The sequence below is a fragment of the Plectropomus leopardus genome, chromosome 1 (assembly GCF_026936395.1).
Source record: "Plectropomus leopardus strain MGB_pleo_1.0 chromosome 1, ASM2693639v1, whole genome shotgun sequence".
In the NCBI taxonomy this organism is placed as follows: Eukaryota; Metazoa; Chordata; class Actinopteri; order Perciformes; family Serranidae; genus Plectropomus; species Plectropomus leopardus.
In genome coordinates, this window is record NC_142176.1 from 42,801,239 (window position 1) to 43,089,596 (window position 288,358).

The 288,358-nt window shown below is 40.7% G+C and overlaps 4 protein-coding genes, 1 long non-coding RNA gene and 1 pseudogene across 7 annotated transcripts; 4 read left to right on the forward strand and 2 right to left on the reverse strand.

Annotated features, from left to right (window-relative positions):
• The first annotated feature begins 27,488 nt into the window (after positions 1-27,488).
• On the forward strand, positions 27,489-28,981 carry LOC121944883 (cocaine- and amphetamine-regulated transcript protein-like). The gene is made up of 3 exons (XM_042488828.2): positions 27,489-27,721; positions 28,151-28,234; positions 28,337-28,981. Exons 1-3 carry the CDS (start codon positions 27,530-27,532, stop codon positions 28,442-28,444), a joined length of 384 nt encoding a protein of 127 aa, XP_042344762.1. The 5' UTR covers positions 27,489-27,529; the 3' UTR covers positions 28,445-28,981.
• A 7,623-nt stretch (positions 28,982-36,604) lies between these two features.
• On the reverse strand, positions 36,605-181,463 carry adamts17 (ADAM metallopeptidase with thrombospondin type 1 motif, 17). 2 transcript variants are annotated; one of them, XM_088081458.1, is made up of 24 exons: positions 181,191-181,463; positions 180,529-180,887; positions 160,532-160,703; positions 148,233-148,405; positions 147,310-147,393; positions 145,016-145,170; positions 144,728-144,771; positions 135,141-135,246; positions 126,828-126,968; positions 124,042-124,192; positions 115,789-115,890; positions 113,419-113,564; positions 111,077-111,246; positions 109,622-109,749; positions 80,002-80,122; positions 65,383-65,457; positions 58,481-58,561; positions 58,017-58,174; positions 54,624-54,780; positions 53,736-53,871; positions 50,964-51,168; positions 50,188-50,340; positions 45,257-45,434; positions 36,605-39,941 (listed from the first exon to the last, which is right to left on the reverse strand). In XM_088081458.1, exons 1-24 carry the CDS (start codon positions 181,246-181,248, stop codon positions 39,790-39,792), a joined length of 3,405 nt encoding a protein of 1,134 aa, XP_087937584.1. In that variant the 5' UTR covers positions 181,249-181,463; the 3' UTR covers positions 36,605-39,789. The 2 variants fall into 2 exon arrangements, with proteins under 2 accessions (XP_087937584.1, XP_042341109.1); XM_042485175.2 differs by lacking the exon at positions 65,383-65,457 and having other exon boundaries at positions 181,191-181,461.
• A 10,515-nt stretch (positions 181,464-191,978) lies between these two features.
• Positions 191,979-219,174, reverse strand: cers3a (ceramide synthase 3a). 2 transcript variants are annotated; one of them, XM_042488147.2, is made up of 12 exons: positions 218,981-219,174; positions 212,576-212,757; positions 209,079-209,196; positions 204,688-204,806; positions 203,861-203,918; positions 203,605-203,655; positions 200,816-200,908; positions 199,948-200,076; positions 198,134-198,240; positions 196,077-196,230; positions 192,234-192,453; positions 191,979-192,118 (listed from the first exon to the last, which is right to left on the reverse strand). In XM_042488147.2, exons 2-11 carry the CDS (start codon positions 212,746-212,748, stop codon positions 192,274-192,276), a joined length of 1,182 nt encoding a protein of 393 aa, XP_042344081.2. In that variant the 5' UTR covers positions 212,749-212,757; positions 218,981-219,174; the 3' UTR covers positions 191,979-192,118; positions 192,234-192,273. The 2 variants fall into 2 exon arrangements, with proteins under 2 accessions (XP_042344081.2, XP_087937592.1); XM_088081466.1 differs by lacking the exon at positions 191,979-192,118 and having other exon boundaries at positions 192,139-192,453; positions 218,981-219,173.
• A 6,809-nt stretch (positions 219,175-225,983) lies between these two features.
• On the forward strand, positions 225,984-227,424 carry LOC148190479 (uncharacterized; annotated as a pseudogene).
• Positions 227,425-228,647: 1,223 nt separating this feature from the next.
• LOC148190480 (uncharacterized) lies at positions 228,648-230,969 on the forward strand. Its single transcript, XR_015777526.1, has 4 exons — positions 228,648-228,853; positions 229,410-230,100; positions 230,183-230,385; positions 230,553-230,969. It is a non-coding gene; the product is annotated as an uncharacterized LOC148190480 (long non-coding RNA).
• A 7,026-nt stretch (positions 230,970-237,995) lies between these two features.
• tmc3 (transmembrane channel like 3) lies at positions 237,996-287,868 on the forward strand. The gene is made up of 22 exons (XM_088081478.1): positions 237,996-238,200; positions 241,488-241,637; positions 245,553-245,628; positions 255,028-255,109; positions 255,498-255,604; positions 262,030-262,128; positions 263,428-263,570; positions 265,909-266,056; positions 266,303-266,346; positions 267,438-267,585; positions 269,280-269,389; positions 269,486-269,564; positions 270,059-270,322; positions 272,360-272,488; positions 273,377-273,444; positions 273,823-273,951; positions 275,283-275,393; positions 275,769-275,894; positions 276,450-276,528; positions 277,537-277,579; positions 277,670-277,943; positions 284,852-287,868. Exons 1-22 carry the CDS (start codon positions 238,079-238,081, stop codon positions 285,837-285,839), a joined length of 3,519 nt encoding a protein of 1,172 aa, XP_087937604.1. The 5' UTR covers positions 237,996-238,078; the 3' UTR covers positions 285,840-287,868.
• Positions 287,869-288,358: the final 490 nt, after the last annotated feature.

Here is a 288,358-nt window from a genome sequence, read left to right on the forward strand (position 1 = left end):
CATTGTACACTGGTCATGGGTAAAGCCAGAGTGGCACCCACAAGCATTGTCACCATCCCGTGCCTTGAGCTCACTGCAGCCACAGTTTCTGTCTTCCTGTGACTTCCTGAGAGCAGAGCTTGAGCTAAAGATAGATGAGGAGTTTTTCTGGACAGATTCTCGAGTCGTGCTTGGGTACATTAAGAATGAAGCTCGGCGCTTTCATGTTTTTCTTGCTAATCGCGTCCAGAAAATAAGAGACACTACAGATCCAAGACAATGGTTCTACATTGAAACTGATCAAAATCCAGCGGATCATGCCTCTAGGGGTCTCACGGTGGCAGGCCTGATCGAGTCAAACTGGCTCTCTGGACCTAAGTTTTTATGGGATCGAGAAATTGACACAAATCAACATTCCCCAGAGCTTCTTGTTGGGTAGAGGTAAAGGTCCTGAAGACGAATGCCCTTGAGACAGACAGCTTTCTTGAGAGGTTCTCAAGATTCTCTGACTGGAATACAGCCCTCAATGTTGTTGCAAGGATTAAAAGAATGGCAAAGAGAGACAAGTCAGGGCACATTAGTGTGGAGGAGAGAAAAATGGCTGCTTTTGTACTCATCCAAGCAGCACAAAGAGAGGCCTTTGAAGAAGAGCTGAAATGGTTCAGTCAAAATTCAGCTAAACTACCAAAAACTCATAAGATGTACTAACTTGATCCCATCCTTGTGAACGACCTGCTTAGGGTCGGAGGGCGGTTGAGAAAGTCTTCTGCATCATTTGAGCTGAGACATCCAGTGATTCTTCCTAAGGAAGGCATTGTCACAAAACTTGTACTCGACCATTATCACAAGAAAACACAACATCAAGGCCGAGGCCAAACATTGAACGAACTCAGGGCCAATGGTTATTGGATAATAGGTGCCAGTAAGGTAGTGGCCAAACATATTAAGTGTTGTGTCACTTGCAGAAAGGTGCGTGGACCAGTCGAAGAACAGCGCATGGCTGACTTGCCAGTTGACCGAGTTGATCCCTCACCCCCTTTCTCATACACTGGACTTGACTGTTTTGGCCCCTTCTACACAAAGCAAGGTCGGAAAGAATGTAAGCGATATGGCCTGTTGTTCACATGTTTAAGCTCCAGAGCCATTCACATTGAGATGCTGGTGGATCTCACCACTGATGCATTTATGAATGCTTTGAGATGCTTCATAGCAATCAGAGGAGCAGTGAGACAGATTCGATGCGACCAAGGTACGAATTTTGTCGGGGCAAAGAATGAGTTCGAAAAAAGTCTATTGGAGTTGGACGAAGAGAGGATTTCTACCTATTTGGCTACAAACCAATGTGACTTCCAAATGAACGTTCCCGAAGCAAGTCACAGGGGTGGAGTTTGGGAACGCCAAATCCGGACAGTCAGGAGTGTAATGAGTTCTGTTTTGGCACAAGCCACAGGAAGGCTAGATGACACCTCATTGAGAACATTCTTCTACGAGGCCATGTCAATTGTGAACAATCGCCCACTCACTACAGATACAATCAGTGACCCCACAAGTGTTGAGCCTTTGACACCTAATCATTTGCTCACTATGAAGATGTCTCTGCCCCTTCCGCCTCCTGGCAAATTTGTCACGGAAGATTTGTACGCCAGAAAGAGGTGGCGGAGGGTGCAATATCTAACAGAGCAATTCTGGAGCAGGTGGCGCAAAGAATACTTGGCCAACATAAGCCTAAGACAACAGTGGCATGCACCTAAAAGAAATGTGCAAGTTGGGGATATAGTGATTGTCAAGGAGGACAATATTCCCAGAAATGAGTGGAAATTGGCCAGAGTAGTTCAGACAAGTGAAGATGATGATGGTCTTGTGCGAAAGGTTAAGATCCAAATAGGACAGAGGGATTTAAGAAAGAAAGGTGAACGTTTGAAGCAACCATCCTTTCTTGAGCGACCAGTTCAAAAACTAGTAATACTAGTTGAAAATGAGTCCTAGACTATAGTGACAAGGTACAAAAATCTGATAACACAAACACAGAAGAGTGGTTTGCAGGTTTGAAGATTAAAATTGTTTTGATGTTGTTGAGGCAGCATGGCTTGATGGTTGATTGTCAATTCAGGGAAAATTACAAGATTTAATTTGTTTAACATATGGGTGAATATAATCTTTGTAATTTTGGTGGCAGTGTAGCTGTCACAGAAAAATATGTTTCTTTTGTACAGAGTTCCATGTTACTGCAGAGAAAATGTTTTGTTTAAATGTCTACAAGTTCTTTGGCGTGTTACTACCTCCTACTGGTCACATTGTGTATTGCGCTTAATAGTCAGCATGCAGTGTCACATGATCAAAAAAAAAGGGAAACGTGCTGCCAGGAAACAGACGCTGGTCGGTGAAAATAAGAAAATGGACACTAAAGGACTGTAACAACTCCTAAATTTTGGTCAGAAGGCGCACACGGTATGTTTTATAATTTATTTTGAACAGATGGTTTATTTAAGTTGAGGATTTATTTGTGCTGACAAAATGCTTGTGTTTGTATTGTTTATTTTACACAGTTTTTCACGGTGTTTGCTGTGCAAAGAGGAAAATAAATGCTGGTCAAACATCAGTTGGAGCGTGGCTTATCTGTACCAGAAGAAAACTTTGGGAGCAGTTATACATACAATGTGGATTATCTTGACTTAAGGTGTTATAATTTCTGGAAAGAGACATTTCTATTGAATTTTCAAATTCAAATGAAGTACCATCTAGTTCTATTATACTGAAGGGAAGGTAGACATCTCTACGGCCGATATCGTTAACACTCTTGACTGATAAATAGAACTACAGGTAAGAGGAAAATGTATTTTTAATTTTTGATGAACAGTTCCTAACTAATAAAATGTAGCCAACACAATACATTATTCAAGATTCAAGATTTGTATTTGTATTTTGTATTTATTTTATTTAGCAGGACAGTGTGCAGAGACATTGAATATTCTCATAGAATATAAAGATGGCTGCACCAGATTTAGCGTAGCGCTTATTTCCATCTGTAGTCCTCACATAAAAGACAGACAACATAGTACAAATCTAAAAATTATTACAATAGATAAGTATACAGAGTAAAAAATAAATAACATGTACAAGTATAAAATAATACGTCAGACCTCCAAAATGCATACAACCCTGATATCAGAGACATCAGTGCAGACATGTCTGATTGCTCAGTATCCAGTCCTTGACTGCGCATGAGAAGCTGTGATGTTTTGTAATGTTTTTAAAATTGTCCGGAAGTCTATTCCATTCCTTCGTGGCTTTGTTGGAGAAGGCCGATTGGGAGAAGGTAGACCTTCTTCTTGGGACATTGCAGTCACCTCTGGATGCAGACCTTAATGTTCTACTTAGTAGGTCAGAGCGGGGCTGGACAAAAGTCTTCAGTGGTGGGGGGGCAGAGTTGTGCAAAATTTTATGTACCAGGCGGAGATCAGAGTACAATATTAAATTGTCGAAGCTAAGGATATTATATTTTTGGAGGACCTTACAGTGATGGTGCCACCTTGACTTCTTGTCTAGGATTTTTAAAGCCTGATTATAGAGTTGTCTGAGTGGATTTAGGACTGTCAGCTTGGCTTGAGACCAAGATGAAATACAGTACAATATGTGGGAGGTAATCATGGCATCTAAATATGATTTTGCCGCTTCAGATGACAAAGAATTTCTGATGTGGCGGAAGTTCACAATGTTGAATTTCAGTACACGGCACACTTTTTTGACATGTTTTTTGAAGCTAAGGTTGGAATCCAAGATGACACCCAGATATTTAAATTCCTCAACATTTGTAATTACGTGATTGCCTACGCAGATGTTGGGACACTCATTTCGATTACATTTGTAGGAAAAGTACATTGTAACAGTTTTCTCTGTGTTCAACGTAAGGCGAGACTTGTAGAGCCACTCAGTGACCTTCTCCATCGCCGCAGATAATTTGGCAGCAACTACATGTGCGTCTTTCCCGTGAGCAAAGAGAACTGTGTCATCAGCGTACATCAAGATCTCCACACCATCACATATGGAAGGCAGATCGTTGATGTACAAACTGAAGAGCAACGGCCCTAGGATTGACCCTTGCGGCACCCCAGTTGTGCAGGCTCTCAACGGAGATGTTTTATCCTTAATTTTTACACACTGGGAGCGGTCAGCAAGGTACGATTGGAACCATTTAATAGTGTTCAAAGACAAATTATAATTAGACAGCTTGGCCAGTAGCACTGAGTGGTTGACAGCGTCAAATGCCTTACGAAGATCCAGGAAAACAGCACATACCACCCCTCCCAAGTCAAGACTGGATTTAATGACTTCTAGGAAGCAACAGCATGCAGTTTCAGTCGAGTGTTTGGCTCTAAAGCCAAATTGCATAGGATGTAGCAAATTTTCTTTGTTGAGGTGCTCAATTAGCTGCTCAGCAGCAGCTTTTTCTATAACTTTAGAGATGGCAGGGAGTATGCTGATGGGTCTGTAACTGCTTACTTCCTGTTTGTCACCTGATTTGAATATTGGTGTTACAATGGCAGTCTTCAGAGAGGAGGGGAATACACATTCATCCAATGATCGATTTACAATATGCATAATGGGCGCAGTGAAAACATCTTTGTATTTCTTAATAAAGACCAGATCAAGTCCCCATGCATCCATAGCTCTCGAGTTAGACAATGAAGAGAGAATCTTATTTACCTTTGGTTCATTGATTTGTACAAAATTCAGGAGGGTCGCTGCTGTAGGAGAGACCCCTAATGCTTGGCAACTAGGACTCAGTTCAGACCCGTCCAAACCCGCTGAAGGTGTTGGCTGCTCCACAGGAGAAGGGCTACTCAGTTGTATGACAGAATTTAAAAAATAGTTATTGAACATGTTTGCAATTACTACGCTGTTCCTTTCAGTGGACCGTGTTCCTGATGTGGCTGCTACACTATTGAGACAGTCTGCATATAGCTCTATATTTCCATTCTTGCTTCGTTCCCTCCCAGACAGTTTATCAATACAGTTCCATAACATTTTCATATTCAATTTGGCCTGTTGTATAACCTCTAAGAAAAAGTCTGCTTTTGCTTTTCTAAGCAGACATGTGACCTTGTTTCTTAGACTTTTAAAAATCAGCTGGTCAGTCTCCAGTCCTGATTTTAAGTGTTTTTTGAGGGCAGAGTCCCTTTCTTTCATTAGGAGCCACAGTCTATCGTTAAACCAAGGTAGATTTTGTCTTCGTCTACATTTCTGTAGTCCTGTTTTCATATATTTGGATAGGATTTGGCTGATGGCTGTTTTGAAAGTAGCACAGGTCTGCTCACTGTTCCCCACACAGGTTAAACTATCCCAGTTGGTTGACCTCATGTCTAGATCCATGAGCTCTAAATCCCTCTTCGGAATAAATGATATGTAGATCTTCTCATTAATTTGGTTTCTATAACGCGTCTTGGAGAGTTGTCTCGATACCAATGTGAGATTGTGGTCGGATAAACCAGTGATTAGATTATAGGTCTTATTAATGCGATCCAATTTATTTGTGAAAATTAAGTCTAGTTGAGTTTTAGAGGATCTGGTTATTCTAGTTGGGCCCTTGATCACTTGATTTAGGTTGAACCGTTCGGCTACACCTTTTAGCTTCTTAGAGCGTGTCTTATCAAGCCAATTGAGATTAAAGTCACCCATTAATATTGTTTCCTTGTTGTTACAGTCTTTCAACACCTCAGTCAACTTGGTAAAAAACACATCCTTGTCGTTAGGTGGTCTGTATATTACAACAATGTTAAAAGACATTTGAGGTGAGAGAGAGATAGTGACTCCAATACATTCTAAGTCATTTTGGAGGAGATCAAGCTGTTTACATTGAATAGTGTCTTTAACATAGATTAGGACACCGCCACCTTTTCTGTGCAAGCGGTCTCTTCTAAATATATTATAGCCAGGAATAGTACAAACACCAGATGGTATTGTTGAGGTCAGCCATGTCTCTGAGAGGCCCAAATAATCGAGATTGGAATCAGATAATAGCTTTTCAAGTTGTTCCCTCTTAGATAAGATGCTTCTGATATTTATATGTCCACCAAAAATCCCCTTAGGTTTAACTTTGGGGTCCCATAGAACTTTTGCATGGTTAACAGTCTGTAGCAGTTTGGTTTGTTGTCTTGCTTTTACCTTGTTAGCAAAGTGTATAGGTACAACCGGTGATGTTAACTTCGGTGCTGGTCCACTAAGTGCTGCAGCTGGTGGTGTTTGTTTCGGAACTGGTACTGATCCGCTGTGTGCCGCCACCGGTGGTGTTAACTTAAGTGCTGGTCCGCTGTGAGCTGCTGTCGATGGTGTTAGCATCGGTGCCGTCAGCGTCGGTGCTGGTCCGCCGTGAGCTGCTGTCGGTGGTGTTAGCATCGGTACCGTCAGCGTCGGTGCTGGTCCGCCGTGAGCTGCTGTCGGTGGTGTTAGCATCGGTGCCGTCTGCGTCGGTGCTGGTCCGCCGTGAGCTGCTGTCGGTGGTGTTAGCATCGGTGCCGTCTGCGTCGGTGCTGGTCCGCCGTGAGCTGCTGTCGGTGGTGTTAGCATCGGTGCTGTCAGCGTCGGTGCTGGTCCGCCGTGAGCTGCTTTCTGTTCAGTGGGGTGACTTGCTTGTGTGCGTCCCGGACGTACTCCAAAAATCAGGAGACACGAAAGGACAACCGATATTTGCCAGTATCCAAACATGCTAATCCGTGTTAGCTAGCCGCGCTGCTAACGGTGGATTATGTGCTACACGTTAACGCCGAATGACCATACTTTAATCGACCTTTCACTCAGAGGTCTGACAATGAGAGTGAAGCATAGTCTTACACTGGAGTGTTAGCTGGTGGTGATTCTGTTGAGATGGTTCAGAAAGCTGCAGAAGCAGATTCAAAGTGTTTATTGTCATATGCACAGTATGGAAACATGTTTCCCTGTACAATGAAATTCTTACTTTGCTGTCCACAGAATGCCTAACGTGTAGCAAATATAAAAGAAATATGAAATAGAAATTTAGAAGTTTACAATAGAACAAATAACACAAGTGTAAAGGCACTAAACAATTTTAAGTAGCAGCATTTAAAGTACAGGACAGCAGGTAAAAACGTAGAAAGAAAAGTAGAAAGAACAGTGCAAATAAAACAGTACAGTGCAAATTCAAACATGTATCTCAGGTAGGGAGGAAGATCCCATGAAAGTGTCCCCACAGACAGTTACATTGATGACTCACTCAGTCATGAAATTAGAGGCGACAGCCACAGTGGAATCAAACTAAGACAGCTGGGTCGCGTCTTAAAGAGAGATGACTTTATACCATATTACAGTTCACTAATGATGCTCATTAATCATGGTTTTATTTCACTCTGATGACTCGTCGAGATGCAGCAATTACTGATGAGTCACCACAGGAATCAACACCCGATCCCAATGGTTCTTCACTGCTGGAGCTGGCTGGTATGCTATCTATTGACCAATCAAAAAGCAGCACTGGAAAGACATACTGTTGTGTGTGTGTGTGAGACAGAAAGAAAGACACAGAACAGCTTTGACGTAATCGTCTTATGTCACCTCATCTTCCTTCCTTCCCTCCTCCTCAAGTCTCCATGTGAGGTGTTTTCCGGGGAAAAAAAGCTCTTTGCTAACAAGTCAGCTCAGCAGGAGTTGTATTAGTGTATGTGTACGTAATAAGGACTGGGCTCTGCAGATACTGTAGATTACTCAATAAATAGAGATTTCCCCCTCTATAAATCTGCTGCTCTTCTCTTTATTCAAAAAATAATAAAATAAAATAATGAAAATGGTCCAAAATCCTCATTCTATTGACTTGAACTTATTACTGTTGAGATGGAATAATGTTGTCTCACAACCTAATCCTCTTTCTGTGTTTCATGGCATGATGTGTTAAGAAACTCACTTCCTTCCACACTTCCTTTGTATGTGCAGTAAAAAGCAGTCAGGCCAAAAGCAAGCAGGCAATTTTTAGCTTTGGAGACATTTTGGAGTGATGACACAATAACACAAAGATGTATTACTCAGATCAGAGGAATGATTGGGGTGCCTTGCCATCAGAGACAAAGCCTGATACAAAACATCTTAAATAACAAAAGAAAAGGAAACAAGAGCTCTGCCCTTATATTTGACATGGCCAACGTAAGGACATACATGATCTTTAAAAAAAGTCAAATATTGTGTTAGTCGGACTAAAATTGGACTTTTAAATACATGTAAACATGTTAGTCTGACTGAAGGGGAAGGGGAGCTGCAAAACAGGTCAGGTTTTACATTTTTCACCCACTTGGTTTTCTGAAGATGAGGAGAAACGTACCCATGGGGTACGAAGCGTTTACTTAAAAATAGTGTTCAAAGCGGGCCCGGTCGCCCGAATACTGCAGGTAGGAATAATGGAATAGGACTCCGGTTCTATTTTGTGGGTTTTCTCTCTGAACTGGGGCCATGATTCATGGTACAATCATGATACAATAAAATAAAATTTGTAATACAATTTCCAGATGTCTTTTATGTCATTGAAGGCAAAATTATAACATTCAAATCACTGTTTTGCTTGACTACGATGGAGGATTAGGGCCACATTAAGGGAAATATTTTTTAATTATTTACGAGATTAAAGTCATTAGTTACGAGAAAAAACTCATTATTAACGAGAAAAAAGTCATTATTAACGAGATTAAACTCATTATTAACGAGAAAAAAGTCATTATTAACGAGAAAAAAGTCATTATTAACAAGATTAAACTCATTATTAATGAGAAAAAAGTCATTATTAACCAGATTAAACTCATTATTAACGAGAAAAAAGTCATTATTAACGAGATTAAACTCATTATTAACGAGTAAAAAGTCATTATTAACGAGATTAAACTCATTATTAACGAGAATAAAGTAATTATTTATGAAAATAAAGTCATAATATTCAAACCTGCTGCTTTTGGAGACCATTGTCAAAATGAGGGCTACGGAGGATTTGTTTCTTGAGACACAACGAAACCCCTCTGAATAGCCCGTAGATGCATCCAACGGTAACCCTGCAGTTGACCAGTTCCAGCCATTTCCCCCTCCAGAAAAGCAGCAACATCCTCCAAGTCCGACTGGTTCTTTCGCCGGAAAAGATGCAATTTCTTGCATATTCTTTTTAAAGTCCTGATACTTATGATAATGTGATGCTGATGTGCCAAAAGATTAAGTATCCTTGTTTGTGAAACCTATCCTAAAATACAACTCAACCAAATCCTCCGTAGCCCTCATGTTAACAAGTGTCTCCAAAAGCAGCAGGTTTGAATATTATGACTTTATTCTCATAAATAATGACTTTTTTCTCGTTAATAATGAGTTTGATCTCGTTAATAATGAGTTTTTTCTCATTAATAATGACTTTTTTCTCGTTAATAATGAGTTTAATCTTGTAAATAATGACTTTTTTCTTATTAATAATGACTTTTTTTCTCGCTAATAATGAGTTTTTTCTCGTTAATAATGACTTTTTTCTCGTTAATAATGAGTTTAATCTCGTAAATAATGACTTTTTTCTCATTAATAATAACTTTTTTCTCGTTAATAATGAGTTTAATCTCGTAAATAATGACTTTTTTCTCATTAATAATGACTTTTTTCTCGTTAATAATGAGTTTTTTCTTGTAACTAATGACTTTAATCTCGTAAATAATTTTTTTTTTTTTTCCTTAATGTGGCCCTAATCCTCCGTCGTACTTGACAGACTCCCTTTCACAAAAATTCATTTTTCTCAACTCAAAAAGTGGTCTTTTTGATGAAACTAGCCTCTATTCAACTTCAGATAAACCAAGAATGGAACAAGGTGCAAACAAACATTTTTCCATGATGAAAAGGAGAGTTTCTTCTTTCATTTGAGCTATTCGGTGTTTTCAGAATCTTTGTACAAAATATTCTGTGGGTCTTGAAAGATGACTCAAAATGGCCAGAAAAGCTGGCACAAGCCACTTTCCATTGTATAATAGGGCTGGCACTCAGTGAGTTAAGTTTCTGATTAATCCACCCAAGCAGTGTTTCTCTTCAGACCTCCTTTACCTGCACACACCATGCAGTCCTACCACACATCTACCTGGCTTCAGGCAAAGAGGCCCTGATTACCCACACCTGGCCTTATAAAGGCAGGAAACACTCATAAATATTATCTATTATATATGCCCACTCCTGTATCATGAGGGGTTCATGAAGTAACCAGTGCCCAGTGAGGGCTTTTTTTCCAATCTGATATCAAAATACCAAACATATATTTATCCAACATGTTTTAATCCCAACTCCTCACATCATGCCACTCTATCCGTGACCTTATGCGTTTACCTATGACGTTTTAGGTATCCTTCTGTGTCAGCTGTTTACGTTCCGGGATGCTTTTACCATGATGTCAACAAATGCACATGCAGCATGGTCCTTATGTTTATACAACAGCAGGACTGTCATTATGGTTGGGATTAGGCAACAAATTCACGGACACTTGGGTTTAGGCAAAAGAGACATATGATAAGTTGTAGAAAAAAACACATGCACACACATACACACGGGAACTCCGGACTCTCCGGACTCTCAGTGTTTGTGGGACACATCCACCACCCAATTCTCCCGCCCTATAAGCGCACTCACACTCCTTATATAACGTTGTTATCAGCAGTGTTTCATGCGCACGCGACCAGTTCCATCCAGCTGCGTTCTCAAGTGACGTCGCACATATGTGTTGCATGTCGATGCGCCCACCAGCGTATCAGAATAACGCCGCTGGTTCTGTCCGAGCATGTTCTCATCTGACGCTGTCCAGCCTCATTCCATACAATTACAATTCCATTTTGTAATTGTATATGAGTAGTATAGCTGTGTAGTTAGTAGTTAAACTCTTTCATTTCTAAAGAAATTGAATCTTTTCATTTGTTGTCTGTGTAAATGTAAGTCACTGTACATCAAGCCGTGAACTCTCAGCCTACAGTTTAATAGACTAAATTAATTAATTATGGCTATCAAGCTTTCTTGGTTATTCCAAAACCTGGTGGTGCCCCATGCTAAAATGAGTTTGTAACACCTGCCAATGTAGTGAAGCTTATAGCAGAGTTTCAGGAGCAGGACCACACCTCTACCGCACCTCAACCGCGCCTCTTCCGGCTTAAATACCCTCCTAACCCGATCTCCCCCTTTCGTTCTCGTTATTCTGCAAGAGCGCGTACCGACACACCACGTAGCGTTTCGCTCTCAGTCGGCTGCGGTTCGCTCACTCGCCCCTATTATGGATTCTGTCTCTCTGTCCCCATCGGATGATAACCTTCGGTTGAAGCCGTGACGAGGGCCCTCGCCGTCTCCATCTGGCCGTGCAGGCGTCCTCAGGGTCCGACGCCGACAACTTCTCTGCCGCATCCGTGCCGGAGACGCCGACTTCGGCAGCGCAACCGGCCGCCGGCCCCTCGGTTGCCTCCATGGTCCATGTTCCACCCGGCTCCTCTCTGCTCACCATCCAGATGTACGGCTCGGCCGATGGTTCCTCTGCATCTCCTGGTCCGCCACCCTCAGCGGAAAGACGAGGACGCGGTCGCCCCCGTGCAGCCCTGCGCCGCTGCGGTTCTCCTACTGAATCACAGCGGAGGATGGTGGCGGCTTCCCGCCGTTGTCTCGACTCTGCCGGCTCGGCGGCCCGATGTCGAGCGACGAGCGCTGGAGCGCCATGTGGAGCGCGGCGTCACCACGCTCCAGCGAGGTCTCCCGATTGCCGGCCGCCTTTGCAGACCAGGGAATACCGTTTCGCAGAACTGACAACAAGCTTATTGACATCCTGACATCCGAGCGCTACTCTGTCAACATCGGCGCTCTTCCGGGTGACGTCATCATGGCGGCTCCCGTCGTGCGCCATGACGTCAGCACCTCTGTTAAAGGGCCGGTTCGTCTTCAACCACTTCCGGCGGCCGTGCTGAATAGGAAGCGGGGACATGCTGCCACGGGCGTCTCGAGTCAAGTCTAGTCAAGTCAATTTTATTCGTTGAGCCCATTATCACAAAACATGGTTCGCCTCAGTGGGCTGTACAGTTTACGACATCCCTCGGCCCTTAGACCCTCACATCACCCAAGGACAAACTCCCCAAAAAAAAAAAAAAGTCGCTTTGCCTCGGTCCCACTGGCCACGGAGGTCAGGTTTGCCTGAGGCGTCTGATGTGTCGTGGCGCCCTCCCACTCCCGCCAGCTCACCTGACCTGGGATTCTCGACGCTGTGTTGCCTTGACTGTTCTCCCTCCTCAATTTGAGCAGCCCACTCATGTTGGACCGCCTGGCACCGGGATGCCAGCGCCACTTCCTGCTCTTCCTGGCCATCCACAGCAGATCTGTCCCCTTGGGGCACCTGGCACCGGGCTGCCGGTGCCCTCTACTGCTCTACCTCAGCAATTGCAGCATTTGTTTCTTGATGGAATTTCTGGCACCAGGGTATCGGTGCCCTCGGCTGCGTATGCTCGACAATCGCACCACTTCGCTCTCGCTGGGGCACCCTGCACCGGGATGCTGTTGTCGCCAGTCGTACACCCACAGCTTCCTGGTCTGTTGGGTTGTCGGCGCCCCCAGCCGTGCAATCCCAGCCACTGCACCAGTTCGCTCTCGCTGGGGCATCTGGCACCGGGTTGTCAGTGCCCCTCACCGTGCATCCGCACGACCCGCAGCAGCCGGCCTTGGTTGAGACTCCCGCCTACGCCTCCCAACCCGTGTGGGCCGGGGTTGTTGGCACCGGGCTGCCACCGAATTTTCCCTCTCATCCTGTGCACCATGTCGTTTCGTCCACGGTTCTGGTCTCCTTTCCGATCATATTTCGTCGCGGCGGCCTTTGCCTACTTTCACCCTGGCCACGGCCGATCCTCCCTTCTGCCCCCCTGGCGCTTTTGTCTCTTGTCCATCTCCGGTTCCCTCCGATCTTCGTAACCAGATTCTTGACTGCACCATGTCTCCGGCGGCCATTTCTCCTAGGTCCCGTCGGCCACGGTGGTCAGGTTTGCCCGGGGTTGCCAGCGATGTTGGTGGCGCCCTCCCACTCCCACCAGCTCGCATCACCCTGCAACCTCGGCACCAGGATGCCCGCGCCCTCGACCGCTCTCCCACCTCCATTTGAGTGGCCCACTCATGTTGGCTCATCTGGCACCGAGATGCTGGCCCTGTAGTAGAGGGCACTGGCACCGGGCCGCCAGTGCCCTCTACTGCTTAACATCGATGCCTGCAGCGGATCGCTTTGCTGGGGATTCCGGCATTGGGATGCCATTGCCCCCAGCCGTACATGCTCGGCAGCCGCACCACTTCGCTCTCGCATCTGGCACCGGGGTGCCGCTGCCCCCAGTTGTACGTTCACAGTGACTTCGACAGTTCGCTCTCGTTGGAGCTTCTGGCACCAGATGCCATGCCCCCGGCCGTACGACCTCACCTGCTGCGCCGTTTCTCTCTTCTTGAGGCATCTGGTACCGGGCTACCAGTGCCCTCTACTGCTTGACATCGACGCCTGCAGCAGTTCGCTTTTGTTGGGAAGTCTGGCTTTGGGATGCCATGGCCCCCGGCTGTGCACGCTCGGCAACCACACCACTTTGCTCTCGCTGGGGCATCTGGCACCGGGGTGCCGCTGCCCTCAGTCGTACATCCACAGTGACTTCGACAGTTCACTCTTGTTGGAGCTCCTGGCACCGAGAGGCCGTGCCCCTGGCCGTCCGACCTCGCCTACTGCACCTTTTCTCTCTTCTTGAGGCATCTGGCACCGGGCTGCCGGTGCAGCGGTTCGCTTTTGCTGGGGAGTCTGGCATTGGGATACCATTGCCCCCAGCTGTCTGCCTTCGGCAACCAAACCACTGCCGCTCTCGCTGGGGCATCTGGCACCGGGGTGCCGCTGCCCCCAGTTGACGTTCACAGTGACTTCGACAGTTCGCTCTCGTTGGAGCTTCTGGCACCGAGAGGCCGTGCCCCCGGCCGTATGACCTCGCCTTCTACGCCGTTTGTTTCTTCTTGAGGCATCTGGCACCAGGCTGCCAGTGCCCTCTACTGCTTAACATCGACGCCTGCAGCGGTTCGCTTTTGCTTGGGAGTCTGGCTTTGGGATGCCATTGCCCCCAGCTGTGCACGCCTGGCAACCAATCCACTTCGCTCTCGCTGGGGCTTCTGGCACCGGGGTGCCGCTGCCCCCAGTTGTACGTTCACAGTGACTTTGACAGTTCGCTCTCGTTGGAGCTTCTGGCGCCGAGATGCCGCGCCCCCGGCCGTACGACCTCGCTCACTGCACCATTTCCCTCTTCTTGAGGCATCTGGCACCAGGCTGCCAGTGCCCTCCATTGCTTAACATTGATGCCTGCAGCGGTTCGCTTTTGCTCGGGAGTCTGGCATTGGGATACTATTGCCCCCGGCTGTGCACGCTCGGCAACCAAACCACTTCGCTCTCGCTGGGGCATCTGGCACCGGGGTGCCGCTGCCCCCAGTCGTACGTTCACAGTGACTTCGACAGTTCGCTCTCGTTGGAGCTTCTGGCACCGAGATGCTGTGCCCCCGGCCGTATGACCTCTCCTACTGCACCGTTTCACTCTTCTTGAGGCATCTGGCAGCGGGCTGCCAGTGCCCTCTACTGCTTAACATCGACGCCTGCAGCGGTTCGCTTTTGCTGGGGAGTCTGGCATTGGGATGCCATCGCCCCCGGCCGTGCACGCCCGGCAACCGTACCACTTAACTCTCGCTGGGGCATCTGGCACCGGGGTGCTGCTGCCCCCAGTTCTACGTCCAGTGACTTCGACAGTTCGCTCTCCTTGGGGCATCTGGCGCCGAGATGTCGAGGGCCCCCAGACGTACGACATTGGCTACTGCAACGGTTCACTCTCCTTGGGGCTTTTGGCACCAGGCTGCCAGTGCCCTCTACTGCTTACCCTCGAAGCCTGCATCCGCATTGTTCCCCGGGGGGTGCTTCCTTTCTCATCCGTTGCCTGTTGCTTCTTCCGTCCCGTCGCTCATGGCCTCCGTCTCTCTCGTTGCGCCCGGCCGCGCCGAGCTCTGGTTCTGGCTCCGTCTGCTCGGCGATTGGAACGATTCTCCTTCTTTATGACGATCACCTGTCTCATCCTCAGGACGTCAACTTTTTCGATGACGCGGCTCCGTCTGCCGGTTTTGGGTTTTTTTTACGATGAAAGTTGGTTCGTAGGCAAATGGCCCCAAGAGTTGGAAGGAGACTGCCAGGTCACTTTATCTGCTCTCTTTGAGATCTACCCCGTCATCGTCGCCACCACGTTATGGGGCCGTGAATGGAGTCGCCTATCTGTCCTCATCTACTCAGACAATCTCGCAGTAGTTTGACATCATAAATAAAGAAGTTCAGAAGCTTGGCTCCTCATGTAGACGCACACCCAACTCCGGTTCCTCCATATTCAACCTTGTCTTTCAACATCTAAACCCAGCTTTCATGCCCCTGATCTGGAATCTCAGAACACCATCATCAATAGCCTGTCCCCATGCAACTCTCTCTCCATATCGGTCGGCTTGGAATTGTTTCCACAACTTTCACGACATGCATAACATCACTTTTCCTTCATTTGATCTCATCACCTTAACCTGCTTCATCACCCACGGCCATTCTGTCTTGGGAAATTAAAACCCAGACAATCAAAGTCTACCTCAGCGGCATTTCGTTCATCTCTAAACTCCTAACCGGTAGTCATGGCCAGCTCATGGTCATCCCCAGATCACCTCACTACTCAGAGGCCTCTCACGCTAAGAACCAGCCCAAAATCCTCGTAGACTCCCATTAACCACGGATCTGCTGTCACGCTGTATCCACACCATCCGCTCCAGATATAGCATACCTCACGTCAACCAAACTCAAGAGGCAATGTTCATTCTCGCCTTCTTCCGTTTCCTCAGATGCTCAGAATTCACTGCTTCGACCCTTCGATACGATCCACGTCGGCACGCCTGCCTCCCGGACCTTTTTTCTCTAACGACACCATAGTTATTTTAAAAAGAACCAAAACCAACTAATCTAGCCAACCCACTCCCGTCTTCTACTTCTACTACATTCAATCAGTTCTAAACGCCTTCCTTATTCTCTCCAATTATTTACATTTCCGGACATCACAAAGCAAATCCCAAGATGACCCTCTGTTTGCATCTGAATCCAGCCAAGTGGTTACCGGCTTCTGGTTCCACCAACACTTCCGTCAGGTCCCGTCATTGTCAGGCATCTCTCCCATGAATTACTCCAGACATTCTTTCAGAATCGGAGCTGCCACCTCGGCTTCCCGCAGCGGTATACCGGAACACTTTATTCAGATCATGGGCAGATGGTCCTCCAAGCTTATCACCGTTACGTCTGTTCCGACCTAAGAGATCTCAAATTCTTTCCTCTCTCATATAATGCACGCTTTTGGGGATCTGTCGTGCCCGGGAGCCACGGCGGATTCCCACCGAAGCTTCCCCACACCGCACTCAACCATCCATTCCAATAATCCAACATCAATGTTTATACCAAGTCTACATTCACATCAATAAATTGTTAAAATTAATTCCGATTGATGTGTGGTCCTTGCTAGTGAAGTGAAGCTTATAGCAGAGTTTCAGGAGCAGGACCACACCTCTACTGCACCTCAACCGCGCCTCTTCCGGCTTAAATACCCTCCTAACCCGATCTCCCCCTTTCGTTCTCGTTATTCTGCACCCCTCCCTCCTTCTGTCCGTAGGGTCCTAGGGGATCTGTCGTGCCCGGGAGCCACGGCGGATTCCCACCAAAGCTTCCCCACACCGCACTCAACCATCCATTCCAATAATCCAACATCAATGTTTATACCAAATCTACATTCACGTCAATAAATTGTTAAAATTAATTCCGATTGATGTGTGGTCCTTGCTAGTGAAATAACAGCCCACAAGTGTGAAAATCCCACAAACATAATACATTTCCCACAAACGTAATAGCAGTCGCCCACTACAAATGTAGTGCATAATACTTAATGTGTAATTAAGGTGAAAATCTCTCTCTCTCAAAAAAACATGCAGCTTTATCATTCCTTGTCAGTTCACAGAATTGTTTTGAGGCACTTAAAATTTGGTGAACCAGATCTTATTTTATTTTATTCATTTATTTTTATTCTATTACATTTGTGGGACATTTATTACGTTTGTGGGATTATTACATTAAAAGCTACAGATTTGTATTACGTTTATGGGCTGTTATCACATAGGCAGGTGTTTATAACAAATCAATCAAATGTTGTGACAGTTAAGTGACATCACTCTCCTTCACCTGTTGGACCAATTTATATGTTTACGATGCATAATAAATGAGTTATTAATTGAGTTATTAATTATCATTACATATTTTGTTTGTTGATTAATTCATTTTTGTTAAATTGCCACAATTTAATTTGCTACAAAGTTAAAACTGTTTATCCTGAGGGAAATCGCCATGGAGCATCTGCAATATTAAGGGGGAGGAGTTCAAATATTAAAAAAATATAAATTGTTTGCATGGCCCAAAATCATAATGTTGCCTTCAAGGCCTTTATTCTATGCAGCATGTGACTTTTTCTGTCCTAAGACCCTCTGTCTGTATACGACAAAATCTTTGATGAGGACCAAACTGCCACATACAGGCACTTCACAAAACAATGAGGCTGAAAGAGCCTGTAGATGAGTTGTCAGTGCAATTAAACATGTATGTGGATTATAATTTTGACAAGTTTGTATGTATATGTTTGTTAAAACAACCGTTTGTTTTATAGACATGTCTAGTGACCTTGCCTGAAGCTGAGCTGTTAGAGGGGCAAACCTCTGTTTAGGATTGCTGGTTGAGGTGGAAGATTATGGATTTATATTACGGTTCGAGAATCAGGCGATTGGAGAGAGGCAGCTGGATTTAAATGTTTTATTTGTGTATGTAAGTGTGTGTGGTCTGAAAATACAAAAGAAATAGACTGTATTACAAAATGTTGTACTGAATATTAATCTATGAATCCACAGTATGACAAATTATATGGTATAAATCATTATATCATAATATACCAAAAAATATACACTGGCCACTTATTACTAAACAACTAAACAAATATTTGCATTTCAGCCTTAATTACAATTATTTTAATACAATAACTCAATTCAGTTATATTAATAAACAAATAATGTGGTTGCAAATGGCAACATCAGTGGCTAATAACTTGACAAATTCGTATATGTAAACAAGAACAACCTAGACAGTCTGCTAGCTAACGACAGGTCGAAGAGGCAAAAAGTATTAATCACTAATTAATATTGAAGCCTTTGAAGGCAAAGAAACCCTCTTTGCAAATGAAACAAATAGTCAGTATTATTTCCACATAATAGAATAACATTAATGAAACAACAGAAACATGGGCGAAGACTTACAGTTTCTCAAGAACATACACCATGAAGAATAAGAACAAATTAAGTCCACATGCAGGTTTGCACTGGCTCCTCATTAGGGTACTATAACTACTGCACAGCTCGTAAATGGCAAGCCTCTGTATGCCACATGGCTCTTCACTAGTGATGGCCAAATGAAGCCTTGTGAACCGTTTTCTTTCTTTTCTGAGCCAACTGCTATTGTTCAGAAAAAAAAGAAAAGAAAAAAGGTCAAGCAAAGGCAATTTTATATGCTTTCATCTCTTTGTTGAACAGAGAGTGCCACCTAGTAGACTCAGAAAATAAAGAAAATGGTTCATGAGGCTTCATTCGACCATCAGTACTCTTCACAGTCTGAGGCTGCAATAATTTTTTTCCCCTGTAGATGGCACTGCTGGGGCTTTCTCACATGAGCATTGAGGTTACCTTAATAAATAGGTGTTGATTGCTGTCAAAACAAAACAATACAAAAAAAAGACTCCAAAAGCTCTTGCTAAAAAAATAACAATAATTCAAATTGCACTACTGAGAAAAAAAAGTAAATCAAGGTCAAATACAGTATATGACAAATTTGGATCTGGCAAGACTTTGAGCAACTTCCAGATATGAATGGATGCGGAGCAAAAATGTTCAGGAATGCTTCTCCCACAAAATGATCAGTTTCATAGAAATTACTCACTCCTTGTAACTTGAATTTGTGAAGAAAACTTTGTAAGTGCATTCCATTCCACTCCAACTTGTATGCAGAAGTGGTTTTATAGTAATGTTCTAGTGAAAATGCATGTGTTTGGGAAGTTCTGAGCATACTACTGGATTAATTACACTAACATTTTACTACACAAGTTGTGTACGAGGTTGCACACAGAAGTTTCGATGTTGTTTGCTGTTGTTAAACGTGGGCCCCTATGACTTCATTTCATCAAGAATTCTTTTGGATTAATTGTTTACCATAGAAGCATGCAAAAAAAAAATAATAATAAAAATAGCAGCCTCTTAGTCAGATGATCTTTGTTTTAAAGTACTGTCCTGTCCCCTTATGTGTGATTTTTAAATGTTCCCTCTGTACCCGCATCAATTTCTCGTGGGTGCATGCAGGTTAAGTTACATAGAAACTTTGGCAAATTGTACTTTTCCCTCCTGCTGTAGGCTGATTAGCCTACTTTTCTTCTCCAGTTAATGGAAACTCCAAAATTGCCTGAAGCTGTAAGTGTCAATATCATAATACGTTTTTGTCAGAAAATTGTCCACTCATTAGAGATGTAAAAGAGGGTTCTTGTACCTCTATGAGTCTTTCTGTGTTAATAAAAATGTGAATGAAGCATTTCAGGATATCCAGACAGTGAGATTTTGTGTCCTTTATTAGGACAGCAGTGTCCAGTTATGTATTATAATGCTGACGGCTGATCACCAATGATCAGCTGCTGCTGAAGCCTCAGTTACAGACTGTCTCTGTGAGCTGCTCGCTCTGCCTGGCACCAGCTAAACACTGAACGACACTGAAAGACAGCGTCAGGTAATAATGCTGTCGATAAGCACATAACATAAGGAGCATGAGTGCACTTATAGGGAGGGTGGGCAGGTGGGCAGGTCAATGGGTCCCACAAACAATTGACTTTTGTGCAGGGGTTTGATTCTTGTGTGGTTGTGTGTGTGTGTGTGTGTGTGTGTGTGTGTGTGTAATTTTTTTCTACACTTTACCATGTGCCTCCTTTGCCTAAACCTAACCATCTGTGACTTTGGTGCCTAATCCTAACCATCGTGACAGTCTGCACGAACATAGGCACAAAGCTGCTTCATCCTCGCCATACGTGCATTTGTTGACATCATTGTAACAGCATCCCGGAGTGTAAACAGCTGATGCTCAAGGGTACCTAAAACACCATAGGCTAACACAGAAGTCAGTCTTCACTCGGCATATGAGCGTGACCCCAGAAGCCACCTTCTGCATCCAACCAGAGCACGGCAGGACAACATCAGATGAGAACGCAGTCGGACAGAACTAGTGGGGTTGTTATTATATGCAGGTGGATGGCGGGCATTGGTGGAGTTTACTTCCAGAGCTTGATGTGTGTTTTGTTTTGCTTTCTGCATGTTGTGCATCTTTATATGCAGTCTATGACTCAAGCAGAAGGGCAATATTATAGTAGACTATTGCTTACAATGTTTCTAAATGTTTGGCATGTATCATATCATATATATCTTTTTTATACTGGACAAGACTGTAGTTACCATGTTTCATGGATGGGTTATTAAAATAATGATATATTCAATTATACGGTATTTATGAATCTGCTTTAATTACCTGCTCTGTGCATCTAGATTAGGCTAAAACCAGTCCAGTCCATTTTACAAGTTTAAACATCTTTTAAGGGGCAAAACGCCTACAACCCATAAAATGCAATTTTACACCTGTAACAAAGTGATTTCAGCACCTACCCTCTTACAGAAAGCTTGTTTTGCCTTACACTGGCTTTAAATTTTGTAGATTATAGCCAACCCAGTGCTTTTAACCTGTTGAAATGAAGGCTACATAAAGGGCCAATGCAATCAGTGACAAGATATTTAAATTTGGTTTCATTGTTGCATATATGCAATGTTATATTTAGGTACAATTTGATTTGTTTTCATTAACCAAATAAACATGTACAAACTGTGGAAATGTATGTCATATTGTATGTAATCAAAAGCAATCAAAAATGTATTTAGAGATGGATATATTACCAAGATATGAACATAATTAAACAAAATCACAGGAGAGGGACTGTTGTTCTGAATATCAGGCTGCAGGCACGAGGCTGACAGCCAACAGTTTTACAAGCACCATTTATGAGTTCACAGCAACAGATTATGTTTGTTTAATCTCTCATTTGGCTCCACCACCTAAAAATCCCCACATCTTAACTGGACTGGGACTGGATTGTTGTCAAGCAACACATAAATAGACCTGCACAGTTGTTTGGTACTTTGTGTAGGTCTATATGTTATTGCAGATTAGCGACTGTGGACATGGACATTTGTCTGTGTGATTCCATGGATGATTCAGTGAAATAAGAGGCTGTTAATGGTTGCTTTGGCAGCATTCATGTGACAGATGAGTTAAAAGCTGAAAAAACAGAATGTTGAAACTTTGGCTGATGTGCAGTGGTGCATTCAGGCTTCTTTTCTTCCCTTTGTCCTCTTCTGACAACCATTCATTATTTAACTCAAATGTTATTTGTGGAAATGTAGTTGTAACCAAGGTCAAATTCATTAAGTGGCACTATGTGCCTTTACCTGTCTGATCTTGGGTGGAAATATCACAAGACTAGGGCAACTAATCAGAGCAACTGCAGGGCTTTAACCGGCAGTAGCAACATCAGACTAGTTTGAGGATGGGCTGGCCTGCTGAGGGTGGACGCGAGAGCGCAGCGCTGCTGCTATCGGTAAATAGTAGATCGTGTTACTCACGTTATTCACATTCAGTGCTGTTAAACATGCAATGCATAGTGTCTCCTGCTACAGATCTGTAGATGTGTCCCTGGATGTGGTGCCATTGCACAGCGAGATGGAGAGTGACTAAATCTTGGAATTGGTGAGTTGCGATCGTGTCATCATCGTTAGCACGCTGCTATTGTTGATTCAGCCTTAATGGTGCTCTGAGTAAAGGTTCTTGTTGTTATTTAACTGCTGTCGTGAGGCACATATTGCAAAGAGGGTATTGTATAAATACCGTGCCCTGTGAATGTTGTTTGTTCATAAGAACTGTGTTATGTTATTGTGTTATGTTAATGTTATTTACAGTCTATGGTTTGGACAGACAGGGTTTTTTTGCTTGCATGAAGAACCGAGATGGCAAGCTAGAGGAACCTGACGAATCTTCGATGAACTGAACCAGCCGCAATGCTGCCTCTATCTGTGTGGTAGGATGTGCCCTAACTGAGGGTTTGCGCCCCTCACTTCGCCTCCATCCACACAACCATACACACATATTGCCCCCAGCCGAACTTCTTACCCCTCTTTCCCATTGTTGACTGACTGACTTCTTTATTTTTGGACTTAATACCCCTGGAAAATGGACGGCTGTTTCCAGCAACTGGAGGGGAACTGAATTGAAGAAATGTGATGTGGAATGTCATGTTACAGTCCATGAATGTGATGTACGGATATGAGGAGGGAGCTTAAGCGAATTTCACTGGTGTGAAAGCAATTAGTTCTGCAGACCGGTTCAAGTGCATGGCCATATTTATACTGTTAAGCTCAGTTACTTTTGCTTGTTTTGTGTTTTTGTTGTTTCTGTGTTCTCACTAATACATGGTACGGCTCCTCTCCTATGGAACCATCTTCCAGTTTTGGTCAGGGAGGCAGACACCATTTCAACTTTTAAGGGTAGACTTAAGACCTTCCTCTTTAATAAAGCTTATAATTAGGACTGGCTCAGGCTGCCTGGACCAGCCCATAGTTAGGCTGACATAGGTTTAACCTGCCGGGGGACTTCCTCTGACACGCTGAGCTCCTTTTCCTTCTCTCAATGCCGCCATCGGAAAATCATGCATGTCTGTCAACTGCAATGCCATTTGCAAGCTTAGCTTAGCCTCAGTAGTTTAGCTTAGCCTAACATCTGTGATAGCCATGTGGTACTCTCACTACCTGGGACTCGCGATTACAGAGCCTGGGTCTGTTGAATTGCACTACGCTAATCCTGTTGCCTCTCAGGAGCATTCCTGCTCCCTTGTTTCCTAGTTTTCCTGGATCATGGCCGTAACCTTGACTGTGCCTGACCATGGTGATAGCTGTGCTGATGCTGCGACCCTGCCTTTGGTTGTGCTCGTGCTGTGGCTGTACTGATACTGTGCCCCCCGCTCGCCTTGATTGTGGTCTGGTCCTGGTTGCGCCGATGCTGTGATCTTGCCTTTGGACACCTCCCTATCAGCATATGCATGAGACTGTTATTATCTCCCTCAACATCATCATACAGTGCAATTAATAATTTCACACCTATCATTATTGTAATATGACATGCATCTGTTTCTATTATTGCTGTGCCTCTCTCCCCCTCTCTCCCCCTCTCCTCCCCTCTCTGTTTCTCTTTCCTTTTTTGCCATGATTGTATTTCATTTGTTATTTACGACATCTATTGCACGTCTGTCCGTCCTGGAAGAAGGATCCCTCATTATCCTCTACCGCTCTTCCTGAGGTTTCTTCCTTTTTTTTTCCCCGTTCCGGGGTTCTTTTTTGGGAGTTTTTCCTTGGGTGATGTGAGAGTCTAAGGGCAGAGAGATGTCGTACACTGTAAAGCCCTCAGAGGCAAATCATGTTTTGTGATAATGGGCTCTATAAATAAAACTGACTTGACTTGAATTGACTTGGTACCGTTTCATCACATTTTATGTGTACTGAGTTTCATTTAATTCTGCCTATCAGTTTAAAATTCCTCCTGTTAAGTCCCTAGAGTCTCACTCTACTAGTCCTGTAATGGTTAGCATGTCCTTCTTTGTGCTGCATAGTTTGTTATGGTGACCAATAGGCTATTAATGGTTCAGAACACCAATAAACGCTCTGGGATGGCACCACCATGATGTCAAACAAACACACATGGTGGGATTACACCCCATGTAGTTATGTTTGGGAAACAAAAGCACATGGCAGCCAATGCTCAGGCACCAACAGGAGCATATGCTGGCACAGATGGTTAGAATTAGGCAATAGGGCACATGGGTAGGTGCTGAATAAAAATATCACATTCACATGGGAAGCAAACACAAGACTGCCGCATGAAATTCCATGGTTTCGTTCAACCTATCCACCAACCCTCCAACCAGCCCCACAGGGACCTTGGTGCTCCTTATATTACGTTGTTACCAACAGCGTTGCAACCTGACCCTGCCCAGCGGTGTATCATGCAGACATGAGAGTCAAGTCAAGTCAAGTCAATTTTATTTATAGAGCCCATTATCACAAAACATGGTTTGCCTCAGAGGGCTTTACAGTGTACGACATCCCTCTGCCCTTAGATGAGAGATTGTGTCTGGCCATGTTTGCAAATGACAACAACCATCCACGTATCATGCAGACATGTCCGGTGCCATTAAACCATCTACCAGCGTATAATAACACTGTGACTGGTTTTGTCCGACTGCATTCTCACCTGATGCTGTCCAGCAGGGTATCATCAGGATCTTGCACCAAAAGCATTACAATAGTGATGGTATTTGATGACTTCAGTATGAGAAGAGACTGTATGCTCTAAAACATTACTTATGGAATGCCTCTTGTCCAATCAAGATAGGTCAGAACTGTTATAATATAAACATATCCAAGACACATGCCATGATCATGGCATGTAACTGCTTAATTGGAGCACTGGCACCTTGTTTGGTCCAGTTGCATCACTTCCCTCTACACTTACTGCCCAGCACCAAACTGCAGGCAGATGGAGTTAATGACTTTACATTAAAGTGAAGCATTTGCTAAAGAGCCAGATATTTCCCTCAGGAGTTAGGAGACCAAAAACTGAGCCAAGAGAGAGTGACTTTTGGTGCAACATTCCTTAGTGTGCCAGAAATGACTCCAGTTGAATGCTAATGTTGCTCTCTGTCTGCTGGATGTGTAAATAGGCAACTGTCTGCTAGCATGTTTGCTATATCAGCTTTATAAGGTGGCAATATGTCAGAGTTACAACTTCCTGTGCTGGCCCCAAGTGGCCAAAAAAGTCATTAATCACATGTTTTTAAGGTTCTATGAGTTCACAGTCTGAGAGCAGATTGGGCCAAATCCCTAAATGCCTTCAACAAATGTTACAGCAGAACCACCAGAGCCACAGATCAGAGCAGGGAGGTGTGTCCTGCAGAACTGTAAGGGATACCGTATAAAAAATAATGAAGTTGTGGTTGTGAGTGAGATAGTCTGGTTGTTGTGAATGAAATGTGAAATTGGCGTCTGGGTCATTAAAAGTGGGGAGAGAGAAACATGAGTCATGCAGCCTCGAGCACAATCAAAGCTTCCTGTTCCTCAATCTTCGCCTCTGCGGATGGATCCAAGTCAGGCGGCTCTGAAACAAGTGATCAATGCGGTGAACCTGGATAACTCAAGCACAGGATTAAGAATACAATAACTGCTGCAGCAGCAGGCATTTACCCATCCACATTGTGTGTGAACACTCATCCTTTGCATTGTTACAGTGGTTGCATAAGAGATAAAATGATATCTTATTGTGGCTGCTGGGTACGTGATTAGTGAGTTAAACACAGAGAGGAAGTATTTTTACATTTTTATTATTTCACAGTATACGTGTGGGTTTTACTTAGTGTCATAGGTGCTTCCTGTTTGCTTTGCAGGGTTGTTTGTGTTCTTTTTTCCAACTCTTCCTACTTCCATTTACTGTGTAATTTACCCCTGAAGTGAAGTTCAAAGTAATTATTACGTTTATTTACAAGATAATTATGATGCTATTGCAGTGATTCCAAAAAATAGATTATTTTAGCATTCAGCACAATGCCTTGTATTCTGTAGGATTAGTGTGTGCACATTCTCATTGAAACAACACTGTTTAATAAGGTACCTACTACCTACAGACCTATTTTCTCAAATGTATAAAAATGTGACCCTATTTATGAGTTTGTCACTAATGAGATTACATGCTACACACATAAGTGATTTAATAAATCATTATTTCCCTTTCAACAGTTTGATTGCAAGCAGGTTATCAAAGCAGTTTGTCCATTGGGCCGTCCAGGCCGGTCTCATTCCAAACTCATAAATTAGCACTGCATTAACTGCATCCATCTGTATAACAGCAATGTTAAGTCAGTTCCTCTGTATGTCTCAGAATGCTGACAAGTCGTCAAGCGTGACATGCAGAAGATCAGTGCATTCCACAATAGATGTCTAACAAACTGTTGCAAAATCTGGTGCTGGGGATAGAACAGCTCTGACTCCAATGGTGAGGAGATGCCCTCAGAGTGGACTAGAACGACATCCCCGAAGTAGCCTTGAGATGGACCCCACCTGAAAAAAGTAAACAAGGAAGGCCAAAGAAAAAACATGGCAGAAAACTGACTTTGGAGCTGAGACGGTGACCCTGACAATCACAACATGCTGCATAGGACAGAACCAGATGGAGGCAGATCAGTCACAGCCTTTATGTTCCTCAAGGAATGAAGAGGATTAAGTAAGTAAGCTTTGACAGTGCTTTTGGTATAAGATCATAATGCCAAAAGGCATCTTTCGGATCCGCATTCAATACCACTGGATGGCGTCAGGTGAGAATGTGACTGGACAGAACTAGTCATGGTTGTACGACACCTGCCGCATCACTTGAGAACCCTGCTGGACGGAACCTGTTGCATGAAACACGTCAGGACTGTGTTAGGTTGACTGTAAAGAGCAGACACAGGAGGATACCTAGAGTGCAGACACAAAAGTCCACTTGCAAAGCGGCAATATGTGACAACTTTGGATGTAAATTTGTTGGCTGTCACTGCACATCAAAGAAAAAGTTCATTTTAAAGTCAAAACAACTTTTAAGGTGACAAATCTGACTTAAATATTTGTGGGAGGTTCATCACTGCTATGGTTTTACTAAAGAAAGGATAACAAGAGGGTTGAACACCAGCACTGTTTGGTTTTCTTGATCACTCACAGCCAGAAAGGACTGACTGAGGTTTGAATGCAGGAGAGCCAAATGCCATTCTGAGGTAATAGGGGGAAAGTAATACATTCAAAGATAATGCTGATCTATATGGAATGCTAAACCAAACAATGTTCTCAGCCCTGCTGGGTGACTAAAGCACATCAGTGCTCTCATTTCAAGTTGAACTGATTTCTTGGGGAGACACTAAAACATAATCTGCTAATTGTTCATGCTTATTATTTAAGGTATATTATTAGAATTTATATTACTTATAACTTTATGCAAATTACCTCATCATTCTCCATCCAAGTAAGGAGTAATCTATGACTTTATCTGCAAAGACCTCTTGCAAGGCTATTGTTGTCTTTGATTTTTTTGTGGCATGTTTTGCCCAGCAACTTTTATGGGATGACTCACCCAAGGCAGCTGTTACGCATGACAAAAAAAAAAAAATAAAAAAAAAAATGAAAGGATAAGGTGGAGCAAGCAGATGGCAGCAGTCAGATAAAAAGGTGTTTGGCGCGGGGGAGCGGCTATTTGAGACGGGGGAAGGGCCACATGCTGTCGGGCATCAGGACCATGCAGACCAGCTCCAGGCTGCTCAGCGGGGCGCTCCTCTGCGCGCTGCTGCTGCTCTCCAGAGCCGCCGCAGCCGACGTGTGGGACACCGAGTCTGAGGAGGTGCTGAGCCCTAGAGCGCTGCGGGACTTCTATCCAAAAGGTCCGAACCTGACCAGTGAGAAGCAGCTGGTAAGCTTTCCTTCACTCCTGCTGCATTGCATGCAAACAAAAAGAAGGTGCAACTTTACATGGTAAAGTTTTATTAAAATATAAATCAAATTGTATCATTTGTTTCAAATATCTTTTGCATCTTACTTATAATTTCAGTTTCGTTGTGTTGAATAAAGACTAAAATGAGAGCACCTTAATTCACCAACTCAAATCAGAAATACATGCATTTAATTTTTTTTTAATTACTTTTATTTTTTACATTTATAGCATTTTTTTGTGATTAAAACAAAATATGCAACTAATGTATATGACTATTATATTGCAAAAGTACTCTTTCTACTTCTATAAGCCTTTTGAAATTTCGTTGATAACCTTAGACACTATTGTCCTCGTGTATGACTGCCTCAACAGTAACAAAAGCACTTCTTAAATTGTGTTTTGTGACAGCTCGGAGCTCTCCAAGAAGTTCTGGAAAAGCTGCAAGCTAAACGTCTGCCTCTGTGGGAAAAGAAATTTGGCCAAGTCCCAACGGTATAGTCCATGCTTTAACACGTTGTATTGATTGATAGTGTATTGATGCATGTGGCAGCGGGAGAAATGAACGAACCTGTGCTGTTTTTGCTCCTCTCTCAGTGTGATGTCGGAGAGCAGTGCGCAGTCAGGAAAGGCGCTCGGATCGGTAAGATGTGCGACTGTCCCCGAGGAGCTTTCTGCAATTTCTTCCTGCTGAAGTGCTTATGAGCATCACTGGATCTGATTGTGATGTGAAGAAAAGATTAAAAAAACTGCCACTCGATTCCTATGTAATTATTGTCAGATTTTTTTATGATACAGCTGAGGAGCAGGTGGGGCGATAGCCCAATTTTATTAAGTATAGGCCTATTATATCACAGAAAAGCTATATAGATAATATGATGATGGAAAGGAGATGAGAATATTATAAAGAACCATAAAGTTCCTGTAAATATTCAGAACCACTTGTTATCTGTTGGAAAATTCCAGGATCATTGTTGTTATGTAGTAGGAGCTGAGAAATCACCCATGATGCACAATAAACTCACCTGAGGACCACACACACACACACACACACACACACACACACACACACACACACACTGTATAGTCCGAGAAGCAATATTATGGGAATATTATAATAATTCTTCTCCTGGGCAAATCTCAAATCTGTCTTTAGAGCTTGAAGTATTTTGTTCAGATGAATGTTTGTGTATGTAGTCATGATAATAATATTAATAATAAACATCATTATTGTTTTGTAAAGCAACAGGCTGACAGCATATTATTTTTGCCAATGTGCTTGGAATCACTGCAAGCAAACGTATGGATTTTTTTTTTTGAAAGATGATGTTGAGAAGCTGAGTCAATATTTGAACAAAGATGTGAATGTGAGTGACGTCACATCTGCAGGTTGAAGGGGTGGCTGCCAGGCTGCCTCATTGTCAATAACAAGGGGAGGGGCACTTTCAATCAAATGCCAATTCTGCTGCAGAGGAAATAGTTGTGAACCAGAGTGACTGTCACATCTCAGTCACACTCACTGCTGGTGGAGCAGCTCCAGGCTGCCGAGCACATCACGTGCATGACAGAAGATTAACCAACAGCATATGAATTCAGGTTCAGTGAGCGAAAGTAAAAGAAAACTATCTCTATTTGCTAAATGACATGTATACAGAAAACCCCATATTAAAGATGTAAACATATTCAGAGGTGTGTTGGGCAGTTACAACTTAAAGTCCCTCTTCATTAAAAAATGTGTCACTTTACTTGAATGTTTGAGCTTCACCTTGCTAAATGTTTGTTTTCACATTTATCTGCTGAAGTGCCTGTGTGCTCACTATAAATTTACGGTAACAAGTGTATGAGCATAGACATTTGTGACATCACAACTTTGAACTTTCAGTCAGGGTTCCCTGATGGCCTCGATCTTTTTTTTTTGTTTGTTTTGTTTGTATGTTTAGTTTATTTTTTCCTTGCATTTCCTGCAATACTACACAATATACTATAACTACAAAGTTTTTTTTAAACACAATTAAAGGTGAGAAATTGTAGGTCTGTATGATAACATGACAGCTCACAGTTAAAATGTTACCTGGTCGTGCTCTTCTCCTCTCTGCCTTTTCTTGGCTCTGTCAGTCTCTCTGCCTGCCAGTATGGAGGGCCACCATGTGGCAAACTCTCACTCACTTCCATTTTGGTCAAGGTTTAATCTTGCACAAGTCATTATTTTTATTTTATTTTTTAACAATGACTTCAGCAGGATGCAGCATACTGTTCTCATTCTTTCTGATACCACTGTGACACACCTTGACTAAAAAAGGCTGCTTTGTTTACACACTTAAAATGAGCTATGGGAGAATTTTTTATCAAAACAATGCTCAAATCAGAAGAAAGTGCTCTTTAAAATATTTAGAATATTGTTCTTGGTACACATGATGGAATACTGGACTCTATAGGGAATACTCTTTAATCATAAGAGGAGTTTTTTTTTGGACCCATCAACCGCCCCACCCCTCCCAACCTTATAGGTGCCCTGTGCTCCTTATATTACATCATTGCCTTCTACCTGATGCCATCCTGCTGCATTTTATGTGGACACAAAAGGTTCCATATGGCCATGTTTTGACGTGATGCTGCCTGTGCACAAGTGCTGTCCACTGGCGTATAATAACACCATGATCAGTTCTGTCCGGCCATGTTCTAACCTGAGACCATCCAGCGGCATGACATGTGCACCGCAAAAGGTGCCTTTTGGCATTGCAAAATTACACCAAAAGAACCATCAAAGTGGTGCTATTGTGCGAGTTTGGAATGGGGAGAGGTGCAATATTTTTCTTGACACCTTGCCGATGTTTTAGTGATTGAGATTTGGAGCCCTCTGTTTTTTGCAGGTTGTGCAGCATCATCACATTCTACATCACTGTGCTCATCTCGTATCCACCCTTAATTTCTACTTACCTGTTAGCAGTCATCAGTAATGCAAAGGACAACATGCTGACTTAATCCATTTTTGCTTGGCTGTGTGTGTGTGTTTGTAAACTTGGGACACCTACTTATGTGTGCTGCAGATCCATCACTAATCACACACATTTTTTCTTGTTTGTCCTGTGATCACCTGTTAGGATCATTTCTATTTGACTGACAGGTGGAGGAACTGTCAGGTTTCTCTCTGATCATTCATCAGAAATGATCTCTTACAGACATTACACATTATCTCAAGTAATCACATGTAAAATTCTTCAAACTGGGAACAGTTATATTCTAAAGGTGTGACTTGGAAAATGGAGTTTCTTCAGTTCAAACAAAAGTTATTTTTGCTCTGCAGGGATGACAGTGTCAGCTTGTAATGCATTCACCAGCCCAACACTTTGGTATAGAGTACGACTGGACATTCTTTTGACACTATTTTGGTGCCCTTCTACAAAAGAAATATCCAAGTCATCAAAAGATCGACATAAATTCTGCTAAGCACATTCATGCTTCACTCTAGATCAGGGGTTGGCAAATATTTTTCTTGGACCACATGAGAAGCCCAGATTTTTGCTGGTGGCCAAAGAAATTTTGTCATGCCATAACCTCTAATTTCATCACTAGATTAAATAATAGAATACATACTGTGCACTTATTACTCAGCACATATAGTTAAAATCACTCATAACAACATCTTATTAAGACAACTATATGCAAGAGTATTTAAGCTAGTGTACAGGACTGACTGTTTGGAGTTAAAACAGATCCATTTAAAATAAACTAATACGTATATATATATATATATATATCAGCATGCCAAAAGATCCAAGGATACACTGGAGGTCCATAAAAGCAAGATTTAACCTGATGGGGGGAAAAAAATCCTAAACAGTGCACCATCTCCTGGCCTAAACGCACATGCATGTTACTTATTTTACAATTTCTCCAAAACATTAATTTGTTTGTCACTTTGTATAATAAAAGTAAAACAAAAAAGAAATTAAAATAAAAATGGGGGAGAACAAGCCTAACAAAATAATGTGAGAGCATCCTTTGAGCTAGTCTTCTCATGTGTGGGAAGCTCTCCTCTTTAAAAGACGAGTGAAATATCAGTAATGTCACTGATTTGAAGCACTGTGCAAGCAGTGCATCAGACTGCAAGCCTGTGAGTTCAAGTTTCTCATCACTTGGGATAGTGTCCACGTCGTATGTATAAGGAGAGGAGACTGTGAGCATTCCTGGTTTCACTGATTTTATCATTGCTACTTCCGACATATTTCTATATTTTCTATATTTTGTCTCAAGTTATAGTCTTTTAATACAGCAGCATGTTCGTTGCAAGTTAAGCACGCTGCTATACTGCCAACATCCATGAAAAAATATGCAGCAGTCAATGACTTATTAAACACTCTATGTTCGTGATGGACCTTATTCTTTTTTTTAATACCCATTTTGAGCAGCAGGTGTCTTGAAATAGCGTTTGTGATGCACAAACAAAACAAAACTCTGGTATGCTTACACAAACTGATGTACCTCAGTGGGATGTCAAAGCAGCTGACACTACTTGTGACACAGGAAGAAGCAAACTCATGACAGACAAGCATTTCAAAATAAAAGCCAATTTACATTATATAATTTTATTTATTTATAGGTTATAGGTTTCACATGCACAATTGTGGGGTTTCCTCCCCGGCCAGGCAGAACCATCGTGTAATGCCCACGTCTGCTCTCAATGAAGCTGTCACAGGTTGGACACTGTGACATTCCTCAGTTTTGACTCCAGGCAAACTTTCAGCTGTACTAAGAGAAAATGTCATAACAACTTGCTACATGTGGTTATTTTTGGGCAACAATAGCAAATGGGACACAACCAGGATGTCACAAATACACATGCTGGTACTGATGGTTTGTTTTAGGCACTATAAGTCACAGATGGTTAGGTTTAGGGAAGTGATTCTCAACATGTTTTGGGCCAGCACCCCCCCCCTATACATTATCCAGGTCCCTTACTGTCCTCCATCTGTTGAGGAGTAGGAAAAGTGTCTTCACAGAACATTGTTAATGATCATTCTGTGTTATATAATTAACAAAAGCATGTCATTGAATGCCAAAAAGCTGATTTGATTTATCAACTTGAATAGCATTTTCAATAATATTTAAGGAAGCCCAAAAGCCCCATAAATACTAGCTATGTTTCTGGTATTGCTTATATTTTGAATCTTACAGTAATGCAAGGAATATTTAAAAATGTTATCTTTAATCTTTAGGTCAAATTTTATGATCACAAAAAGCAGCCAGTCAGAAAGTGGTGATTTGGCACTGGTGTCTACTGGAAGGAAGCAGAAGGCTACGCAAGCTACTGTATCTTTCTGTAATGATTTAGTACAAAACTGGGCCTCAGATGCAGAGAAAAGCACCAAACACTATGGGGGATTGTTTTTTTGGGCATTTTAGCCTTTATTAGATAGGACAGATCAATAGCGTGGAAGGGGAGAGAGAGAGAGAGAGAGAGAGGGGACAACATGCAGTAAAGGGCCTTGAGAGACAGTCAAACCCCAGACTGCTGCAGCAAGGACACTGTGTTGATTCATGGGGCACCTGCATTATCCACTCAGCCACCAACACCTGGGACCAACTACTATGAACATTTTATGAAATCCAAATCTTTACTTTGGTCATCAGCAATCATACATGTGCAGGCTAGCATAAAGGCAGAAAAATCCACTTAGAGAAATCACACAAGAAACAAAGCCCACAAATCTAAGCAGTCAAAAAACAGGAAAGCAAACACAAGGAAAAGGCTGAAGAACATGAAGACACTATGGAGACAATGGCCATCTGTCAAATGAACAGAGGGAACACTGGGCTTTAAATACAGAAGGCCTGATTACTGACTACACAGAGCTGAGTGGTGGGAAAACTCAGGAAGTAAAAGTTGCACTAAACATAATGAGATCACATTTCAAAATAAAACTGTAAATGGACACAAACATGTTAACAGAAACATGAAAGAATATCCCACCTAAACATACAAAGTGGTGGTTCAGGGGGTCCTCTCCCAGGAAATTTGGGGTGTTCTGCAATTCATTTTCTGCATTCTGGTGTATTTCGAAACCCCAGTTTATGGTGAAAATGTCTTCTTTATGCAAAGAAAAAAAACGGTGCCAACTGACAATTCAAAATGTAATGGATATAATGCAGAAATGTTCAAATATTTATTTTCCTGTAGATCAACTTTTATAATTTAATGTGATCTCTGCTGAGTCAGCGCACATGCAGGGATGATTTACTCCTCAGTCCTCCTTTGTGTCTTTTGATTGAAGAAGTAAACTCTTTAAATGCACACGCGGCACCTATTCATGTCAGCGACACATTCATTTATTATAATTGATCTATAAATCCCTGAACTTTAGTTCATATGTGTTTTAGCAAGATTTCTGATCATGTTCAAAACTTTCTGCATATTACCCAAATTCCCACATACTTGTGTTCTCTGACAAGTCGAGAATAAAACCGTAATATTTTAAGAAAAAAAAGAAGTGGTCCTTTAGTCAGCTGTGCATTATGTAGTTGCTCTGTGCTCTTGTTTCCCCTTCAGACTGTCTGACAGACACAGAGATCAAATTGGGACTGAAACTATAATAATAATAATAATAATAATAATAATAATAATAATAATAATAATAATAACATGCTTTACAAGAAAGGAAGTACATGCACAAAGTGCTTCACAACAAAACACATAAAGACAAGACAAAAAAGACATAATAAAACCTGCATGTAAAAATAAAATAAGATCAGAACAGAATACATAGAATGCATCTTTACATGGATGAAACCCACTTGATAAAACCAGTAAAAATAAGATAAAATAAGGATAACAACTGAATGCACAGAATGCATAACATAAAATGGAAAATAAAATAAATAGAATAAAACCCACTGACATATTAATAAAAATAAACATAAAAGTAGAGTATATAAAATGCATAAAATTAAGGAAAGTACAACATCTAAAGATATGCAGCAGTATGTAAGTGCAAAGCAGAATGCAAAGCAGCTAAGTTAGAGCTAATTAAAGGCTAAATTGAAAAGATACGTTTTCAGTAACAACAGTGGCTTCTCTGATTTCCATAGTGTGTTCCAGAGCTTTGGGGTGTAGCTGACAAACACTGCATCCCCAATTCTTTTTTGGCTGTTTAGATCTAACAAAAAGCAGGGAGAGGTGACTTGCTATACAAAAACACTGAGGTCCCACAATCCCTCTCCCCAGTCCACTTTGTCTGTTTCTGTCTTTAGAGCACAGTCGCTCGCAGTTTTCCAGCGCGCCACGCTCAAAGGTGAGATATATTTCCTCTTTGTGGTGCATGCCTGATGGACCAGAGCATACAATTCCAATGTAAATGATGAAAGCTACATGCAAGCTTCATCTTCAGGGAGAAAAGGCTCATCCAAAAAAAGCTTCAGCTAATGGTGATAAGGCAAGTTATAAAATTGTGCAAATGTGCATGTATGTCTAAACCACCCCCGGAGAACTCCTTAATGCCCACTTTTCAACTGTATTGTTACCAGTGCTCCACAATGTCCTCTGAACACCCAATAGGTGGCAGTAACTTCTCTATTGTCAAATGCTAGTTGAGGGGAAGGAGACACATGGGTAGGTATAGTAAAAAAAAAAAGTCACATTCAAACTGGAAGCAAACACCAACCTCCCGCATCAAAGTCCTGGTATGTTAGACCTATTCTCAAGTGACACCACCCGTGTGCATATTGGGTGAACATGACAGGTGTCATCTGGCCGTCCACGAGTGTATAACAACACCGCACCTGATTCTGTCCGGCTGCATTTTCATGTGACGCTGTCCAGCAGTGTTTCTGTGCACGCGAAAGGTTGCTTTTGCTGTTGGGCTCTTATGCCAAAAGCAGTAACAAAGCGGTGCTATTTTACAAGTTTGGGATGAGGACAGGCTGCTCCATCTTTTAATGGGTTACTAATGTTGATTTGTGGATTCGGCAGTGCTCTACCACCGTTTATTTTGGCTTTCTTGCTGTTCTTTATTCAGTTTGTTTCTATTTCTTTTCTACCCCTCCAGCTGTATCTGCTGTTAAGTATATGTTGTAGATTGCTACCACTTTGAAGCAATTTCAGAAACCAACAGAAACATTGTGGTGGGTGGGCTGACAATAAGACTTAATCTTTGTTCCTGGACAGCAATACTTCATCCAGACAGTGAGGATTTGTTATCAATTCCTTGTGGGAATTACCTCAAATTCTGAGCAATCAAGAACTGGAGGTAAATTGCCTATCAGGCGAAATTTGACAGAAAATAAAAAATGAAAGATAGAGATGGTTACGGAAAAACTTGAGAAACTGAAAGAGAGAGAGAGAGGCAGAGGCTGATTGAGAGGGTGATGGATGGAGATACAGAGAGGATGACAAAATGATACAGTCTGAAATACAGATTGCTCTCTAAGAGTAAACCACTCAATAAATCAACACCAGACAGAGCTTTAGGCAGTCAAGATTATTTATCATGTTTGGACACTCCTCTTGTTTTGGCTTAAACCATTCAGTGCAAACGTCATGTAATAGGATGGCTGACTCTTAATGCTTCCCAGGTTGGCATACAGAAAACCGTCATCCCTGGGGAACTCTATGCATCATTTTCTATAAGATCATGAGTTTGTAGCATGGCTGTTGTATGAGAACCACATATCTCTAAAAAGATCTTAGAAAAACAGCCCTGTTTTTGGCTTTATGATGATGCATTTCCTGGCTGATCCAAGAGGGTTTTTTAAAAAGAGGGTTTTTATGTCCTTATATGTTTGAAAACACCTTAAAGTGATTTGTTCTGCATCTAATTGGTTGCACTACTCAGTGTATGGTAGGGTGCTGTGAGGACAGGAAGAGCAGAGCAGTCTGCATTCTGTTTTAATGGTTTGTTTTTTCATGTAAAATTACATCTTTTATTACATAACAAAAAAAGAAAGAGAATCACTTTACAGTAGAAATAGAAATAGAATAGAATTTGAGCAGAGTGGTGTGATGAATATTGGAAACAAAGTGGATGAGAGTACAAATATAATGTGACTGCACAGAATAACAGTTAAATGATTTAATGGCTGTATGAACAGATTATTTACTCAGTTCCAAATCAGCACCATAAAATACAAGTAGTGGCAATTCATGTACCAAACATTCTGTATGTGCAACAAAAAAAGTACAGTACCAGAAAAATTAAGTAACTTGCACTACATTGGCAAAAAAGAGACTCATAGGCAATAATATTAAATAATCCTACAACATACAAAAACAGATAACTGTTAACAATGACTGAGCTGAATTCCACAATCGTGAAACAGGTCGTAATATAGCACCATTCAATACCTTGGAAAAAGACTAAGGCCTGTATTGTTAACACACAATAACAGCTGCATGTGAGCTCCATGACCAACTGAAAGGGTTGACAGAGTGATGACATGTTTGAACAGCAGCTGCTGGTGACATATTTTGTGCTGATGTTAAGTATTCAATGTCTGACCATTGCACGATTTTTATTTTGAGCAATGCTGTTGCTTCTGTATTGTCTGTAGTGGTTAGTAGGGCTGTCCCTTAAAAGTCAGAGACTCAAATCATCAGTCTGAGACTGTCAATTGACTGAGACTGTCTCAAGTCAAGCAGTCATTTTTTTCCATGAAGTGTACTTCTGGGGATGTTTTGGTCCCAAGATTTTGCTGCAGAGTGGGTGTTCTTGACTTTCACACTACCCTTTGATACAAGGAGATGCAGACATGCAGGCAGCGCCACAGAGGAGGAGAGAGGAGAAACCTGCTTAGAAGCGGTAAATTTATAGCTCACAAAAACTTAATCTGACAGTCTCTGGCTTTTTTTGATATCTAATGTCTGCAAAAAATGTTGCACATTTACTGCCTGTTGTTAGCGCCGTTAACTTGTTTACTATCTGACATGAATGCCGCTGTCGCACTGAACGTCCCACAGAGCACGTTTTAAACTTTAAACCTTGGAAAATAAAACAAATTGTTGAATATCATATTCAACAGCCAAATCCAATTTGACTGGCATAATTCTGAAATGGGTACAGCCCTGGTGGTTTTTACATAGATTTATTGTTAGGATCACTGTGTTGATCAAATATGTTTTTTTATGAATTAGAAAATGGATAGTTATTAGCTTGCTTAACTGTTATTGTTATGACTAAAGTGCAAAAGTTCTTTCTCCTCTGTTGTTCTTGTCAGCTACCAAACAACTTCAGCTCCATTAACCACACTCTGGACCTAGATTAACAAGTAGTGAGGCATGATGGTGAAATGTAAAGGGAGCAAAAAATATCTTGTGTAAAAATCCAGGAATGAAAAGGTTTTAATGAGATAACTGAATTTTGATATGAACTTAATTCAAGTCAATGTGCACTGACTAGGGGCTCATGTCTACAGGCGAAAGGCCTATGCTTCAAATGAAGTCAGAATGTCTAACTGCTGTGGTTGGTCTGGCTAACTAACAGGATCACAACAGCCACCCCTTGAGGCCTCAGTGACAATGCACTTCTTCGTGGCTTGAGGGGGCACAGCAATTGCCAGATTAAATTAAGCTTTACCATGTCTATGGTAAGGATAACAACAAGCACTGAAATAGCTAGTAAAGGTTTTAGTTCTTACTGCTCATGCTGTGTGGTTTTCTGTTCATACTGATCCTCACTCACAGGACTAACAACTAAAACTGCAAAACAAGATTTTGCACAGTTTATCTTAGTGGTGAATTTACTCATATCTTAGAATAGACAGTAAAAACAATTGGACTGCATCTGATAAAAACAAAACAACCATGTAGGCTTGGGCGGTATTATGGTTTTACAGTATATCTGGGTATAGATCCTGATGATTTTCAAAACAGTCAAAAATACAGAAACTCATCTTTCTATCAAACTCATAAGGAGAGGCTGTATTGAGGATGTATTGTATGTAGTGCACATGACATGCCACTAGAGGGCAGTCTCTACTGGTGGACCAGGCAGCTGAACTGGAAAACATGCTGACCACTGGCATTGGGGATAACATGACAGGACTGTAAACAACTGGCTAGCTAACAGAGAGAGACTCCAGGGGAAAACATTATATTTTCAGATCTAACTTGCTGAAGGTTTATTTCCACCAAACCAGAGTTGGGGATTGGAGCAGTGGACTCACTGACTAAACAAATAACAAGACTTAAACTAAGACGGTTTTGGTGAGTTTCATATTGTTTCTGTCGAGTTTGATTGAAGTGTGTTTTAAAGAAAAGTAACAAGGCAATTAAACTATCATTAGTCATAGTTCTGTGAAAGAGTGACTGTGGTAATATTTATCTGTTTAATAAAGGAAATGGGGGAAATTTCAGGAAGGTATGAAAGTGTAAAACAAAAAATTACCACCCAAGCCTACAACCAGGCACCATTAGTGTATGTTTATGCTTACGCAATATTTTGCTACATGAGTTATCCACGGCTACCAAACAGACCTGTGGATCAGTGGGTCTCCTGTCATTAGCTAGGTCCATTCACTGTAATGCAACAGCATTTTACCATGGCTCCCAATCAATACTTACCCATTACAGTATACTTAATTAATACTTAAGTATCAGAAATTTACTTATATAAAAACCTAGTTACTTTTTTTTTGCAACATTTAGCTAAAATACAGTACAACAGAGTGGAAGATACAATAGAGAGCATAATTAAGAAATATAAGAGAGGGGAAAGCTCTGGCTAACTCACAATCCCATGTTATCTGACAGATAGCTAACAGAAAAAGTCTACTTCAAAATCAAGCCCTTATTTTCAAGCCATCTGGATTGGAATTTTAAAGGCAATTCTTTGTTTGGTGTGCAGCAAAAGAAATATAGGACATTTTCAAGTCTTCATCTTATGTAGAAGCTTATGAGCCCATTCAACATGTACATGTACTTGCCATTTTCTTCTCTAATGCAAACAGTTCATCCATAATAGAAATTGTTTTCTCACCATTATTTGTCTTAACATTGAACAATATTAAAAACATTTACAAAAAGGAGCATTACATGGAGGAAAAGTAGGTGCATTTGGTCATTAGCTCTTGTGCAGTATTCTCTTGGCATAAAAGTCCCTACAGGTTTCACAGCAGCGCTGGTACCACCTCATGTCCTGACAGAGGTTCTTCTCTCGGATCACACGACAGTACACCGTCCACTGGTCCCCCATGCATTTGTAGGTCAGAGAAGCTGGAGGGCAGGGGGGAGGAGAGAGGCAGCAAGTCAATGCACTGCATTACAGTTTCAAAGTCCTCCAAACTAAACAACAAAATATATCATCAACACTGGTGGTTTGCCCCAGTGAGAACACTGTTAGCACCGTATAAAGGTCTTACCGTGTTTGTTCCTTTTTGGTTTGAGCTAGTACACTTTTTATCTGTACTCCTCTACCTCTATCTGTACAATTCATGGATCTATTAAGAAAGTCTAGATTCAGTCATGGAGGCAGGTCCCAGTTCAGTCTTATGAGAACTGCTTATTGGCACATAAAGTAAAAAAAGCCCTTTTTCCGGGTAAAGAATACCCGGATCTATGGACCCAGGATGCGCACTAGAGACTTACAGCTGCCGAGCATGGCCAAGTGCACCTGAGCAGGGAATTTCTGCCAGCGGAGTGATTGAAATCCAGTTTAGTGCTTCACTAGCTTAAATAGCGGTCTATAAAATTTAGTCTTGCGCCTCTAGCAGATTTTTCAAACATTATCGAACTGGATGGCTTAAATCTAGATAGTGAAGGAGTCATTTGTGGGGGTTTTGATGCTTCAAAAAAATTATCCACTGATTTACAGATGTCTCTTTCCCAATTTAAGTCAATTGGAAAAAGTCTTTCTGGGCCATGACTGACCCGGATGGTGTAATTCCACTTTTGCTATATTTTCCTATTTTTCCTGTCAGCTCCATGGCCCCCTCTGCTGATGATGGAGAAGCACTCATCAACATCGGAAAAAGTTGTGTGGGTCTTGGACTGAATGCATCAGACTGCGAGAGGATCTGCACAAACGGCATACACCAAACTGCCAGTCAGACCAGATGGGAGAACCGAAAGTGAATGCACCAGACAAAGAGAGGGAGGAGAGCCAGCATCAGGGTGAGGCTGACTTGCCTGGGACCAAGAGCTATTCCTTTACCAAGCCTTCTTCTGGCTGATGTCCGCTCGCAGAGAATAAAATGGATGAGATGTGATTGAGGCTCACTCAGCAACAGGAAATCAGAGACTGCTCTGCACATATATTCACAGAGACATGGTTAACCCCTAACATCCCGGATCAAGCTGTTGCACTGGATGGGCAGACTTTGTTCAGAACAGACAGGTCACAGGACTCCGGTACGAGGAGAGGAGGAGGGCTTTGTGTGTATATAAATGATGCTTGGTGCTCAAACGCAGTTAAAGGGTATGGAGTGTGCTCACCAGATGTTGAGTTTTTGGTGCTAAGATGTCGCCCATATTATCTGCCCAGAGAATTCATCAGTGTTTTTAATGTTGCTTTATACAACAGTTAGTTCCGACCAAGCAATTTGATTGGTCGAGAGGCATTCCATGAGTGCTGATACAGGAGTACAACATCACTGGGACTGTTAACTTTTAACTCTGCATGTATCACTTCGCCTCACAGCTGTTCAAAACCCGTTAATTAGTGTAAGAGTGACAGTGGGACATGTTTATAGTATGGTGTAAGCATAGGTTCAAACAGCTAGTTGGCACTGTTCATGTAGCTGTCATTTGGTCAGGTTGACAGAGGAGAGAAGAAGAAGAGAGGCGAGAGAGAGAGAGAGAGAGAGAGAGAGAGAGAGAGAGAGGAGTGGAGGGCGAGCAAGAAAGGACAGGAATTTTGAAGTGTGTTTTGAGCTGACTGTACATGCATTGGAGTTATTAAAAGTTATGAGGAAGCCCAGGAGGGAGCAGCTTTGACAGACGGGTTTTGGTAAACCACCATTCACTGTGGGTAAACCAGCTGTTACAGATGTTACAAGGATGTGCAGTGAGTCAGGGACACACTCGTCTGACACTATCCACAGCCTGAGAGACACCGACAAACCCACACACTGTCTGATACAGGACTCGAGGTGACAGAGATCACGGCAGTGAGTGGACACACACTGCAGCGACAAACTGTCTGATCAAACTAACTCATCTGAATCGCACAGGCTGCCAAAGTGTCTGTTAACAGAGTCTTTTTTACTACTTACTAAAAACACAGAGATAAATGTTCATGATAGTAAGCATCTGCTCTGTATATAACATGAAGACCGAGCTAACACAGATTAGCAAGCAGCGTGCAGGAAAATGTATTATGTGTTGATAGGCAACACTTGTCACATCCAGCAGTTGCAAAACTATTTGTGTCGGCGGAGCCAAAATAATCATTAATTAAAAAAACAAATCATAATCTGTTGTTGCTTGTTACTATTGACAAATAAAAGACAATTGTAGAACTGTTGTATAAAAGCAACATCACACCTGAAGTTGTGCATTGAGCTGTATATCATCACGGCTGTGATGATATACAGCTCTCGGCCTGCAGCCTCATGCCTATGACCGAATCACAGCCAGGATATTATACAAGCACAACATCACTCCCTTTCGTGTGATATTACCTAAGTATACATTCCCCCTGATGCAAATTCAAAAAAACGCACTGCAGGAATTGCATGATGCCATCAGCAGCAACATCACCAAGCAACCGGATGGAGTCTTCATAATAGCTGGTGATGTTAATCAAACAGACTTCAAATTTGTCTTACCTAAATTCCACTAGCATGTCCAGATCCCCACCAGAGGAAGAAATATCCTGGACCACGTGTATACAAATATTCCTGACAGCTACAAAGCCCTCCAACGCCCTCACTTTGGCCTGTCAGATCATATTTCTCTGCTCCTTCTGCCGACATATTGTCAGCTGATAAACAGGCTCAAACCAACAGTTAAAACTGTTAAAGTGTGGACAGATGAAGCCACAGCGGCTCTCATCAATGATGAGAGTTCATACCGGGAGGAAACCATCTTGCAGAGTGGTGCACAGAGAACAACCTACTGATCAACGTCAGTGCAGTGGATGATGAGGACAACTCTTAATAAGAAGATATTCAAATGCCTGCCCAAAACCGAAACTTCTTTTGGAGATTCCTTAGATGAACCTCAGGGTCAGCTAATGGACCTAATTACTGTGTTGAACTTACGACTCTTGTAAGCAGAACTGACAGATTTTATTGCCCGACCGACAGTTTGAGTTAACTTACGACTCATTTGGGGCAACTGAGCTCCTGCAAAGACTCAAGGAGACATCAGGAGATCCCTACATCATAGAAACAGACAATTTATGTCTTTGTTCCACAACCAACAGGTGACATGCCCGCACATCTCCAGACTGTAAGAGAGGATCACATTAACAGATTTTTGTATTCAAAGTAAAACGTACTTTTGAATGTTGTGTGGAGGTCTCATACCTACAGAACTGGAACTTTGCTTACCTGCCGACTTTGAGGCCAAACGCACAAACACAAGCTGTGCCTGTGTGTGTGTGGAGGGGTGTGACCTTTCGTAACCCCCTGCCAGCAGCGTGCTGCACACTGAATGGAAAGACTCTTAGTCCAGACTTGCATTTTGCTATACATCTCCTTTATCTGTATCTTAATTATCCTTCCTTTACACTATTGTGCGCAGATGCTATATTGTTTTGTAATCATGCAATTTGTGATTTTCTAATTATAGGTTTTGTTGATAGACCTTTGGTCATATTAAGTACTTTCATACTTTGTTATAGTTTGATGCTAGTACTTGTATACCTTTACTCAAATAGGATCTTTAACAACCTTTAATTATATCAGAGTGTTTTGACACTGTAGTTTTACATTTACTTATTTTCACACATATTTATTATGTTTTTTAAATGTGGTTAATACTGTTTTACTTAATTAATGATCTGCCAAATAATTATTTGGTTTTCTCGTAAGTGTTTGGTATCGATCAGCAGAGGAGAGCGTCATGGTTTCAAATATTGAAGATTTGAAGGCCTGTAGTGAACTTTATCAACACTTCAGGAAGAAATAAAATCTAGAGAGTTAAAACAGTAGAAGTGATAGAAGGGAGGAGTGTATTTTTCCCGCTTTGACAGTCAAGCACCCCACCCCTTCTTTATTCACAGGAGTTATAACCCCAGTGAAGTTGAAGGACTTGGGTCTTTTGGGGTCTTTTTGGGTCTTTTGGCTCTTTGGGCTTTTGCTTTATCTACCTTGAAAGACAGAACTTTGGAAACAGCCCGTGCTACGCGTGTTCTAAATGACGATTTAAAACCAGAGCACTTTGCATGAGAGAGACTGTGAGACAAAAAGAGACTTTGAACGAGCTATCATCGTGATTTCATCTCAGCCACATGAGGTGTCAGAAAATAATCCAGCTGTTCATGGAGAGAGAGATGGAGGAATCACAAAGGCTGCACTGCAACTTTCCAGAGTGAACCGTTTCCCTGGCATCGAGACTTCTGAGGAAGGTGAAACGATCTTTCCTGTGCTGTCATGGGGTTGATGCTCTTAAATGATAGGGACACACAGCAAGTCTTAGACCTAGGTTAGGATCTCCCATTAATACAGTTATGGGTTATTCTCTGATCAGGCCTCTTCTTTATCTTTTCCTTCCATGTTTTATGGGATAGGTTGCCTCTCTACTGTTGATAGATGCTTGACATTGTGTTTTCTTTCATTTTAACTTTTCATCTGCTTGATCATCTTGCACTATTTCAGTGCACCTGATCAATAAATTTGAAAACTGTTGTGTAGTTAATTCTATAAATTAACTACACAACAGTCACATTGCCCTTAAATCAAGGCTGCAAAGCCGTGTTCAGTGCAGCTCGATGTGATGACGTTCTGTAGTCTCATTTAGTCACTTGTTAGTAACTGCCTTTTTAAGAAACATGAAAGCTTCAAAGTTCACAGTGGGGTATTAACTGACATATTTTATGTAGTAGAACAAAACATGAAAATCTCTTCATCTTGTTTTAACCACAGACTTTATTTCAGGCTTCTAAACCAAAAACTCATTCATAAAAGCCATTGACTGAAATTAGGGAGCTGGAGGTGCTAAAATGCTGACTGATTTCCAGGTTTTAGGACTCATTCCTAGGGTTCTTTACAAAGACAAGTACTGTTTAAGTTATTTGTTGATTAATCCTGAGTTACCATAATCAATATACTTTTATGCTCTCACTTACATCACCTGTGATGTCATGGATAAACCACAGATAGGGGGTGGGGAGTTGTCAAAATTGGAGTAAAACTTACCATATTTGAAGGTGATTATTGTACTTAATATAGAAAGGCAAGTCTTGATTGTGCCGTTTGTTTACTGAAGTAACTTCATATCACTAACCTGTTTCTAGATGAGTATTGGATGCCCCTGAAAAAAACAGGTTCAGCCCAGATTGAGACTGTAGTAGGTACATGCTGTGTGTATGAACAGACAGACATAAACTTTTAATCTCACAGTAGAACAAAATAAAAAAAACTCACCTAGCCTGGGAGAGGTGATGGTGTTCACATTGATTTTCTCATTGCAAGTACCCTGGTGACAGGGTCGGTATGTAGGTGGTCTCAGCGACACCGGACAGTCGTTACCATGACGACCAGTCACTTTGTGCATACACTGGACCACTCGCGATTGCAGTCCCTTCCCACAGGATGATGAGCACTGAAACAGCCAATCAAAAGAGTCAGATCTCACTGCGCATTCTGTGGCTGAGGGTGTTCAAGTCAACACTGGTGGTTCTCATTTCACATTAATATTGTAAATCGATCAAGTCATTATTACACTTCTGTATTTGAACAGGTTGAACGATTAAGATACTGCTTGTTATTAAGTGATCATGAAAGGTGTTAGTTTTAGTTTAGTTTTTTCTTAACTTTAGACAGAGCCAGGCTGGCTGTTTGACTCTGCTCTTAGTCTTTATGCTAAGCTAGGCTCCAGATCTGAACTGAGCACACATACATTGATAATTAATATCAGTCTTCACGTCTCACTCTCAAAGGTATAATCAGTAAGCATAGTGTTCAGTCTCTTAGAATCAAAAAATATCTGAATTTCATTTCTGAAGAAATAGTAAGTATAGCAATTTCTGATCAACCAATATCTATTTCAGGCTTAAAATAACATCTTTTTAGATCCAACACACTTCAGGGTTAAGCCCCACCCACTTTCAATTGAAATTCCACCCATTTGGTGTAGAGATGAAGATAAGTTTATAGGTTGGTTGAGTAGATAAAGATAATGGTGTACTGGCTCATGTTGTTGGTTAGGCTGCTGGGTAATGTTAGTGGCTTTGCCACAGTTACGCTGATGTACAGTAGGTTCATGTTTAACAGACAGAAGGTCTTGTATGCAGTTATCCATCCTTTTGTGTTCTAGCTATAAAATACTTTTACTTTCTGTTATGTTTTTGAATAAATCTTTGTGAACTCCAAATCCTTCATTCTTTTCAACTGATAACTGTAAGTTTGGTTATACTTATTTTAACTATTAAGTTCCACATTGATTTTAGTTTAGTATATTTTATGAAACTAAATTAATCAGTTGGCTTTCATTTCCCTTTTACAAATGAAAGGTGCCTCATTTTGATTAAATGTAAACCAAATAATAATGTTCAGCATAATTAAAAATCATTTTTAAAAATTTACTGATAGTTTAAGACAGTCATTCAAGAGCTGTTTTATGGTTCTGCACCAGCGACAGCCCTGGTCGCAGGAATTATGTTTCCGGATTGTCCATCTGTCTGTACATAAGATTCCTCCAGAATTTTACATTGCGAAATCCCAAAATTATTTACAAATGGATGTTGTGAAATATTCTTAAACTGCTGAAAGTATTTGCCTACACATTTCTTTTACAAAGTGACCATCATTCCTTGTGAGGGACTGAGCCTTTTGAAAATACCCTATCATACCTTATTGTGACACTTCATTCAATCACCACATAACCTGTAAACCTGAGGAGTGTTCAAAAGTGATGCTTTTGAGCATTCAATAACTTTCAAAGTATTTTGTTATCCCTATCCCAACTTCCCTGAAACATGCTGCAGGAATCAAATTCATAATAAGTGTATATTTACATAAAAAATAAACTTTATGATTTTGAATGTATTGTCTTTTTATTGTTTTTAACAGATTTTATAAAAATGACAAATTATTGTGTTCAGTTTTTATCTATGTTTTACAAAGCATCCCAACTTTTTGGAATTTGGATATATAGCTATAGTCTCCAGAAATTTAGATAAGTATAGGCACATACAGAGTTTAATACTGACGGTGTAAGGAATACAGTTTAAATAAAGTAAACTTAGGGGGAGGAAAAAATATCCAATGATGCTTATCCAACATAAGAAGACAATGGGAGCCAAAGGCAGGTGTCAGTACACCCAGTCAAATGCAGAAGATTGAAATATTTCTACATAAATGCCAGTGTTGTGCACTCATAGATGGAAAACACAGACTTTATCTTAAAACACTGGGCTTATGCTATGACGATGGCAGCACATGTAGATGCAGCAGCCTGTAGCTCCTCAAATCCTTGCTACTTTTTTGTTGTATTTATACATTTTTTTGACATCATGACCCCTTCTGCTTAAGCATAACTTTTCGACGATAAAGAAGCACTTATCAACATTTGGAAAAGTTGTATGGGTTTTGGACTGAATGCAGCAGACCGCGAAAGGATGCCCACCAGTGGCACATGCCGAACTGCCAGTCAGACAAGAGGGGAGAAACAAAACCAAAAGCGCCGGACAAAGAGAGGGAGGCGAGCCGGCATCAGGGCAAGGCTGACCTGACATAAACCAGGAGCTGTTGCTCTACCAAGCCTTCTTCTGGCTAATGTCCAGTTGCAGGAGAATAAAGTGGATGATATGCGATTCAGGCTTACTCAGCAATGGGAAATCAGAGACTGCTCTGCGCACATCTTCACAGAGTCATGGGTTGACCCCTAACATCCCAGATCAAGCTGTTGCACTGGATGGACTGACCTTGTGGGAGCCATCTGGACAGTGCCGCCGCAACGTACATGCACACCACACACTGTGCGTAGGGCACCACGGTGCCGAGGGGGCACTAACTGAGCCGATCATCATAATAATTATAGGCCTAAATGATGAATTATTTTAAGTTAAACTGAAGCACACAGGCAATAAGATAAGCCTTTACTATACATATTTGCTAAAAAAATAATCATGTGTCGCGGTCACGAGTCTTGCCACGTGCGTCATTGCGTCTTGCAGCAGCGTGCATTTGCTTTGAAATTTGATCCCCTCCCTAAGGTAACAAGTGAGAAAAAAAAAATTGGCCCCAAAAAGCAACAGGACTCGGGGGCAGAGAACAGAGAACAAAAGAAGAAATTGCGAGAGGAGGCTCATGCATCACTTGCAGGTATGTTTAAAGTGTTAATGAGCACCTAGCCACCTGCGTTAGGACAAATGGTGAAAATAGCCAATCTACAAGCTGAAGAACCCCCCACAGGACTCCCCGAGGGACACGGTCGAGTGCCTTCTCCAAGTCCACAAAGCACATGTGGACTGGTTGGGCAAACTCCCATGCACCCTTTAAGGATCCTGCCAAGGGTCCAGAGCTGGTCCACAGTTCCACGACCAGGGAGAAAACCGCATTACTCCTCCTGAATCCGGGGTTCGACTGTCCGGCGGACCCTCCTCGCTAGTACCCCTGAATAGACCTTACCAGTGAGGCTGAGGAGTGTGATCCACCTGTAGTTGGAACACACCCTCTGGTTCCCATTCTTAAAAAGAGGGACCACCACCCCAGTCTGCCAGTCCAAGGGCACTGCCCCCGATGTCCACGCAATGTTGCAGAGTCGTGTCAACCACGACAGCCCCACAACATCCAAGGCCCTAAGGAACTCCAGGTGGACCTCGTCCACCCCCGGGGCCCTGCCACCGAGGAGTTTTTTGACCACCTCGGCAACCTCAGCCCCAGAGATGGAGGAGCCCACTCCTGAGTCCCCAGGTCCTGCTTCCTCACCGGAAGGCGTGCCAGTGGGATTGAGGAGGTCTTCGAAGTATTCCTTCCACCGATCCACAACGTCCCGAGTCGAGGTCAGCAGCGCCCCGTCCCCACCATACACAGTGTTGACAGAGCACCGCCTCCCCCTCCTGAGACACCGGATGGTGGTCCAGAACCTCTTCGAAGCCGTCTGGAAGTCGTTCTCCATGGCCTCACCGAAGTCCTCCCATGCCCGGGTTTTCGCCTCGGCGACTGCCGTAGCTGCATTCCGCTTTGTTGGTACCTGTCTGCTGCCTCCGGAGTCCCACAGGCCAAGAAGGCCCGATAGCACTCCTTCTTCAAACAAGCCAATCAAATTGATTATTGATGTTTGCTACACAGGTTTTAGAAGGTATGGCCTGCTCCAAAGTAAGGAAAGTAGAAATAATTTAAAGAGAGCGAAAGAGACAGAGACAGAGAGAGACAGAGACAGAGAGAGAGAGAAAGGCTACTTAACAATATTCACACTTTTTCTAAAAAGTGGCACTTTTTATTTCTACTTTTTACTTGAGATAGGCATATTTGTTATTTTCACCTGAAATGTAGGCCTTCAATCTAAAAAAAAAGATTTTGTTTAATTGTTGTTGCTCTGCACTTTTTCTAAAATAGGCATATTTTTTATTCAAAAGGATTATGGTCTGTTTTCTTTCACTTGTAATGGAGGCCTTAAGTTCATTGTGCTGGGACTAACTTCATTTATGTAAAGCCAGCTATTTGTTTTCCATGCTAGTGTCTGTATGTTCAAATTGTTGAAAATTGACAATAATTATTCCTGAAATGATATGGAATTATATGTTGTTGATTTTATTTAATGGACATTATGAGGTTTGGACCTTTGCTGGAAGGAAATTTTAGTAACTGGACCTCTTTGAATTTTAGTTGAATACCACTGGCGTAAACCCTCTGCTAGATGGTTGCCAAGCAGCAGACAGTGGCAGAACACTGACACCAACACACAAACCAACACCCAGGCTTTTTAGAGGAGCAGAGGAACGTTTCAAGCTGAGAATGTGGCGCTTAAAGCAGAGAGATTTTTTTAGAGAGACATTGGGGCGTTTCCAGCTGTGGTTGTGGCGACTGAGCAACATCATATAATGAGACTTAGGCTATCTGGATGGACTGCTGGTTTGTCTCCAGTCAGTATGTTTGTACTTTGAGAACTGTTGAACTGCCTTTTAGTGATGTTTCCATACTCTCAGATTTCAGTAATTAAGTGAATGAGTGTAATTTATCATTTTGGGATCAACCAAAATCAGAAACTTAATTTATAGGAAGATAATATCCAGTCTTAACACAGTAAGCAAGTTCATGACTTTTTTTCCTCTTTTGGGAAGGTATTTTCCTTTTTTTGCTGAGTGAGTTGCTGAGAATGAATGAATCAGGTAGTTTGCAGAAAGTTGTACCTTGGACCAGTCTCCAGTCTTCCATTCGTTACATCTGGAGTAGTCCTCACAGTGCTCCTCTTGAGTGGGTTGGGACAGGGGGTCACAGAGACCCTGAGGGTTTGTACATGTCACTGTCCGTTTGCGTACACCTTGGCCACAGTCTGATGAACACTGGAGGAATTGATGGAAAAAATAAAACAGGTAGAAAAGAGAGTAAAACAGCTCCTTCTTTCTGTTCCCGCATGACATAGATCTCACATGACAGAGCCACAACTTGTAACTGATTAACACGTTTGTGTGAATGCTGACTCAACATCCACACTTTTCTGCTATTCTTTCTCTGTTTTATTTTTTTGGTTGCTAACTACTTACTAAACCAAACTGTTAAGCTCTCTGATGACAGGTGGGCGGTTACTTTTCTTGTTTCTACTATTAATACTTTAAAAGATAATAAGGTTTTTAAGTGTGAGAGCTTGCAAACTTGTACACTATTGTAATCTTCTCTATTTATTATTTATCTATTATTTTGCCCTTTTTGGTGTCTGTCTTCCTCTACACCATCCTACATTGTGGAAAATTCATTTTAATGTCAAATTGTATATCTTCAGAAACATTTGGGAATTCTAAATATATAGGGACTCTCTCTTAAGTGCTGCATTAAGAAATGTATGTCAGAATTTAAGAGCATTCATGGATGCACTCCTCACTTCTAATATCAATCATTAATGGGAAGCCAGGCCCAGAGCCTGCAATAGTTTTCAAATGACATCATGCACAGTGTGTGTATGATGTACCTTGGACCACTCCGAAGCCTCCCACACAGTAAGGCAGAGGCGGCCCTCACAGCCCTGAAGAACAGGAGGTTTTCCTCCCTGGCAGTAGAGGTCCCTGGTGTGGATCAGTGAGCCATTCTGGAGGTGGTAAACACAAACTACCTCCCTCTGCTGAAGACCTTTACCACATGTGACAGAGCAGGCTCCCCACTCTCCTGTCACCCACCTATGAAAAAGTATTACAAACAGTTTATAACCTCAAATCTGTTTGCAAAACAACGATGGGGAGATGGTTGAGTCTCAGGTTACATTTATAGTGCACAAACTATTTTTTTAAAAATAATTTTGGTGGCAGAAAATAGCTTGTGTCTACTCAAACTTTCCATGAGATTTTCACAGAGAGTTCAGTACTTTCTCATCCTAAGTCATCACATATCGCCACTTTACAGTGGACTTCCGTGTCTACATATCACAAAGTATTCCTGTGTCTGCTATTGATGTTCCGGGATGCTGCTAACGTGAAGCACATGGAGGAATTATCCTGCACGTGTTTATATGTGAGCAACACAAGCACATGGCAACCAACACCTGGGTGTTAACAAACGAACATGCTGGCACGGATGGTTAGGATTAGGGGGACGGAGGAACTTGGTAAGGTGTAGCAAAAAAAATATCACATCAAGTTGGGCGCATGGACCCATCCGCTGCCTCTCCTGCCTGCCCTATAGAAGTCCTTATATTCGTATTCGTATTATATCCGTATATTACCTTGTTACCAGCATCGTTAGAACCTGACGCTGTTCTGTGGCATATCATGCAGACATGACAGGTTTTGTCTGGCCGAGTTCTCAAGTGACACTGACCATCTGGCAGCATACAATAACACCATGACTGGTTCTGTGCAGCAACATTCTCAGCTGATGTTGTCCAGCAGTGCATCATGTTGACACGAAAGGTGTCTCTTGGTGTCGGGATTGTATGCTGAAACACCATAACAGTGGTGGTATTTGATGACTTCGGAATGAGAACAGGCAGTCGAAAGTGAAACACCTGAACAACAGGAAAATGGCTAGTCTACTCTTCTTCGTCCTATTTTCAGATGGCAGGCAGTAACACCACAGTGTGGTCAGCGATAATGACATTTAAAATTAATTATTTCAGAGAAAGAGTCAACAGAAAGTTGTTCTCTAACAACCAACTGTGAGTAGGCAGCTACAGACAGCCAGCTGCTCTGCTGAGAATCAGCATGTCAAATCTCTGTTCAGTCCCCTTCTGCTAACTTCACAATATAGTTGCACTTACATACATTCTGTTATCTCACAAAGGAATGAGTATAAAACAGAGATTTCAACAGGAATAATAAACACTATCTGCAGATTAGCAGTCAATTCCAAAGGTGCTCACTGCTTTATAACTGGATTAATGACAATATACTGACATTTAATGTGAGTGATCAGAGAAATTTAAGGTGACCTTAAGTTCTTCTTAACTTACTACTACTTCTGCCACACAGCACCCCACCCTCACTGGGCAGTTTACATCACTGTGTTGTTAAAGCTCTTTTTTCCCCAAACACACAGAAACACACTGTACAGTGAAACTGTTTTGGAAAAGCTCCGGGCAGAAAAACACAGTTCTACTGTAGATGGAGGTGTGAAACAGAGAGATAAGGATGCATTTATACACTTGACTGGCATGGTGAGCATGTGAGCATGTACTGCTAAAGACAACTGTTACAGGTCATATTTGAAAACCAAGTAAATGCAATAATTTATATGTATGCAGAATGAAACAGGAAAAAAGTAACAGTTATCGGATTAACCCTTAAGTATTGTTATTATGCCATAAGTTGAAGAAGAAGAGTGTAAACTAAAATTCAAAAAGCAGTTCATGAAATGTAAGTTTTAATTGTATTTCAGTAGTTGAATCACAATGTTTATTTACAATAACTTTCAGGTAAAAAACCACTGTGTCACATACATATAGTCAAACGGCACTGAGCAAACTCTGCCTCCATTGATTAGATTTCAGCTACCTACAAAAAGGCCCACCGAAAAAACTGACATCAATTTGTGTATATGCAAAATTTAAAATATTTTCACACCTTACCAATGGAGATTTGAAGCCATTATATCAAAAACACCAGACTCCACTGAGAAAAACATTTTTCTTTTCATTTTCAACATTTTACTCCAAATATTCAAATATAGTGTACATCTAAATTTTTTTTAGATGTACATGTAAGCCTCATCCATATCAGTACATTTTTTAGTTTGTATGCCAGTAGATTTGGTTTATCAGCAATAACAAAGCAATACAGTTCATAAAAGAAGCACAACAGAAATGTCAGACCACCCTATTTAACTCTATATCTTCGTATGTCACAGTTACAACTGAAAATAACAACATAAAAACAAGTTGGCCAAATTTACATATCTCCATAGTTCAAAACAGCAGCCAGTTTTCTGCCTTTTTTTTGTTGGCGTGACGTCACAGCGATTCGGTCTACAGACAGATGAGTCATTTCTCTCACATTGTCTACTAACTGGATGTGAGTGTCAGACTGTTGCACCACATCATAACTGAACACTCTACATTCACGTCAAGTCTTCAGAACTTTACAGCAGCCAAAACAACCATTTAGGTGTATTGATTAGATGAGTAAATGTATAAATCTCAGTTTTCGAGAATAATGGCAATATAATTATTTTCAACTTTGGTATCTGCTAACTCAAGTCTACCAGGAATTAGCAGATACAGACTTGTGCGGGTCTGTGTGTGTGTTGGTCTCACCTGTACTGGCAGGGGTGAGAGTTGCAGAGTCGTACTTGAGGGTGTGGTCGGTTCTCAGGTTGACAGTAGCTATCATTGACCACTTCCATGGTCTTATTAGCTATCCTCATGCAGGAAACCACGGTCTTCCTCTCACCTGCACACAGTGTATAGGTTAGTGCTTTAACTGTTCTGTAGAGCAAAAAAAAATCCCACATCAACTGCAGTGAGGGTACAGCTCTGAGATGTTCAGGAGTCCAGAATTTACAGCTCACTGGTCAGAAATTTTGCTTTTGCATCAAACTGATACATCAAATACAATGAACCACCTTAGACTGCTGAGATACAAGTTACACCCTGATCCATGCTTAGAATATCTAAGCGGACAATCCACTCAAGAATTTCCATTTTAGAGCTGCGTTATTCCTAAACATAAGCATGTCCCAGACTGTGGAAGAAGAAACAAATCCACTTAGTATTCAGTATACAGTAAACTCAATCTTTTAATATAAAAAATAAACTGGCATTTAAAGGGTTAAAATTCTGAAACAGAATGAATATTTGTCGTTATGATCATTATTATGATACATTATTTCTATTATTTACATAATAACATTATTTAATAATATTTTTGAATGGTGAAAATAATAATATATAGGACATAGGATTTTATGGCATTTTTTACAGGGACATTTTTGGCCTCTAATGACAAAACAAAACAAAACAAAACAAAACAAAAAAAATGTATGATATTTACAAAAACACTTTCAAAACCATTAACAACCCCACATGATTTTGCTATTAAGACAACCTGATGTCCCCACAGACAAACATGTGATGACCTGTGTGCAACCATGTGTAATAGATTACAAGTCAGTCTGAGTATATGTAAGTGTGTGTGTGTGTTACCTCCTCCACATTGCACAGTACAGTCCTGCCAGCTGCTGTGTGTCCAGATGTAGAGGTACTCTGGCTCCCTGTGCTCCTCGCTGCTGTCCTCCGTTGTGTTCAGAGACACTGTGTACTCATAGTGGATCCCATAGCTCTGATCATGAAAGAGCAGCACCTGAAACACAACACAGAGGTTGAAAGAACAGAAAAACTGTACAATAACACTGGGGAAGGCACAAATCACCATTGTCTTCACACATACTTCTTTCCTATTGGCTGCCACTTTGCTGGTCAAAGTTAACCAAAGTTCAACTCCAGATGATGCAAAGACACAAATTTCCTTTGCCACTGGAAGTGGATGTTTTATTTGCCTCTCTGCTCACCTTGATTGGAAGTGAACTATGGGGGACTGAAAAGGACAAATTAATAAATAAATAAATGAATAAATGAATGAATAAATGAATAAATGTGTCAATAAATACATGAAAATGCCAAAAATGACAGTATTTATTTAATTTCCTATTTGACTTTCCATTTTATTGATCAATGTATTAATTTTCCTATTGATTTATTAGTGTATTAATTTTAATATTTATTTTCTTATTTATCTTTGTATTATTTTCCACTTATATTCCATGTATAAATTCCCCTATTTATTTAATTTCCCATTTTATTTTACATTTTACATATTTATTTATTCATTTTTTAATTTGTTTATTTATTTGTGTAAATATTTATGCGTTTATTTATGTATTATTTTCACTATCTGCCTCCCCCTCTATTTCCTCAAACATTTTTACCTCTCTTTTTCCTTTTCCTCCTACATTTCCACCATCAAGGTATCATAGGGAAGTCCATACATTTCCAATTAAATGGGAAATTAAATACCTGAGCTACTATCTTATCATGATGGAGGGGTTTGAGTGTCCCATTGATCCTAGGAGCTCAGTTGTTGGGAGCTTTATGCCCCTGGTAGGCTCTCCAATGGCAAACAGGTCCTAGGGGAGGGACCGAACAAAGTGTAGCTCACCAGACCCCTTATGATGAAAGACACAAATGGCCCAAAGTTTCCCTTGCCCGGACGTGGGTCACCAGGCCCCCCTCTGGAGCCCGGCCTTGGGGTGGGACTTGATGGTGAGCGCCTGGTGGCCAGGCCTTTACCCATGGAGCCCGGCCGGGCACAGCCCAAAGAGGCAACATGGGACCTCCTTCCCATGGGCTCACCATCCATAGGAGGGACCAAAGGGGTTGGGTACAATGTGAGTTGGGTGGCAGCCAAAGGCAGGGAACTTGGCGGTCCGATCCTCGGCTGCAGATGCTAGCTCTAGGGACGTGGAATGTCACCTCTTTGATGGGAAAGGAGCCTGAGCTGGTGCGTGAGGTTGAGAAGTTCTGACTAAATATAGTCGGCCTCACCTCGACACAAAGCTTGGGCTCCGGAACGAGTCTTCTCAAGAGGGGTTGGACTTCTTCCGCTCTGGAGTTGCCACTCGTGAGAGGCGCTGGGCAGGGGTGGTAATACTTTTTGCCCCCTGGCTCGGTGCCTGTATGTTGGAGTTCACCCTGGTGGACGAGAATGTAGCCTCCCTCCGTCCCCTGGGGGGCCAGATCCTGACTGTTGTTTGTGCCTGTGGTCCAAACAGCAGGCAAAAACCCGGGCATGGGAGGAGTTCGGTGAGGCCATGGAGAATGACTTCTGGATGGCTTCGAAGAGGTTCTGGACCACCATGAGGCGTCTCAGGAGGGGGAAGCAGTGCTCTGTCAACACTCTATATGGTGGGGACGATGCGCTGCTGACCTTGACTCAGGACGTTGTGGATCGGTGGAAGGAATACTTCGAAGACCTCCTCAATCCCACTGGCACGCCTTCCGGTGAGGAAGCAGGACCTGGGGACTCAGGAGTGGGATCTCCCATCTCTGGGGCTGAGGTTGCCGAGGTGGTCAAAAAGCTTCTCGGATGTTGCGGGGCTGTCATGGTTGAAACATCTCTGCAGCATTGCTTGGACATTGGGGGCAGTGCCTCTGGACTGGCAGACAGGGGTGCTGGTCCCTCTTTTTAAGAATGGGGACTGGAGTGTGTGTTCCAACTACAGGGGGATCACACTCCTCAGTCTCCCTGGTAAGGTCTATCCTTGAGAGTGCATGGGAATTTGCCCAACCAGTTAACATCGGCTTTGTGGATTTGGAGAAGGCATTGGACCGTGTCTCTCGGGGAGTCCTGTGGGGGGTTCTCAGGGAGTATGGGGTATTGGACCCCATGATACAGGCCGTCCGTTCCCTGTACAACCAGTGCCGGAGCTTGGTCCGCATTGCTGGCAGTAAGTCGGACTCGTTTCCAGTGTGGGTTGGACTCCGCCAGGACTGCCCTTTGTCACCGATTCTATTCATAACTTTTATGGACAGAATTTCTACGCATGATCTCAGGATTGGATCGCTGCTTTTTGCAGATAATGTGGTCCTGTTGGCTTCATCAGGCCGTGACCTTCAGCTCTCATTGGATCGGTTCACAGCCGAGTGTGAAGCAGCTGGGATGAGAATCAGCACCTCCAAATCCGAGGCCATGGTTCTAAGGGTGGAGTGTCCTCTCCAGATCGAGGAGGAGATCCTGCCCCAACTGGAGGAGTGCGGCGTCTGCAGTAATGCGGACTCTGCATCGATCTGTTGTGGTGAAGAGGGGGCTGAGCCGAAAGGCAAAGCTCTCGGTTTTCGATCTTCGTTCCTACCCTCATCTATGGTCACGAGCTTTGGGTTGTAACCGAAAAAACAAGATCGCAGGTACAAGCGGCTGAAATGAACTTCCTCTGTGGGGTGGCTGGGCTCTCCCTTAGAGATAGGGTGAGAAGCTCGGTCATGGAGCTCAGGGTAGAGCCCCTGCTCCTCCGCGTTGAGAAGAGCCAGATGAGGTGGCTCGGGCATCTAATTAGGATGCCTCCCGGAAACCTCCCTGGTGAGGTGTTCAGGGCACGTCCCACCGGTAGGAGGCCCCGGGGAAGACCAAGGACACGCTGGAGAGACTATTTCTCCCAGCTGGCCTGGGAACGCCTCGGGATCCCCTGGGAAGAGCTGGACGAAGTGACCGGGGAGAGGGAAGTCTGGGCTTCCCTGCTTAGGCTGCTGCCCCCGGTGCCCCGACCCCGGATAACCGGTGGACAATAGATGGATGGATGGATGGATTAAATAAATATTGTCATTTCTAGCATTTTTATTTATTTATTGACACATTAATTTATTTTTGATATTGTCAGTTTCAGTCCTCCATAGTGAACAGGAGGCGAATATCGCAGGTCTTTATTTTGCTCATGTGTGACTGTGCCTTATCACGAGCATCAGCACCACCAGCAGGATGTTTCAGTCCTGCCAATGCATCAAGGCTAGACTGTTACACTGTTTGCTGAACAGAGATGTGTTTACCATCAGGTGTAAAGGGGTGTTAGTGGGTCCCTTGGCAGACATCTTCTCCCACAGTCCTCTTCTGACATAGCGCACTGTGGTCCCAGCCAGTTCAAAATCTCCTGGAAGCTCAATCTTCCAGTCACTGTTGATAGACCTTTTCCTGGAGTCTTTCAGAGCTGAGAGGAACACACAGTGTGACATGGGATTATGTATGTGTATGTACATCTATCTATCTATCTGAGATAGAGTCCAACAATCCAAAGCTATTCAGTTTATGTATAATCTTTGAAAAATGAAATAATTAGGCATGAACCAGCTAATGTTTTGTTTTTTTTATAAAAAGGTTATGAAATCTGTTATGCAATTTATAAAATAATAATAATAATAATAATAATAATAATACAAAAAGTGTCATTATATTGTGATTGTGAGTATGCCTGGGGTTATCTCTCTCAGGGACCTTAAAACACAAGCATCATTACCCAGAAAGCTATGTGAGGGTTTGTCCTCAACCACTTTGATCCTCCTGGCTCCTGCAGGGATAACCACAGCTTCGATGTAGCCTGATAGAGACACACAAACATGAGGAGAAAACACAGTCAGAGGAAAACAGAGGGCACAAACACATCCAAAAAATATACACAGATTCTGTATCAAAAAATGAACTGAAGGTTAAAGTCTAACAAGTTTACAATTTTCTTGGAGTTAACAGAGAAGTGTGCTGATCTTTTGTCTGACTTTTGAAATCAAATTGAAAAGCATTCAGAGGTGAACATGGAGACAAGGCTGTGCTGGTGACCTCTGTATGTATGTCACGTTTTCTTTCCTTCATAGTGCTGGATTCATTAAAGGAACATACCACTGATTTGATCCCTTTAGTTACAGATTAGCTGCATTTTTATATTGTTCATTTCTTGATTTTTGAAAAACATAAACATATGTATCAGCATATGAAAATGAGGTATAAAAAAATACATGTAAACAGTAATTGTGCATGTTGTTCTAAAACTTTGTACAGAACAATTCTTTTACTGTTATACATTGAATTGATGAACCATAAATATAAGATGTCTTTAAGTACACAAAAAAGAAAAAGAGAAAAGTAGGGAAAAAAAGAATAGTTTTGTAACCTAAAATGACCCTGATTTCACCTAACAAAAAATCCTAGAGCTGGAGTTTCAGCACTCCACATTTTTGTGTACGTTAGATTCTACCTTATTTATCCTTTTCAAATTCTACCATGTATGTGTTCATTAGTTTATATCGTATTTGTGTTCTTTACTATTAGCTCCTGACCCAAATTCGACTTCCTCTGGCAGCTTCTTAATACTTGAGATCACAAGATGTCCTTTGTGAAGTATTTTTGACCAGTGAGCTGTAACTGAACGCAGCCATATCTGTATGTCAGGCTCAGAAGGAAAAGTCAGCCTTTCTATATATCACTCCTCTGTAAGGAGCAACTGATGACCATATTTAGGACAAATCTACCTACCCATCTATTCATCCACGTTTGTCAGAATTGTGCCACACCTATTCTAAAAGTTCTGGGGGCAGCATTATGCTCAGTGGTCATTGATGTTTTTCTTATAAAGGTTGTAATCACTTTCTCTGTTATATGGGACGGCTGTGGCTCAGGAGGTAGAGCAAGTCATCCACAACTCATCAAAGTAATTGCTCCCAATGTCTCGTCTTAAAACTGTGAATGTCTAAAAACTTAGTAGCCTTGGCCACAAGTGTGTGAATGAGTGTGTAAATGGCTGAATGTAACTTGTAGTGTAAAAGTACAGTTTAAAACTATTCATAACTAATAAAAGAAGAAATCTAAAAACCCTCCATCTTCAGAAAAATGACAAATGACAAAAATGAGACAAAACAATGAAAAACATGGCCACTATGATATACTAACTTTAAAATTAATTCAACTCAAAATTACTCTGGGTTCATAGCTTGAAGACTATTCAGCAAATTGAATGTGATTTTAGTCATTTAGTGTCAATGCACTTTGAGTTTTAAGACAGTTTTGACACCAATAGCCTGCTGCTCTTTGTCTGTATTGGATGAGTAAAAAAAAACTAAAAGGGAGGGTCCATAAGGATGACCCTTCTGTTCCAGATAACATTGAACAGTTGACGGTCTGCTCTCAGTTTGTGCTCTGAAGATTCAGACTGCCAAAAGTGAGCGCCGTCAGCTGGGATCATTCAAAGCATCGAAATCACTATTGCTAGCTTCATTGTACTAAGAAAACTCCACTTGCTGCTTTCATCATCTGTTAGGCTCGTGATTCTGCTCTCTCTCACTCTCACTATTCTGCTCTTACAAATCAAGCACTCAAATTTGTCTGATGGACCCAGGCCCCACAGGAAGTGCGCCACCCTCTTTAGCAAAATTTACATAGTGGCCAAAAGTGGAACTACAGCATTACGTGATGCACACTGGCCCAGAAAGACTTTTCCCCATTTGTTAACATTGGGAAAGAGACCTCCTTAAATCACTGGATATTTTTTTTTGAGACATGTTGACTTTTCAAAGCGCATTTTTTAATAGCCATTCTCAAAAATATTAAGTCCTGAAGACGTAAAATTGCCAAACTAAGATGGTGACCATAGTAAATGCTGTCTGTTAAACAGATGTTGTCATTTTAAACGTTAGCATGCAGAATTAAGCATGTTTGTAATTCTCATTTTTATTTTAGTTTTATTTATTTATTTATTTTTTACAGTATTTTGTTCCTTTTTTTTACATTGGGGTCTTGGTGTTACTCTTCGGCAATGTAAGACAATCACATAGACTGCAATATTTTACTCTCTAATTGTGTCATCTCTGTTGCACAACCAGCCACAGGCCCTTCTCCACACACAGCATACCCCCTTTAAACTGGCCGAGCATTATTTCAATACACAGCAGCTCTATCCGATGACTACCAATTATTTTACCAGTGTTTTCAATGTTTTGAGGGTTTGCCTATGAATAAAATATGCAAAAGTGATAACAGAGGACATAAAGGGCATCAACTGAATTTTAAAGGAATATTAAATTTTTTGTTTGTTTCATTTTGTCATTTTGGCCATCATTCTAATTAACATTTTACTCAACATCTTTGCAGCTGAAATCTAAGAATGGACAGCCAAGGATTGACAAGGTGATTGGAGCTGTGTGTAATACTATTGTGCAGATGCACATGAGCACATACTGTAGCCATGCCTGTGCACAAGTAAGCACAAGTAAACCAGACCAAAACTGAATCAGGAAGCACAATGGACATTTCGTGGTAGTTAACTCAATGTTCACCTTTGTCTTTACTTCCAAGTTATTTGAGAAAATATGGATAGTGCTGTGCACAGCCATGTTCCATGCAAAAAGGTTTTTTCAATTGTACCTTGTTCGTGGCACCTCCTTCATTACTGCCCAAGATAAGGCCAAATGGCAGAATGACACATGTATGACAGAGATGGTTTAACTGCTACCTCATCAGCCTGTTTGATTATCCCAGTGCTGGAGCATTCGTTTTGACATTGCGTATCCCTTTTTTAAGCAGTAGCAGACAAACGTGCTCTTAGTGCCTGAAGCCATTTGTTGCCCCAATATGAAGCCGCAACAGACACAAAAAAGTGGTCCTTTCCTCCTCTTCAGATCTAAACGGGAGAATGGTAGGCCTATGCCTTGGCTCCAGTCAGATTAACATACAGTATCTGGGAGATAAGATCTTTGGTAAGAAGAAAATATTTATCCACAGTATCACTCAAGAACTTTCTGCCTTTAACTCAGGGCACAGGAGACTAATAGAAAGGATGAGAAGTTCACCCACATGCTTGGCTGTTGTACCTGCCAGAGGAAAAGCAGTTTTCATTAACATCACCAACTGGCATGGTTCGTGTACAGCCCAGCACAGGAAGGCTCTACAGCTGGTGATTAAAACTGCCCAGAACATCAGTGGTTCCCATCTACAGAGCATCAGTGACCTCGGTGAAGTGAGGTGTCTGCACAGAGCCCAAAGGATACTGAAAGACAGCAGCCACCCCAGCCACAGTCTGTTCACCCTGCTGCCATCTGGAAAAAGATACATAAGTATCCACTGCAGAACCACCAGACTACAGAGCAGCTTCTTTCCCCAGGCTGTGAGACTACTCAACTCCTCCTTCGATGCCAAAAAGATGTAGCAGGATTTGACAATAAATCTACCTTGTACCTTGTAACTTTATGGTCTCTTGGGGACCAGTAGGAGGACCCTGTGATGCAGAAATCTCCCACATGAACCCTGAGTACTATTAGGAGGATCAAAGGGAATGCATAAAAGAGACCCCTCGGTTAAGAGTTGGTGAGAGTGTCCATCCCCAGTGGGGCAGAGGTTTCTTTGGCGTGAGAGGTAATTGGCAACAGAGTTTGCTCTGCCTGGGAGGGGCACTGCGCTCAAGGAGGCCAAGCGTGGATAAGCCCATTTTCACAGTCTCCTGGCTTCCCTTAGGGAATCAGAGACCCAGTCCCTCCTTGATGGTTGATATGCTGGGGTGTTTGTCCGAAAAAGCATGAGCACATGCTTGTATTTGAGAAAGAGTACAAAATGCTTTAGCAGTATTTGAATCCTCAGCAACCACAGCCAAGTGTGTACAGTCAAACTTGCACCAAGATGGAGAGATTTTAGTCGGCACTGAATCCTCTAACTGCTCCCCAGTTGGGCATATGCCATTGAGACTGAATCCGAAGACAGGCTTAAAAAGGTCTGCTGTGTTGGATGAGGCCAGCTCTTTTCCCAGTTCACACACATGCCCCTTGCCTCAATATGAGCAAGGACCCTGGATGTTTTCTATTCTCCTACATGGAATGAGGGGGTTGTTAAGGTAGAGGAAAATCTTAACCCCCTTCAAATATAGTGACCCTAGCCGTCACACTAAGGCTGCCCTCATGCATCCTGTAAAAATATTCAGTGCCCGGGACAGGTCAGATAAAAGGACAGCACACAGGTATGCTTGACCTTGGAAGGTAAGACCTGGAAATCAGCTTGGCTAAAAACAAGTCTTACTGTCTGTTACAAGACACATTTTGGCCTTTATCATGACTCAAAAATGGTCATCCATTGGGGAAGTTTGGACTTATTTTGAACCAGACGTAGGCTACTTTTTACGCCGTAGGCTACTTCATCGTGCCAACATGGAGCTATCTACTGCTTGTTAAGGCTGTGGGGATATGCATTTTTGGAATGTTACTGAATAAAACTTTGTAAGCTGCACTTTTGGCTATGCCCTGAATATTCAAAGTCTACAGAAGTGTGCTGTACAACTTCAATGCAGTATAATGTGATATCACATTCCAAGCCACAATGCAGTGGTAGGTTCACCTGTGTAAGGTTGTACGTAAGCCGAGTGCCCCGTACTGATTTTGTACTGTCATGCCAGCGGTGCATGTGTGGTGCAAGGGCAGCAATGGTGCGTCTTTCTCGCAATAGGGTCGGAAACTTTTAAATGTTGTAAATGGTAAATGGTAAATGGACTTGTATAGCGCTTTTCTAGTCTTATTGACCACTCAAAGCGCTTTAACACTACATGTCACATTCACTCATTCACACACACATTCACACACTGGTGGCCGAGCTACCGTACAAGATGCCACCTGCTACTCAGTAATCATTCACACACACTCAAACTCCGATGACACTGTATGTGCTAAGGTATCTGCAACATTTCTCTTCATGTTTGAATTTTCTTTTTAGAAAAGAAACATTTTTGGATTTGTGGCACATTTCCTTACCTATGCTTTTGAAGTTTTGGGCCATTGTAAAACTAAGCTGCTAATGCTGGAACATCAGTAAATAGGTAAATAAATAAAATAGTAAATAGGTATTAGGCAGTGGTGGAAAGTAAATGTAAGCCTCTGGAAACTTGGCTTGAAATAGTAAGAATGCATATATTAAAAAAAAAATGAGTGTCTCGTTAAGTATCTACAAAAATCTGAGTGAAAATAAACGTTTCCAACTATTAGAAAAGAGAGTTGAAAACAGCTAATTTTGAGGGTAGTGGTATTTCTTCAGACGGTGTGGCTGTGGCAGATCACATTTTGATTGACAACTCCTTGGATCTCACCTTTGTCAACTGTGTCTCTTCTCCACTACAACAGCCATGGAGCAAAGCAGAGTCAGTGTAGAACAGCTCTATCTGTTACAGCCCTCTGACTCTGGCTGTGTTCATAAATCCAATCTGACGCTTTACACTAAAATGGGAGCGTTCTATTTCTCCATGAATTAACCAACAATTAGGTTCATTACACATTCACCCCATTCAGCGCTTTGCTGGTCCTTCTCCTCAGACAGAGTGACCAGAGTCAGAGTGGTACGTTCCAACAGTGCTCAGAATTTACCAACTGTCCAGTTTGTGTCAGAGTGGCTCCAGCACTGGATGGAGCATTGAGGGATTTCAGTTTGCCATGTTTAATTAGTATCAACTAACATCTGACTTTAAGTTTTTTGATTAGCTGTATCCATATCACATGATATGGATCAGGGATAACCACACCAAAATCAACCCAGCTTCAGGATAAAACTAAAATAACAATATTTCAAATTTGGATTGAGGCTATTGTCTGATCCTTTTTGATGCTTTTTATTATGCACATAAGACCCTAAATTTCATATTAAGAAAGTTTTGGGTGATTTGGGTTCTCATAAGCTTAAAAGGAAATATACTCGGTTGAATCTTACCAAGTTTTTTGGGGGGTAAGCATGAAAATTAATTTTTATCACTGCAAATAAGACTCCAATCAAGTTTCTGTTTCTGATGGATGTGTGGATAGCCAATTGTTTGGTAACAACATTGCTAAAAGATATTTAATCAACAATGAGGGTTGTTTAGCAAAAATAGCTCAATGCAGCTGCCCTACATCTAAGCACTAACATACCAGTCTCTCCTGAAAGCCGACCAGCTGTATTCATTAACCCTTTCACCTATGGTTAGACATAGACTGCCATGGGCTCACCTGGGTTTATAAGCAGCACATCTGATGTTTTAAGAAGAAAATACTAAATGTTAAAGTGTGACGTTTTATACAGTACTGCAAATGTCAAACTTCTAACATTTCGTTGCAGACTGTTTTCTCCCCCTACACCATGACTTGGCTGGGGTTAGCAAGGACAAGGAAAAAGCTTGGATGAAAGGAATTTGTCCCTGGCATATGGCTGGGTTATGAGGTAACAGGGTCAAACAGCTGGTTATGTAACTGTAACCAAACTTTCTCTTTTTTTTTTAAAGATTCAGACTACAGACCCAAGGGAGTCCACATATAATTGCGTCTCTTATCTACCGTCAGTAAAACACTCCAGGCAGTGCAGTTAAAACACACAAATAAACAAACACGCACACACACACACACACACACACACACAGTGCATGCAGCTTACATGAGAAACACTTCGGGACAGCTCTGGATTTAGCCATCACACAGGTAGATACCCTCTTACACTGCCTAGTGGTGACTAGAGGACAAGACAAGGAGAGGAGGTCATGTGCCTTTGAATGGTACCAGTATGTGCATGCACGTGTGCACACAGACTAACACACAAGCTCACATTCCTACTAATATTCCACTGACTTGTTTGTCGTGTTATGCAGCAACTGGAGAGTGACTGATGCATAGATAATGGCAGACTGTTGATTTATTTATTGATGTTCACGGACAGACAGATGGTCGGCTGCTCATTCAGTCAATCAATCAAATCACGTTGAGTGCCTGGTGTCCACATCCTTTGGGCATGGTAGAGGCAGAGCACTGCCTATTGGTTGTTCAGCTGAACCAATCACGTATGGGCTTGTGGTCCTGTTCAGTGTTGTAAATTTTCTTAATTTGCATTTTATATTACCTCTTTATATTTTTGCACTGTGTTTAAATGTTATGCACCAAAATATGACCAGTCAAATTCCATTGAACTCACAGGAATTCCTTGACATGTCTAGTTTAACCCGTTAACACCTGGAATGACTGGTTTTCTTGTGCTGCATTCGGACACCTTTCACAATCATATCAACCCCCGAAACCTGAGAGAATCGGTTAGATTTCTTTAAAGAAAAAACTGGAGAAACAAAAATTGCAACAAAAAAAGTAAAAGGTGACAAGGATATAATCCAAAGTTGCCCTTCCATTTTTGAAAGAAATCTAGCCAGTTTGCTCAGGTTTCAAAGGGTTAAATTTACAAAAAAAACAAATCACCTGTAGAGTTCACTGATCCCCAACAAAAGTCTGAATCATTGCACTGGATCATCAATAGGGCCTACACATTTCAAGTGGGCATTAACTCTTTCATAAAGCTGCATATCTCAGTGAACAAACTATCTCCCACTATCTTTATGATAAAGCACATCAAAAGAGTGTTTAAAGTCCTTTAAGTTTTGCTCAACAGATCAGATTTTTTAGAAAAAGTTGTTTACCAGGGCAGTAAAGGTCTTTTCTGAATGGGCAGTATAACAAATTAAACACACTTTTAGGAGGCCAGAGAAACTGCTTTTGTCTTTTGACTTCAAAAAAGATATACAAGATTACAGCAGTATACTGGGTGTTTTTACATTTTCCTGCCAAGTTCCGTTCAACTCTTCCCTCAATACAACTTGTACTCTTAGGGAAAAGCCGTGATGTGAAAAAACTTGGGTTTGAAAATTTTTTTGATCCACATCAGGAGAGTTGATATTAAAGAAGTCCTGTCTTGAGTTGAACAGTTAAAGGGAATTCTTCAAGAAAGGCTCCAACTTAAAGGTGGCTTTCTGATTCAGTTTGAGGACCCTGATTATGGAAACGAACTTTGTAACTTAACAGACATTGAAGAGCTTCCTCAAGACAGAGCTCTGCTGAGGATCTTGTGGAAATCACCAGAACTACCAGAAGATGGAGCTTCTACATCTTCATTCTCCTCCATCGCTACAATAGAATCGTCTGCTTGCATATCATCATCTCCGTCCACTAGAACAAGCCAGGATTCATCAGTGTAGCTTTTGCAGTGAGAGAATTCAGAGCAGTGGCCAACTCCATTCCCAATTCCAGTGTTTTTGTCATGATTCCTGCATTCTCCTCCTCCCCTTCACTGCCAGTACTTTTCCACTCACCTCACTCTGCTCTGCTCTACCTGCTAGCCACGCCCACTGCTGCAGCCTGCTCTCCCCTCAGCTGCAGCTCATCTCCAATCAGTGCAGTATTTAAGACTCTCCAGTTCACTCACTCTTTGCCAGATTGTTCCTCTGCCATGCATGACTTTCCAGCGTTCCTTTGCCAGATTTCCTGTTGCCGACTCAGCCTGTTCCCGACCAACCCTCCGTGCCTGCCACCCGGTGTACCTACCTGCCTTCTGTCCCTGACCACGTGCTTCGCTTCGGCGTTCCGCATCTCTGACGGCTTCACTGGCAAAGACCTCCCCGCTCGACCACGACGATCCTTCAGCCTGCTCCTCGACGGTACCGTTGCATCCTCGGACTGTTTCCTCGGCTACGGATCTCCTGCCTGTCCCCGACCACGACCCAGCGTTTTCCCCGACGACGTTTCCACACGTGTTGTCGGTTCTTCGAGCTACGGGGTTTCCTACTCTCCAGCCACAGTGAGTTCCAGCTTCGTGTCTTCACCTCGTTGGATTACCAGAGACATTAATTGGGTAATTCACCCGAAGAACGGACTGAACATTTGTGAGCTGATCTTTATTTGTGTTGGCGATAATAAAGCTTATTACCAACTGACTTTGAGTGTTGGCGTACTGCTTCTGGGTTCATACACACCCCGTTTCAGTACAATCTGGCCAACAATGGACCCAGCAGACCCTAGCACTCTGCAGTCTCGCTTAGCCCGTGTTGAGGGAATGCTCCAGCAACACGAGGCTCAGCTCTCCTCTAACGCGGCTGAGGCTCGCCATTCCGCCTCGGCGTTGGAGAGAGCCTTGACACTGCTGGCTAACCAGGTTCAACAGATGGCCACCTCGTTGACTCAACACGCTGTTCCTGGTTCGAACCCTGCTGCGACGGCTCCCAACTCGGCGCCACCTCCCAGTTCCGCACCCGAACCCCGGGTGGGGACACCGGAACGCTACGCTGGAGACCCAGAGGGCTGCAATCCGTTTTTGACGAACTGCTCCATCCTGTTCGCTCTGCAGCCACATACATTCGCCACCGAGGGAGCCAAAGTAGCCTTCGCTATCAATCATCTCACTGGCTGAGCACGATTATGGGGAACAGCGGAATGGGAGAGAGGTACACCAGCCTGCGGTTCATTTCAAGCCTTCGCCGATGAACTACGGAAAGTGTTTGGTCCCGTGTCCTTGGGTCCTGACGCCTCCGGGAGCCTACTGAGTCAACGCCAAGGAAGTCGGTCGGTCGCCGACTTCGCCATTGATTTCAGGACTCAGGCCCGGCAGAGTAACTGGAACTCGGCCGCCCAGTGCGATGCCTTCCTCAACGGGCTAGCACCTTACATCAAAGACGAACTGGTCTCTTTTGAGCTCCCTCATTCCCTCGATGGTCTCATCGAATTGACCACAAGATTGGACAGGCGGATTCAGGCGAGGAGGAAGGAGCAGCGTCTGGAGGGAGGGTCCCACCGGTTCCCAGGTCACCAGCGGGCATCACCACCCCCGGCTACGCTCCAAGCGGACTCGAGTCTGGGAGGGACGGAGCCTATGCAGGTTAGCCGCACCAGATTAACTGCTGAGGAGCGTGAGAGACGGCGTCGGGGGAGACTCTGCCTGTACTGTGGACAGGCTGGACATTTCGTTTCCGGCTGTCCAGTAAAAGGGGGGGCTCAGCAGTAGAAAGGGGCATACTGCTGAGCCGATCCCAGAACTCTGCTTCCAGTCTTCGCCCCTTGTTACACGTGCAGCTTCGGTTGGGTGAAAAGACTCACACCCTGGCCACGTTTATTGACTCTGGTGCCGATGTGAACCTGATCGACGAGGATCTGGCTCGTCAGCTGGGAGTAACCCTGGTCTCCCTGTCACGTCCTGTTCCGGCTAACGCCCTGGATGGTCATCTTCTGGGAACCGTGACCCATCAGACTACTCCCGTCTCCATGCTCCTGTCCGGCACCCATCTTGAGACCATCCAATTCCACGTCCTGAGGTCCCCAGAACTCCCTTTGATCCTCGGATACCCCTGGCTGCGTCGACACAATCCCCACATTGACTGGTCCACCGGTTCGATCGTGGCATGGAGTCCGTCTTGCCAACAGACCTGTCTACAGTGGCGAGATTCGTCTAAGGGGGTCACCCGCTCATGCATCACTTCAGACCTCTCAGGGGTTCCCGCTGAGTACCGCGACTACGGGGAGGTGTTCAACAAGGCCAGGGCCACCTCCCTTCCGCCTCACCGCTCCTTCGACTGTGCCATTGACCTTCTTCCTGGAGCGGCCCCTCCCAAGGGTCGACTCTACTCCCTCTCCGCACCAGAGAGGGAGGCCATGGACACATACATCAGAGACTCCCTGGCCAGTGGCCTTATCCGGCCGTCCTCATCTCCTGCTGGGGCTGGGTTCTTCTTTGTGGGGAAGAAGGACGGATCCCTGCGGCCCTGTATTGATTATAGGGGGTTGAACGAAATGACTGTTAAGAATCGTTACCCCCTCCCTCTCATGGCATCTGCATTCGAGCTACTACAGGGGGCGACCATTTTCACGAAGCTCGATCTACGTAACGCCTACCACTTGGTGCGCATCCGTGAGGGGGATGAATGGAAAACGGCCTTCAACACCCCTACTGGACACTACGAGTATCTGGTGATGCCTTTTGGACTCACCAATGCTCCTGCAGTCTTCCAGGCCCTGATTAATGACGTTCTGAGAGACCATCTAAACAAATTCGTGTTTGTCTATCTGGACGACATCCTGATTTTCTCCCGGTCCAGACAGGAACACGTCCATCATGTTCAGACTGTGTTACAGCTCCTCCTCAAGAACTCCCTGTATGTAAAGGCGGAGAAGTGTGACTTCCACGCATCCTCAGTCTCCTTCCTGGGATACATCATCGGTCACAACAGTTTGAGGATGGATCCCGCCAAGGTCTCCGCCGTTACATCATGGCCAGTACCTGATTCCCGTAAGCAGCTGCAACGGTTCCTTGGGTTCGCCAATTTCTACAGGAGATTCATCCGGGGTTACAGCACGATGGCGGCACCTCTCACAGCCCTTACCTCCTCCAAGGTCCGGTTCCGCTGGTCCTCTGAAGCTGACAAAGCCTTCGAACACCTCAAGGGGCGCTTCAGCTCTGCTCCCATTCTCCTCATCCCCGATCCAGATGGGCAGTTCGTGGTGGAGGTCGACGCCTCGGATGTGGGAGTGGGAGCAATCCTCTCGCAACGCTCTGGTGAGGATGGGAAGTTGCACCCATGCGCTTTCTTCTCACGGCGACTGACCCCAGCGGAGCGCAACTACGACATCGGCAACCGTGAACTCCTGGCGGTGAAGTTGGCGCTGGAGGAGTGGCGACACTGGTTGGAGGGTGCCAGGGTTCCATTTCTCGTTTGGACCGATCATAAGAACCTGGAATACATTCGCACGGCCAAGAGACTCAATTCTCGCCAGGCCCGTTGGGCCCTGTTCTTCGCCCGCTTCACCTTCACCCTCTCATACCGCCCGGGCTCCCGTAACGTCAAGCCTGACGCCCTTTCCCGCCAGTTCCTGAAGGAGGAGGAGGAGTCCTCTCTCCCTGACAGCATCCTTCCTGCCTCCCAACTCCTGGGATCCCTCACATGGGACATTGAGGAACGTATCCTGTCGGCCTTGGAACAACAGCCGGGTCCCAGTTCCTGCCCCCAGAACCGGTTGTTCGTCCCAGAGGGGTTCAGGTCGGAGGTGCTTCAGTGGGCCCATTCATCTCGCCTCACCTGTCATCCTGGTATCAACCGAGCAGAGAGGTCCTGCAACGACGGTTCTGGTGGCCCACATTGATCCCCGACACCAGAGACTTTGTGAACTCTTGTCCGGTCTGTACACAATGTAAGACCTCTCGCCAGTCTCCTGCTGGTCATCTGCACCCGCTTCCCGTTCCTCATCGCCCATGGTCCCACATCGCCCTGGACTTCGTCACCGGTCTGCCACTGTCAGGAGGTAACACCACGATCCTGACAGTGGTAGATCGGTTCAGCAAGATGGCGCACCTGGTGCCCTTACCCAAGCTCCCCTCTGCCAAGGAGACAGCGGGATTGCTCCTCCAGCATGTCATCCGACTGCACGGCATCCCTTCCGATGTGGTCTCCGATCGAGGGCCCCAGTTCGCCTCAGCATTCTGGAAGGAGTTCTGCCGTCTTTTGGGGGCATCCGCCAGCCTGTCCTCCGGGTATCACCCCCAATCCAACGGACAGACTGAGCGGATGAACCAGGAGATGGAGACGGCGCTGCGCTGCATGGCCTCGTCTCACCCCGCCTCCTGGTCATCGCAGCTCTTGTGGGTGGAATTTGCCCACAACACCCTTCAGAGCTCTGCCACGGGGCTCTCCCCCTTCCAGTGTGCGTATGGGTACCAGCCTCCTCTGTTTCCTGCCCAAGAGAGGGAGACGGCCTACCCCTCGGTGGAGGACTTTATTCGTCGTTGCCGCCAGACCTGGAACCGAGCCCGGACCACGTTGTTGCGGGCCGCGGGTCGCTACTCCTTGGCGGCTAATCGACGCCGATCCCAGGCTCCCCCCTACCAGGTGGGTTTGGTTGGCCACCAAGGACCTTCCGCTGAGGGTGGACTCCCGCAAGCTGGCTCCTAAGTTCATCGGTCCGTTCCCCATTGAAAAGGTCATCAACCCAGTGGCTGTCCGTCTGACGCTACCCCGTGCCATGAGAATTCATCCCACGTTCCACGTCTCCAGGATCAAACCGGTCCGGGAGAGTCCTCTGCAGCCTGCCGCTCAGCCGCCTCCTCCACCTAGGATCATTGACGGGGCACCGGCTTACACGGTCCGTCGCCTCCTTTGGTCCAGGCGCCGCGGCAGGGGTCTCCAGTACCTCATCGACTGGGAGAATGCGGTCCGGAGGAACGGTCCTGGGTTCCGGCTCGACAGGTCCTGGATCGCCGCCTCATCGAGGACTTCCATAGGCGTCATCCGGATGAGCCGTCCCGTGCTGCTGCTGGTCGTGGGTCGTCCGTTCCTGCCCGTTCTCCGTTTCCTTCCCCTGGCCCTTGTGGTTTGGGGACCTGTTCCAGGGGTTCCGTGCCGCCGCCAGGGAGGGATCCTCCTGCTGACGACGACGACGGTGACGGTGACGACGACGGTGACGGTGGCGACGACGATGACGACGATGTCGATGACGTCGATGACGGGGCTTCGGCCATGTCCGAGGAGTTTTGATCCTCCTTCCGGGCCCCCGCCGCCCGCCCGGCTTCTGTGACTTTGGGTTTGGGACGTCGTGGGCCGTCCCTTGGGGGGGGGGTTCTGTCATGATTCCTGCATTCTCCTCCTCTCCTTCACTGCCAGTACTTTTCCACTCACCTCACTCTGCTCTGCTCTACCTGCTAGCCACGCCCACTGCTGCAGCCTGCTCTCCCCTCAGCTGCAGCTCATCTCCAATCAGTGCAGTATTTAAGACTCTCCAGTTCACTCACTCTTTGCCAGATTGTTCCTCTGCCATGCATGACTTTCCAGCGTTCCTTTGCCAGATTTCCTGTTGCCGACTCAGCCTGTTCCCGACCAACCCTCCGTGCCTGCCACCCGGTGTACCTACCTGCCTTCTGTCCCTGCCCACGTGCTTCGCTTCGGCGTTCCGCATCTCTGACGGCTTCACTGGCAAAGACCTCCCCGCTCGACCACGACGATCCTTCAGCCTGCTCCTCGACGGTACCGTTGCATCCTCGGACTGTTTCCTCGGCTACGGATCTCCTGCCTGTCCCCGACCACGACCCAGCGTTTTCCCCGACGACGTTTCCACACGTGTTGTCGGTTCTTCGAGCTACGGGGTTTCCTACTCTCCAGCCACAGTGAGTTCCAGCTTCGTGTCTTCACCTCGTTGGATTACCAGAGACATTAATTGGGTAATTCACCCGAAGAACGGACTGAACATTTGTGAGCTGATCTTTATTTGTGCTGGCGAAAATAAAGCTTATTACCAACTGACTTTGAGTGTTGGCGTACTGCTTCTGGGTTCATACACACCCCGTTTCAGTTTTCTTATGGCGTTGAAGTGAGGCTAGCAAAAGGGAATGAGTTGTTCAAGGAAAGTGGGGCACTTCTCACTGTAACAAGGGAGATGGAAATGGGCATCTTAGACAACATAGCTCAGGCTGTTTTTTCCCACAAGGCTTACCCAAAGAATCTGGAAATTGAACCAGTGCCTGCTGCAGTAACTGAGAAGCACCCCTCTCTTAGGGAACCAGGAGCAGCAATAGGCTATCATGGGTGGGTCATGAGTATTAAATATAAGCTTGGCAACTATCGACAAAAACTACGATTGGCAGGCTGTAGTGAAGTCAGCATAAACCAGAAAAGAGTAGCAGACGGAAACAGGCGTATAAAGATAGCGGACAATCCAGTAAGGCAGACTGATGAATCTCTCGAAAGACAAAAAAAACAATGCACTGCAAGAAGAAACTAAAAAAAGACTTCTCAACAAGGCCCTCATTGACTCCAAAAAGGAAGTGATGTTTACTTTGCGGAGGAAGGAAATAGTGGAGAACCATTTGTTGCTGATGTCATGGAGAGGTGGCCTGGGCTGTTTTTTGGAAAAACAGGGAGGTATTTTTTTGTTTAATGTTTTTGTGCACAAAACTATCTTTAGACTGCAAAGATCTGAGTCAACTGTACATCACAGTGTCTCTTTACCATAGTATTATCAATGAGTACTTTCATCCCTGTTAGATCTGTGCAGAGTTCTTCAGAATAACTCAAGTGGAACTGAAGAAGACCTTCCTGTCATCATTGGATGCACACATGTTGCAGCTTATTAAGCTGTACAGATCATACAGTGGAACACTTGGAAAGGACACCAGGACCCTTCTAGATGCTTTTGACAAACAGTTAATAAATAGATGATAAATGTGATATAGCAGGGGTCCTCAGTTAGATTTGATCTGGCAAGCAAAGACTATGTGGAACAGACCAGGGTCATGCATTTTGACAGCTACTATTTAATTTAGTCCGGACATGCAGATTTTAACCGATGGCACGGAGACCATGAAATGTATCTAATGTGCAATTTAGCTCTAAGATTTATAATTACTCATTTTAGTTAGTATTTCTAATTTTTAATTTTACTTAACATTTTACTAGAAAAGTACATTTTTTGGCATGAAATGTGACTAAACAACTTTTGAAGCCAATTAATGCACTATAGAAACCAGCTTTTCGGTGTTTTGCAGTAGAAAACGCAAGGCTGAACAGGCTGACTATTTTCCAAAAGCCTCATTTTTCCCTATCCACAGTGATATATACTGTATATACGGGCACCAAAAACATGGGTAAGAATCTTGCAGATTTGTATACTGTTCAGGGGGGATTTTGTCTAATTTTTCATGGCAGATTTGCACCAGGTCCTTCACATGTCATGTCAAGGAAATTGTGTTAAGTCGTTTTTTGTCTTGTGTCCATGTTGTCTTGTGATTTCCTGTTTTATTTTGAAATCCTAACTCTCCTCTTGTTTCAGGTCACCTTACTTCCTCCCTTTGTGTGTTTTCCCGCCGTTGTGATTGTCCCTGATTGTCTCCACCTGTTTCCCTTTACCTTGTGTATATATAGTCTGCGTCTCCCTTTGTCCTGTGCCAGTTCGTCTTGTCTCGTCAGCCAGTGAACCAGCACCATATTCATGCCAAGCCTTGTTGTTTCTCAAGCTTTTGTATTGTTCAGGTTTGAAACCTATTTTTATTTTGATACTTTGCTGGACTCAAGTTTTCCGTTACCTCGTAAGAGTGAATTTTTGTTGATACTTTGTTTCTTATCTCTGAGTATTTTTGTTGTTACTTTTCCTCTTCGGAGTGATTTTGTGTTTTGCATTTGTTTTTGTAAGAGACTTTTTGCTGCCTTATTTAATAAAGTATTTTTTGACTTTTGATATCTGGTGTCGTGCATTTGGGTTCATTCCAGTTCAGTCTTGTCATCACAGTTTTGTCACTTAATGAATTAAAGGGTGCCTGTACAGTGAAGCAAATGTCTCCCCGTATTTTGCTCTGTTTCGTCTCTAATTTATTAACACAGAGCCAGAACATTTAAAAAAAAAACCTAGAATACTAATGTGTAGGGGTGAACACTCTGGAATGTAAATATTATTTTCAGTTTTGAATTTACTGACCAAAGGTATATTTTGAGTTTCAAATTGTATTGTTACAGAATAGGAGGGAAAAAAATTAAAACATTTATTTAAGTCCCTGTATGCTTGTTTTCTCTAGGATACAGACCCCGAGGACACATATGTCAAGGGAGTTCAACTTGGAACAACTGGAGTTGTTGAATATCATGTTGGAGCGATCAGCTCAAGTCCAAACATAAGGAGCTTTGCCCTTGTTATTGAGGAACAGGTTGTCCTGGATGAGGTGTGTGACTTCCCACATGCGTTTGCCCTTCTGTTTGGGCTAATCTACCTGGACAATCCGAGGGACTTGAGGTACACATTTGAAGTTATTCAAAAGGTGTTCATGAACCTTGGTACCCAGTGCTCTGCTTGGGTTCAGGCCTGAAACAACAATTTGCTGAAGTAGCTTGCCATGAAATTTCTCATAGAAAAAACCTATGATTCCTGCAGGATTTTCATTTGTGACTCAGATGTCATACCTTGACCCACTGCTGGTGGTATGAGTTGACCAAATTAGTCAAACTTACTCTAAAGACTTATGTACACTTTGCAGTTGTCATCTTAATTTGAATCAGCTTGAGTAAATTTGCAATGACAATACAATGATAACCTAAATACTGTTGTTTTAGGTTATGTTCATTCATTATTATTTTATTATTTGACAAATGTCTCAATGTTGATAGTGTACAGTTGCATTAAAATAATACTGCTACCAGCTTTTGTGTTTGTTTCCTTAGGAAAGGATAACCTGTGGTAAATGGTTGTTTTGAAAGCTTTGTTTCGATAGTACAGTTTCCAAGTGCTTTCATGTGCATTACACTAAAAAAGGTGAAATAGTAATATTAGATGCAGCAATGGTCAGACAGGCTACACAGTTTTGGCTAATCTCTGTTGTTGGCTAGTTCATCTAGGATCAAGATTCAGTTGTATACAATATATATATTGTATTACTCTACAATATGGTACATAGTTACTAAAGAAAGACTGAGGAATGAATCAGGAGGAATCAGGAATTTAGTAGAGAGAACCAACTGGGAGTGAATCATTAGGTAATGAATATTTAATAATTGTCTAATTTTTTCCTGCTTCCCACTTTCTTCATTAGTGTTTCCTGACTAACTCTAATCCAAACACTGAGCAACGCAGAACAGTAACTACCCATTCATTACTCACTACTTCAATAATAGTTACTCTTACTTTTTTCAATCTATACGAACACACAGTTTCCAGTTTATCAGATGTAATGATTTAAGCATTCTTAACTTAAGTACAAGAGTACATATGAGTGGTAATGTTAAGTTTGACAAACTTAAGATAGCACTTTGAGTGTTCTAAAAAAAATAATAATTTAAGTATTCTTAATACCCAATACCCAAGTAATTGTCAACTGGTATCATTAATTTCTGAGGCAGCGGCGCTCATCATTGTGCTCTGAGTAACTACTATACTACTATATAACTTACTATATTGGAAAGTCAAAAAGAGCCGCAAGATTCCATTTATTAGACTACCATTCAAGCTAGCGAGGCAAGCTTCTTCTGCCTTTTGTGCCACTGAGCAGCTCTCATAGGAATGAACGAGGCCCTGCCCTGATGGCTGTATCCAGACTTCAATACACCCATCCACTATAATACATCCATGGTTAGTACCTGATCCGTTCCGCCTGCCCAATCCATTCCTTGCATGCGCAAGCATTACGCCATCTTGGACAGCTACCTACAGCAGCCTCACTTGGACAAACAGGTGTTTTATCGTGTTTTATATCCTGCCAGATCCAATTTACGCACGTTTGCATGGTCAAACTAGCTACTTCCGCAGAGACAGAGGAAGAACTATGGACATCAGATCCCTGGCTTGTTCAAATGCTGTGCTACCATTTTGTATATACTGCATGAATTATTATTGTTATGCCTCTTTGGTGTAAATAAAGTTTTGAAAGCTTTTTGGAGACACAGAGACAGAGGAAGAAAAAGACTAAAATATATACCATGTTCTATTCATGTGTTTATAAATATAGCACAATTTATAACTGATTTGAAGTTATTTCAGTTATTTCAAATACATAATACAGAGTAAGCTACATGCCTAATGCAGGCAATTCATTGTGTTCTCTAAAATGTCTAAATGGAATAGAAATTTATCAAAATCAGCCCAACAGTTAGAATATGCACACTTCTGGTTTAAAACCTAAAATTTGAAAATATCAGAAATGGTTTCAGGATTGTCAATAACCTCCAAAAAGCACCCATAAAATGTCAAAATTGGCCAAGCAGTTGCTGATGTACTGTCAATATATATAATTAATGTAATAATAATAATAATAATAATAATAATAATAATAATAATAATAATAACAACATATGTCATTGAACTGGATGGTTTACATCAAGATAGGGATAGAAAATGTTTTGCGGGGGTTTTGACACTCACAAAAAAAATTATTTATTGGTTTACAGACATCTCTTTTCTGATGTTAGGCTAATGGAAAGTCTTTCTGGGCCAGTGTCATCATGTGACTGACTCAAACAGTGTAATTCCATTTTTGGCCACTATGTAAATTTTGCATCAACGCCTGGCGCACTTTCTGGGGGCTTGCAATGAGCAGCTTTCATAGGAATGAACAAGACCCTGCCCCCATGGCTGTATCCAGACTTCATTATAATTCCCCCCATTCGCATCCAACCCCCCCATCCCTGCAGGAGTCTGTTTCAGACATTTCCCAGCACAGGCAAACTCTGCGGTAAACGCATTGTAACTGCCTGGAATCTGGGACATTTGTGGACATTTTCGGGCGTTTACGGGTCCAATAATCTGGCTTTTCATGCAGTGTTTCTGTTGCCTCAAAATAGCAATCCTCCAACAGTGCACCTGTCTACACCCCACTTTAAGATTGACACGCCGCAGATGGCCACAAGTACATTTGTTGGATAAAGGACATAGGCGCCAGGTGTGAAAATGACAACTGAACCCTTGTGCTGTGCTATGCAGTGTCTTGCATCACAAGGCTTGCGCTGCCTTGCACTGAGCATAAGATGGAACCCTCAGTCCTTATCCAGATCTCTTTAATGTTACCATGGAGATAAAGAGGAAGCAAACCTGGCTGATGTTGCTGACATCAGGCTAACTCCTCTTTATGTAGCTGTACATTATTTAGCTACTTAGCTAGCGTTTTACTTACATTAGCTAACTTATAATATTACTGTATACAATGTAATGTGTCTGTGCAGATTGTGGCGGTCCCCCTGCCACATATTTTCACCATCTTCAAAATCTGTTTTTCTTTCAGCATAGATGAGCCTTGAACAGAGTATAAAGCTGTCAGAATGTAACATGAAAGGGGAAAGCTGTCGGTGCTGCCATGTACCATGCCTGCTCAAATGTTAATGAAGCTCTGAATAAAAAGAGATGGGACAATCAGGCCACAGTGATCTCTGAGCACAATCATAACCACTGCAATAGACTGCAATTGTAATGACAATGCTGTCTTATACATTTACTTTAAAACCCTCAGGCTGGTACAGATGACGAATAAGACAGCTGGATGTGTGTGTTTGATCCCTAAAACTGGGCATACACTGTACAATTTTAGACATGTTGTTATTTCCAACTCAAACTTGTTGAATAAATCACCTGCGCTGCAAAGCCAAAGCTCATGATTAATGTACATACAGAGCTCACACTGTATGTGTAAAAAATGCCCATCGGCCCCTGCAGACTGTCCTGGCTCTTGGCCGTTGTCATTGAAGATTAGTTAGAAATCTCAGGCAGGTATTAGCAACAATGCTAACAAAGCAGAAGCATGCTGCCTTGATAACCTGTGCAATCCTGTGTGCCGAAACCTCCAAGAAAAAGAGGCACTGGCACATATGGACTCGCAGATGGCTTGGAGGACATGAATAGTATGGCTTGTCCTTTTTTTGCAGAGAGAACTAGAGGAAAGCTATGCTAACGTCCCTTTTTGTACAGTTGCTTTAAGCTATAAATTGCACTTCCTACATTATGTCTGCTTGTTGCTGACATTACTCTTAATAAGGGGACATCCAGCATTGTGTTGCCATGGCATTGTCAGTTGCTCTGTTTGCCACTTCACGCAGGCACAGAGGGAAAAAAAGGCACTGACAGTGGGGAATCGACTTGGGGCTCTGCTTCAACATTGTGAGAACCTGAGTCGGCCAATCAAATTTTCTGACATGTCAGAAATTCATCCGACCATTCGTCTGGGAGCAGATGTATAGTCCTTGCTCCCCCTGTACACTGCACAGCAAACAGCGCCTGCTGAAGCTGAAAATTCAGCCTAACTCAACGATGAGTCATGCAGCTCAAAGATCAGGTCAAAAACGAGCTAAAATCGTACAGTGTGTGCTTCGTTTGATTGTGTGATATTTTATATAGAAACATCCATGTGACATGTACATTTGGGTTTCATCAGTACTCAAGTCCAATATGATGTTTTCAGGCAGTAGTTGACCAAGACCATTTTATGCCAGCTTTTCTGAAATTTCTGTCAGTCTTTTAGTCCATTTCATGCCAAAATAATTCTACAAAACAGAGAAACTGATTTTAGACCACATTACATAAAATATTATTGGAATCAGAAGAGGCTTGTTGACAGCAAACGTAGCAATGATAACTGCTGGCATCATTTATTCCAATTGTTGCAGAAGTCTGCAAATCAAACTGCATCATATAAGCAGTGGTTGGCAATATTGGATGTGCAATGTTTTCTAGAAAGCCAAAATCCGCTGCATACTTAAAGACACAGAGCATAGTTGGATACTAAAACCCACACACTCACCCATTCCTTTGGTGTGGTTGAAGTCTCCTCGTACTATCTTACAGGAGCGTGCGTCTCCATTACAAACCCCACAGCGGTCCTCTTTGGCTGAGGAGCCGATGATGCCATCACAGCCAATTTTCTGCAACAACAAAAGAGTGAAAAACAGTAAAACAAAACAAAAGTCTAAGGAGTTCCTACAGTGAAATCAATGTGTGTTTGTTTGTGTGTGTGTCTTTTGTATAAATCCTTATTTCCAATGAATTAAGAAATTATGTGCGGGGTAAAATCTGGGCCTGTCCTGGTGTCATATGCAGTTCAGCCACCAATCAGAGGGTAATGCTATAACTTCAGGAGTAAGATCCACCAACCTCTATTTTCCCTACCAATAAATTGACATATTGGTGGTGTGATTGAGTCCTCAACAAGTCATTTTTCTGATAACACCAAGCTATAAATGAGCCATAAATGTATCTGCGAAGAGCGGCTGTAGAAACTTTCAGCCTCATGTTACAATTCCTGCAGCCATGAATTTTCTCAGTGCACTTGCAGTAATCCAAACTGTGAGGGCAAAGAAGGCACATGCCCACAGCCCTGACGGTCCTGGACTTACACTTATAAAGAAAAGCTCAACAATCTGTGTCAAAAGGAAATGAAAGAATGTAAACACGGTTATTGTTACTTCCACGCATCTTTAAGAGGCTGTACCTGGTTGAGTTTTAAAGATACAGTGATGATGCTGGTATCATATGACACTAGACAACTTGAGGAATCCAGTGGTTCCAACCATGTCAGCTTTTCAGTAAGGTGGGGAATAATGCTCCAAATTTAGGCTAAATTTTGGTATTGGAAAAATGGCATGATCATTTCATAGGGGTCCCTTAACCTTTGACCTCAAAATATCAGAATGAAAATGGGTTCTGTGGGTACCCATGAGCTGCCTAGTCCCCTTTACACACACCACCACTTTATGCTAGTCCCATGCAGTTTTTGTCATTTGATTCCTAATCAAGACAATAAGGTGAGAATTGCTTCACCTTTTTAACATGGACTTCAAAACTGTTTTGTAATGCAAAATAATGGAGTTTAAAACATGAGATCAAAAACAGTAATTTATCACAATTAACTTTAAAAATTCTGTGATTACATTATTGTACAATACAACCATGAAGTGCAGCAGTGGTGGTATCAGTCGGTCAAAATTCTGTGTTGAGCTAAAACTTCATACCTACATTGTAGGAATCTGCGACAGTACAATACATGAAGTTTTAGACTGAGGCAAAATAATATGTCAGATTAGTCAGTAGAAGTTAGACAGAACACTCTTTTGAGCACTTCCTCAGAGCCATTAAAATAACTTCTAATCTGCGGATTTCAGTCAGAAGTTGCCAGGAGTGGATATTGTAGAAAAAAAAAAATAATATGTTGACAGCAAATGTGTTGCAGTTTTGGGTGCAACACCCAAAAATGACTGTCAGGCATACAGAGGCAAACAGCTGGGGTCAGATGCTTTGTTTGGGAGAGCTGTATATCAAGGAGCAGAGCAGTGGCCCTAGCAGAGAATCCTGTAGGAGTCTGTAAAAGGATCCAGTACGAACAACAGAGGAAAGGTGTGATCACACAGAAAAGAAAAATAATTAATATCACAGATAGGGAGCAGTAACTGCTGACAGGTTTTAGTAGACAACACAGCTCAGTAGCTTGCCTGCATCGTCCCAAGTTTGCTGAATCAGAGAGCCATACAGGGCCCCTCTCCAGCTCAGTCAGACTTCCAGGTTCCTCCTCCAGCCAGAACGTCTATTTTCATAGCTTCACTGAATATATTTCTTTCCCCTTTTCCTGTCTGCGTCCTTTCTTTCTTCTCTCTCTCTCTCTCTCTCCTTGCCAGTGTTTTCACAGCATGCCTGAGTCTGCATGCCAGGCTTAGAAAAACATCCATGCCTCCTCCTCCCTCTGTAACATCAGTATCTGACTACTTCTTTTTGTCTGCAACTCAGATTCTCCAACTGCTGAAGTGCTTCTCCCTTTCAGGTGAAAGTCAGAACATGTGCTCAGCTTGGAATGTTTTGGCAGAGCCCAGCAGATTGGGTTGGTTTGAGTGCTGAGCTTGGCAGGTGTTCGCTGGGTTTGCAAAACTGCAAACATAAAGGAAGCAGAACAGAAGATGACAAATGTCTTTCAATTTAGCAAGAGACTCTATTGTCATCTGTCTACATTCTGTGTAGTGCATAGAGGGATGAAATTGTTTTTTCCCAGGTCCCAGTGTAAAACGGAAAAATAAAAGAATGAACATAAGATACCATCAGTAACATACAAAAACAGGTATTCAATGAAGTAGTGATGGCCAAATGAAGCCTTGTGAACCGTTTTCTTTCTTTTCTGAGCCAACTGGATGGCGATATTGTTAAAAAAAAAGAAAAGAAAAAAGGTCAAGCAAAGGCAATTTTATATGCTTTCAACTCTTTGTTGAACAGAGAGTGCCACCTAGTAGACTCAGAAAAGAAAGAAAATGGTTCATGAGGCTTCATTTGACCATCAGTACAATGAAGTATTTGTCACATAGAATTATACAAGGTACAACCCCAGTGAAATGTGATCCCATTAGCTCATTTTACTTGTGCACTGTAGTTTAGTCCTTCTTTTGCCTCTAATTCCATTGTTAGCTGCTGCGTCATAATTGTCAGTGTTTATGGGTGGTTCTGGTAATCCACGGTCACCACTTGTGGAGTTCAGTTACACCATCCGGGTATGTCACGTGATGCCCACGGGCCCAGAAAGACTTGTCCCCATAGAGTTACATCAAAAAAGAAAGTAAATCAGTGGATAATTTTTTGTGTGCGAAATGACTAATTTCATTTTCTAGATTTAAGCCATCCAGTTTGATAACATTTGGAAAGTCTAAAAGAGTGGCAGGATTATGTTTTTTAGTCCGCCATTCAAGCCAGCGAAGCACTAAACCGGAAGGCAGCTGCTCCACTGGTGGAAGTCACCCGCACACGCAGCCATGCTTGGCCGCCATAAGTATCTCGTGCACACGCCTCATGGGCTGTAAATTCAGATATTCTGTACCCAGAAAAAGAGATTTTTCAGCTTCATGGCTATGTCCACTGGGAAAAACATCCATAAGAATATCTACATGGAGAATTCTGCAGATATATTTTACACATACACAGAATAACATCAACAAATGCATGCAGAGCAGAATCAGACACTTGCAAATAACAAACATTCAAAAGAGAGCACTCAAATTTTCATCACCTTAAATCCAGCCCCTGAGACAGCCTCCATTTAAAAGTCTTCAAAACCCAACAGTTGAGCCAAAAAGAGGCTCCAATATCTGATGGTGGTTAGGTTAACTGCCCTCTCTCAGGCCATGTGTAGTGTCTCAGGCTTAGAAAAAAAAAGTGTTCCTATGATAACATTGTGAGAACGATCCTTGTGTACACAAATCCAGAAAAACAACCCAAAAAAAACGCTGTAGTATGCATGCCAGGCCAGTAGTTAGCGGTGTAACTTTGTTATGACACACCATAGAAGAACACCCTCGTGCATAACATGCAGTTATGATGTAAATGCTCTCACAGGGTCCACAAGTTTCAAAAGTTTGCCTTTTCAGGCCTCCAAAATGCCTTTGTCGTGTGAACAAAAGGCCAAACCACAACTAAAGTTAACACTTCATGCAAGAACCGCTGCAGTGTAAACGGCCCCTCAGACACACTGACCAGTCTCACAACAACACTGCTCTCCAAATACCAGTGAAAGTCAAGTCAATTATAGTCTTTTAGTCAATTATAACTCAATGTAAAGAAAGTCCAAAGCTGATTAGAATGTTGAATTGGTGGGTTATCTCTGCTGTCAGACATAGAAACAGATACAGATCCTAACCAAGTACAGGCTCAGTGACCAAAAACTGGCAATTGAAAAAGGAAGACAAAAAAATCATGGCAGCCAAAAAAACAACAGAATGCGTGGTCACTGTTCAACAAGTGAGGCTGACACACAACTGCACTTTCTTCTACCATTTAAACTATTGTTGAACATTTATTTCAGCAAGCTCAAGTCTTTAATTTCAGTTTTCAAACAGCTAAGTGAGCTCTCAAAATCAAAAATAGTCAGAGGAAAAGGAGACAGAGCATAGCATGCTGCACAGTATGTACCAATATGCCACAAACTGAGAGACAGTGAATGACCAAGACACACTTTTTTTTGTTTTCATGTTGTTATTGAAATGTATTATCCTTGATACTTTTGCAATAGTTTTCACCTGACATTCATGCCAGTTATGCATACTGAAATGCAAAAAATAAAACCCATGAGTCATTACTAGACTGTAAGTTGAGATGTATGAAGTAAGTATTTTGTGAGCACATGTGCGTCACGATAATTGCATCCATATTTGACATTTTGGACCAGTCTCTCTTGCTCTCTTTCTCTTTCTCTCTTTTTCTGCCTTGGCCACAACGAGGGGGAATTCCTCCCAAATGTACTGGCATCCAACACTTGCAAATAAACACAAAAGACTGACTGTAGTTGGGACCCTCCACAGGGGAGGAAGCTGTGGATCCACTTTACCACTGGTAAATAAATGCTAATGAATGAGGTACTGTATCAATTTGCTTAGGAATATCCCCACAATTCAGTTTAGTTTCTGTGACTTCAGTGTATTTGTGGACAGCTGACTTGAGAGCAAAGGTACAGTGCCCTAGGGATGGCGTTTTTCTGCAGGCCAAACAGGACGTGAGCTTCGCCCCTGTTCGCTAGTCAAAAAGACTATGGGATTTTTCAATGGGTTTCTGATCATTGCAGAACTAAGCTCTGTGGTAAACAAATGCTTATGATACATGTTTTGCTCAGAAACGGGCCCATTAAGTTCACTCCTAGCAACTCTCTGCAATTTCCTTGCAGCTGTCATGTTTGAGGCTCTGACAGACTTGACAGTATTGAACAAAAGTCTTGACCCTGAAGCTCATTCTGGATCAGCATGCCAGAGCTTGTCGCTGGACCCTTGAAGGTGATCAGTCAAGGGGTCCTTCTGGAACATCTGCAACATTTGTGGGCGGAGACTCAGGTGTGAGTATTTGATAATTATGTGTTTTACCTCCTTTTCTTGTATTCAACAGCTTAAGTAAAATTTCTGTAGCTGGATGTCCCACCGACATCCAAAACAGTGAACCAGTGCAGCTGTGGAGGACTGCTTGGACTGTACTGACTGGGATACTTTCAGGACTGCCACAAACAGTCTGGATGAGTACACAGAGGCTATGACATCATACATCAGCTTTTGCCAGGACTTGTGTGTAACATCACGCACTACAGTGAGTTACAACGACAAGCCCTGGTTCACAGCCAAACTCAGATGGCTAAGGCAGAGAAAGGAGGAGGCATTCAAGAGTGGGGACAAGGAGGGCTACAAAAATGCTAAATACACCTTTAGCAGGGCGGTGAGAAAGCCAAGCTATTCTGAGAAACTGCAAAAAAAGTTCACGCACAGGGACACTGGCTCAGTCTGGAAGGGCCTCAGACAGCTCACCAGCTAAAAGCCCAAAAACCCCCACTCTGTGAATGACTTGCGCCTCACCAACGACCTGAATGAGTTTACTGTCACTTTGAGAGACAATGGGACAGTCCTGAAACCATCCCAAATGATGATTCCACTCCACAACTCACCGCCCCCACCACAGCAGGGGCCCAGGACTCCCACAAAGCAGCTGGACCGGACTCTGTCTCCCCCTCCACCCGGAAGCACTGCGCCGATCAGCTGTCTCTTGTGTTTACAGACATTTTTAACACATCGCTGGAGACATGTCACGTACCAACCTGCTTTAAGTCCTCCAACATTATCCCTGTCCCCAAAAAACTAAGGACCACAGGACTCAATGACTACAAACCTGTCGCCTTAACCTCTGTAGTGATGAAGTCCTTTGAGCGTCTGTACTGTCACACCTAAAACTCATCATGGACCCTCTTCTGGATCCCCTGCAGTTCGCATACAGAGCCAACAGTTCTTTAGACGACACGGTCAACCTGGCCCTCCACTTCATCCTCGAGCATCTGGACTCAGCAGGAACCTATGCCAGGATCCTGTTTGTGGATTTCAGCTCTGCTTTTAACACAATAATCCCGGCTCTGCTACAGGACAAGCTCTCCAAGCTGAATGTGCCTGACTCACATGCAGGTGGATCACAGACTTCCTGTCTGACAGGAAGCAGCAGGCGAAGCTGGGGAAGCATGTTTCTGATGGCAGAACCATCAGCACCAGCTCCCCTCAAGGCTGCGTTCTTTCTGCTCTCCTCTTCTCCCTGCACACAAACAGCTGCACCTCAAGTCACCAGTCTGTTAAGCTCCTCAAGTTTGCGGACGACACCACCGTCAGTGGACTCTCTCTGGTGGGGATGAGTCCGCCTACAGGTGGGAGGTTGATCATCTGATGACCTGGTGCGGCGAGAACAACCTAGAGCTCAATGCTCTGAAGACAGTGAAGATGGTAGTGGATTTCAGAAGGACCACTGCCACCCCCATCACCCTCTGTGAGTTTCCACCATGGAGTCATTCCGCCTCCTGGGAACCATCATCACCCAGGACCTCAAGTGGAAGCTGAACATCAGCTCCCTCATCAAGAAAGCACAGCAGAGGATGTACTTCCTGTGGCAGCTAAAGAAATTCAACCTGCCAAAGACAATGATGGTGCACTTCTACATTGCCAGCATTGAGTCCATGCTCACCTCCTCCATCACAGTGTGGTGCGCTGCAGCCACGGCGAAGGACAAGAACAGGCTGCAGCGAATCATCTGTGTGGCAGAGAGGGTGATTGGCTGCCACCTGCCATCTCTCCATGACCTGTACACCTCCAGGGCCCTGGTAAAATTGTGGCCGACCCTTCTCACCCTGGACACAGACTTTTTGAGACCCTCCCCTCTGGCAAGAGGCTGCGGTCCTTCAGGACCAAAACCTCAAGACTCAAGAACAGTTTCTTCCCCTCTGCTGTCACCATCATAAACAATACTCCCCTCCCTTCACCACCCACATGACACAGGCTCTAATCCAGCCCCAGAGTCTGAAAACAATACATTTTTGTTCGCCTAAATACTATTTAAATTCTATATTTTTTTCTTTTTTTTTTTTAAATTTACTTCCTTTATGTTGATTGTTTTGCACAAAAACACCAAGTTCCTTGTATATGTAAATGTACTTGGCAAATAAAACGGATTCTGATACTGAATGTGGCATGCACTGGGTCTCTGGATTTTAATCTTGCATCCACGGAATATCCCCATCTTGGGCCTTCTTAGGCCCACACCAAATCTTCTGGTATGATTCAGCTCTTTTGTATCTTTTACAGTTTTTAAGTTTTGGGGATTTAAGTTTTATGCTCTTTTCAGACGATTTCTGCGTTTATAATGGAGTCAAATGCAGACGGAATGTTGAGGTCAGAGCACGTGACATCACTAATGAGGTCCTGCACTCTGGATATCTCTGTCTCTGCTCGTTCACAAAAATTTCTCAAACAAAGTCTTTTCCTGCCCACAGTTTAAGGTCTTCATACACAATTTGTACATCACAACACAGGCCGATCGGAGAAAAGTTTGGAAGCCGACAACTCAACACAACTGGCTCAGTGCTCCTACAAAGGAAGGGAGACCCAAAAAATTCCCCAGTTACTCCAATACAAACTGAGATGAGAAATTGCTGGAAATTTGCTGTTGCAAGCTTTTTCTTACGCAAGGATTTGGAATATGTAGCAGATATTTTTTCAGGTTCAAATTTCATATTTCTGCGTTCGTTACGACCTCCTTTCGCTTCTCGTTGTAATATTTCGACTATTTGGTGAAAGGTGTGGCTATAAAATAGAGAAGTTTGACAGGGACATTTCCATCAAATTCAAATGCCTCCTTTGAGCTGACCTGACAGCAGAGGGGAGAGGAGGGGTGCACCTGGGCCATTAATTACCATAGCAACAGGCACTTATACACACACACAGAGTGCCATCCTGGTGTGTGCGTGACTTTTCCAATACAAAGATGCCATTTAGTGATGTCTCTTTCACTTGTCCACTGGTAATTAATAGTTAATTGACCATACATATTGCCATCATTGGCCCTTGTGCCCCCTCAGGTGGAGGGGGCTCTTAGCTGGCCCTTGTATATATATATATACTACTGCTTAGAATTTCCTTTTAAAATGATAAATTATGCGATTATATATGTGGACATGGAATTAAATAATAAATAATGCAGTAAAAATGTTAATTTCCTGACCTTTCAGAAATGTAAATAGTGTTTGCTATATTGAAAACATTGGTGCAAATTAAAAAGACCATGGTTAAGTCTTATAGTTCTACAATGTAATAATTATAGCAAGTTAAACAAATCAGCCAATACCAAGTGTCAGAAATTCCCATTTCTTGTGAAAGCAGCACAGTTCATGGCTGTCCCCATGCATACCAGTTATTGGCATTTAAAATTTCAGCTATTAGCCAATGATATCTGATGACGGCATGTGATCTGACATCTCCGATAGGATGTCTCCTATTGGTCATTTCTAGCTGTGTCCAAAATCTTCCCCTATCACTGATATAGTGCACTATATAAGCTGTGTTCCAATTCAGGGTCTGCATCAGGATGCATTTGAAGGTCAACTCAAACAGTTGCTTTAGTAAATCTGAACTTTAAACAACTGTTAGATGACTGTTTTTGAGATTAACACTTGGTTTTTACAGGCAGTTTCGCTGGAAACAATGCTGTTGTTACAAAAGTGTAATGTGCCTCAACCCCCCACCACTCTCAGTTAACTCTGTTAGTGCTGCTGCTATTGTGAGCACTGTTAGGTGATAGCTGACAACTCAGCCACCTTCATGTTGACAACCATGTGCAGAAAATTCCGTCCCTGACTCTAATTCATAGATATGCTCAGAATGTCATATAAAGCTCTTTTTATTTTTTTGACTTCAGATAGAGAGGCTAAACTTGGACAAAGTTCAGTGTCATTATCTAAGTTAATTGATACCAAAGTTAGTTGTAGTGGCAAATTTTAGTATGTGGTCATCCACAATCGTAAGTGATTCCCTGTATTTTCTGTCTTTTTCCTGTTTTAGGTTTCCTTTGTCCATCATCGTCAAGACAGAAGAAAAGACAGTGATAACATAATAAGTTTTCATGTTTACATCATATTCATTGTTTAGGATTAGAGGATAGTATTGGATTAGGTTAGATTTGGTTTACAATAGTTTAGACTTATTTTAGGTCAAATTATTTGTACAGTGTAGTTTGTTAGCTTAGTTTAGAACACAGTAGGACAATTATCAAGACAACATATTAATTTTGCCATTGTTAAAAGTTTAATACTTTTGTTGAAATTAATATTTTTGCCAAGTTTCAAGACTAGAATTTAAAAATACAATATTTTTGTATTTTTAAATGGCACATGTTGAAGCCAGTTTCAGAACTTATTCAGTTTGTCTGAATATTTTTTAAAAAATGGCTGCGCAGTAGAAAAAGATGAATGCTTATCATCGCTGATAGACTTAACATTTTTTGTAAGAATTATATTTCATCATTGATTTTTTTTTTAAGATGCCAATGAAGGGGAAGAGATCCCCGGCCCAAAAAGTGCACTAGACAAGGCTCTACCTGGGAGATTCAGCGCCAATCAGCCCACCCAGTTTCAACAAAACAAGGTATCTAAGTAATTCATCCACAGCTTTCTATTGCAATTCACACAATGGTGTGTGTGGGTAATAAAAATACAATCTTTGTGTAAGTTCATACTGTAAGCTTCACTTGGTGTTCTATCATATCCGAAGGTCAAAACACTTCCACCAGTCAAAATGTGCTGGCAAATGGAGAATGCACACAGCCCCTCAAATTCTCCAGCAAACAAGGTGATTTTTTAGAACCAAACCGTGATATTTTAATTGCCAAGTGGCTACAGGGATTGACATTATGTAAAACTCTGCTGAATACATTTGTATCATGTGTCATCAGCTTCCCAGAGTACAGTCATCTCCACAGCCAAGAAACAGCTGGATGACAAAAGATACACTCTCCTGCTCTCGCTCTCCAGCTTAAAAGGTAGCTTTTGTCCCATTATACAGAGGGACATCTTTACAATACTTATTGTCTTGAGTTTAATAAATTTTGCATCCTGTGTTAGCAAATGGCCCAACCACAGACACCTCCTAGAAGCTTCTGGATAACGGATGATGCACCCACCTGCTCCCATTTTCCAACTAATAAGGTGATTTTCTTTCTTTTTTTTTTTAAACAAACCTTGATATGTTAATTGCTAAGTGGCTACAGGGTTTGACATTATGTAAGACTCTACTGAATACATTCTCATCATTTGTTACCAGCTTCGCAGAACACAGACACCTCCACAGCCAACGAACAGCTGGATGAGAAAAGATGCACCCTCCTGCTCTCACTCTCCAACTACAAAGGTAGCTTTTTTCCCATTACACAGAGGTACAGCTATACAATACTTATTGTCTTGAGTTAATTTTGCAACCTGTGTTAGCAGATGGCCCAACAACAGACAGGTCCAAGAAGCTCCTTGATAACGGATGCACCCACTGGCCCCTGTTGTCCACCTAAAAAGGTAGGCTTTTTTCCTTTACAATTAACACACAAGGGACAGACTTAAAACATTGTCTATATTTCATACACATAAATGTCAACCCATCTTCAAAATATTCACAACCAAAACCAAATTAGCAATTACAGTTAAAGAGACTTTGTATTCTTCAAAGTGCAACATGTACCGTCTGAAGACAAACCTACACCTAAGACACCAACTGATGCAAAAAAAAAAATACACAAAAAAAACAAATATGCCATCTCTTCAGAATTTCGGATGAAAAATTTGCAGACTATGAAAACTAAATATGTCCAAGACTGTCATTACCGCAAACAAAAGCTGTTATCATACAAACAGTGTTACACACACCTCATGTTCAAGGAAAAGCAAAAGTGCACATGTTCAAGAGGTACCAGGCTGATCCTCATGTTCGAAACATAAAGAAACTATACATTATTACAAAGCAGGCCCTGATTTTCAAAGGAGACAAAGAAAATATTGTGCAAAAAGGTACAAGTCAGATCATGATTTCCAAAGCAGGAAAAAAAAATACATGGCCAATAGGTACAACACACATCCTGAATTTCAAAGCAGACAAAGAAAATATTGTCCGAACAGGTACAAGTCAGATCATGATTTCAAAAGCAGGAAAAAAAAATACATAACCAACAGGTACAACACAGATCCTGATTTTTCAAAGCAAACAAAGAAAATACATAACTAACAGGTACAACACAGATCCTGATTTTTCAAAGCAAACAAAGAAAATACATAACTAACAGGTACAACACAGATCCTGATTTTCAGAACTAACACAGAAGACTCATGGCCCAGAGGTATGCATGTGACCAGGAATACCGGCAAAAACTCAGCAAGCAAAACGTTCAAACCAGGTATCACAGTGACCTGATATTCAGGCTGAGTCACATTCGGCACTATACTCAGCGCAAAAGAGACATGTTGGCTTCCAATACTGCACTTCACAATCATCACAAGTTGCAGTGTGCACTCTGAATAGAAAAGAAATACAGAAAGGCTGTCATCCCCCACCAGCATAGTTCTCAGCCTGTAGTTCAAGCCCAGCCTGTGATGAGCATGGCGATGCAAGCTGCAGTATCTTTATTCTCTGAAAGAATTCAACATGGACCTGCCCGTGTCTGCACAATGTGCCAGAGGACTCTGTTTCCTAATCAAGTTAAGCACTGCAACAGGTCAAAATATGTCAAAACAGTCATGTGGTAGCTGCTTGCTTGACAGGAAAATATGTTCATGTTTGTGACTCTGAATGTTCAGCCCCTTGTACCATTTCGCCAGAGAATGCAGGAGTGGATCTGCCACACATATGACAGCTACGTGAAGAGAGGAAGCATGTCATCCATTTCGATCGCAAATAACCTGGAGCTGGCAGCGGTCCCCCCAGAATTGGTTGAATTAAACATGCTTGAAAGACAATTGATTGCGAAAATCCTACGATTTTATCCTACGATCCTACGACAAAAATAGCAGTACACAGTGCTGCTGTGTGTGTACCATTAGAGGTCAAAGCAACAGTGAACTGTCTCCCAAGACCCGTCAGCGAAGCCCAGCTGTTGCAGGTAAAACTGAAACAACACATCAAGTACAAAGGGCATCAGCACTTCTACACAGTCAACATGAATAATGTGCTGGCTGCACTAGCAAAACTTAAAGAGACGCTCTTAGAATACAAAGATATATCTATTGATGAAAGTGCTACTTTTGACAGTCTCCCAGACGACCAGACAAATGATGCAGAGGAGACACACCTAGACTATCCAGATGCAAACACTGCACATGCTGAGCAGCCCATTCACCCAGAGGAAAAAATGATGTCAGAGATGGAACTCACTGCTGATGCAAATAGTAAACAGACCGACCAGTCCAAAAACGCAGAGAAAGAAAAAGAGGAACTGAGACCTGGTCCAGCCCTGGACACTTGCATGCAGCCAGCTGACATATCGGAGGAAATTTTATCATATGGTGATAGAATATTCGGCATTGCACCCGCCCAAGGAAACAGACCAGTTGGCTTCTTTTCCATACCAAAACTAGAAGCCATGGCTTTTCCAGTGCAGTGTCCAACCGGAGAGAACACACTAGATGAGGCCAGAAGAATTAAACTGTCTCCAAGCATGTACTTCAATGCAAGGCTGTTCTCTGTAGATACCCGGTTTGCAAATGACCAGACTTACCTATTCTCACAGTTTGTGACAGAAACACACATGGCTACAAACAGCATGTCAGTCCAACTGCGTAAAGGTAAAACAAGCACCACAGATGGATGCAAAATTTCCTGCGAGATGCTTCAAGATAAACAAGAGGTGGAAAGACTGATAACAAACAAAGATGCAACACGCTTCATGCAACCTCTGAGAGGCACCCCAGTGTACTGGGAAAAAACACTGAAAGATCTCAATGCTATGGTCAGGCAGTTGGGAAAGCCTACATTTTTCCTGACATTTTCTGCAGCTGAAATGAGATAGCCTGAGGTCATCGATGTGACAAAAGCACAACAGGGTGAACAAGTCATGGGGTGAGTGGAGTTTCAAGCCAGAGCAAGCCCACACATTCACTTGCAGGAGGTCTGGGTCAAAGATTCACCTCAGTTTGGAGAACATTATGACATTATGACATTATCGGACATGTGCAAGTTTATTGACAAATTTTTGTGTCGGAGGTACAAGTTTGCAGCATAAACCACTCTAAATCATGTAAGAGAGGCAATGAGGAGTGCAGGTTCGGATTTCCAAAACTGCCCATGGAAAGAACCACTATCTCCTACCCAGATTATGATGCCCCTGATGATGATGATGATGACAATGCCATCAATGATAAGGATAAAAAACAAAGCAAAACTGACAAAAAACCCAGAGGCAAGGACAAAAAGTCCAAATCCAATGAAAAAACTCTTCGAAAAGAACAAAGGGAGGCCAAGGAAAAGCTGAAAACAGTGAGGAATTTGCTCAGTGACCCAAAGCTCTCATTTAACAGCTTGTCTGAGCTGCTTGAAAAAATACAACTTGACCTACGGAGAGTACAGGAAATGTGTCAATAATCTAATCAATGGCAATAGCATAATGCTGAAGCGGTAAACCAAACGACAGTTGGGTCAATGGATACAATGCAGATTTGCTGAGAGCATGGAACGCTAACATGGACATCCAGTATGTGCTTGACGAATACTGCTGTCTTGCATACATGATGTCATACATGTCCAAGCTGGAACATGAGATGAATGAATTCCTAAATCAAGTCATTCAAGATGTGCAGAAACAAGATGTGAATGAAAAAGATGAAATGAAGCATATAATGCAAGCATATGCTAAACGCAGAGAGGTCAGTGCCCAAGAGTCTGTGGCACAGACATTCAGCTTGCCACTGAAAAAGTGTTCATGCAATGCCGTGTTCTTACAGACTGAGCAAAATGCAGTGAAGATGAGTCTTTCCATGAGCAAGTCACAGGAGATGGCATCAGATGCAGAGGAAGTGTGGATGTCAGGAACACCAGAAAAGTACACAGACAGATCTGCGACACCTGAGTGTGAAGGCATGTGTTTGGCTGAATTTGCCTTACAGTACAGGACTCTCTATGGACAGCAACTGAAAGCAAAAATGACATTCCCCTTTTGAGTAACAAAGGACGCATTCAAAAAAGAACAGTTGGAAAGCCTGCCGTCATCAGGTTTCCCCGCTTCTCAGAGAAGAAACAACCAGAAAAGTTTTACAGGCGATTGCTGAAACTGTATTTTCCACATAGATCAGACAACAACCTGAAAAGCGAGGAGTTTTTTTTATTTTATTTAACCTTTACTTAACCAGGTAAAGCTTATTGAGATATAAAATCTCTTTTTCAAAAGTCAAGGCCAAGAGGCAGCAGAATTTTACAGTACATAACATGAGAATTAAAACAGTCATACAATTAAAAAAAATAAAGAATAAAAAAAAGAGAGTTTAAAAATTGTTCCGTCTGATTTAAAAAAAGTGACAATGCCCAATGCTTTTGAGTTCTTTGGTTCTAAGAAGTTCAACGAACCTGTCAATCGGGATCAGGTCTGAAAATTTTAATTCAGCTTGCAGGGAGTTCCATGCAGAGAGAGCAGAATAACGAAATGCCTTTTTACCAAGTTCTGTGAGGACATGAGGGGCAGTCAGAGTAAGGCAATCATTGGATCGTAGACTTTAATGTCCTTGGTTACTAACAAGGTAAATTCCAAGATAGGATGGGACCAAACCAAGTAGAGCCTTATAAATAAAAGTCAACCAATGAGTGGATCTTCTGACAGACAGGTATGACCATTCAGCTTTTTTGTATAAAGTGCAATGATGGTTCCGATACTTGCATCCAGTGACAAACCTCAAAGCACAACAACAACAGTATTCATTGAACGTAAACATGTGACTGTACAGTACAACTCCATAATCAAGCAAAGGAAGAAAAGTTGCTGACACAAGGTGTTTCCTGGCTCCATGAGAGAAGCAAGATCTATTCCTAAAGTAAAAGCCCAATTTTACCATAAGTTTAGAAACTAAACTTGAAATGTGATTCTTAAAAGTTAGACGATCATCAACCTGAAAACCCAGGTACCTATAACACGAGACCAATTCAATGGATGTACCCTGGCAAGTTAACCCGGGGAGATTATTTGGCAGCAAAGTAGCCCTGGAAAGCAGCATGACCTTAGTCTTGCCCGTATTTAAAACTAGCTTCAGCCTTTGCAGACGGGCCTGAACAACATCAAAGGTCGACTGTAAGAGAGTGAAAGCTTATACAACAGACGATGCAAAACAATAAATTATTGTGTCATCTGCATAAAAATCATAAAAGGCATCTCACAGATTGTTGCAAAGATAATTTATATAGATAGAAAACAAAATGGGCCCTAACACCGACCCTTGTGGTACCCCCTTTCAAACCTTCAGAAATGTTGATGAGGACCCTGCATTTTGGACACACTGTGTTCTACCCAATAAATAATTTCTAAAACCAAGGAACTACATGTTCGGATAAGCCTGTTTTGTGCAATGTATCAATCAGGATATTATGATCCACAGCATCAAACGCCTTGGATAAGTCTATAAATAATGCTACATACACTTTCTTTAAGTCCAGTGCTTCCATGATGTCATTTAAAACCACAAGGGCCACAGAAACTGTGCTATGTTTTTTTCATAAAGCCAGATTGGTACCTTGATAAGATGCTATTTTTATTGAGAAATTACTTCAGTTGAATGCTGACAAGTCTTTCGAATACCTTTGCTAAAATGCACAGCTTCAAAATTGGCCTATCATGTAAGCAGTTCTACAAAAGCCATCGATACTATGGCTATGAAGTCAAACCCTGGATGATGCAGTGAAAGAACTTTATGAGGGACATGCCAAAAAACTTGATGAGGCATTTGAACTGATGGTAAGGCTAGGTCCAGTTTTGAATGCCTGGGGCACCTTTGCACCCTTTGAAGTGGATTGTTTGGAGTGCATCGCTAAGATCCAAGCTATGAATCCCAATGATCAAAACAAGAGAGGGGATGTACCGGACTACCAAGTCAATCGTGACAACAGTGTAGCTGTACCAGAAATAGAGGCACCAAAGTTGAGCCCAGACTTTGTAGTTGTATCGGAGCCTCAATGAAACACAGGCATCCATATTCTACACTGCACGTGAATGGTGCCTCAGGTGAGTCTGGGGCCACAATTCTGTACAGTTCTTCTACTTTGTCTCAGGAGGAGCTGGCTGTGGAAAGTCCCATGTCATTAAGTACATATATGAGGAGGCAACCAAAATTCTGCATCAACTCCCCAGATTCCGCCATTAAGCAGACATGTCCATGCCTGCAGTGCTACTCACAGCCTTCACTGGAACTGTGGCATTTAACATCTCAGGAAAAACTCTGAACTTTGAAACAACCATATAAAGGACTTGGAAATGCACTGGATGAACTGAGAGCATTACTATCCAGTGCAGAAATTCTCATCATCCGCGAAATATCCATGGTTTCCAAAGATGCACTCAGCGACAATGAGAGTTTGCTCACCCAGGCTGTCATTGACATGAAAGACTCTTCACCTGATGCTCTGTGCATCCAACCAACAAAGAGGTTGATCAGCACAATTCTGCCACTGTTGCTGTTCTTCATTCTGATTTTGTTAACATCAAGGGAGAGAATCATACAAAAGACACCACCACTGGGGAAATGAAACACTTGGGCTCTGTCAAAGCCCAAATAGAGATTTACCTGACTGCATACAAGCTGCACCTGGAGTACGAGTTATGTTGATCAAGAATCTGAAGGTTGAGGATGGAATAGTTAATGGGAAATTTGGAGTGACAGGCGAGCCAAATGGAAAAGTGCATCCAAGCTTCTTGGACTTGCACTGGACAACCCAACGGCAGGACAGAAATTCCGCAAAAAAAAAAAAAATAGAAGGCCCATCAGATATTTTGGTGTACGTAGAGAGAAGTGAGGAAAGCATGAGAAAAAAAGGAGTGGTTCGAAGGCAGTTCCCAATGAAGCCGGCCTTTGCATGTACAGCTCACAAAGTGCAAGTCATGACAGTGCAGTCTGCAGTGGTGTGTCTGAAGTGTGTGTTTGAGCCTGGAATGGCCTATGTTGCCCTAAGTCACACAACGTCCCTTCAAGGACTGTCCATCACTGACTTTAAAGAAAATAAAATTTACGCAAATCCTCAAATCACCACTGCACTGCAAAATATGAGGCAAGTGTCATTCCACAGCACAAGACCCCTGCTGACCCATGTGCAATTAGTAGACCACTCAGCCCAAACCCTGACAATAGTTCACCACAACACACAAGGATTGCCATCACACATTGAGGACATAAAATGCCACCACGAACTGGGACTTGCAGATGTGTTATCTGGAAGAAACACATTTGTCTGGATTCTTTGTTTCTCCAAAGTTCCAGTTGGAAGTATACAATATGTTTGCACGCACCAGACAGGTCTCTTACACAAACTACCCAGACATGGCAACAAAAATGGAGGTGGAGTTGCAGTGTACTGTGATGAGCCATGTTCAAGCAGAGGCCCGGAGATACCTGCACAATGTGACTGATCTTGAGTTTGTAGTAGTCAAAGTCCAGGCCCCTGTCAGAGCACTGATTGCGGCTGTTTACAGACCACCAAATTTCAGTCTCAACAAGTTTTTGCTAAACATGCAGAGCCTCTTGGACTCTTTGGACATGATGAATCACCAGCCTGTCATTGTTTGAGCGGACTTTAATGAGGACCTTTTCTGTAAAGGCAAGGCTATACAAGAGTTGATTCACTCCAGAGGTTACACGCAAGTCATCATAGCTGCAACAACTGATAAGCAGATACTGACTGATAAAATTTACATATCTCAACCAGATGCCTGCCTCCAATCTGGTGTACTGCAAACATATCATACTAACCACAGTCCTGTTTACTGTGTTGTAACTCAGTGATCACATTACCAGCCAATATATACTGTTGATATAGATGTTAAAAGTGCCAAATAAGGTGTCATTTTATTTTGTTGGGTGCATTATAATCTGTAAAATCATTGACGTTTTCTAATCATGTTTGAAACTTTTGTTTGAAATTTTGAGTTCCACGTTACACTCAAAATTTGGCTTTTCTATGCATGTTATTTATTCCTCTGGCTGTCATTTATGTCTTTGTAAAATGGTTTTCTGGTTAATTGTATCAGCTGTCAGGTGGGCTTTTACAAACCAGAACCCTGTTTTAAACTTTTGTTTGAAATTTTGAGTTCCACATTACACTCGAAATTGATCTTGTCTCTGCGTGTCATTTATTCCTCTGGGTGCAATTTGTCTGTGGTAAATGTGTTGCTGGTTAATTGTATTGGTTGCTACAAACCAGTAGCATGTTTGATTACTGTCACAGTGGTATGTATTGGCTGGAAATAGTTTTAATGGCACAATATCTGTTATTATCTAAACTTACTTCATAAAAAGCACATTGCCAAAATTACAAAGGAAGTAAAACAAAGTGAGTTGAAGAAAGTCTGCAGAAGAGGACAAAAACGGGTCTACTGAGGACAACAGCATTATCTCCAGTGATGGTAGATTCCAGTTCCAGTGATGCAGATGCAGACAGGATAGGGACAGCAGTTCGTGTGAGGAAGATGCAACCACAAAAGAAGTTGAAGTAAATTCTATGCTAAGATGCGCATAAAATTGCACAACACATCTTTGTTAGTGTTTTTCAGTCAACTTGTCACCTATTGAGTATTCTAAGAAAATTGTGCCTTCAATGCTACAGCTTATAGTTCTCAGAAAAACACAGGATGACTTCAAGAATATGTTCTGTTCCCTGATGTTTTTTTCATTTTTTTTGCTAGCCACCCAGACCATGGATGTATTATAAGGAAGTCTGGATACAGCCGTGGGGGCGGGGCCTCATTCATTCCTATGAGAGCTGCTCAGTGGCGCATGAAGCAGAGAAAACTCTTTTTCCGGGTTTAGAAAAGTGTAAAATACCCGGATCTACTGGCCCATAGAGCATGCGTGGAAGTGATTAACGACAGCCAAACGCGGCTGAGTGAACCTGAACATTGACTGGCTCGCTCACACAGATGACCCGAGTGCTCGAAGCGAACAGCGCTGGTGCACGAACATTCCTCTCATAGTAGCTTAGCTTATTAGCAACAGTAGCTAATCGGCGGTATAACGACAGCACTGTTGGTTTTAATATTTACGTGATTATCAGATAATGGTATATTTATCTCTGTCTCTCTCTACACACACACATATACATACAACTCATCAGGGAATCATATCGTAATCTCGACCGGAGAAATCAAATTAACAGAATAGGAATGTGTTGTGCTCATAAAAAAGTTGTGCTTGTAATATTGCCCCCGTGTTTTATCACACAGCTCAACTTTTAAAAATACCACGTTCAGTACCTTTTAGTAACTGTCACTAATGCTCTGCGCTGCTCACTGATAACCAGTAGTTTGAATACAGACTGTAGACTGTATATACGGTCTCTGATACAGACACGGTAAGACGTCCATATTATAGCTTTACAGCCAACAGCGTATGGATGTGATGTAAAATGGTAAAAATGATGAATTGTGATTAAAAACTGATGAATTACAGCAAAAAAATATCCGTTACTATGGCTGATATGAAGCCTGTGCTGTGTCAGAAACTCGCGGATCCCGCGGATCCGATGCGTGTTCATTTTATGTCTGGAGAAATGTCCGAATTCCAAATCTTGATTCGGAAAATAGCACATTTTACATATTTAGGACTTAATGTTTTTAATAATGGCTATAAAAAAATGCGTTCTGAAAAGTCAACATGTCTCAAAAAAAAATATCGAGTGATTTAAGGAGGTCTCTTTCCCAATGTTAACAAACTGGGAAAAGTCTTTCTGGGTCAGTGTGCATCACGTGACGCTGTAGTTCCACTTTCGGCCACTATGTAAATTTTGCATCAGAAGGTGGCACACTTCCTGGGGGCTTGACCCAGACGTGTTCCTGCCCAACCCAAGATGAAGTGCACCTGTTATACCATGCTGTATGCAGAAAGGAGCCAACAGCATAAAGCTAAGTCATCATTTTCTCTTTCATATTTTAACTCCTGGGAATTGTAAATAATTGGGATTGAAACACAGGGTTTTCATTTTAAGGCAACAAAAATCACTGTGGGTTATAATGGTCAGTGAATGAAAGTATAATTTATTGTCAGACGGGGTTGAACTGCATGAAAAACAAACAAACAAAAAAAAAAACAGCTCTTGTTCTCGTTTAAAGTTCAGAGCCGTTTTTTCCATTATCCCATGTTTGGTTAGAAACCAAAATCAACAAAATGAATTTAAAAAAATATGTTCATTTTGTGATTTAATGGAAAACAGTGAAGAAATGAGCCCTGTGATAATCTGGCGACCTGTCCAGGGTGTACCCCGCCTTCCGCCCGATGACAGCTGGGATTGGCTCCAGCCAAAAAAAAGATTTAACCCTTTAAAACCTGGCTCCACGTCAGTTTTGATGTGCTGTATTCAAATGACTCTCACTAGCTATTTAAGCCTAAAGCCTGAGCAAATTAGTTTGATCCTGGTAGAGGGATCCTTCATCGTCCTCTGCCGCTCTTCCTGAGGTTTCTTCCTCCCCCCCGTTCCAGGGGTTCTTCTCGGGGAGTCTTTCCTTAGGTGACATGAGGGTCTAAGGGCAGGGGGATGTCGTATGCTGTAAAGCCCTCTGAGGCTAGCCATGTTTTGTGATAATGGGCTCCATAAACTAAAATTGATTTGAGTTAAGTTAAACATTGTCATCACATATCTGTGTTCATGTGCCTATAAAATGTTTTTTTTTCTTCTTCAACATGTTATGTCATGTTACTAAATACACAAACTGTGCATGGTGCTCGGAGCTGTTTGATTCAAGGTCTTGAATTTAAAGGGATAGCTGAGGATTTTTGAAGTATGAGACACTTAATTTTAGTCACTGAATAGCATACAGCAGCTCGCGGTTGGTGCGTTCCCTGTTTGTAGAAATAGATGGGGCACGCACTTCAGAACTCAACATTTCGATTGTGTGCACGTGTTTTCCAACACAAAGATGCCAGTCATTTACAGTGATTTACAGTTAACAAATTCAAGCCTTCAGAAGTTTCAGGTTTAGTGTCTCTCTCTTACACACACAAACACTTTTAAACACATTTAAGAAATATTTATAAACATCTCTCTCTCTGCTGCTGTCAGGATTCTGTTTAGATTTCTCTAAACATTTACCAACATTGTTAAAGTGTTAATACAGTAAGTAAATACATGCACTTACTCTAATACACACACAAACACAGAGACCTGTTGGCGTGTGCATGTGCTTTCCAATACAAAAATGCCACTTCATAATTAATGGTCCACTTCTGGCTCCTCTGAAGAGCCAGTTATTCTTAACACATATATTAGTATACACTGGTGGCCCAGTTCTCGTTATGTTATTCCTCATACTTATTGTTCTTTGTTAAACACTTACACTCATATATGAATTACACACGCACTTCCACACATATTCCAACATCTTTGTTACTCTCTGTTGCTTCTGTCAGTATCATTTTTAGATTTCTCTCAACACTGCTGCACTACACATGTACTTGCTACAGCCAGTACGTGGTTAGCAAGTGGATCAGCGGCAGACACCCTTCGAAATTTCTGCCAAAATTTCCTAGTTTTTCTTCTTGTTCTTCTTAATCTTCTGCCAAAATTTGAACAAATTGGAGCTACTCCCACAGCTAGCAGTGAATATACTCCAATTTGTACATCACAATGTAGGAATTCTTGTGGTGGTCAGATTAAAGTGGGTTTGAAAGCTGGCTCATGGAGCCTCCAAAGGAGGGGAGACGCAAAAATTCCCCATTTACCCCAATACAAATTGAGATGAGAAATTTCTGGAAATTGGCTACCGCAGACCTTTCTTTACTCAGTGATTTGGGCAACGTAGCAGATATTTTTCCAGACAGAAATAATATGGCTGCGTTCTTTACGACCTCCTCTCTCTACCCGTTGTAATATTTCGACTATTTGTTGAAAGGTATGGCTGGGAAATGGATCAGTTTGACAGGGGCATTTCCATCAAATTTAACTGCCTCCTTTGAGCTGACCTGAGAGGAGAGGGGAGAGGAGGGGTGCACCTGGGCCAATAATTACCACAGCAGCGGACACTTCCACACACAGTGCCATTCTGGTGTGTGTGTGTGACCTTTCCGATGCAAAGTTATGCCTGGTCCGCTTGTCTAATAGTAATTAATGGTTAACTCACTCTTTCTATTGCCATCATTGGCCCTTGTGGCCCCTCAGGTGTAGGGGGCCCTTTATTGGCCCTTGTGGCCAATTAAAAATGCCACTTACTGATTAATGGCCATTAATTGGCCCTTGTGACTTGTGGCCAGTGTGGCCATCCCCCTCCTCCACCTCACATACATTAGTGGCCCCTCAGCGGTAGGCACCCTTCGAAATTTCTGCCTAAATTTTCTAGTTATTATTTTTCTTCCGCCTACTTTTTTGCCGCTTCATAACTTCAACATACTTCAACATACAAACTCCATTCAAACTTCAACAATTTTCAGCTTAATTGGGAATTTTTACCCCATTCAATGTTCAAACATGCCAAAAGTTCAACTTTCTTCAAAACCCTTCTCCTCCTTCATACATTCACCCACAAACTTAATTCCACCTTTGAAATATTCCACATTATGTCAGTATTAAAAAATCTTATTCACATTTCAAATGTCTTTCAAAGTTTTCAGAATATTCAAACCTGTTTGAAACTTTGTCAAAATGCCAATTTCGAGATTTAACATTGGTGTCTATGGGATAGAATGTTCAACTTTAACCTTTTTTCAAGCATCTTTAAAACGCTTCTCCTCCTTCATACATTCATGTAAAAATTTCATTCCACCTTTAGAATATTAAACATCATGTCAGCATTCAAACTTCTATTTAGATTTTGAAACATTCAAACTTGTTTGAAACTTTGTCAAAGTGCCAAAATCAAGATTTAACATTGTTCCTTATGGGAGAGAATGCACACAGCTAGAGTGAGGGACACTAACTGGCAGAGTGAAGACAGCCTCCCAAACATTTGTCTTTCTCTTGCCATGGCATCTACAGCTGTTGCTCGTCACACACCATCTTTGGTGACAATATAGTAAAAATTGTAGCCTTTCTGATAATGTGACTTTGGAACCAATCAATTCACACAGCTCCTACTGTGGGCAAGAAAGGAAAAAGAAATCCACCAACCTCCCCAATAACTCAATGTACACGAGTCCAGAAATCTCTGCAGAGCAGCAGTTCATGTCTCTCTTTAACTCCTGCTCAGTCTCACACAAACTTTTCAGGCACAAAATGAACACCCAAGTGTTCCTCAGCCTGTCTCTCTGACAGTATATGTCTGAAGTGTCCTGGAGGTATTGTCATCAACTTAGGGCCACTTGTTTGAGAGTGGATGTTCACCTCAAATCGCTGACATTAACAAGCAGGTCCAGAACCTCACCCAGCAGTGACTGTTACCACGGTAACCTGTGGGGTCTGCTAGACACACCAACACTGTGACACAGACACTGTGTCCCAATTCAGGGTCTGCATCCTTCGGAGGACGCAGCCTACTCCTTCGGAGGCACCTCTAAGGACCGCATCAATAGTTGTTAAATGGGACGGTCTAGCCTTCGGAGGATTTCCTGGTTGTGTCACCAGATGTTCGCGCCTTTACCCCCACGTCAATTGATTCCTGCTGTCAAGGCTCGCCAGACATCGACAGAGAGAGAGAGAGAGGGAATATATTTATATTTTGCTGGAGGAGAAGGAGAAACGCCTCTGTCGGCATTGGCAGCTGATTTATCTCCGGGCAGTAGAGCCTCGCTCAATGGGTACAGCACTCTGCTGCGAGAGGCACATCGGGGCTACAGCGCCGAGCTGGCTCATTTCCATAGCTAGTATGCTAGGTGGCTATGTGTTAGCATTACTAACGCCACGTATTATTAATGAAATTATGAGATTTTAATGTCCCGCTAAGTTTAACATATCTGGCGTTTGGTTTTCAAATGAGTAAAACCCTACATTAAGTTAAATCAACGCTCTGATCTCCACTCTGTGCTGCCATTATGACAATCATTTTTGAAGATCGCGGGCATGCAAGGAATCTTGGGAAATGGAAGGCCGCGAAGGATAGTAGCGATGTGTCCTCCAAAAAGAGGGAAAAGAAGGCGGCATTTGTGGGCTGCATAAGAAGGAGCCTTCAAATTGTGACCAAATGGGACAGCCTTCGCGCATTCGAATGCAACCGCCGAAGGATGCAGACCCTGAGTTGGGACACAGTTACAGACACGTACACACAGGATTTGACACATTCTACAGACAAATCAAACAACCTGCTGCTCTGTAAGCAGTTTTGAACCTAAACAAACACATTTAAAAGGTAAGACATCTAAAGAAATGTTTTTTATATTATCAGCATATCTTAGCTAAATTAACATGTGCATTAAAGCATGATATTGGATAATCTGCTGCTAAATTAGTAGATTTACCAAGCAATAACAGATATGCTAACAGAGTAAGCTAACGTAAGCACACTGTACTGAATATACTGTACACATATCGTTAGCAGCTAACAGCCTGTTAATTTAAAATGTCCTGCTCTTAAATAATTTCGTCAAACACTGGGGAGTTAAAGGGGAGAAAAGGCTTGTGTGATTTATTTTGCAGGTCAGTGTGAGTTACATGTCAGCTTTGTTAAAGACAACATGGTGCTTGATAGCAGAGTGCTATTTTATGGTACATTAGTATTGATATGGATAAAGAGTGCATATTTGAGATCTAAACAGAACGTAAAAAAAACATTACTGTAAACAGAAACGTATTTTAAGGGTGAGTGTTTTTAGCTTTGTGATTTATTATGGTGTTATATAAGTAATCTTGTTTTTGTATATTGGTAACTAACAATAGGAGCACTGGGTGCTGGAGGAACTATTTTGAAGCGGGTTATAAAAACACAGAAGGCTCTATTTTAATGCAGTTCATTAACGTATAAATCCAGTAGAGGGTAATATTACACAGCCTGATGAAGGCTCTCCTCTGGAGCACAGATCTGACTAATTCATGCATTCACATGCAGCGGTTTACACTTTATATTGAAATCACTCTCTTATATTAACAGTAGTGTGATGACATAGAACAATGAAGTAGCCTAGACCTTTTTAAACAAATGAAAAAGCTTGGACACAGGGACAGGCAAGCTGACGATAAAAGTCTGATAAATTATTGAAAAAAGGATCAATATTTGTAGGCCTTTCATATGAAACACTATAGAACCAAATGCTGAGGCTAGTACAGCAAAAGCTAATTTCCAAGCGAGTAATTCACTATGATAAGCGCAAACTTAACATAACTAACAAAGTCTCATAACTGAAGTTGGGGAACAAACACACCTCATCTCTGATGCGGTTTCCCACCCGGGCCTATAAAAGTATGTCTGACCCTCTCTCCTGTCCTTTTCTCCCTCCCTCTTTCAGCAAAAGAGCTTCACAGGATTCAGTGGATCCTGGAGACTCCTGCACTAAGACAACACCCTCATCCTGAATGTCAGCTTCCTGTCTTCTGCAAGCCTTTCCCTGTTCCTTATTTTTATTAAACCATAAGGCTTCCCAATGGTGAGCTCCTTGTTTGAGGAAAACGTTCTTATGCAGTTTTTTAAAAAATAACAACCTCACATATTTTTGTAGTTGTAATCTGTGGTGAGTATAAGACTACTTCTACTGACATTACTCAACAATATTTTCCTCATCTGCGTGTAAATGGAGAAAATGTGCACATGTACCACCTTTCTCTTCACACCTGGATCATCCCCATGCAGCACAGCAAGAAATCTATCAGCTATTTATGTTTCTGAGTTTATTAGATATTAATTAAACTAATTAACTGCAGTAAGTAAGTCAGTAGAAAGACAAAGATAAATAAAATACACGTTTATATATATAAGGAATAAACAGGAACCTGCTCCTTTACCATGGTAAGGTAAGTCTAAAATATGTCAGCATAAGCATCTATGTCATAACCACATCACTCATATTTATACTATGTAATTATACATATCATATATATATATATATATGTATATATAACATTTTGTTTTTTACAATATAGTTTATTTTTTGTATCTTAATCATATTTAACCCTTATTTAGCACTCAGTCTATTCTTTTCTGTTGCCTCTGACTCTTGAGCTGCTGAAAGGTGTGAATCTCCCGAGTGTGACATTAATCAGGCTAATCTAACCCTAGCTGTTAACATTAATCTTCAAATATAAGCATGTTTTACTTTAAAAAAACAATATAATAATGAAACTACATATAATGCGCTCCATGTATATTGTCAATCAATGCTTTACTGCTGTTTAGCGAAAATCTGATTTTGTCTGTCCATATAATGTATTCAAATAGCCTGCCAGACACTTCCGGGAACTATTCGAAGCCTCCGTGAGTCACCTGACACCTGAGCATTTTGAACTTCCGTTGTCAGTACTCTATCATTGCTCTACTGTTTACTCTAGTGCACTAAATCAAACTAATTAGACTCCTTTACACACTTCAACTCCTGTTTTTTCACCATCTTCTAACAAATGTCAGCTTTTTTAACAGGCTTTTAGATGTTCCACACAATGAGTAGTATTCAGCATTTTAATGACATTCATGCAAATTAAACTCCCTCACACTTTTTTTCAGGTATTGATACTGCTTCACCATCTTCTAACAAATTCAAGCAAACATCGCAGTGTAGCATATATTCTACCTGATTAGAATCATTCAAAATTTTAAAGACATTCATCAAAATTTAACCTGTTCAACTTTTTTTTTAGGTAATCATACTACTTCATGTTCAAGTCATTCAAACAAGCATTTTAGCGTAGCGTAAGCTATTCAGTAGTGATGGCCAAATGAAGCCTTGTGAACCGTCTTTCTCTTCTGAGCCAACTGGATGGCGCTATTGTTCAAAAAAAAAAGAAAAGAAAAAAAGGTCAAGCAAAGGCACTCTCTGTTCAACAGAGAGTGCCACCGAGTAGACTCAGAAAAGAAAGAAAATGGTTCATGAGACTTCATTTGACCATCAGTACTATTCAGCATGAGCACTGTAGCTTAGTGTAAGCTGAGCGTAAGCTGAGCATTCACACCCTTCAGAAATTGCATTCTCTAATTCTTTATTTCCTTTATAGAACCTCAGCCAAGGTCAGCTGTATGTCTAGTTTATCAGGAGGCTTTACCAGTGGAGGAGCAAGAGTTCCATCTCCTGTGAGTAACATGTCCAGTACTGATAAATTTGTTTTGTCCTTTCCAAAGCCTTGTCCAGAATTTCTATCCCCATTTTGTCCAGCAGGGGGCTGAACGAGCTTTCCAGAGATTTCCTGGTTTATTGAGGAAAAATGTTGCAATTGGCCCTCCTGTCCAGCAGATGGCAATGCCTCCCAGGAGAGAGCCAGCAACTCAGCCATGCCTGTTTCTTGTCGTTTGAAATTGTGGTTATTCTAAATAAATATTGTTTGTGTCTGGCTGAGTGTGTTATTTTTAGACAAGCCATATTTCGGCTCTGGCTTTGCTTGCAGTCAAAATCAGGGCAGGAGTTTTATTGCTTTTGGTGTGCACACAACTAGTTCGTTAGATTTTTCCAGTTCTTTTAGTCTGGTATGCCTCTTTTACCTAGTGGTTTAAGTTGTAAAAAGGGGGAGATGGGGGTTAACCACTGACCCCCCCCCTCCCCCAACACAGGCACAATGAAATCCATTTCTGCATCAAAATGGACATATTAGAACATAACCATTACTTTTTGGATGGTTAAACATAGCATACTGATCAAAATACATTTTAAGTTGAAGTTAGTTGTTTAATAGAGTAAACAGACTTATTTGTCAGACCATTCGGTCTCAGTGTCTTCCAGGATTCAATGATTAAAAAACCACACTCACTGAAGTGGCTCCACAAAGGTCGTAATCAAATCAAGGGTAAACCTGTCAGTATGGCAATTCATATTTTGGGTGATTTCAGTGCGTGTTTTTGTAGGCCAGATGTCAATTGAATGTTTATCACTTCGCTCCATTTGTGCCCCTTGGGGTCATGTGGAGGTGCTCGAAAGAAGTTTCAGTTTCATTGAATAATTTAGCATTTTCTTATATTTAGTAAGTTTTCATCATCATGTGCGACACAGTGAGATCCTTTCCCCTCATCTCTCTGACACACAATCATGTCTCATTAATGCATGTTACTAACTTTGCTTCTTCCCCAGACATTCTGTGCTTTTTTACATCTCACAGGTCCTCTTTGATGGAGGTAGCCCCTGGATCAGGGTCCTGCCTGATCCCCATACTTCTCTTATTGTTAGTCATATTTCTACTATTGCAATACACATATAATTATTATTGTTACATATTATACCATATATTAATACATCTAATATGCTATCATATACTGCCAATAGTTAATAGTCATATTCCCATTATTACTGTTATAGCTGTCATTGTTCAATAACTAAAGCTAACATGCAGTGGTGGAAGAAGTACTCAGAGCTATCACAAATCACATATAAATCACAAGCAGATATCGCTAATCGCAATTGGCCTCAGCATGCAACACCCTCAATCTGATCAGACTCACTTAAGGTGGATGTTAAGGTGGACCAACTATTTGCATGATAGTGGCAATCTCAACCACTTCTAAACACACAATAGACACAGAAAACTATGTATGTTTATGAGTGCATTCATAATGCCTTATGAATGCACTCATAACAGTCTGGATGGTCCTTTTCCTCTTTGGCCCACAGCACACTTTTCCACTTTGCGTCAGTCCATCTCAGATTCAAAGGTTTTCGGTCTTGCCGCTTACGCGCAGGGATTTCTCCAGATTCTCTGAATCTTTTGATGATATTATTGACTGTAGATGATGAAATCCCTAAATTCCTTGCAATGGTGCGTTGAGAAACGTTGTTCTTAAACTGTTGGACTATGCAGTGAACCTTGCCCCATCCTTGCCTGTGCACGACCGAGCCTTTCGGGGATGCTCCTTTTATACCCAATCATGACACTCACCTGTTTCAAATTAACCTGTTCACCTATGGAATGTTCCAAACAGGTGTTTTTTGAGCATTCCTCAACTTTCTTAGTCTTGTTGCCCCTGTCCCAGCTTCTTTGGAACGTTTTGCAGGCATCAAATTCAAAATGAGTGAATATTTGCAAAAAAAACAATGAAGTTTATCAGTTTAAACATTAAACACATTAAATATCTTGTCTTTGTAGTGGATACAATTGAATATAGGTTGAAAAGGATTTGCAAATCATTGTATTCTGTTTTTGTTTACGTTTTACACAATGTCCCAACTGCATTGGAATTGGGGTTTGTAATTCACTATGAATGCCGTCATAATGCACTGAGACCTGGCTCTGACCCTCTTGGACAGAAGAGCAGGCAGGCCACCAGGTCTAACTGTATTTGGTGTACCACTCCACGACATAGTTTTAAAGAAGTATTCATGTGTGTGCGTGACTAAGTGTGTGTACCTGACACCTTCCGTTAACACACAGGTCGGCCTCGTATGGTCCACAGGGCGTCCCATCCATCACTCTGTCAGCCATCAGGACAGGAACATCTCTACCCACCGGGCTGCAGAACAACACACATGGCTTCTCTGCTCACACACACACACACACACACACACACACACACACACACACACACACACACACACATATATATATAGAGAGGAAACTGAGTAATTTGTGTTTTTACACTATGATCTCATTATAAAGTTTTCCTATTGTGCATGAATAAATGTTAATGGTCTATCTTCTCAGTTTCCTTATAATTATACATTTCCTATTTTTTGGAAAAATTAAGTTAAAATAGTTTTTATAAGCTGAGCAATTTGGTGAGAAGGAGAACTAGCGGTGAAGCACAAAGAACACAAAAAAAAGACAGTCATCCAACACATATGTTCTGTGCCTGCATGTGAGGAGATACCCCTCCACACCAGCAGATGGAGGTCGTCTGTCATCATTATTCAAATATGGAAACCAGAAGACCGCCTTGATTTTATGTTGAAAGAAAAAAAGCAGATTTAGAGTGTGGCAGTGAACAACAACACAAACCATCAGGAAATGTTTCTGTTAGGACCTCAAAGGCTAAATAAAAACAATCCAACCTTATAAAACAAGTCTGTTTCGACCTCACTTGCGCTTGAATTTAGCCGTTTGTGTACATTATTCACTTATGTTTGTCTTCTCCTGCACTGAACTGAATGGCCAATCAGAATGATTTAATTCATAGAAGGGCTCCATGGCTGCCACTGCCACCGCCAATTCCCCTTATACCCCTTTTTCAAAAAATTAGCAGATGACATGCTGATTTGTCAAACAAGTGTAAAACTGCTTAAACATAGGAGATAGACTGCATTCCCACTGCCAGTGAACACACAGCTGCAGTACATGAGTCTGCCCCTCTGTCAGCTTTTGTGTGTGTGTGGGTCATTTTGTTGGTGTGTCCGTGTGTTGTAAACAGTAGAGGTCTGTGGAAACTTTTCAGTGGTTTATTCTATTAATGTATCTCTTACCTGTTCAGTCTCTCTTTCAAACTTAGTGCAGACTAACTTGGAATAATGTTATAGCACTGCTTAGGTGATGGAGGGTTATTAGTGACAGCGAACCATTGACTCTCGTGGGTTATGGTGCTGAAATTACCACATTCACCCGGGTGTTGTGTTTCCATCAATGCAGATTGGAGCTGGAGGCGATAAAAACCTGGGACTACTTCAGAGTCATTTTGCCCTGGGTGTGAATGCCAAATGTTAGCAGGTGTTAGTGGGATTTTTGTGCAGTGGAAATGAGGCTTTATTACAGTGTGTGACTAGACAACTCTTGTCAGGACATCTCCTTGCTTTGATTCAATACAAAAAAACAAAAAAAACGAATAGTTAACACAAAAAGCTGTCACTGTGTGTGCGTGTGTGTGTGTCTCACCATCATTAATAATAGCAGTCAGCATGTTGCCCTTCTTCTTGCTGGCATGTCGGTCATATGACAAACACTGCAGGTCTCGGAAGCTGGGTGCCCCCTTAGGACAGGGAGGATTTTCACAGGCCTTGTGTTCAACATTGGCTTTCTGACAGTGTCGACCTCCAGGACCAGGCCTGCACGCACACACACACACACACACACACACACACACACACAAGCAGAGTATAATATGCACACTCTAGACAGAGGCTAGCATGTGTGTGTGTGTGTGTGTGTGTGTGTGAGCACTGCTATCTAACAAGGTTAAATGCAGGATGTGTTTGAGCAGGTATAATCATGGTAGTTCAAGCAGGTCAGAGCTATTAACAGTTTTTATACACACTGCACAGAATTCTGACATACGTATATTTTATTACGAACAGACCTTTTTAGCAGACTTAAACATATAAGAATTAAATTTCTAGTTGTTGCATGCTTCTATAGAAGCTAATCAGAATGTTGCATGAGTTTGCGCATCAGTTTAGTTGGAGGATTTTTTAGCGAGGTGCCTCTCTGCAGTTTAGCACTCAGCTGGAACTTCTTTAAGCTGGAGAAACATCAAGCCTTGGTTGATGCACATGTTTGTGTTACCAATATGAATTAATTATATCACACAAATACACAGAGATCCAATTTCTCACTGGGAATATGCCCAGTTTAATTGAAAGGTAATCACACGATTGTAAAATGCTGAGTGTGAAAGCATCACGGTAAACTCGGCAGCAAAATCTGTCTGTAAGTCACACTCTTAAAAGCAAAAAATATTTTAAACTCCATAAGTTGTCAGTTAATTTAACAGCAGGAGATATACATACCTCATGTGAACATAAAAACTTTTTTTTGCAATAAAGTTTTTTCAAAATTGATGTTTCAATTTGTGCAATTTGAAGGTTAATGGAGATCTGCCTTGTAAGACTGATGTGTAAAAAACATGAATAACTGCTAAGGTCACAGCATGAACAGAGGACATTGACAGCACATGGACAGACTAGACAGTGCAGCACAGCACAAGAGAAGCACAGCCAGCAGTTGTGAAGTTAGGCTGCATTTACACCAACATGAAAACATTAGCACTCCCATTCACGTAACTGCGGGTAGTGCATGAAGGTTGAGATGGTGGGGTTGCAGAAGGTACAACCCCCCCCAAAAAAAACAACAAAAAAAACACAGCAACCCATAACAAAATGTTGAAAAAGATGTGACATTTTGAGCAATGCAGCTTTATATCATGCTGCGGTGGCCAATTATGTAACCACCAATTTGAGCAGAAAGATGACCACAGTTCAAGGGAACAAGGGAATCTCTTTGCATCCTTTCATACTACAGTAAGTAAAAGAAATAAAGTATGTAGTAACAGCCCATGTGTACTATCCTACAAGGGGGCCAACATAATTAAACTTACAGAAGACATATACTCAGTTAATGAGATGGGAAAATTGGCTTTCTCTCCACTCCCCAACAAATGGGTCAGTTTTGTGACAATCGCTCATTATCATAGCAATCTATATTCCAAATTTAGCCAACACAGGCACTGCCCTGCTCCTGTCACATCTCTGCTAAGACCTGAACTCCTCACAGACCCGTAATCCTGACACTGCACTCGTTGCAGCTGGAGACTTCAATCAGGCAGACTTTAAGAAGGCTATGTTTCACTGCAATCAACATATTGACTGCCCTGCAAGGGGAATAAGGACACTGGACCACTGAGTGACCATGATGCCATCTTGTTCAGATCAATGTATATAAACACTACAGTTCATGTCCCCAGTGACGTGAGCAGTCAGGAAATGATCAGGCCAGTCAGAAGCTGCCCAGTTCCACGACACCATAATCAACCTCACTGATGACCTTCATGAACTCACCGAGTCTGTGCTGACTCTAATCTGTAAAACAACATGGGCAACTATGACAAAAACCTCAGTTAACCAACATCATTTTTCTTGTGCTGCACTCAAACGCCTAACACAAGTTTTTGAACCTTTGAACCCTGAGCACATTGGTTTGATTTCTTTCAACAGGGGGGGCAACTGGCAAAAACTGTTGCAAGAAATGAAAAGGCCTACCTGAAAGAGGTAGAGGACCTACTGCTGAGCATCAGCAAAACTAAGGAGGTGATAGTGAAGAAGATGCTGTTGCTAACTGGCACCTACAGAGTGTGAGCACAAGCAACAGAATTCTGCTGCAGGTCACTTGTCTTTAACAACAAGGATTTTCTAAAACTTACATCCAAAACCTTTGTGGGGACAGCCTTTTTATCACAGTGTGGGATACTTGAACAAACAAACACAGACAGACATGTGACATACGGAGGGTTGTCGCATTTCCTCTGTCTGAACTGGACTCCAGTTCCGCAGGTCCTACTGCACATGCTCCACTGGCTCCATGGACTCCAGTCACCGTCCACATGCTCAGGGATGGGAGTCTTACTGACACACTCACCCGCCCTGCACCACTGACACAAACACACACGAAAATTACGTCAAATACACACAATCACCATAATCTTCATTTAGGGAAGTCAATAGGCATCTTGAATGATAAAATGTTTTCTGAGAGAGGTAAAGATGAGTCAGTGACTGTACATTAAGACTGATGGCATGACAACTCCCCAAAAGTGAAACCAAAACATACTGTGCTGGTGGCTCGCTATTATTTAAGTATAAGAAATAAACTCCACCTTCTCAGTGTTAGTGGATGGGACATGGGCCAAACTAAGAATTTTCTAACATTTTTTTCCTAGGATGGTTGCTGTCAATTAAGATAGTCTTGTAGGTCATAAGGTGAAGAGAGTGGAGTGATTCTCATTCTATAACGTAGGTTCTACTTTTTAAATGTGCTTTTGCATCCACAACACCCTTATGGACTTTGTGTTTAAGATTCTCTGCAAAATATCCTGTTTTTCTGTCAATATCCATAAATGCAAATAATTGTGAACTTCAACTGGAAGTACTGCCATGGGGTTGTATGCCTCCGTGCACCAGTCAAGTTGCACTTACAGTTTTATATCCATGTCTGTAAAAAAAGAGATGCTTCACACACATCTTCCCCCTGACAGCAAAACAATTCTCCACAATCAGTTTCAAGATTAGTGTCACCAATTTAGTATCTGACCAAATGCCTCTTCCTCTGTTCCTGAGATATGACTTTTAAAAATGGCCAGAAAAGTGTTTTTGCATAACATATGATGTCACAGTTGACCTTTGACCTCTTGGATAGAAAATGTCAGAACTTCATCATTTTATTCTATTAGACATTTGTCTGACATTTGAGTGCAGGAATTCCTGAGTTATGGCCAAAGAAAGTTTAGAAGGGTCACAGTGAACTTGAAGTTTGACCTTGGCCCACCAGATTCTAATCAGTTCATTCTTGAGTCCAAGTGGACATTTATGCCAAATTTGAGGAAACTCCCTCATGGCTATCTTCAGATATTGCCTTCACAAAAATGAGACAGATGCAAGGTCCTGGTAACCTTGGCCTTTGACTGACAAAATCGCATTAACTCATCTTTGAGTCCAAGTGGATCTTTGTGTCAAATTTGAAGAAATTCCCTCAAGATGTTCTCGAGACATCACATTCACAAGACTGGAAAAAATGCAAGGTCAGCTTAACCATGGCCTTTACTCACCAAAATCTAATCAGTCCATCCTAAAGTTCTCTCAAACATCAGTGCCGAATTTGAAGAAATTCCCTCCAAGTGTTTTTGAGATAATGCTTTAACAAGAATTAGACAAATGCAAGGCCACCATGACCTTGACTTTAGACTATCGACATCTTATCTTATTAAGTCCGCCCCAACATTTCTTGCCTAATTTGAGCAAATTCTTTCAAGAATGAGGGACAAGAATGAGACAGATGAGGTCACAGTGATCTTGACCTTTGACCATCAAAATCTAATGAATTCATCCTTAAGTCCAAGTGAATGTTTCTGCTAAATTCCAAGAAATTCCCTTAATGCGTCATTGATATATGATATTCAAAAGAATGGATCGAACAGATGGCCAAACAGAAATCATAATACCTAATAACATAATAAAAAAGGAGATCTTATGCTGCTGCTTTTGCTTGACATTTAATATACATTAATCTCAGCATCAAAAAGTATCTCCCAAACTGACCATTTAAACCTAAATGTCGGAATAAGGTTTTGGTTAGAGTTTTAGTTAACTCAAGTGTTTAGACCATCAGATATGGCAAACGTGTGCAAAATATGCTTGAAATTCAGTGACTGACATCAAGCAAAATTAGACGTGGTAAAATTTTGCCATAATTTTGTTTAAACACTAATCTGGAAATGATGAAACATGAACATTTTTTATTTTCTCGTGCAGAACCATAAGGTGTTTTTGATTAAGTAAAAATGTTTCAGTGCCCCATGTTGTGCAATGGCATTGAAATCAGCTTCATTTTATGGCCCATACTTCTATTCCACTGATAAATGTTTAAGTGTTCATTTTTCTGAAAAGTTTGTTTTGTCGATGATTAAAAAAGGAGCAAGACATCATATCTGACAGCTGTGTGTGTCAGTTGATGTGCTTGCTATAAAAGGGCAGTATCTGAGACATTTTGGGTTCAATGTTGTGAAGTGGGAGGACGTGGAGACATGTAGTCCATCTTTATATACAGATGTGAGTATTTGTGCATGTGGTAAGCACAGTGTGTGAGTGAGGCAGTCATACCTTGTCTGCTCCACACTCAGTTCCATCCAGAGGAGGATCCAGTTTGGTCTTGCATGATGTATCTCCTTCTACTAAACACCACAGGCCGGCACACATCAGGTGCTGATACAAACACATACACATGCAGAATTCTCACATAAATTGTGGTTTTCTCAAGACAAATTTAGCACCAGTTAAATTTATTCTTAAATTCCACTAGTACAACAGTCATGTCATACTCACCACTGTGCTGCTCTCAGTTTTCCTCATTTACAAATTCATGCTATTCATGCTTTGTCTTTGTTGTCTTTGGATCATGAAATAGAACTCAACACTACTTGCTGATGTTTCACATTAAAAGGGATCACTACCTGTCACTTGAGAATGCAGCCAGACAGAACCTTCCGCGTGCGCATGAAATGCTGGACAGCATCAGGTAATAAAGCTGCTGGTAACCACGTAATATAAGGTGTATGTTTTTGTTCTACACCTTACCATGTGGCTCCTTTTCTTAAACCTGACCATTCATGACTTTGTTGCCTAATTCCAATGCTTTGCATCACTCACTAATGCTCACATCACCATCCTACTCTCTTTTGTAGTGTTCTCAGTTCTGACAGAAAATGCAGCGTTACCTAGAACATACTTCACCTTTCATCATCTGACTGGCAGCTCCAGACTACATTTTTGATGACATCACAAATTTGAGTTTTCACACTCTTGTTTTTGGACTTTGGAGAGAGTTGCTTGTCTTTACCTTTTTTTTCTTAATGGGTGTACTTCCCCTTTAAATGCTGACTGTGTTTGGCTTGAAGACTCTGTTTACATAAATGACACTGATCAGCCCCCCAAGTCACCTTTCCACAATACTTCTGTCTGAGCGCAGATGCAGAACTTTAACTCTTTGAAACCTGAGCAAACAGGCTTGATTTCTTTCAAAAAGATGGAAAGCAGGCCCCAAAGATTAGCAAGAAATTGAAATTGAATTGAAATTAGCAAAAAACAAAAAAAAAGAATAGTAAAAGAATAAAACCCTGAAATGACACCAATAAAAGTGCTACAATTAAATCAAAATAATATAAAGTAATTATGATGAATACATTTTTCTGAACGCAGCACAAGAGCGCTGATGTTGGTCAAGGTTTCAAAGGGTTAAGATGGAGGAAGTTTCACTTCAGCAGCGGCCATGTTTAGGATCTTTGTGTCCAGACGGTAGAAGCTCCTCCTGAGCCTCTCAGTGCTGCTGGTGTAACTGGTGCCTTCTTCCTGACCTCAACAGGGTGATTGGGATCTTTCATGATTCTCCTGGTCTTACTCTTCACTCACACATATCACACTAATCACTTAAAATATTTAAGATGAGTGGTGAGGAGGCTTCTACACAGAGCACAACATCTCATCAGTGAGGAGGATAGAGAGGAAGGAGGTCCAGGGGGTACTCAACGGATACAAGGAGAGGATGTTGAAAATCCCACCACGGCTTCAAATCAGAACGGACTCAAGTCAAGAGAGGCCACCAGAAGCATCCCAGTGGGACACCTTTTCATGGCTATACTGTCAGAACATCTAACCAAAGTCAAGTCACAATCAGTCAGCGCTTACGACAAAGGCAGGACCACCAAGGCAGGATGTTTCATTTTATATGTTATATTTCAACCCCAAATCCAAAAAAAGTTGGGACATTGTACAAAAGGTAAATAAAAACAGAACACAACGAATTGCAAATCCTTTTTGATGTGAATTCAGTTGAACACAGTCCAAAGAAGGGATAGTTAATGTTCAAACTGATAAACTTGTGTTTCTTTGTAAATATACACCCATTCTGAATTTCATGCCTGAAACACATTTCAGAAAAGTTGGGGAGCAACAGGAGCAACAAAAGACTGAACATTGCGCAATGCTCAAAAATACCTGCTTGTATCATTGACAGGTAAACAGATTAACTGGTAAAAGATGTTGTGGGTTTAAAAGGGGCATCCTCAAAAGGCGCAGTTGTTCACAAGCAAGCGTGGTCACTATGTGAAAAACTGCACAGGCAAACAGTCTAACAGTTTACAAACCACCTCTCTTAAAAAAAGACTTGTGAAAAACTGAGGGATTTCACTATCTACAATCCATAATATCATCAAAAGATTAAGAGGAGTTAGGACTTCCGGGTTGATGGCGAGCTGAGCGGACGCGTGGAGCAGAGCTCCCGAGTATAGTTCGTTTTATCTTAATAATTACGCCAATAAAGTGACCACAACGTCGCGCCAACGACCTTATTAGATTAGTCTTTCATTCAAGATGTCGGAAGGAAACAAAAAAGAGAGGCCGGCTACGAGAAGCACCGAGGCAGCGGCGGCTGCGGCGGAGCAGCAGCTAACGTTAGCCTCGTTGGTAACTGAGCTCGAGAAATCCCGGAGTAACATCACGGAAGCAATAACAACAGCGCTCGTGCCGATTCAGACAACACTGGAAGCCGTAAAACGCCAGGTTGAATCGTTTGAGGCTCGTTTTGCCGAGGCGGAGGGCGCACTTTCAGACCACAGTGACCGGATCACCACGCTGGAAACTTCCATGGAGGAGCTGCAAGCCACTGTGCGGGTCCTTGCCAAGGAAAATGAAGGACTAAAAGATGCATTGGATGGATATGAAAATAGGCAGAGGCGCATGAACTTGAGGGTCCTCGGTGTTCCCGAGGATAGCGAGCGGGGACAGTGTCCCCTGAAATTTATGTCCGAGCTTCTGGTGAAACTGCTGAACGACGAAAGCTTTACAAAACCCCCGGAGTTGGAGAGATGTCACAGAGCCCTGATGGCCAAGCCGAGCGCCGACGCGCGTCCCTGACCATTCATCCTATGCTTTCATCGCTACCAGGAGAGGGAACGGGTGCTCCAGCTGGCGATAAAGAGACGCCAACTCTCCTACGGGGGTAATAAAATCCTCATCTTCCCCATCTTTAGTGCCCGGCTGGTGGTCAAGCGTAGCGCCTATAAGAAGGTGAAAGCACAGCTGCACGACAAGGATATCAAGTTCAGCCTGCGATACCCTGCAACGCTCGTGGTGTACTTCAATGGGTCTCGACACTCGTTCAGCTCCGCTGGGGCGGCGGAGGCCTTTTTTAATCAACACCTCGGCCCAGATGTTGGAGTCCGATCTGGTTCTGACCGCTGAAGAATGTACGATCACCATGGCAACTGAACACCATAAGAGCCTGCTCTTTGATCTGACCTCTCTATGGTATGGCGCTGCAGTACACCTGTCCATTTAGGTTTTGTACAACACTGGTAGTTAGTTTATTTCACCTTATTTATTTATTTATTTTATTTTCTACCAGACTCTTACTCACATGGACAATACAATAAGTGCCTTATTCTCAGAACTGATTTAAAAGAAACTTATTTAGGATGTGAGACTTTTTGCCAATGTTTTTGTTTTGTGTGTTACTTTATTCCCCATGTTGGAAAGGCACTTAATACACAGTATTATTCTGGTTCAATATGTTATTGGCCACTTAGCCTTTTATTTCAATTTATTTTACTCCGTGGTCCGTTGGATATTTATGGCGTTATATGTTAAGATGTTAAGCTCGGGAGCTTTTACTAGGTAAGGTAGATAGCTCAATGAGGGTTACAAGGAAGTTATGTGTATATCACAGAAGGGTGGGGTGGGGTGGGGGGCACACAGGCATGTTATACTATCACATATCAGGATTACATTTCATTCTGATCAAGGGTTACTTGTATGGCTAAATACACTATACTATCCCTCAATGTTAGGGGATTAAATTCACCATTTAAGCGCTCAAAAGTTTTAGAATTATTGAAAAGGAAAAATGTTGATGTTGCTCTCCTATCTGAGACTCATCTAGAACCGCCTGATGTCCGTCGTATGCAGAACAAACACTACAGAGAAGTAGCCTCCTCAGGGGATGGATCTAAGACCAAAGGGGTTATGATTCTAATGAAACGTAAACTAAATTTGGCAATTGATAAAATTAGTTGCAATAATTCAGGGAGATTGGCTTATTGTGGGGCTTCTGTCCAAGGGAAAAAAATAGCCTTTGCAAGTATATACGCGCCCACAACCTTTGACCCGTCGTATTTTCCCTGGTTAACTAAAGAGTTACTGTGTCTCTCTAATTACTCACTTATTGTAGGATCAGACATGAATAAATTTTTTGATTGCAGTTTAGATAGATCTATTCCATCCATTACGCGTTCACAAGCCTTATCCTCTGACGCTTTAAAGAACTTTGCTAAGGACAATAATTTGGTGGATATCTGGAGGATTCAGAATCCTACGGCTAGAGATTACACATATTTCTCCCCATATCATAAAATGTTCTCAAGAATAGACTATATCTTAGCCACTCCAAACCTGATCCCAACTGTAGATGAAGTTGTATTTCTACCTCGTAATATATCGGATAATAATACAATAATAACCTCATTTAATCTAGTTTTCCTGCAAGGCAACCCTTCCAGGTGGAGGTTTAATACAACCCTTCTTAAAAATGAAAAATACATTTCACAAGTTAAAACCAATTTGGTAGAATTTATTAATATTAACAAAGATTCAGTCTCGGATTTCGCAATTGTATGGTCAGCGATCAAGGGTTTTCTGCGCCACAATGCAATTGGTTTTCCATCTCATGTTAAAAAATGCAGATTGCAAAAGATTTCCCAATTGGAACAGGTTTGCAGTAATTTAGAGAGAGAGCTTAAGGACAACTATAGGGATGAAGTGGAAACAAGGCTTAAGTCAGCGAGGGCAGAGCTAGATGATATACTTAGGCAGCGGGTTGAATTTATGATGCACATCACTAAATATAGATATTATACTGACAGCAGTAAACCGAGTCGTCTTCTTGCTTTAACATTGAAACGGCAAGAAAATCAATTCAACATCCCATGTATTAACTGCCCGGTGAAGGGACCGGTCACCAAAACAGCCGACATTAATAATGCGTTTAAGTCATTTTTCGAGAATCTATACTCCTCAGAGGACAAACTTTCACCGGAATCTTTCGATTCATTTTTTGAGAAGCTGAGCCTACCAACGCTGTCTGACAATGAATCTAAGGAATTGGATGCCCCAATAACTTTAGATGAACTACACAGAGCAGCTAAATTAACCAATAGGGGGCGCTCCCCAGGAATTGATGGGATCCCTGCTGAGCTATATCTAGAACTATGGGATATTATAGGTCCGATTTGGTTAGACACTATTAATTCCGCTATAAGAAAGGGATATTTCCACAAAGATCTTAACACAGCACTTATCTCAGTGCTTCATAAACCTGGCAAGGACCCCCAGAACTGTGCAAGTTACCGCCCTATATCGCTAATTAACGCAGATATCAAAATTTACTCCAAAGTTATTGCTAGGCGTCTGGACAAAGTCACAGGAAAGTTAATCAATCCGGATCAAACTGGCTTCCTTAAAGGACAGTTAGCATCAGACAATGTTCGCCGACTTTTACACATCATAGCTGATGCCCAAAAGACAGGCTTGCCAGGCGGACTTCTATTTCTTGATGCGGAAAAAGCGTTCGATCGTTTGGAATGGGGTTACCTGTGGAAAGTCTTGGAAAAATTTAATTTCGGCCCAACCTTCATTAAAATAATTCAAGTGTTATACTCTAATCCTTCTGCTAGGGTTGTCACAGCTGGGCAGCTTTTTAGTATAAGTCGCGGTTCTAGACAGGGCTGCCCCGCATCTCCTGCCATTTTCAATTTATCGCTGGAACCGCTAGCCCAACACATACGACAAAGCACATTAGTTGCTCCAATTCAAATTGGCCCCACACCACACTCCATTTCAATGTATGCAGACGATACACTTGTTTACCTCTCCAACCTACAACAGTCTCTCCCAAATGTGCTGAAAATCATAGAACATTTTGGTATACTTTCTGGTTATAAGATTAACTATTCAAAGTCCATCCTACTGTTGCTGAACACAGATCTGAAGAAATTAAAAATCCAATCCTGCATTCCAGTGGCGCAGAGAGCCGTATATTTAGGTATAGAAATCAGCCCCTGTATCCAGACAATAGCGAAAAATAATTACTCTTCCATTCTGGGAAAAATTGAAGATGACCTTGAGAGATGGGCAGCACTTCCTTCATCAATGCCTGCCCGCGTAGCTATAGTCAAAATGAATGTGCTCCCACGCATAAACTTTATAAGTTCTATGCTCCCTTTACCAACCCCAGTGGGGTTTTGGCCAGAAACTTGACTCAAGGCTTAAAAAGTTCATTTGGAATGGGAAAAAACCTCGCATCAAATGGTCAACATTACAACGAGATAAATCCCAGGGTGGATGGGCTTGCCCTAGCTTTAAGTTATATCATTGGGCGTTTGTGCTACGTTCCTTGAAACACTGGTTTGATGCAGAGGTAGCTTCCCCCTGGAAGACTTTAGAACAGGAGCTGGTTCGTCCTCTAAGACTTCAGGATGTGGCTTTCTCTGGACTTAAACATAAGAAATGTTATTCTCAATTTGGCCCAATAATATCATACGTAATACAAACTATGCAGAATGTAGAGAAATATATGGGTTTTAAATCAAAATGGCATAAACACTCCCCCATTTCTCATAACGCCAATTTATTAACGGGTGGTGAACCATTTATTTCACAATTATGGGCTCAACATGGCATTTGGACATTGGGGGATATCTCGGGCCAAAACACAATTCTGGATTTTCCTGACCTAATGTCCCGTTTCGGTATCCCAAGAAACTCACAGTTCCTCTATTTTAGAGTAAGGTCAGCGCTTAACTCGCTCAGGGTTCCTTGGGGGGTTGATTTGGGGACTCACCCTTTAATATCACTGATGGAGAAAGCATCCCATAAGAAAACTGTTTCTTATATTTATAATAATCTCCTATCATACATCCCTGCAGAATCCCCTGAACGCAGATCTTGGGAAGCGGATATACATCTAGGAGCAGGGACCATTGATTGGGATACTGTGTGGGAAAATGTCTTTCGGTCATCTAAAAATCCAAATCATCAATTAATCCATTACAAAATTTGTCACAGGACCTACTTAACACCACGTAAAAGACATATAATGGGCTTAGCTCCCAATCCTGACTGTACATTCTGTAATCAGGGCGTTATTGGTACATTGATACATGTCCTATGGGAGTGTCCAGATGTACAAAGGTTTTGGGTTAAAGTTGTGGATAGGGCGTCTGGTCTGATAGGGAGGAAACTCCCACTGGATCCGGCACTTCTTCTCTTAAATGATGACTCCAGGTTCAAGATTGCTGAGGTAAAACGTAAACTTTGGTTGGCAGGCATGACTGCAGCAAAAAAAATTATAGTCTCAAGGTGGCTCCCGCCACATCAGTTATCAATAAAACACTGGCTACAAGCTCTCCTCGAGGTGATCTACCTGGAGTGGTCATCAGCTCGCATCAATAATTCTAAGCCACAAACGCTACAGATGTGGAAAAGAGCTGCAGAGGATGTTAAAACTTTATTGTCATGACCCCTGAGGTCCATCTGCATTATGCTGTATGTTTGTAATCCTATACATCACATTGTCCTATTTGATTGTTTTGATTTTGACTCTGTAAAAATGTATGACTGTGTGTCTCTGGGGAGGGGAAGGAGTCAGGGGAGGAGAGAGAGATGTGGGGGTGTTCTATGTGTTCAGTGGGGGGCGTGAGGAAGGGAAGAGGGGGTAAAGGGGGGAGGGATGGGGTTTCTGTGTGTTCCAGGGGGAGGGACTGTTGTATGTATTCAATGTTTATGTTTGTTCCTGTTTTATTAATGTCTAAAATCAATAAAAGTTGATTATAAAAAAAAAAAGATTAAGAGGAGTTAGGATAAATCTCTTCACATAAGGGACAAGGTCAAAATCCAAAACTGATTGGCCATGACCTTTGACCTGTCAGACAGCACTGCATTAAATACTGACATGATTGCATAAAGGAGCACTTTTGAAAACCATTGTCAGTAAACACAGTTCATCGTTGCATCTACAAATGCAAGTTCAGACTCTACCATGCAAATCTCTGTCATCTTTGTAATGTTGAAAAGGATTTGCAAATCATTGCATTCTGTTTTGTCTTGGAATCAGGGTTTTAATATAACCTTGTTATATCCTTGGACTTAATATGTCCCTGCCTTTTTATTTAGAATAACTATTTTCTTACACATTCTAAATATAGGTTGATTTCCTGTTTTTAGGGTTGGTTAAATATGCAATAAACATGTTATGAAAACGGAATTAGGTGACATTTAAAATACTAGGACAAAAAGAGTATGTTGTACCTCCATGTCATTACAGAAAGTGGCATTGGTCCCAAATAGGATCTGGCACTGTTCGTCCACACTGTAGTGCATGCCTGGCAGCTTGGGAGGGAGCCGGACCTGGTAACGCCTCCTGGGGTCTGTGTGCAGTAGGCAGGCGCTGGCTTTGGACCTGTTTGAACGACACAGAATAGAAGGATCCATAACATGTTTACCTGTGAAGATTTGAACAATGTTCGTTGTTATTTTGAAAAACAGATGTAGATTACTATTAATGGTGTCTTTTACCCTTTGGAGTCTCAGGGTACTGTGGTCATTTTGGCATGCTTTGACAGTAAGTAGTATTTTCAAAGTCACATGACTTTTTTGGATTTTGCCCCTTTGTCACATATAAACCAATTTGTGATTGATGTAACTTTCACCTGTCACAGCCTACCTGTCAGTCTGTCATTGTCTGTTGCTGCTGACAACAGACTTGTTAGAGGAACTGCAGTCACCAAGCGAATTCTCGGTTGAAGGTGCTGGACAGACTTTATTTGTTTAGCAGATTTTTAAAAAAGTAAGTGGGATCTTTCTTAACCCTCAGCAATTGAGGTTCTTGACTCTTTTCCCAAACACATTTTTCTAAACGTGAACCATTTGGACACTCATTACTTTCAAGACAATCTAAGAACCTATGGGCTATCAGTCTGATGGTGATAAAGCCTTAGGGGGCGATGGCCAATATTTCTGGGGAACAGGTGTAGCCACCAGATATCTGGACTAAGATACCCATGTGCCAGTCATTTTGGCTAATCTCAAGAAACAGATATGTACATATGAATAAAGGTGCATTTTTTTTTAAAAAAAACCTAACATAATGCTAGATTGTCATAAGGAAATAGCCAAAGGGTTGCAAGATTGCATTTTGGCCAATGCTTTCCACCTCTCCACATAATGTTTATCTGCTGCTCAAACCTGATTGGTCAATACTACTTGGACTACAGTTCTAAATAGTCAGGCTCCGTCATATCTTAGAGAGCTCGTGGTTCCCTATTATACTACCAGAACTCTGCTCTCTGAGAATGCAGGACTACTTGTGGTTCCTTTGTCTCCAAAAGTAGGATGAGCCAGAGACTCACCCCTAATTTCTACCAGATCCGTGTGCGGCCCGGCTCTGCTCCGTCACGGCAGACAAAGCAAATAGATTACACTCTAGTCTATGTGTTAATTCCCACCGGCTCTGCTGTGTTGCGGATCGATTCCATCTCAGCTCTGGCAGTCCAGAGGCTTGCGGATCGGATACGCAAGGCTCCAATTTTTGCCGGATGCTGGATCACTTTGCATAAATTCAGCCAAATATAACACAGAGGAGACAGGAAATCAGACAGTGACACAACATTAAAACATCCAATTACTTCTCAGAATAAAACACTCCGTGTTTATGTCTGATCATATTTCACTTAACTACATCAAAAAAACGTCAAAATGAGAAGATCCAGGCCTGTGTTAACAGGTCAGAGGTTTTCAGAGGTCACTACCGGCAACACGGCGAGGAGAAGTTAATTTGAGGTGGAAAACAACAAAATTATTTATGACACCACACATCCTTTTATAAGGACAACCATAGGGATGAAATAGTGTGAAACAACCTATTGGGAGTTATGGGAGTGAATATACTTGAATCCATGGAATGAATAGACTTATTACTTTTTCTTCTGTACCGATATAATGCGCGTGATTGTGTAATCATCGCAGGAACTCCTCAGTCTCGCCACTCCAGCTGCGCACTGCCGGACTCAAAACGCAACTGGTGGGAATTGACAGATGAGGGATCACGGAGCAAAACCGCAGCGGAGCCTTAACGCAATGCACATGCAAGCAGTGGAAATCCTGGGTCAACTATCATGATCCTCTTATGTGGAACCATCTTCCAGTGTCGGTCCAGGAGTAGACTTGAGGCTTTCCTTTTTGATAAAGCTTATAGTTAGGGCTGGCTCAGGCTTGCCTCGGACCAGCCCCTAGTTGGGCTGATAAAGACCTAGTCTGTTGGGGGACTTCCTATGATACACTGATCTCTCTCTCCTTCTCTCACTCTCTTTGTTTTCAAACATTCATGTCCTATTACTGTATATCATTAACTCGGCTTTTCCTCTGGCGTCTTTATCTCTCTTGTCTCATAGAGTTCTCGGATCATGGGTCATGGTTTTACTTACCCCTTGTCCTGCCCGATGCCAACTACTACTTATTAGTCATACTTCTGCTATTATTATACAAATATGATCATTACTGTCACATACGTACACTTCAGGATATGTATGTTACATACTCATATATCACATATTCATATTTCTACTACTATTATTAATGTCATTGTTGTTATTATCGGTGTTACTGTTGTTGCTGTGCATCTCTCTCTCTCTTTCTCTCCCTCTCTTTCTTTTTGTATCATTCTGTCATAATGATTGCTGTAATTCTCTAAGATGAAATAATTCCTTTGTTCAAACTCGCCAATTTGTACTGTGATGCTGTGATATGTAGCTTACATTGCTGCTATAGTTTGCAACCACATGTATTCATATTAATGAGCTTTTTGTATAAATCGTCCTTTTGGATGGCAGCAGTATTTTTTTTAATGAGACTTGCAGGTTTAGTCTATTGTTTGTTTTAATCTGAGGGATAATGAATGTAATGATATAATACAAACAAGTGAAATTATGGAAGTGATGAAATAAAGCAGAAGGATTTGTCTGTGATGGAAGGAAAGCAGAGACCTATGGTGAAATATGGTTAATGTAACGGCATGAGTGCATCTGGCTGTATCTCACCTCAGAAAGTTCTCCAAGTCATCACCACTGCAGGAGGACCAGGATAGGTCACTGGGGTTTCTTCCTTTCACCCATTCACCAGACATGATGTGGGAGTAACCAGTGCAGGTAGCATGGTCGTCATCGTGGCTCATTCCCATGCTGAGGACAATGGAAACAGACTTTGTGTCAAAGAGCAGAGATGTTGATTGGTTTACAGTGTCATTAGTCACTGGGAGCCACTGATAGTCCTCTCAGTGGGTCAGTGCTCAAGGGTGTTTACAACAGTTCATCCAATTAAATCAGAGTAGGCCACTAGCTGGCCACACAGGTTATATAAAACTGCACTTCACTATTTGTTGGTTATAGGAGCAGTATGGACAGATATAAGAAGAGATGCTTGTTTGGATATCAGTGGGCAGAACCTTTGTTTTCATTTCCAAAACAATGTATTGGAGGTCTAATTTATCTGTCGCACTTCCTCCTCCTAATCTAATGGCAAGGGAGGTGTGTGTAGAGCCAACAGGCTGCTCAGCAGCAGACCCATGGATGTATTATAAAGGAAATCTGGATACAGCCATGAGGGCGGGGCCTTTTCCATTCCTATGAGAGCTGCTCATAGGCGCGGCAGAATAAGGTATTTTTCCAGGTGTAGAATTGTGTAAATTACCCGAATCTACTGGCCCATGGAGCATGCGTACTAGAGATTCACGGCAGCTGAGCACAGGATGATTTATATCTGGATAGAAATAGGAGTCATTTCGCAGGGGTTTTGAGTCTCACAAAAAATTATCCACTGATTTACAGATGTCCCTTTCCCGATGTATGTAAATGGGGAAAAGTCTCCCTCGGCCCGTGGGTATCACGTGACTGATCCAAACAGTGTAATTCAACTTCTGGCCATTATGTAAAATTTGCATCAGAGCCTGGCGCTCTTCCTGGGGGCTTGAACGGTGTAGCTCAGGATTGTGCTAAATACAAACCTGCCCATTTTTCAACTGTCCTATCAAATACTAAGGATTTGATTTTGATCCCTCTCGTAAATGTACATCTCTCAAATATTCAGTTTCACTAGGAAATCTGTCACAGTGCAGAGGCTAAAGACGCTCTCATGGCTCTGTTTGGAGAAGCAGTGGGGTAAGATGATACAAGAAAGTTCCATTTCCTGTTTGATCTTGCGGGACCTTTTTTTTGAAACCTTCCTGGCAGAAACAGGCTATTATGTTTGTGGACAAGGAAAACGCCAAAATGTTTGTACTCAAGTGTCAAACTGTTTCTTGCTAAATTAAGCGCCTGGCTGATTTGGGACCAAGGTACAGTGTGGTTTAATATGTTTTCTTTTTTGTTGGTTTTTAATTGACATTATGGTAAATGAGCGGAAACTGAATTGTATCGCTGTTGCAGCGATCCTGCTGCTGACTTAATTGACTTCACACTGACATCACTGTGATACTGATATGCTTGTTTCACATGTAAATAGTAATGGAATTTATGCTTATGTATATATTTATATAGTTAATCGTTATAATGTTTTACTTGTTCAAGACCTGATTTTATTTATCTGTGTGTGCTTTCAGCTCCTACAGTATGTTTTGGAAGATGTGTTTTGGATGCAGTGTTAAAGAAAACGGTGACAGCTAAAGAAAATAAAAACTCTTGTAAGACCATGAGTAGGCTACACCATTGTCAAAGCAGGTAACAGGTTTCATTAACAACAGTGCAGGTTTATTAAAAGGCAGGGTATTTAGTGTGTGGTTTTAACTCTGTAATGAGAAAAAAAACATGACAAACACATGATGGCTTCTATGCAAAGGTCAAACAAAGAGAGGAAGGCATCAGAAATAGTTCCTAATCAACCAAATGATTGCACCTGAGGGAGGTGAAGCCTTCCAGGCAGGTGTGTTGGCAAAGTGTTAAAGAATAGCAGGATCTACAAAGAGGCTCTGTACCCTCACCCAGGTGAAACTTAAGTAACTTCTTAGTGCATCAATATCTTTCAAATTTCCATAAATATATTAATAGCTATGTGGCATGTTTACATGTGGTAACAGAAGTGCATTTTTTATAGATTCAGTGTGGACAGAGAGCTCTGGTGTTATGCGATGCTGTGTGATAGTCGGATGTTCGTAATTGACTGGGACACGGTGTCATTATTCCTGTTCCACAGAGGAGCAGCTGCTGAGTCATGTGGGTCACCTGGTTAAATTCAGTAAATCGGATCGGTCCGATGTTTGGTGTAATATCAAAGCTTTTTGACAATTTTCACTCCAGCCCAACTCTAGTGTACAGTGCAGTGAATTCACTTTAACCAGCAGCATATCTTACAGCAGCACACCTGCAACATATTGATGGAGCAGAGTCAGAGCCAGAAGGAAGTTCCCACAGAAAGGATCTTTTACCCACAGTGCATCTGTGCACACATGTATGTCTGTGTGAGAGTGTCAGAGTAGGGATTGTGGGAGAGTTTCACTTGGGCATAGTTATCATGCATGTGTGCACATGGGTGTGTGTGTGTGTGTGTGTGTGTGTGTTTTTCCACCCAAAGCCATGACCTACATTTGCAAATTAAAAACAACAAACTACTCTGCACTCCAGGCACAGACTCAGAAAATTAGAAAACACAAGTACAGACTCTTTTCCCTGGTTGAAATGGAAGCAATATGCAATAAGAAATGAATAGCCTTTCCACCTTTGCACACAATCATGTTGGAGATTAGAATCATCAGTCCGAGACCCCTCAGTCGACTGAGATTGCTTCATATTGAGCAGTCTTTTTTTATTTTATATTGCAAGACAATGTGCTGTGCAGTATTCTTCTGGGTCCCCATATTTTGCTACGGAGTGAACGCTCTTAACTTTTTCGCTACTCTTTGGAAGGCTACAAGCTACAGCAGATGTGATGCAGCGGCACAGAAGAGGAGATACTTTTCGCTCTAAGGCTCCAAGATAACATTATCTTCTCCTCTGCTTGGAGGTGGTGAATTTACAGCTCACAGCAACTTAATACGACACAGTCTCTGGCTTTGTTCCGTATCTAGAGTCGGCAGAAAAGTGTTGTTTTGATCCATCATTAATATTGTTAGCTTGTGTACTATATCACATGAACGCTGCTGGCACACTGAACTGAGCCCTGCTCAAAGTTTGAAACTTTATATGGAAAAAATAAACTAATCGTTGTATATTCATATTGAAAGGCCAAATATGAATCGACTGGCATAATTCTGAGTCCTACTAATCATACACTATGTTGCTGCACATCATGTGATCACATCATGCAAATTTCATGTAAATCGAATTATCTTCTGTCAGATAAGGCTGACTTTCCTTTATAAGTGGGTAAAGCTGTGTAGTGGACTGCCTTGGCGTGGTCATTACATTTTTCCTCTGAGGAACTCCAGAGCTCAATGTCCCCTGGGCAAGTGGGGGAAACGTCAAGAGACACTGTTTTACGAACCCAAAACATCCAACAGGGGGTTGTTAATTAACTTAACTTATACTCCCTGGGGATGTCTGCAAACACGCTCTGCCTTTTTAAGCCACGGGAAAGTGTCAGTATCTGACACCCTCCATCCTGACATATGGTGGAAGGTAAGCACTCCGAAGGCCCCATCAGCATGTCACAGGATGTAGGGCGTCTGAATGACCTCCTGGGGTCACCCAGGCAATACCAAGCAACCATCGTATTGCCTCCCCTGCTGAGATAACAAAAGGTCGAACATTGGGTAAAGCCATTATATAATCCTGTGTTGTGATAAACATCTGACAGAATGACTTGGACCAAGGTTGTAAGTTAAAATTTCCCTTTCTTCCCTAATCTTTGTGACTGGGGGTGAGGTTGTCTCCCTGCTTCAGTAAACAGATAGGAGCACCTCCCATTCTTTTCATCTCATGTAATTTGAATGAGTTAGGTAAAGTACGTTTTATTCCCCTTTGTTATAATGGAGCTATACTGCCATCTAGTGGTCTTAGTTATCAGTAAGCTCGTAACCAACTTTGTAGTTACATGGTATTTTGAATTCATTGTATAATGTTAAAAGTAATCCTATATCTAAGTAATCACCAAGTTTCTTAGGATCCATGGTACAATGTTATGTTATGCGTGGTCATTTCACAAAATTGAGCAAAGGATCTTCAGAATCATGTGTTACGTTATAAATTACTTTTAGGTCTCCTAACATGCATTTGAAGTTACTGTGTGAGACTATAGTGGTGAGGAGATACGTGAATTTATACACCACGGGTTACATCGCGTAATTCGTCATAAAGTTCAGAGACATAAATGTCTCCTAAATTACATTAGGTCTTTTAGAAACTTATACGATCGCTCGGTGCAAAAGTTCGCTAACTCCGCCTTCCATCCGCACCCCCAAATCGAAAGATAAAAACTGAGTGACTCTCTCTAAGCGCTCGCGCTCTCTCTCTCTCTCTAAACTCACTCTTCTCAAGGCTTCTCCTCTTCTCTCTTCTGAAGTTTTTCTTCGCTCCTTTTTACCGCGGTGCGTCTCGTGCATCCGCGCTCGCAACTTTTCTTTTCTTCAATTTTATAAGCGGAGCCGCAACAGCTCACCAGAGCTTTGCTGAACTTTAACTTTTGAAGCCATTTTCTTTTAAATCTCTTTGACGCTTTTCTTTATACCAGTTTTTGGTCAGTAAAGACATTTTTGGTAATTCGTTTTTAAGTAAAATCAAATTAATAATTTAAAGTGACTCCCTCAGACCAGTGGGATTACTTTGATTATTTCTGCGAGTTTTAATTGAGAAGGACACTCCGCGATTCGCCATCAACTCTGCCACGGATCTAGAAGCAACACCTGCTGCACAAACTATCAGCATCCGTTGCCTGCCCTTAAGGACTTTGTTTAAAGACTTTTACCGGTTCGCTGAGGCGAACACCGAGTCCAGTTAAAGACCGCCGCACACCGACTCCACCTGCCCGGCCGCCGCCGCCTTTCAGCGGGTCACCTCGTCTGGAAGACGCGCCGCAGCTCTCCCCTGGAGTGACGCGAGGACCTGGACCTCCCCGGAGAAGTCTAATCAAGTCGACAAAAGTAGGCAGAATAACATTTTCTAGTGATCAGAGTTGATGTCGCATAGCGAAGCTTTAATGCCAAACTTCTAAATTCTACGTCACCGTTCAGTGCGCATCCACGCTTGACGGTCACGTATTTCCTCCACTATCATCCATAATTAATTATTTACATCACCTGAACATACATCACGTAGGTTCCCTTTTATGTATTCTCTGTCCTTTTATATGTCATATTATTTCATCTATTTACTCTTCATTTTATTAGTCTAAATAAATTATCCTCATTTATCGCCAAGTCGTTGTCTGTGGATATTATTTCATGAGAGAAACAAGATCAATGTATACAGAATAAACGGTACAGATTATGAGATTGATTGAAGTAATGACATGTCTTAACACTGTCACAATTTAAGATTTAATTTTCTCCTGAATGGAGAATGGTGCCCCTTTTACTTTAACGAGTGCAAAATCCAAATTTTAACGTAGTTATTAATAACCGCTACAGCTGTGACTGTGGGCCTGCAGATGTTATTTTTGTCTCCGTGCTGCCACAACACCTGAATTTCAAACAATAAAGGTTTACCTGATCATGCTAAACATGTACACATACTAGGTCTCAAAAGTAAATGTGTGAGTAGATTTGCACATAAAACAACTTGGGACTAAAAACCGTGAAACTCAGATTTGATCTCAGGCGCGTGTGTACGCTCAAGAATGCCAATCGATCATAAATTGTCTGTGTGCTCCCACAATTAGCATACATTCCTGCCCATGAACAGTGAGCACCATGTAAGGAGGTGATAATGACTACATAAACAAAAACAAAATCTTTTCCCAAGCTGTGATTGAAGTTATTTTGGTTGAAATGGAGTTGAGAAAAATTATTAACTTTTTTCTGTAAGTAGTGATGTGACGGGTTCGGACCAGGCTGTAATTTCTCACTATTACTACAGGCTTAAGCTGAGTAGGATTCCTGCAAATTTTATTTTATTTTATTTTAATTAATTTAATTTAATTTAATTTTATTTTATTTTATTTTATTTTATTTTATTTTATTTTATTTTATAAAACTGTTGTTAACTATTTTGTGCTCAAATGGCACTTTGGCAGGAGTTTTAATGGACTGAATCAGAAGGAGCATCACAGTCAGATGGAACCTGCCGCAAAAACGCAAAGAGCAGAGACAGGGGAATACACAACACAAATTAAAATTGTAATTTCTAATGATGTCAAGCAATATATATATAATTATTCCTTATTTATACAAGCACTTCAAGCGGTGAGAGGCAGGTGTAGATTTTGTTAATAGTTCCGAAAAGTTTGGAGCCACTAACATGTGGATGACGAAATACACTTCTGCAGACAGTTTACACACAAATTTCTTCTGCTAACGTTTCATGACTGAGACCCAATGTGTGTGCAAGTGTAGAAATGTGTGTTCATTTTTCATGCCCAATAATCAAATGTGCTGTGTCTCTGAAACATGGTTCATTAAAACTTCCATACAACGCCAGCCTGAGTTTATACAAGCACCTTCTGCTTTAGTTGACAACAATTCCTTGTAGTGTGTCTGTGTGTGTGTGGTTATGTAACACTACCTCCACTGCGTGCGTGTACATGGCCAGCAGTCAGGCAGTGTGTGTGCCAGCCTGTTACCTTTCGTGGCCCCCTGAGCTGCAGCGCCGTGATGTAAACTGTGATCATTCAGGAGGGACCTGGCACAACCACAGCGCTATTACCAAGGCTCAAACACTCAGGCATGATATCCAGGTGAACTTGGCATTAGCGCTGTGTTACTTGGCTGTCAGTTGAGGGCACACTGTATGTCTCCAGATTTAACAGACATCTTACTGCTACAGTGTGAAGACAGAACCAGCAGAGCTTGTATCACATGGATGTCCTAGTCATTTTTAATGCCCTCACTGTGCTGTCTTTTAATATTAAATATCTGCATCTTGCAGGTCAAAACCCATATCCATCAATGATCAGAATAATAAAATGTGAAAGAGTTTTAGTTGCTGGGGACTACAATATCTCTAACTTTAAATGGCAGAGTAATACTTGATAAGAGTGCTAACATTCTCTGTCACAGTAACCTGAGCACTGCTGAAAAAGCATGTAGGAGAAAAAATAACGTGAATAAGTGAATAAAAAGTTCAGCACCGAATATTGATAGAAATTATTCTCACTCAGGAGGATAGACTGCAGTACTCTTCATAATTCTGAGTAGTCTGAAAACCATCATTTTTACTATACTGCTATTTACTACTTCTTACTAGAAAAGTAGTGTGACATTTGTACAACAGTTAGTTCCTTCTAGGCAATTTGATTGGTTGACAGACATTACATGAGTGCTGATATACAGTACAACAGCACTGGGACTTTTAACTCTGCATGTATCACTCTGCTTAATAGCTCTTCTAAACCGTTAATTAGGCTCACATTAACAGTCTGTTGTTATCTAACGTTACAGTAGATTGTATCAATGTTTGAAACATGAGGAAATCCCGTCTGACCAGCATCATTGCTCAAAAATTACTTGAGCAAAATCCAGCCACATGCAAAAGCCCTCGACCTGCAGCCCAGAGGAGGAGCAGCGGTGACAGATGGGTTTTGGTAAACCGCTGTTCACTGGAAGTAAAAAAGCTGTTACAGATGTTACAAGGATGTGTAGTGAGACAGAAACATACTCGTCTGACACTATCCGCAGCCTGAGAGCCATCGACATACAGACACAAACTGATACGGGACTCGAGGTGACGGAGATTACGGCAGTGAGTGGACACACACTCCAGCAACGATCTGTCTGATCAAACTAACTCAACTGAATTTCACAAAGTGTCTGTGAACAGACTGATTTCACAAAACACAGAGATAAATGTTTATGGTACTTAGCAGCTGGTCTGTGCATAACATGCAGGCCGAGCTTCCACAAAGATAGCAAGGTACTGTGCAGGAAAATGTTTGTGTGTTGCTAGGCAACAGCTGTCAGTTCCAGCAGTTGTGGAATTTTTTGTGTTGGCAAAGTCAAAAAAATGAAATAAAATAATTAAATAAACAAATCAAATCATAATCCATTGTCTCTTATTACTGTAAACTAATAAATGGCGTTTGTTCAACTGTTGTATAAAAGCAATATCACACTTGAGGTCCTGCTGTTGTTCTGTATTTCATCACGGCTGTGATTTGGTCGCAGGCATGAGGCTGCAGGATATACATACAGTACAACAGCTCTCCCTCTTGTGTGATATTGCTTAAATATTGTCAAACTACAGGCATTTAAAACTTGAACACATTAAACCTACTTGTGTCCGAGCTCGTGAGCAATGGTGAAGGCCAAGTTTAATCCATTGTCCTCTGCTAACACACACTTCCTCTTGGCGCTGCATACACCACCCAGATAAGCAATACCTGTAACACAAAGACATGACATGACAGTGAGTTTCACAGATAACATTTTCATTTGTGTCTTCATGTTTGACACTAAATGCTGATTTAAAGGAGCACGCTGTATTACACTTTCATTAATACACATCCTCCTTGAGGCGGCCTTTAGCTCATCTGCTAGAGTATGTGCCCCATATGCAAAGGCCTTTGCAGCAGCCAGGGTTCAATTCCAGCCTATGGCCCTTTGCTGTGTGTCAACCCCCCTCTCTCTCCCACATTTCCTGTCATTCCACAGCTGTCCTATCAATATAGGGGAAAACACCCTAAAAATAATCTTTAAAAATAAAAATACACATCCTTAAACCAAAAATCAGACAGGAAGATGAAGGTCAAAGCTGTTCTTTTCCATTTCTAGGCAGCAGGTGTTTGATAACACGCTACACCTCAGCTGACAGGTCAAATCATGTTTAGATGCCGCTGTGGCTTTATGAGACTGTAAACTCACCAAATTCTTATGTTAAATAGATTCAGATTTAGATTTGTTCTTTTTTGTTGTTTTAGAGTAAATTTGTCTTCACAGTCTGTACACATTCACAACAACAATCACAGACATTACAAAGAAACACAAATCATTAAAGAGTGACCAAGCTATTTAGAGCCCTGATGGTTGAGGGCACCAAACTCTTTCCAAAGCAGCTTTTCTTGCATACTGGCTGCCTGTATTGACGGCCAGAGGGAAGGAGGAAGAAGCATGGGTTGAGGGGGTGGCAGAGGTCATGTGCTATGGACGGCGCTCTGCGAGTGGTTGCAGTGTTAATAAGAGCTGGCAGATTGGGAGTGGGGGTACCAATTGTTTTGGAAGAAATGTTGATGATTTTCAGTTGCTTGCTTCTATTGCTGAGGGTGAGCATTGTGAAAAAGCAGGGGGTGCAGTACAGGAGATTGGGTTCAATAATGCTACGGTACAGTAGGAGCAGTAGGTGGGGTTTGACTGAGAGAGACCTGAGTTTACAGGTGGCAGATAGTCTTTGTTGGCAGCTTTTATGGATGCCTATGGTGTGGTGATCAAAGCTCAGTTTATTGTCCAGGATGACAATAAACTATAACTCTCTACAATCTCCACTGGTTGGCTGTTGATGAAATTGGGGCGGCAAAGGGGTGGAGAGTTTATTGCAGGTGATGAATATGAGCTCCTTCATCTGGGAGACATGGAGGAGGAGATGGTTGTTTGTGCACCACTGTGTGAACTGAGGGGCACCAGTGGGGGCACCAGTGTTAACAGTGATGGTGGGGGATATGGTGGTTCCCACCCTGACAGCTTGGGGTCGATCACTGAGAAAACTGTGGATTCAGCAGATGAGCAGGGGTGGAATGTGGACATGATGGAGTTTGCTGATCATCAGATGTCACTGAATGGTATTAAAGGCGGAACAAAAGTCTATGAAGAGGACTCTGGCAGTGGCCAGAGGAATCCAGATGTTGGAGGAAAGTGTGAAGAAGACACGCCACAGCATCCTCTGTCCCTCTTTTGGCCTTGTAGGCAAACTGGTAAGGGTCAAGCTGAGGGCAGGACAACTGGGAGGATAGCGTTCAGTACCAGTTTTTCAAGGCATTTCACAGAAATGGATGTGAGTGCGACTGGTCTGTAATGATTTAGTTCAGAGGGGCAGGGGTTTTTGAGGACAGGACTGGTCGATGTTTTCCAGAGGGTGGGGACGGTTGCAGTCAGGAGTGACTTACTGAAGACAGAATGCAGAACAGGGGTAGCTTCAAAGCACAGCTCTTGAGCAGCCTTCCAGTGATCCCATCAGGGCCCAGGGGCCTTTCCAGCTTTGCACCTTCTGAGTAAGTGGCATACATCCTCTTCTGAGAACGGGACAGGGTTTGATGGCTCCAGGGTGGGTTGACTCCCAAGCAGCATTTCACACTCAGAAGAGCAGTTGATGGTGTCAAACCAGCATAGAAGGTCCCTATTGAAGGAAATGGGATCAGCGGGTGAAGGAGTGCTGCGTTTTGAGGTGGACCTGGTGAGTGTTCTCACCTTCTGAAAGGCCTGCCTAATGTTCATGCTACTGAAGTCCTGTTCTATCTTGTTCTTATATGCAAGTTTAGCTTTCTTAAGCTCATTCTTCACAGAGCGGTTGATGGCTCTACGGGAAAGCTCTTTGCAGTGGAAAGCTTGCTTTTTTTCCTTCAGTTTAAGTTTTATTTGAGGCATCATCCATGGTCTTGAGTTGGGGTATTTTTTCACAGTTTTGGCTGGGATGGTAGTCGCCTTGCAAAACTTTTTTTTTAAAGATTACTTTTTTGGGCTTTTATTGCTTTTAATGGACAGGACAGTTTGAGTGTGAAAGGTGGAGAGAGAGAGGGGGCGACACACAGCAAAGGGCCGAGGCTGGAATCGAACCCGCGGCCGCTGTAGCAAGGATACAGCCTCTGTATATAAGGGCGCCGCTCTATCGACTGAGCCACCAGGCACCCCCCCATGTAAAACTTGATGTATTTTGTGAGTATCTCAACTCTGGCATCCAGATTGCCATGAAAGACACGATTGCATCCTCTGACCAGTGGTATGCACTGTAAACTTGAGGTTTGTGATGTTTCAGTAGCTGCGTGTATTGTCGAAGCAGGTAAACAACGTTATGGTCCAGCAGTGGCTGCACACGAACGGCGTAGGCGTTTTGTAAGTTCCCATAACACAAGTCCAAAACATTGTCTTTCCTCGTAGGGATATTCACATACTGGTTGACTGTTGGGAGAACACTGTCCAACTTGCAGCTGTTAAAATCACCCATCATAAAGACCGGAGCGTCTGGGTATTTTCCTAACATAGCATGGGCTCTCTCTGCTGCTAGCTCAGCTGTGGTCTTGTTGTCAGCATTTTTTATGTCTGGTGAGTAGATCTTATCATGGATCTTGATGCTACTGCAACATCTGTTGTTAATGTATACACAGACCCTTCCGCCCCTCGTCCTACCGGATTCCCTCGTCCTGTCTGCTCTGATGATGGTGAAATAATCCAGGCTAACCTCCTCATCAGGAATGGAGTCATTCAGCCAGGTTTCGGTAAGGGCAATGATGCACCTGGAGTGCAAGATGTCCATCTTGCTCCAGAGAGACTGTACATTTGCCTTCACAACCGGAGGCAGAGGGGGGTTGAATGAACGCCACCTAAGCCTGGTGTGTACCACACCTCGCCGGCCTCGTTTCCTCGGCTTGCGTAGGATATCAGCTGGGATGTAATCAGATGGTTTCAGGCTGAGAGGGATGGAGCCCCGGAAAAAGAGGAGGTTTTCCATGAAGTAGGTGAGTTGGTTCTCGCTATGCACTCCCTGATGTAACGCGCCAGCTCTATGGTCGCAGATGATCTGTAGTATGATCAGTGTAATTATCAGCATGTTTTCCATGCTAGCCAAGACAGCAAAGGCAGACTTGCACAAAAACTTAGACAGACAAAAGAACTTAACAGATGCAGACTGGGGACACGCCAACATGACAAACAGACACGATAAACGAACAGACTGTGGTGTCGCAGCAACAGACATGGGCCAACCACCATCTACCAGGCAACCCCCATAAATAAATGTTGTGATCCATGTGTTGTTTTTGATATAACTGGAAAGCAGAAGGTCTTGTCAACACTATTATATAACTATAGCACTAAATCACAGGTATAGTGGCGCTAGTGTTTTTAATATAACGGCTTCAAATCCATGTCGGTAGGGTCTGTCTATATATATCGTACCCTGATGATATTGATTTTTCTTAAAACTAACCAGTGAAGGCAGAGTTTGCTCAGTGCCTTTTGATTTTTTTATGTGGCAGTTTCTTCCCCCAAAGTTATTGTAAATAAAGAGTTATGATTGTGATTTGGTCTATTTCATAGATTGCATAAATAATATAGGTCTTTTGCAACTAGCTAAAAAAGAGGGCAAATCTCCACCTGCCGTGGCGAAGTTGGACATACTTCCATCAATAAATGAATTCTCCCCCAGTGCTTTTAGACTGGGACAAGGACAGCAGTCCATTAAATGACCCAATCGAGCTTTAACCATAGTTCCAATTAACTGAGCATGGAAACGTACTAAGTGGCCTACCCGGGCCACCCCAGTAGAAAAAGTCTGGACACACCACTGCAGGGACGTTGTTGTAAAATGCAGGCTTGCAGAATGGTAGTAGTATTGGCTCAAAATTGGTAAACAATGCACTTAAAAAAAGTCTATATTCATTCCAGCTCAAATATTCACTAAATTGGCTGCCATATTGGTTAAACAGCGAGTTTTTACCCTCTAAAATCAGTATCAGTCTATGAAATCCCACATCAGCTGGGCACTACCTAAATCCAATCACAGCAACGTAATGTGTCGTAGCGCTGAGCAACAGACTAGAGCACGCATGTCAGTGAACGTGTTTGTTTGCCATCAGAATTTGGAACGATGTTCCCCTTTAATAAGCGGTAGGTTAATGTGGCAACACACACACAACCATAGTTCTCCCACCACAAGGGAGCGTGATCCAAAAATGACACCATTATGTATTTTAGCGTTTAGCACAAACACGCAGTCTATCAGATATACCAGCCTATTTTCAATCTGAAGTCATCAAATGCCACCGCTTTTACAGTGCTTTCAGTGCAAGACATCAAAAGCCACCTTTTGCATCGGCATGACACTCCGCTGGATGGCATCCGCTTAGACCACAGCTGGACAGAACTGGTCAGCACTGGACAGCCAGATGGCAAGACAACACCTGCCGTGGCAGCACGATAAGCCAAAGAACAGTGTCAGGTTGAAACGCAAACTCTAACAATGTAATATAAGGAGCACAATGGCAGGCAGGCGGGTCCAACAAACTCCAAACTTTCATGCTGAAGTCCGGTGTGTGCTTCCTGTCGGAATGTGATGGTTTTTCTTTCTACACCTTACCATGTACCTCCTTTCCCCAATCCTAACCCTCCGTGCCAGCATGCGGATTTGTTGACGTTCTGGTGTTGGTTGCCTTGTGCTGTTGTTGCAAAAACATAACTGCATGCAGTGTAATCCCACCATGTGCATTTGTTGACATCACGGTAGCAGCATCCTGGAACGTCACTAAAAGACACAGAGGGGTACCTAGAGCATAATATGTAGAAGTCTACTACAAAGCTGCAACATGTGACAACATGGGAGGAGATTGTGTTTGATATGCATTTATGCTTGGTCTGGTTGGATGGAATTCTGTCTGAACAGGAGGAGGACCACAGCTATCTGGCCAGAACAAATAAAACATTAACTTGCAGACTTGTCTGGTTTCCACGCTAACATTATTGGTTCTGCACTTCAAAAGCAGAGGCTCCAAACACCACTGAAATGTCTGTCATCAGTAATCACTGGAGTCAAGTACTGCTGGCAAACAGGTTGACTGAGTATATACCAGATCAAAAATGTGAAGAAAAGCAAAACAATCAATCAATGTTTCACCCAGGCATGCTCTGAGGTGAAAGTTGCAGAGATCTCTCTCTCTTTCTCTCTCTCTCTCTCTCTCTCTCTCTCACACACACACACACACACACACACAGACACACACACACACCTGCTTTGTGTCCGTCTCTGGAGACAGGCCATATAAGCTCATTTGAATCCAGGCAGGCATAAATTTAATCACTGAGAATAAAACAATCAAAGCCAGATGAGATTTATGAAAAAAGCAAAAAAACTGGCACAGAGACAAGTAATGGCCTTATCAGCCAACACAGCAAAAATACGTACCTCACTGGGGAATGACGTGAATTGCACTTTAGGATTCAGGTCAGTGTGATACGACAGAGATGGTGAGAGGGAACACAGAAGAACAGCTGGAGAAGCTCAAGTATGAGCTGTGGGCACAGTAGATAAAGCCGAGCAATACATGTACAAAGTTAAGATAACATAAAATTGAGGTTTAATGGCTTTCCCATGGCATTAAGCTTTCTTGTTGTGTCACTCAGTCTTGGTCATCATCAAGCTCCAGTGACTGTTAAAAGTCTAAATATAGGACAAGCATATGACATGGTGTGGCTTGACTCCATATAAGCTCAGTAATTGGAAAAGACTGGGTGTGTCTCAGGGGGTCTGAGACCCCTTGACTGACATTTCAGACTCCCTGAAAGCCTTTAATGCAAAATTTTGTGGGGTCTTGTGAAAACATTTTAAAACATTATTTTTCGCTTGCTATTGTCACTAAAAATGCCATTTGAAAGTATACTGTGTTTGTATTCATTATGTAAATAGCAAAACATTTATTTGCAAATCAGAATACACAAAAATATTGCCTCTGGGAAAGCCTCCCTCCATGTGGGGCGCTGTTTCAAATGGTCCACAAACAATGACCTAACATAACCCCGCCATACAGCCTGAGCAGCAGTGGACTTTTTTCCACCTTAAAAACTGCGGACTGTCAGGAAAATATGTCAAAGAGAAAGCATAGTTTATTGCTTGTCAACTTTGGATTCACTACTAAAAAGCTGAATCAGAATAACAGCTAAGGCAGAGTGAAGACTTAGCCACCTCCTGCCCAGCCACACCCCAGAACCTAGAACCTGGTCAGGTTGAGGATGAGGGCTCCACTCAGGAAGACGGAGACTGAGACGGGGATGTGGTGGCAGCTCCGAGCATAAGCGAGTGACCACCTGCTATGCTTGAGGTGAAAATTTGTACAGCAACATACTTGTGTGAGTCGTGGATCTATTATAAATCTGAACACAGTTGTGGGGGCGGGGCCTCATTCATTCCTATGAGAGCTTCTCAGTGGCGCATAAAGCAGAGAAAAATTTAGAAAAGTGTAAAATACCCGGATCTACTGGCCCATAGAGCATGCATAGAAGTGATTAATGACAGCCGAACGCAGCTGAGTGCGGCCAAGTGTACCCGAGCATTGACGCCGACTCACTGGCTCATTCACACAAGTTACCCGAGTCAAGTGCTTGAAGCTAACAGCGGTCGTTTCTCAAGCATTCCTCTCATAGTAGCTTAGCTTATTAGCAACAGCAGCTAGTTGGCGGTATAACGACAGCGGTTCTGTCTGTTTTAATATTTACGTGATAATCAGATAATGGCATATTTATCTCTCTCTCTACACACACACACACACACACACACACACACACAAATATACATACAACTTATCAGGGAATCGTAATCACGAGCGGAGAATTTAAATTAACAGAATCAAAATGTGTTGTGCCCACAAAAATATAATAAAAGGTGGTGCCTTGTAATATTATTGTATTAATACACAGCTCAACTTTAAGTAAATACTACGTTCATTACCGTTTAGTAACTGTCACTAGTGCTCCACGCTGCTCACTAATAACCAGTAGTTTTAATACAGACTGTAGACTGTATATACAGTCTCTGATACAGACACGGTAAAACGTCCATATTAGAGGCTTTACAGCCAACAAGGTATGGATGTGTTTTGTAAAATGGTAAAAATGATGAATTATGATTCAAAAATATCCATTACTACAGCCAGCACGAAGCCTGTGTCGTGTCAGGGACTCCAAGAGTTAACTACAACACATCAACCTTTCTCGCAGATGTCATTCTTGTATATTGGGAGGGTAGAATAAAAGGCAGTGTGTATTTAAGACTTGACAATGCCCTTGTAAATCTGCGCTGCAATTAGTATAGCAGACAAAGTAAATCTCAGTCCCTCCAGAGTTTTGCGATATTGCAATCTCAACAGTTCGCACAAATTCAGCCATATCTGCGTGAATTAAGCACGACATTGCAATTTTGTTCGATCACAGCAGCTTTAAGAAAGACTATCAATCCCACACCAGGGATTCACATGTTACAATAGGGGTGGGTGCTATATCAAATATACTCAAGGTATTGCGACTTGTGTGATATATAAAATGACTGTATTGCGAACATTGACTAAAAATTGTCACATCGCTTTCAAAAGCCACCGCATTTTGGTTCTCTCTCTCTATGTCTCTCTGCTTCTCACAGACACACACACAGAGCAGGGCTTTTGCAGAGCTCTGGACCATGACTATTTAGTCACATTTTGCTGACATGGAGCACTACTGTGATTTGCAAATATATAACCTGGAGAGCTGTTTCCAGATCACCAAGACCGTAAGCCTCCTATAGACTTGTGCAAGAGTAGCAGTCTCACAAGTTTAGCGCAGCTACACTGAGTGACATGGATCTGATAAGCTTGGGTACGACATCAAGTTTGATATATGCAAACTGTATGATGACATCACCTACTGAATTGCAGGCTACTATGTACATCCATCGACATCATTATGCAAGAACAAAACATCATCAGCATGCGTCATCCGTCTACGTCGCTGTAGTAGTGAGAGAATAATGTAATCAAGCAAATGGAGCCTTTGCTATAGTGGCATTTATGTGTGTCGGAAGAGGTCTGAAGAACAAGAGGAGGAGAATTTGGATGCGGGCGTGGCTAGGGAAAAGAGGCCACCTAGGCATAACAATTTTGCAATGAGACAAGTATTTATAAGCAACTACTAGCATTTAGCATTCACTAGCTGTGCTAGTCAATTTATCATTTCATGCTGCTTTTCTGTTGGTTGGTCAGGAGACGTAGGTCGTAACAGCTGTCACACAGTGAGATGTCCATCCCAGTTTTTTAACAGAATTTGATCCCAGGCTGTGTTTTATCGCAAGACCATGACAACAGCCATCCTTGAACCTCTCTCACTGTGTAGGACCACCATTTAAAAACCAAAAGACCAACCAAAGATATTGTTACATTTCTGTCACATTAGTCATCTTTCGTCTGGGACAGCCCAAAATCACAGGGTGTATACCAGGCTTAAGTGATCACAGCCTGGCCACAGAGACTGGCTGACACAGGCCCGGAGAGGACAGGCTGTGCCAGTTCTGTCCACACAGAGAGGTGGAGACAGAGAAACATTTTCCTGCTTCAATGTAGCAAATATAAAGCCATGAGACTCCAAGATTTTAATAAACTCTCTGACCAGATCAAAATGCAACATACTTAGAGAAAATAGTGTCAGCTCCATGGAAGCAGGACAATATGTCAGCACATGTCACAGCGTAAGAGGCAACCAACACAACACACAACAGCTGGAGTTCATCTCCTCACAGCTCACAATCTGCCCTTTCTTTACTTAATCTATTTATTTTTTTTTTACTTTTGATATTTACACTTTTGCATGAAGATATTTTTGTTAATTGTTTCTTTACTGACCCTAAAGAAACCTCAATCACTTTTTTATACAGTAGTAGACCTATGCCAAGCATACATATACACACCGATTATATTGGCTTAGACAATCTTCAATCACGTGTTAATTGTTTTGTAGCATTTTCTTTATGTTTAGGTTTTTATATTGATTTATTTTAGTTGACTTAATGAATTGTATTTTTCCCTCATGTCTTGATTCAATCATATCATCAAAGCAATATTGCTCACCTGACAATAACACCAAAAAGGTATGCTGAAACTGAAAATTGAAATTGAGAGACAGTGCAAGAATAGTACTCACCCACAGTATCACAGGGTTCGTCCTTATGGACGCAGAAATCTGTCCTGAAATAGATCACAAATCCAAATTAACTTAGTGTTTCTTCCATATTTACCTAAAATTTCACTGAAACCAGCCCATCATTTTTCCTTTTCAGTAAAACTAGTTTAACGTAAACTCATGCTTATCAGTTCTCACATTTGTTCATTATGTTTGTCAGGCAGCTAGCCAGCTGTAGTGTCAGTTCAGTCAGGCAATTTGGATTAAATGAGATGGACTTGCTTTACTGATGGAGTGTTGGCTACATACCTGGTGACCAGCACAGCGGTGTCCACTGGTGGGATGTCGTCCCTTCCACCAGGAATGTGGTTGGTGCCGAGGTGCCGCGCCCCAAACTCTTGATACTGCCAGTGACAAAAGCTCTCCAGAGATCTCTCTCCATGATGGCCCACTTTTAGCTTCGCCTGAACAACAGACACAGAGCACATTAACTCTGCTGCTTCTTTGTCACAAACCATCCTAGTAATGAGCCGCACTGTCTGAATACACTCACAAACAGGTCAACAGTCAGTTCAAATTAGTAACATTTTGTTGTCAAAGAATTCAGAAAGAAAAAAATGTATAACAATAAAAAATATATAACAAAATGTATCTAACAACTATTCAATAAATATTGCAAAGTGCACAATTGTTTTTGCAATTCTTTTATAAAACATAAAACAGGAATTTGAACTCCGTAAATAGCCCTTTATTGCTGTATATTTTGTACAGCCTAGGAAAAAAATGTGATACAGCATAGCATTTTGATATTTTATTGTGGCAATATCATATTGCTACAGGGACACCAAAGGTAATAAATCGCAACATATTGCAGAATAATTTATAACAATGCTCATCACATCTAAAAAAGATAAAAATTGCTATAATATTGTATCATGCTGTCAGTATCACGAATATATCAAAATATATAATATTGTTTGGCCTCAGGTGATTCCCACAGCTAATATTTTGTAATGGTAATGTAATGGTGTGCTGTGCGAAGTTGAGCATTTACCCTTTAAAATCTTGTTTTCTTGTGCTGCGTTCAGACACCTTTCCCAAGCTATTTGCTATTTGAAACCTTAGCAAATTGGTTTGATTTCTTTTGGTTAAAACAAAAACCTAGGGGAAAAAGGCAATGACAAAGGAATGTCCTTTAAATTGCAAGAATTTTTTATGGAATTATCAAAAAATAGACAATTTTTTTCTAGAATACTATATCTTCAGTTATTACAACTTTATATTTAGAAATATGGTGCGGAAAAAATGTATCCATAGATACTTTTTAAAATTAAGACATTTTTTTGTGTAAGTGTTCACTATATTTGAATCTTATCTCCTCTTTACCTTCCACGGCAGCTGATGGAGGCAGCGGTAGAGTAGCAGCTCCACTGTTAGTAAGGAAAATATTCTAAATATAGCGTACACTAAAACTGTTATTGATTTTTTAGGTGGTTTCAATGTAATAAGTAAGGGCAGAGTTTGCTCAGTGCCATTTGATTATATGTACGTTACGGTTTTCTGCCCCAAAGTCATTGTAAATAAACAGTTATAACTGTGATTGGGTCTACATCATAGACTGTATAAATAATATAGGTTTATAGTAACTAGCTGAAAGAGGGCAAATCTCCACCTGTTGTGGAGGAGACGAACATACTTCCGTAAATAAATGGATTCTCTCCAGCTGCTTGTGACGACAGTAGTCCAATTAAATGGCCTAATGAGGCTATAACTGTAGCTCAGCTAAACTGGGCATGGAAACATATTGATCGACTTATTCATGGTGCTCATTTTAAAACACACTCACCTGCAGCTATCCCAGCTAAAATCCTCTACGTCTACGCCTGGTCTGGGATCTAGGTGAGGTGCGCACATTTTCACCACATATTCCTCAATTTCAACAAATGGCAGTTTTTATGTGGGAATAGGTGTATGCATGATTTTGCACGTACACATTGCTTATAAATCTTTAGTAACCTGTATTTAAAATAAAGTCAAAGTGGAAAGTGGTCAAATTGACAAGTAAACTTACAGGGGGGTTATATATATATATATATATATATATATATATATATATATAATATCTCAGAAATATTCAAAGCTTCAAACAGAAAAAAAGCAATGAGATCGGTGCTAAAAACACCAATGTGCCCTATATCATTGCACTGCACAAGTTCCTGCAGTAAGAAAGGGATGGATACACTTCACAAACCTTTGAGAAACTTTCATTTGCCTGGGACCTGACATTTTTTCATTATTTCAGATAAAACACTTAAAGTAAAAATTAAGAGACATATTTTGCTACATGTTAATCATGTTAATGCAGATCACTCAGAATCTTTTTTTTTTTTGGATTCAAAAGGACCAAGCACTTTAAAGAAGAAAATGGGAATTTCTTTCCTGAGGGGCATGACCTTACACACACACACACACACACACACACATACACACACACAGACCACACACATAGGGTGGGTCAAGCATTTGTGTGTCAGTGACAGTCAGGTTGTAATGCTCAACACATAGCTAAAGTAGGACCATTAGGGGTTAAAAGTCAGGCTTACTGGACGGCTGTGAAGCAACACCAGCTTGGTGACGCGGATGTTGATCCTAACTCCCAGACTGCGGTGATGGAACATGTTGTAGACCTGCAAGAGACAGACCAACAATACCACAGATTTTACCAGCAGGTAAGAAAAATGTGAGCAGAGATGAACCAAGGTAATAATGTTTGAGTTTATATATACTTGTGACTTTGAAGCAAATTTTGCTCACACTATGTTGCCTTGCCTTAGAACACTCGTGGACACCTTTATTCAGGGTTACAAACTTTGGGTACTTGGCAGGAGTGAGATATTGATGCCATGGGCTTAATCACCTGTTAGCCCACACCCTTGTAGTGGGGGTCTATGGGAATCCTCAACTGTTTGTTTGTTTTTATAAACAAATTATATTTTGATGCTTTTAATGTACTCAAACACATTATTTTTAATTCAAGGTTGACATTCTTATCATATAAAAATTGAAATATGTAGGGGTTTTTTTTATTGGCCAGAATAATTCTGAATTATTCTGATGTGAAAAAATATTGGTAGTTGTTAGTAATTAGTATCGGTATTAAGTGGAAACAGAATACTTCACAACTACCATTATTACACATTTAACTGATTTATACAGTTAAAATGTTTATTAGTTTACAGTGGTGAAATTTAAGTAAGGCTATATTTGCTCAAGCACTGCACTCAAGTATAAGGTAATCAGATTTCAAAAATGAAAACTGAGGAAATTTCCAGTTTGGTGCTCAAATGGTGGTGAAATTACCCAATGTTGTAATCTATGAAATAAAAAAGGAGGACATTTACAGTTTCATTTGACCATGGTATGCATTATTTATTAAACTATCCAGAATTATGTAAGAATTAAACGCTGAGCATCGACATTCCTTTGGGAGGAGAAGGCTAAGACTGTAATGTTTCTGGATTCTCACCATGTTCATGACTGTCAGTAAGAACCTCTGTGCCGCCTCGGCGCCATGGTACTGCACCATGTTGGAGTCTGCCACTACCACTGTCTCCACAGTGTACGCTTCATGCAGGCGAATGGAGTTCCTCTTCCCGCGACCCTCCTCACCCACTTTTACCATCTTCTCCTTCTTCTTCCCTACCACAAAAAGGCAGAGAGACAAACAGGAAGACCAGAGTTAGAAACACTATGCTGGAGGGACAAGTAGCACAGGCACTCAGGCCCACTAGGAACAAATTTAAACCAGTACATTGTGCTGCAGAAAAACACAAACAAAACAAAAAACCATGAGACTGAGACTACATGGATTCACTGCTGTGTATTCCTCTGAGATTTTTGCATTCTTTTGCATTAGTCAAGCATCACTGGGGTTTTGTTAACAGATACAACAAGATTTTAAAAATAAATATTTTAATTAGAATATTTGAAAATAATAGGATTAGGAACAAATAACAGAAAAGTTTCAATAGTGGTATTGATAAAGGCTCAGATCATTAAGGAGTCTTGATAATGGTATCAGTATCATTAAAAATTAAGGATCCCCATCAGGAATCACAAGAATGACTATTCTGGTCATAAGTTTCACTCTTTTGCCAATCATCTCCTCAGCTGTAGTTGACAACTATATATGTTGTGGTCTGATTTATAACAGCTAAAATATTTTCAGATAGAGTTCCCTGAGGCAAAATCTGATCAAATGGGGATCCTTGACCTAATGTGGAACAATTAAGCAGTCCTTGACATGAAACAGGTTGAGAATCCCTGATATAAATATCTCTGGTTACACAGCGTGACAGTGTCAGGGAACATTAGGAGCTAATCAGGAGATGTGGAGCTGTATATGATAGCAAACCTCTGCAGGCAGATCAGTCTAGGCAAGTCCTGAAGGCTCAGAGCAGTCCCTGAACACATGTTTACACTACATGTCTGTTACCATCTCTCCTGGTTTGGCTCACGTCTACTTTTAGATCAGACACACCAGCTTGCTAGAGGCCCTTGCCGCCTTTTCTCCACTAACACACTCCTGATCATTCCAAAATGATACTACTCTGTGAGAAGCGGGAGCTAAGACTAATGAGGGGGTCGATGCATTTCTGAATGCTCTGTCTGGGCTGAGTGATGTTATGGGAGCACTGCAGGGCTTGGCTCTTAGTTGTCCTATTGCTGGAGACTCCCACAGACCCCAAATGTTTTGCATTTTAACAAAAACCACAGATTGCTTCAGAATTGAAACAGAGGACCACGATCGGGCAGTCTTCAGTGTTCATCAAAAACAGGTGATATGCTGACAATAAAATACTACACTGCTACAAAAAACCTCTGGGAATGGAAGCTCAGGATGACCTTAGTGCCAACCAAACTGTGTCAGTAATGCCATCAGTCAAGTACTGAAAATCCCCTTACAGGTGTGACATGAAGGTACCTGCACAACAGCTTGAGCAGACCCGGCTCACAGGAGGAGGCAGAGAGAGAAGGGATGGACAGACTCAGCTAAAGTCAATTCCCCGTAGTCAATTCTGCACACCTCTAGTTCCAGCCTCGTTAAAAATAATTTCTATCTACATTATGTGTGCATGGCAAGTGCAGCATTGTTAAGATAAGGGAAAGATTGTGTGTGAAAATGTCTGTGAAAACATGGATGTCTGTGAAAACATGGATGCTTCACACTCATCTCCCCCCTGCAGTACATAAGATCTCTACAATCAGCACAGTTTCGAGGAGGACACCTAAGGTTCTTGAGGTTCTTAACAAATAAGCTCAACGTGACCTTGACCTTTGACCACCAGATTCTGATCAATTAATTATTTAGTCCAAGGTGATGTTTCTGACAAATTTCAGGATACTCCCCCATGACTATCTTCAGATACTGCATTTACGAAGATGAGCCTGTTGCAACGTCACAGTGACCTTTGACCACCAAACTTTAATCGGCTCTTTCTTGAGTCCACTCTAATGTTGTGCCAAATATGAAGAAATTCCCCCAAGATGTTCTTGAGTTATTGTGTTCACAAGAATAAGATGAACACAAGGTCACAGTGACCTTGACCTTTGCCCAGCAAAATCTAATCAATTCATCCTTGAGTACAATCAAACATTTGTGCCAGTTTTGAGGAAATTCCCTCAAGGTTTTCTTGAGATATTGCATTGAGAAGAATGTGTGTGCCAGACATCAGATTCACTGTGATCCTATCCACCAACCTGACTCTTGATTTACAAACTACCTCCTTGTCTGCAATACACAAATTAGGTCTGAGTTAAGTGTCAGAGTTTGGCCAATTTAAACATAATTCCTGATATGGAATGGAATGATATGGTATGAAAACTGAGTGCAACATTTCATTATATCTCGCTTTCATGAACTGGCTCATGGTTCAGACACAATGAGGGAGAGCATGCAAAGTTTGGAGGTGAAAACAATGAAACAATGCATGAAATTAAATCCTTTTCAACATCAGTGAAGGCGCAACATCCACTAAGAACAAGTTCTAATGTTGAGTCTTCATGATCTGTCCTTTTGACTAGTTTTTGTTCACTATATTAATTTGATTGAAAACTCCACAAAACCAGCAGCATTCAATTCAAAATGGTGTGGGAAAATACAGCTGGAGTCATGAAATGCAACTCACTGATGGAGTAAACTACAAACTTATTCAAAAATCACAATATTCATACATAAAACACACTGAACCCATCCCTCACACCATTAAGGTGTCATTTGTGTTTTAACAACATAAAATAGCAAAATTAACAGAAACTTCTCAGTCCAGCACTACCTTGTATATATATATATATATATATATATATATATATATATATATATATATATATATATATGTATGTCTCAAAGGAAAATTCGGGTCCTCCCGTCTCTACTCCTGTATGCTCCTTTACATCATCACCACTGCTGTTGACATTAAGTTAGCTTGTTAATACTGTTAAGATGTTTTAACATTTCACCTGTTCAGCTAGCTGGGGGCTCCAGTGTCGATCTGGGACCGCTTATTTGAACTCTGCAGAGGCCAAGTTCTTGGTCGGAATGACCAGTATATTCTTTGGCCCATCTGGTGCCTGTTTAGCCTGCTTCCTGGAGTGTACAAATGTAGCAGTGCATTATTGATTCACAAGGACACTGACTTCCAACCAAGATTTAAAGGACCCCAATTCACTGGAAGCCAAACTAATCCACATAATGTTGCATACATTCTGTATAAAATTCTTCACTCACATTTGAGTCGATACACTTGGGTCTCTGAGTCACTGCAGTCCAACAGATTGGAGGCTGCAGGTGTGGAAGTGTTCAGTTTGCAAGAAAACTCTATTTTTTCATTGTTTAGTATTTCTTTTTACAAAGTCAAACATTTTTTTTTTTAGTCATCCAGTAGGCTTGGGTGGTATCACAATATTACAGTATACCAGGGTATTTGGAAACCCAGAAGGTATGCTTTTCAATACCATCATAAAGGTCTCAATACAGCCTCTGGTCTCTACTGTTGGAACAGGCAGCTGAGCTGAAAGACACAGCAACACTTAGTGGTGATGGGGGAAGTCACAGGACTGTGAACAGCCAGCGGCCAGCAGGTAGAGAGAGACAGTGGGGATTAACAGCATGTTTTTTTACATCTAACTTAAGGATTTATTTTGACCAAACCAGAGCTGGTGATTTCTGAAACAGTGGACTTACTATAACACTAATAGCAAGACTAACCAAGACGGTTTGGGTGAGTTTTATTTTGTTTCTGTCTAGTTTGAATGAAATGTGTTTCAAGATGAGTTAACAAGGCAATTAAGCCTTGTCAGTCTTCTGTTACTGAGAGAAAGTTGAATTCAAAAGGTGTTCATTTGTATTTCTCTGTTGAAAAAGAAAAATAAGTGTGAGAATATTTCTTATAGTATATAGAATATTTACCTTTCATTTTGTGGGTATCTATTGTGTATTTATTTGTCTGAAAAGCTGAAAGTAAGTAGAAAGTATGAAGGTATGAAATATTACAATCTCCCCAAAGCCTTTTGTCCAGCTTACAAGTTTTTCTAGAAATATCATTATAATTTAATCATAAAGTGTTAATCCACATGTTGAGTTTCCTTGATTACTTAGCTCAGCAGTGGAGCTACCATGCATAAACTTTATAATAAAGTACCCCAATAACCTAAATAGCGCCTGGAAGCATAAGCTTATAAAAAAGACAGCTGAGAGCTAGTGGTCCCATAAAAGTTGCTACATAGTGTATCCCACCCAGGCAGGAAAATGAGCCTCTCTGGCAGGGATCAGAGAGCTGCTCTATGTTTGGAAGAAAAAAATCTTGTAATAAGAAGGGAGAGAGGATGTGTTTGAGTCACAAAGAGACAAATTACACAGTACTTTGAAGTGTAAAAGCTACAGCAGCACCACAAGGGAACAATGCCTCTGCTTACACAGCACTTTGTCAGAGAACATGGCAACATGCACAGACTGGACTGCTACTGCTGCTGCTCAGGCCTAAAGTAACTATTGTTGCTCAGAGACAGATGATAGTCACAAAGCAAACTTCCACTGATAACATTTTATAATGATTTTTATTATATTTGAACAACCTTGATTCCCAAAAAAGTTGGGACGCTGTGTTAAACCCAAATAACAATAAAATGCTATAATTTGTGAAATCTTTTGGACCTTTATGCAATTGACTACAGAAGAAAGACAATATATTTATTGATCTAACTGATAAACTTCATTGTTAGCACCAAGTTGGCACCAGGGCAACAAAAGACTGGGAAAGTTGTGGACTGCTCAAGAAACACCTGGTTAATTGGTCACAGGTGATATCATAACGATTAGACGTCCTGCAGAAAAACGTCCTCCCTGCAGTACTCTATAGATAGCCAGCAGCGTCACATATTCGCAGGGCTTAAAAGAAAGGGATGGAACACTGACACTTTCCTCCATCTATTCATAGAGTGTAGGAGAGAGAGAAAGAGAAATAAAATAAAGAGTGAACTTAAAAAAAAAGAAAAATTTTAAAATTTAAAATTAAGTTCTGAAATTTAGCAACCACCAGTTGCTGTTGTGAAAATAACTGAAAGAGGTGCTGGGGGAAAACCTATGATATCATTAAAACAATGTATACAAATAATAGATGTGCTGTGGAAATTGGCAATATGGAAAGAGATTCAGCCTACATTACATAATGTTGATATGGCTGTTTTGTTTTGGGTTTTTTTTTTCACTTTAATATTAATGTGTTTTATTGTTCGCATTTTAAAATGTGCACTTTTCCCTTTTATAGCCACCCTGTACAATGTGCTTTGGCAATACTTTGTTTCATATAAAGTCTCTTTGCATTTTAGAAAAAAGAAGAGAGAGCGAGAGAAAGCGAGAGAGAGCTTGTAGGAATGTTTGTCTTTTATTTTATTGATGTCAGCGCAATGAGATTATTGTTAACTTTTCTACATTTAAATAAGTGTTTTGGCAGCATCTACGGTATTACATCCTAACAATACAGCCAAATGAATTGATAATTCTATTGAGAGAGAGAGTCTGTCATGTTGTGAATTCCTGTGGACATGGAGCAGATTCTTAATGGATATAAAGTATGCCTCAGTTTGCATCTCTCTCCAGAGACCATGTGGTTTTGGGGAGGAAATGGAGGCTTTGGTGAAAAAGGAGAAGAGAAGAGAGGAGGAGTGGACCACAGGAGAGAAGCTGAGAGGATTGGCTGAGTGCAGGCAGACATGAATGCAGGAAAGACTGTAAAATCCAGCACCTGTCTCAGGACAGCAGCAGCAGACACACATCCAGTTAGTGTACCTCCTCAGTAAAATGTTCTGATCCCTCTGAGAACTGCAGCTGGATCAGCCCAGATCAGCCTCCCATCACACACTCTGCTGCCACCACTGTCAACACTGCAAGCCCTGCATGCAGAGGGCACTGTCATATATCACTGAAGGGGATCCCCAAGAGAATAGGAGAAAAGGAAGGAAGGAAAAAAGAAGGGAAAGGAAGGATGAAGAAAGGAAAAAAGGTAAGAAGTAGGGAAGGAAGTAAAGAAGGAAGGAGGAAAAGAAGGAAGGATGAAGGAAGGAAGGAAAGGAAGGAAGCAAAGAAGGAAAGAAGCAAGAAAAGAAGGAAGGATGGCAGGATGGCCAGAGGAAAAGCAGGAAGGAAAGAACTAAGGAAGGAAGGAAAGGAGGAAAGAAAGAAAGAGGGAAGGAAGGATGGAAGGAACAAAGGAAGGAAGGAAGGAAAGAAAAAAGAAAGAAAGAGGGAAGGAAGGATGGAAGGAACAAAGGAAGGAAGGAAGGATGGAGTGATGAAAGGATGGATGGGGAAGACGGGAAAGAAAGAAAGAGGAAAGGAGGAAGGAAGGAAAGTAGAAAAGAAGGAGGAAAGGAAGCAAAGAATGAAAAAAAGGATGAAAGGTCATTATAACTTCATTCATGTCATTCAGTGGTTCTAAAAGGTTCTCTTAGTCCCTCAGCATCAGCAGACATGGCCCTGTGCAGCAGAATGGCGTGTTTACATGAAGCTCTTCAGGACTGTGTCATTAGAACATGAAAACCCTGCTCAGCTTCGCTCTGATGGCGGAGAAAGACACATACGGCGGCAAAGCAGTTACACTCACTCAGCTCTGCAGGTTTTTCTTTTTTCCTTCTAAAGAGGAGGTTCCAGTTATTGTGTATGCCCCAGTTATGAACATATGGAAATAATTTATTTATACGGGTTGTCAGAAGTGCTGGTGGTCTTTAGCTCAGTGGGTGTTATGTAACTTTGGAGGTGCAGCTCGGTTCTCAAGGTCAAGCTGCTCTGGTTAATGACTGTGCACAGGGGGAAACGTGGGAAACGTTTGAGGCCAGTTTTAATTGTCTGCGAGCCAACAAGCGTGATAACAGCAGACAGATTAGGCACAGTGACTGTCTCTGCTGCTGGACAGCTTGTCTGCTTGTGACTGTCTGCTTAGTGGAGGACTTTCACAGTTCTTTGCCATTGCTACTAACCAGAGGAGGTTCACTGATGCTTTTTTTTTTGTTTTACAGAATAGCCTCCTCACTCAGTTACCTCTGATGTTCAGCTGACATTTTAACTGCTGTGCTGATGCTCACTTGTAAACATGTGAGTTATATAAAAAATGTACAGTTGTCATGAAATCTACAAAATTAGCTATAGAGACCAAAAGTGTTTTTTTTGTACCACGCTGTAAACATGTTTATTTCTGCTGTAAAGTCAGGCATTTTAACATGGGGGTCTATGGGGATTGACTCGCTTCTGGCGCCAGCCTCAAGTGGCCATTAGAAGAACTGCAGTTTTTTACACTTAAGCGCTGGCTTGCAAGCTCCACCCTCAACCTCATCCTGAACATCGGAGCACCCCTGGGCTTTGTTTCAAACCCCCTGCTGTACACACTGTAATAGGGTTGAAATCTCCAAGCACCTCATGAATAGATTTCATACAATTCAGATGGCAATGTTTCAGTTATAAAAAAAATGTCGGTGCATCAAAACTTTTAATTTTTGTGCTCCGCTGTGTTGTTATATTTGTCTCTAGCAATGGAGAGCAGCCTCTCTGCTGCACCATTAACTCTGTGAAAAGCCAGGATGCTGAGTGGGCGCAGGCTTTTTTTAGGTGAAAGGCATTAAGCAGAGTCATTTTATTCACTGCAGAGCTATTTTAGTTTAATACTGTAAAGAAAGTATCAGCCTATATATAATATTGGATTCTTATAGGAGCAGCTGCAAATCACTCAGTTTGGGTTTTCATAAAAAAGCCAACAAAAGTAGAATCAAGTGATGCCTCTGGCTCATGTTGCCACGGGTTGGTGAGTTACCAACTATCAAGACTGTGTCTCTTCCACTGCTAAAGTGCAGCTCCAGGCTACGGGAAAGCTGCGCTGTGTTGTCTTTAAAGTGTTGTCTAATGTTGCCTTAATGAAATATTGTATTTTCAAGTTACGAGCACATGAACGACCCTCAAAAGTCATCGTGATGAGTGGGAAATTGGGAAATTCTGATGAGACTCAAGTTGCCAAGTTGTGTCATTTGCATGACAATTCAGGGCAGCAGAAATGGCACAAAGCATGGAAACAGTTTCAACAACTGACAGTAAAAAATCAAATATTTGGTTATTTTGTTCCTAGTATTTATCAGTTACTTTTAGTAGTTGCACATTTTAGTATATGCATCTATTAGCTTTCGCAAGCAAGCAAACTTTGAACTATGAAGTATGCCAGGCGAGTATACTAACATTGATAGCAACGTTGCTGACATGACGTCATAAATGCATAAACGTGGTGGGCTAAAATCAATGATTGGCCAATGGTAGGAAACTTTTTTTATTAATTTGCGCATTAAATATCAGTTTTTGATCACATGTAGTGTAATATGGTATTGTTAACTGCTGTCCATCCAGTGACCTAGATTAAATACAAAATATACAAAAATGCAATATATCAAATATATAATAAATAAATAAAAAATATAGCTGGAAACAGCTATCAACACTCTTAGAACTAAAATGCAACCCATTTTCTTTGTACCTTCCATGTTGTTCCCACTTTAACACCTCAAAGCTCATGAACACAACAAAAGTTTAGATTTTGTGCTTACCTCTGTGCGTATGTTGGTGAATCAGAACCATTCTTAATTGGCAGGCTTGTGCCCTGTCTGCAATTAGCATACTGTCACGCCCCCATTTCTTCTTATAAGGAAATGTGATTGCCCAGAGATGCATCATGGACACAGTGGTGAAGTTGTTTCTGCGCACATATTAAAGCCACACACACCAGTTTCAGACTGTCAGTGAGCATCTGTGAGTGCAGTCAGAAACACATGATCAGCTGTTGGTCCCTCTCTGTAAGCGTGTTCACACATGTTGCTCTCTGATGCGTTCTCACCTGAAGTCACAGGCTGCAGTCTCTCCCATCAAGGTTAAAAATCACATCTTAACACCTGCTTGAAGGAAGATCACAATCTTCTACCCTGCACGCCTATTAATAGGTGAACAATTAACCAGTTGGCTACAAAAGAACATACAGTATGCACAATTTCTATCAAATAAAAACTGTGACACTCAATTTTCATAGTTAATTTTTTAAATTAATAACTGATGAGGATGAAAGGGTGTCAGCTTCATAGTTATTTAATACAGTTGATTAATGCATTAGTAAAATAAATATTGTGTATTAAAGCCTTTTTAAATGATTATGGTATAATATGTTACGCATTTAGTTAAAAGATATGTGTTTACATTTTCTTAAACAACCAGGCAGTCCTAAATTTGTTTGCAGACTACGAGCAAATTCAGGTAAGAAATAATAATTAATATATAAATCACAGATCTGTGCGTAAAGCGTGAGTACGCACGATTAAAGCACACATTTGTGCGTACGCAGTGTTTGTGAATGAGGCCCACTGTGATGGCAGCGTGTTCTGCTGCACTTTAATTTTGAATAAACGTGTGTTTTTTTGTCTGTCTGCTAACTTTACTTTTACAATTTGGTTATAATTGGCTTTTATCTAAATAAATTCTGCCTCCAGTTTGGTTCTGATTCAGAGAAATGTTGTAAATCTAAAACAGATATCTAATGAGAGGTTTCTAACGCAAGCAGACCTGCATTCAGGGTTCTGGCTGTATGATGTGCTTCTTCCGCTTCACTTATTGAACAGCGCTCTACTCAGAAAAGTGTATGGATAATTATAACTGCAATCTGCAACTATTTCAATGTTAAGAGCAGAGAGAGGGGTTGTGTTTGATAGCCTGAACAGCAAGTTCAAACAAGAACTTTGCAGAGAAGAAATAGACATTAGATGAGGAAACATCTGCATTCCACACAGCCTCTCTGACAACACACTGGAGCTGAATGAACATCAAAGCGTATCAGATAGCAGTAAATGCTGCTCTGAAACATGTGATTTATTAGCACGGCTTCCCTGCGATGTTTAAGCGGCCCTTTTCAGCCAGGAGGGCGGAAAGGCATGCACTAGTTCATTCACGCAGCTTCCTGCAAGCACAGCACTGCAGGGATTTGAAACATGTTCCAGGGTTTGTGAACAATAGCTATATTGAGAAAAACACATCACACTAATCCATCCCATCCACTGTATTCTCTATATATGTATAAAGCCATTTCTAGTTTTCTTAAAAAAATTGACAAAATATGAATACTGTTTTTATCTCCTCTAGATACTGGACATTATACCGAGAACAATTTATATATGTGTGTATGTGTGTGTGTGTGTTTTTTTTTTGTTGTTGTTTTATCCTTTTTTGTATGTTACCCTAAGCAGGAGTGGGGGGTGGATTGGGTGGGTTGGGGGCTATGGCGTTGGTTCAACAACTGTACATCTGTCTTTATGCCTTTCCTCTTGCTAATGCATTTTATACTGTCTCTATAAAAACATGTAAGATATATATATATTTATGCTTTATGCTTTTATGTCTATATATATATATATATATATATATATATATATATATATATATATATATATATAAGCATAAAAATTATACTTGTTTCCGCAGAGCACTATTTGTAAGGTGCATAAGGGCTATTTTTGGGCATATAACAAACAAGAAAAATGTGTTATAAAAGCAGGATTTCAAAATGAAAATAAGAGCATCGCAGCTGTTATGGCAAGTTCAACAGGAGCACCTTACTGGCTCATCAGTTAGAAACACTGCGACAGAGTTTTATAACTCCTACATACTGTTCATATCTAACGTTATCATGTTACACTGCAGGTGCTTGTGCCTGCATGTGCAAATCTCTCAAAAGAGTCAAGGCACCCTATTACCTCTATTCCTTATGTGCACCATATATCATCATCCTGTTTCACTCTGACTGATTGGAGATTTCCCCATGAAACCAACAGGTGCCTGCCTGGTGAGAAATTGGCCAAATGTGGCGGGAATGCAGGCACTTCTTGTAACAGTGACAATATCAAGGTTCCTCTTGAACTCTATCACTATTGTCCAGTAAAAAATATACACAGTTATGGCATGTTCCTGGCCTGATTTGACCCATACTGCGGGATCTTAAATCCATTCAACAGATAAATCCGCAATAGCCTCAATTTACAAAAATTTGTTACACCTGTACAAAAGAGTATGGTAAGTATTTTATTTGTGTTCACTGTGGTCACTTAAGGAAAAGTTATCAGAATTTAGGCTGAAACAGTGTCAATTTATGATGTTTTGACTGCTGTTGACCCTTCTCTGCAAATTGGCTTGATTTCTTTCAAAAATATGGAAAGAAGGCAATGAGCAACTTAAGAAATTACACTGAAATAAGCAAGAAATTAGTAAAAAAAAAAAAAAAAAAAAAAAAGAAAAGGAAAAAATTAGAAATTACCTGAAAATTACCTCGTAAATATAGCTCTTTGGTCAAATGTCAAATCATGTCAACGTAACTGTTAGAGGAAGAAGAGTAAGAACATTGAGATTTGGGAACTCCTTAGTTGTCTTTGTGATAATTTTATGGAAATTCACTTCTAAATTTTCCTTATTTCTTGTTAATTGGGAGATAATTTCTTAGGTTGCTCATATTCTTACCATTTTTAACCCTTGTGTTGTCCTTTAGGTCATTCTGACCCCAAATTAAATCTTTTGCCAAAATATGGTTTTTATACTTATGTGAACAACGTCTATTGGCCCTGCATTCCAAAACGAAAGGAAAATGTGTGGTAATGGGTTGGACTGAAGTTAGACTAAAGGTGTAACACAGAATTGATTGACAATTTATACAATATGCTTTAAAAAACAAATCAGGTGGGGTCATTTTTGACCCCTAAGGACAAAAGGTGTATGGCAATCGGGAAAACATTACGAGGAATCAAAACCAATTTGATCAGGTTTCAAAGGGTTAAAGAAGGGATTTCCAGTAACCCTATAGCTCAATCTCTGTGTAAAAAAAGGCTTTTAGTTTTATTGTGGCTCTCACATTTTTCTTTGCTCTCTGATTACTGACACACACTTGCCAATTGGTTTTTTAATCACTCATGCAATTGTTGAAAAAACATCCTACATAAGCAGTGAGGAATTGTGAAAATCTGAGGCTGCTGTTGAATGTTAAAACAGCACCACAGGTGCATGTTTGAACTCAAAATGCTCCATGCATGGAATTCATATGACCATTTGTGTAGATGATCCTGCACAGGAACCTTGGGACATGATTACAAGTCATTTTTCTTCATCACATCATCATAATGTTCGGGGGTACGAGTCTCTTTTTTAATGCTATGAGCTAACCACCTGCCAGCATCGTGTGCCATCCAGTCTAGCTCTGTGTTGCTCACCTTGTACAGTGCCACAGTAGTGAGGCTGCTCAGCGTCTGCAGTAGAGCTGGTCTTAGCGGAGCGTCTGTGTCGCAGCAGTCTGTGTTTAAGTCCTGAGAATGACTGTGAGGGGTCATTTTCACCCATCGGCTGAATGAACAGGCTGTCCTCCCTGATCTGGATGAGCCCAGTCTGTGCAGAAAACAGAGACATGTCCAAGAGCAAAGTGTAATTATTCTCATAAGGACGCTGGTATAAAGAGGACAAAGAAGTTGAATTTTAATAGCTAGATGAATGGTGAATGGAAAGTGTTTACATATAATAGGACCAGCAGGTGCTCTGTCTGTTGACAGAGCACATGGTGAATGGAAAGTGTTTACATATAATAGGACCAGCAGGTGCTCTGTCTGTTGACAGGCAGTTTTTACAAAATCAAAACTTTTCCACAATGATGATTTTTTCATGAGTAAATAATGTTCTCCTCATCATCTTCTGCCTGGCTGCTCGCCATCATCTGCCTGACGCTGTGTAAAGGTGACACAGAATTTCAAAATAAAGGTGCATCCGAAAGAGGATGATATGGATCAGTGTTCGCACTTAGCATCGAAGATATGTGATCGTGGCTCATTGGATCAATATATTGATCCACATCGCCCTTTTAGGAGCCTCACTAAGCTCAATGTTGCTGGATGTGGTTCTCTTGACCTAAACTAACCTGTCAATCCAACACCGTGATTAAAGAAAGGCAAAACTGTTCTAAATATAACCTTTGAGAGGGTTCTACGTGAAACCCATGGAATATTAAAGGGTTCTTGGTAGAACCCCCTGGGTGGTTTCTTGTCAACACAGTTAGAACGTTAAAGGTTCTGGAAAGAGCCCCAAAAAGGGTTCTGGATGGAACCATTACACACATAGAAGTATCCTCTGTAGAACCTCTCACAGATGGTTCCAGGTATAACCCTTAATGTTGGGTTTGAGGCAGAACCCTCTAAAATGGTTCCAGGTGGATCCTATATAAAAGGATCTACCAGGAACTAAAAAGGGTTCTTCTATGGAGACAAGCTGAGGAACCCTATATGGTTCTAGTTAATACCTTTATTTCTACAGATGTGATTGAAGGCCTATTTTGGAGAATTTGTGGCATCTGGAGGTGAGTTTGCAGACAGTAACCAGCAGAGAGTTCTGCTGTGTCATAAGTGTGAAGGAGACCTATAGTGCCCACGTCAAACACATGAATGACTTCAAGTTAGTACTTGTGTTTTTGATATCTCACCACCTTAGAATTAGGTTCTATCTAAGGCTCTATCTTTATTCTGAGCATTTTTGAGATATTGAACTTCAAAGTTTTGCATTTCAAATAGCAAACATGATATGAACCATTTTGTTTTCTGAATAAAAAGTCAAAAAATGCATATAAATTAAAAAAAAACAAACCCACCTCAAATAATGTTAATAAGTTGTCGGATAATAAGAATATGAGGAACTGAATTTTGTCAAAAATTTCAGACAGAACCTTTTAATTCTAAGATGGTGATTTGTGTCCTCTCACTGTCCTTTGTTCCGTGTGTTTTTTGTTCATGTTCTATCTATCTATCTATCTATCTATCTATCTATTGTTCTGGTCATAGATCCCCAGGTCCCAGGTTTCCTTGCTGATCAGGAACTATTGGTGCAGCTGTGATGTTCTCATCAGCTGTTGGTGATCAGCCTGTCTGGAGGGTTTCATAGGGAGGTCGGCTTTACTCTGCTCAGCTGTTTGCATGTCTACACAGAGACACCTTCAGTTATCTTTCTATGTTTTTTGTTTTGAGTGAAAATCTGAGTTGAGTATGTATTGGAAGTGTGATTCTTCCTTTGGCTAATTAATATGTTTCCCCCCTGTTCAGCAACTACACCTTTACTTTTGTTTAGGGACCAGTTCTTTTGTATGTATTTCATTTTAATAGAATTAGTGGGGGGCTGTGGGGAGTTTTATTCCTACGCCACCTCTTAGGCAACATTTATATGAAACGATTTCAGGAGAAAATGGCAAACTTCAGTTACGGTTTGGCTGTTCATTTACACGACACCACCTGTTTGTGTGCCTGAATGGAAAAATGGAAAGATTTAAAACGGGTTCCGGAGTGCAAACTTTTGAGAAAGCCACCATTGTTATTGTCATGCAAAGTGGTAATACGGAGTTTCCTCTGACAATGGGGACTTTTTGCACATGCGCATTCCAGTCTAAGACAATGGCCATGCGCGAGTAGGTGGACAACAACAACGATGGACTCCGGAGTGCTGTTTGTGCTGGTCACCCTTCTTAATTTAACAGTGCTACTCATGCGCCAACTACTAAATCCACCTTAATGCCGTCAAAGGTAGAAATACATACACATACAAATGTTGATCTATTAGTCATCTTTGTATATTTACATCTCACCGCTCTGTAGAGGAAAGTGTATGCGCGCACATGCCTTTTGTTTCATCACAAAATCACACCACCAACTACTGGCCTGGCATGTAAACTAAAGCCTTTTTAAATCATTTTTGGGGATCTGTGTGCACAGTGTTTGTTTTCAAAACATTTTCGTCTAAACACAGAACTTTTTTAAAAAAAAAATTATGCTGTTTTCTGTGGACCGTTTATGTGTAAACGTGGCCTCAGAGACCAAAGGGCCCAATTTTGCTTTCACTCTTTTATTCGTGTGCAGTGTCTTGTTAGTTTCCCAAACCACAACATGTCCATTCATCTGTCTATCTATCTATCATCCATCAAGCTATCTATTTTTTGCCTTATTCCCACTGCATAAAAACCTGCTAACGTCTGGCTTTTTAATGCAATGGGACAGGTTAAAATCGGCATTCACTCCTGATGGGAACACAACACACCAGTGAACACAGAAATCTCAGCACCTTCACCAGCAAGATGCAATGACGGGCCACCATTAATCACCATCCGTCTCCACCTAATCAGCGTTAAAACATCAGGTATCAAGTATGACATATATGAAGTGAAGTAACCACTGTAAAGATATCGGACCTCCATCCATGCTGCTTTCTACTATATACTTTTTCTGCGACATTGAACACACACACACACACACACACACACACACACACACATAAAAGTAATACCCATCTGCTGCGGAGTAGTGTACACAGCTCTGCTCTACTGGCAATGTGAAAGCATCCTATCACCTATTTTTAACGGGTTGACTTGTGTTTCAAAAAGCTACACACTCAATAATTTTGTTGGAAAAGTGCATTTATCCATCTATCTGTCCAACTGTTCAAGGGCAACTCAGAAAACTTGGCCAAGAGAATATCTGTGATTCCTGAAATCAAGCCAATCCTGCAAGTTTATAATGAAGTCATTGTATTTATCAGATCACATCAGCTGTCATTTTACAGTACAGTCAAGTGCAAACAGTCAAAATACCATTCTGCACTCTATCACAAATTTGTCAGGTCTGCACGGCGTTGGCAGCAACCAAAAGAGGAGGGAAACAAGATAATGCAGAGGCAGCAGTTACAACCAGCCACTATGAACAAGCCTGCTCTGACTCGAGCAGTGTGGTATGCCATAAAAGACAGCAGCAACTCTGTTCCAACAGTCCAGTCTGTTCCAACGTTTGCACAGACATTCTGCTCCCGGCTGAGCCCCTGAGCTAACAAATACTGTTAGCCAGCATAATGTGAACTGCACGGATGGATTAAAGCATTTCAACAAGTCCACAAACACAATGACATGATACTATTCATCAGTAGTGGCTGCAGAGAGAAGTACATTACACTGTGGTTAGAGGGATGTGACATGGTTTGAAATCCCTTCTTCCTCAGCTGGAGGAGTCTGACTCCCTCTCTTCCGTGTAATTCAATTATGTTATGATTTAATCTAAAATGTAGAGCTAATTCTCTATTTTGTTTTGTTTTTTTCTGATGTGCAAGCTTAATATGATTGTTATTCAGTGCGCTTCTGTCCATGCTCATTTGGCATTTACACTTTTATTATCAAAATCTTTATTTTGACTTCTTCCGTACGTTTTTCGTTCACTAACCACTTCTGTATACTTTTAGCTACAGAATCTATTCAATTATATAAATGTTCATGTCTTTAAAGACACAGGTGCTGTAACTTTTCTTGTTCATATCACTTTTACTTTACTTTAAAATATTAAGTATTTTTCGACTTTTTGATGATTAACCAAATGGAGGGAATCTTCAAGGCTTCTTAAAACTACTGCTTCAGCATATTTTTTGCCACAGACATTTAAACTTTAAACTTTACCAGACTTTTTAAAGTACGCTTCAGCTTTTTGATATCTTTAGCAGTTTTGTATCGCAGTTCATGCTATATGCTTTTTTTCTGAATTTATAATGGGTGTGAATTGTGCTGCTTTGGATGACATCACTAATGTTATTACTCTAACTTCCTTCTGTCGTTCTGCTTTTAAAGAATTTTCTGACTTAAATTCCAGTAGTGCCTACAAAATTCACTCTTTATGCATTAAAGCTATAGGACCAAACGCTTTTTAAAATTTTCTGCCTCGGAGCAAGAAGATATTCCTTCTCATTAGCAGCAATGTTATTTCACCTTAACCTTCTGGTATAGTCTAATTATAGTATACAAATTTACTTAATAAACTTATAATATTACAGATTGTAAGTCCAGTTGAAAAAAAAACAAATCTTTATTCTGCTTTTTCGATGCAAATATGGATGTGTTCATGTCCATAATTCAAATCAAAGAATTGTTACAAAAACCACTGAATATCTTTTACCAAAGATATGTCACTCAGCATAAAACATAAGCCACGTAAACTATTCTAGCGGGATTACTGCACCATATGTGCCAGGAAATGTACTACTTCAAATCTACTCTGATATACATTTACAAACATATAGCCCTTGAAAGTACAACTTTGGAACTGATAAGAAATGAGGTAACATTTTCACTCAGATTCTGTTCAAAAATCAGTCATCATTTTAATCATCAATCAATCATTTTAATTACGAAAAAACAACTGAGGATAAAGAGGGCAGATATGTGATTTCGATAAGTGATGGCCAAATGAAGCCTTGTGAACTGTTTTCTTTTTTTTCTGAGCCAACTGGATGGCGCTATTGTTCAAAAAAAAAAAGACAAGAAGAAAGGTCAAGCAAAGGCAATTTTATATGCTTTCAACTCTTTGTTGAACAGAGAGCGCCACCTAGTAGACTCAGAAAAGAAAGAAAATGGTTCATGAGGTTTCATTTGACGATCAGTAATGTCAATTGGGACTATTGGAGGTACTAAAATTACAATACTCAACTTATATGCTCTAAACGAAGACTGCACAGATTTCTTCAAGAACATTGCCTCACTAGTAGCTCATAAAGCTGAGGGAATTACCCTAATTGGTGGAGACTTTAATTGTATCTTGAGACAAGCTATGGATCGGCTCCCAGCAGAAACAGGCTTGATGTCCAAAATAATCCACTAGCCTTATTGCAATGATAAGTGAACTGGGCTTGGTGGATGTCTGGCGACATCTACATCCCAGAGAGAAGGACTTTGCTTTCATGTCCCAGGTCCGCGCTAGTTATTCTAGGCTGGATATGTTTCTGATACCCAGCACAGACAGCTACAGGACGACTAAATGCAATATAGAACCAATTACAATATCAGATCATGCCCGTTATTTTAAATATAAAGATTGGGCCAAATAAACAGTTCAAATATTGGAGACTTAAGTTCTCATTGTTAAATGATGAAACAATTCAGCAAGAAATGCATAAAAAATTAACAGATTATCTCAGCTTAAATGATAATGATACTGTTTCCCCCTCTACTCTCTGGGAGGGGGCCAAAGTAGTTATGACAGGCAATATTATTGCTACTTCTTCAAGAGTTAAAAAGCAAAGGCTCGCTCAACAGGATAACTTAGAGGAAGAAATCATGAGATTAGAGACTGAGTACCAACAGTTAAAAAATAAGAAAATATTTGACTTACTCAAACAAAATGGAAAAAAAAAACCTGGATGATCTGTTAACCTTCAGAGCAGAAGGAGCATTACGGATCATAAAGAGGAAATACTACGAAATGGGTAATTGAGCAAGTCGCTTGCTGGCTTTTCAACTACGTAAAGCCCAATCCAACTGAGTACTGCATAAGATAAGATCCCCAATTAATGATCAGATGTTAACCCAACCAAAAGATATTGCAGAGGCATTTGCTACATACTATAGGAAGTTGTATACAGAGGAAGATGAGCCTCATAAAAAAGAAAAGATTGAATCATTTTTTTAAATCAGTTAATATGACTAACAGCAGATGAGGTAGATTCAATGACAGCCCCAATTAAATAAGAGGAAATAAAGGAAAATATTCTTCAACTCAAAAATAATAAATCTCCAGGTGTAGATGGTCTCCCCGGAAAGTATTACAAAACATTTGCTAATGAGTCTATAATCAGAGGGAAGCCCACCTGGACCATGGTCAGTGGCAATAATAAGTGTCATTCATAAAGAAAACAAAGACCCAAATTAATGCATGCCATACCAACCAATAAGCCTTCTATGTGTAGACCTTAAAATCTTGACAGAGCAGACTGGGTTTATTAAAAACCGCCAGGGGAATGACAATGTTAGAAGAGCCTTGAACCTGCAATCGATTACTGTCAAGAGAGACACCCCATCAATGCTTCTCGGCTTAGATGCCAAGAAGGTATATGATAGGGTTGACTGGACTTTCTTAGAACAAACCCTTAGACACATGGGTTTTAATGATAAATTTGTGAAATGGATCAAAAAATGTTAAATCTTAAATCCAGAGTTAGGGTCACTGTTCAGAATTTTTTCCTTTGGGACGTGGCGCACGTCAGGGAGACACTTTATCAACCTCGTTGTTCGCAATCATCATCAAAACACTGGCTGAATTGATAAGAATTAATCCCATCATACAAGGAATTCCAGATGAAGGAAATAACCAGCACAAGTTGGCAATAATGGCAATAATGTAAATGTTATAAAAATGGTGTCTGTCCCCCGACCACTTAATTTGTTTAAATCTAAAATAAAAACAGCATCATAACAGGAGAATTAAATGCAGACTCTTAAACATTAGATCCCTATCAACCAAAGCTCATTTAGTCACTGATTTAATATTGGATAATCATATTGATTTATTATGCCTGACTGAGACCTGGCTTTGTCCTGATGAGTACATTCGCCTGAATGAATCCACTCCTCCTGGTCATATAAATAGTAACATTGCACGCAACACTGGCCGAGGAGGGGGAGTAAGGCTAAGCTAAACTATAATTCATTTGAAAGCCTTTTCCTTAGTCTTTCTCACCCATCCTGGAAAACTCTACAGCCAATTCTATTTGTTATAGTGTGCTGCGCCCATGGCCCATATTCTGAATTTTTATCTGAATTCTCTGAGCTCAAGTTTAGTGCTTAAATCAGACAAAGTAATTATCATAGGGGATTTTAACATTCACATGGATATTAATAGTAATAGCCTTAGTTCTGCTTTCTCCACACTTTTGGATTCAATAGGCTTCAGTCAGTGTGTACATAAACCCACTCACTGCTATAACCACATCCTAGATCTTGTCCTAGCATACGGCATCAATATTGAAGATTTATTAGTCTTCCCAGAGAATCCCGCTATGTCAGACCATTATTTAATAACTTTCAATTTTTTATTACACGACTACAAGCCTCTCAGCAGGAGTTACTATTCTAGATGTCTATCTGATTCAGCAGTGGCTGACATCATTACCATGTCTTACAGTGACTGAGAATACTCTTCCTAACTTAAGTCATTCTCAAATTGATTGTCTCGTTAATAGTTCTACTGGCTCAATGCAATCAGCTCTTAACTCTGTTGCACCTTTCAAGAAGAAAATAATGAAACAAAGAAAATTAGCTCCATGGTTTAACCCCCAGATCCACAAACTGAAACAAACATCAAGAAAATTTGAAAGAAATTGGCGTTCAACCAACCTTGGAGAGTCCCGTTTAGTCTGGCTGGATAGTCTTAAAATGTATAAGAAGGCCCTCCGCCATGCCAGAGCAAACTATTATTCATCATTAATTGAGGAAAATAAAAACAATCCCAGGTTTCTTTTCAACACTATAGCCAGGCTGACTCAGAGTCACAGCTCCATAGAGCCTTGTATTCCCCCGGCCCGAAGCAGTGACGACTTTATGAGTTTCTTTAATAATAAAATGATAACTATTAGAGATAGAATCTATCACCTCTTGCCCTTAACTGACCTGGCCCCGAACTCAGGTAGCTTAGATATGGCAGCAAGGCCTGGAATTTATTTGTACTGGTTTTTTTTACCACATTCACCTTTGCCGACTCTCTACTCTGATTTTAGCATCTCAGCCATTAACATGCCTGCTAGACCCCATCCCAACTAGGCTACTTAAGGAAGCTTTATCCTTATTAGACAATTCTTTATTAGATATAATCAGTGTGTCTTTATTAACAAGCTATGTACCACAGTCTGTTAAAGTAGCTGCCATTAAACCTCTTCTAAAGAAGCCCACTCTCAATCTTGAGATTTTAGCTACCTGTAGACTGATATCTAATCTCCCCTTTATTTCTAAAATCAGAATGGAACAATTAATTGGCCTTGAAGGAACAGCACTAACCTGGTTTAAATCTTGTCCACGCATATTTAAGTCTGCTTCAGAGTGCCACAAGGTTCTGTGCTTGGACCAATCCTTTTTACTTTGTATATGTTTCCTCTAGGCAACATTAGTAGAAAACACTATAAATTTTCATTGTTATGCTGATGATACACAAATGTATCTATCTATGAAACCAGGGAAACTGATCAGCTATCTAGACTTCAAACATGTCTTAAGGATGTAAAAGCCTGGATGTACCGTAATTCCTTGATGTTGAATTCAGACAAAACTGAAGTTATTGTTCTTGGCCCCAAACACCTCAGAAACTCCCTTTCTAATGATGTAATTTCTCTAGATGGCATTACCTTGGCCTCTAGCACATCTGTAAGGCACCTCAGAGTTTTATTTGATCAAGATTTATCTTTTGCCTCCCATATAAAACAAACTTCAAGGACTGCTTTCTTTCACTTGCGTAACATCGCAAAAATAAGACATATCCTATCCCAGACAGATGCTGAAAAATTAGTACATGCATTTGTCACCTCTAGGCTGGATTACTGTAACTCCCTTTTATTCGCTTGCCCCAACAAATCTCTTAGGTCTCTCCAACTGGTGCAGAACGCTGCTGCACATGCTTTAACGGGAACCAAGAAAAGGGACCATATTTCTCCTGTTTTAGCTTCGTTGCACTGTCTCCCTGTAAAATCCCGGATTGAATTTAAATCTAAATGGTCAGGCTCCATCCTATCTGTCACAGCTCACAGTTCCTTACCAACCCTCAAGATCACTGTGCTCTTAACATGCAGGATTACATGTGGTTCCCACAGTTTCCAAATGTAGCATAGGAACTAGAGCCTTCAGCTACCATGCTCCTCTCTTATGGAACCATCTTCCAGTTTCGGTCAGGGAGGCAGACACCGTTTCCACTTTAAAAGGTAGACTTAAGACCTTCCTCTTTGATTAGGTTTATAATTAGGGCTAGCTCAGGTTGCCCGGACCTGCCCATAGCTCGGCTGACATAGGTTTAACCTGCCGGGGGAATTTCTATAGGGGTCAGAGAGCAGTGGGAACTAACACTGCTCTCTGACCTTTATATTTAAGCCATAATAGCTGATAAGTGACCCTAGTTTCATTAGTGTGTATATTCCTGGAGCACAAGTTTTTTGTGCTCAGTTGAAATCCCCCATCCGTGTGAGGAGGGGAAGGTGGGCGGAGCTTTCAGCCAGATCGGACGGGGATGGTTTTTAGTCCATACAGACCTGCCACTCTGGCTCTGCTTCCTCTCTCTCTCTTTCTTTTCTATTACTGCTCTCTGGCATTCATATTTAAGTCGTAATTGCAGTGACTCTAGGATCCTCATTGACTGCTTATCCTTTTTACTGCTCACCACCTTGGGTCTGTTGAACTGCACTACATTAACTGCACTACGTTGACAGCATTCCTGCTCCCTTGTTTCCTAGCTTTCCCGGATCCTGGCCACAACCCTGGCTGTGCCTAATCATTGTGATATCTGTCCTGGCGCTGTGATCAGTCATCACTAGACACATCAGAGAATACTTTGCATATTAAAGAACAATGGGAACTGGAACAGATTACAGTAGTGGACAATGATGTCTGAGAAAGTATATGTAATAGGTGTCACTGTGGGGTTGGAAGCCAGCAATGGAAGGAATTTGACTGGATGGTTAAACTGAGGTTCTTCAGAACCCCAATGATGACCTGTATGTTTAAAAATAATTTTACCAACAAATGCTGGAGATACTGTGATACACGGTCGGTGACCACACCCACATATTTTGGGACTGCCCAAAAGTACAGACATTTTGGAAGATCATAGGAAAAATGGAGAGAAACCTGAAATTGGTCATTCCTTTGGACCTGTTGTTATTGCCTGATCACAGGTTTACCACAAACGAGTGTCATATGCTCCATATTCTGCTGATGGCTGCAAGAAACACAATTACCATCAATAAACCTCCCACAACTGTTCAATGGTTGCATGAGAGCTCAACTACAACTAAAACTCCCTATTTTAAAAATAGGGATCAGTAGTCGACTTTCTTTGTTAGAAACCTTTTTATGTATCCTTACCCTTTGTTTTTTTTCACTACTTTTTTTAAAGTTATTCTTTTATAATAATTTCCAGTTGTATATGTATTTGTGTATGTATTTGTGGGTGTGTACACGTACATGTACATGTACACGTGTGTATATATATGTGTATATATGTATGAGTATGTTTGTATTGGGTATATGTACATGTGTCTGCATATGCTTATATATTTTTTATACTTTTACCCTTATTTGGGTTTTTTATTATTATTTTAAGTATTTTGAAGCTTTGTCATTCATGCACTCCTGCATTTATGTCTGCCTGTGTAGTATGTGTATGTGTATACCCACGAGCTATGCTTAGGTGTATGGAGTATGGATGGGTGCGTTTAATTAGGTTCATGGAAGGTGTATACATGGGTATGTATGTCTGTCTACAATGTTAGTATGTCAACTACTGTTGTATGGTGAATCTTTGCCCACTTGTGCAATTGCGTAGGGTAAGACCCACTCTCAAGGTGTCTGTTCTGCAATGTTAATTGCCTGTTCATTGATGTAAATGGCAATAAAGTAAAAAATAAATAAATAAATTAAAAAGAGGGGGTTGGAGTCACATTTGTATGAGGGGCCATGTGGGATATTATTCAGAATTACCTCTCACATTCACATATGAAACAAGTATCATTCACACACACAACTGACAACCACACACAATTGAAATGCTTTCACAAACAACTGAAAACCATTCACACACACAACTGAAATCAGTACACTCACACACAACTAAAAACCATACACGCACACTACTGAAAACCATTCACACACACAACTGAAATCATTACACTCACACACAACTGGAAACCATACATGCACACAACTGAAACCATTCACACACAGAACTGAAATCCATACATGCACACAACTGAAAATCATACATGTACACAAGTGAAAACCAGACACGCACACAACTGAAAACCAAAAACACACACACAACTGAAAACCTCACACACACACACACACACACACACACACACACTGGTGAAATGCTCCCATAAAAACACTGGAAAATTTCAGTTAAAACAGAACACATTCAGTATAAATGGAACACATTCCAGTAGAAACCGGAAGGCGGAGTTAAAGTAGAAAGTGTAAATGGTGGGAAACAATATGGATGTCTTCCCAACAACCTACAAATAATCTCGCTGAGGCAGCGAGTTTATTCAACACCATTTTGGCCTTGCTGAGACCATAAGATCATTGACAAATGTGACAACAGTCGGACAGCAACCAGTCGTTGCAACTCCTGCGGACACGCTAGACAGCCTCCTGGCATCCCTCTTTCATCAAGCCAGCAACACAACATGCCGGGGCCAGCTACAGCTCCGGTCAGAGGAAGATAGCCCCTCAGAAAATGTCCTGTTACCATAGTAACTCAATTACTGGCATGCTTGCATGCACAACAGGAGCAGAGAGGAGGGAGAAGAAAAGACGCTAACTTAAATTAGAGCATGACAGAGAATAAACCACTGTACAATAATTGTGTGGATATTTTGAACCTTTTCCCAATCCGCACTCGGAGTTGCAAATGGTGTTGAGTAAAGCCGCTGCCTTAGTTACATTATTTGTAGGTTGTTGGGAAGACATCCATGCGGTTTTCCCCCATTTACACTTCCTGGTCCAACTTCGCCTTCCGGTTTCTCCTGAAATGTGTTCTTTTACTGCATTGGGTCCTTGGCAGCATGTTGTGCCTTGGTTGCGAGATGCTGGATGATATTTAAAATCACACACTGGAGCATATGATACTGCTGTCTTTTGGTTGTGTATAAGCATGCAAAGAAGACATAAAGAAGAGACATATAAGCAGCTCTTTTGTGTTATCTCTGTTTTAAAAAGACTACTGACTCTGCAGCACTGGACCAGGTGTCATGGTCCAGCCCTAAACACTTCATGTAAATACTTAAAATGTAATACAGTTGGTTTCACCAGAACCACCACATTTTGCCATAAAGACACACACACACACACACACACACACACACACACACACACACACACACACACACACACACACACACACAGACTCGCGGAGTGAAAACAATACCAGCCGTCATGTTGTTGTCACGGCTGGTGAAAATGTCAGGAAATAGGTCAAAAGTCTGCTCTGCCAGCCAATCAAAAGCTTTATTCTGAAAGGCATCTGGAGTATTCACTATGTGCTTCAGTGCCACACCAGCGTGTGTGCATGAAGTCTGGACAAATACAAATACTGACAGCCTGATCACACTCCGAGCCAGACTTAAGACCAAACACACAGTGAGCGTGTGTGTGTGTGTGTGTGTGTGTGTGTGTGTGTGTGTGTGTGTGTGTGTGTGTGTGTGTGTGTGTGTGGCAGAGTGAATACCAGCTTTACTGTTTCTGACTGCTCCAATGAGCAGTTAGCTTAGAGACTTGGAATTACAAACCACTATCTGATCCACCTTAAGGTGCTAATAACATTTCTGTGACCCCCAGAGCCTGCGTTTTGTCAGCTCTACTAAAGTCTTTTCCTTTATGTTTTAAAAAAATCCACGATCATATTATTGTGAAAACAATCCTCGTGTACACGGATCCACAAAAGTAATCAAAAACACTGTAGTATGCAAGCCAGGCCAGTAGTTGGCAGTGTAACTCTGTAATGACATACCATAGAAGAACAGTTCACGCATGCACGAAATGTAGCCATGATGTCACCATTCTCACAGGATCTACGCAACGACAGTTTACAAGGTAACAAAAGAGATGACGTTTTCAAAAGATTGCACTCTGGAACCGTGTCAAAAGTTTGACTTTTCAGGCCCCCAAAACACTGTTGTTGTGTGAAAAAAAGTTCAAACTGCAACACAGGTTTAACATTTTATGCAAGAACCATTGCCATGTAAACGGACCCTGGACTGTAGCCCAGGAAAAACTGTTTCAGTGCTGAACTCCTCAGTTGTCCACAGTGTACACAAAGACATCACTTTGATGGATGCTATTCTTGCAAAAGTCCCTCATATACAACAAAATATAAGCAGGGGTCCCACACATTTTCATGGACACAATTCAAAACATTTCCACGACTTTTCAAGTACCCGAGATAAAAAAAATGCCTTGCCCTTCTTGCCTGGTATTTTTCAAACATATCAGATTCAAACATAATTTCAGCTAGCTGGGCTACATACAGGGACCAGGAGGACACAGGGAGAAAATGGAGAAAAGTACGTGACAATAAAAGAAAAGTCACACTTAGACGCACATTACAGCTACGTTACGTTGACAGCTTCCTAAAATATATTTTCAATCATGTTACATTACATGGAAGATTGTTCACTGAAGATTACACTAACAATTTCATGATTTTTCCAAAACTTTCAATGATTTTTAACTCTTTGAACCCTGGATCACATGTACTTTCAGACTCAGAGCACTGAGCAAATTGGTTTTGATTCCTTTGAAAATATCGAGGAAAAAGCGATGAGCACCATGGCAAGGAATGTCCTGCAAATTGCAAGTTAGTAGTTTTAAAATATTATATTTAAAAAGGCTGGGGTATCTGGGGACATTTTGGTAGCACACTGCGCAGAAAAGAAATGACAGTTCAACTTGAACCAATCTCAGTCTCTGACATCCAAGGGGCATTCTTACTGTTGACAATGTTGTGGATGGATGGATAATGGGAATTTCATAAATTATAATTAGCGCTCATAATGAGGCAGGCTAACAGTCATGCAGGCTCAACACCTAACTGTATAAACCAAATGCACCTCTGGAGACAGTGACTACTGTGAATAGGGCAGTTTAGTCCAGGGAAGACCGGAGGACAACTAGGAAAGACCGGTGGCAGCAGGAAAGACTGCACATGGAGTGGACGGCTAATAACCCAACACACTAGTCTCCAGAAAGGAGACACCCAACCTCTACTATGAAGGCCAAACAAAGAAAACAGCCTGAAGGCCCTCCGAGAGGCGGGATGGAAGGGCCAAACAGGACGGATCAACTGGTAACGACTGCTAAGAAAATGACCAACAAGATAAAGATTCTTCGGAAGGGTGGGTGCAGATGGGGGCTTAACATCCACATGGGAAAGATGAATTATGGTGGTGTCAACCGTAAGCAACCTTGCACTGCCCAGGCAGGTAAGACAAGTGGGATCCAAGGCCGGGCAGAAAACCACAGTGCCATAGGGCCCAACGTTGCAGAGGTAGGGCAGGAAGAGAGAAGGGAGGTGGAAGACATGGAAGGGAATAGCCCCTAGAGGCGAACCCAGGAGCACCCCCAAGCAACCCAGGAACTGAGCCAAGCCAAAGAGCCAGAAGGTTCAAAAGCCCATGGCAAAAGAAAAAGATCAAGTGGCCAAAGTCCAGTGCGGCAGAAGAATGGAATAGGCTGCATGACTACCTCAGCGTGCTGTTACAGAAAACCCTGCACAGCACAGTGGAACTGAAGCTGAACCTGTTTGGTGAGGTCCTGTATGAAGAATGCAGTATCAGGTTTGGCGAAGTGACTGGCAGGAAGACAGCAGCAAGGGCCAAGGGGTGGAGGGAAAAGGAAATCGATGACCTGGTGGCAAGCAGAAGGCGACTCTGCAGGCACTGGAGGAAATCAGGGGAGAGAGAGAAGGAGGGTCTGAAAGCCCTCTGGGATGACATCAAAAGGAAGCTCATCAGCCTACGAAGGGCCGAGCGGATCCAGCAGCGAACGAAGGAGAGGGCAAACTTCTTCAAGAATCCCTTCCAATTTGCACGGGGGCTTCTTGAGGAGAAAGCTGCGGGGACGCTGGAAATGTCCAAAGAAGAGCTGGAGGAGCACATCCATGCTCCATCCCACAAAGACCAACCCACTGGGTTTGCCAGGGTATGTGCCAAAGCCACCCGAACCAACAGCTCTTTTCAATACATCACCTCCCAAACTCAGCAAGGTTAGGCAGGTCATCATGCTTGCAACATCCGCCTAAGCACCAGGGCCAAATAGAATACCTTACAGGTTGTAAAAGAATTGTCCCAATGGGCAAGAATGACATTCAAGTCAGGCAAGTCGAGGAGTCTTTCCGTGCGGAGAGGCAAGAGAAATGATAGAGCCGTTTTTTCCATCAGCAGCGAGAACATCCCCCTCATCGCAGACCAGCCCATCAGGAGTTTGGGAAGGCAGTATACATCCAGCCTCTCAGACAAGGAGATGGAGAAGACCATCCTTCACCAACTGTCAGAGGGCCTATCCCAGATCAACACCAGCCAATTACCCGGAAAGCACAAAGTGTGATAGTATCACTTCACTCTGTACTCCAGGGTAATGTGGCCTCTGAAGCTATGTTAAGTCATCTCATCAGTTGTGACCAGGATGGATGGGAAAGCCAACTCTTTCATCCGCAAATGGCTAGGGCTCCCACGATGGCTAGGGCTCCCCTGCTTCTCAACGACAGGCCTGTATGGGTGGAACACACTCCATCTACCACTAAAATCCATCACTCTGGAATACAGGCAGGATAAGGCAAGGCTGGTCATGCAGCTGAGGGACTCTTCGGATGCAACAGTGAGGGACATGCACACCAGACTAACCACAGGGAGGAAATGGAGAGCAGAGGAAGAAGTCAGAGAGGCGATTGGCAGGCTGCAGCACCAGGAAGTGGTAGGCAGAGTCCAATCAGGGCAGGCAGGTCTTGGAGGGGGCGAGCCACCCATTTTCTGGTCAAGAGCCAGGAAGAAGGAGAGGAAGGATCTTGTTGTGGCTGAGGTCACAAAGAGCCGAGCAATCAGCTGGGCAGAGTTCTGAAGGATGCCACAAGCCCGGCTCAGCTTTCTCATTTGAGCGACATACGACACTCTGCCCTAACCCTGTAATCTCCACCAGTGGCTGGGCACAGAGCAGGCCTGTGACCTCTGTGGGACCATCAACGCCTCCCTCCAACACATTCTAGCAGGGTGCAAGGCTGCACTGACACAGGGCCGGTTCAGGCGGTGGCACGATCGAGTGCTAAGGAAACTGGCGGAGCTGGTGTAAAGAAGGAGACTGGAGGCATGCCAGGAAAGTCAAACAGGGAACCAACACAGGATCCACTTCCTCAGATGGGGGAATCTGCTGGTCTTCCAACAGAAGACCAGCAGATGGTCAGGTGGATGGAACACAAGAATATACCGCGTAGAAATTGGTGCTCGAGGATTTGTGGGGGGCTCAACAACACGCCTACTTAAAGACCTGGGGCTACAAGGAAGCGCACTGAGCAAGGCAACCAAAGAGGTGACTGAAGAGGCAGAAAAAGCAAGCTTTTGGCTCTGGCTTAGGAGGCGGGACAAGGCATGGGGTAACTCCTGAAGTAGGTCGGCTGCAGGGAGTGTCAGGGAATTGTCCCTGTTCAATGCCCCACCACCAGGAGACGTTCCGGGTTAAGGGGCGAAACATCGATGAACGGCAGCCCCCCAGCTGATGACCCTGCAGCCAACCAAACAGGCACCATTGGAGGTGCGGCAGGCTTACAGTCAAGCAGGCTCAACACCTACCTGTATTGAGTGTAGAGGTGAGAAAGCTGTCACTGGCTTTATTTAAAGGCGTTGCTAATTTACACAATCCAGATGTTTTGGGCGAGGACACTGGAGAAAGTCTGTTTGTCGGCCACCGTGCTGTCTCTAGTGACAGCAGAGTCATCACAGCAGCAATTTTACACACAAAAACTATATGACAGCTTTAGTACTATTTTATGATAAATGCACAGTATTAGATTTTTTTTTTTTTTCAAATATCGAACCCTCTCTTCTGCAAGTATCAAATACTATTTGATGTGTGCATTTCAACAGCTGTGGTGTGCTCCACAAGTGAGCACCAATGCCATAACCCTTTTCCACCAAAATTAGTGTGTGTATGCAGTTTTTTTTAAACAAAGATGAACATGCTAAAAAAAGGCTATAGATTCCTTTCCTACTGCCAGTAGACAAGAGCTGTGTACATGGCTCCACGGCAGTATGCCAGTATGTGTGTGGTTGTAATTTTCTTGAAACTGCTTTATTCAGTGTTTGTAGCTGTTTTAATCACCTGGTTTGTTTGGAGAGAAGGAGACCTCTGTGGATAATTCACTTGAAAACCTCCTGAATAATAAAAGCTACAGGATTTCTTGCAGAGAGAAGTTTTAGATGGTTTCAATCTGCAATTCTGCAATCTTACACACTTTCCCTTTAAAATAGTTCCCCTAATTTTCAGCTTTCCCTAAGTAGTTTACTATTGGAGCAATCACCTTACTAAAAAAACCTTGACTCACAGTCAGAAGATTCTTACTGAGCTTACAATCACCTCTAACAGTCCTTATGGACAGACGGACATTCTTCCGTCCTCTGAGGAGACTGAAAGATGCACCCGAGAGCTTCGCGAAAGGCTAGTAGGTGGAACTTAAATTGAAAGTATGTTGTCAGACTTAAAGGGATAGCTCGGGTTTGTATGAGGTACTTATACATAGTCAATGTATTACATATAGGGCTGCACCTAACAATTATTTTTAAATCTCTCTCTCGACCATTTTTTCAATTAATCGATTAATCTATCGATTATTTTTTCATTGCTCTAACTATTATTTCTTTTATTACTCGATTAATATAACAACGAATTCACTGAAAATAAGCAGTCCAACAAAACATCTTACAGTAAAATTAGTGCAATTTGAACACTAAAAGTTTTCTCTAACTTAAATAATTGTTACTAGTCCATTCTTTCTGCATCAAAATAGTCCAGCCGTAACTGGGCCTTAAAGGCATATCGCTGCCTGCTGATATGAGTGCTGTATTTTCATATTTATAAGCACATATTCCTCTCATTTATGAAGTTATACAAGTTCCTGCACAGCTGACAAGCCAGTCCTGTAAATGTTTCAAAATAAAATGCCTTGTATCAGCAACTTATGGCATTCTGTCCACAGAAGACAGTCAGGGGGCTTTTGTTTTGAAAGGGAAGCAAGGAAGTTGAGGTGAATCAAACATTTTTGTATTTCCTCCTCTCTGTGACAGAGAGAGACTTTGAACTGCAGTATAAAGTGGTAAAGAGTCAACAACCGCAAGCGTCACACATTTCTCCAAATGTGCTGTAGCTGACATGCAGCTGAGACGTGCACATCAGGCGCTGCTCAGGTGAGCAATGTGCATGCTCTAACTTGATAACATGAACACTGAAACAAAAAACATCACACTCGGTGCTGCTCAAGCTGCTGTCGCTCTCTCCAGCGCTAATTACATACAGTAGATTTCAGGCAGGAGATTTTAGGCTAGAGTCCAAAATAGAAGCTGAACAATGTACAACTGTGGAGGGGTCAGCAACAAAACATATTTTAGCCACCTAAAAAAGTCCTACTTAAATCGATCAATATCAGTTAAGAGTACGCTCGATTGAGAGTATTTTCATTGCTTTACCTTAATGTCACTTTTAAAAGTGTAGGTTCAGATATACCAAAGTAACACATTAACACAAACTAACTGATAGAGGCAGCGGTAGACCAGCAGCTGCTGTGTTCAAAGAGCTAAAATTACTGTTTCTCTCGGTGAAGTCTGGTGATGAGAGCATAGATGGGAAACTGAAGCCATTTCCATGTTGAAACAGGCTGTCCAACAGAAAGGTGAAGCGGTAAAACTACTTTCAATGTAACGTGCACCACATTCTCACAATGATGAGTGTACACGGATCTGTAAAAACAACTGAAAACGCAGTAGTATGGATGCCAGGCCAGTAGTTGGCGTTGTAACTTTGTAATGACAAATCATAGAAGAACACCACACACACATGCGTTAAGTGTGGCTTCTGTGTCAGACTCCAGCCTGCTTCTACAATCTGCAGGCACATCTTCTGTATGTAATACAATGACTTTGGATAATACAACCCCACTTGTCAGTCCATTTAACATACACTTTTCCTCTTTTGTTTCCTCATAAAGTAACTTCAAGTTTGACCAGATTACTCCATTTTCTGATGTTGCTCAATTCCATCACAATAAAATACTTTTCATGTGTCTGTGTCATTTTAGACACATTTCCAAATATTCCAGACTGATTTATTTTGGAAACTTGGATCTCTGCAAGCATAAAGAATAAAGTTGTGTGGGTTTGAACAGTGTTTGGCTGCACAGCATGACTCTGAACTGACTGACACACCAGCAGGTCAGGAGGTTTAAAATTATCTACACTGAGTGAGGAGACAGCAGTCAAAAAGCCTACTCAGAGGCACTCCTGGTAACAGGGAGAGTCTCCTCAGGCCAAGCTGCTGTCATCTGTAACCTGCCCTCATAACACTGGATGCTCTGGAGCTCAACAGCTTGGATTGAATAGCATGAAACCTATCAACAAGTCCAAAAAATACAGATGGATTTACCAGGCCGCCACATGTGCTCAGTGATGCCAGAGAGTCGGTGTAGTTGATGATGGAGCCGGAGTAGAAGCAGAGCTGCTCCCGGTACAACCGGCTCACCGCTGCGCTCCGGTCCCCGCGTCTCTCCTCCACCACGAAGTCCCTAGACAGAAACGTGCTGTCCCGGGTCAGATTTAAATACAGGCTCCTTCCGAAAGCAGGCAGTGACAGGATAATGTTACCCGGGTCAGGGTGTCCTCCCTCCGTAGTGTCCAGGGAGCGCTGACCGCGGCGCCGCAGCGTATGGACACCGGGGGACAGGTGCGCCTCCCGGCCGGACAGCAACCTGGGAACCACCTCATCTGTGTCCGGCTCAGACTGGTCTGCGGGGAGGGACAGTTTGCATCAGAACCAGCCTGAAGTCCTGACTGTGAACTGACTGAACTATGCGCTCTCAGGAAGCCACGTCCAACCTCACTGCTTTACTTCGTTAACTAAAATCTGCACTCATTGCTCCCGTTAGTCTGTCAACCGGACAGGAAGACAACAGTGGACTTCCTAAATTAGATCTGTAGTAACACATTCCGTGGTTTAACGGAGCTAACGGATTGCTGGAGTTGACCTATATTTAAGAGACATCTAGGCGGAACGTTACACAGCAAAGAAAGTTCGAAGTCAGTACTCACCAGTCAGTCCGATGCACAGCAGAGACAGCAGCAGAGGAGCGACATGGCTGTGATGCATGTTAAAGCAAAGCGGGCAGATGAAGTGAGCAGTGTGTGCTTTTAGTGGCGGAGGACTGAAGCGCTGCAAAGCACTGAGCGGACGGCGCAGATTTTCCGAAGCTTAGAAAAGTTGTTGACTTTCTGCTTCAGGCTGCAGTGTCTCTGTGCTGTAGAACACGCCTTCGCAGCTCGGGCCCGCCCCTACTCATGTCAGATGGGTCCCATTAAACCCTGACCCGAGAAATCCCGACACTGTCATTGGTCAGTGGAGCTGTCTGTCACTGTTGGAGGTTGAAACCCTACACGTGGTTTCAAGTGGAGAAAGAAAGTGCAGAGATTTGGCTTTCAAGTGTGTGTGTGTGTGTGTGTGTGTGTGTATGTATGTGTGGCGCGCAGGGGTGCCGCCAGGGATTTTGGTCCCCAGGAAAAGATATCACCTAGGGCCCCACCAGGCCACGCTAATCCTCTGCAATTACTGTAAGCACACCTCCAGAACCCAGTTGACCCATTTACAGCTTTAAATAGCTATATCTTAGCAAGTGATTTCTTTTTTATATAAACACACACTCATACTCTCTCTCTCTGCAGTCCAGCCAAAAAATGTAAAAGTACACAATACTGCAAAAAAAGGGAGTATTTCTGAGTTTGGGAGACATCCTATAATAGTTGTTTTTTTGTGAACAAAGAATGCAATACATAAGCTGCAACATAATGGTTGTCCAAATTTGTTGAGGTGCTCAATGTACGTCTTACATGTCAACGATACATGATGGGAACGGAAAAACCTGCACACAAGAATAAAAGAAAAAAGTTTTTCAAAAACTTTCTTTGAATTTTATTTTTATTTATTATCATTATTATTGTTACAGTATTTCAGCAGAAAATCTCTAAAAATGTAAAAAGTGCAGGTGCAGAGTACAGTAAGGTTTGTTTTTTTTCTAGTAAAATCATCTTTGGAGAAAAGAATACAGTTCATGCTGTGATATGCTTGCTTCCAAGTTTTTTTTAAGCATATAGGCTGCTATAACTACATATAGTATCAACAAACAGCACAGACATAAAGACAAATTACTGTAAGGTTGAACTTGTTCGTACTGATAGCTGTATTTTGTATTTTGTTTTCCATAGTGTAATGATTGATTGAATGAATATGATCATTTGACCATGGAAATATTTGTTTTTGTTGCATGTTTTTAAGGTTTTGTGAGGGTAAGAGCATTTTGCAAACAAAGCGTGTCATTTCGGCCAGAGACTTTCAGTTAAGGGCTGCGTGTCAGCTGTTTGGAAAATGCAACTTTTGAATGGACAAATGTGTTCAGGCTGATGAGAAAACTGTAGTGTGTAATACTCAGTACAAATGAGTGAAGGTGAGTGTTGGATTCATTTTTCCTGTCACCTTACTTTTCCTCCCGTTTAAGAGCACAACCACAAACCATTTTGGCTATCTTTTGTATTGTAAATACACACCAGTCCCTTGTGAGCTATCCCTGTGTGTGTATCATTTGTTTGGGAATGAGATGTGTGTTTGTGTGTGCTTTGGTGTGTGTGTGCATGTGTTTGTACATTTCAGGAGATTTTTTTTTCATGCAGCTCTTATGACCCAGCTTAAAAGGCCACAACAAAAATGGAGACATAATAATTATAAAATACAAGAGAAGTACCTGAAAAGTAACAACAAAAAAGGAAAATCACAAAGATGAACAACAAAATAAATACATTTCTGGACGTTTTTCTGCAACCTTTTTTTTAAAATATGATTTTCTGTATCTACTAATTCCTTGCCATTTTTCCAACATGACGTTTCTTGCCAAGTTGCTCACTGCTTTTTGTTGTGTTGTTGTATTTTGTTCATTTAAATGATTAATATAATACAGTTGTATTACTCTTTGACTCCTCATCATCAGTCACTTTAATGCACTCAGTAGATGTGATGTGTTTTCTTCTGTGAACAAGATTGTGGGTAAGAATAGTCAAAAAAGCATGCTGGCCTGCATACTGCAAAATCCAACTGGATGTAGTAGAACATCCTGTTATTTTTGACATACTTCAGCTGACATACTCTGTAATGGGACATACCAAATCCTCTTCTGGCATACTATATAGTATAATAGTATGGGTATTGGAATGCACAGTGAGCCACCAGTTGCATATATTTTTATGCTGCCTTCATATACTCCTCAGAAATATCATATTTACTGTGTTTACAAGGTACAAGCATGTGAAAAGCCCTCCAAAGTTGTAATTACGAGTGGGACATTGGGAAATTTCAACAATACCTGAGTTGCCAAGTTGTGGCATTTGCATGACAATTCAGGGCAGCAGAAATGGCAGAAAGCATGGAAACAGTTTCAACAATTGACGGTTAAAAATGATATATTTGTTTTTTTTGTTCTTAGTAGCTATCAGTTACTTTTAGTAGTTGCACATTTTATTATATGCATCTATTAGCTTTAGCAAGTAAGCAAACTTTGAACTATAAAGCATGCAAGGCTAGTATAGTAATATTTATAACATTATTTTATAACACGAGTTGCCAACTTGATGTCATAAATGCATAAACATGGCAGGAGCATTTCAATCTTTGGTCAATGGTAGGAAACGTTTTTATTAATTCATGTATTAAATATTAATTTTTGATCACATGTAAAGTGTAATATGGTATTAATGTCCATCAATGTAGAGTGACCTAGATTAACTATAAAAATATATAAAATATATAAAAAATGAATGAAAATATAAATAAAGTGGAAACAGCTATCAACCTCTTGTTTAAACGCTCTTAGAATTAAAATGCAACACATCTTCTGGAGCTTCCATGTTGTTCCCAGGTCACGACCTCACAGCTCATTAACACAACCAAGTTGGAGGAACAGCTTCCCAGTTCAGTAACTACGACCTTGTGACATCACATGAACGCAGCTTAACTCAAGCACCCGCAGGTGTTTTTAATAGCCCCAACGAGCAGCTGCCTGCAAGAGATCAAGCAGACAGGTGAATCAACAGCACAGAGGTGACATCCTAAGGGCTGTCACACACTGAAATGATTTCAGCGGTTTTTGAAGGCTCAGTACAGTACTTGAGGTTAGAAGTGGTCTAGGATTTACATTATTGACTTGAGAGAAGAATTACTTTCACACAGAAGCATGGGAATTCAATAAATCAGTAAAATGTGAAAAGAATTCCACTTTGTGTTTAACATGATTTCGGTCAGGGAGAAAGTTCCATTTTATCAGATGTACAACAAAGTTTATAAAAAGCTTCCATCTGTCAAACTGGTGCGATGCTGTGGGAGACAACTTCAGGTGATAACTAGGCGGTCACTCTCTGCGTGTCTGTGTGGTCACTGATATCTGTTTTTCTCTGGAAAATCTGTTTTAATTTGAAAGCACCCATCAGAGTGGAACACAGAGCTCAGGGGGACCACAGATGGCCCTTTGTGGAGGCAGGGGAAAGTGATTTTCCGAGCTGATAGAGCACGACCATGTTTGTCTGCCAGGCTGCTCAGCTCACTGTGTGGATAAAGGACGCACCCTCTTTTTGACAGCTCAGTTTTGAATATCATAGCTTTTTCTTTTTGACAGAAGACTCACTCACTCTAGCACAACTGAAAAAATACATCTTCAGTTTTTGCCTCAATTCAAAGTTGATTCAAATTGAGTCTGTCAAGAAACTTTAAGGGGTAAAACCAGCTGAAACCTGGTGTCAACCAACAGCATCTGACACCTTGCAAAGACCTGTGTGACACACATAGTAGTCCTCAGGCACACAACAACTCTCCTCTGTCAATATTTCATAAAATAAAGCCAATAACTCTTGATAGCATTTTTACTTTACTTTCCTACTAACTTTAGGCAGCTTTCCATAAGCCCTCAAACTACAAATTAAAATTGCAAATATAAAATACATCTATTGGTAAAATGTCAATTTGGGAAAAAGTTTCAGTTGATGGTAAAAAGCCATGTTTAGCAAAACTGCAATGGAAACACTTAATTGGCTTTTGTAGGTCACATGATGCTATCGCTATGTGCTTGGCAGTAGGAACTGGTTCTCTCATGATGCAGCAGGAGCTGCAAGAGCTGTTATTGCATCACATAACTCTTTAAAAGGTCTTCTGAATCCACAATTCCTCTGTGAAATCGGGGACTATCAACTCCCAGAAATCTCTCATACGTGGCTGCTCCCATGTATAAGGGGCTTGTCTTTACATTATGGCTCCATAACACGCATACATGTGGTATTCGGATATAATATCAGCTAGTGTGGTGGCTACAATGGAAATAAACCTGATAATTTTTTGAACATACCTCACCATAGTTCTGGGAGTGTTGTTGCCGGAGGAGAAGTCACAGAACATCACTAAGTGGAATCATCGGTTTGAAAACATCGCTATAGTTTTGCACAAATCTGTAATGGAAACCTGCTTAGTGTTGGATAAATTACCTGAAAGCCACACTTAAGTAAAAGTACAAAAATCTCACCAGCAAATTACTTTAAAGTATCTGATATTTATTGTTCTTAAGTATCAAAAGTAAATATTTAGTAGTATTAAGTCTAAATATTAAATCTACTGAAAGTGAAAGTACAAGTAAATGCTATCAATGAAAATTAAGCAGTCAACATGTTCAATCATGACATTTCTTTGTAACATACACCACCTTAAAAATGGAGCATACATTACACTTCAGCAAAAACAGGGTCTTTTTCAAAACAACCCAGCTTTTCCTTCCCTCCCCTTCATCCATTCATCCGTCCATCCTCCCTTATTTTTGCAGTAATTAGCTAAAAGGCTAAGGAGAAGATATTACAGTAAAAGTACACATTCTATTCATTTAGGAAATGTGGTGGAGTAAAAGTGAAAGTTAACAGAAATATAAAGACTCATGTAAAGTACACATACGCCCAACTATATACTACTAATATTATAATTTGTTACATTACACCACTGTCTGCTAACACACGAAGGGTAGGTAGTTAAATGATGTACATAAATAGTTGAATCATATTTTCTGATGAACACAGGCAATGCTCTCAGGCCATATTAATGCCCTCTGTACTCAAAACTTGATAAAAAAAAGCTGTAAAGCTTGTCATTTTAAGTGAGAGAGCCCTGAAATAAACCCTAAATGAATCTTTTAAATGCAGACAGATTACACATGCAGATTGGGGCTGTCAAACCATTCATCTTTTCATCACGATTAATCACTGAATTTTTATAGTTAAACAAGATTTATCACTTTTTTAAATTGCATGTTCACAATTTCATTATTTTGCACTTCAGTACAGTTTTGAAGTCTTTATCAACAAGGTAAAGCTATTCTTATCAGATTGTCTTGAAAAGGAATCAATTGACAGAATTTTAATTTTTCAGGAGTTCCATTTACACACCAAGTCCTTGACCCGTACATGTTTTTTCTTCCTTAGAAACATTGCAAAACTCAGGTCCATTGTATCCCATTCAGAGTTGGAAATGATTATCCATGCATTTGTCTCTTCTCATCTTGATTATTGTAATTATCTTTTTACTTCCTTCAACAAAGCATCTGTCGACCGCCTCAAGCTGGTTCAAAATGCTGCTGCAAGGCTGCTGACCAGGTCCAGTAAAACATGCCATATCACTCCTGTTTTGGCCTCCTTGCACTGTCTGCCTGTTAATTTCAGGATCAAGTTCAAGGTTCTGGTTATTACTTATAGAGCCTTGCATGATCAGACTCCTGCATATCTGTCTGTCAGACGGGGCCTATTGGTTGTCCCCTGCACCAGGTTCAAAACTAAAGGTGATGGAGTCTATGAGTGATGTGGATATGACAGATATGGTTATGTTGACATACTTTAGACTTGCCTTACCATGGTAAAGGAGCGGGTTGCTCTTTATTGCTTTTAAATTATGACTTTAGTCTTGTATGGTATTCAAAAGCAGTCAAATCCTTATTCATTCTTAATAATGTAATGATAGTTATGATTTACTCACTACTGTGATCTTTATCACTTTCAGAGGGACAGAAGGAGGCAGCCAGGTTACCATTAGTGATTCTAAGCTGACAGCACAGTGCGTCAATGGACTAGAAGCAGCACTAGCAGCAGTTTATAGATATACTTGGGTCTTATCAATATCAGTATACAATAACAAGATAACATATAACACCATAATAAAATATATGTTCCGCATGATTAATAATATAATACAGTAGTGTAACAATTTCAGTATTTAGAATAATTCCCCATTAAGCCTAGTGCGTTTCATTTTTTGTAAATGCTTTTCCTTCTCATTCAGGTCTGTTTTAAGCTAAAAACTGTCACCCTTAAATTACATTTCTGTTCAATAATGTTATTTTTACATTCTGTTTAGATGTCTCAAATGTGCACTCTCTTATATCAATACTAATGTACCATAAAATAGCACTCTGCTATCAAGCACCATGTTATATTTAAGAAAGCTGACATCACAACTCACACTGAGCTGTAAAATAAATCATACAAGCCTTTTCTCCCCTTTAACTCTCCAATGTTAGATGAAATGGTTTAAGAATAGGGCATTTTAAATCAACAAGCTATTTATGACTAACAATATGTATACTAATGTTAGCTTACTCTGTTAGCATATATGTTATTGCTACGTAAATCTACTGATTTAGTGGGGGATAATCCAATATCATGCTTTAATGCACATGTTAATTTAGCTAAAATATGCTGATAATATAAAAAACAATTCTTTAGACGTCTTAACCTTTAAAAACCCATCACAAATGATCTTCTCTGCTGTAACTCCACTGCACCACTAGCAATTAATGCTACTTCCGGGAACTACTGAGATGCTCCACGTTCCACCATTGCTGTGAAGAAAAAAAAAAAAAGGTCCATTTGAGTAAATGGAGATGATGTGACTCTCTCTTAAAGGGCTCTGGTCACAACATGCCAACCTGAGGATGTCACTGAAGAGTTGTTTACATGGCAACTGTTCTTGCATAAAATGTTAAACTGTTGTTACTGTTTGACTAAAATTTTATCAGCGTAATATTTTTGAAAATGTTGTACTTCAAAATAAGATGTGTTAGTTTAGTCAAGTTAGTAACTTGACACATCCCTAATTGTGGCTTAAATTGTGGCTTGATGATTTTGTCAGTACTCTGGAGCTGAAGAGGATAAGATATAATAGAAATGAACAGGTGAAATTATTTGAAGCCACCTGGCAACTTTTTATTCAATAATAAGAGAAAACAACAGTGTGATGCCTTTTGATTACTTTTGCTATAAACTGAGTGTAGGATCCTTTGATTAGCAAAGTCTTGGGTGTCTGGGCTGGGCGGGTTGTGTATTTTGTTTTGTAGTTACTTTTTGGTTTGTTTGTTGCCCTTGTTTCTATTGTCTTATTTATTGTTTTTATTTTAAAAATCCTGGAGAAGAGCAGTGTCTGTACTAGTTATGTAAATGCACAAATAATGTTCATGCATCATTAATATACAGTATCTTTACCAAAAATTTCTATGTTTGTGTATATTTCCTAACAATTTGCGCAAATTGACCCCTCAATAAAATGTTTTAAATGTACAAACTTAATGTTCATGAGTCACTTGCGGTCCATTCAGAATAGACCTGCGACCCACTTTTGGACCTGCCAGTTGGGAACCAGCACTGTAAGTAACATCTGGTCTCTGGTACTCTGGTTTGTGTAAGTCAGTTTATGTGTTTTTATAGTCCATTAAATTCAATTAACGTCAAATCACAAGCTCACTTTACCTTAATTATAATAATCACATTCAAGTCTAGGGAGGTTTTAAGACATGAAATTTAGGTCTTTCCTCCAGTGGTTTACATCTGCCTACAGATGTATCACACTTTCATTCCACTTGCAAAAATATCAAAACACTATTCACACATTTTCAAAAATGTATTCCTGATCACGCTCACTCTGTCATAAAGAGCTCAGGCAGCTATTGTTTCCTTTTGTCTGTTGCACATGTGCTCAGCAGTAGTGATGGCCAAATGAAGCCTTGTGAACCGTTATCTTTCTTTTCTGAGCCAACTGGATGGCGCTATTGTTTAAAAAAAAAAAGAAAAGAAAAAAGGTCAAGCAAAGGCAATTCTATGTGCTTTCAACTCTTTGTTGAACAGAGAGTGCCACCTAGTAGACTCAGAAAAGAAAGAAAATAGTTCATGAGGCTTCATTTGACCATCAGTACTCAGGCGCTTGATTCTGCCTCATGTGAGAGAAAAGAGCAGGCTGGTGACCACCACCCTGTGGGAAAAAGAAGAACTACAACCCCAGCAGATGGATTCTCAGTGAAAAAACAACTTTACTACACATGATTTTTCAACATTTTATTGCTGGAGCATACAAATAACATATAAATCAAAAAAACAGTTGAAAATTTAAAGCTACTTGCTACATTTCATACAATTAATACGATGTGCCGGATGTGATGGGGCTCACTTTGCTGTGGCTTCAAAGAAAAATGAAGGATGAGTGCATTTCCCAGAGCATAACAACTTCATATTGCTACATGATAATCGGTCTTACTTTTTTTTTTCCAGATGATACTAAAATGTTGGCACATGTCTCCCAGGGACAACATTATCAGTCATATCATTAACACACTATTCCATACAATATTTCCAATAGGCCTACATCCACTTTTCTGTGCTTGTTTTCTCCAGTTTAGTGGACAGCATTAACAAATACTTCATAGAACTACTTGGCACAGTTATGTCAGGCAGGAATAAACCTCTTCATTCTTTTATATCTGAACAACTCACATCCTGTTGTGACTGTACAGTACACAGATATACAGTAAGTGCAGTAAAACATCCAACTTCTCAGTATAGATCTGTGATGTTCAGGTAATCACAAGAGCCATCCAAAAACTACTCCAAATCAAACTGCAAAATCTGTAGTTTGTATATGCCCCCGCCACCCAAGGGTGACATCATCTGCCTGAACTCTCGAAAAGTCAACAAATCACTGTGGATCAAAACATCTGTGATGCTATATCTGCTGATAGGTTGTGATTTATCGAAAGATTGTAATTTTGGTTAAAATGACTACTTTGCTAAGTATTACTGTCTTCTGTTTTGCTGATAGATCCATCCACCCCGACCTCCTCCCTACATCAGCCTTGGGAGGAAGGCTTACCCCAACAAATTAGAGCCTCCCAACAGGCAAATGTCATTAATATGAGATTTTGACCATTTCTCATGCTTCATAGATTAACCTCCTGAGAAATAGCTTTCCCCTTGTCTCAGCGTGAACCTAACTCAAAATCTTAAAATTCTCTTTTCTCTCTCCCTGCACTGATCCTAATTTGTCTGAAATGATCAGCTCTCAAGATAACAGAAAGATCCACAATAAGACCTCAATAATTCTGAACTCTATGCATTTTATCTGTTGTTAGAGTTGAGAGGCCTCTGAGAAGCCTATGAGAACAGCAAAAAGCAGCAGCATTTTCTGCCACTTTGGATTTCTGTATACTCTTACATGTTCCACACACAAGCAGTTGATGCATCCAGTCCAAGCACATGATTGGATGATGCTGCACATGGTTATGTTTAGACAACACAAGCACATGCCAACCATCTTATAGGCACCCTTGTGGTCTTTATATTACCAGCGTTTCAAACTGACGCCATCCTGTGGTGTATCACATAACAGGTTTCGTCTAGCCAGGTTCTCAGGTGAACTCACCCATCTGCTTTTCATGCAGACAGGGCAGCCCAGGTAGCAGGGAATGTTCCCACAACATTGGCTAATGTTACCTTGCAATAATGTTGCAATAATGTTTTAAACAAAACATTTTAATCTAATGTTCAAAGAATTTTTTAAGGATGTTTATTATTTCCAATAAATTACCTAGAGGGCTAAATGCTGACAAAGACATGACATTATAACTGCAACATTCTGAAGATGTTTTGGTAGTGGCAGATCAGAGAATGTTCTTTTTTATAACATTCTCACAATGATACATGATACCAAAGACTCAAAGCAACATTCAGAGCATGATATTGAGGCCTGAGATGACAGAACCATTTTAAATGAAAATGTGATGTAATGTTGACAAAACAAACAAACAAAAAACATTCTTAACATTTTAATGTTTATAGAGAATGTTACTCTAACTTTAAGGGGAACATTTTGGGAACTTAAAGAAAACTTGACACAGAAAACATTACTAAAACATTGCATTGGTTGCATTGTACCATTCTCATAACAATTTTAGAACCAAAAATTGCTCGCTGGCTGCCAGTTGTTCATCGGCATATAATAACAGCACTACTGGTACTGTCTGGCTGTGTTCCTAACTGATGCCGTGCAGAGGCGTACCATGTGGAATGGGAGTTGATTTTAAATCTTTTAATAATGTTTTACCTCTTGAAATAGGAAGGTGTGATTTTTCCTGAAAGGTTGGACGGTGTGTTTTTAAACACAGATCTTTATACACCGCTGTGTGCAAAAAGTTCCATTGGTGCATGAAGGTGAGCAGCTCCATAACACCACCAGCATAACCCATCTAACCCCGCCCCGCCTCAGCCCACATCATCCTGGTCTTTTGTGTTACTGGATCCCTTAGGTCCCCCTGTGACCATAAATTAACGTTGTGAGCCAGCAGAGGGTTGATAATAAAACAAAAAAGCCAGGGGCCTCAATGAATCAAACTGTGAGATGAAGCAGCCCGGGGAGCGTTCTCTGCTGTACCAGCTCTGCATGGAATAAATACAATGAGATGCTGGGCACACAGTAGGGACTGTGTTTTGTTTGCTTGTTTGGCTTGCTCGTCTCTTCTGACCTGTAGGACAAGAGTTGTCACAGACAACACTGTGGAGCAGGGCAGAGAAAGAGTTGGGAGTCTCTGAAACGTGATGATATCTTTGGTGGCTGTTCATGTGTGGAGTTCCGAGTGCTGTAAGAACAACGAGGCTTATTTGGGGTAGATTTCTGTTCCAGCATCTGGAGGAATAAATGCGTAAATGTTTGCTCATGCTTCTGTTTTTACAAATGTGATGAAATGTATTTACCATTGTTCTACTTCTGAAATCTTTGGCACTGTAGCACGAGTCAGCACATAGTCTTTGCCCGGCAAATGTTCTTTGTAGGAGACAAGCATCCAAAGCCGCCGTTCTTTTCCTCCTCTCCCACTGCCGATCCATTGCCAAGCTTGTGCTGTACCTCACTGTCGTCATCTGTCAGGCTGCTCTCCTCCTCCTCTTCATTGTCACTCCTCTCATCTCTGGTCAGCTGTGACATCAGAGAAATGCATTAGATGTAGAAAGAGAGCAGATATGTGTGTGTGTGTGGGGGGGGGGGTTGAAAAGAGGAGTGAGAGGGAGTGGATGTTGGGTTACTGCAACAAGCAGCAGATGGAGCCAGTAGCCAAAGGCAAAGAGAGCAAAACGTCCACCTCGAAGCATATTTTCTGCAGTACAGGACAATGAGCTGGAGTCTTAGGTTCTTGTCAGTGGAAACATTGAATTTCTTCATATATTACTGCCTTCAGGGTCACTGTGCTCTCTGCTGTTCTGTCAGTCAGAAACAATGGGCCTCATGCAAGAATCAACATACGAACAAATTTTCTCTTATTTTGTTTGCAACCATTCATTTTTGGGATTCACTGATGTTTTCTTTTTTTTTTTTTTGTCTTGTGCTGGGCAACAATTTGTGGAAATTGAAATGTTTTTCTCTGATCTTGGTCAGAGTGCTCTCAACCACTCATAAAATGTTGTTTTTTACCTATGAGAAAAGCAAAAAATAAGTTTTATATTTGAGGAACGTGAAAAAAATGCATGAATATAATTAAAAGAGAAAAAGAAAAGAATTAGAAAATGTTTGATAATAATTATAATGACTGGATTATGAAATCCAAAGGCTAAAGAAATACTACTATAGTTGGTGCACTGATCCCAGTTACTGTAATTTCAGTTACTGTGTGTCCCAATGCTGGCCAGTGCTGAATGTATCTAAGTACATTTATTCAAGTACTGAACTAAAATACAAATCTGAGGAACTTTAACTTTACTTGAGTATTTTAATCTCATGCCACTTTCCACTTCTACTCCACTACACCTAAGAGGGAAACATTATAGTTTTTACTCCACAATTATTATTAGATAATTACTTTACAAGTTAAGATTTTTTTGTGCACAAACCAAAAAAATGAAGTGCAACTAAAACATCAGTCGATCTATAAGAAAATAATTCTTTTCATGGAAAAATATTTAATGGTCCCAGCTTCTCAGATAAACTGTACGAGGACCTCTTGCTTTTCCTATATATTTTTTAAGTCTATTTCACAGTAAGTCAACTCCACTTTCACTACTGCAGAAGTTATTCTTCTTTCAGCCTTTTTTAGTGTCATGTCTCCAGTATTGGCAATGTGTCAGAGTCTTTGCACACAGCACAAAATCTGTTCTTATATAGTGTTTAGGGGGCATTACCTGTGCTAACAGGTGACTTCTCATCAGTGGGATTCATCTTTGAGCACACCTGGTCAGAGCAGATTTGGGTGGTTAAGAACGTTTGGTGTATCTGGACCTGACTTCTGTTATATTTTCTCTGACCAGAAAATTAAGATAAAATATCAGAGAAATTTCAGAGAATGTTGCTGCATGAGTCCCAACTGTCAGTGAGTGTGTATGTGTCTAAAAGTCATGGCTTTGTTGAACATTAGGTATTTGCTCCACGTAGCTAAGCAATCTGTTTCTTACAGAGCAGCCCTTGTTAGAAACTGTTCTAGGACAGACAAAGCGCATTCAAATGGAGACAGTTAGGTAAGAACAATGAAATCACCAAGGTCTGCTAAATGATTATCAGTGCTGTCAGGGAGTGTTTCCTGAAGAGATAGCTGGCAGGTTATGTACTGTAACAACTAATCACACAACGCTGATTTTTTCTTGAGTCAGAAATGAAACACAATCTTTCACTGTATTCAGTCAAAGATTGTGTTTAGACCCCAAATTGAACCCACAACCACTGCGGCAAGGATGTAACCTCTGTACATAGGGCATCTGCTCTATTATTTGAGCTACTGGGCACCCCAAAAATCTGTGATTATGGTGACATCACTACAATGAAGCCTGACCAGGCAAGAAGCACAAACAGTCAGATCAATGTGTATTCTGTCATTGCCTCCCTAAATGACCTGTATTGGCTTTTTTTCCATTAAATCCATCCATCCATCCATCCATCCATCCATCCATCCATACATACATACATACGTACAGCCATCCACCGGCTTATCCAATATGTTCTCATCCCAACTTGTCACATGGTCATCCTCCTGTGTCAGCTGTTTATGTTCCAGCATGGCACTACCGTGATTTCATCACAAGCACATAGTGGTGAGGTCAATGAACACATTACCATGGGCAAGCTAGCTATATTATATTAACAAAGGCGGCCATGATGTGTGTTTTTACACTATCACACCAAGCACTGGTATTCAGAAATAGACACAGCACTGTGATGCCACCACAAATGACTGGTAACACTAGTGTGAACCATAACCATTCCTCTTCACTTGAGGTGGACTGGGGGTGGGAGGTGGTGTTTTGAGCTGAATTCAGTCAGACCTCAAGGGAAAACAGGAAGGTGGGGACGATGGTCTGACGAAAGGGTCTGCTGATGTCTATACTTAGGCAGCACCAGGTGGGCCTCACAGAATGGCAGTTGTTGTACCTCACTCTCAGCATGGTCTTTGCTGAGGAATTGATTAGGTTCCTGAAATGGCAACTGTGTCCATGGAGAAAGATGAACAGTGGGCAAAATGCTGTCACTGAAGAGAACAGGATGGTGGACAGTTTTATGTACTGCCTTATACACCAGTCAGCCAAACATTAAAACCACTGACAGATGAAGTGAATAACAATGATCATCTCGTTCCAATTCAATTTTCTGCTGGGAAGCCTTGGGTCTTGGCAATCATGTGGATGCCACCTAACACGCTCCACCCAACCAAACATTGCTGCAAATCATGACTCCCCATGATGGCAGTAGCCCCCTGAGCAGGACAGTGCACCATGCCACACCCTAAAAACTGCTCAGGAATGGCCCGAGGAGGGTGACAAAAAGCTCAAAGCATCAACCTGGCCTTTACCCTCCCAAGATCCCAATCTGACTGAGCACTTGTGGGGTGTGCCGGTTCTTCAAAGATACCTCCAATCAATGGTGGGGCCTACTTACATTGGTCTTGGCTCTGACATGCCACGACATGAACGTGGGTTGGTGTCTGGCACCAGGGTGTTGGCAGCAGATCCTCTTAGTCTTGTGGGTGGACAGGTGGATGCATTAAGTACTTTGTCATAGTCCTCAGGCCATTCCTGAGCAGTTTTTACTATGCATTGTACTGCTGAGGGGACCACTGCCATCAGGAGGTGCCGTTCGGTGGCATCCACATGAATACCAAGGTCCCAGATTTCCCAGCAGAACAATACATTGCAACAAGATGATCAATGTTATTAACCTAAGCAGGTGCGTCCTAATTGGATCACTGCCTTTATGGCAGTTTCAGTAGGTGAATGTGTGCTCATTATAAGAGAAGAATATTACTTAATTCCAGTAAGAGGGCATTTTGTAGATAAACCAGCCACTTTTTTTTCTAATTTAAAGATCAGCAGCAAAGACCAACTCAGCGAATGGTGACTTCATCCAGTCTGGTGGAGAAGGATTTATCTTCTAGGTTTTATGTTATCACCTGCCGTACAGCCTAATTGAAATGATGACTTGTGATGTCTCAATGGCTTTACCAGACCACAGTGAAAAAATGTTAAGTGATGTATAGTGTTGCTTAGCAAATATTGGATACCCCTGAAAAAAGATCTGGAAATATTGACAGATGACAGGCTGTTGTTACTGAGCAGACTTACAGTGCCAAACATGAATTTTCTGATCATGCAGAGAATGAGATAGGCCCAGAATATGTGCAGACAGAGAAGGACCACCAGCATCATGTTGAAGAAGTAGTAGCCAAAGAAGGCAGGGTAGTGGTGAACAGGGTAGACCCAGGTACAGTGGATCAGCCTGAAACACAGCAGAATAGAATTTTGTTTTAAAAATCTGAGTAGATGGTGGATAAGCTAGCTGTTGACGCAAAAGGAGCTCCTGGATATAAAACAAATTAAACTCAGACCTATAGTCTTAGTTTTATCATTTTTAAGGCTAGACTTATTACGAGAATTACATTCATTTAAAGCCAGAGTAAATAAATAGGTTTTCAGCTGTTATTTAAAAATGTTGACTTCTGAGTCTACTTCTCTCATAGTTTTTGGAATGGTATTAAACATTTTAGGAGCAAAGTTAACAAAAGCTGTGCTGTCTGTTTTCTAATGCACATAATTGTGTGTATTTAACAACCCAGCAGAACTTGTAAAGGATTATACAACGGCAGAAAAGCTGCAATGTAGGCTGGTCCCAAACCATTAAGAGCTTTCAAAAAAAGTGAAAGTAACTTAAAATATTTTCTAAAAGACACTGGGAGCCATTGGAGTGGTGCTAAAACCAGGGTAATAGGCTCCCTCCTCCTTGTTTTGGTTAAAAGTCTTGTGGCACAATTCTAAATAAGCTGAAGTTTCTAAAATGACAGGCCATTAAAAAGAACATTGCAATAATCTAATTGATTTGAAATAAAAATAAAAATAAAAGTTTGTCAGTGTCTTTAAAGGATAGGGACAACTGTATCTTTGGAATGTTTTTAAAGGTCACCTTCTTTATGTGTGAGGTAAAACTTAAATTTGAATCCTGAATAGTGCCAAGGCATATTACTTAAGATTTAATAGCCAGATGCACAAACTTGGAAGACATTAGATCGCTTTTAGCTTTGGGGATAATTAAGAGTATTTCACATTTCTTTTTGTTCAGTTTTGTTCAGATGCATCTATATTTTTATCTCTTATATTATTTAAATTTAATATTTGTTATTCTTCCTTTATGTTAATTATTTTGCACCAAAACACCAAGTCAAATTTCTTGTATATGTAAATGTACTGGATTCTGATTCTGATTCTGATTCAAAAAGTTATTGCTTATCTAATAATAAGTTTTTACTGCAGTCATTCCTGCGGTCAGGGAGCAAAGGCCAGTTTACAGTTCCTTATATATACTGAGTTTATTAGATCCACCTATCTGAAATTAATGCAGTCTAATCAAACAGGCTGAAGGCCTTCACCTACCTTTGTTTTTGGTAATGTTAGTTAATTTAATTTGTTGATGAGAGATGTAACAATGACTAGTTTCATGGTATACCGAGGTCAATTCCAGATTACAAGTGTTACAGTTTTTACATCTTAATTGTGTGAATGCTGGTTTGGAATTAGCGTGAATGATTTTTGAGTCAATGCTGATTTAGCATTAACACTTATGAGATCTAATTCTGACTTATTCTTTTCGCATTCATTCCATTTATGCAATATGCCTTACACTTTTTAAATGTTCTGAAAAATCCCTTCACTCTCCCTTAAGGTGTAATTTTATTTCACCTCATGATGTTTTAGGAAAAGCACAAAGGTAGAGGTGTTTAAAACTGTAATATCTCACTCATTTTTTATATTTTTTATCTATATAAATGACATGTCTACATTTCAAGCAAAGGCAAATTCCAAACTTAGAGTTTTGGAATTTTAATGTCCTTTTCAAGCACTACTCTGCCATGTTATAACCAATTTGCCTAACCATGACTCATCACTTTCAAACAGAAACACAGGTGATTCTGATTAACTGATGAGACCTCCATCAGTTCCTGCCTGTTTCTGCTTGTGGCATCACTTTAAGGCTCAACTGTCAAGTCTAGATTCACACCTTTACACACACGCACGCGCACACACACACACACACACACACACACACACACACACACACACACAGCACACACACACACACACACACACACACACACAGAGACACACACACGCACACACACACGTCTTACCAGAATGGAAAGATGATCAGTCGTGTTACCATAAACACGATGGCAAACAGAACAAAAAGACTTTGGCAGGTTTTCTCCCACTTGGCATAGTTGAATAATTTGGCAGACTAAAAAACAAATGAGTTGCATTGTTAATTGGCCACATTTCAAAACCAAGAGCAAGTTTAAACTTAAGTACTGCCTGCTGTATCATGGCGTAAGCAGAGAGTAAGAGTGTGGACACTGGGTTGGTGAATGGTTATGGCGATAGTTTAAACATGGGTGAGTCCTGTAGGGTTACATTCAGCTACTTTAAGACTGACTGCCATTCTCCTCCTGTTCACAACGTGACCTCAGACTTTCCTTATCCTGGTCAGCTAACATAAAGATTCTCCTGTCTGTACATATTGCCCCTTTCCCTGGTCAGTTGCCAGATTATCTGTGTTTGTTGGTATCCTGCTTTCCAGCCATCTGAACCTGGACCTGAACCAAAGCACATTAATCATCTTTCGGTGATGAACCTAATGAAGTGACTAATGTATTTCAATGCATTCAAATCTACTAACAAAATACCTCCAGTGTTGAGCAGAAGGATGCATCTTAGTCACTGGTATCAAAGTAAGCATCTTCAAAGCTTTGGCTGGTAAAGTTGCTACCTGGATGGGCAGGGAACGTAACTAACACTCCACCCTGCCTATCTGTCGGTGTTGGGTCTGCTAAGCCTCCAGCCTGCGTGCCAGTCTACTAGCTTCTGTCCTGCACCCGACTTGCTCGCCTCCAGCCTGCTCCCTATCTAGGCTGCCGCCTTCCTGCCTTCCCTATGCTAGCTAGCCTGGCTCATAGACTGGAAAAATAATGAAAGTAGCTACTGTGACGTCACCTACTGGTTTGTGGACTGCTGCTTTGAAGCCTCAAATTCGTCACATGTTTTTGGAGCCAGGAGTGACCATATTTAGATGAGAGGTTTGAGCTGTGGGGGAGCAAGGGAGGGATCTGGCTCACAGATTGTGGTAATGCCTCACAGACAGCCTGTCATTTAAGAGGCCCCAAATATGCATAACTCTCAGCCTTGTTAAAAATGAAAACATATGCAGTTGTCATGAAGGGGAATTGGCAATAGAGACCAAATCTGTTGTTTCTACCTGACTGTAAACATGTTTATTTCTGCTGTAAAGTTGTTCATTTTGACACGTCCATGGGGACGCTGTTTTGGAGCCAGTGGCCAAACGATGAACTGCACTTGTTGGCACTTTGGCACACATTGGCTTCAGTATTCAACTATAAGGGTTGCTGTTTGGTCTGGCTTAGCTCCAACTACAACCCCCTATTGGCCACTCCTGGTCACAAATTTGCAAATCCTAGGATGGCGAAGGAATGGCCCGCCTTACTCTGCCTTACTCTGCCTCTGATTGGCTTGCCCTGACAATCTTACCCTAACCCTAACCATTCCTTTTGCCTAAACCTAACCATTCCAACCCAATCAGCAAAGGCAATGAGTACTAGCCAGTCATATGGAGAATAACACGAGTTGCCATATAAATCTTCACAAATGGGCCTCCTGATCACCCTCCAGAGCAACTCTGCCTATACCACCAGCCCCCTTGCCCTGGTTTCAACTGTAACCAAAATCTTTCACCTGGTTTAAGCTGCCCAACCTTAACAACAGTTTATTTGCAATTACCACAGTAGAAACTTAACCATAGTGTTTGTGTATGTACATATTGTGAAAAGAAAAGGTTTTAAAAATGTTAACACTGAACATAATCAAGGTTTTGCAAAGTCATGCAGTATCAACCACTTATAGGGCTGTTTAAAATTATGTGGCTGTAGCTGACCTCCAGTAAAACATCAGAGGCATCATGGACGATCATGACCAGGGTTCCTATACGAATGTAGTTAACACACCAGGAAAATGATAAGAGCACCAGTGTTGCCAAGTGGTGGATGATTTGCTCCTTAAAGTCCTAAGGGAGAGAAAAAAACAAAACATAAAGCTATTACAATGGAGGACATCATGATGGCATCAAGGAAGCTGCTAGCAAGCCAGATAAAGGTCTTTAAATGTAAACATCAGCAAAAGTTGAAGAAAAGATGAGGAAGAATTGGCACTAGGTGAACTGACTGGGTCCAAAAAAACCCAGACTTTCATGTGGGAGTCTAGTGTTTTCTTCCTGTCTGGTTGTGATGTTTTTTTCTACACCTGACCATGTCCCTCCTTCCCCTAATCCTAACCATCTGTGCCAGCATGTGCGTTTGTTGACATCCCAGTGTTGGCTGCCATGTGCTTTCCTTGCCTAAATAAAACCAGGTGCAGTTTTAATCCCACCATATTCTTTTATTGACATCACAGTAGCAGCATCATGGAACATCAACAGCAGAAGCAAAGGGATACCTAGTGCTGAAGTCCCCCACAAAGCAACAATATGTGATGACTTGGGATGAGAACGTCTTGGCAGAAAATGAAGGAAGATTCACAAAAGGATCAAATTACAGAGCACAAGTTAAAGAAGCTGATGGGATCACGTCACTGAACTTGTACCTTGCATAATTCCATGTGACAAATAAATAATTGATTGATTGATTGATTGATTGATTGATTGATTGATTGATAAAATGGTTGGTTGATTGGTTGATTATAGGTACATCACAAGTGCAGGAGATTCAACCAAGTTGAAATTTTGGCCTTCAACAGCCACTACTCACCTTTCTCTTGACATCAAAGGCAACGCTTAAGAGAAGAGATCCATAGAAGCTCATCTCCAGGATATAATACCAGTACTGAGACTCCAGCATGGACTGCAGATAGAAAAGACAGTGAAACAGAGACTGTCAGAGAGACATCAACAGACAAAATGCCTGTCCCTTAAGGCTGTTCTCTTTGTCCAAACCCCTTTGGCTGTATGAAACTGAAGACTCTTTTGTACACTCAACTCCATTGTACAAAGGCAAGTACAGACTGATAAAGAAGCTATGGGATCATATTGGAGGTCCACTGTTAGATACCACCCCCTAAACATGTGAGTGAATGTAATACAAAACTTAATAAATATAATAAATATGTACATGTGGAACTAAACATAGTAAACACAGTAAACACAGTAAAACCAACAATAAAAAATCTAAGTGGCAGTGATTTTTGTTGTTTATCTGCAAAGTCAACCTGAGATTCAACCGTCACACAATGACGTTACCTTAATGTCATGTATAGAGCCTCTAAGCAAAACAGTGAATGGAGATCAGCAGTATTTCTGTTTTTGTAAATGCATGTTTTGACTATTTTTTAATTTCAAAAATCTTAAAATGAAACAAATAAAAAAAAACAAAACAGCATTGGGTCAATATGTTGGATATGGCATGACGGCATGAAGGCTTGAAGGAGTCAGGTTTTAGGAGCAAGTTAAACAGTGAGAAGCTACTCCATGTGAAATGCTGTTTCACGTTTTTCTTTTTTATTTATTTATAGATAAATATATTTATCTATATATATTTTCTAAGTTTCATTTATTTATTTTTTTCATCCCACCAAAACTAGCAATGAAAAGGCACCTCTGGGGACACCAAAGTTTTGGTGGGGGGCCATGTCAGCCTCAAGTTAAGAGTTAAGGGAATAAAATACATAAACAGGAAGAAATAAAAACAATAATAAAAAGAGAAATGCAAAACCAGAAACACTCACAAAATCAACTCAGTTCAACAGAGCTGACCCACTCCCAAGGGTCTGGGGGCGGGCTCTGCAAGGGTTCACAGCTATCTGCAACAGATCAATGTCCTGAGAGAACTGACGACCTGACCTCTGACCCTGAGCTCCCAGAGCTGACCAGAGATGCCAACTCCACTTTCTCTTTTTATGTCTCTCCTTATTGTTATTATTCAGTTCATTTTTTAAAAAAAATGTTTCTTCTTCTTATTATTATTTTTATCAGTGCATTCTTTACTATATATATGCAGTATTATATATTACATTTATGTTTATGTCATTATTTATGTTCTGTATTTTCCTCTTAGTTTTATTCCCTCAGCCCCCCTCTCTCTCTTCCTATCAGCTGCAGACATGCATGCTCCTTAACACATACACACGCAGGCCCTCAATAATCACCCATTCTATAGTAAAACAACCAGTTTGCATGTCAATAACAGCAAGAATACTTTGGTGCCCTATCATCTTTAGTATGTTAATTTTCTGTTTTTCTTGTTTTGTCCTGTCCTGTTGTCACAAGTGGCCCCAGGTGACTCCTGTGTGTCTGTGTGAGTGAGAGTTTAACTTATTTTTTGTGTGTTTGGTGCATGTCTATTGTGTTTTGGTTTTGTCTGTTCTTTGTTTTGCCCCCACCCCTTATCTGCACCCATCGATCAACACACCTGCCTGCAATGAAGCCAGCTGCCTACAAGAGAGCCAGCTCCACAACCACTTCCTCCTGGTGGTTTTTGTGATCTCTGCCAGGATTCCCTGCCAGTCATCCTGTTCATATATATATATATATATATATATATATATATATATATATATATATATATATATATATTATGATCATCATATAAAAATATTGAACATACTGTACACATTTATGACATTTTAAAGCAACTGAGGCAGAGTCTGTTGAATATGTGCACAGGAACCATGAGGATGGGAGATTTCAACCTTTCAAGCCAATAGTTTTTCAGAGGAATTAGTAAAAGCAGAGGAAGAAGAAAAAGCTTGGCAGAAACCTTGCACTGAATGAGACTGTAGAAACAAGTTCAAGGCTACAACTGTTGAAGGAGCTAGTATTTGTGACAGTTAAGTTCAGATTTATTTATTTTCCCCAAAGGCAAATTCACCTTGCACAGGCCAGGCACACAGTAACATGACAACAAATACATAACTAGTGCAACCATAAATACCACACATTATCTAAAAGTACAGTAATTAAATAGAATGGCAATTCTATAGATTGGAATGTATTAGACATAAAAGAATTCCTGGCTAGGTGTGAATGTGAGCATGAATGGAGAAAAATCCTGAGAGCTACGATAATCTTGTGACCTGGTCCTGCAACTTTCCGAACATATTACTGAGGTCTAAGATTACAGACCATTTTTAACGAAAATGTAATGTCATATGTTGACAAATAATATATATTTTGTAACATTTTTTTGTTGTTATAGAGAATGAAATAGAAAATGTTACTAAAACCTTGCATTGTACCAATCTCAGAACATTTTTTTTAAGAACAAAAATTGCTAGCTTGTTCCCCTTTCCTGGTGCTGTGTTTATTTGTGACTCTCCATGACATGGGACATACTGTGGAAAAGCTGAGTGAATGTTATGTTATGTTTTGTTATTTGTTCTGTGTCCTTACATATATCCTATACCATGATTTTCTATGGCATTAGATCTGTGCTGTAATTAACTTCTGTTCAAGGACAACTGAGGCTCATCGAGTAGATTTACATGTAATTAGATTGTCTGATGGTAATATGATGATCGCGGTGTGTATAAATAGTATACAAACCTGCTTTGGAAAACCTGTCCATACTTCCCGCGTGTCATAAAACCATTCTTTCTGCAAAAACATGGGCAGAAAATGTTATTCCATTTGTACAGTCATCTGAAATGTGGATTTTATGAAAGATATGGAATACACAAGCACAATGCTGCTTGCAACTTTAATATTTAACCACAGATATCTTAAGTTGTTTTGCGCAGTAAATCGTACAGTATGTTTCTGACTGAAATGGACTCATGTTCCAATTATATAAGCTACTCACATCATACAGTGCTATTATTCCTCCGATAAATGCAGACAGGTAGAAGAAAAACCTCCAGCTGTAGGAGGCAGAGAAGAGACACTTAGTTGGCAGGTTTCCATGACAGATTTACGCAAAACTTAATTTTATATATTTTCGAAATGTTGATAAAACACAGTTGCAAGATGACTGTGTTTCCACTGAGTGATGTTATGTGACTTCTGCTCTGGTGATATTATTCCAATAAGTATGGCGATGGATTATCAAAACACTAGCCGGTTTATTTTTTATTGCAGCCACCACACTAGCCGTCAATATCTCCAATCCAAGGCCACATAGGTGTGTTATGGAGTCATAATGGAAAGGCAAGCCCTTTATACGTGGGATTGGCCATGTATGTGGGAATTGTGGGAGGTGATAGTCCACAATTTCACAGAGGAATTGTGGATTCAAAACTCCTAGATGATCTGCTCAACATTTGACATATATGCCTTGCTATAACAGCTCTTGTATCGCCTGCTGCATCATGCCCGGGGGAGTCAAACCTCTTAAAAAGAATTTCCATTGCAATTTTGCAAATATTTTTGGAAGCCTGTGTGAATATAAAAACTTTTTTTTTTAATGTATGTGTTTCTGTTAGTCATATTTTTATATTCACATTTTAATTTTGCACAATTTGAGGGTTAATGGAAACCTGCTTTCAATAGCATGGCTATTGAAATGTTCTGGGTTGTTGTTATCATTGTCTCACACACACGCATGCATGCACAAAGGCACGCACACACACACACACACACACACACACACACACACACACACACACACACACACACTCAAAGAGTAGTGACCTGGCCTCTCTGAACTTCTTGAGGACTCCAGGAAGGTCCTGAGTACGTCTTCTTCTGAACCAACGTTCAACTTGTCTCACCGACAAACTGCATTTCTTAGACAGCCCATCAATGTCTGCCTGAAGGGGGGATACAAACACACACACACACACACACACACACACACACACACACACACACAAAAGCAAACACATAAAGGAATTAAGATTAGATTTATGTCTATCTCTCAGAAGAAAGAACATCCCTTCTGCAGAAATATCGGCTTTTGGTGGTCGTACTTTGTTAAAAACTGTTCTTAATTTACCACAGACCTTTCAGCAAAGGTGACATGGTCACATGCTCTGCATTCCATTTACTGCTGCAGATCACATGCAACATTCCTTAAATTTTCCTTCCAATCCAGTCCAAAACAAATGTATTTATAAAGCACATCTAAAAACATGAGTTGACCAAAGTGCTGGACATTAATACATAGATTAAAAAACAGTACTGATGGTCGAATGAAGCCTCATGAACCATTTTCTTTCTTTTCTGAGTCTACTAGGTGGCACTCTTTGTTCAACAGAGAGTTGAAAGCATGTAAAATTGCCTTTGCTTGACCTTTTTTCTTTTCTTTTTTTTTTTAACAATAGCGCCATCCAGTTGGCTCAGAAAAGAAAGAAAACGGTTCACAAGGTTTCATTTGGCCATCACTAAAAAAATAGCACAAATATCATAAAACAGGACATAAAAAAAAAAATGTTACAAAAAGGCAAAAAAACCCACAAGGTAAAACCACAAAATTGTCAACTCCCATACTAGGTCTGAGAACACCGAGCAGAATGAATGAGTTTTAAACACGATTTAAACACAGGCAAGGTGTATAGGGAGAGATGGTGACGGTCTTTCAGTGACCTTCCACGTCAACCTATGACGTTTTAATTATCCTTGCCGCGTCAACCTATGACGTTCCAGGATGCCATTGATGTCAACAAATGCATTATGGTGAGATGATGTGATGGTGGGAGGATGCAGCCCGTTGCTGTGCATGATGCAGCATGGTCCCTATGTCCACAAAGAGAGCGGACTGTCGCAATAGTTAGGATTAGGCACCAAAGTCACAGATGGTTAGGTCAAGGCAAAAGAGGCACATGGTAAGGTGTAGAAAACACACACACACACACACACACACACACAAACACACAAAAGTCTCTTGTTTGTGGGACCCATCCACCTGCCCACTCACCCTATAAGTGCAGTTGCACTCCTTATTTATTCTATCTTGTCTTACATAAGTATTATTATATAACCTGTGTGGTGATCAATGGTGAACAATGTTAGTTTTTTTTTAACATAAACAGTGATATTAGGTTCAGCACTCAGTGATAGCCTTCATCTTTATAATAGACTTATGACAATAAGCTGACATAAACAATTGCACAGGTTACAGTAGGTTTAAATTACTATATTGACTTCACACAAGTCATCTTTCATCTTTGAAAATCTACCTTCTGTGTTCCTAAAAATTCATATGTTCAGCTATCAAGCACTGGCATCTAAGACAGGACAAACAATCAAATTAATATTATTGAACTAAAGGAGGAAAAAAAAGGAAAGCCAAAGAAAAGGACAAATAGAAAATACAGAGCCTTATTCAAGGTGGGCTCGTGTGGTGCTCCCCTAAATGACTGTCAGCGCCAACATGAAGCATCACAATTCAGTAAATTCAGTTCATTACTCTTGAAACATATTATAAAACACTGACCACTTAAATAATCTTTTTATATATATTTATTGATAGGTTTATTGATTTTTTTGTTGAACTGTTTCCCTCCATTTATATATTAAGGGACATGTTTTTTGCAGCCAATTTCTTGTTATCTGTTTCAATGCTGTTATATGCAGAATCCTGAATAAATATTTATTATATTCATTACATCTTTTATCCACTGTTTTACCCAGTAGCATAACATCTACATTCAAATACCTCTAAATTTTTCCAAAACATTTCTAATGATGGGCAGAACCAAAAGATATGACTGAAATTGGATTCACCACACTCCCTCCAGCAGTTTGATAATATTTTAATGTCATATTTAGATTATTGCACTTGTGTTCTAAAATAACGTGATTGTTTGATTAATTTCCTTCCAAGTGTCCCCTGATATTTGTGTATTAAGTTCTTCTTCCCATTCTAACTTTGCCCGTGTCCCTCGTTGACTGAGACTGTTTTCTAAAATATTATAAAATTCATGAGATTTGATGTGGTACCTTAACATTACCATAGTTTTTAAAAAATTTTTTTTTTATCAAAAATTGCACAATAACAATGTGCGTATTGATGATATTTGAGCTGCATAGCAAGTCCCCCTTTCTCTGTGTTCTTTATGTATATATTTATGGAAACAGGATGTGGATAGTATTAAATATCTGGGAACTGTGATACCAGATATTTAATACTATCCACATCCTGTTTCCATAAATATTCATCTTTCAATTCCCTGCAAACAGGAGCGCCTAGTACCATAGCTTTTTATTTCTGTATATTTAGCTTTTATCCTGATGCTAAACTATTAGTATTAATAGTATATAGTATTCAGAATTTGCATTATTACTATTTCTCCTCTCAATACTGCTTTTTCTCCCTCCCACAGAGTAACTGGTTCTACTTCTTCAGTATCATTGATCTCTAAATAGTTTTTCAGAGTTGATCTTATTAGTTAGTTTTTGTTTTTGTTTAGTTTCCATTTGTAACAGGTGATCAGAGGTAGGTAAGGTAAGGTAAACAGAGTCATTGGATTTATATTGCATTCTGTAACCTTTGATACCTGATTCTTAAACATTATATATATATATATATATATATATATATATATATATATACACACACATATAAAAATATATATACTATATATATATCTATATATATCTATATATATCTATCTATCTATATATATATATATATATATATATATATATATATATATATATATATATATATATACACACACACACATATAAAAAATATATATAATATAATATATATATAATAGTATTTACCATAAGCTTTTGAAAATAAAGTATAGTCTCTTCCTTTGGAATGGAGAGTTCTCTACATGTCTATCAACCCTAACTCTTTGACTGCTCCTCATTATTTTAGCGGCTTGATCTGAACTATGTAGTCTGTTACTCTATGTGTCCAGACTTGGGTCCATGATTAAATTTAAATCACCAGCGGTGATTGTTATCCCATGACTTTTTGAAACCATAATTTCTATAACCCTTTTGATTAGTTCCGGGCCTTCTTCAGGAGGATTATAGACATTCATAAATGAAACAATTACATCATAGATCTTTCAAAACTACCATTACGTATCTACCTTCCTTGTCTGTTATCAGCATTTCCAATGTAAAAGTTATTTGGGGCATTATTAATATTGCAGCTCCTCTTTTTGAAGACTTAAATGATGAGTGATATATCTGAGCCTTTGTAAATTTCTTCAGTTTTTTCATGTTCTAATTTCACTGAAGGAAGATTATATCAGGTTTCTTTTTTAAGTTGTTGTAATAGCTTCTTACGCTTAATTGGGTTATTAATACCATTCACATTGTATGAAATTATCTTTATTGTTTCCATTTATTAGGGGGTTAGTGTAAAAGATAGATACGTTTGGTATGTCTGACAGTCGTGAAATAATTGGACAACATAAAGATGACATACTGACTCAACAATGACTTCCTAAGGTGGCAGTCCCGTTGTGGCTGCCTGATAAATAAAGATTGAATATTCATTCATTCATTTATTCATTTTCTGTAACCGCTTGTCCTCGTAAGGGTCGCAGGGGGGCTGGAGCCTATCCCAACTGTCATCAGGCAGATGGCGGGGTACACCCTGGACAGGTCGCCACACTTAAAGATTGAATATATTTAACTTATTTATAAAAAGGAAAAGGAGGTTTACTGATTGATTGATCACTCCAAACTCAGAACGTCAGAGGCATTTAATTAAAATGTCAAAGGTTGACGTGGAAGGTCACTGACCGACCATCATGATGTGACGACTTTGGAGTGAGATTGTGTTGGCCCCTAAATTAAATACACGTTGTCTTTTCTTTTTATATTTTCTCTGTACCAAGATACTTTTTGATGTATCTTTGCCCATCTCTGTCCTCTGAAAACACTTTTTACTGTCATGTGGTGCTACTTGCAGTGCATGTCTTTATTTGATTGTTTTCCCTATTTGCAGCAGGGTTTTGTTTTTCGTTTTTTTCCTAAACGCTGTCAAATTAGTGAAGATATTTTCTCTTGTCTCTTGGTGGTGTTTTGCCTATTTGCATGTGTTTTCTTAATTTTCAGTATGTTGCTCTCAAAGCCACTGTACAGGGCTAATTTTTAAATGGGACGTTGATTACCTGAACAGGATTCCGACACTGCGTAATGTAGTAGTGTTCCAGGATGGGGTTGTCCTCTGCTTTCAGATGAACTCTGTGCTTGATCCCAGCAGAGACTGCAAGTGGAGTTGCTATCCACCTGGAACACAGTCGACAAACACAGGTTCAAATCTACCAATGTCAGTGTCAGAAGAGGACACTAACACACACACACACACACACACACACCTACACACACACAAACATTTCAGCCAGACCCTCAAAATTTGGCTGTTGTACCAAATTGGAGGGGCAATGTCTCATTGTGATTGTTTTCAAGGTTTATGTCCTTAATCATGGAAAATTCATGATAGCATTGCAGCAAAGGTATCTTTCTATTTGCTAACAATCCATTTTTCATCCCTCCATGATTATTTTTTTTCAGTAAAAAGAAGGTTACATCAAAGAATATAATCAAGTCATATATCACGATAAGGCTTTGACTTAAATCTATTTACCAGTCGTATTATCATGATATCGAGGACAACATAATTTGACCTTTGACCTCTAACACTGCAACAGGGCAAACTCTGAATGCCTCTACAAATACCTTCATAACTAACTTCATATTGATCTGATGTGCCTATGAATACTTAAATTATAAAGAGCACAAAAAAGCTTTAAAATTTTAAAACATGAACATGAAACATGTCTTGTCAAAAATGTGTTCAGCTTGTTTCTGATAGAATGTTCAGAACTTTCAGCTGCATTGGATTCAGTTATTGGGTCCATTGTTAGTAGCTTTCTAACCAGCAGAAACACAAAATTAAAAAAAAAACTCACAACCTTCCCTAAGATATTAATTATTTACCAATTTTACACTTTACTTTATATTTTTTATATATTTTTATATAAAATATATAAAATGCTACATTTGATTATGCCTTTATTCAGAATCAATGGCTTATGGTTTATGTTACATTTAACTAAGTACCCAGAGGCATAAAGTTGCTTACTATAGTGTGTCTTTTGTGTGTGAGTTTTTTGTTGCTGTATAGCATGATGAGAATTTTAATCACTGAGCATCAGTGAAAAACCCTCATCAATATGTTCACCTTCGGCCCTACTAGTTGATGTGTAAATTGTTATTCTATCTTTGCAGTGTGAGCCTCCAATAAAATGTAGACCACAGCATTTAACTCCTCAAGTAACTAGTTTCAGTTCTTGAAAGTGGTGAGCTAGCTAACCATGTTCTTTCTTGAGGAACAAACATTACCATGATAATTTTGGTAGTGTGTCACATTGAGGCATTCATCCCAATAAGGAAATAGACTGTAGATCCTCCAGAATTGTATGAACTGAAAAACCCTTGCCAATGTAGGGATACCTAGCCCACCACTTGACACCCTGCAGTACAGTAACCTGTCATTTGGGCAGGTCGGCAGGTAAAGCCAGAATTCAACCCCCCATTTGATTCAACCATCCATTGAAATCAAAGCCTTAGCCTTGGTATGACATAGCTGCACAACAAGTCCATTTTTTTTGGCCATGTTTAAATGTGTTAGCTTAGATAATCCCCTTTTTCACACTGGCTTTATATGTAAAATAGTTAAAATAAATAAATAAATAATGAAAAACAAAATAATTGCACATAGAAAGACATTGTTTCTGTGGTGCAATCATACATTTTCCAACACTACAGGGACACAGGCCTAGAGTAAACACTAAATTTACTATGAGACATTGTCGCTCCACATCGGCACAACCAAGCCACTGGCTCATGGACTTTAGAACTCTGTTTGAAGTACCTGGATACATTTTGCCAGTCTTTAGGACTGCCTGTCTGTGCTACAATACTCCTACTTCCCCACCTCTTCAACAAAAGTCCAGACAGGCTCCTACTCCTATGGTGTGGTTCATTTGGATAGTTGATTACATAAATACATTAGTCCCATCATACCTACTGGAAATTGTGTGACTTTTTATTTTTTGATCATCACAGTCTTGCAAAGGGAGCTAATTATTTTCAATAACTTTTATTACATATTATTGGGTGAAAAACATAGCTCACAAAAACAGCTGCATATTTAGTAAACATGATCAGGTAACTTCCAAATCATTGCAGACAAATTATTATAAGCTCAGATTTGAAAATTGCACAACATCATAACCTTTTTGAAAATTGAAATGCAAGAAAGAATGGAGCAAAATTTGTGCTTGGACACTTCAATGGCTTTGTCACTTAACAATTGGCTTATTTGGTACACTTGGTGGTTCACTTGTTCCAAGATCACCCCTTCAAGGCAGATCTGGCTTTTGATATTCAGTGTATATCTGTGAATAGATTAGTGCATCGTCACCTAACAGAATGAAACAAAAGAAATAACACACTCCAGAGTTCCATTAAACCAAACAAAACATTGCAGACATGCAGGTCATAAGCAAAAGAAAAAAAGAAACATGTTGGCATATTAGCTGTATTATTGTTTTCTTGTTGTTTTATGTATTGTGTTTACTGCCTATATTTTGTCATTTTATTTTTCTAACATGTTTCTGCCTCTAATCTCCTGTTTAATTTTACCTTAACACTCGCCTGGCCTTTGTTCGGCATTATTGACTAACTTTTATTGTTTTAACACCCCCGGGGTTTCTTGCCTCTGATTTGCTTTGTTTGTCAAAGCACTTTGTAAACTATTTTATTAAAGGTGCTATATAAATAAAGTTGTTGTTGTTATCATTATTACAAGTGCACAGACATTCTGGAGGGCCACAATGGATTGTTTTGTAAATTTTCAAGTAAGAGACTCTGAAACACCCTCCACCTCAGAAACCACCAGTGAAAATGCTGAGGGTGAGACTAGCGCACATAGTCATGCTACAACATTCCTGCAAATGAGAGAAGACCCAAAATAGTCTAGATGCTATAGCAGCAATGAAGTCCCCTCTTTATATTTTAACAAAGACACATTATACATTGATACATTGATTATACAGTGATTATACACTGCATCGCAACATCCTGCAATCAAAAGAAGCATGATGGGCATGACATGTAACATGTCAATAACATTAATTTACATTCTCTGTTCTATGGCGGTGAAGAGGGTAAGGAGCTCCTGAATCTCATTGTTTTCACTCTTTGCAGACATCTGTTGCCATGTTCTTTCCTCTTTGAATCAGCTAATAGCTACTTTGTAAATCTCCCATGGTTTGGTCACCAACAAAATACTTAATCAAAATGTCACACATGGTCACGTCTTTCCAGTGTTATATTTCACAAAGGCCTTGTTACAGTGCTGTTACTACATCTGTTATTGAATCAAAGGAGAGACCACTCTTTGCCCCTTTCCTGCAATCGGACATCATATACAGAATGGCGAGGTGGCATAATGGCAAAATATTCTCACCTTGAACAGGCAGTGTAAATGCGAGTACTGAAGATCCCTGCTTTAAATGGTACTGTCTAATCCTTCAACAGAGAGTTTTATGCTGTTTATATGACCATATGGGAGAGAAGTTGCAAAGAGCGTAGTTCTTACCTTTCAAATAGGTATCTGATGAGCAGGAACACAAGGGCGTAGGGGACTGTAACATAGAGATGTGAGGCTTTGGCATAGACCCAGCCTTCCCTGTCCTCCAGGTCAGCCCACGTCAGGTTCACAGGCAGCCAGATTCTGTCCCACCAGAACCACTCATATAACGTGTCAAACATCCCTCCACCCTAACAGAGCCACACAAACACAACAAGTGAGGTTATACAGTACTAACTAGCCATACAGAGTACACACAGCACTGTCTGACCTAGTAAGTTATGAACTGATCCAGAGATACCAAGGAATCAGCCATTCAGCAAGCTTGTCTTCCATATGGAAGTTCCTTTCAATACTGCTTTGGAACCTGGTGTCACAGGAAATATGTACTCATTTGCACCCAAACACAGTGCAGCTCATTAATGTGAGAGCTGGCAACAACTCTCACACATTGACATTTTAAAATGTATAAACACTGAGCAGCACAGTATAAAACAATTTAAAAAACTATCAAACTAAATAACAGTGAGATGCAAAACACAGAAATTAGCTGACAGTGAGGCAAAAACAATAAGATGCAAATATGGTGCAATCTAATATATACATACACAGTGACACTAACAAGAAGTCTGAGGTTTCTTTTAAACAGCAACATAACAAAAAGAAGAATTCTTTATTATCACTTGTACATTGCACAGCAAAATTTGTCCTGTGCATTTAGCCCATCCTCTATGTAGCAGTGAGCAGCTGTGTTCAGTGCTTGGGGATCAACTCCAAATCTTCTGCAAGCAGGGGACACCAGAGCACACAGAGGAAACCTACATAGACCTGGGGATAAAATGTAAACTCCACATGATCTGGGACGGCCCTCTTGCTGTGAGGCAGCAGTGCTAAATACTGTTGCCTAAGTGGACTAGTGGACCAGTGGATGATGTGTTGGTGATCACCACTGCATCTCACGAGAGGGCCCACACTGCACATGGCAATCCTACAGAATGGAATGGATATGACAAGAGGTGGCTTCAGAAAAGCTTGGTCAGACTTGCGAATAGTGCATTTTCCTGAAATGTGGGACATGTTCATCTGCTGGGAAACCTCTGGTCTAAGCAATCATGTGGATGCCACCTGACACACTCTACCCACTCGAACATGGTTGCAGACTGAGTACCCCCCAACAAAGCAACAGCACCTCCCAATGGCAGTGGCCTCCCAGCAGACCACTGCTCCATGCCATACCTCTAAAACTGCTCAAGAATGGCCTGAGAAATGTGACAAAGATCTCAAGGTGTTGGCCTGGCCTCTACACCTCTACATTACCCAGATCCCAATCTAACTGAGAAATTGTGTTACGTGCTAGAACCCAACCTTGCAATCCACAGGACTCAAAGGATTAGTTGCCAAGACACCACAGCAAACCCCCAGATGACTTGCAACCATACCTCGACAGGTCAGAGCTAAATCTGCTCTAAGGAGGCCCCACTGTGGATCTGGGGTACTCCCACGGATACTCCATCAAAATGATTTGTGAGGAATTTGGAGGCCAGGTCAACACCTTGAGCTTTCTGTCACAATTTTCTGTCTATTCCTGAACCATTTTTGTTGTGTGGCATGGTGTATTGTTCTGCTGTGGGGGGCACTGCCATCAGGAAGTACTGCTGCCATGAAGGGGATACTTGGTCCACAATGGTTTTTGGGTGGGTAGAACATGTCAAGTAGCATCCACATGAATGCCAGGACCCAAGGGTTCCCAGTAGTACATTTTTTGAAGCAAGATGATCAATGTTTCTTATTTCATCTGGTTGGTGGTTTTAATGTTTAGGCTAATCGGTGTATACCTAGCAGGGATTATAAGGTGTCTGAGGTCATCATTATCTGGATTAAGCTTATCTCTATTGACAATGAACATTTCCTTTGCCACACACCTTCCGTTTGTCTCTTCTACCACCATAGCATTGCTAATAGGATTTTCTTGTCCCTTTAGTACAACCGTTGTAAAGGGAAGTGGTTGGACACCAGCTGTTGCCCGGGCCCAATGATCACTGGAAAGGAAACATTCACATGACCTCCCCCTCCTACCCAGAGTCAGTTTCCCCTGTCAGTTCTATTTCCTGTAGCAAGTCCATGATTACAGTCCCCTCCTGGCTGCTGGCACCAGACTGTGCTTAACCAGGGACATAAAGCTACCAGTGCTCACAGAGCAGTAGTTTGCTAAACATGAGGCAGGTTTCCATTACAGATTAGCAAAAAATGTAAGTGATATTTCTGAAATATTGACACGCATTGCGATAGATGTTCAAAACCTTAGCAGCTTTATGTCTATTGCAGCCACTGCACTAGCTGTCATTATTTCCGATCAACGGCGACGTAGACGTGTTATGCCAACAATAATGGAGAGGCAAGCCACATATACATGGGAGCGTGAATGCGGGATTTTTGGGAGGTGATAGTCCACGATGTTCTGCGACGCAATAATATCTCTTGTAATGCCTGCTGCATCATGCCAGGGAACCAGTTCCTACTGACAAGCATATAGCCATAGCATTATGTAACCTATAAAAGGAAAAAAAATGCAAAAATGCAAAATAATAGCTTTTTTCGATTCACCTACATACTACTTCATGTGAGCATAAAAACTTTTTTGCAATAAATCGAATTCTTTTTCTGAAATTGACGTGTTTCCTGTAGGCCTATTTTATATGCTTTTGCAATTTCAATTTGAACAATTTAAGAGTTCATGGAAACCTGCTGAGAAACAGTCACAATTTTGTAACTCTGAACTCTCACTACCTTATCCCTAGTGGGCCCTATATTCCTCACAGCATTAGAAAAAAATTCTTGTACACCAAATAAATAGGAAGGACAAAAAATGTTTTAAACGTTTTGTGTCAATCCTTTGTCACAAGACTTCTGACATGAAACCTCTTCGACATTACTTGCGATCTAGAAATTAAATTGAATGAACTTTCACTAATCATTTTGCGCATTTTAAAGTGGTTCCAATTTAGACTGATGTTACTAAATAGTGAAATTAAGAGGAATCCCTCAAGTTATAATTTAAGATTTTGAAACAGGTTTTGTAAATTGACTTCATTACACATAGATTTTCTCTATCTTATTAATTCATGCCATCCCATCCCTGGTTTTAGTTTATCAAGTGAGCCCGGGCTCCTAAAGGGCCAGGGCTGATCTGTGGTCCGGCACAACAATCATGGTTCTCAGTCACTGCTTTTGAAGGCAGAGATTTGTGAAGTCACTGCTACTGATTTTGATTTAGCTGCAGATGCTTTCAGGTGTCTTCTCTTCTAAATTTGTGCTAAATTTGTGATACATTTACTCTCTTTGGGCTAAATCTTGCAAGTCTTGGTAGTGTTTGTTGTGGTTAGCTTAGGACAATGTCACTAATCGGGATGAGGGACTCAAATCTCTAAACTCTTTTCCTGCTACTTCTGCTAGCTAGCCTGGTTGAGGTTCCACTTTCTTTTCTCATCGTGTTCCTCCACCTCAATCTTTTCCTTCTTCCTTAAAATGCCTGGCTGCGACGCATTGCTTACAAATGACTACATCAAACTGACACATGACAAAGGTGCAAAAATTTTACTATGAATTGTTTTTATCAACAGAGATGGTGGTAAGTTATTCCATTAAATAGAGTACAGTCAGTGATGCTGCAGTTACTGTAATGTACATAAAGGCCTATTTCCTGAACAAATATTGACCCAGTGATCCCTCCCTTGCTCTTGAGATCACTACCACACCTATTTAACAATCCTGTTTCTCTCTGACTTTATTTCTCTCTCTCTCACACACACACACACAGAGAAAGAGAGAGAGAGAGAGACAGAGAGAGAGAGAGAGAGAGAGAGAGAGAGAAACAAAAACTGACAATGAAGGGCGAGCTTGCAGCTTAGCAACCAGTCACAGTACAAAGCAGTTAATATTGGAGACATACACAAACACCAGTACACATACACATGTAGCCCACGTTTGGAGAGTCAAAGTCCTAACATCCCTTATTGTCTAATATCTGGCCCAATGGCATCTGTAACTTAACCCTTTAAAACCTGAGCAAACTGGTTTGATTTCTTGCAAAAACATGGGGAAAAAGCAATGAGAAACTAAACAAGACATGACCCAAAAAATGGCAAGAAATTAGTAAAAACGTTACATTAAAATTAACTGAAAAAAGCACCTAAAAGAAAATAAAAAAAGTTTTAAAAAAGTACTGAAATTTACTGTATACATTATTTTCTGCAACAATTTTTAAATATATAATTCCAACAATTAAAATATATAGTTTATGAGTTTATTCCAATTTTTTCCACCAAAACAATTTTTTTGGTAATTTTCTTGTCACCTTTCACTAATTTCTTACAATTTGTGGGACATTTCTTGTCAAGTTGCTTGCGTCTGAGCAGAAAACTGATGGTGATCCAGGTTTCAAAGGCTTAGTACAGTCTCTATATTTGCACTGGTGTCTGAAGTACATGCGTCTCAAATCCCCTGATATCAGCTCCACTATATTAACGATTATTATAGATGTTTGAAGCTGGTCATGTCATAACTTTGACAGACTGCTAAAAAGGCTCACTCCGAAGTTTTTTTTTTTTTTTTTAACACAATACATTATAAACATTTCCACTGAGAGCCTCTGAGGATTCACTCAGTGTTGTGCATTACAAAACATGTTCAGCCTGCATGTTATATGGACAGCTCTCTGTCTCCTCAGGTTCACTCAAAACATAAACACTCAGTAAGAGTACAATATTTTCCTCGGAAATGAAGGACAAAAGCTGAAAGTTTCATATTAAAAAACAATAAAACCTCTAAAATATCTCACTACAATTCACAATCAAACAATTGTTTAGTTCAAGTGACAAGTGACATTTGTTTGTAACTTAAAAAAAAACAAAAACCTTTTCATATTTGCTGAAACTGTCACTATATTCACAGAGCACTAAATAAAACAGACAAAGCAAAAGAGATCGTTCTTATCCCACACTCATAAAATAGTGCTTTTGGTGTAAGATTGCAACGCCAAAAGGCAGGTGGGGGCTTTAAATAAGGACACAGCTAGACAAAGTTGGTCGCGGTGTTATACGCCAGCGGACAGACCTACTGCGTCTGCATGATATGAACACAGGCAACATCACTTGAGAACGCAGCTGTTCAGAACCTGTTGCATCAGGTTGAAATACTGTCGATAATGACGTAATATAATGAGTACGAGGGCCCCTATAGGGCGTATAGGAGGGGTGGTGGAGGGATCCAACAAACCCCAAACTTTAATGCAGGAGTGCGGTATTCGCTTCCAATCTTAATGTAATGCTTTTATTTCTACACCTCACCATGTGCCTCCTTCTACTAATCCTAACCATCCGTGGCAACATGTACTTGTTAATGTCCCAGCATTGGTTCCCATGAGCTGTTGTTCTCTAAACATAACTACGTGCAGCATCGTTCCACTATGTGGATCCCAGAACGTAAACAGAAGAAGGACACCTGAAGCGTAATATGTATACACAGGAGTCCACTGACAAAGCAGCAATACGGACAACTTGGGAAAAGAACGTGTTGGTCATTAAGTCAGCTCCTGAACTGCAGTCATAATGAGTATGTTGGTCCAGCTGGTGGATGGTGCTTTAGCTGAATGTATCCAACATGGCAGCAGGGTTACAAAGATTCCCATTTTACAGCTAAACTGCACACAAAAATATGCTTCTGAAATCATCTGAGGAAAGAAATCACAGAGTCTTGATTCATATTTGATCAGAGCTGCTGAGTTTGACAGTTTGACCACGGTTCATGGAGTGACTGAAATGATTGACAGCTGCGTTAGAAACTCCTTGGCTCTGATTGGTGTTTCTACCACGCTGCCATTGATTCTAATTTTCATTAGGAGGTGCCAAGAGGAGGAGGGACATGTTTTTTTTTTTGTTTTTTTTTTACACAAAAAATGTCTGTGACAGTTTCAGCAAATATGCCTTTCCAGAGCTGCTTGCCCAGCACTATGATTCCATTCTCCTGTCAAATTAAGATAGAAAATGGTTCAAAGTCTTAACCCCCACCAATAATCCTAAGCCAAATCTTTCCATTTGAAATGAGCAGATCACATAACTCTCACAGAATCTTTGTGTTGTCCTTCTGACAACAGAGACTCCATTCATCCCTACTCAGCCACAAAGGTCACAATGCTTAGAGAAAACTTCACTAACTGTAGGCTAGACTACCTCTCTGCTGTAGCTACAGGTAGCCTCGAACCTGTGACAAACCTCTACTACATTTACACCTGAATTAAAGAAAACTATCACTCACATGAATGCTAAAAACAAGCATATAGCTCAGCAATCACACGCCAAGGTCACATACCAGGGTGCACAGGAACACAAAGGGACAAACAGGGACACACAGGCTTACCGGGCACGGTCAGTGCTTCCCAGTCAAGCAGGTGAGGGCTGTAGTTTCCACAACGGCCGACTGCTGTGTTTGCTGTGGGAAATCCACATGAAAGGTAAAATCCTCTATTCCCCGGACTCTGACGAGCTGCCAGCCACTCTCTTTGTTTGACATTCTTTGGAGTCACACCCAGCCCAGCCACAATTACCTGGGAAGGTTTTTTTTTCCCCCTCCAGGAAGCAGAGAGGTAGGCTAACGGACTGCCAAAACACGCACACACAAGCTTTTTTTTTTCTTCCTGCCCTCAAGGGATCTAATAACCTTGTTTGTTCTGTGATCCTAATAAAGTGTAAAAGCAGGTTCTTCCACAAAACAAACCCTGAAGGGCCAGAGGAGGCAACTAGTATGATATTAACTTTCATAAAATGCCAATTAATTTGGTCTGGCCCATTATAAACATTATGTTTAATTTTTTAATCAGTGACACTAAATTTCAGCTGTTTTCTGCAGCTTCACACTAACTGGTCCTTCAGATCCTTACATGTGGGACACTTTGCCCACTGAGATCAAACTCACTACATCATTAACATCTTTTAAATTTCTTCTTAAGACTTTCTATTGTAGGAAAGCATTATTAATATTTAATATGTGGCTGTTGCTAGATTTTATCATCCTTTTGCGGCCATTGTATGCTACTTTTTATACCTTTTTTCTCCCAGTTTTAATATATGATTACTGTGTTGTTTGAATTTTATTTAATTGTTTTATCCCCTCTTTGTTTTTAATCAGTTGCTTGTCTGAAAAGCACTTTGTAGACGTGTTAAGAAAAATATGCTTTATAGATACATTTTATTATTAAACAAACTCAACTGACAGTTCAGCTGCTTTATCCTCCTACTCATCATTGGACTTAGTGTTAACATTTCAGCATTTCAAACTCTTTTTGGCACTTCAGCGGCTTTCAGTGTTTAGACTTGAGCTGACACTACAGCTCCAGTTACTGCTTACACTTGAAATAACTATCTGTTTTCAGTTCTTACAGGTGAACTGGCACACCTTCATCCAGCCCTTATACTTCAACCAAAACTACAACCTGTGTCAGCACTTCTGTTTAACCCTTCTGTGCTTCTACTTCAGGTACAACTCAACATTCAAAGTGGTGTAATATAACAGAGTAATATTACTTTGCCTTTCACAAGTATTTAAAACTAAGAACCCTGAGAGGTTTAGTACAGTTCCTTTCAAAAAATGAAAAAAAAAGTCAATGAGCAACTTGATAAGAAATGTTTCACATATTACTGATTGCTGATATTTTTGGTTGATTTCTTCTTTACTTGTTCTTTCCTTCTTCCCATGGTTTTGAAAGAAATCAAGCTTATTTGCTTGACTTTAACTCCATACTTAAGTCAACTTTTGATTAAGTATGTGTACTTTAACGCAAGTATGGCTTTCAGGTACTTCATCCACCACTGCATATCAAAAGGCATTTCGAAAACTGCAACAATGAACTGCTTTTTTAAAAAAAAATTATCAGAAAGTTTTGCTTTCTTAAAATTATAATGACACACACGTACGCACGCGCGCACACACACACACACACACACAGACACACACACACACACACACACACCCTTGTACTTATATCTTTTTGAGGACCCTCTTTCACATAATGCATTCCCTAGCCCTGAACCCTAAACTTAACCGTCACAACTAAATACCATTGAAGTCAAACACGTTCCCAGTTGGTGTCGGCCGCCAGGGTTGTCCCTTATCTCTGATCCTGTTTGTGATTTTCATGGACAGGATCTCAAGGCGCAGCCGGGGGAAGGAATGGGTCCAGTTTAGGAACATCAGAATTGCGTCTCTGCTTTTTGCGGATGATGTGGTTCTGTTGGCTGGACACCGAGATGGACAAACGGTTTGGTGCAGCATTCGCAGTGATGCAGGAGTTGCATCAGACTGTTGTGGTGAAGAAGGAGCTGAGCTGGAGGGCGAAGCTCTTGATTTATCAGTCCATTTATGTTCCAGTCCTCACCTATGGGCATGAGCTCTGGGTAGTGGCCGAGAGAATGAGATTGCGGATACCAGTGGCCGAGATGAGCTTCCTCCGGAGGGTGGCTTGGCGCAGCCTTAGAGATAGGGTGAGGAGCTTGGACATCTTGGAGGCGCTCAGAGTAGAGCCGCTGCTGCATTGCGTCGAAAGGGGCCAGTTGAGGTGGTTAGGGCGTCTGATCAGGATGCCTCCTGAGCGCCTGCCACTGGAAGTGGGGAATGGGAAGTCAGTGTGTACTTCCGCCAGGACTGGAGTGATGTGTTCCCTGTGTTGAGTGTTTGTAAGGAACCGTGCTGCTACATTCTGTACCAGCTGTAAACTGTAAATTGAGGTATCATTCAGGCAAGTGAATAAAGAGTTGCAGTAATCTAAACAGGAGAAAATAAAGGTGTGGATAAGTTGTTCAACTATGTTTTTGTTTCACATTGCTTTAACTTCAGCAATATTTCTGATCTGTAAATAGTAGAACTGAACACCCTTTGTGTACTGACTGAAGTTAAGATTGTTATCAAAAAACACTCCCAAGTTTCTAGCTGTTTGTTGTGTATAGGTTGTTGTTGTCCTTGAAGGTGGGAGATGATACTGTTTGGAGTGTGACCCAAAAACCAGGACTTCAGTCTTATTTGTGTTGAGTTGATAAAACTTTGAGGCCATCCAGTCTCTGACCGCAGCAAGGCAGCAATTGAGGGACTCTAAAGTGTTCGAGTTCGAAATGAGACGTAGAACTGGGAATGATCAGCGTAACAATGGTAGGACATTGAGCCAAAATGGCGAATAATATGGCCAAGGGGTAATAAATACAAACTGAAAAAAACTGTGCCAAGTACTGAGCCCTGTGGGACACCACATGTTATCAAAGCATTTGAAGAGCTGAAACTGTCAATAGTAACTTTGAATTCTCAGTTAGATAAATAAGAAGCAAACCAGTTAACAGCAGTTCCACTTAACCCGACCCAGTGCCTGAGTCTGTTGAGCAGAATATTATGATAGACTGTGTCAAATGCAGCAGTCAAGTCCAACAAATAAGAATAGTGTGATTCCCTGATTCTGTGTTCATTAGTTACTCTAAGAAGGGCTGTTTCTGTACTGTGGTTCTTTCTGAAACAAGATTGGAATTTGTCAAATATGGTATGTTCAGGGATTATTTTTAAAAGTTGCTTAGCAACTACTGTTTCGGCAATAGGTAGGTATAGTGCACTAGAATAAACAGAGTACTGACAACGGAAGTTCAAAATGCTCAGGTGTCACGTGACACATGGAGGCTTCAAATAGTTCCCGGAAGTGTCTGGCTGGCCATTTGAATACATTATATGGAGAGACAAAACTAAGATTTTCGCTAAATAGCAGTCAATAACTGCATTGATTTACAATATACACATATACACATATAGTGCATTGTATGTAGTTTCATTATTATATTGTTTTTTTTAAAGTAAAACATGCTTATATTTGAAGATTAATGTTAACAGCTAGGGTTAGATTAGCCTGATTAATGTCACACTCAGGAGATTCACACCTTTCAGCAGCTCAAGAGTCAGAGGCAACAGAAAAAAGTAACTGAGTGCTAAATACGGGTTAAATATGATTAAAATACAAAACATAAAATGTATTGTAAAACATAAATAATAAAAATTAAATATATATGTATATATATATACACACACACACATACATATATAGTATATGGTGTGTATATATAGTATACATATATATATAGCATAAAATGTATAATTACATTTATTTATAGTATAAATATGAGTGATGTGGATATGACATATATGGTAAGGCTGACATATTTTAGACTTACCATGGCTAAGGAGCAGGTTGCTGTTTATGGCTTATATATAAACATGTATTTTATTTCTTTGTTGTTCTACTGATTAATTAATTAATTTCATTAATAACTAATAAACTCAGAAACATAAATAGCTCATCAAGCAGTTGGCATATGTCCTTCTTTTGTGGTGTCCTCTCAGATAGTCTCCACCATGTTTTGCTGTGCTGCACGGGGATGATCCACTTGTGAAGAGAAAGGCACGCTGAATCGCAGATGAGGAAAATATTGTTGAATAGTGCCAGCAAAAGTAGTCTTACACTCACCAAAGATTACAACTACAAAAAACATGTGAGGTTATCATTATTAAAAACTGCATTAGAACATTTTACCCAAACAAAGAGCACATCATTGGGAAGCCTTGTACATGGTTTAATAAAAATAAGAAACAGTGAAAGGCTTGCAGAAGACAGGAAGCTGACATTCAGGATGAGGGTGCTGTCTTAGTGCAGGAGTCTCCAGGCTCCATTAAATCCTGTGTAGCTCTTCTGCTGAAAGAGGGAGGGAGAAAAGGACAGGAGAGAGGGTCAGACATAACTTTATAGGCCTGGGGAGGAAACCATTTTGGGAGATGAGGTGTGTTTGTTCCCCAACTTCAGTTATGAGACTTTAGTTAGGTTACATATAGTGAATTACTCGCTTGGAAATTAGCTTTTGCTGTCCTAGCCTCAGCATTTGTCTATAGTGTTTCATATGAAAGGCCTACAAATATTGATCCTTTTTTAATAATTTCTTTTCAATCTGCCCATCCCTGTGTCCAAGCTTTTTCATTTGTTTAAAAAGGTCTAGGCTACTTCATTGGTCTATGTTGTCAAACTACTGTTAATATAAGAGAGTGATTTCAATATAAAGTGTAAACCGCTGCATGTGAATGCATGAATTAGTCAGATCTGTGCTCCAGAGGAGAGCCTTCATCAGGCTGTGTAATATTACCCTCTACTGGATTTATACGTTAATGAACTGCATTAAAATAGAGCCTTCTGTGTTTTTATAACCAGCTTTGAAATAGTTCCTCCAGCACCCAGTGCTCCTATTGTTAGTTACCAATATACAATAACAAGATTACATATATAACACCATGATAAAAAATAATATAATACAGTAGTGTAACAATTTCAGTATTTAGAATAATTCCCCATTAAGCCTAGTATGTTTCATTTTTCTAAATGATTTACCCTGTAATCTCATTTAGGTGTTTCAGCTTCCCTCCCTTTGCCATCAATGGAAAATCAGCTGAGCTGAAACATAATGAAGACAAATGGAGTCAACAGAATCACAAAGCAAAAAACACTCACCCTTAAATTATGTTTCTGTTTACAGTAATGTTTTACATTATTTATTAGTCTCAAATATGCACTCTTAATCCATATCAATACTAACATATATCACAAAATAGCACTCTCCTATCAAGCACCATGTTATCTTTAACAAAGCTGAGCTGTAAAATAAATCACACAAGCTCCCTCCCTTTACACAAGCTTTCTCCCCTTTAACTCCCCAATCTTAGATAAAACTACTCAAAAGCAGGACATTTTAAATTGACAGGCTGTTAGCGGCTAACGAAATGTGTTCAGTATATTCAGTACAGTGTACTAACTTAAGCTTACTCCATTAGTATGTCTGTTATGGCTTCGTAAATTGACTAATTTAGTGGCAGAAAATCCAATATCATGTTTTAATGCAGATGTGACTTTAGCTAAACTATGCTGATAATATGAAAAACCATTTTTTAGACATCTTACCCTGTTAAAGCCCATCACAAATGGTCTTCCTGCTGTAACTCCATTGCGCCGCTAGCAATTAATGCTACTTCTGGGAACTATTGAGGCTCTCTATGATCTGCCATCTTTGAAAAAAAAAACAAAAAACGGTCCATTGGAGCAAACGGAGATGAAGCGACTCTGGGTAGGTAGTTAGAGGGGAGTGTTGGATCTAAACCAGGTTTCTTCAGGAGAGGCTGGATACAGACCTGTTTGAAATAATCCAGTACCAGGCCAGAAAAAGTGAAAAAGGGGCGATCATTTACAAAACCTCTTTGAAAAACCTGGATGGCAGAATGTCCGATTTACAGTTAGTGAGATTCGAACTGGACACAATCTCCACTATATCCTTGGGCAAACTTATCCAATAGTGTGGGGGAGGGTGATGGCTCAGGTAAGGCAAGGGGTGAGTGAATAGGAATAATTGATCATTTAATCTTATCTATTTTTTCAACAAAATACTTTAAAAACTTCCCACAGACCTCTGAAGAAGTGACACATACAGTAGTTGGGGCAGGATTTATTAAACTGTTAATCGCACTGAGCAAAAATCTTGGGTTATGCTTTTTAGAGGCAACTAGACTGGAAAAGTAAGAAAGTCTCTCAGTTTTTATAAGTAAATTATATGAGGATAAAATGTCCCCACTTTTAAAAAATGTCCTCACTCTGCTGCAAAATTTTTATTTAGTTATTTTGGTCCTTACTATGTAGCATGTACAAGAACCCACACACATATACAGTATATATGCAATGACTGTGTGGTTAAGGATGGGTTTGTGTACTTTCAGGGCAAATAGTGTACTGGTACTCAGTGTCAATGTCAAGCTGAATCAATATAGGCCTTTGATGACACTCCTCACTAATAATTAACATGACGGCCACATGGAGAGGAGCCTGGAGAGTTCCTGTTCCTGATCAAACAAAACACTGTCAAACATACAGGTTGGGCAAAAATGTGCTATGTCTCTGTCTCAGTGTGTTGTATTAATTATTAATTTAATAGGCAAATGTACTGCAATGCATTCCACATTAACACGCACAGATGAGTGACAAATGAATGGAAAGCTCAACATTAAGAGTGTTAGTAAGGTGATGCACAACCACAAACATGGGGTCCAAATCGCCAACCCAAACCCTATGACATGGGATCTTGTTCTGAGATCGGACTGTATGTGATAATTAAAAAAAATATATATGTACCTGACCTTTTTTTGCCTGAGTTAACACAGAAACAGAAGGAAGAGACTGTGTTGGGGTGTGAGGGGATATTATCTTAATGATATGCAGAATATTTGCAGCAACATCCATGTACAATAATAGACTGCTCTAACAACAACTATGCAGCTGAAGTTAAACAGCTTTTTAATAATGTCTAATATGAAGTATGTGCTCCTGTTTCAGGTTTCTGCAACACAGAATAACCCACAGGCACCCTCAGCAGTGGCCTCTGTCACATCCAACTTTTTAGTCACTGTCGCATCACTGAGATCTGTAGGTGAAGTTCATATATAAAATAGGGAAAATTCCTTATCTCTTTTTTTTTGTTTGTTTTTTTTTTTTTTTTTTTTACAAAAAAGCTCAATTTAGATGTTTTTTCATGCAATAAGCACAGTTAAAGTAATGAAGACTTTGTGGGGTTTGGGGGTAGGATTTTTAGGATAAAAAGTGAAAGGTAAGGACCTTCCCTTTGGTGTATCGCTGACATCAACAACTTTAATGATCATGAAATGCAGGGCACAGATATTGATAATTATTGTTGCAATTTGCACAGATTTTTGATTTAATGTCTAATTTTATGTATGTGCTCTTGCTTCAGGTCTCTGCACCACAGGGTAACCCACAAGCAGTGGCCACTGACGCACTCATCTTTTCCGCCACTGTTACATCACTGAGATCTGTAGGTGAAGTTGTGATAAAATATGTGCATAAGAAAATAAGAAGCACTTGCACTAGTACCTGTCTTTTTCCTTCTTTTTCCAAGGAGAGGACTGGCATCATTACCAAAGACATGAAGGGTTTGTTGCTGCTTGGACCAACTCTTTCCGAAGTTGCTTCAGTCCTGCAGATCTCCAGACCAAAATTATACAAGCTTATGCGGAAATACAACATTAGGCAAACAAAATATTCAAACATCTCTGATGAGGAATTTGATGCAACCATAACAGAGGTTAGGGCAGAACATCCTCATACTGGAGAAATTATGCTTAATGGACATTCACATGCAAGAAACATTATAGTGCAGAGACGTCGTCTCAGAGACTGTAAAATGGGTTGACAGAGCCAGTGTTGAGTCTCGGAGAAGAACAACAATACAAAGGCAAGTATATACTGTGCCTTTTCCGAACTATATTTGGCACATAGACGGCAATCACAAATTCATAAGATGGAAATTTGTTGTACATGGTGAAATGGATGGTTACGGTAGAATGTTAATGTTTCTGCATCGCTCCTTTTTAACCTTAACCTTCTTTTTCATTAATTTCACTTTTAGTAGCCTTCATTAAGTATACCACAGTGAGTGACTGGTGCGATAAATTTGCTGTCAGTCAGGAAGACTGAAAAAAGAAGTTTTATGTCTCTTTCGATTTAATTAGTCTTGTAACAAAGTAAGAAGAAATTATCTTGTCAATAATTAATTAATTAAGTTTTAGATTAATCACATTAAGATTATGGACAACTATTATTATGCTCTTATGCAAGCACCAAGTTACATATCACACACCGGGATTCTAGTCTAATTTCATCTATAATTAAGTTCATATTTTACATAATAGGAAAACATTTATGTTTGGCTGTTTGGGTAGCAATATGAACTTAAAGAGAGTAAACATCAGATAGCCATAAGTATTGGAGCCTTACAGTCTCTTACTATCCACAATAAGTGGAGTTTTGTGACCTTTAAGTTGAGAAAGACTGCATCTTCTTTATATTGTCCAACCTATGAGAGCTGCAATACTGTAATTTGTCTAGATTTGAAGACCAATGCACTTCTGGGTATTTGTGGTGCAGCATGCAGGTGATCTTTGTGAACTTTTGTGTTCTGTAATTTCAATGTCTGTAATCCAAGTTTAAGATATATATATATATATATATATATATATATATATATTTTTTTTTTCTATTGTTTTGTACCTTTTTCAACCCTGCAGAGAAAGAGGTTGGGGAATGACTTAATACCAGGAACCTAACTGAGGTAGAAAAGGCCTTCATCATTAAGGCCTAATTGTAACTCTGAGGCGCCAGCCTTACACTTGTTTTTAAAAAAGTTACAGTCATATAGCCATTATGGTTGATAATTGTCATTTTTTCACCTGCCTTCTCTGTGCTTGCTGAACTCAGATCCCTTGCATTTATTTTCGAGCGCTAAGTTCCTTTACTACCAGCCTCCCTCTCTCCAATTACTTCGTTTGCTAAAACAATTGCAAAAGGGATTGTTTCATGAGAGTAACAAAGACTTTTTAACCGTGGTAGAATGATAAAAAAAAAAAAAATCAAAGCAATTGTTATTGTCTGTCATTCAACTCTTCAGAGGCTTCCCTCTCCTCATTGGCGCTGCCTCTCTGCTGCATCTCACTCTCAAACAAGCCGGCCCCAGAAATATAAAAGCTAACAGCTTGGAGCCTGGAGCTCTCTCGTTTTCAGTGCACCAGGTGAGAGAGGGCATAAGACAAGAGGCTCCAAACTGCAGCCATACAACCTTAACTGCATTAAACAATGATGCCTAACAACATTTTTGATTCTGTTAATTAAATTTCTCTGCTCCTGATTACGATATGATTCCCTGATAAGTTAGGGACTACTACGCATGCTCTTTGGGCCAGTAGATTCAGGTATTTTACACTTTTCTAAACCCTGAAAAAGAGCTTTCATTAGTTGTGTCCCAATTCAGGGTCTGCATCCTACGGAGGACACAGCCTACTTGGCCTTCAGAGGCACCTCCGGGCTGTTAAACTCGACGGTCTAGCCTTCGGAGGATTTCCTGGTTGGGTCACCAGATGTTCCCGCCCTTACCCTACGTCACAAAGGAGTTCTGCTGTCAAGGCTCGCGCGCTGGAGAGAGAGAAGAGAAAGGGAAAAAGAAGTCAAACAAAGGAAAGAAAGAAATGATGGAGCCTGAATTCGTAGTTTTATTTTTTTTAATTTATATTTTGCTGGAGGAAGAGGAGAAGCACCTCTGTCAGCGTCAGCGTCGACAGCTGATTTATCTCCGGCTGATTTATCTCCGGCTGAGAGCAGACCATGGAGAGGTAAACCTGTTATTTTAACCCAAAGTAATGTTATCATTAGCTAGATAACAGTTAGGGGTAACTAGCATTCCTGTATACATTTTCTACCAAGAAGTGACATTAACGCTAATCTTATAAACTATTGTGATGTCTTGTATCGGGGTTTTTATTTGTTTATTTGTTGAATAAAGTGCTGAGATGTCAGGTTATAATATTCAAATGTACATTGATGTCCAACATTGTTTAGTTAATGTGCAGCACATTAATTTCTACAATGTATTTTGCTCTTTTTTTGTTTCACTTTATTTCTATTAATTAATATATTCCAAATTAATAAAGTGATTGATAACCTGATACTAATCATAAGAAAAACAGTTACTTTGATCAAGTGATCAACTAACTCTCTTTCTCTGTATTTATATAGTTATTCATTTAATAGACTGATGAGTGGATAGACAGAATAAGCATTATCTATCTGAGCTATAAAATTAACTAAAAGATCTTATTAACTCAAATTATATAGCTTTTGTTTAAATAACCATTTTTCATCCCCTGTTCTCCTCCTTTCCCAATCCAGACCGGACCCCTGTACTACAGGATCAACCTGGCCGTTCCTGTGCTGGACAGGTTTTTTGTGGACGGTGACACCAGGCAGGACTTCAGGCTGAGCAGAGAGTCTCTGGCAGTGCTGCTGGACCTTCTCCACCAGGAGCGGAGACATGGACGGGGTGCCACAATCTAGACCTTGGTATTCCTCTTCTGGCTGGCGAGTGGGGCGTCATACAGGGTGGTCTCCAGAGTGTTGGGATGCCTCGCTCCACTGTCCACTGCGTTGTCCACCGAGTCACTGAGGAGGTGGTGGCAATTTGCCTGCCATCAAGTCATCTGCCTCCCAAGGACTGCAGAAGACCTGGTGAAGGTAACTCGTGGATTTGCAAGGCTGGCAAGACACAGAGCTTTTGTAAAAGCTGCTGGAGCAATTGACGGCTGCCATGTGAGGGTCAAGTCACCAAGCGGCCCTGATGGTCACTATTATAAGAACAGGAAACTGTTTGCCTCAGTTATCCTGCAGGCGGTTTGTGAGCATCAGGGCCGCTTCATAGACACGTACGTGGGCTGGCCGCGGTCGGTGCATGACTCCAGGGTACTTCAGCGCTTCAACTGCCATCATTCCAGGGCACGCGCTATCATCGAGCGTGCCTTTGGAATGATGACTAGGTTTTGCTGCCTGCAGGCGCTGGAGGTGCACCACACCTTTTTTACCTCAGGTATGTCATCACTCAACAGGATTTCATATTAATAGTGAAGCAGAGTAAATCAAAATTAATGATTTTTTTTTTCTCATTTCAGGTCATAACAGCATGTGCCGTCCTGCACAGCATCTGCCTAGGGGCAGGAGACATCATGACCCCACAGGATGAACTGCAGGACGACATGCCGGAGGACTGGGGCTGGGGTTGGAGGCTGTCAGTGGTGCTCCGTGGCGGGCCCAGCTGTCTGTAGAGATGTCTGCCCTGGAGGAGGTTCACCCCGACCACGACTATCTTTAGTCGGCAAGTAAAATAATTTGAAAGCTGTTATTCCTATTTTAAGTGTTTTGTAGAGTGTTTTGTTTGTTGAAAATGTTTGTGGTGGGATGTCTTTTGTCTTAATAAGGGAGTGAAGTAGTACTTTGTTTGCACTTTGTTTAATTCTCACCTCTATCTTAAAAATTTCTTAGTGACATGGCAGCCGTCGATTGAGTCAGCCCTGCAAATCCAGTTGATGGAAGATGTGGTGGACAGTGGAGAAAAGCATCCCAAAACATACTTTGGAGACCACCCCAGATGATGTCCCGCTGACAGACAGACCATCCAGTCGAGCAGCACTGTCAGGGACTCCTGCTCAGCTGATAACTGTAAATAGTTTTATATTTTGATAAGATTAATATTTTTTTGTTAAACAGCAAATTGTACATAATTTGATTTAATCTATAAATAGTAATTTCTGTTGTATTTTTGTAAATAGTTGTAAATTTTAAGACTGCCCCCTTGTAAATAGTTAGAAATGTAGAAATGGAAATAAAAGAAAAAAATTGTAAATACTAAATGGAATACATGTGTTACAAAGTAACAATATTATACAATATTTTAATAAATACAACATAAAATCTTAAATGTGACACTGAACTGTACAAAATAATTTCAATCAAAAATATAAACAATATAAACAGAATTCAAATAATATTAACAAAAAACAGTCCTTTTTTTTTTTTTTTAAATCACCGCCTGTCCACCATTCTCTTGAGCAGAGAGAAGAGCCTCTCCATCCTCTCTCTGCTCTCCTGTGCTCTCCTCTCCTCTGCCTCCCTCTGCAGCCTCATATCCTCCCTAATCAAATTAAGGAGTTCATCCTCTCTCCCTCTCTTTCTCCTCCTCACTGGCCCTGGCTGGCTCTCCTCCTCCTCATCATCATCCTCCTCCTCCTGGTCACTTGGCCCTGGTGTGTCCTCAGGGATGGAGGCCATAGGACAGGGGGAGCCATGGAAGGCCTCTGTCCTAACACCTTGTCCATGAGGACAAACCAGGGCCAAGTTGCTGCGGTGGGCTTCCCGCTGACCCCCTCAATTTTATTTAAAAAGGCCATTATTATTACCCTCGGAGGGCTTTACAGCATTACAGAGAATTTATTAACTGGAATGCGTAAAACGAATGTAATTTAGTTTTGAAATCATCATCCAAACCTGTACATATTTTGTATTTTTTTCAGATTATCCCATTTTTTTTGCCTGTTGGGGCTCAACTTTCCCCTCCAGGCCCATTTTTTCCAGGATTGTTCTAAACACAGACAGAAGAAAGAGAAAAGGCAAACACGTGATCATAATAACAGGGACGCAGAGATTATTCATATAAAGGTGACATCAGGACAGACACAAAATCTCTCAATTAAACATTTACATGATGCCATTTGTTCTTTAGATTATCATTTTAGTTTGGGCTTTGTGAAGGATTTGGGTTAATTTAAGTAACTTTAACATTCAATATGTATATAATACAAAAGGGCTATTTATTATTGCCTTACCTCCATCCCACATTGGCGGTGTTTTTGGCCCCGGTGAACAGATGGTTGTTCTCACTATGCAGCTTTATGAAGCTTTCAGTTTGCTCCTTGCTCCCTAAAGCAAGATGAAATGTAAAGCATGACAGACAGAAAAGTTTTTATTCTTCTTCTTCTTATTATTTTAATTATATTTTGTTAATATAATATTCAATCCAATCTGTTAACTAGACTTAACAGTTTTAATAAAGCAGGACTCAAAACTTTAACCTTGATCTATTCAAATACTTAATATTATGAAGCATAAATAACATCTCCACAGTCACAAGAACATTTAAGTCAAACTCTGGACGTCTGACATTTGAAAGTAAAGCTTTTAAGGCTTTACATCCAAAGGCTGAGAGCTCCTGGCGTCAAGCTAAATAGGCAGCAGAACCTCGCTCAGCACTGTGCAGTAGTGATGGCCAAATGAAGCCTTGTGAACCGTTTTCTTTCTTTTCTGAGCCAACTGGATGGCGCTATTGTTCAAAAAAAAAGACAAGAAGAAAGGTCAAGCAAAGGCAATGTTATATGCTTTCAACTGTTGTTGAATGTTTCATGAGGCTTCATTTGACCATCAGTACTGTGCAGCTCTCATAGGAATGAATGAGGCCCCGCCCCCACGGCTGTATCCGGATTTATAATAGATTCATGGGTCCCTTTCACTTATCCCCAAGAAGGGGTGTGGCAGAGTGCCAGTTCCAGGGTAGTTCAAGGGGTGTTGGAATTGACATAGTTTGCATATTTTCTAAATATTTAGCTTTACAAACAGCGACACTTTAAGATTTTGATTTAGATTTAGATTTAACATTTAATATTTATGTTTAGATTTAACATTTAGATATAAAATAAACATTAAGATTTACATTTAACATTTATATATGAATTAAAGATTTAGGTTTAGATTTAACATAGATATAAAACAAAAATTTAGGTTTAGATTTGACATTTAGATATAAAATAAACATTTAGCTTTAGATTCAACATTTAGATATAAATTTAATAGTTAGGTTTAGATTTAACATTCAGATATATCTTATATTATTAGGTTTAGATTTGATATTTAGATATAAAATAAACATTTAGATTCAACTTATAAGATTTACATTTAGATTTCATATGTAGATAAATATTTAACGTTTAGATTTAGATATAATATTTAGATATGCTATTTAACATTTAGATTTCGATATAATATTTAACATTTAGACATAACATTTAATGTACATGTTTTCCAAAATTTCTTTCAGCTATGAACATAATCAAATATGTCTCTTTTGTATGAAAAAAATTGCTTAATGTGAATAAAAGGAACTAAATATTTAAAATATATCAGTTAAAAAACGGCTATTCAATTTTTTACAAACGACACCCCATAGAAATGAAACCAGTGAAAACTTCAATAAAATTATGGTTTATAAAGGCAATTAATATGTATAGATTTAAGGTACATAAAAATATACTTTGCAAACCCCAACAATGTGTAATTTCAAATGTATGAAATCTAATCAGTTTTCATGGGTAATGATATTGATCACATTTCAGGTGAGAAAAAGGGCAGCAGCAGACACAACCTAATATCCACTGGTCAATATGATGCAGACATTCTATTTTAGAAATTCAGAGTAGACTAATAGCATCACACAGGCCTGTGAGCAAAGCTCTCATCATATCACTTTCAGAGGGAAAATGCAGTTTGAAATTATTGTCCACTCCTCTGGGGGACTGAGGACAAGCTGCGTTGATGATGACATTCAGCTGCATGATTTACAGTAAAGGTGGTTAATAATCCATAAACTGTGATGACTGATGATATCTACACAATTATCTGCAGAAAACAAACAAACAACAGGAACACCTCAGTGTGCCATATAAGTCAAGGTGTAGAGTGTGGTGCTGGTGACCGAAGGTAATATCATTTAAAGCTGATCGGACTCATGAGTGTGACTGGTTGTACGACCTCTACTTCTCAGCAAGGTCAAAGAAGCCGTTATCTTGTAATTGGTCTTCAGAGCTCTGAGACAGATGTGCTCCTCTGAACTGAGAGGCTTAGCTCACACATGTGCTCCAGGACTGTAAACGCTGAGACACAGTCAAGCAAAACTGATTCATAAAGCTGTGAGAAATGCAGCAACAGCACCTGAGGACACCCTTCTCCCTCTGGGAATTATACACAGTTTACTGTTGATCGCCATCTGCAGGAAATTGCAGACATGACACAAAGGAAGTTACTTGCCAAAGTTCTGTTTTAAATTAAGCTTATAAATTACACAAGCTTCAGACATTTTCCTCATATCTGTTATTTGTCTGAAAACTCATGAGAACATGTGTTCAAAGTAGAACAGTAAGTGTGATTAATAACTTCTCTGGTGGGTCCACAGACATTTAAAATCTTGAAATGGTTTGTGATAGTTGTAGTTCCATATGTAGATTGTTTACCTGAAAATATTACAGACACAGATAAAAAAAATCTCTGAGAAAAAGGCTGAAAAGTGAAAAATTAGGTTGCCTCTTCCCTGCACACCTTAGTCACTTAAAATTAAATTGTGTTGCTCAAAAATGGTTTTACTTTCCAGATGAATAACGAATCGTAATGTCAAAAATATTAGTAGTTGTTATTAGTATTGACAAGACACATAATACTGAATATTGATGCTGATATTTTTGTGCTTGTATGTCATTTTAAATGAAGGACTTTAACTTCTAACAGTGTAGTACTACCACTACTTTTACTTTTACATGTTATTTAGAGGGATCTATTGGAGCAAATGTGTAAAATATTCCTAGCTATAACTTCATTAATTTGAAAAAAGTAAAAAAAAAAAAAAAAAGTCAGCCAGCAGTTAAACAGGAGACATCTGTCAGGTCTTCAAGGCCTCATTAGGGTCTACAATACCTCTGCTCCTGAGCTTCAGTGATAGTTAAACAGAGTCAGGAGCCAAGTGAACATAAGACTCATCACATTATTACTGTGGCAAAGAAAGCCTCATGCTCTTAGAATGGTTGTATATTCTAATTATATAAACAAGGAAGCTCTGTAGTGCTAGTGTGTCCTTCACATATCTTGCTAACAATTCATCCACACTACTTCTCAGCTGTGGGGTGTATTGCTGGCAATCCAAGGATGTGCAGTGTCAAATTTGGTGCAATTTTCAATTTGTTCAAAATCTAAAAACTTTGAATAAATAAGCAAATAGACTTTATGGCTTCAGTCTGTCCTTATTCCAAACTCATAAAATAGTGCCCCTTTGTCAGTGTTTTTGGCATAAGTGTGCAATGCCAAAAAGCAGCTTTCACATGAAACACAGCTGGACAGCGTCAGGTGACAAAGTGACTGGACAGAGTTGGTTGTGTTATTATTATATGCTAGCAGATGGCCGGATGGCACCTGCTGCATCCACATGATACATGCATGGGTGGTGTCACTACAAAACACAGCTGAACTGAAACTGTCGCATGTGCATGAAATGCAGGAGGACAGCATCAGGTTCAAACGCTGCCAGTGACAACATAAAATAAAGAGTGTAAGGGCATCCCAGGGATCCAACAATCAGCAGACTTTAATACGGGAGTTCAGTGTTTGTTTCTATCTGAATGTGATGTTATCTACACCTTACCATGTGCCTACTTCCCCTAATCCGAGCCATCTGTGCGAGCATGTGCATTTGTTGATCCCCCGGCGCTGGTTGCCATGTGCTTGTGTTGTCTAAACATAACCATGTGCTGCATCATCCCATCATGTTCTTTTGTTGACATCACAGTAACAGCATCCCAGAGCATAAACAGCTGATGCAGAAGGATACCCAAAACATCATAAGTAGAAGCAGAAGGTCACTCACAGAGCGTCACCATGTGACAAGTTGGGATGACAATGTGCTGGATACTCTACTTTCCATTTTACTTCTGAGCCACAGTAGCTCCCAACCTTTTTTTTGACCATTTTAATAAAAATTGCTTCCTCTAGCATCCCCCTTGATGACCCCACTAGTTCACTTTTGCATTATGCTATGTGATAAATATTGCTGCTTTTACAGTTCACTAGTGGGTCCAAACAGTAGTTTTTTACAAATCAAACCTGAATGCCTTCACTGGCGGATTATGCAGATGACGTTAGGAAGACTCTATAGCTTGCAAAATGCATGATTCCTTGCAAGTTAAAAAACTGAATTAATTTGCTCCAAGAATCTAAACCAAGTCCAGTTGACTTTAGCTTAACACTTCAGTCATGACGTTGATGACTGAGAATCACATACCCTGGCCTGACATGCATACTACACCATTATCCATTGCTTTTGTGCATTTGTGTGAAGATCATTCTCACAAAGTTATATTCAAGCAAATTTTTTAAAAATGCAGAGAAAAGACCTTTCTTATTCTCATCTAAACCTGGTCTGAGATGAGACCTATTTGCTGCCAATGAGCCAGTTTAAAGGCTCTGTTTGACAGATCTGCCCATCTGGCTCTGAGCCCTGTAACCTGTGATTTACCTGAAGACAAAGATCATTAATTAGCTCACCTCTGTCCCTGAGTCTTAGGGTTTGCATCCCATCTGTCCTGGTGAATTATAATATATTCAGAATTAGAATCAGAAATGCTTAAATGATCCCCGGGGGGAAACTGTGGTTTGTTACAGTCACTCTGATGCCAGCAAAGAGAATTATAGACAACAGAAACCAGCACAATGTATGTAAAAAAATTAAGTAGAAATACAGTAATAATAAAAAAACTAGGACTAATATGTGAATATTCAAAAATCATAAATATGTATTATGCACTGAGTGTAAGTGTGTAAAATATAATATAAATACAATAATAATGATAATAACTAGACAAAAAAGTCTCTAAAATAGTAATACAGTAATGATAATAGTAGTAATAATGAATAATAATAATAATTAAAGCTGCAACTGATGGGACACCAACTAAAGCAGTTGTTCATGACTGTGAAAGTCGGATAATGCACGCAGAGAGATTGGACCATGGAGTGAGATATTTCACATAGTGTAGTACTTGGCAATTAGGTAGCAATGCAGGGGACATAAGTTCCATGTCATCTTGGTGTACATAATTCGTAGACCAAACCATGTAAATATCTTGTAAATCCAATGATAATTGTCCCTCAAGGCTTACTTGCTCTTGCCAGTAGGTGGCACTATTACGACTAGTGAATATTGTCATACAAATGTGTTCAGTGCAGGATCCTTATTCATGGCAGATCGGACAATGTACACCAAAGTTACAACAATGTCCTGTTTTATGGCGAGACATCAAAATTGTATGCTGCGCCACGGGAAAAACGCAAATGTTTTGGGCTGACCTTTAAATCCTTTAAATCATGAAGGGGTTAGGATTGGACACACCAAATTTGAAGTTGATCGGGTTAATCCTGTAGGACAAATTTGCAAAATTCCAAGGCCTGAAATCGCCAATAATCAGCACAAAATTCAAAATGGCTGACTTCCTTTCGGGTTTGGGGTTGAGTCCAAGAGGCTTTTTTGTGCATCTGGGCATGAAATATAAGTGTACCAATTTTTGTAAATGTAGGTTAAACTGGCCATTGGGGCTACACGTTAGGTGACACTGTGGAGCCATGTTGCAATGCCGGTTTCCGAAACCACCAAAACACAAAATTTTTTGCCAGGCTGGACGAGCATACCTCTTTTCATGAGTTTCTGGGCATATTTAGACCTCCAAAGATGCGAGTCATTGGGGAGTAAAATAATAATTCCTTGCATTCCAAGAGGGTCCTTCCACTGTTACATACGTATTGTGTACATGTTTCAACCAGTAACTTTGCCAGTGACCTAATGATATTTTGTTATTTTCTTTATTTTCTTTTTTTGTTTTTCATAGAATCATACTAATCAACTTGTTTTTTCTCCCTGTAAAACCCAACAATCCACTTGGTGTTGCACTTTGGTGTTGTCCCTTTAAGCAGGCAGAGTGGCAGTGATTGGCCTGATGTCTGTGTGTGTGTGTTTCAGTCTATCCTGCTGTAGTGTGAGATTCTCCATTGGAGCTCCAGAGCAGCAGGTAGCTCCATTACGCACACACACACACACACACACACACACACACACAAGTCCAGTCCAGGCTGAGTAGCGTACAGTGTCTGCACACACACTGATTTCCTGACCACAGTTGTGCACACACACTGTGAGCAGAGACAGCATGAGCACAGTGTCTGAACCTTTGGTTGGCAACAGCAGGTCTCTGTCTGCAGCCAAGAGACACAAAAGTATCAGGAAGAACTCCAGAAGGATTTATTCAGCCTACCAGGACCACCAGCAGGGGTGAGTCTGCTCACTCTCTTTCATTTGATCAGGAAAGCCTTTCTGCTTTTCTCTGTCTGTCTCACTCCCTCTCTCACTCTCTCTGTCTGTCAGTCTCTTTTAGCATTTAACGACATCCTTTAGGTTACACAATTAGTCATTTACTCAATCTAATTATTGGGTAAAACTACAAAGACTTTGCTGTGTGCTCAGTTACCACCGACTGCCTTCCCTGAACATTCTTACCCTTTTGGTCTTGTTAGTGAATCATACATGAAAGAATTTGACTCAGTTTGATAAATATATGAGTCACTTCTGAATTTAATGTTTGCTTTAAAAATGGACATGAAGGAATACAAAGCTTTTGCATGGACACAGTTGAAGTAGTAGAGCGTAATCAGTGCATCACTCAGCCATTTGGTTATATTTTGATAATAATTTGGTGATAATGTGGTTCATTTGCTATCCAGTGAGTGTAAAAATTGTATGGAAATGGAAATGTTTGGAACCAGCTGTGAATTTAGTTTTACCTGCATGGAAAAGTCCTCTTTCATTGTGGTGATAAAAAATATGGAATACTACAGGAGTTATCATTTATGTAATTTCTTTGAATATGTCACTTTAATCATCCTGCCTCTTAAATGTAATTATCGTTCTCTCCTCTCATTTACTGAGATATTTAAAAATACCATGTCAGATTAATTCTACACAAAGGTCACTGAAGCAGCTGTCTTCTTTTACAAACACGCGTGTTACAAATATATAACAAAATACAGACAATACAATCGAAGAAGTGCAACAAACCTACAAGGCCAAAGTATTCTATGACTTAAGCAGCACAATATTTATTATACCCCCAAGAAGATGCATAAGGTGAAAGGTTTGATGACACTTTTTAGGCTGCCAGATAGAACCAGCCGGTTATATTGAACCTTGCATGTCAGCATTTCCATGTCTAGCTCAGAGAGGTTTCTCCTTTTGGCTGTAGTCCCCCTCTTCATGTCAGATTTGCCCAGTTTGCACATTTGCATAAACTGACAGTATTTCAGCAACTGCTTGGGCAATTTGGACATTATCTGGATGGTTTTGGAGGTTATTGAGGATGAATCCATTTCTGATTTTTTCAGAAAAGCAGTTGATTTTTTTTTTAAAACTTTAATTTATACATAATAAAGGATACTGAATTGACTGGATTAGACAGGTAACTTTATTTTATGTTTCTGCAATACTTGAAAAAACAGATCAGTTGGAAATTGTACAATATTTATTAACACATGAATAGAACAATGCAGAAAGTATACATGTGAATTCACAGACCACCAAGCTGAGTTGATGTACATAAATAAGTAAGAATGGCAAGTGTTATGGCAAATGAATGAATGAACGAATGGTTTTATTTTAGTGTTATGCCACCCAGTGGCCCATCCCCCATGGGATTATATGACGCCTTTACAACAAAGAAAACAATAGTCCACAGTACAGTTTTCATCAAAAATAGCTTCCAGTATCGCTGACCAAAAATCATAATTACAGCTGAACAACAAATTCAAAATTCTATTCGGAAAAATAATATTTTAAAAATTCTTATTAATAATAATAACAATAACAATAATAATGAAATACATAGGCAAATAAAAATACCCAAATACACATAATACACCTACTGGAAAAATGCTCCCTTTCTCATGTTCCAGGCTTTCTCTAAATGAGTTGCTATCTTAAATGTCTCTTTTTCAAACTGGTTGGTTGTTGTGAGTCATCAATATTTATCAAATCTATTTCAGTCTCTGTATTACTAAACAATTCATCACAAATCTTTTGATAAAAAATGACAATACAGAACAAAGTGATACTCATTTTCCATTTCTTTAAGGTCACACATTGGGCAAATTTAACTTTATTCTTCCAATACTCCATGCTTACCAGTTTCAGTATGAAGTTGCAGTATACCTGCTCTAATCTGAGCACAAAATGATCTTTTTTTCTTTGACAAATTATACAGGACATTATTTTTAGTGGAATATTCATATATAATTTCATGGTGGGTACGTAGCTATGGTTTACTCCAAATCTCATCTGCCCAGTTATGTTAAACCTCATGAAACTCCATCTCCTTTAATGTTATAGCACCAAGTAATATTCAACAGGTGGGACACATGTCCTGAAACAGTTTTTTTTTTTACAAACAAAATTATACCCAAAATGATCAGAGCACCTCCTATTCCGCCACACTGTCAGAAACGATGAAAAGATGACATGAGCTCAACAGTATGTTTCTCTCTCTGTCTCAGTCTTGACTTTCTGTTAACCTAAAGGTTTTCCATCCACCACACTCTAGTTGAGCCAATCAGGGATCCGCTCTGTAGCTGAAAACTTCAGCAGCCAATCAGGGGCTGCTTTATAATTGATGATATAGCATGTAGGCCACTGCTTTCAAAACAGTAATGGGGCTCAGGAAGCAGTAAGTGCTAACTTTGGCATGGGCAAGTAACCACAGCTGACTGGATCTGGCCGAAGCTTGATTTACTAACTGACTTTGTTGCTGATGAGAAGATGTTTCCCGGTACAAATACAATGTATATTGCTGTTTGGCCACTGATGGCTGATGGAGGAGCAGATACGAAAGACTGGAAAGCTGGGGATCACCTCCATGCATATCAGTGTTAACAATGCTTCAAACAGACAACAAGGACGCTGCCAGCTGGTATTCAGCAGTCCAGAGGCAGCTGCTGCTGAGTGAGAAATGGTGAAATAACATTATGCTGGCAACCCCAGTATATCACAAAAAAATTAGGATTTATGTTGTCATGTGGTACAGCTGCTGGTTTAAAACATACATTTTGAATTTGTAAATATCAGTAATGGATTCAACATCCTCAAAATTGCCAGTTATACAAATTACCCGACATATGCAAGTTAGCATCCTTTCTTCATCTTGGAGACCCATACTATACATTAAAAACATAAAAATTAAAACGTTGGGCGAGCTGGCTTGTTTACTGCCATCAGCACACTGGTCATGTGATCGCAGTCACTCAAAATATGTGGGATATGTACAAATTTGGGTCATTACTTTTTATGAGAAAACATACAAACAGCATGAGTAATTTATACACAAATATACTTTGTGGCTGAAGTATTCCTTTAATAATGTTTTATTTTGTGAAATTTAAGTGAAACATAAGATTAGTCCCCTCCTTGCCCATTATGTTTTCATACCATCCCTTAAATGCCATTTTTCATGTTTAATTTTGTCACAATGCTAACAGAGTGAAGCCTCTTTCATTGTGCCCCTGTGTGCTCTCCAGTAGCTCCTCAGATGATGAAGACAAAGAGGATGAGCGGGTGGACAGCAACGACCCAGAGGAGATGTTCCAGAACATTCAGTACCAGAAGGAGATCATCGCCAACATTCGGACCAGACCCTGGCCAATGAGACGAAAGCTCAAAGTTCTAAAGTAAAGTACCCCAAAGTGTGATTGGTCCCCTCTGTATCTGCGGAGTGATAGTTCACTCCTCCCCCCCCTTTGCTCTGATACACACCCATAAACACACACAAATGCACACTCTCTATTTGCTACTTTTCTTAATAGAAGTGCTTGAAAATAAATATGTCACTGAACTGAAAATAAGTGTGCTGAAACCTGATGTGGTTGATGACTGTGCATCCTGCTGATATCCTGAAACATCCAGAGATCAACAAGGCCCTTTGAACACATGACTTAAAGACACAGAGACTAACTGCTGCTTGTCTAAATCATCTCTGTGTTCTTGTGGGATGAGTGGATAAGACAAAAGCATCACTTACTCTTGAAGCAACTCTGTTTCCTAAAAATGTATTCTTTACTTTAAAAGATTTGCCAAAACATCTTGGAGGAAAAGCATTAGCCCTGTGTATTATGTTCCTTGATGCTTTCAGTGCATCATTTGTCAACTCTGTGACCAGGGTGTCATGGTCCTGTTCAGTGTCCAGCAATCCACAGACTTTTTGCATAAGGGTACTTTCACACCTGGATTGTTGTTCCTAAACAGGGAGCGTTTCCCCACTTGGCCCGGTTTGTTTGGGCATGTGTGAACACTGCAATCGCTCTATATCTGCCATTTTTGTCAAAATTTAGTTATTCATATTTTCTTATTCTGTGACAACTTTTTAACATTATGTAAGGTGTGAAGTTATATTCATTTTTGGACTTTTTATTTAGAAAACAAAAAGGTAGGTATTATTGCTATTTGGAATGCAAGACTTTGAAGCTCAATGTATCAAAACCGCTCATGACACAGATAGAACTGTATGATTCCAAGGTGGCAAAATGTGTTCATTAGGTGAGTTTCCATTTCAGTTTTGAGCAAAACTTAAGCGATATTTTTGAAATGTTGATGAAACACAATTGCGAGATGACGACGTTTCCACTGAGTGATGTTCTGTGACTTCTCCTCTGGTGATAACATTCCAAGAAGCATGGTGATGGATATTCAAAACATTATCAGCTTTATTTCTATTGCAGCCACCACACTAGCAGTCATTATTTCCAATCTAAGGCCACGTTGGTGTGTCATGCGAGCGATAATGGAAAGGCAAGCCCCTTATACGTCGGAGCGGCCACGTATGAGAGATTTCTGGGAGGTGATAGTCCACGATTTCACAGAGGAATTGTGGATTCAAAGCTGCCGGATGATCTGCTCAACTTTTCAATAGTAAGGCTCCTGCTGCATCACGCCCGAGGGAGCCATAGCATCATGTGACCTATACAAGCCAAAAAAGTGCTTCCATTGCAGTTTTGCAACATATGGCTTTTTTCAATTGCCTGAAATACCACCTCATGCGAGAATGAAGCCTTGTGAACAGTTTTCTTTCTTTTCTGAGCCAACTGGATGGCGCTATTGTTTAAAAAAAAAAAGAAAAGAAAAAAGGTCAAGCAACGGCAATTGTATGTGCTTTCAACTCTTTGTTGAACAAAGAGTGCCACCTAGTAGACTCAGAAAAGAAAGAAAATGGTTCATGAGGCTTCATTTGACCATCAGTAATATTTATATATACAGTTTCAATTTGTGCCATTTTAGGGTTAATGGAAACCTGGCCATTATATTCATAGAAAATATGATCTTGGCTGCACTTTGTTTCTCTCAAAATGTATTTGCTGTTGCAGATTAGATTGCTAATTTTTCTGAGATGTATTCTGTGAATGTTTGTGCAGCATTTGAACTAAACAGAATTTTTGGATTTTTTTTCCATTTTCTTTTTTTTTTTTTTATTACTGCTACATGAGCATGCTCATGTAAATTCACAACTGCTGTTTTTCTGTCATTTCCAGATGCCACATGCACCTTGTAGGGGTCCTCATTTATAAGAAGGTCATCCACAAGTGTGATCAGACACAAAATTGCGAAGGCTCTAGCATGGGTCTTAATGTAATTAGAGCAGAAGAGGATAGATTTATTGGCCTTTTTTTCAACAAAGTTTAAAAAACGAAATTTATTTGTAATTTAATTTTAATCAGGAGGTAGAGAACAGGCTGAGCTGGGAGATAGAGAGCTCCTGAGATGTGCTGAGTGTGTGCCGTGATAACAGGTTTTATATGGGCACTGTGTTATTACTGCAGAGGTTTTATTACCATCATCAGGGATAGGATGCAAGTCTGCGTTTTTACACCCTCTAAAATCAGTGCCTGAATGTCTGTGATTGCTCCTGCTGCAAAAACACCTTATATTTCACAGCGCAAATCTGTGATTTTGACTGAGATTTGAGTGTTGACACAAACTTCACCCCTCGACCTAACAAAATATGGGTTACACAATTGTAAAAATTACTGTCGCTTTCGAGTATGTAAAGTGCATGCTGATTGCCTATGGATTTATTCACGGCGAATTACCCTCTGATATTGTTCCCAGTGCTGGTTTGATGATGGACTATATAAGTAAAAAGCATTTTAGACCAGTTACTTTACTGGGACCAGCCTGCTGTGACTGTTGTTTGATGTTGCTGGGTTTTTATGAGTCAAATATGTTATTTGTTATAAGCCGAGTTCAACACAGTCAGCACGATATTGTATCCATGGGAAAGATACTAAATGCCAAATTGCCCTGATGGTGTGTGTGTCTGTGTGTGCGTGTTCGTGTGTTTAATTGAGTAGCAGTTGGCAACTTGTATGGTAGCCCATGCCACTAGGGTGTGAATCTGTGTGTGAATGGGTAAATGTAACTCATAGAGTGAAAGCAGGTCCATTTACCATATCCATTTTAAAATACACAAATGCTTATTTGGTCGACAATTGCTTTACACCACAGAACAAACATACACTGGTCATAAAATTAAAAAAATAGAGCTACATAGAAATACTCTACTGGAATAAATGTGTTCCTTCCTTTATATCCTCAGCTACAACAGCTATCTTTACATGATGCACAATATAACATTTCCACCTCACTTTTACCTGTACCATATAATAAGATTCATTAGGCTAGGGCGGTATGTAATATTTCATACTATCATACCTCCATGAAATTTCATAGGGCTGTACGGTATGTGACGGTTTAAGTGAGTGGTGCTAACACCCAACCCCACCCCTGTCGGTGAGTGCACTATTTACTTTCAGCTTTTCAACCTAATAAATACACAATAGAAACCCACAAAATGTTAATATAAGTAATATTCTCACACCTATTTTCCTTATTAAACAGAGAAATACAACTGTACACCTTTTGAAATAAAACTCACCAAAATCGTTTTGGTCACTCTTGTTGGTAATCTAGTTAGTAAGTCCATTGCTCCAACAATCACTAGCTCCGGTTTGGTCGAAATAAATCATTAATTCCCTAAGTTAGATGCAAAAGACATACCTTTATTCCCCCAGTCTCTCTCTGCCTGCCAGCCACCGGCTGTTTACAGTCCTGTAACACCACTAGGTGTCGCTGTGTCTTTAAGCTCAGTTGTTGGTTTCACCTGTAGAGACCAAAGACTGAGCTCTGGTGGTGGGTGCTATGCGCCACATACAGTGAGTTTAATAGAAAGATGAGTGCCTGTATTCATGACTGCATAAAAAAACATATTGATATCCTGATCTACTGTAATACCGCCTGAGTTTACAATTCATGGTCTTAAATAGTAAAACAGCCCAAATGATGACTGACAAGAATGAGAGAGTTGTTGGAGCCAGCATTCACGGTCACACTAAGGTTCCCCTGATATTGAGCTCATTTATTTTCATCTCTATCAGGACACCTCCAACTCTGAACTCCTTATCATTCATTTTTTATTACTGTTTATAACAATAATTGGGTAGTATTGGAAGTGTACAAGTACACACACTGTAAATATTTGAGGAAAGTACACAAAAAGTGCAGTGTGTGAGTAAATGTGTGTCTGTGTTTCCCAGGCATGCCAGAGAGATTGTTCTGAAGTACGAGGGCCGCCTGACCAGAACCAGAGGCTACCAGACTGCAGGAGCTGATGTATGTACACACCCATCATTTACTATCATTTACTTTCACGTAAAGTTTTGTAAAAAATGACAGTTTGTAGTCCACTATTACAATATTCTCTTGTACAATGTTGCCTGTATTTACCTTCAAGGGTTCTTTGTGTATGAAGAAATGAAACAACCAAAGTGACTTTTACCACGCTGACCAACCAATTTTTCTTATGTTCTCAAAGGTCCCTTTTTGGTGTTCTCATTGAGCATGGTGGTTTGGTCCCATCAGGGTACAACATGAAATTAACCCATCTTTTCTAAATCTCCAGCAGCCACAGAGACAGATAAATTTAAATAAGGACTTATGTGTTTATGTACCATGTTGCAAAGATAGATCTGAACAGATATGGGCTCTCATTCATTACAGTACAAAACAGGGCCTTAAAGAGGTGTACGCCTTAACTAAAGAATGTGTTCACCTGTAGGGAAACTCTGGCCCTTGTGTACGAACATTCGGAGACAGGGGGAAACTGGTGACACAGATGGTTAGGTGATGAATTGAAGCCAGACTGTAAAAAATAAAGGTGAGAGGCATCATTTGGGCAGCTCTGGCTCAGGAGGTAGAGTGGGTCGTCCACAAAGCGGAAGGTTGGTAAACTGATCCCCGTTTTGGGCAAGATTGCCACTGATGGCTTTTCCATCAGTGTGTGAGTGTGTATAAATGTTTAAAAATGGAATAGCAGGGCTAATGGCATCTTGTATGGTAGTCTCGGCCACCAGTGTATGTGTGTTTGTGTGTGTGTGTGTGTGTATGTGTGTGTGTGAATGGTTAAATGTGACTCATAGTGTAAAAGCGCTTTGAGTGGTCAGCATGACCAGAAAAGCATTATACAGCATTATATAAATAATGATGTCTCTCATGCATTTGATTTCACTTCATATCACATGCTACTTTAGATCCATGGTATCATTAACATTCAGTCCAGAAGTAATATCTGTGCAAGTGTGCCATAAATCCATAGGCACATTTCAGTTGTAAAAATATTTTAAGGCAACTAAAATCTCACATTAGACAACACTCATATTTTTCATCAGCACTGTGTCACCATCAAAACCTTCCTTCCTCCCGGAGCACAGGGCAGAGAGCCAGACTGTGTGCTGCTGACACTCATGGTCAGCTGTGGAGCGCACTGCTGTTTATGAAATGCGCAATTCAGACAGCATTATAGAATTACAGAACAGAGCGTCAATGATTTTTAATAATGTCTTCTAATTCTGTTCATTTATCACAAAGAACGAGTTTAGTTTTCAGATAGTTTTTGTGTGAACACGACTGTGCACACACAGAGTGCACTGGGGACATCACCATAGCTGACACACACACACACACACACACACACACACACACACACACACACACACAACTTTAGCACCTGCGCATATGGACTGTGTAAATTGACAAAGTCTGGAAGTAAAGCCAAGGATGGCTTTCACACAATTATAAGGCTTTATATCCCTGCGGAGTTCTTATCAAAATGCAGGCCATGATCGCTGTAACAAACTTAAACTAGAGTTACCACCATACAGTTATTTGCTTCTGTGCACCAGTTCAGTTGCACTTATAGTTTACATCCATGTCTGTGAAAACATGAATGCTTCACACACATCTCCCCCTGGTAGCACAGATCTACAGAATCAGTACAGTTTCAAGGTGGACACCCAAGATTATCCTGACTTATGATGTTGAAAAAAGCTAGAAAAGTGTTTTTTTGTATTTCATTATGATGTCACAATGAGGTTTTTGACCTTAGACCACCAAAATCTAATCAGTTCATCCTTGAGTCCAAGTGAATATTTGTGAAGAAAAGAAATTCCCTCAAGGTGTTCTTGAGATATCTTGTTAATAAGGATGGGACGAATGGACCAGCCCATTCTCATTCCAAACTTATATGATACCGTCACTCTGACAATGCTTTTGGTATGACACCATCATGCCAAAAGCTACCATTTTCATCCACCTGAAATGCAGCTGGAAGGCATCACATGAGAATGCAGCCGGTCACGGTGTTATTGTATGCTGGCAGAAGGCCGGACAGCACCCTGCTCAACTGCATGATACACGTCAGGTTGCAATGCTGCCTTTAGCAACATGATATAAGGAGCTGGAGGGCTGGTGGGAGGGGAATTCATGAGCTTCTTTGCATTGACTGCTAATGGTTGAATGTGGGCGTGTAGAGGGCAGGATATGAGGCTGAACAATGTGCTGACAGTTCCAAGTTGATTTGAGATATTTCAAACAACATTGTGCATAGGCAGGTTTATGCACTGTTTAATAATCAAAATATTTTTTGCCGCGGCCCATTGTCGGTTTTGACAACAAGTACACTTTTAGCATGAATCCTACGCACTGTTTTACAAATGAGAGCCCAGATTTTCTCCACAACACACAAAGACTGGTGCTGCAGGAATGTGAAGTTAAAAACAATGAAGATGGTTCGGGCTGGCTGACTTGTTATCTCCCAGTTTGTCACTTTGGGCAGTTTCAGTGAAATTTGTACAGCCATATATTAATGGTAAATGGATTGTATTTGTATAGTGCTTGTCTAGTCTAATTGACCACTGAAAGCGCTTTCACTCTACATTGTCACATTCACACACTGGTGGCCGAGGTAGAGGACGACTCGCTTTACCTCTGAGCCACAGCCACACCAGCCATCTACATTGATTGTGCCTGACTGTATGCTAAGAGGAGCTTCTTTGTGTTACTCCATTGCACTGCAGTAACTTCACCATCAGAGCCAGAATAATAAAACATTAGACTTTCTCTGTGCATGTAGCTGAGTTCTGATTTTAGGCTTCTCTCCACCTGTGAGCAGAACATGCACATGTTAACTTTGATACTTTTCTATGTCTCAGTGCTATCAGTGCTGCACTCCAGACAGATGGAGAGAAAGCAAATGATGCAGCCGTAGCACAGCAGCATGAGTGGATTTATGGCCTGTTGTTATAGCTCAATGTAATTAAAATGTTCAGGCTGCTCGGGCCCCATTAGAATAAATTGACTTTTAGTGAGCAGTCAGATGATGAGTTATTCATTTTACAGTCTGGTCCCCAGTTAATTGAAAATCAGAATTATTGGTCCCACTACCCTTATCTTGATTAATAATCATCATCTGGGGATTTTATTCCTCATCCCATCATAAGATATGAGGAGCTTCACAGTCAGTTTCAGTTCTTATGTGGATAATATGGATTGAAAATTATGCAAAATAAATGAGACGTGTGTTTAGAAGGTTTTTCAGAAATTTAATAACACATAATTTTTTGCACCATCATAAAAATCTGATTAACCAAACGCACTCATTTCAAAAACAACCAACAGGCCAGTTTACACAATAATGATGCAGCTCTAATACCATAGCAACAACATTCTGCACAATATAAAGGATTTGTGGTTTACTGTTTGCATGTTCAACATTCAAACTTGGCCCCTCTTCCACAACTCAACCAGACTGAGGGAGTGGCATTAACAAGAACCAAGCAATGAATCAGAGAAACAAAACATTATTTTCCTAATTGTTTCATGGTGGATCCATTCGAAAACATGAATAAACACACCCAGACCTTGGCACATTCCTGCAGGAAGATGCTGCTGCATGGCAGGATTTTGTGTGAATTCAGCTAAAGTGCATGCACACACACAGACCTGCAGCTTGCACCCGCAGAGCAGAGGAGAGAGATGGAGACAACAGTATAACCTGCTTGCTGTGTTTCAATAAAGCTACTTGTAGCTGAGGGCTGACATCCTGAACACACCAAAATAAGTGATGCAGACGTGGTAAGTCCACTGACATATAATAACACCATGACGGCATTTGTTTGGCCGTATTCTCAGCCAGCCCATTCTCTCCAAACGCCAAAAGGCACCTTCCACATCCAACCGGAATGCAGTTCAACAGCGTCAGATGAGAACACGCTATAGTTATTATAATATTATACACTGGTGGACAGGCAGATAGCACCAGGCTATGCCACATGCTATGTACACAGGCAGCGTCACTTGAGAGCACTGCTGAAAGAAACCGCTTGCATGCTCATAACACGCTGAAGGACAGCATCAGGTAATAATGATGCTAGTAACCACGAAATATAGGGAGTACAAGCACGCTTATAGGGGGGATGAGCGGGGAGGTGGATGGATCCCACAAACAACTGACTTTTGTGTGAGAGTCCCGAGTTTGCCACCCATGTTGTTTTTTTTGACACGACCACAGCCTGACAGTGGGTCATTCGTGATGATTACTTTTTTGTGATTCTTTATATTGTTTTTAGAATATCTTGCATAGTATGCCTTTGATATTGGAAGGGTATTTAGGGTCATATAATTACATTAAGTATTGATAACATTCTCTAAAATGTGAACATCTCCCACTTAACAAGACACTGTGTACACTTATGCCCTGAATGCATCTAAAAATAACAACAGCACTGACAAGACTGGAATATCATTTGTCAGGGTTAAAATCCTTCATGGGGTTTTGTCGTTCATGACTGTTCCTTGCATTTTTCTTGGTCCCATTGTTCTCAGAAAGAGAGAGAGAGAGAGAGAGAGAGAGAGAGAGAGAGAGAAGTGATTTTTAAAGTAACTTTATTCCATCGATTTTTCAAAAAGCCATTTCTACAAATACAAACACCTTCATATCACAGGCAACTAAATAATTAAATTCTTAAAACAAACTTTCGAAAAATACAATACTTTTAACTTTGGAGAAAAAACATATTGATTTTCTTTTATGGAGCACAGCTCAACACCATAAGCCCATATTCACCTCCATTTTCTGTGTAATAATTAAAATCAAACATTATTCTTGCTTTCACAACCCTTGCAAACATTACCTTTACATCGGTTTTTATTGATTCACCAAACTTCCTCCTCTTGCTTACAGACACAGCCATCTTTTTTTGCCCCGATAAAATTCATGAGTTTACATTTGTATTTGAAAGACTTATTTTAGTGAAGAATTCACATTTGCTTGGGTCAAACCTCTCCTAAATTCCAAAAAACACCTCCGACATCATGAACAATTGTACCAGATGCTTACCCAATGAAACATTGTTTCTTTGTCAGGACAAAAAGGACATTCATCACTCACACCTTAATTATCTACAGAAGGAAGCCATTTACTGCTAGTATCCCATGTAAAACTTTCCGCTGTAAGTCAGCTACCCTCTTTGTTAATGGCGGCTTATTTAAACCCCTCCAAGCAGACTTGACAGCATCTTCAAATCACAGATGACCTTGCGAAGGTGTGTCAACTTAATTGTGTAGTTTGCTCTTATTTAGACATTTAAACCTTAATTTTATCCTGTATGTATTACAGAACCAGTACAGTTATCAAAACAGTGAAGAATTGTGTGCTTCATAATGTGCCATTCACAACAGGAGTCAGCTCTGGACTACAGGCAGGCCAGTCTAGTAACTGTATTCTTTTACCATGAAGGCACGCTGTTGTAACGCATGCAGAACATTGCTCGGCCTTGTCCTGGAGGAATAAGCAGGGACCTTTCAGCCATTATGGTGCCTTCACAGATGTGCATGTCCAGCCCGTTCTCAGTGGTCAAATACTGCTGATTTGTAAGTCAAAAGCCACCTTCAGCATCCGCTTGAAGCATTGCTGGATGGCATCAGCTGAGAACGTGGCTGCACAGAACTGATCACGGTGTTATCTGCCAGCGGTATGACATGTGGATGGGCGGCATCACTCTGCAAGATGGCATTTAAATGCTGTCAGTAACAGCATAATATGAGGAGCACAATGGCTTTTATAGGGTGGGCTGGTTGGTGGGTTAAACAAACTCTGGACTTTCATGTGGGGGTCCTGTGTTTGCTTCCTGTCTGAAAGTCAAGGTTTTTTTTCTACACCTTACCATGTGCCTCCTTTGCCTAATCCTAACCATGCTAGCATGTGCGTTTGTTGTCGTTCTGGCATTGGTCACCATGTGCCTTTGTTATCTAAAAAAAAACCACATGCAGCATCATCCCACCATGTGCATTTATTAACATCACAGTAGTGCCATCCCAGAACATATTATACCATTTCTCACTAAACCGGTAGACATAGCAAATCATCTTAATAGTTATTAAATTACCAAGGTAGACAAGTTAAAAAGCACACTGTAGCCAAAGAATATAGATTTATCGTCTAGATGAATAGATCATATTATGAAAGACGAAAAGGGTAGCTTTGAATTCAAGAAAGTAAGTGTTGCTGAAGTTGAATTGATGTTAATGAACTGTAAAAAAAAAACATCTGGGGTTGACGATTTCGATGGTAAACTGCTTAAGCCCATAGCGTCATTGTTTGCTCCAATGGTAACACATATTATTAATCAAAGTCTCACTGTAAATGTGTGTCCACAAACATGGAAAATATCCAAAGTGATCCCAATACCTAAAAATAAAAAGTTGCCCTTTTCAGAATAGTCGACTTATAAGTCTGTTACAAATTTTGAGTAAAATAATGAAAAGATCTGTCTATGAACAGATTCAGTCTTATTTTTCTAACAATATAATTACTAATTTCCAACATTCTTATAGAGAAAAATATTCAACAGCCACTGCCTTACCTCAGATAACTGATGACTGGTTAATGAAAATGGATAATGGATTTGTCAGCTGTTTTTGACATAATTAATCATGAGTTGATGTTGAAAAAAATTGAATGTTATGGTTTTCTCAGCCTGCATTATTATGGATCAAAAGTTATTTAAGTGAAAGAAAGCAAATGCTGTATTTTAATGTAAGTTATTCAAAGGTGAAGGATGTTAAACGTGTGCCTCATGGAAGCTGTCTTGGCCCTCTCCTGTACTCACTAATGATCTTCCTTTGGTGCTGACAAAAGCACACGTTTAAATGTATGCTGATGATTCCACAATATATTCAGCAGGAGCAACAATTAGTGGTGTATATAAAAATCTAGATCAGGAGCTGAAGTTAGTTGTAGATTGCATCAACAGTAATGAACTTATCTTGAATGTATCTAAAACAACCAGTGTTGTAATAGGAACAAACTACTCTTTATGTTCAAAAACAAAGCTGAGTCTCTGAGATAAATAATGTGGTAATAATTCAGGTAGAAGAGACCAAACTACTGGGAGTTATTATTTACAATAAATTGTCATGGGACAAACAGATACAGACAGTGGTAACTAAAATGGGAAACATTTGATCTGTAATTAAAAAAGTGCAAAACATCTGATGCAAGAAACAGTTAAACAAGTAATTCAAGCTTTGGTTTTGTCTCATTTAGATTACTGTTCAGTAGTTTGGTCCAACTCTTCATTAGGTAATGTTAAAAAAAAACTTCAGCTGGTTCAGAATAAAGCAGCATGCATGGCACTGTGGTGTGGGTTAAGAACAAAGGTTTTTAAATTACATGAATGTCTGTTGGTTTGGAGTCAAAAACAGATTGATGAAGTCTTTGATGGGATTTATTAGGTATGTGATAACAACAAAGACACTGCCTATTATTTACAAAAAACTGTCCTTCAGTACAGATATACACAATTATTCCACAAGGCACTCTGCTGGGGGTTGTTTTATTTTAACAAAATCCCAAACTATATCATGCCATGGTATAGTAATATACAGAGCAATGTGAGAATGGAATTTACTCCCAAATCACATCCCACAACAAAATATGGTTTTAAAAAAAATGCTAAAAGAATACTATTTAAAAAGAAACGTCAGTAATTGATTGATGAGCCGGTATTCCATAGGCAATTTTTAAAATTTCTGTTAAATAATGATATTTATGTGTTAGATGATAGATTCAGTCGGAGCCTGTCTGTTCTCTTTGTGTTTGTGTTAAACTGTGTCAGTTACATTTTATTGTATTTAAAGTGGATATGTACAGTGACGTGTTGTAGTGTGAATGTGTGACGACACAGGGAAACACGGAGGATCAAGGCAACAGGAACAGGGTGAGCAAAACAGACGAACTGACCCAGGATGAAGGGAAACACAGGTATATAGACAGGAAGGAACTAATCAAGACAGTGAAACACAGCTGGGTAGGTGAACACAGGAGCAGGAGGGAAACACAGGGATTGGTTTACTAAAGAAGGTGTGACTGGAAACACTGCGCTGGAGCAAACTAGACTTGAACAGAAACAGGTGTGCAGGGTAGACTGACGGGGAAGGGAAGGACAGATAAGACTGATAACACAGGTAAAACAAGTCAGGGAAACAGAGACAGAGGGACACAGAATCAGGGAAACACAGAGACAGGGAGAGAGACAGGCTCAATCCCAAACCACTCCCTACCCACTCCCACTTCACTACCTAGTGTCACTCTAAATCAAGTCATACTCGCAGCTGTGGAGGGCACTTTTAATGAAGGGGAGGGTATAAAATGAGGGTGTGATTATGGGACGTCCTCTGTACTCCACCAGAAGAAGGAAGCAGTTGTAACCATGGCAACAGATGGACACGTTATGACACGCTATATATCACATATTCTTGTTCAATTTTATGAAGTTTATGCATGCATACAGGCATTTGTGGGTTTACTAGAAGTCAAGCAACCATAGGGACAATATATATATATACATATAATATTCTCCTCTCTTTTTTGTTTTATCTTTTACCACCTTAACACGTTCTCTGGGACTGTAAAGTCAGCGTGAGGCAAAACAAAAGTGAAAGTGCTTAATCTAAAATACTTGACAAAGTGGAGAGGCAGAACTCACTTTGTATGTTGTTTCCTCCATTCTCCTGATTCACTTGTGCTTCCTGCTATGACCATCTTAAGCCTTCACTGGTGGAGACTCGCTATTTAAGGGTTTAACAGTAGACTTCCACTCCGCCTTAATTGGTTTGGGACAGCCCTTAATATGGTGAACCTCCATGTGCAGAAACAGAGGGGGAGTGGATAGGACAAGGGGATAGGGGCCGGTTTGGGATTGAGCCACAGAGAAAAAGCAAAGATGACACACAAGGAGCAAAAACACAAAATAAAACAGGAAACAGAACATCAATAACTAGAAACAAGGAAAAACTAGAAAACAGAAAACCAAACAAAATCCACAGTATAACAAAACCCCCAAATCATAACAGTTTCTAGTGTTCAGATTCTCCATATGTTGGAATAGACAGAAAAATAAGTATTTTCATTTTTTTTTAATTCTAATGAGTACATTTTGAGTATAAATTCAACATTAAAATATGTTTTTTGTGTTTGGAACATGAACAGGTTCTATACAGGTATGACATAACAGATATCTGTAATTATAAAACCAATTCTCGAAATATATGATCAGATATATTCTCAGTCAACACATTCTGGTTCCTGCCCATTGTGGACATGTCTTTCATTCAGAGGTTACAGAGGTCACCAGTTTCTAGGCACTCATTAAAGTCTGCATTCTCCTCCTGCAGCTGCTGAAGAAGCTTTCCCGTGTGCTTTACAACATTGTGGTTCTGTTCATTCCCTGGGAAGTGAGGATCAAGAAAATCGAAAGTGAGTTGCATGTTTGCTCTACAGAATTATTTAACACAATTCTATTACTGTATTATGTCCAAAATGCTATCATTTCTTTAGTTGAATATCTTTAAAGTGCTGTCACATCCAGGGACATGGTGGCAGTTGACACACTATATTGGTACTTGACTTACCTAGACATGAATTCATTTTGATCACAGAATGTTATCTATCAGTATGGTCCTAAGAAACGGTGTACGTTACATAAGAATAGACCTTTTCAGGGCACAGAATGATGAATTTGAGCTTTTTTTGAAGACAAAAATAATAATATTAATATTGATTGTGTACCATTACATCCATGGTAGTATGAGGTGTATGGAACATGTCAGAAATTTGCAACAAATGTTTCCTCTTTCTTGTGGAGGTCACTTTGGGTCGGGTGTGGCTTCCTACTTTATCTTCCTCCGCTGGTTGTTTGGGATCAACATCGTCCTCACCATCATGACTGGAGCCTTCATTGTTCTGCCTGAGGTCAGCAGGTCTCTGACTATGTATGTCAAAGTGATGATATATACTACATATCAAATAGGGCTGACTTATAATGTGGTGTGAAAATGTGACTTTTTGAAAAAGCCAGGCCCTTCCAAGAATGAGTTTTCTTTTGGATCTCCTTGACTTCAGCAACCTCCACCCAACAACAACAAGTTGACATTACTGAGTTGGTATAACACTATTTAACACAAGTGCGGATGTTTTCCCGTTTCTTTTCTCTCAGCTCTGCAAACTTTTTGCAAAATTTAGGTTTTTAGCCATACTAAAACCTCAAAGTAGTGATGGCCAAATGAAGCCTTGTGAACCGTTTTCTTTCTTTTCTGAGCCAACTGGATGGCGCTATTGTTAAAAAAAAAAAAAAAAAGTCAAGCAAAGGCAATTTTATATGCTTTCAACACTTTGTTGAACAGAGAGTGCCACCTAGTAGACTCAGAAAAGAAAGAAAATGGTTCATGAGGCTTCATTTGACCATCAGTACCTCAAAGTACATGCCAAATATTTTTTTTTGGTTTTAATTAGTTGATTGATGCAGTAAAATGTTTTTTTTCATCATGATTTACAGCTGTTTGTGCCAATCCCTGTGCTCCCATTTAGTGATGCTGCTTGCGATTGTTCAGTTGGGTGTTGGTTGGATGGTTGTACAGTGGAGGAAAGTGGAGATGTGTCTTCCAGCTTATTTATACCGTTAATGGTTATGGTCTGTAAACTCTGCCAACTTCTGCCATCCGACTAAATAATGTATGAAGTCATGTCATTATCAATAATCTGCTCGCACACACAAATGAGATCCAGGTACACAGAACCATACTTGAGCACAGAAAATCTCTGCCCACAAGAGCAATATTGTAGCCTTGGAGGAGAAAACCAAGTTTTGAGCATGCACAGAATCTGAGCAACTACTGTCAGTGCAGGTTTCACCTGCTCGCTCACGAGTGGTTTTTCTTTTTGACCCTAAATAGTTGGTTAACTCACCGTCTGTTTTGATTGACTGTTTTCTTTGTATGGGCAAGGACGGAGCGAACCGCCTGGTAGCACATGCACAAGAGCGTCTGCTGTCTATGGCAGCATGATAGGGACAAAACCACATACAGCACCACAATAAAGTGAAAATGTGTTACATTAGGGTCCCCTTTAATATTACACACACTTGTATTCCTTTGCGCACAAAATGTGCATGTCCAAATCAAGCTTTAAAAAATATTGTACATTAATATGTTTTTCTACTTTCATTAAGGTTATTTTTTGACTAACATCGGTCGTAATCACAAATGTCAAATATTCATTAATTCAGAATTTTAATCCTTTAAAAGCCAGGTTTTTGTCATGATTTCATTTTTAGATGAAAATGAATTTATTATTTTCAATATAATACATGAAAAGTAGATTTTTTGCGGGGATTTTTGCTGATCACAGCCTGGAATATGTCAACAATTAGCAGCTGCATTGATTGTGACAGTGCAGTTAGTGGAAATAGAATGTATTTTCTCCGTATGTCGAATATGGTAAAAATTACATCATCAGGTGGAAAAGAGTGAAAATTCCAGATTCCAAGGCTAAAGCCCAGAATGACACCCAGAAATAATACAATGCACACTTTTATGCTTTATGCTTTATGGGATCAAAAATGTCAGTTTGAATGGCTTTCAGTGGAGAATTTTTTGACCTTAACGGTCTGACTGTAACAATTTAGTTTCCACAATGTATTTTAGACACATCAAAGTTAGTCATTCTTTATTCTCAATAAAGAATCTTGACAATTCTGACATGTTTGTTAGATATACAGAAACTGAAATTGAATTGTTTCTCTCCATGCCCACAGTGCAAATAGTAAAAGGACAAAAAGAGAATAGAAAACAAAGATTTGGCAAGGGCTAGGAGGAGACTGCTCCTAAAACAGTCCATAATTGTTCCCCTTTGGTCAGCTGATGAATTAACTGACCTTAGGCACTCACTTGAAAAGTCTTGCTGTCACTTTCTTAAATTCTGATCTGTGTAACTTTCACAAAAAACAACCTGAAAAATACAATTTGTCTTATCTCATCCAATTTGTCTTATATGTAGGATTTTATTTCTTTTTGGATTATATACTAAACACATCATTATTCATGTTGTATATTAAATCATTAGATTCTTTATTGACTTCTGTAAAGGTTATGCTCATATATCCAAGCAACGTATTCTCATAGAACGGTTTGTATTATATATTAAAAAATGCACGCACAGCAGTTTGTACAATATTATACCAATTTGTGAATGAGTTAATGTCCTTAACGTACAGTTACATAATTACCATAAAGTTACAAATGTTAGGTTTAGGCAATACACAGTACTATGGTTAGGTTTAGGAAAGAAACATGGTGGGGAAATACCTTAAAATGACTCAAAGTTCACCCAGAATTTACAGGGTTCCGTACACGCATCTCTGGCAGAAAGTCTTGGTGGAAAGTACAGGTTTTTGTGACCCCTCCACCACCCCCAACCTGCCCTCATCCCCTAATTGCAGTTTTTTTAAAAATAGGAGTTATAAGTCTGAATTTGGGAGAACTGCTTCACCTTGAGCATTACTTCCCCTGAAATCACTTGTGAGAAAAGCCTTATTCAGATCAGAGGAACCTGTCTGGTTTTCACCTGGTGATTCTCCAGCAGCTTCAGCTGAGAAGCACTGTGCTGTGGATGACAACAAATGAAAAAATGCAGTTGATCTATGTTTGTCACTGACATGCAGACACAAGCAATTTCCTTACACATTTTTCATCCTATCATTCCCAATGCCTAATCTTACTCCGCCATTTATTTCTTGTATGTCTCCTTGTTAGGTCTGCTGTCACGCATTCCTCCTTTATCTAACCTCTGCTCCCTGAAAAAAGTCCTCCAACATCAAACATCATGGATGTTCGGTCAGATATGTAATGTGCTGGTTTTGTGCTGTAAATTATTTGAGCATGGATGAAATGAGTCACCTCAGTTATTACTCATCTTTTGATTTCCTGAGATTGCGTCCTGTCTTCCTGTAACATCTATCTATCTATCTATCTATCTATCCATCCATCCATCCATCCATCTATCTGTGTGTGTTTATATATGTAAGGCTATCATCATTAACACATTAATCAGCATGTAATTAATACACCTTTTTATGTTTTAAAATCATGTTTATTGCTACCTGCTATGCCATATAAGCTTCTCAATAAAGGGAGTGAAATAAGTTAGTTAGGTCATTTCAAAGGGGGGTCCCTTGACCTCTAACCTCAAGATATCTGAGTGAAAATGGGTTCTGTTGGTACCCATGAGTCTCCCATTTACATAAAAGCCCACTTTATGCTAGCCTCATGTGTATATATATATATATATATATATATATATATATATATATATATGAATATAATATGATACAACAGTTAGTTCCGACCAAGCAATTTGATTGGTCGAATGTATCACTCCGCTTCACAGCCGTTAAAAATCCGTTAATTAGTGTAAGAGTGAAAGTGGGATCACGTAGCATTGGAGTTACTAAAAGTTATGAGGAAGCCCAGGATGGAGCAGCTGTGATGGACAGGTTTTGGTAAACTGCCTTTCACTGGGAATAAACTAGATATTACATGGATGTGCAATGAGACAGGGACACACTTGTCTGACACTAAACACAGCCTTAGGCACCAACACACACACACACACTGTCTGATACGGTACTTGAGGTCACGGAGATCACGCCAGTGAGTGGACACACACTGCAGCGGTGAACTGTCTGATCAAACTAACTCATCTGAATCACACAAAGTGTCTGTTAACGGACTCTGATTTCACTAAAAACACAGAGTTAAATGTTCGTCACACCAAGCACCTGGTCTGTACATAACATGAAGACCGAGCTAACACAGATTAGCAAGCAGCGTGCAGGAAAATGTTTATGTGTTGCTGTCACATCCAGCAGTTGCGGAACTATTTGTGTCAGCGGAGCAAAAAATCATTAAATGAACAAACAAATTATAATCTGTTGTCACTCTATATTAAATAAAAGATGCTTGTACATCTGTTGTATAAAAGCAATATCACACTCGAGGCAGGGGCGTCACCAGGAATTCTGGTCCCCATGAAAACATATCTCATTGGGCCCCATCACCACAGCTCAAGCCAACCCTGCACAATTGTTACAATCACTCCTGCATTACCCAGTGACCCATTAAAAGCAATAAATAACTATAACTTTGTTTTACACCCTGAAAGTTTTGGATAAATAATTACAGGAGTTAATCTAATATTTCTTCAGCAAGAACTGATATTTAGTTTTACAAACACAGAGACACATTTTAACATTAACATTACATGTTTGCTTTCAGTTTGGAGTCGACAATTGACAACCACTAGAGCCTTTTTGTTTACCCGAACTCAAAATACCAAAAAAATTTTTTTTCCCAAATTTCACTGCCCTTACGTAGCAATAATGAGCATATGCTTTTTACCTGCCTACCATGCATAATATTGCCCTTCAGACTGCCCACCTACTACTACTTTACTTTCAACCAGATTCAGCCACACAATTATTCCCCTCAGTTCTTAGTTTATTTCTTTAACATTAATGGAAGTAATCTTACTTGAAATTAAATACACCACGTTTGTAGGGCATTAGCAGGCTTTTAAAGCTAAGCCAGTTATATCATATGAATCTAGAGACTGTAGTGAATCCGTTGATATCAAATATGTTAAGCTAGCTCACTGGGAAATTAGCTAAATATTGCTCCAAAGGTGACTGACTTTACCGCAAGGTCATATTTCTAAATATAATGTCATATGAGATTGTACCTATGATGCTGAGTAATTTATGAATATAATAAACTTTTATATAAAACACAAATGTAATCCAAGCTAGACTCCTGCTGGCTGACTGCCTTGAATCTAAATTGCTGGTATAAGATTAAACCATTCTTAAACTTTATAAGTTGTACCCACCTTTCTTTTGAGAGAAAGTCATTAAAAGTTGTTTTAGTTCAGCTTGCTTCCTTTGTTTCTCTTTTCTTTCTTTCCTTTTTTGATAACCTAACTTAATTTTTTGGGGGGAAGACATCGTGCTGCAACCTGCAACATTTACTCACTCTCACGCTTGACTGACTGCTGGCAGATAAATCCAGTCGACCAGCGCAGGGCAGACTAAACCATTTTGGGCATTTAGTAGGGGTGAGAGGGGCCACTGAGAGAGACTCCACATTTTTTCCAGACAGGAATTCTGAATGTTTGTTTATTTATTTAGACAATTTTAGTTTACTTATTGCAGTTATAACCTAGAGAGAAAAAAAAAGGAATTTTTTTTTTGTAATTATCTTCGGCACTTGTCCTGCAGCCTCGTGCCTACGACCAAATCACAGCCGTGATGATATATGAGCACAACATCACTCCCTCGCGTGTGATATCGCTTAAACATATATAGTATAGTATAGTATAGTATAGTATAGTATAGTATGGTATGGTATGGTATAGTATAGTATAGTATAGTATAGTATAGTATAGTATAATATAGTATAGTAAAAGGGGAACCCTTTTCTTTCCTGCTATCACTTGCAAATGCTAGTGGACTGACAGTGCTGTGTACAGGGCATGTGCTCTTGAATGAGCTCATATAATCACAGTCGTGATGATTTACAATACAGCAACACTCCATCTCGTGTGGTATTGCCTAAGCTATTTAGAAGTCCTTCAGTTTCAGCTGATGCCTTTCTGCTGTGATTCTTATCGCATGTTAAGTTTGGGGCAAATTGGACAGTGAAGAGTGGAGATAAAAATCACTTTGTGTTTCATGACAAACATGGAAATTTGATGACACGTCCACACTGTCTGAAGAAAATTCAAGCTCTTAACAGCTTTTTACCTGGAACATCTTTAGATGGCACTTTTAATTAAATCAAGTAAAATATCTAGGAGTAGGAGTAGTAAACCTGCCCCACTCTGCCTATGTGGTGTACTGTGTCTGTGCTCCATGTTTTTTGGCTGTGAGTCTGGAAATAATACATATGCGTACCAAAGTTCATTTATCTAAGTGAAATTTAAAGATGGAGGCTTTTACTTTGAAAACTGTCAGGGGGAGCTATTCAGCCAATTTCCCACAACCAATTTTGAGACCCATATCAGATTACAGTTTTTACCACTGATGCATGTACCAATTTTAATGAGTTTTTGAGCCTCCCAAGTCCTCCAAAAATGTGTTTGAATGATAAAAATAAAAAGGATTAGGCTATTATTATTTGTAATAATAATAATGATAGTAATTCTTTCAGTTTCAATAGAGTCCTTGCACCGGTCAGTGCTGGGGCCCAAACTCACAATAGTAAAAGCTTCTCTCTCTTGTGTATCTAGCATATAAACATCTTTGATGTAATATCCTAATGCATTGCCTTGGTCTGTGTTTGTACTAGCTGCTGGCTGGAGCTCCATTTGGAACGACAAGGAGTAAAACTATTCCAAAGGAGCATCTGGCTTCAGCCCAGGACCTGGACACCATATGGTCTCTTGGAGTAAGTCTCTGTCCTTTTACTGTTCTGTCAATATCACATTAGCTTATGAAACAATGGACCATTTTTCAAACATTACTGCCTCCCTGATCCCATCTTCAAGGCCACCTACACATTCCAAAAGTGGCATAAATTTGGTGTTAAAATAGTATACTCAGCTAAAGACACAATATAGTTATGAAATATCTACATATAGATTTCACTTAAGGCTGCAATGAATACATTTTCCTCTGTTTTGAACAGCTGTGATTTCTTTTGAAAGAGCCACTGACCCAACCAAAAAGCAAAACTTCTCTGGATTCCATTTTGCCATATAATGCTGTTTGATCCTTAGAATTTATACATTTTGATATATACATATTACATGACACAATAAGAAAGCCCCTTTTGCATTTTGTTATTGAAATGTGCTGCATGTCTGTCCTTTTTATTTTCATTGTCCGAAATTGAGATTTTGCATCCACAAGAATAGGGGGACGCATCAAAACGTGATGTCAACAAATTCACATTGCAGTGTAATCTCATCCATGTGAATTTGTTGACATCATGGTTGCAGCATCCTGGAATGTAGAGCGCAGACACAGAAGGATACCTAAAATGTAATATTTAGATGAGGAAGTCCACTGACAAAGTAGCAACATGTGAGGACTTGGAATGAGAACGTGTTGATCCGTGCCAATATTCTCGTGAATGCAATATTTCCATGAGGGATTTTCTTCAAATTTCCCACAAACGTTCACTTGGACTCAATGATGAACTGATTAGAATTTGGTGTTATGGTGTGCATCTGTTTCATTATGATGAAAACTGAAGGTCACCTTTGGGGAATTTCCTCAAATTTGGCCCAAACAGCAGCTTGGACTCAAGAATGAAGTGATTTGAATCTGGTGGTCGAAGGGGTCAAAGGTCACAGTGACCTTGTAAAACATGTTTTTTGGCATAATTCATAAGTTCATACGCTCAAATTTCAAACAAATGTCTACTAGGATATAATGATGAAGATGCGACACTCTATTTCCAAGAGGTCAAAGGTCAACTGTGACACGATTCAAAAGCTTTTTTCTGTTCATCATTCAACTCATACCTCAAGAACAGCGGGGGAGACATTTGGTCAGCTATTGAATTGATGACACTAATCTTGAAACTGTGCTGATTGTACAGATCTTCATCTTAGATGTGTTACACAGCATCCCCTTCATATTCTCTAGTTATATATATTTGAGTTCTTGGTCATTAAATCATGTACTGTACCTCTGTGTTTGTTATCAACATGTGTTGTGTGTATGTGTTTTATCTCCACAGGGATATCTGCAGTACTCTGTCTTGTTCTATGGTTACTATGGCAGGGCAAGGAAAATTGGCAGTGCAGGTTACCGGTTGCCCCTTGCCTACTTCATGGTTGGAATGGCTGTCTTTGCCTACAGTTTCATCATTCTGCTCAGAAAGTAATCATTACGCTCTTTAGCACTCACTAAATTTAAGGATGATTTGATCAGGTGTTGTTTATTAAATAGCAATGATGTGTAGATGATGAAGAAACCTCCGCTGACACTGACTTGGTTGCATAAGAATAAGTTTATTACAACGAAGTTCAGCATCCACCAGGCACCATGGTCTGCCTGTGAGAGGATTCAGGACCAATACGAATCTCTCTCTCTTACAGCTCATGCAAGTCTCTTATATAGGTTCAGGCATCAATACATTCTTCAGTAAAACAACTCTTCACCTGCTGTAATCAATCACAAGACCCCACAAATATATCCTTTTTGGAGGGAGCCTCATTCCATGTTATTCTTAACCTGGCTCCAGTATTCTACACACTTGACTCCCAGGCTTGACTATCCCTAGACCTCTGACCTCAAGGTCTCTTTGTGCCTGACCAAATAAGGACCATAAGAAATGGACCATAATACACCTCATAGGTTTTAAGATCAGGTCTGTTCAGGATAATAATTAGATCGTGCAGTGTTTTAAATCACAAAAAATGCTGCTCATTGGTCACAGCAGCATTTCAAATTGCAAAATTAAGGAGTGAAAGAGGCATGCTTTGCAAACAGTTATGTGATAGGAGTTGTATGGTGTTAAAACAGGGTTGGGGAATAACTGAATGTAAGTATGTATTTGAAATACAAAAAAAGTAAATTCATTTTGTTACTGTTACAGTTTAAATTAATAAAGGTTCTGAATAAAGTTACTCTTTAGAATAGTTATAGTTTATTTACCAGAACACAGTGTCCTAACTGAATGTGAAGCAAGCCAGTGTCAGATTGATTGCCTGGTTTTCTGTATGAATCTTGAAACTGGCTGTGAGCGAAAATACACTTATGGCCAATCCATGACTAGCACAAAGGTCCAGTAATGAAACACCACTCAGGCTCAGATTCATTCCTCCCTCCATTTTTCTTCATCGTTGCCACGTGATCGTGTAGTGAGGTTGAACTGCGAATATCTGGCCAAGCCCCTGGTCTGCAAGGTCTTTAGCTTTCTCCTCAAGAAGGTTGGGGAGGTTGGGGACATGGACGCCTCCATTGTGGAGACAACTGCTAAGAATTGTAGATGCAAACTTGTCAGTGTTTGTTTTGGCATCAACCTAGGAAGCAACTGGAGGACACCAGCAGTGAGGGAGGATTCAGAGGAAGGAAGCCTTTAGGGCTTGTTTGTCTGGAGGAGTTTGAGAGGGCTATGAAAAAGGACTTCAGCCTCAAAGAAATTCTGGCTAACTGTTAGACTCCTCAGAAAGGGAAAGCAGGGTTTATCTCAGGCTGTGTTCAGAAGGGGTGGATAACTGCTGGCCCTGACCCCAGCCATCACATCCTCCATAGATGGGGAAGAGGCTGAAGACCCAGGGGAGCCTCATCCATATCCCTGGTCAGCGGTCAGCTTGCCATCAACAGTAATTAGTCAGCTAGACCTACAAGAAGTCAATAGGACACAAAGCATCTGGCACTACCCTGTCACACCACTGTCTGCTGCTGTGACCACAACATAACAGTATAAAGTCCCTATAGTTTCTCCTAGAGGCAGCAATTCCCAATACACCCCAAAATACAAATGTAGAGGTTAAGACCAAACACATCTAAAAATGATCAATTCATCCTTTTATCACTGTTAGATTCTTAAGAGCTGTATGTTTGTCCTGTCACCATATAAAGGATTTTCACAGCCAATGGGGTCGGACTCTTTATGTAAATATGTATATCCTGATGGTGGTGCCAGAAAAAGGATTAATAGGTAAAAAAAACTATTCATTCTTTGGTAAGCAGAAATATCCACAAATTCCATTGAAATCACCTGACTAGCGTCACTATTTTGCCCATTCTCATTCCGAAGTCATCAAATACCACTGCTTTTGGGGGGCGGTGGATGGATCAAACTAACCCCAGACATTCTTGTGGGAGTTCAGTGTTCGCTTCCCATCTGAATGTGAGCGATTTTTTTCTACTACTTAATATGTGCGTCCATCCCCTAATCCTAACCATCTGTGCCAGCATGTGCATTTGTTGACGTCTTGACGTTGGTTGCCATGTGCTGTTGCTGTCTAAATATAAGCACGTGCAGAGTCATTCTACCATGTGCATTTGTTGACATCACCATAATGGCATGCCAGAACATCAACAGCAGGATACCTCGAGCGTAACATGTAGGCGCAGAAGTCCACTGCAAAGCGGCAACATGTGATGACTTGAGATGAGAACATTTTACACTATCCTAACAATATTGCTTCGATAATGTAATGTGCATATTCTGCTTAATATTATGCACTGAATAATAATACTCCTGCAGAATGGCCAAGAACTCTCGCCTGAGCCTGGCCAGTGCATCTGATGAGAACTTCACGTTCTGCTGGAGAGTTTTCTGTGCTTGGGATTACCTGATAGGAAACCCGGAGGCAGCAGAGAGCAAAGGAGCTGCTATTGTCAACAACATCAGGGTCAGAGACACACACGGACACGCCAACCTGCACACTCAATGGATCTTACATATCCAGTTACATGTACATAAAGCTTTCTTCACTAAATGAGGACATCTCTTTCTTTTTACCTTTTTTATGCACAGAACACTATGGTTCATAAATTGTGACTGCATTTTACCCTTAGAATAATAACAGAAGTGTTAATCAATGCTAATAACAGCAGGAGTCATCATGACATAATGCCAAATGTTTTTTTCTGCACAGGAAGCCATTGTTGAGGAGCAGGAAAAGAAGAAGGAAACCAGTCTGTAGGTGTCTTGTTAACTTATTTTTGCATGCTGTCTGTGCATGTTCTTTTTTTTTTTTTTAATCAAATTCAAACCCAGCTGATATATAGCATCCAGTGTGTGAAATCAATAGAGCATATACATTATGACAATCCTAGAAATGTCCTAAAATTTTGAAATGCCCTAAAATCCTAGAAATGTACTAGAATCCTAGAAACATTCCCCAATCCTAGAAATGTGCGAAAATCCTAGATATGTCCTTAAATCCCAGAAATGTCCTAAAATCTCTAGAAACATGCAAGTGCCCCTCTGGTCTCTTGTCATTTTGCAAAAGTGGCCCCTTAGCAAAGCATGTTGGGTAACCCTGACTGAGGATGTTTTGGACTGTGTTGCAGTGAGTACAGAATACTGTGTGTGTAAAAGCAGATTACAGCTAGCCTGACATTTTCAGACCAAATGGCAGATGTGAATTATTACGGAGGCTCTCAGTTCATTCTCCTTTCCCAAGGGGCATTATCAACATGTTATATAGTGCTGACTGACCAGTGACTAGGGATGGCCAGTGGAGATAGCTAATCACAGCACAGTGGTATCAGACAATAGATCATTATGGTTGGGAAAAAAATGCTTGAGTGAAAGAAAAATAGAAACAGACTCCACCATGCAGAGATGAAGTGTTATATTATGAGTTGGTTAATTAAACTTTTGCAAAACACTGTTGGAAGTATAGCAATACATCTTGCTTCTCAAGAAAACCTTTCAGTAAAGTTGATTGTTCTTCTTTTAGCAAGAAAATACTGTCTAGTTCCTTCAATACTGATGCAGTAGCAGCTGCATTTAACAAAAAGTTTTACATCAGCTGCAGTCATTTTGGATGTTTGGGAAATTACTTCAACAGCGCTTCTCTGTACGGTCATATCTCAAACAGGCGCCATATTAGATAACTGGTTGCGAGCTGCCCGAGGAAACAAAACATGAGCTCACAGATTCAGAACATTACAGCTCAGCTACAATCCCATAAATAAAACATTTAGAGTAATTTGTGTGACCTTCAACATTTTTGAAGATGATTTGACTGATGTATATTTCTGTGTATTTGTGTGTTTCTTCAGGGCAGTCCTGATCAGCCTGCGGATCTTAGCCAACATTCTGGTGCTGCTGTCTCTGGCTGGCAGCATCTACATCATCTACTTTGTGGTGGACCGTTCTCAGAAACTCGAGCAGGAGAAGCCGGAACTGACGCTGTGGGAGAAGAATGAGGTAACAGAGAGGAGTGGACATTATCCTCATCATCATGAGTTTGATTATATTATCCAGCATACAATACACTTCCAAGGAAGCAGTGAAAGTGGAGACCTGAGAGTGATCCAGTGTCAGCGACAGCTCATCATTTCATTCAGTTCAGAGAGGCTGCTGTCCTGTCAGTCAGGTGATCCTATGATCACAGCAGTGTTCAGCTCCTGATGAAAATACACTCTGTAAGTCATGTGTTGTAACCATGATCCAAAATGATCTACCCTGATTATCATATTTTATATGGCAACACAAATTCATATGTGGAGAAAACCTGCAGCTTATTAATATTTTATTTCTGATAAATCAATTATTTGTCCTCTGAGGTATCATTTAGTCTTTCTTTTGCTTATTTACCCCGAGTTAAGGTTTAAAACCCCAAAGACAAAAAAACATAGAAAAAGCAGATGGAGTTCTCCTGCAAACAGGCACAATGTAAAAAATATGGATATGATGTACTTATTCGAATTTATGTATTTTTATGCCTCTGCACCAGTGATGATGGAGGCATTATGTTTTGTCCATTTCTCCAAATGTCTGTGTCACTTTGTCTCATATTATGTCAAATTTGGCACAAATATTCACTTACACTTAACAATGAAGTCATAATATTTTGATCATTAAAGGTCACTGTGACCTTGCGTCCATCTCATAGGACAAAATGAAGTGTGGCAATTTATATCCAAAAGGCCAAAGGTCAACTTCACTGTGACATCATAATGTTCTGCATTTTTTCTGCCCATTACTCAACGTCATAACTCAGCAAAAACACTAACCTTGGGTGTCCAGCTTAAAACTGTATTGACTGTACATCTTCTGTGCTGCTGCAGGTAAGATGTGCTTGAAGCAACATTCATATTTGAAGTATTGTCAACTGTCAGGCAACATATCAGTCTAAACTGACATGGATATAAACTATAACTTAAACTTGGCTGGTTTGTTGAGGAGGTGGTTTTATGTGCCCATCCATGCTATCTGTTGTTAGATATATGATTTTCCAGCTGTGAGTATTGTCTGCAATTTTTATACATAAGCACACTATTTAGCAAAAGTTGTTTTTTTTTTTTTTTTTTACACCAGCTAATCAACACCTGCAATGAGAACTGGTGAAGATCAGATGTAGTATATAAATATAAGTTTAAGGATGAAAGTTGAACTATTGACACCACTGCTCAAATATGGCAATGAAAAAAGGACTAAGTATTTGAATTTAAAAATGAAAGAACCTACCTCAATTTAAACTTGTGTCTGCGCTTGTGTCAGTGAACCTTACAAACTTCATTTCTGATATATTTTTTTGAACATTTTTTACAGACACTGAGATTATCTTGTATTTTTGTTCTGCTTTGATTCAGTACATTGAAGTCATATGATAATTACACATAGATGCAACATTGCTACTTTTTTTCAACAAAATAAAATTTTCTAGATGTTTTGTCAAATATTTTGTGTTCTCCCTTGAATCTAGACACATAAGTTATCTGTACACATTTTACCATTTCTACTAAATGTAGAGAAGAATCTAAATCTCTGGGAGTTTGGCAATGATCTGTTGATGGTACTGTATGCCCTGTTATTTAGTGCTGAGATGAAACATTTGTCGGTGTTGTTGTCACACTTAGTGAGGACTGAGCCCGATAAAGACATGTCCCTCTCTGCAGGTGAGTGTGGTGGTCTCTCTCATAACCATGATCGCGCCGTCTGCCTTTGAGCTGGTTGCTCAGCTTGAGATGTACCACCCACGAACATCGCTGCGCTTCCAGCTGGCCAGGTGCTCCATCACTGCAACAACTGCTCTGTTACACACTGTATCATACATCCCAGGTCTTACAGGTCACTAACACAGATCATGTGTTTATGTGTGCAGAGTGCTTGTTTTATACCTGGGGAATCTCTACAGCCTTATTATTGCCCTCCTCGATAAGGTCAACAGTATGAGCTCTGCTGTGAGTATAGAAACTGAGGGAAAATCTTTTGGCTTTTCGGTTATCACCTGGGTCTGGTTTTCATGGTCATCTTTCTTTTAAGGGAATGTCTGATGCATTTTAAGCACTTTTCATTCTTCTTTTTTTTCAGAATTTTGCCTGTGTTCATGCATAAGGCATATATTTTAGCAAGATTGTGTAATTTTGTTTAATCTTGAAGTTCACAGCTCAGCTCCTACGATAAGTCTAAAATACACTGTAGAAACAAAATTGCTACATTATTTCTGTGAAGTGCGAAAAATGCAAACAGTAAAAAGTGCGCACATGTATAAAAGCACTGAAGAAGTCTCTGTACTCAACACAGACATCAGATGGATCTTTTTATTTTCTCATCTTTCTCTTTATTTTCTTCTCTTTCTCTGGACGATTTCTTTCAATGCTATTGTATAATTAGTAGCCAATGTGAGTAGCATAGACTGTAGCGGGTGATGGATCCTTCTGTGTTTGTCCTCCAGGTCTTAGTGAGTCCAGGTAACTGGTCTGACTCGAGCTCCTTCCTGGCCACCATCTCTCAGCCGGAGGTAGAGAGCCCATCCACTCTCATTTCTGACATCTCTGTCTCCGAGCATCACAACAGCACCATTGCCACTGTTGCCATGGTTCTGGATGTTACAAACACCAGCACAAGCAGCTCAGGGAGCATCTCTAACCAGACCGCTCTGTTTGAAAAGAACACTCGCTCACAGCAGGACCAGTGCTGGGAGACCTACGTTGGACAGGTTCTCTCTTTTGATTGCTATGCTATTCACGTAGTTTATTTTGTATTTTATTTTATATATATATATATATATATATATATATATATATATATATATATATATATATATATATATATATATATATATATATATATATATATATCATAGAATTCAATCACAATACAAAATCTTGAGATAAAATAAGGAATACTTTTTTTTCTAGGGGCTGATAGGAATGGTTAATTGTAGGGATGGGAATCACCAGAAGCATATCAAGTCAAGTCAGTTTTTATTTTTTTATATATAGAGCCCATTATCACAAAACATGGTTTGCCTCAGAGGGCTTCACAGTGTACGACATCCCTCTGCCCTTAGACCCTCACATCACCCAAGGAAAAACTCCCGAAAAAGAACCCCTGAACAGGGGAAAAAAAGGAAGAAACCTCAGGAAGAGCGGTAGAGGATGATGAGGGATCCCTCTTCCAGGACGGACAGACGTGCAATAGATGTCTTAAATAACAAATGAAATACAATCATGGCGTAAAGGAAAGAGAAAGAGAAAGAAAGAGGGGGAGAGAGACACAGAAATAATAGAAACAGATGCATGTCATATTACAATAACAATAGGTGTGAAATTATTAATTGCACTCTATGATGATGTTGAGGGAGATGATAAGAGTCTCATGCATATGTTGATAGGGAGGTGTCCAAAGGCAAGATCACAGCATCGGCGCGACCAGGACCAGACCACAATCAGGGCGAGCAGGGGGCACAGTATCAGTGCAGCCACAGCACGAGCACAACCAAAGGCAGGGTCGCAGCATCAGCACAGCTATCACCACGGTCAGGCACAGCCTGAGGGATATGTAATGCAAAAACAGTATTGCAAAAATAAAGAAATATATAAATATATTTATATAGTGATATATGGCATTTTTTAAAACCTTTTTTCATTTGCAAATTGTGTCTCTAATGGAAAAACTTGTCAACATGTTTTATCTAATATGACAAAGTTTTCAGTCTATTCATGTCACTATAGTTATTTTTATTGCAGCAAATTGTATCTAATGGACTGAAAAAATAATTGATTGCATTATTTTAGTAGGCAACCAAAAGATGATTTGTATATTTAATATCGATAATTTATATAGAAAAATTTGATGATTGGCATCAGTGTGACGTTATGATATTGCCACACAACAAATTTGTGATACTATGCTGTATCATTTTTTTCTACAAACCTCGTAAATGGTTAAAGCCCTTTTCCAGTCTTAGCAACACCTTCAGGAATAAATATGTGCGTGAATAACCTCATCAGACATTCACACAAACAATTTTGGATTTAGTATCTTGCCTGAGGACACTTTGACATGCAGACTACAAGCACCAGGGGTCAAACCACCAACCTACCAACTGGGAGACAACTGTTCTACCTTTTGAGCCACAGCCCTACACAAATGTCACAAGTATTAGGTTATGAAACAAAGTACTGGAGGAAGTGACATTTGGACCTGGGGAAAGCACCAGATGAAACGTCAGGGGAATCACTAAAATTATTAAAAAGTATCCTGGGCCCCCCCAGGGGGGGGTTAATGGCTTTCTAAAAATTCCATGCCAATCCATCCATTAGTTATTGAGATGTTTCAGTCAGGACCAAAGTGGTCCATCGACCAACCACCTAAAAATATAGACAGTACATGAAGGCTGTCTCTGCCTTGTATTGATGTACACAACATTAACCCTTTAAAATCTGAGCAAATTGTCTTGATTTCTTTTACAAACATGAGAATAAGGCAATAAGTGACAAAAGAAGAAATGAAAAATTAGCAAAACATTGGTAAAAAAGTACAAGAAAATTACCTGAAAATGAGTTAATAAACTCAATCAGAAGTTGTGGTCCAGGATGTGCAGACGGCGGAGCGCTGAAAAACACACAGAGACATTACTTACATCGTGAACAGGTTTCAGCCTGCTTTGAGCAGTGAATTATTAAATGAACTGCATATGTTTGTATAGTTCCATGATGTAACCATGGGTATGTGTATGGTGTGTGTCCAGGAGATGCTGAAGCTGTCCATCATTGACATGATCTTCACAGTGGCCAGCATCCTGCTCATTGACTTCATCAGAGGTTTGGTTGTTCGCTACCTGAGTGATTGCTGTTGCTGGGATTTGGAGAGCAAGTTCGTAAGTTGTAAACAAACTGAGTCTTTGTGTGCTAAGCTAACCAGCTCCTGTCTGTAGCGCTTAATTTCATGGACAGACAAGACAGAGGTAATGATCTTCTCACCCTCTCGACCAAAGAGTGAATAAGCATATTTCACAGCAGATTTATTCCAAATGTACTGTTGGTGGTGAAATCCCACAGGCTCCTCCCCACTAGGCAGGTTTCCATTACAGATTTGTGCAAGACTTAAGCAATATTTTAGAAATGTCGATAAAACACAATCACGAGATGACTGCGTTTCCACTGAGCAATGCTATGCAACCTCTGACGATTTCAGCAACCATGGCGATGGATGTTCAAAACATTAGTAGCTTTATTTCTATTGCAGCCACCTCACTAGCCGGAAGACAAAAAGTGTTTCCATTATGGCTTTTTTGAATCGCCTGAAATGCCACCTCATGCTGATGTAAAAACTTTTTGGTGATAAATTAATGTGTTTCCATTAGGCATATGTTATATTCACATTTTCAATTTGCACAAATTTGAGGCTTAATGGAAACCCACCTGGTGAAATCTCACAGGCTCCTCCACATTGATGCAGACTACATTATGATTGGCTTCCAAATGAGTTGTGATGTCATAAAATCAAGCTCTGCGGGGACTGCCGAGAGCAGGTGTATGTCTAAAAAGCTTTTTGTGTTAAATCCTTTACATACATTATGAGTAAAACACATTTTGAGTGGAATGGGACTTTGACTTTAAATAGAATGAATATAACATGATGGCAGTGTAGACAAACAACAAAAAACAGCCTGTCCTCATTTAACATCAAATGCATAATTTACAAAACCTATGACTAAAAGCTGAAAGATTAAAAAAAAAACATGCTTTTCTTTGTCTTTTCTCAGCCTGAATATGGAGAATTCAAAATAGCAGAGAATGTTTTGCATCTGATTTATAACCAAGGAATGATCTGGTAAGTTAAAAAAACAAAAAACAAAAAAAGGTCTGAAATTATTGTCAGAAAATAAGATGTGGAAGGAATCTTTGTTTTTTCTACTGTATGACCTTGGCCTCATCGCTGTGTGTGTAATAGAAGATGTAATTCAGAGTTAATAGTCTGGCCGGAGCTGACCAGTCTCCATCACCCTGTTCAAAGGACTTGTGGCCCTCCCTAATCTTTCCATTACACCTCTGTGACCACTCAACTGTATTTCCTCAACTCATTTCAGAAGTGTCGCCTCGCTGCACTGAACCTAATGAATTGAAAGCATGAGCCAGTGGATGGAATGTCTTCATATGGGCTGTGGCTGAATGTGTGTGTCTGCTACTGGTTTCTTTTTATCTCTTCCAGGATGGGAGCGTTTTTCTCTCCATGTCTTCCTGCCTTCAACGTGTTAAAGCTGATTGGTCTGATGTATCTGAGGAGCTGGGCCGTCCTCACCTGTAACGTTCCCCATCAGCAGGTGTTCCGCGCCTCCAGGTCTGACACACAAGTACAGACCACACACTGGATATAAAGATGGACGGCACATCATTTACCCCCGTTATGCTTAAGTGAGGCTAAAATATCTGGGATACAGGCGTTGCCATATTGCGGTGGTGATGTCATTGAGAACGGGAGTCTGCACAGTAAGAGGAAGTAGGATGGAAAACCCCCATTTGTATAGTTTAATAACTCAATAAAGCCGAAATTATCATTTTTATGATAAGTTGAAACAAACACTTGAACAGGGTGATGAGAACAACCTTCAGTGAAAGAAACCATCTTTGGGAAAAATTTATTTAGCGTTATTATATTTTTTAGTTTGGCCTATGACCATTCACTAACATGGAGGGGCGGACTTTAGGACCTATACTGCAGTCAGACACTGGGGGACTATCCAGATTGAAAAGCTACAGTTTCGGGGAGCTGTCATGTTGTCCATTTTTTATATACAGTCTATGGCATGCGCGCACGCGCACGCGCACGCACACACACGCACGCACACGCACGCACGCACACACACACACACACACACACACACACACACACAGAAAACTATAGGTGTAGGGACACAGACACTCGTTAACATTCCTGGACAAAGACGCTCAGGATGTAACTATGCACACTCGTACACACATAGACACATACACACACACACACACACACACACGCTGTGGTTTGTGGTTGTTGGTTTTACGTGTGTGTTGTTGATATGTTTGTACTTATTCTTGTTCACACTGCTATATGCATTAGTCAACCAAACCATGAGCCGTTTATCACAGCTGCGTTGTGCCTAAGGTAATTATGTTTAGATGACTTTACCAGAACAAAAACTGAGGTCTTCCCTTGGTCAGCAGTGATTTCTGTCACGCAGTCATTGGATTCATTGTTGATATTAAAGTATGAATCAACTCCTTGTGTTTTATCCACACTTTGAGCGTGAGTTTAGGCACCACTGCTGAGATGTTGGGCCCTGGCATAAAATCTCAGATTTTTATATAGTCTGAAGAAAATTTTTGCAATCTTAGTTCAGTGATGACATGCCAGTGTACTATGGGTTCTCCTCTCTGGCTTCAGCGGCTGCTCTCATGACACTATCATCATCATGGGATCACACTCACCTGCTGTTAAAGGAAGCACTAAAGGAGTCATTGAACAGAATACCATGAGCTAGGCTAATTTACCCATATGTACTTCACTTTCTGTTGAATTATACTGAATTGTTCAACAACTTGCTCGAAAAGCAACAGAAAAGCAAATGACACAACAAATGTGAACATTGTTAATTTTCAAACACCCATGCTCTTTTTGCTTTATCTTTTTTTTAGATCAAATAATTTCTACCTGGCTATGCTGCTTTTCATGTTGTTTCTGTGTATGCTGCCCACCATCTTCGCCATAGTGAGATACAGACCGTCACAGCACTGTGGACCATTCAGGTAAAATCATACTTTATATGGACCATTTCAAACTTAACAGAGCAAATGTTCTAAATAGGTCCCTTTGAGTTCCTTTTGGCATGTTGGTTAATGCATCAACTGTCAAGGACACTGTAAAAGAAAGAAAGGTCGTGATGTCAGAGAGAGCATTCGAATTCTGCGTCAGAGCCAGGCTTTGGTGTCACTTTTATTGAAGTGAATGTCCCAGAGGTTTCCACTCTAGAGAACATTGTCCTTTCATTAGTGCATGATAAGTTTCAGCAGGCAGATAGTCCAAGAACAGCTTCCACATATTTATACAGTGGTCTGTCAGTTACGTAAATCTCTTGTCTCTCTTGTCTAAAGTTAATACCATGCCTTTAATATGTGTTTCAGTGGTCAAGAGAAGATATATGACATCATCTCTGAGACAGTGGCCAGTGATTTCCCCCTGTGGTTCAGTAAAGTGATGAGTTATGTCACAAGCCCTGTTGTAGTGCTGCCAGCACTGCTGCTCCTGTTGTAAGACTGCACACACGCACGCACGCTCGCATGCACGAGTGCACACACACACACACACACACACACACACACACTAGGGCTGGGTGCTTTAACTTAATATCATGATATTTTTAGGCTATATCGCAAAGCACAATTTATATCACAATATTTTGAAATCTTCTCTAAACTACGGTAAATGACTAAAATAAAAATGATTAAACGAACCACAGTTACGAATAAAGTAGCTACTGCCAAAAAATAAAGCTACATAAACTACATGTATAATAAACAACAAACAATACACAAAACCCTAACCTCCTCACACTACCACCACTGATTACGTTACACTGTCATTTTTCTTGGTGCCGTGCATTGTGTAGATGCCCTCTCGGCGACGTAGACGGACATCAAGGGTTATCAGATGATGTAAACGGGATAATTGATATAGCATATATGAAACGATAGACATTTTCTTATTGTCAGATGATATATTTCATCATATTGCACAGCCCTAATGCACACGCACACAAACCTCCATATCGACATGCCATGCTGACCCTCGTCCCTGTGTTTCAGCATGCTGATCTACTACCTGCAGGCCATTGCCAGATCTCTCAAGTTCACCAACAATCAGCTGAGGATGCAGCTCCAGACTGTGAGTTTCTGATCAGCCATTCTCAGAGTGGATCAGGATGTATTTATTTTCAATATACTTTGAAGGACTGAATCAAAACATATCTACAACCCTCTCAATCATAGCTCATAGAGCACAACAGAAATTAACCCTAAAACCCTACATCTATTAGCCATTTTGAACTTGCAGTTACTTGTCTTGAAGTTAAGGGAATTTTTCACTAGGTTTTTGGTTAGATCATGCAAAAATTAGGTCTATGTTTTATACAAGCTTAAGGGATTTTTATGTTTTGTTCTATGACATGAAAATGTGAATAAATATTCCACTTGTCAGCTTTTATTTGTCTTAAAAAGGTGCTTGCTGGCATGTGGCCAAAATAGTGTTATTATGCCAAATATGTCTCCACAACCTCATTGTGGTGGTGAGACTGAAGTCATGCAACTCTGATGTAGTTCATTTATAGCCTTACATTAGTATTTTACCTAAATTATAAAAGTCATGTTCATTTGTGAAGAGTATCTTGTTGAAGAAAAAATGTCAGTATCATTAACGTTTGTTTGCAAAGGAACTTATTTGCTGCAATAATCCAAAATACAATGAAACTAGAAATACTGCCATGCAGTTATATGCATTCGCGCACCAGTCAAGTTGTAGTTACAGTTTACATTCATGTCTGTGAAAACTTGAATCCCCTGATAGCACAGATCTCTATAATCAGCACAGTTTCAAAGTGGACACCCAAGATTAGTGTCACCAATTCAGTATCTGACCAAATGTCTCCCCTGCTGTTCCTGAGATAAGATGGTATTTCTAGTTTTTTGTACATTTTTCACAACAAACATTTTGGGTACCTTGATTTGGTCCTTAAAATGTCATGTCCCATTTGAATTCATCAGACATTAATTAATTCTGTGCTTTCTGGTAGACAAACTACTCACTAAATAACAATAATTTTAATTAATTTAACTAATGAATACATGTAATTTTTCTGCAATTAATTACGGTGGAATCGTCTTTTAATCACTTTAGGAGCGGACCGAGGACAAGAAGAAAGTCTTCCAGATGGCTGCAGGTACCTCTCTTGTTTTTAGGTCTTCTGCGTGTGTTCCATCATTTCCTGTAGTTTTGTGAGCCTCACGCTGTAACATTAACCCAATCTCAGCAAGACTTCAGGCTCCAGAGACTGCAGCAGACAAAAAGCCGGATCAGCAGGAGAGCGACATCACGAGCCAGGAGGCCTCCGTTCACACTCCGTCTCCCCGGCGGAACGGCAGCGTCACAAACTTTAATTCTCCGGTTCGTCGTGGAAACAGCATACGCACCATAACCCAATCAGCATCTAGGGCGGATCTGAACAGAGGAAGAGTGGCTGGATCTGTCAGAAGTCCTGCAGTGACCATACTGCCCAAACACCGACTGGAGCACATACCTAACAGGTCTGACACACACTGAAATATCAGACTTCAGCCAACAGCTGACCTCTTATATGATGGCTTTACAGTGTTTTCTCATTAGGAAGTTATTGTTGTAGAGTAGTAGAAAATATAGCCAATTGGAATGGCTCAAACTGCACTGAAGTTTTAGACCACGGCCCCATTCACCGATGATGGCTGTTACAGTTACTTTTTTAAACATTTTTACTCATTTTTTACAAAGCAGCAATGAAGCCCAAGTGCACATGCATACTGTCACAAATTCCTAACATGCTCTGTCCATGATGCCTGTTGGTGTTGAAAATTATGCAAAGAATCGTTTTACATGGAATTGCTTGGTATGAAAACAAACCTTAAAGTTGGGATAGGCAGGGTTGATTTGGCGTCACTGGGCAAAAATCTAAATCTAAATCTAAGCATCAGTAGGAAGAGAATATTTAATTTGTCAAGAAAGAAGCCTAATATATACAATGGTTTAAAATAATTTTTATAAAAGCAAAATAAAGATAAAGAATTATAAAAAATGTACCTAAGATTGTCAGAAAAACTTATTTCTGACACAAAAGTTCTTCCAAATAGCTCATATTACACTATATTCCTGCAGTTATTTGGTCACTAATAGTTTTAATTGTGTAGTTTATCAGTTGTTCTGTACTGTTGTGAAGGGATGCATGATATTGGATTTTTTTATGCCTAACTCATATTGATATATCTACTTTTTTCCTCAACTAATCTCCTCTGTAGTGCAGTTAATATCATATTAAACTTACTCTTATCATAATGTACCAGCAGCGGATGGAGACATGAAATACTATTCAAAATAAGAAAAATACTTTTTAAAATACTTTTCTGTTTTCTACATGTTAACTGTCAATTAAAAAAAAAAATATATATATATATATATATATATATATATATATATATATATATATATATATTATACACAAACAATAAATGTCGTGCATCCCTACCTTATGATGTTGCATTGAATATAATATGAAGGGGTGATCAGTTTACTCAATGATAAAAGGGGTCCCTTAAAGAAAAATCTTGGGAATGGCTGGGCTCCAACAGCAGCAGATTTTTTAGTTTGGCAAACGCTGAATTAGATTAACTTACATGATTAATGTTAATGAGCTTCAGCTGAATAAATTTTTAACTACAGCTGAGACAATAACATTTCTCCTCTCATAGCTTGTTAAGATTATTTGCAATGTTAATCCAAGTTAGGATTAAATAAAATGTGGCTCCTGTGGTTTGACAGTTCATTGCTAAGCCCTAATTTGTCCTTATCTTAGTATTAACCTGGAATTTACAAAATGCTGTCTCAATTTCTTTTCCATTCTGAAGAAAAATATTCTGTGGGATCACTGAATACTTGTAAGTTGTGGGAATGTTTTTTGGCATAAAAAGGTCCAATTTAAAACTGCTGAAAATCACACGTAAAGGACCATACCAGTAAGTCTCGCATGAGGAATAGGTTCCCATATAGCCAAATGAAATTTTTTTTAAACCTGAAACCTGTCTTGTTAAAAATTTGCATTGCTGCCAAGGTCAACTCATGGTCCATGGGGTTTGTTTGGCTGCCATTTTGAACTGATGTCGATGCGCATGCGAATGGCAAAAAAACAGCAATTTTCATGACTTCTGAACCAGACAACAGACAAAGACAAATGAACACACTTTTTCCACCTAATTTTGACAACAGGAACCAAATGGAAGGGTCATTTACATGTCACAACCACTTTATTGGTAAAAAAGCAGACAGTGACACATCTTAGGCACATACCAATATATCTTCTGCTGTTCTCTTTTATAGTACTTGCAATATTCAAATGAAAGTAGTTTATCCTCTTACATTAATTGCAAGTTTGTTACATAGATGAGATCAGAGTCAGTTCCTTGTTGGTGAGGAAGACCTCAAACCTGACCTTAACACTGTTAGGCGTTCAGTGTGACCTACGTTAAAAGCTTTTAAGTTTAACAATCACAAGGCTACAATTTTACAACTTTGGTCAATATCTGCCTGAAGTCCATGAGATGACAAGAACACCACTGTCTTACTGAGATGGTAAATAGAAAGCAATTGTATAAAACTGCCATATTTTGGCATTTTTGTGGACATCAATTTGTAGCGGTTTGAAATGGTCAGTCAGTCATTTTCTGTAACCACTTGTCCTCGAAGCCAATCCCAGCTGTCACTGGGCGGAAGGCGGGGTACACCCTGGATAGGTCGCCAGGGCCAACACATATAGACAGACAACTATACACGCTCACAGTCATTGCCTAAGGGCAATTCAAAGTCACCAATCAACCTGATCAGCCGCATGTCTTTGGACTGTGGGAGGAAGCCGGAGACGCCGGAGAGAACCCAGGCAGACATGAGGAGAACTCCAACTGGGTTTCGAACCAGGGACCCTCTTGCTGTGAGGCAACAGTGCTAACCACGACGCCACCGTGCCGCCCAGTTTTGAAATAGGAGATGTATTAATCAATTAGCTAGTAAAAGTATTAATTCATTTATAAATCAACACCAAAATACGTAACTATAACTCATATTGCAAAATTATGACTCAGAAACATGAATTGGTATAAAGATGAAGTGGAGTACTGGCACTCAACTTCGGCTATCAGGAACAATAAGTTTACATTAAAAATTAGAGTTTAAAACCTCGGAGCACTACCCATTAAAATAGAAAGGCTGATAGCCCATTTTGCCTTGTTAATTAATCTAGTCTCATAATTTGAAATTTGCTACAGAGTTCTTTTTCCAGGTGTACAGGGACCTGACATTACAGGGAGTGCAGAATTATTAGGCAAGTTGTATTTTTGAGGATTAATTTTATTATTGAACAACAACCATGTTCTTAATGAACCCAAAAGACTCATTAATATCAAAGCTGAATATTTTTGGAAGTTGGAGTGGGACTTTTTTAGTTTTAGCTATTTTAGGAGGATATCTGTGTGTGCAGGTGATTATTACCGTGCATAATTATTAGGCAACTTAACAAAAAACAAATATATACCCATTTCAATTATTTATTTTCACCAGGGAAACCAATATAACAGCTCAACATTCACAAATATACATTTCTGACATTCAAAAACAAATCAGTGACCAATATAGCCACCTTTCTTTGCAAGGACACTCAAAAGCCTGCCATCCATGGATTCTGTCAGTGTTTTGATCTGTTCACGATCAACATTGCGTGCAGCAGCAACCACAGCCTCCCAGACACTGTTCAGAGAGGTGTACTGTTTTCCCTCCTTGTAAATCTCACATTTGATGAGGGACCACAGGTTCTCTATGGGGTTCAGATCAGGTGAACAAGGAGGCCATGTCATTAGTTTTTCTTCTTTTAGACCCTTTCTTGCCAGCCACGCTGTGGAGTACTTGGATGTGTGTGATGGAGCATTGTCCTGCATGAAAATCATGGATGCGAACTTCTTCCTGTACCACTGCTTGAAGAAGGTGTCTTCCAGAAACTGGCAGTAGGACTGGGAGTTGAGCTTGACTCCATCCTCAAACCGAAAAGGCCCCTACAAGCTCATCTTTGATGATACCAGCCCATACCAGTACCCCACCTCCACCTTGCTGGCGTCTGAGTCGGACTGGAGCTCTCTGCCCTTTACCGATCCAGCCACGGGCCCATCCATCTGGTCCATCAAGACTCACTCTCATTTCATCAGTCCATAAAACCTTAGAAAAATCAGTCTTGAGATATTTCTTGGCCCAGTCTTGACGTTTCAGCTTGTGTGTCTTGTTCAGTGGTGGTCATTTTTCAGCCTTTCTTACCTTGGCCATGTCTCTGAGTATTGCACACCTTGTGCTTTTGGGCACTCCAGTGATGTTGCAGCTCTGAAATATGGCAAAACTGGTGGCAAGTGGCATCTTGGCAGCTGCACGCTTGACTTTTCTCAGTTCATGGGCAGTTATTTTGCGCCTTGGTTTTTCCACACGCTACTTGCGATCCTGTTGACTATTTTGAATGAAACGCTTGATTGTTCGATGATCGTGCTTCAGAAGCTTGGCAATTTTAAGAGTGCTGCATCCCTCTGCAAGATATCTCACTATTTTTGACTTTTCGGAGCCTGTCAAGTCCCTCTTCTGACCCATTTTGCCAAAGGAAAGGAAGTTGCCTAATAATTATGCACACCTGATATAGGGTGTTGATGTCATTAGACCACACCCCTTCTCATTACAGAGATGCACATCACCTGATATGCTTAATTGGTAGTGGGCTTTCGAGCCTATACAGCTTGGAGTAAGACAACATGCATAAAGAGGATGATGTGGTCAAAATACTCATTTGCCTAATAATTCTGCACTCACTGTATACACACACACATCACAAGATCAAGTGTCTTTATAAATGAAAGCTTTATTAAACTACACAGCAAAACTACTCCTAAAACCACAAATGAAAGAGTTTAAGAATAAGTATGGATAAATGATGAAACAGTGAATACAGCAAAGACACCAAGTGAATTAAATGACTAAAAGAACAACACACTCATAAATGAAGCAACAATAAAAATGAGGGGATGAAAACCAGTGAGGAACTGAATTAGATGTGACATCTGGACTTGATCCGGTGCACTGAAATAGTGCAAGATGATCAAGCAGATAAAAAGTTAAGATTAAAGAAGGTTCAATGTCAAGCATCGATCAACAGCAGAGACGCAACCTATCCCATAAAACATTAAAGGAAAAGATAACGAAAAGGCCTGATCAGAGAATAACCCATAATTGTATTCATGGGAGATCCTAACCTAGGTCTAAGACTTGCTGTGTGTCCCTATCATTTAAGAGCATCAACCCCATGACAGCACAAGAAAGATCGTTTCACCTTCCTCAGAAGTCTCGATGCCAGGGAAACGGTTCGCTCTGCAAAGTTGCAGTGTGGCCTTTGTGAGGACACTGGACAGACAGCTTGGTTACACTCATACGGTTCTGGTGGCTGACCTCGGTCGGTTTGAACGTTGCAAGCTCGGCTTGAGTTTGTTTCTCCCATCTCTCTCTCTCCATGAACAGCTGGATCATCTTCTGACACCTCATGTGGCTGAGATGAGATCACGATGACAGCTTATCAGACTTTGTTTCATTCAAAGTCTCTCTTTGTCTCACAGTCTCTCTTGTGCAAAGTCCTCTGGTTCTAAATCGTCATTTAGAACACATGTAGCACGGGCTGTTTCCAAAGTTCTCTCTTTCAAGATAGATAAACAGCAGCTCACAGCATCTCAGGGCTGCAGCACAAGCAGATACCCCCCCCCCCAAAAGAGCCAAAAGACCCAAGTCCTTCAACTTCAATGGGGTTATAACTTCTGTGAAGAAAGGGGTGGGGTGCTTGACCGTCAAAGCGGGAAAAATATACTCCTCCCTTCTATCACTTCTACTGTTTTTAATTGTTTAGATTCATTTCTTCCTGAAGTGTTGATAAAGTTCACTACAGGCCTTCAAATAATATTTGAAACCATGACGCTCTCATCTGCTGATCGATACCAAACACTTATGAGAAAACCAAATAATTATTTGGCAGATCGTTAACTAAGGAAAATAGTATTAACCACATTTAACAAACATAACGAATATGTGCGAAAATAAGTAAGTGTAATACTACAGTGTCAAAACACTTTGATTTAATTAAAGGTTGTTAAAGATCCTATTTGAGTAAAGGTATACAAGTACTAGCATCAAAATATAACAAAGTATATAAGTACTTAATATGACTAAAGGTCTATCAACAAATCCTATAATTAGAAAATCACAAATTGCATGATTACAAAACAATATAGCATCTGCAAACAACAGTGTAAAGGAAGGATAATTAAGATACAGATAAAGGAGATGTATAGCAAAATGCAAGTCTGGACTAAGAGTCTTTCCATTCAGTGTGCAGCACGCTGCTCTCAGGGGGTCACGAAAGGTCACACCCCTCCACACACACACACACACACACACACACACACACACACTCACACACACACACACACACACACACAGGTACAGTTTGTGTTTGCGAGTTAGGCCTCAAAATCGGCAGGTAAGCAAAGTTCCAGTTCTGTAGGTATGAGACCTCCACACAACATTCAAAAGTACGTTTTACATTGAATACAAAAATCTGTTAATGTGATCCTCTCTTACAGTCTGGAGATATGCGGGCATGTCACGTGTTGGTTGTGCAACAAAGACATAAATTGTCTGTTTCTATGATGTAGGGATCTCCTGATGTCTCCTTGAGTCTTTGCAGGAGCTCAGTTGCCCCAAATGAGTTGTAAGTTAACTCAAACTGTCGGTCGGGCAATAAAATCTGTCATAATTTAGTTCTACTTACAAGAGTCGTAAGTTCAGCAAGGCAGTTAGGTCCATTAGCTGACCCTGAGGTTCATCTAAGGAATCTCCAAAAGAAGTTTCAGTTTTGGGTAGGCATTTGAATATCTCCTTATCAAGAGTTGTCCTCATCATCCACTACAAATTCAAGATGGCCACCAAACAAACCCCATTGGCCTTGAGTTGACCATGGCAAATTATTACTTAGATACCAAGTATTTTGCATGTTTAACATCTTTTCATTTTATATAAAGCACATACATTACATCTCTGCTGATCAGTATACAAATCATACCAAAGTTTCTTTTTTCAAATGCCTTTTATTAAGCACCTGCATAGCCATTGGTTTTCATTCATCTCAGTCTTTTAACAGTCTGTGAGCCCTGCTCAGTTATCCTCAGGATCATGTCTTCTTTGGTTTTACCAAAATTATGATATTGTTTTATTGCAATGCACTGCAAGTATTTCAACCAAGTCCATGCTTTTTTATAGCATTAGGCAATAATAACATACCAACAGTCATATTAAATAATGAAAGTCTTATAAGCTCATTCTTTTGCATTGTCCTCTCTCATAACAGGCCTTTCCCTTTTCTTGGTGGCCCTGGTGCCAACTGCAGGTCCAAGTCCTACCACCACATGGCGTGTAACCCCCCAGCTCGCTATTCTGACAGCATCCACTCTGACCCCCTGTACAGGAAGACCATACGCTCCATCCATCCTGTGGAGGCTGCTGGGATCATCACCGCACAGAGTTACACAGGACGGCGTGGTCATGCCACACACTACGTGATTGTCAATGAGCACGAGCCCAGGAAGAAGCTGCGTCGCTCAACCACACGGATCCCACGCCATTACCTCATGGAGGAGCCTGCAGAGATTCTGGAGTTGTACCCACGCAACATCAAACGCTACACACCCCGTAATGCTCACCACCAACCACATCCTCACCGGCCCCACCCATCACCGCAGCATCTGAGTGAGGACGAAGAGGAGGACGAGGAGGGGAACGGTAGGAGGAGTATGTTGATAGGAAAGGCTCATCGCCCCCGTTCCCTCTCTGACCTCCACCAGCCAGCGCATTTCTACATCGGTGAGCGTGTAGAGAGTCACAAGTCCGTGGCCAAAGACGCTGCTCGAGGAGGATATGGAGCGCAAGAAGAGGATGATGTTGAAGGAGAAATAGACTGGGGAGATGTGGAGTCACACCCCCGGCCCCAGGCCAGTGTGAGAGGTGCAGATTCTCTTCTTGTGCGAACCCGGCGGCACATCCATTCTCCAGGACGACACTCTCAGTCCCCAGCCAGGAACAGGCACATGGAGTCTTATGTGAAACCCAAGGCCAGACAGAAGCTTGAGACCCCTGTGACAGAGTCCGACTCAGCCTCCCTGGCCTCCAGCAGCGATCAGCAGAACAGCAGCACTGACCAGTACATCCAGGTCATCCACAACAAGGAGCACTATCTGAAGTCAGAGGCCAGGCAGGGAAAACTGGCCAAGAAGAAATCCAAAACCAGCATGGATCTGAATGTCACCGAGTCAAATGACTTGGTCTGCTCCAATGTATGACTCATCTGCTGAAATGATGTCATCTGTTAAAGTGTTTCCCAAATTTTCATTGATATAATGCAATCATATCATTTTTAAGCAGCTTTGTCAGCTAATTAAATATGTTACAGTGGCAATGTGTAAAACAAACCTCACTACACTGACATTATGAGTCCACCAACAGCTCTGGAAACAACACAGCGGACATTATCACACTTGCTTCCCATGCAATCACCATACCATTATTATCCCTCTAAACTCCTGGACTGACTTCAGTTTTCTTGTGCTGCATTCAGACACTTTTATTAATCATTTTAACCTCTGAAACATAGGAGGATTGGTTTTATTTCTTTCAAAAACACAGAAAAAAACATAACAAGAAACTTAGAAAGAGACAAGAAAAGTCCTGTAATCTGCAAAAAAATTGTAAAAGATGACAAAAACAAGCCCTAAAAATTAGCTGGGAGGAAACGAGAGAAAAATGTCCATAAACTTCATTATTAATTCTCTTAATTATATTTTTAAAATTATGTTACAAATAATGGAAAATAAATTAGATTTTTTTTTTGTTTCTTTGTTTTTATTCTTGACTTATTTTTTTGGTAATTCTTTTATAACTTTTAACAAATTTTGCTATTTTTTGCGTCATTTCTTTTAAAGCTACTTGTTGCCTTTCCATGGTTTTAAAGACATCAAGCCAGTTTGCTCAGGTTTCAAAGGGTTAATCATTTCACCTTGATCTGTCCTGCATACTGATTTCAGAAAGAAATGAATGAAAACTGCTATTCCCAGCTTGTTTTGCTGCAACATTCAAGGACTCCAGTCGCAGCTGGCTGAGGGCACAGCCGTTAAAAGAGAGAGGCGTGTCAAAGAGGTTCAACAGGCTTGATGGTCCCATGATTTACATGGGCTTCAGATGGTTCCAGGAAGTTTTTGGTGGGCAATGTAAATACATAATATAGCGAGACAAAACTCCCTATAAAGTACAATATTTATGTAGCACACCTTATGTCGTTATAGCCCGTTCTCAATAAAGTCTTCAAATACCGACGCTTTTGCAGTGCTTTTGGCGTAAGCTCCCGATGCTAAAAAAAATTTTGTTTCCACATGATATTCTGCTGGACGGTGTTGGCTGAGAACACACCCTAATGGAACCATTTGCAGCACCGTTCACAGCAGGATGATATGCAGCTCAATGGAACCTGTTGCGTCCACATGATATGCCACTGGAGGGGGTCAGGTTGAAACGCTGCCTGTAACAACGTAATATAAGGAGCATGAAGGTCCCCATTGGGAGGGTGGGAGGGGCAGTAGACTAATCAAACACACCTCGGACTTTTGTGCATGAGTCCGGTGTTTGCTTCTCATCTGAATGTGATGTTTTTTTGTACACATTAACATGTGCCTCCTTCCCTTAATCCTAATAATCACCACTGATGCCAACACCAGATGGTCAACAAATGCACATGTCGGCATCAGTGGTCTTTCTTTATCTGAAAATAACCATGTGCAGCGTATTTCCACCATGTGCAACAGCAGACACAGAGGGATACCTCAAGTGTAATATGTAGACGTGGAAGTCCACTGCAAAGCAGCAACATGTGACGACTTGGGATGAGAACTTGTTGGCAGTTACATTCTTTTTTAAATGTAAAATTAGCTAATATTTTAGTATACGTGTTAGAAGCTCGAGTTATGTGCTCTGTAGACATGTATTAGGCTAATGTTAGTGAAAGAGAATGTTGCCGTTTGTTGCTTGTTATAATTTTGTAAATTATGCCCTTAGTCTTGTATGGTAGTCAGGAGCAATCTCATCCTAATATTTTTTGATAATGAAATCACTGGAATGATTTAATGTCTAATGTAATCTTAAGGACTTTCAGATAAGACAGTAGATTGACTATCAATGATTGTCAGCTGACAGCACAATGGCTCAGTGGACTAGCAGCAGCAGTTTATACACACTGTATAGTTTATGTATCTTTGTCTTTTTGCTCTGCGGTAATTAACTGCAATAAGTTCATTCAATAAATAAATCTCTAATAAACTTAGAAACATAAACACCATGTCAAGCAGTTTGTTTGTGCCGTCTTTCATGTTGGGGTGTCACATAGTCTCCACCATAGTTTGCTGTGCTCCTGTTACTCAGAGAATATGACAGACAGTTCTCATTCAAGCTGTCAAATAGCTCTGTTTTTGCAGTGCTTTCAATGTAGGACCCTGATGCTAAAAACCACCTTTTGCATCTGCATAATACACCACTAGATAGTGTCAGCTGAGGATATGGCCAGACAGCACTGTTTGCTGTGTTATTATATGTCGGTGCATGGCCAGATACGGAGATGGTCAGCATCTCGACAGCTGTCAAGGCCGCATGATATGCAGCTGGATGGTGTCAGGTTGAAATGCTGCCGGTAACAAGGTAATATAAGGAGTGCAAGGGTGCTTATAGGGCAAGCAGTAGGGGAGGTGGATAGTTTAAACAAACCACAGACTTCCATGTGGGACTCTGGTGTTTGCTGCCCATCTGAATGTAATGA

What these genes read in the sequence shown, in the direction of transcription:
- LOC121944883 (XM_042488828.2), top strand. Translation starts at nt 27,530, where the DNA reads ATGCTGTCGGGCATCAGGACCATGCAGACCAGCTCCAGGCTGCTCAGC. An exon ending in TGACCAGTGAGAAGCAGCTG is followed by an intron (nt 27,722 to 28,150) that starts GTAAGCTTTCCT and finishes GTTTTGTGACAG; the next exon opens with CTCGGAGCTCTCCAAGAAGT. An exon ending in AATTTGGCCAAGTCCCAACG is followed by an intron (nt 28,235 to 28,336) that starts GTATAGTCCATG and finishes CTCCTCTCTCAG; the next exon opens with TGTGATGTCGGAGAGCAGTG.
- adamts17 (XM_088081458.1), bottom strand. Translation starts at nt 181,248, where the DNA reads ATGCATCACAGCCATGTCGCTCCTCTGCTGCTGTCTCTGCTGTGCATC. An exon ending in GCTCACGAGCTCGGACACAA is followed by an intron (nt 126,969 to 135,140) that starts GTAGGTTTAATG and finishes CATTGTCCTCAG; the next exon opens with CATGGGAATGAGCCACGATG. An exon ending in TCTCACCCCTGCCAGTACAG is followed by an intron (nt 51,169 to 53,735) that starts GTGAGACCAACA and finishes ACTTTTTCATAG; the next exon opens with GTGGGTGACAGGAGAGTGGG.
- cers3a (XM_042488147.2), bottom strand. Translation starts at nt 212,748, where the DNA reads ATGTTTGACACGTTATATGAGTGGTTCTGGTGGGACAGAATCTGGCTG. An exon ending in CCTCTGATGTTTTACTGGAG is followed by an intron (nt 198,241 to 199,947) that starts GTCAGCTACAGC and finishes TTTGTTTTTTAG; the next exon opens with TCTGCCAAATTATTCAACTA. An exon ending in GAAAATTCATGTTTGGCACT is followed by an intron (nt 192,454 to 196,076) that starts GTAAGTCTGCTC and finishes CTGATGTCACAG; the next exon opens with CTGACCAGAGATGAGAGGAG.
- tmc3 (XM_088081478.1), top strand. Translation starts at nt 238,079, where the DNA reads ATGAGCACAGTGTCTGAACCTTTGGTTGGCAACAGCAGGTCTCTGTCT. An exon ending in CGAAAGCTCAAAGTTCTAAA is followed by an intron (nt 241,638 to 245,552) that starts GTAAAGTACCCC and finishes TGTGTTTCCCAG; the next exon opens with GCATGCCAGAGAGATTGTTC. An exon ending in CAGGTGTTCCGCGCCTCCAG is followed by an intron (nt 273,952 to 275,282) that starts GTCTGACACACA and finishes TCTTTTTTTTAG; the next exon opens with ATCAAATAATTTCTACCTGG.